At 40.1% G+C, this 288,358-nt stretch overlaps 14 protein-coding genes across 14 annotated transcripts; 4 read left to right on the top strand and 10 right to left on the bottom strand.

The window, feature by feature from the left end:
* Positions 1–7,788: 7,788 nt before the first annotated feature.
* On the bottom strand, positions 7,789–17,958 carry LOC149279371 (thromboxane A2 receptor-like). Its single transcript, XM_089501296.1, has 2 exons — positions 17,188–17,958; positions 7,789–8,058 (listed from the first exon to the last, which is right to left on the bottom strand). Exons 1-2 carry the CDS (start codon positions 17,929–17,931, stop codon positions 7,789–7,791), a joined length of 1,014 nt encoding a protein of 337 aa, XP_089357422.1. The 5' UTR covers positions 17,932–17,958.
* A 43,666-nt stretch (positions 17,959–61,624) lies between these two features.
* On the bottom strand, positions 61,625–68,971 carry LOC149279372 (splicing factor Cactin-like). The gene is made up of 10 exons (XM_089501271.1): positions 68,562–68,971; positions 65,584–66,040; positions 65,241–65,336; positions 64,785–64,930; positions 64,326–64,488; positions 64,106–64,220; positions 63,466–63,658; positions 63,193–63,315; positions 62,455–62,738; positions 61,625–62,115 (listed from the first exon to the last, which is right to left on the bottom strand). Exons 1-10 carry the CDS (start codon positions 68,969–68,971, stop codon positions 61,625–61,627), a joined length of 2,478 nt encoding a protein of 825 aa, XP_089357397.1.
* A 5,703-nt stretch (positions 68,972–74,674) lies between these two features.
* On the bottom strand, positions 74,675–95,340 carry PIP5K1C (phosphatidylinositol-4-phosphate 5-kinase type 1 gamma). The gene is made up of 17 exons (XM_089501273.1): positions 95,329–95,340; positions 93,219–93,305; positions 91,914–92,044; positions 91,567–91,684; positions 91,336–91,488; positions 90,894–91,193; positions 89,757–89,962; positions 88,330–88,413; positions 88,054–88,102; positions 86,415–86,499; positions 80,875–81,036; positions 80,267–80,405; positions 79,956–79,988; positions 79,734–79,838; positions 79,515–79,614; positions 76,054–76,131; positions 74,675–74,692 (listed from the first exon to the last, which is right to left on the bottom strand). The coding sequence occupies exons 1-17, from the start codon at positions 95,338–95,340 to the stop codon at positions 74,675–74,677; spliced, it is 1,860 nt and encodes a 619-aa protein (XP_089357399.1).
* A 6,874-nt stretch (positions 95,341–102,214) lies between these two features.
* LOC149279374 (tight junction protein ZO-3-like) lies at positions 102,215–126,470 on the top strand. Its single transcript, XM_089501274.1, has 19 exons — positions 102,215–102,232; positions 106,801–106,857; positions 110,106–110,230; positions 110,956–111,058; positions 111,629–112,232; positions 112,475–112,578; positions 116,883–117,051; positions 117,712–117,817; positions 117,909–117,967; positions 118,076–118,163; positions 118,426–118,582; positions 120,587–120,695; positions 124,504–124,723; positions 124,852–125,039; positions 125,148–125,243; positions 125,357–125,427; positions 125,564–125,774; positions 125,863–125,963; positions 126,087–126,470. The coding sequence occupies exons 1-19, from the start codon at positions 102,215–102,217 to the stop codon at positions 126,468–126,470; spliced, it is 2,970 nt and encodes a 989-aa protein (XP_089357400.1).
* Positions 126,471–128,454: 1,984 nt separating this feature from the next.
* On the bottom strand, positions 128,455–135,891 carry LOC149279375 (amyloid-beta A4 precursor protein-binding family A member 3-like). Its single transcript, XM_089501275.1, has 10 exons — positions 135,052–135,891; positions 134,524–134,563; positions 131,150–131,295; positions 130,950–131,036; positions 130,479–130,640; positions 129,711–129,875; positions 129,063–129,275; positions 128,834–128,953; positions 128,615–128,755; positions 128,455–128,526 (listed from the first exon to the last, which is right to left on the bottom strand). Exons 1-10 carry the CDS (start codon positions 135,889–135,891, stop codon positions 128,455–128,457), a joined length of 1,986 nt encoding a protein of 661 aa, XP_089357401.1.
* A 679-nt stretch (positions 135,892–136,570) lies between these two features.
* Positions 136,571–138,519, top strand: MRPL54 (mitochondrial ribosomal protein L54). The gene is made up of 3 exons (XM_089501277.1): positions 136,571–136,655; positions 137,929–138,085; positions 138,387–138,519. Exons 1-3 carry the CDS (start codon positions 136,571–136,573, stop codon positions 138,517–138,519), a joined length of 375 nt encoding a protein of 124 aa, XP_089357403.1.
* Positions 138,520–139,930: 1,411 nt separating this feature from the next.
* On the bottom strand, positions 139,931–141,706 carry LOC149279377 (retinal homeobox protein Rx1-like). Its single transcript, XM_089501292.1, has 2 exons — positions 141,464–141,706; positions 139,931–140,371 (listed from the first exon to the last, which is right to left on the bottom strand). The coding sequence occupies exons 1-2, from the start codon at positions 141,704–141,706 to the stop codon at positions 139,931–139,933; spliced, it is 684 nt and encodes a 227-aa protein (XP_089357418.1).
* Positions 141,707–153,597: 11,891 nt separating this feature from the next.
* On the bottom strand, positions 153,598–160,433 carry LOC149279378 (complexin-4-like). Its single transcript, XM_089501258.1, has 3 exons — positions 160,264–160,433; positions 159,847–159,934; positions 153,598–153,816 (listed from the first exon to the last, which is right to left on the bottom strand). Exons 1-3 carry the CDS (start codon positions 160,431–160,433, stop codon positions 153,598–153,600), a joined length of 477 nt encoding a protein of 158 aa, XP_089357384.1.
* A 1,972-nt stretch (positions 160,434–162,405) lies between these two features.
* Positions 162,406–192,930, bottom strand: MATK (megakaryocyte-associated tyrosine kinase). Its single transcript, XM_089501278.1, has 13 exons — positions 192,885–192,930; positions 190,431–190,501; positions 172,882–172,995; positions 172,359–172,474; positions 170,883–171,102; positions 170,058–170,151; positions 167,683–167,748; positions 167,267–167,366; positions 166,537–166,621; positions 166,389–166,459; positions 165,268–165,463; positions 164,937–165,023; positions 162,406–162,585 (listed from the first exon to the last, which is right to left on the bottom strand). Exons 1-13 carry the CDS (start codon positions 192,928–192,930, stop codon positions 162,406–162,408), a joined length of 1,446 nt encoding a protein of 481 aa, XP_089357404.1.
* Positions 192,931–198,486: 5,556 nt separating this feature from the next.
* On the top strand, positions 198,487–212,537 carry LOC149279380 (caytaxin-like). The gene is made up of 10 exons (XM_089501279.1): positions 198,487–198,569; positions 203,526–203,590; positions 203,668–203,889; positions 205,253–205,438; positions 206,337–206,439; positions 207,216–207,347; positions 208,562–208,648; positions 210,133–210,231; positions 210,640–210,675; positions 212,498–212,537. The coding sequence occupies exons 1-10, from the start codon at positions 198,487–198,489 to the stop codon at positions 212,535–212,537; spliced, it is 1,053 nt and encodes a 350-aa protein (XP_089357405.1).
* Positions 212,538–232,991: 20,454 nt separating this feature from the next.
* On the bottom strand, positions 232,992–236,381 carry LOC149279381 (nicotinamide riboside kinase 2-like). Its single transcript, XM_089501280.1, has 7 exons — positions 236,353–236,381; positions 235,178–235,268; positions 234,765–234,813; positions 234,470–234,635; positions 233,937–234,008; positions 233,752–233,858; positions 232,992–233,077 (listed from the first exon to the last, which is right to left on the bottom strand). The coding sequence occupies exons 1-7, from the start codon at positions 236,379–236,381 to the stop codon at positions 232,992–232,994; spliced, it is 600 nt and encodes a 199-aa protein (XP_089357406.1).
* Positions 236,382–257,769: 21,388 nt separating this feature from the next.
* Positions 257,770–261,652, bottom strand: LOC149279382 (death-associated protein kinase 3-like). The gene is made up of 8 exons (XM_089501252.1): positions 261,591–261,652; positions 260,419–260,779; positions 260,001–260,130; positions 259,871–259,919; positions 259,207–259,233; positions 258,858–259,010; positions 258,683–258,728; positions 257,770–258,309 (listed from the first exon to the last, which is right to left on the bottom strand). The coding sequence occupies exons 1-8, from the start codon at positions 261,650–261,652 to the stop codon at positions 257,770–257,772; spliced, it is 1,368 nt and encodes a 455-aa protein (XP_089357378.1).
* Positions 261,653–270,821: 9,169 nt separating this feature from the next.
* On the top strand, positions 270,822–271,382 carry LOC149279383 (tumor necrosis factor alpha-induced protein 8-like protein 1). Its single transcript, XM_089501294.1, has one exon. The coding sequence runs from the start codon at positions 270,822–270,824 to the stop codon at positions 271,380–271,382; it is 561 nt and encodes a 186-aa protein (XP_089357420.1).
* Positions 271,383–272,216: 834 nt separating this feature from the next.
* On the bottom strand, positions 272,217–276,482 carry LOC149279384 (myeloid-derived growth factor-like). Its single transcript, XM_089501281.1, has 6 exons — positions 276,354–276,482; positions 274,549–274,599; positions 274,079–274,140; positions 273,909–273,990; positions 273,556–273,628; positions 272,217–272,296 (listed from the first exon to the last, which is right to left on the bottom strand). Exons 1-6 carry the CDS (start codon positions 276,480–276,482, stop codon positions 272,217–272,219), a joined length of 477 nt encoding a protein of 158 aa, XP_089357407.1.
* Between the last annotated feature and the right edge of the window lie 11,876 nt (positions 276,483–288,358).

Here is a 288,358-nt window from a genome sequence, read left to right on the forward strand (position 1 = left end):
GTGAGGGTAGTGATACACATAAAAGGTATTGCTCTTGACTAAATAAAGTAAGGTTGATACTTTTGAAAGCTCATCCTTAAAATCGAATGTTAGTCCAATAAATGGTATTTTATATTGCAATACTCATTTAATCAGTATACGCTTTCTTTGGTTACTTAAGTTGGAAAATGGATCATGCAGAAAGCAAAAAATCCACATTTAAATCATTTGTTAGTATCTCTTAAAAAGAAGGAAAAGTACTCTTGACTCCAAAATAGCAATCTGATTTCTCACTGGATCAATATATAATTATAAATAATTATGTTTTTGTTTTTCATTGTATTTTTGATATATTTTTTGCTAAAAGGTGTCTAGTTTTAGCAATTCATACTTAAAACATCCATTTAAAACAACCTCTGTGAATTCCCAATTTTTAGTGTTTTTACTTTAAAGAATCCTTTTCACTGCTTTAGGCAAAAAATTATTTCTTCAAGTGCGAATTGATGATGTCTTTTTAGAGTCCCAAGACACATCTTTTCTAATGAAAACCAATGTAACTTTTCTAGCCTTTCTTTATAACTAAGGTATTCCATTTGCTTTTTAATTTTGTAGCTTCCCTCACCATTTTCAAGTTCTAAAATGTCTTTTTTAAGAAAACTGTCAATAATTCCATTGCATATTCAAGGTGGGGTGTTACTATTGACTTTATATTGATACTGAGGCAAGATTATATTTTTTTTCCATGAGTCAATATTCCTTTTTACACATGATGGTATCTTACTGGCTCTTGCAGCATCTGACTGAACACTGTTGCTAAGTTTACTGTCTGAAATTATTCCCAGGCCCTTCTTGTTTACTGATTTAACTAAAATACCCCCATTTATGGTATTATGCTCACACATAGTTTTCCCCAAAATGCTTAGCTTTGCATATGCCACTTGGCTGCGCGGTCCTTCAATTTCATCAAATTTCCTTGCATGGAAATAATATCACTTAATCCTGTATTGCCTTGCATAATTTTGTGTCACCTGAAGACCAAAAGATGTGGCTCTTGATGCCCCTGCAAGATCATTATAAACATATCAAATAGAAGTGGGCATAGGACAGAACCTGGAGGTACCTCATGTACTACTTTTGTCCAATATGAGAATGTTTCATTAACAACAATTCTCTAAACCCTTTTAGCCAGTATTAACCTCTTTATGACCAGAGATGTACCAGGTTTGTCATGCCAAAGTGTCCTCACAGGACTAGCGACATACCTGCTACGTCACAGTTAACAAATGGACAGTCCAGCAACTGCAAGACAGAGCCCCCAAGCCTTTGATCACCCCTACAGGAACAATTATACAGGCTGAACTCCTCAACTTACGTTTTTACCAGCAATTGTGTCCCAGCTGCCACAGACAGCTTCGGTCCCTACATGAGTGTGGGGACCAGTCCCGACACTACGCTGCTGCCCCTGCGATAGTTCAGTGTTAACCCCTTCAATGATCGCTGCATTTCAGGGGTTAATTGGTGTCTTTCTTGGGGATACTGCTGGTGCTATTTGTCCAGAGGTCCAGGCAGAAAAGCAACAGTCACACAGGCAACTTCAAGGACAGAGCTGGTGCAAGGATTTTTGCTACTTTAGGCAAATCCTAATTTTGTATCCCACCCCCTTTATTCCATCCACTTTTACCCCACTGACGGCTACCTTAGCACCATCTCTATCTAATTAACAGATGTTTGTTGTAGCAACAAATGTATATCACATAATAACGCAGAGTAATATCACATCATAATGTAGAGGAAAATCTGATTTTAAAGCAGAGATATCACGTTATAAAGCAGAGATATTACATTATAATGCAGAGAGATGTGTGATCATATTATGTGACACAGGAATATCACATTATAACAGAGAAACAACATGTTATAACTGAGAAATATCACATTATAATGCAGTGATAGCACATCATAACACAGGTACAACATCATAACGCAGAGGAATATAACATTATAATGCAGAGGAATAAGGCAGAGAAATATATCATAATGCAGAAAACTATATTCAGAAGATGCGTTCTCACAAGGATGTCACAATAATTTCAATTATTATTGGCAAAAGACAACTTTAGTGAGCAGAATTCTCAGTAGTATCTATTTTAAAAAATAAACCACACAGTGTGTATACCTCAATGTCTCTATACTTTAATGCAAACATAAATGAGAGTGTCTGAGTTCCCTGAGACAATAGGGCACACTAAGGGCTTTACGATTTGTCAGTGTAATTTTGTCTGAACTAAGAATCAACTTGATTACATATTGGGGGGAAAAAAAGTTAAAAAAAATTGATAAAATTTGGTGTGTAAGTGAATCAAAAGAAATACATGGTTGATAGCCATTGCTTTTAATATTTAATCAATACTTACCATTGTTGATTTTTAATTTGGACACATTACATGAATCAAGTCATCTAGTGTACTTATTTTGCTGCACAAAGGTCATTGCACAACTCAAATACAGCTGTGGCCATGCAAGCCACACTTCAGGCTCTGCTGCTAAAATCACAAGTGAGCCAAGCCGTACCTGCTTGCCTGATAGCAAAGATCCACACAACACAGCGGGGGGTTTACTCAGATCTCATTCCTCCCTCTTCATCAAGCCCATTACGATCAAATTACCAGCTTACCAAGCGTCATATTTTATTACTCTTTTATTCTGTAGAGTAGCTATATGTACATTTAACACATTATTGATCTAGTTAGCATTTTACACTTTCTGCAAAGTAATACATCTGCACAATGGCCCAGTTTCCATCTTTTAGATTAAGCCCTCACTCAATTTTTATCTGCAATGTCTTCTAACATGGTGCGCATACCCCCTACTAGATCTGAGCTCTAGAATGGCGCCTACCTTTTCTATAGGTAATGGTGCCCTGATCACTCCATGAGAGCATCATTAACCCCTTCAATTCAGCGTGCTTAACCCTGCATGATCTCTCCCATGGGCAGACCTCTGGTAATTCACCAGCATTAAAGGACTTAACAAATAAAATAACAGCACTGACATGGAAGTCAAATGTACTTCCAGGTTAAATGTACTTCCAGGTTAATTGCTGTCATTTAAGACTCTTCTGCAGTTTAAAAAAAAATCAAGAGTGGACTGATAATGATCAGATCGCTCCTGACCAATAGAAGGCCCCTCCCCTAGAGATGGAGAGGAGGGGACATCCATTGTAAAGAAAAAACACACACAAATTAATAATAAAAAAAAAAATGTTATTTTTTAATACATATTTTATTTATACTTGATCACCTATTAATGACACTTTATATCTCATTGATCAATGTCAGTGGCCTAAATTTGTCACTTACAAGTGATCTAAAAGCGATACTTTAAAAAAAAAATGTATGACAAATATTAAATTTTTTAATTTTTTACCCTGATAAAATGGTATGTGACCACTCATTGAGTCTCATCGATCAATAGCATCATAATCCTTATCCTAACACTATACGGTAACTGTACCTAACACTATCACTATCTACTAACAGGACCCCGGAACTACCCCTTACACTCTGTTAACTCCTACTAAACTGTAAGATTAGTTATTTGCATGCTAGTTGGTTTGGAGAGACACCAAAACCGACATTTAAAGAAATGCCCCCAAACCCAGGAAAGAATAGACACCAGAACCTCAGCAAAAATCATGCCATGTGTGCAACAGAAAGGAAATACTGATATCCATGGTAATACCTACAAGAAATTTGAAAAGGTAGAAGTAAAAACCTCAATCTCCAGTTATGAAAAGGGGTGCACTTTTAGGGAATATATAAAAAAAAACATGGACCCAATAAAGTAATCTGTCACAAATCCAAGTTTGAAAACTGAAATGCTCATTTGACCCCATAATGTGTGAGAAACATGGCTTACCCATTAATGTGAGGTATTGCTGTACTCAAGGGGTGAATACAAATCAATAACATTTTTTCTCTCACATCCATTTAGAAAAAAACATAATGTAATTCTTTCCCGCATATTTAGATTTTTTTCATGTTAAAAGAAATGGTTTATATATTTAATTATTATTTCAAAAGAAAGCCATAATTGTCCTAAGGAAAATATATATATACCGTAATTTGTTTTTCAACCCTGAACATTTTATTATTTTATTATACATTTTCGGCAACTGGAGACTGAGAGGCCATAGTGGTATCCTTATGTTAAGTGTGGGTTTCACTTTTCTAACCACTAGAATTCAGACAAGACATTAACACATTTCCTGAGTCATGTTTCTTATGATAAGCAAATATAGCTTTCTTTCTTTTAATTTGATCCAGACATTGTTTGGATCAAAACACAGTTCCTTTTCTTGTAATCACTATTATGATTATATTAAAAAAAACATCTTTAACCCATTAGTTTAACAGTGTTGGCCCTGAATGATCTTTGGTGTTTATTCACGAAAGCATGATAGTCTGTTCCTACATGTTCTGACCTGCCTCTGTCTAACATGTGCCTTTAACCAAGAAAGTTGACATACAAGAAATGTCACTGATTTGATTACATTGGATAGAGGCTCAGTTTTTCTTAAAACAGTAGCTCACTGTGGTTGGCACTTCATAATGCATAGTGAAGCTGCAAGTCCCTGCAAAAAATTTCCTGCCAAACACCTTGTAAGTAATTGAGTAAAAGTGCACCAAGAATTTCTTCCCATGACAACGATTTACACTTCTCTCCAAATGTTTTGTAGCATCTACTATGACTAGTTTATGAAGCAATGCATTGCACAGATTCTCTGTTATCATTTAAAGGAACTGCTTCTTCTGTTGTGGCGACAAACACATTTTATCCAAACTTAAATACAGAGCCAAAAATAGGACTCCATCAGAAACTAGATAGGGTACCAAATTGGACCTTTATCCTTAAAGCACAATGAAATAATACGAAATAGGGTTACAGCGATTATACTGGTACAACATAAACCCAGATTTGTGAAAATGTCAGCAACCATGTAAATAACGCCACAGAGCAAAATGAATACAATAATTAACATAAATGATAATTTGTTACACTGCAGAAAAAATATCAAGTATTAGTATCATACATTATAAATATATATTTTTTTAATTTCATGAACAACAGAAAATATAAACTGTGTGTGCTACAGGAATTATGCGAATATTAACTTCCTAAGCATGATGTAGTCTGTTTAGATTTTGTGTTCTGTTTGAGGCCTCACAGGAAGCGGTTCATCATTAATTTACAAAAACTTTTTATAACGTGTTTTCAGTCGTTAAAGTTGCTTTGTGATTTGATTTAATGTAAAGGACCACAACTTTTTTCCAGGCTGACAATCATTCAACAAAATATTAAACAAAAAATAAATAAAACAGGAGGTTAAAAAAATAAGTAAAACAGGAGGTTAAAATTACTGTTCCTATTTGCATGCACAAATAGTAGGTTCATAGATTAATGTCTTAATCTATAAGAACAATTAAATGCTTGTATTATAAATCTGTATAGTTTAGGAAAATTAGATCTAATCTAAAATGATGGTACTAGTTCTAGGGGAAGCAATGTTTTGAAATGACGTGAAATTTCATGGGAAATTTTAACCCTGTTTCTCCCCCTGTAATCTATAGAGGATAGAGGGGGAAGGGAACTAATGTGCCCTGGACCTCTCGCAGTGGGGGTCCCAACATTTTCTTAGCATCAGAAAAAACACTGTATTTACCCCTTTATAAAAAAATGCAAAGAAGAGAAACATGATTAGTAGACACATATTACATGTGTGTAGGTTTACGCTTATTAAATGCAAACAGTACCAAGTTTGTCCAGTTTCCTTCATTTATTAAATAATTTTTAACAAGGATAAATTCATACAATTCTACATAGCAAATTCTTGGACTTGCAATGTCTGCTTGTCTGTGGAACGAAAGAGAGATACAGGTTACTCCCTTTGTGTCATGCAAAAAAATGAATGCAGGCATTTTTCTAGCAGACTTTAAGTTGCAAGCACTTTTGGATGATGAAGAAACTTTTACTTCTCAGTCTTCTCATGATGACATTTTACAATTTTCAAAACCCCCTTTAGTGAGCACAGTGGTCAAAAGAGAAAATATGAACCCAAGAATGTCGAATCTCTGGACATTTGCTACATTTGCCCTATGACAAAAGGAGCTCTTACACCGTTATGTGATGACATGCGAGGAACGTACTGTTTTGAGACAAGATGTTCCATATGTTCAGTCCACTATTTATATATATCTTTTTTTTTCTCCTGAGAAAATGAAGAAAAATCTAATGACTAAAGTATTTTAAATCTGTCAAATAAAATATAAGATCATACCTCATTAAAATATTATGTTCATTATCCTACAGGCTCTGTCACCAATCTACAGAAAGCACAACAATAACCAAAGTCTGCTTCTTTATTAAATAGATCATTCAAACATTCACAATGCATTGTGGAAAAAGTATGTGAACCCCTAGGCTAATGACTTCTGCAAAAGCAAATTGGAGTCAGGAGCCAGCTAACATAGCGTAATCAAAACGATTTGAATTTGTTATTCACAGGTAGATTGCCTGATGTGAATCATGCCTCAAACAGAAGAGATCATCAAGAATAATGGACTCGCAGAAAGCTGAAAAGGGTTACAAAAGATGTCCATTAGCCCACAATAAGACAAATTGTCTATACATGGAGAAAGTGTTGTCCCTAGGAGTGTTCATGGGTGGAACCACTACTCTTCAGAAAAAAATATTGAAAAAACTGCACAACTGAAGGTCACAAAAAAGCATCTGGATATTTCTCAGTACTAGTGGCAGTTGTGAATTTACCTTGGGTGCTGCCCTAGGCCCAACCCAAGTTATCGCCCATCTCTTAACCATTCCATTCTGCAGTGGGGCACCGGGAGACTTGATTGTTCAATATTTTGTAGCAAGGGAGGTACTGTCTCCCCCTAAATCTGCTGCCCTAGGCCTATGGACTAGAAGGGTTGAACTTGATTGACTTAGGTCTGTCCGCCAGCTGAAGCTCAACAGAAGTTGGTTGATGCAACAAGACAACAACCCCAAGCAACAACATAAATCAACAACAGAATGGTTTTAACAAATGTGGTCCAGTCAGAGTCCTAACTTCATCCCAATTAAGATGCTGTGTCATGACCTCAAGAAAACGATTCACACCAGACATCCCAAGACTATTGTTAACATGCAACAGTTTTATAAAGAGGAATGATCAATTATTCCTCCTAACTGCAGGAAACATTTAGGTAAGGTTATTGCTGCCAAAGGAGGGTCGACCAGTTATTAAATCCAAGGGTCCACATACTTTTTCCACCCTGCAGTGTGAATGTTTATATGATGTGTTCAATAAAAAACATATATAAGTGTGTGTTATTAGTGGAGCCAGGCTATGTTTGCTTATTTTTGTAACTTAGAAGATTGGATCAAATTAAATGACTAATATATGTAGAAATGCATGTAATTTTAAAGGGTTCACATAATTGTTCCTCAAACTGTAAATACCTTCTTTATTTTACAGAATTCAGAGAGTGTTAATCACAGGATAACATGACCTATTTCATGTGACTCACATACAAGGCAGACAAGGTACTTTTTGCCTGAGCTACTATGTGGACATGCAGCAGGGCTCCTGCAAGAAGCTGCTGGGCATTTTGCGACAAACTGGAACTCCTTCATATAAGTAGCATATTACTTTATAAATATTTGCAAGAACCAAAACACATTGCACATGCATGTATGTAACTAATTTAGAGATTATTGTTTTTACCCCACAAAGAAGCCGCAGCAGTCTGTTTAATGAATCACAGATTCTTGAGTGTATTTGCGACGTAAGGAAGCGGTAAGAGTTGGATACAAGGACACAATTGATGGCCGAGATTTCAAGCTAGGATAAACTCTTTTTAATACTGCTCTTCTAAAGAGAATGTAGACCCAGGGATCCAGAATCTGATTCCAGGTAGCCACGCGGAGATAGATGAGAAGAAACTTCTCTGTTTCTCTAGGAATTTCTCCATTAGCCAGTCCCACGTTGGGCTGCTGCAGAACAGTCTGTGTTATGAAGATCTAAACAAACAAGAAAGGTGTAACAATTAGATCATCTTTATTACTATCAAAATAACACTACTGAGTCCCAAAACCACAAGGGAAGAACCAAACTTTTCCACAAAAAAAACTTAGACACAAGTACTTAAAATTGACTAAAATAAACTTCTACAGCCTCAAATGATACATACTAGTTTGTAATAACATTTCAAGCATAAACAGAGATCTAACTGTTATATTAACTATCATTTTTGTATATGTAATTAATTACTACCAAAGACAGGGGTTATACAGTGTTGGCAAGGAACTAAGTAAAATGCATTACACTGTATAACAAATTCTCTTGAAAGGCTTATGTGATTAGTTTATCCCCTTTAGCATTAGTGCTTGTTCTTCTAATATAATTATTATATTATTTCTTCAAATACATTTCTTTATGTACTATAATGTTGACTGATATTGAAAGAAAAAGAAAATTGAAGGTTATTTGGGGGTTAATTTACATACAATAATTTGTGCAAATGCAAATGTCAATCCTATAAAATCATGCACTTAAAAAAACAAGACCATTTAAAATGTAGCCACAAAAATATATTGTTTCACAAAAATATAAACGGCCGCATACAAGATAGCCCAGGGCAGGGCAGTGCACAAAGCGCCCTAACTTCCACACCCACCATCCTGTCTAGAGTGCTAGAATATGACACCTAGAAGGGAGCTGAAATACAGTCTTACTACAGTAATGATAGTTTTTAAACCAGGTGTCCTACAGGGGATATCTCTGTATATAAAAGCTGGGACAAATGGTTTTGAAACCAAGAAGCTGAGCAAGTTCCCTCTATCCTTTCCTTTTGCAGAATGTTTGGCCTAGTTGGCGATTTGTGTTTCTTTTCCGGTTTGTTATGGTTTGTTTGTGCAGTTTACCATCATAAAGTATGGTTGTTGGTGGTGCACAAACCTAAAGGGCTTACGGGCAAAGCACTCCCTGGGCATGTGCCTCGATGATCCCAGTCCCGATACATTGGGCATGGGGACACCAGCAGTTACAGTGTGGATGAACCCTTATACTGTGTCAGATAGTTTGCTACATAGTGAAACAGTGATGTTTGTTTGTAAAAGGTCATGTTATGATTGAATGTCAAACGATATTTACATTTTCTGCAAAGTTTATTAAAAATTCATATGAAGGTCGTGTCTCTTATAACAGAGGTGGGCTATGGTTATAAATATAATATAATCTGCATTCGGATTCATAGAAATTGTACAAATGTGACGAACTTTGGCAAATTCGGCAACTCGTACAAAGTCATGAAAACGCAGGCAGTACCTCATGAAGCAGATGAAGACAAAGTAAAAAGCTCTGACTTTTAGTCTGAAATTTTGCGGGCCCTTTTACTCACACTCTCCCATGCTGTCACGCCCCTTTAAATGTTTCACTACCTTCTCTGCTGACGACTTCTGCTTCCATTTCCACATCTTATTGTTTTTCATCTTCTCTCTTTTATCGTTTATCTTCCCTCTTCGCAGACATAACATGGAGCGAACTTACACCAAAATGGCAGCCCTTCCAGTGACGTGTTATTGTCCGATCCTCCTATCGTCAAGATGTCACAGAGAGCGCTGAGATTTTGTCGGAAGTTCACTTTAAGGCAAAACGGCAGCCCTTTTAGTGGCGCCCTCTCAACCAATTGGAGGAACAGACATAACCTGGCGCCACCTTCCATTTTGCCGGAAGTTCATGCCAGGTTATATCTGCAGAGATGCGGACAAAGAGAGAAGATTGAAGGTGAAGTAATTTAGAGAGTGTAAGAGACAGAGTGAACGAGAGTGTGAGTGAGAGTGAATGTGGGCACCAGACAACAAATTTGGTTCCCAGCATGCTCGTGCCATCAAATGCTACCTCATGCACTCAAATTAAATATTATATACATGCACTAAGCAATTTAACTTTGCAGGTGGCATTGATAACCCTTAAATGAACTGGAGATTTTTGTTTACTAGTATAACATAAGTATAATGTTGATACATGTAAAATAATGCACTTGGGACGTAAACATCCCAAGGTGGAATATATCTTTGTGGCATTGCCTTATCAGCAAAAAAACTGAAAAGAGGGACTTAGAAGTAATTATCTTTGAAGACTGAAAGAAAAACAGACAATGCAGGCTGGTATAGCTAGAGGCATTACTGAATATAAGATGAGGCCACAGACTGATTAAGGTCTTTACATCCGGTAAAAAGCCTTTTTTAGGAGGATCTGTCCTGCTTTTGCATCCATATATTTTGCCCTAGGCCAATTAGGCCTAGGGCTGCAGGTCCAGGAGGGTGGCAGTTCTAAAGTGTAGTGACATGTGATTGGCTCCTCCTTGAAGGAGCAACTCTGGAGCTGCAGCTTCTCTCCAAGGTTTTTTTACCATTTAAAATAATTCATAGTAAAGTACTCATAAAATATTTGAGCATGCAGTCTTCTTTGGGGAAGTTTTTTGAGAGATCTGTCCTAAATATAGATACGATGAATGTCTTGAAACCATTGACTTCATGGAGTTTGTCACAGACAGGCAGTCATGTACCCAGTTTAAAAAAAAATGTATAATGATTCATCCAATGATTAATTTGAAAAGCTTGGGGGGAAATTTGGAAATAGTTCAATAAAAGGGTTTGTCTATGATAAACAGAATAATATAAAGGGAAAATCTTGAAAATGTTCGACTTGAAGCATGTCTGTTTTTCTTCCAACTTCACCACTTTTGTAGCTATGTAGCATCTGACAAATTCCAGAACATGCACGGTAATAGTTTTCTTTCTCAGATGTGTTCATCAGCTTTAAGATGTCTCTCAATCACTTGTAATCCACTCTGCATTTCTTAAAGGGGAAATACCATCTTCACACCCCCCCCCCTAAATTAATTTATTAAAACAACCCATAACTTATTTGAGCTCTTGTTTATGTCAGTCAAATTGTTACGTAATACATTACCTACTATGTCCTGTTTACCCATTGTACAGCAGTGTGGAATATGATGGCACTATATAAAACAATAAAAAATTATAATATCTAGTGCTTTTTATTTTTCAAAAAGAGCGAGTTTGTAGTTTTGGGGTTAGGGACTGTTTTACCTCAAGAAAGCCACGATTTATGCTAAAAGGTGGCAAATCTAGCATTTAAAATACATTTTTTGCCCACCTCCTTATTCGTACCACACTCTTAGGCTTGGTTTCCACTTGGTTTTTTTTTGCTAAAAACGCCCATAAAAACGCCAATTCAGCCACACAGCGTTTTTTTTGTGAAAAAATGCTGCGGCCAGATGTTAGCTGTTCTTCAATAGGAAATCGCACAATGCCATAAACACTTGGCGTTTTTCTGTTTGGCGTTTTTTCAGTCCTCTTTGGCGTTTTTCTGCTTTTTTGGGCTCTGTGGCAGTTTTTCAAAATCGCAGCATGTTGACACTCTGGCGTTTTTTGCAAGGAAATCTTGGTGTTTTTCTCCAATAGAAGTCTATGGGAGAGAAAAAACGCCATGAAAAAGCCATGTGGGTTTTAGCCTTGGCGTTTTTTATGGCGTTTTTTTCCACAGTTACAATGCAGAGGATGGACCCAGTATCTGTGTGTCCTACGAGAAATAGGCTGGAAACAAACAGTTTCACACAAAACAAAGTTCATATTGAATTTTACACCATTTGGAACAAACATGCCATTACAAACAAACATACGCGACGCATCAACTGGATCCTGCGTGCCAAAAGCAACAGCAAACAATTTGCACCATCATTTGGGGCCAATCTTCCTAGAGGAGCAGACATTCGGAATAAAGCATGCCTTACAAACCACAGAAAAGAGACAAAAGGGTCCGCCGGGGCGTGTTTAAGTAGAACTCTACCAAGGAAATGACATCAGGAGGGGGCAGATACTTGTCGTTTATCCTAATCCCTTTTAGCTGGGTGAAAATTCCAACGTGTAAAGGCTGGAAAAACTGCCTAAGGTCGAAAAAGCAATTTCCACAGAAAGGCTAAAACGCCAGAAAAAACTCCCGCAAAAACGCCAAAACGCAGGAAAATGCAGCGGCAGTTTTCTTGGCGTTTTTCCTGGCGTTTTTCATCAAGAAAAAAACGCAGGACAAAAACCCAAGTGGAAACCTAGCCTTACAAAGGGTATCCAAAATCCTTTTAACAAGGAGCATATTAACACACAGAGCACTGATGCTTGGGGTCATCCCCCAAGATAGTATAGTATTCATGCATTTTAAATATACTGTATAGTCTGGAAGAAAGGCTTGACGGGGGATATGATCGAAACATTTAAATAGATAAAGGGAGTCAACATGATAAAAGCACGAGAGTTTATTTATAACTAGAAATACTACCACAATAAGAGTAACAGTTTAAAAGTAACATCAGGAATTGCTACTTTACTGAATGATGCCCGTGTAGTCAGAATGGAACGGAAGGGGCCTTGACAGGGATGCAGAGCAGGGCTAGGTCAGGGGGTCATAGAAAGTTCAGTGGGGAGGGGGAGGAAGTGAAGGGGGTATATAAGGATGGGGCATAAGGGGGTTCGGGGCTTTTTGTTGTGCCAGCATACCCGGTGTGTTTGTCCCACCCTCCCTCCCTTTTATTTTATGATGTGTCCTGTGGCTATGTGACCTTGTTACTAATTTTCTTTGTTTTGTTTCAGGTTTTTGTCACAGCCGGGGGGCGGTAGCTTGCCAGGTTGCCGGGGGGTGTTATGTGGTTATTGCCACTGGTGTTCAAGTGTCGGTGGGAGGTTCCTGGCTGGGCGGTTGCTGGAACCTCAGGTGGGGGAGGGGCATCATGGTATGCCCTCCCATAAGGTTATGCTTACGGTTCGGCCCCGGTTGGTCCTGGCAAGCTTATGGGTGTTTTATGGTATTTTGGGTCATTGCCGTGTTAATGCACCTTTTTATGTTTACAGGTTGCGTGGCAATGACGTTAATAAATTGGCTGTGGCCTTTATTCATCCCACATGTGGTGTCTGTGTTTTTATTGGGGGGTGGTTATCTGGGATGACCTAGCCCGAGAGTCGAGGCTACCCCTGTCAAGGGTAGTGGATGCATGGAATGGTCTTCCAGCAGACAAGGTAGATGTTAATACAGTGAAGGCGTTTAAGCAAGTATGGGACAGGCATAAGGCTAAGCTAGATGTAGGATAAGGCCAAAGACTAAGGAAAGTACTCAGAGGTTGGGCAGACTGGATGGGCCCAATGGTTCTTATCTGCCGTCACTTTCTGTGTTTCTATGTTTCTATATTGTGACCACAAGTATTTATATGAGGTATTTAGAAAAAGATTCATTGCATGCATTTTATTTACATAACTGAATTTGCACACCAATTGTCTACTGTCTCTTTAGACATTACTGTGACTTTAGGGCTGGCACACCCTAGAAAAGAAAGACATAAAAGGAGGAAAGGAGGACAGATATGTCTTGAAAATTTGGAAGTATTAAATGTCCCAGATTGCCATTTTTACCAACCTCTTTGGTCCTGAAAGTGTGAGCCTGTCAGGGTCCGCAGAACAGACCCCGCCGCAGTGACTCACCGGAGTACCCACTTCTCGCGGGTACCGCATCAGCATGGCGTCCAGTCCTCTCCTCTTCCGTGGCTGCAGCTAGAGGGCGCGCGCGCCTCTCACGCAACTTTATTGTTCCCGAACAGAACCGGCGGGAACGCGCTCCAGTGACGTCATGGGCGGCAAATTTAAAAACCCAGCACTGAGCTTTGCTCAGTGCTCAGTTATTGTGCTTCCTATGCGTTTGTGTATTACTTCCTTCTATTTGATTTCCGTGTACTAGACCTGGCTTATCCTGACTACCTCCTTCGTGTACCAGACCTCAGCTAGCTTTTGGATTCTGTCTCCCTCCCGTGTACCAGACCTGGCTTATCCTGACTACCTCCTCCGTGTACCAGACCTTGGCTTCCTGGATGACTCCGATATTTTGGGGCATTATTCACTAAACGCTGCGCTCCGGTTCCTGTTCCTGCATTTTGGGCTCTGCCATTACCCTATCCTCCTCAACATCCTGACAGAGCCTATACAGTTTTCTATGATGATGCAATAAGATACCGCCTTTGACTAAAGTCTCAATCTATGATGAACTAATTCAAAAAGAAATGGCTATTTTTGTTTCTAACAAAATTCAAAATTAAAAACTTAAATGTAAAGTACGTATGGGAAAAGGGGGATAGAAACATGTAAAAACATTAAATACACAAAAGGATTCAGTAAAGTTCAGGAATGATTAATGAAGCATACTTTAATTAAGAAAACATGGTGGTTATGATTTGAGCTTAGTGGACAATAAAAGACATAGGAGAAATCGAACATATGGAAATACTATTTTACAAAAAAGGCGCTAACATATGCGTTTGTATGCGTGTATCATATCACATATAACATTGTTCATGCTCAAAAATATTGAAATCCTATGAAAATAGTTAATCAAATAATTGTTTTATTTTTTAGCTTACCAGTAATTTATGGGTAATTAAAAATCATGATTCTTTTGTCTTTTTTCCTCTATGGATCAACAGTGAACCTAATTTACTCAAATTCTTCTGTTTTTAGCTATTACATATACCCAAAGTTCCAGACAGTAGAAAATCATGTTACTAATTATAAAGCTGAAAATGGATCATAAACTAGACCTTATAGATCATATTGTTAAAATAAAGTTAATGAACCATAATCAATGCTTCAGTTGAAATAACAAATCCCAACGTAATTTTATCAATGCTTCATGTTGTGTGTTTATTGCTTGCTTCATTTGGGATGAGTAAAACAAAATTTAATTATCCCTATCAATCAATTACATAGTAGTAGCATTCCATAAAACGTGCGCCTTGTATACTTAGCAATGGCATTCTCATAATAGTATATTGCCAGTTTAGTAAATTAGGAGGCTGCATATTAATATTGACACAGAAACATGGAAGATTAAAGTTCTTAAGTCTTGAAAGCAAACCTATGCAGAATTAGTGCTATAATCAGGGGCGGACTGGGCCGGGGGGCAATTGCCCCCCAGGCCGCCCTAAATCCGGGCCGGTGGGCCGGACGGACGAGCATTCAATGCGGCTGCGGCCGCAAAGTTAAAAACTAAGCGGCCGCGAGCAGGATTGAATGCGGCCGTCATGCGTACCTGGCGTGGGGGGGAGGGGGGCGGTCCGCCCCGGCTGCCGCTCATCTGAGGGGTGCCACCATGCCGGCACGCCTTCAGAAACGATGCGCGCGGCACAACATTGAAGCCACGCCCACCGTCTTCCGCGCTCAGTGCACCGGAAGGACAGGAAGAAGAAGAAGAGGAGGAGGAGGAAAAGTGAGAGTGAAAGAAGAAAATGTAGGAAAGAGTGGATTAGTAAGTGTGTGAGAGTGATGGGTGTTATGCTGAATGTAAGTGTGTGAGAGTGATGGGTGTTATGCTGAATGTAAGTGTGTGAGAGTGATGGGTGTTATGCTGAATGTAAGTGTGTGAGAGTGATGGGTGTTATGCTGAATGTTTGTGAATGAGGGTTTCAGATAGCATGGATGTGTAAGTGTTGGGGGATAGCTTGGCCAAGTGAATGCTGAATTTTTAGTTTCAGTCCAGAATTTTCATTTCGTTGCATCCCTACTATATACTATGCCAGTCACTAAAGTGGTAAGCCTACACCACATCAATGTTTGGCTTAGTATATAGTGATAGGGGTTGTCTGGCTCAATGTATAGGCACACATTGACGGTGGTACCGCATAATCCCTAAGCATATAATGATAACAAATATGCTGTACCCCTGTCAATGTTTGCCTAACCATAGAAACTATGCAGTTTTAAAGTGTGTGTGTGTGGGGGGGTGCCACATACAGGGTCTGCCACAGGTGCCAAATACTCTCGGTACCCCCCTGCATCATGCGGCTGTCAGACCCAATGGCCATGCCTCAGCTCCTCTTCCCACGTCTTAAAAGTGGTGGGATGAAGAGCTGAGGCATGCGGTGCGTGCACGCCGGCCACTTTAATTTCATTAGGCGCTGGTGGAGTGACTGCCGCACGACGGCCGCTTTCAATGTCGCTCGCAGCCGCTTTGATGGTGCAACGGGCCAGTTGACTAGACTTGCCCCCCAGGCCTTAGGCTGCCAGCCCTCCCCTGGCTATAATGCCAATTGCCTACAACAAAACATTTAAATAAAGAACATATGTCCATGACTGTTCTTTTAAACATGAAATTAATTGTGATTTTTTTTCTAAACCAGACGTTATAGCTGAAGGAACACTCAAATAGCAAAAATCCCCAAAATTTTGTTTTTAAACACGGCGGACTTCTTAAAATTTAATCAAAACTGAGATTATGGGATTAATCTCTTACTATTAGGCAGATATATCTAAAGAACATTCCTTTGACAGAATGCAAACACAGATTTATTTTCTGGCTAACGTTTAAAGAGAAACACATTTTGTTTTGCATAGTTTCCTGAAGATGGAATCTGGTTTTGTTACATGTTTCAATGAATATGAAAGTACTAAAGTGACGAGATATTCATGTGTGATGGGCAAGTAGAACAGTGATGCTAAGTGAACTAAGCCTGGGTCAATGTAAACCAGATGTTGGAAGCACTTTGACTTTCATCTATATATTGTGATATTTCCTAGTTAATAGTATTGATACAAAGCTTTTGCCACCTTGCTCTGTCACAGAATTCATTAAATGTGACTGAAATCTGACCATTGTTCTACCCGTTAAGCGTGGGGCATGCCTAGTGTAGCAGCCCCCCAAAAATCACTGTAAAGCTGCCGTGCTGCGAGTGTTGCAAATACAAAAAAGTTGTAAGTGGAGTCCTTCTAGGTTCTTTTCTGGTTCCATGTATTAACTTATTTATCAAAGTGTTGAACTGCAGGCCCTGAGGACCAGAACCAGGGCAGATTTTATGAATATCTCTGCCTAAGCACTGGCAGCTCAATCCAAATGGTTTGAACAGATTAAAACACTTGTACTCAAAGCAAAAATTTACCTAAATACTTGAGGCCTGGGATTCGACAGCCCAAGTCTAACATATGTGTTTGTATGCATGTATCATATCACATATAGCATTAGCATTGCTCATGCTCAAAAATATTGAAATCCTATGAAAATAATTAATCAAATATTTTTTTTATTTTTTAGCTTACCAGTAATGGAAGCCAACAGACACTGGCAATCACCATGATCCCGACTAGCTGGACCATCATTTCAACCTCACTGTCTCTCCGTCGCTGGACAGACTCACGGTCATGATAGACTTTGCAGAGGGTCACCACACTGATGGTGTTAAGAATAAAGGAGAGACAGACGGATAGTATGCCAGTCAGGGAAAAAATCAATCCAAATGCCTTGTTGTTTGAATCTTGTAATAATGTGAGGAAACACCAGGATCGTGGATACTGTAGGGTATAATTTCCAAAGCCCATTATGGGCAATAGTCCTAAGAAGAAAGCAAAGCACCATACCATGACCACAATTCCCCAGGCTCTCTTTTTGGACACATTAGCTGAACGAGAAAATGGTTTGTTTATGCCAAAGAAACGTTCAGCTGCCATGGCAGCACCAAGAAGAAGTGGGCACTGCCCATAAAAGACCATAGATAGTCCTAAAAAATTGCACAGATGGCAATTCTTGTCAAACACTTGCCAGTCAAATTGCGTTATATGATATGACACCACAATAATCCCAGTGACCAAAAGTCCCATGAAGTCGGTAACCACTAGACCACAAAGGAAAATAAGGAAAGAGGACCGTGAGCGGCTGCAAGTCTTCCTGGACGCACTGACCAATACACAGAAGGCAAATAGATTAGAAGCCAGGCCAATCAAGCTGAAAATAGTGGAAAACCATGAAGAAGTAATTGGCTTTTTCATATCCATGGCAGTGGTCATATTTATATATCTGAAGCAGGTTCCATCAGATGCATTAGTGTCAAGCGTTGGGCAAAAAACATCTATTCCATTTATACTGCACATGTTAGCAACCCTTAATGGGTCATTTGGTAGATCCATCAGTGCTTTGGGGATCCTGGGAGAATTCATAGACTTGAGTTGTACATCATCTCAATCTTTCATGGACTTCAATCATCCTACAAAACTGTGGGCAAAAACAAATACATGTAATAAGCATATTAATTGATATAATGTAAACATTTGAAAACATTCAAGACACTAGGGCATACGTGATGCTAAATCTCCAAATTATTTGATCCTACAGTGACACTTCACATGTAAAATCTGGCAAAAAAGTTTTCATATGTTTCAGATGTCACTTAGCTGGACATGCCCAAGGGCTAAATGTTGCCAGCTCTTTGCCATCCCTGCATCCCCACTTAAAATAAAATGCAGTCCTGATATGCAAATCTACAGACACATCATTATACTCGCTTACATATTGCACAGTACATTGCAGCATGTACAAAGATATCAAATTGAAATGCAAACATGAATTAGTCATAAAAGAGACATATACTAATTAACCATGTGTTTATAATATAATCACTCTATCCTTTTTTAAAGGGCCAAAACAAGATATTAATGAACATGCTGTAGAGATAAGTAAGCATGTTGCTGTTTAGGATTTTTTAAATGTATAAAAAACCTTCTTCGTCCTCTAAGACCATTAAATCCATTAAGTTAAAGACAGGCAATATATTCAACCCTTCAGGGTCTTCATCAAGGGTGCTCTTGCCCTACTTTGACACCATGAACAGACACACTAACACACATGCACATAAACACACACACTAACATGCCCACATACACACATGCACAGACACACACTAAAATACATGCCCCCATAAACACTAACATATATAAGCTCAAGCGGACACAGATGGACAGTCACACTAACATACACTCCTAGACGCTCACACTAATATGCACATAGACACTCAAACAAACAGGCTCATTCAGGGACCCACACTAACACACCCACTCAGACACACCAGCACAACCAGGCACTCAACACTAACACATACAGCCAGACACATGCAAACAAGAACACACACACAATCACACACACAAACATACCCAAATAAGAAGACACATACTAACATACTAAGAGACACAGACACTCTTGCTAACACATACCCACCTAGACACTGACAAGACATCCGGACACATAACCACACACTAACACAACTGGGCACAAAGGGTCAGATACTAACACACAGGCACCAACACTATCAAACTCATATACTAACATACCAAGTACACATTGAAAGAGACACCTACACTAATGTACCCCGGCACACCCTAGCATATTCAGATGGGGCAAATTGGCTTTACCTTCTTCCCCAGCAAGAAGATGCCAGCCCTCCTCTGTTCATATGCAATACTTTTATTTTTTATGACTAGATGTCAATATACTCTTTATAAACAAAATATAAATATATTATCTCTTACGTACTTCATAGCAACACATCACCTGTTCTGGTCAGTGGAAATTATGTGTGTGCCAGAAACAATGGCCACCAGTGTGCCCAAAAAATGAGTTGTGTGTTAGCAGATATTGTGTTTTACTAGGAATGAGAAATGTAATACCACTCTAGATTATACTTTCCCAAATAGTATATCCAGATATATCTTATCATATTTTATGCGCATACACAGTAAACTAACCTTTATTAAGTTTTTAGGTAAAAAATATATATGCAAAGACCTTAAGAACATTGCCATAATTATTGTTAATGAACATATAATTCAATAAATTCTAAAGGCAGTTGTAATTAGAAAGCTCTATTAAGATTTGCAGAAAGAGGAAATCAAGGATTACACCAGATCAAAACAGTAAAATCAGAAACCAGAATGATAATCAAATAATTCATCTTTTAAATGATCCTCTCACTGAGACACACATTAAACATGTTCAGATGTCCAGTTCTTTGGTACTGAACCCTAGCTTCAATAAACTCAAATGGATTAAACATCTAAACTGATTTGCACATAAGCTATTACTTCAAGCTAAACAAAGGAATAAAGGGAAGCAAACATGGTGGATTAAGAACTTTCAAATTTACTACAAACCTGAAACCTATCTCCAAGTGCCCATTTGTGGGATCATCGACTTATTTGTTTCTCTAGTCACAGACACCATCGGAAATCTAGACTCATCCACATTGATAGTGTATAAAAGGGCCTTAAAAGAGCTTCAAACCAATAAATCCATTGTAAGTAAACTGTCTGATTAAGGAGGTGGTATTGCTATAATTAATAATTAATATATCAATATGAATCAATATGTGTAAAAGATTTAACCCAGATTACATAGAGACCATACATCTCAATATCTATCAATTTATACTCCCTTTTAACGACACAATCACCACCTTTTACTGTGTCCCCAAAATCCCCTGTCAACTAATCTGGCTCGATGTTCCATTGGTCAGAATACCAACATATATCTAGATTAAAAAAAAAGCAGTACATTTAAACCTCGTCTAGTGACTAAAGAGGATAATAATTCAGTGTGCATTTGTGCAATCAATTCAGTAAAAGCGAACAATCACCCGTAGCTTCCATTCTGACCCCTGATGAAGCCAGTCGGGGCCTGGACAGGAAATTAAAAGCAGCCCTGTAGATAATTAAATACCAGCCCCATGATTCAGGGTGCCATTTTTGGACACACTGCACATGCTGGGTCCTGGCCTTAATATTTTTTTTAAAATAAGAGAGATGCCACTTGCCCCCTACCAACCTAAAAGGGTGGGGGGCACACTTACAAGTGGGAATTGAATCCCAAATAAATATTTAATAGGAAAAAAGGCTAAAGAAAGAAACTGCTAAAATTTAGTTTTATTAACTGCAAGTTAAAACAAAGAGAGGTGGCGAGTAAGTCTTATTTTCCCAGATTAGAGTAGTTTGTACAGATAATAGGGAAAAGCATATATTTTGCCCCCCCCAACACAAGGAGAGAAGATGGCAGCAGTATGTGTGTTAAATGACAAGCTTAAGGTCATGTCTACAAATGCTCGCAGTTTAGGGAATAAAATCCATGAACTTGTGACAGTAGTGGCAACTGAGAATGTATAATGAGAAAAATGGGACATAGCAATACCAGGGTACCCTTTATAGGCAGGGAGGGCAAGAAAGGGGGAGGGGTGACCCTATGTCAGGGGTGTCCAACATGCGGCCCGCATGAGATCAAGGTGCAGCTCGCGTGAGATCGGCAGCCAGGGATCACAAGAGCCCTGCTGCTTACCTGTGGGAGGGTCTTTTGTACTGCACAGAGGAAGCGAAACCCAGCAGAGTCACGTGACTGTACGTTCTCCAGTCCTGCTTCCTCTGTGCAGTACAAGTGAATGCAGAGGGAGGCCGCGCCCCTTGCTGAAGTCAGTGAGAAGCATCGAGAGAGCTGCAGTGCAGGTAAGGGGATGGAGGATAAATGGAGGATATAATGCCAAGTCATATTGTTGAATTTTTTTGTCCAATTGTGGTGTGTTACTTACTTTTATTAAAAGTTGGGGGGTGTTTTAATTATTTTTAAAGGTGGGGGGGTCATTTTCGGTTTCGGCTAAGTGAACCCTGAATTTTTGGTTTTGGTCCAAAATTTTCATTTTTGTCAGCCTGCTTTTCAAAAGACCCAATGCAAAACCTATGTTTTCCCTAGGTCAAAGAGGAAATTCCACAGACCAGTGAAATAGAGATGGAGGCAAAAAATCACAGTAGACAGAGAAACTTATATACCAAGTAAAGAGAGAATGAACAGAAAGAGTTATACAGTAAAATTATGACGCTTTCATAAATGTAGATTGATGAGACTTTAAGAGGGTACTTCAGCTGTCTAGCTGCCCCCGTGTGTATTGATCCTGCCAGTAGTATGGGGTCTGCACATCACTGACAGCCACCATGTACTGGCTGACTTGGCATGATAGGAGTGTGATTGCTAACAGCAATCACAGTCCCATGATGCCTAGGTTCCAGTATTTACTGGTTGCCTGGGTATGATAGCAGTGTGATTGCTGTTAGCAATCACACTCCTATAATGCCAAGTCATATTGTTGAATTTTTTTGCCCAAATGTGGTGTGTTACTTACTTTTATTAAAAGTGTGGGTTTTTTTAAATTATTTTTAAACGGGGGGGGGTCATTTTCGGTTTTCGTATAAGTGAACCCTGAATTTTCGGTTTTGGTCCAAAATTTTCATTTTGGTGCATCCCTAGAATAATTTCATAGAACTATTTCATTTTTAATTATCCAGAATCCTGAATTTGTAGTCACAAAACTTTCTAGGCCCAGAAATCAGTGAGAGGAAAAGTAAAGGTTTTGTGTCATTTACTTGTTACTTATTGTAATCTGCATATCTTATTAAATGCCATATTTTCTCACAGTGAAAAATGAGTGCGGCCCTCGCACGTATACAATTCTGATGAAGTGGCCCACTGCAGAAAAAACTTGGACATCCCTGCCCTATGTGAAAGATAACATAAAATCTAACCTAACATAAGTTGGTGAGAAGAACATCGAGTTCAATTAATAAAGGTTACATTTTAAAATTGTATACAGTACATCCAGTCATTAATATTTTCTATATGAAGTTCAAAATTATCCATTTGACTAGCTGCCTAAAAATTAGTAAATAACACACTCAATGTGCACTGCACAATCCTGTCTAAAGTACTTGTTTCAGTAACTGCTGGGTATATGTGGACCGTCAAGTAAAACAAAAAGAGCTTCCACAGTCCACTTAAACATCTTCTTGCATAAACTCCCCGAGACCCAACTAGAAACTACCAAATTTGATTTAAACACAGATCTTGTAAAAAAACTAAAACATTTTGTTCCTAATGCTGTAACGCAGCCAGTATTGAATGTGTTGTTTAAATGATACTTTTGAACAACAACATTGGGGGTTATTTAAAAGTAAATGGATAGAATATGAACAATAAAGTACAATAAGTAAGCAAAGTTCATTTAGTTGCAATGTTGATTAGCCCAATTAGAGCATTTTTTCCCCAGCCTTTACCCTTATAATTTGTTTTAAAACTTTCATCCATTAGAACAAGTACTGACTGACAGAAGTACAGAGAAGAATAAAAATGAGATCAGATTAAATTTAAAAGTAAGGAAGCTTTTTAACAGAAAACAAACATGATTAGGTCCTCATTAGAAGTCTGTCTGAAAGGGAACATTACCTTGGCTTCCTTAGTTAATCTTTTTGTGATTGTTATTGTTTAATTGTATGTAAATCATCTTTTTTTCAGACAGTACAGCTATGTATTTGACAACAATTAGATGCCCTAAAAGCTTATTAACGAAAGCATATCATCACGTTGTTGTATCCATTTCCTTTCTTCTTATTCAAATAAATGCTGATTTCCTTTAACGGTATCCGGTTTACAATCAGCTAAGTAAAATAGTTCCTTAAAGTTAGCAATAAGTATATCAACCCTTTAAATGCCAGAATTTGCTTTTTTTTCATTTTTGGTGTTTGATCAACATTATGCCTATTTTTTGTGTACCCACATGAAATCAGAGGGCACATAGAACTCCAGGTATGAACCCTCGGTTCACATGACTAACATAAAACTTAGGTAATTTGCACAAATAAGCAGTTGCCACTTGCATTCAACATCTATTTAAATTTGTTAATACAATGTCTGTCTGTGTATCTATCTATCTATCTATCTATCTATCTATCTATATATACAGGAGAGGGATGGCACCTTCTGGCACAGGGGAAAGTAAAGCCAAGTGGCCCCATTGGTCACAATTTACAGCCTGTTCCTGTATGTTTATATAATACCATTCAAAAGTTTGGGGTCACTTAGAAATGTCTTTGTTTTAGAAATTAACGTAAACTGTGTCCATTAAAATGACATCGAAGGGTTCAGAGATACAGTGTAAACATTGTTAATGTTGTAAATGACTATTGTGCATGGAAACGGCTGATTTTTTTAATGGAATATCTTCACAGGCACACAGAGGCCCTTTTTTCAGCAAGCATCACCCCTGTGTTCCAATGTCGTGTTGTGTTGGCTAATCCAAGTTTAAGTTTAACCCCTTAAGGACCGGGCTCATTTTTCGTTTTGTACCCTGTGGGACCGAGGCTGTTTTAATACTTTTGTGGTGCTTGTGTTCAGCTGTAATTTTCTCCTCACCCATTTAGTGTACCCACATAAGTTATATATTGTTTTTTTCAGGACAAGATGGGCTTTCTTCAGATACCATTATTTTGACCGTATCATCTTATTTACTATAAAAAAAATAAAAAAAACATGGTGCAAAATTGAAAAAAAACACATTTTATGACTTTTATTTGACAAATCTTTTACTCACCTAAAAAAGCAAGTAAAAAAACTAGCTAAATAGATTCTACTACTTGTCCTGAGTTTAGAAATACCCAATGTTTTTATGTTTTTTTGCTGTTTTTTGTAAGTTATAGGGCAATAAGTACAAGCAGCGTTTTATGATTTCCAAATCTTTTTTAACAAATCTGGTCAGTCTGCCTCCATCTCCTCTTTGGAACATCTTTGAAGCCGGTTAACTCAATTTAACCCATTCAAACCATATTTTTTTGAAAACTAGACACCCCAGGGTATTCCAAATGCTGTTATTTTAACCCTTTCCATGCACCAATTATACAACTACACTTTGTCAAACTTTGTAATAGTAATTTTTTTTATTTTTTTTTCACACAAATTATACTTTAGTTATAGATATACAGGTCCTGGTATATGTCACTGTCAAACAACACCCCAATGTGTGTTCAGGAACATCTCCTGAGTGCAGTGATACCCGATATGCATGGGTTTGTCGGGTTGTTTCAGATTTAAAATGCCACATTTGGGAAGTGCGCTTTTTTTCTCCATTTTGGTCAGTCTGTACCTATGCCCTATCTTTGAGCTAGGCCACTCCAATTTACCCCATCAGCCATTTTTTTTATATTAGACACCCCTTGGGTATTTGAAGTGCTTTTATTTTAACTCTTTGTTGAGATTTTTGAGAAATTTTAGCACTTGCTCAAAATAATAAACTTTATTTTTTAATTTTATTTTATTTTTTTAATACTTTTTTTATATTTTTTTTTACACATTTTGCTGGTACTGGATGGTTCATCTAGTGACATCACTGCATAATTATTTTTAAATGTTAGCACATTTTTTTTAAATTTTTTTTCCATTTTTTATTTATTTTATTTTTTTTGAATATTTTACTAATCACATAGTGATTAGAAAGCTGGGCTCCATTGACTTGCATGGTTGAATGCAGTACCTGTATTCAACCAGCAAGTGGAGCCAGTTCTCTAGAGGGTCTGGAGACCCTCTAGCGAACTTTTTCGTCTTTATTGTTTTATTTCCCAGGCCGCCGCCATCTTGCTTGATGGCGAAGATCACCGGCAGCGGCGGCTGTGACCGCTCTCCGGAGCGGTCACAGCCCACCCAGAGGTAAGTGTTTGGTGTCGCTGGATGCCTCCTGATCGAGGCATTCCAGCGACACCATTTTAAAACGGGCGTCCGCCGCCATACAATGTATGGCGGCTGTTGACGCCCCGGGGAGGGGCCAGACATGGCCCCCGATGCCGATCTCGGCCTTGCTGAAAGCCTCGACATCGAGGCATTGCAGCAAGGCCGTTTAAGCGAAGAAAGTGATCCTTGATCACTTTCTAAGCTTATTTAATTTTTGACGGTTCAGGACCGTCAAAGGTCATTTAGTGACCTTCTTGTTATGACGGTCCTGAACCGGCAAAGGTCGCGAAGGGGTTAAAAGGTCAATTGATCATTAGAAAAAGTGCAATTATGTTAACACAGCTAGAAATGTCCTTGTTTTCCAACTACAAACTACAACTGACTACAAACTTTTAAACAGTAGTATATGTGTATATATATATATATATATGTATTTCACACAAAATACATGTCACTTGTTTTTATCGCATCCAAAATGTTCAATTAGATAATAGAAAGATAACAATATTTGAAGTATTAATAGTAATACTGATCAAAGTTTCCTTAACAGACATTACTGCATAAATGTTGTCACATCTGTTTCAAACAATACTTTATTGAAATAAGTCTTGTTTAAAACCAGTACAGAGAATGCAATCTTTTGCAAACCAAACATTCCACCATTGTATGCCAAAAACCAACAGGAATTCAGTGATTTTGCAACTATCTGGTCATTTCAACTATTTGCTTTGAGCAAAATAGACATTCAACATCCATTTACTGAAAACAAATGTGAACAAACTCATGTTCAAAAATTTGGAAATATAGCAAAATCAGGTTAAAAAAAAATATCACTTAAGGATGGTATGTAGGACAAAACTATTCCTTGAATGCTATAAAGAATTCCCAAAATTCCACAACTTCCTAATTGAGGAAGTGCGCAACCGTCTGTTATTTTTTCCCCAAAATCTTTGTTGCATTGTTCATTTTAAATTATAACACAGAAAAATACATGATGTCATTTATATACATCATCACATATAGATATTAGTAATGCACAACATGGCAACTGTCAAACTAGAATGGTATTTTTCCCAGCAATGTGCTATTTCCATGTATTTTAAAGGAATTATTTATTTACTTCTATTACTAATGGGGGGGGGCTTGAATTCCTTGTTGGGAGAACTTTTATTCTATGTTTCTGTGAAAATGGTAGCTTAACAAGCAGGTAGGGACAAGTCTGTTGTAAGCATTTGTCTAAATAAATGACATAGTCTATTGTTCTGTTTGTTAAATAATAATCATACTTTAAAAAAAAAAAATATAATAAAATGTTAAGTATATTTAGAAATGGCAAAGCCCACTGGGAAAGCCAGCATCAGAGAAAGCTGTTTATACTGGCACAATTATGTAGAATAATTATGAAGGCCAGACATAACTTGTACACATAGCCTGAGAACCTTTCTGCTTTTCTCTGTCATTACATACTTACAATTCACTCCTTTGTCATAGAGCCTCTTTACCCTTTATTAATAATAGAGGACTAGAAAACTAGCATAAATGCCTCCAGCCCTATTTATGATCTGTAGGACTGAACAGGGCTGAATTAATAGCAGATGACACGCAGCAATTGCTCTAGGGCCCCATCATTCTGATCAGCACACAGGGTCTAATGCATGGTGGTGGAATACTACAGAATACCTTCATGGATTTCCAAGGGGGAAAAACAATTATGCATATACATTAACATGCGTATGATGGCCGGAGTTTCCCTTTAACAATGATTAACATATAAACTTGAGTTGGGAAAACTGTGAGCAGAGGTAGAATCAAGCCTGACCTTTAATGCATATGATAGCTGAGCGGTCCCTTTATATTTACTTGGTGCCCCCCTTTCAAATACATGGTGGATTCTGCAGATTTTAATGGTAGTTTTTTTCCTCTCACCGATTGGTTGATTCGCATCATTGAACATCAGGGGCATTCTCCGGTAGATGTGGAATTGCAGCTTCTACAAGTACATTACTGTCATTATTTTATTTTTTTTACTTTTTTTCAATAATGCATATTAAAGTACTCAGAAAGTACTTTAATATCCGCTATTCTTTGGAATACCTCCATGGGGGCATTAAACTATCCATTTAAAAGCAAATTGAGCAACGGTGTATTTAGTTATTTTTGATGACTTTTTTGGTTAATTGATGTTCTGAATCATGTCCAAGGACTTAAAAGAATCAGTGTGCCTGAGAAGTGATGAAATCATAGGATGTAGCAAATGCAATCCATTTGTCCTTACTTCACTAACTTTTCCACAAAGAATAAGCAGACATATTATATTTCCCAACATCATATAAGCAAACTTCTCCAAAATATTTCAGGAATCATAAATATCGAACAGGAAAAAACATGGAAAAAAGTATGGAAGGATACATCGCTTTATGTTCATATGTTCTAGATTTAAGTAATCCAATGCACATAGTGTAAGGTAAACAGTGGATTTATTATTAACTTTTTTAAAGCAGTGTTTATTTTTTCTGGCTTTCATTGCATCTTAATAGGAATGTGTCAGGATAAACAACAATATAGAAAACAAATCAGGATGAAATACCGAAATATAGCTGGAATCTTATTTTAGCACAAGCTGACAGACATATGTTTCTGTAATCAGGTCTGTTTGGAAGAAAAGTACAAAGAGCTAAAGGCAAACAATTTAAAAGCATATTCAATCTTTCCTATGGTGAAATAGTTCCTAAGTATGAATCTCAACATATTTAAACAATTTCATTCATTGAAAACAATTCATAAATTGAGCTTTTTTAATTTAGCATACTAAACTGCAACATGTGTTGTTTGGCCAGTATCAGATCTCCTTTTACATTGGTAATGGTATTAATATTAACAGCTGAAGAGATATTTATGATCAGTCCAGAGTTTGCCCTAAAAGGGTTTGACAATGCACTACCGTGTTTACCAGTAGGAGAGTGAGTTGCCATTGGGCCCATCTATGGTCCAGTGAAATGTTAAGAAATTCGCTGACTATGTCTTCTCCTAGATCTTGTAGGGTCTACCAATGCCAAAGCACTGGAAGCTATGGATGCAGACACCATAAGTCTGTTTTCCCTGACATTCACAGGGTTTCCTGGTCCCTGCTTAACCACCAAGGATTGTGGCCATAGGGGGTATAGGGCACTGGGCTTTTTTGAGACTTAGAACCAGCATTGTTATACCAGAGTAAGAACTAGGACAGGTCTAGCACAGGCCAGTCCAAAATTATTTTTGATTTGAGTTGGATGAACCCACTTGTGGAGGCAGCGACCCTGCACGTCATGTAAAGAGGCATTATGTGGTAATAGACAAATAGCCAAAGTATCTGGGCAATGTAGGACTGTGGAGGTGTGAATGAGCAAGGTGTGGTGGTGTGATAAAATGAAGATGTTTTAGTGTGTATGTTTACGTATGTGTCTGTTAGAGCGCACATGTGTAAGTGTGTTAGTCACGGGGGGCCGGGGCACTACGCGGCAGGGGGCCACTCTACTCTGCATGCTACAGGTAAACACCGAGCAATGTGTAAGCTTAAAATATAGTTGTATTATAGGTCCAATAAATATTTTTAAACATATATAACAGGGTGTATACAGTAATGTAGTTAAGAATTGAAGCCTGGTTTCATTCTACTTTTTTCCATCATTACAGGCCTGAATGACGCCATTGCAGGCAGTCCTTATGTTTGGGGTAACAATCCTTGTTCAAATATTACACTGAGATGAGTCCTTATGGGAAAGCTAATTAAGTCCATTCATTCATACACCTTCGTTAGTGGGAATGGTCAGCTTGGCAATTAACAATTGTCTGACTCATAAGGAGTCAGACAATTTGTCTAGTAGATTGTGCTAATCTAGCAGAGCTAGAATATATAAATGACTAATGTGTAGCTTTGTGAAAAATCATATTATGTAAAAAATACCGTATTTGCTCGATTATAAGACGAGGTTTTTTTCAGAGCAAATGCTCTGAAAAATACCCCTCGTCTTCTAATCGGGGTCGTCTTCTAATCAGACCTCAAATAGAGTCTGATTAGGAGACTAAGATCCGCTGCAGGGGACCTGGATCCTCCTGTCTCACCCCCCCCCCCATCATACACACACTTACCGGTGCTTCCTGCTGTATTGCCGGGGCAGCGGGTTGACGTCTACGCGATCCGCGTAGACAACGTCCGCTGCAGCCGGAAGGAGGTGTGGCTAGCAGCGGGGGTTGTCTGCGTCCGTCGCGCAAACCTTCCCCGACTGTCAGAGATCAGAGTTCCCCGCACCGGTGCGGGGAACTCTGATCTCTGACAGCCGGGGAAAGTATACGCGACGGACGCAGACAAACCCCCGCTGCCAACTCCACCTCCTTCCGGCTGCAGCAGAAGGCGACGTCAACCTGCTGCCCCGGCTGGAAGCACCGGGGAGAGAGGGCTGAGAGGGGAGGGGAGGGGAGAGTGTGTGTGTGTGTGTTAGTTAAATGGGGGTATAGGGTGTGTGTGTGTGTGTGTGTGTGTTAAATGGGGGCATAGGGCATTTCTGGAGTGGCGTTAAGGGGGCATTTAATAGAGCACTCTGCCTCCTGAAATGCCTTATACACCTATATGCCACTCTGCCCCATAATATGCATTTTAACCCCCTAAATGCCAGAGTGGCATATAGGGGTATAAGGCATTTCTGGAGGCAGAGTGCTCTATACAATGCCTTTTAACTCCCTTAATGCCACTCTGCCTCCTGAAATGCCTTATACCTCCCTATATGCCACTCTGCCCCATAATATGCATTTTAACCCCCTAAATGCCAGAATGGGATATAGGGGTATAAGGCATTTCTGGAGGCAGAGTGGCACATAGGGGGTCAAAAGGCATACCATGGGGCACAGTGGCATATAGAGGGTTAAAAGGCATATCATGGGCCACAGTGCCATATTGGAGTGGCAAGCCTGGGGGCAGATGTGCGTAACTGGGGGACAGGTTGGAAAATACAAGAAATAAAAACAAAAAAAATATTTTTCTCAATCATAGCTTTTATTAAAAAAAATAGTTTACATGAATTAACATTTACTGGTAAAACTTTTTTCCTTTAGGGTCGTCTTATATTCAGGCTTTTTCTTTTTTTCCTAAGTTAATATTCAGATTTTGGGGGGTCGTCTTATAATCAGGGTCGTCTTATAATCGAGCAAATACGGTATAACATTTAAACAAATGTAACAATGTTTTGTTTAAAAAAATTGAATGCAATGCTAGTAATAAAATACATTGGTGTGAATTCCCCTTTAAGTTATACCGATGGTATTTTATTCCTCACTAGTGAAATTTCATTTCAAATGCTATTATTATTTATTTATATAGCACCAACAAAGTTCAAAGCGCTCTTACAATGCATGCATTCAAAGGATATGACAAAACTGGAATTGTCAGACTGTTACATTAAGTAAAAAAAAAAAAAAGGCCCTGGTCGCAAGTTTACAATCTAGAGGGCTATATTAAGAAAAACATAGCTAATTTAAAGAGAAGTAAAAGTAAATGAAGATAAACCTTAATATGTACACACTTGGAGAGAGAAGAACATGGTAGAAACCTTCTAATATGTCAATAGATATTTAAAACAATATATCCAGTTGCAAAATAAACCATAATCAAAAAAGCTTTCACACAAACAGGAATTTTGATATATTCTGGGACACGGTCAATAGCACTTAAAAGATAACTGCACATAACTTCATGATATTCCGCACACTCTGAAATAAAATAATAAAACCCCTAAATAGCTCTTGACTTAAGGATTTACCCTAATAGAACTCCTACATATGTGTATAGTTATCATGTAATTCATTTTAAAAGAAGTTGCATTACAATAATATATTTAATTCAGAATCCTTGTTATTATTAATCATGATTATTTACTTTCCATTAAATATCAACAAATCTTGTTTTTGCTTAGACATAATAGTGAATTTGTAGCAATTTAGAACTAAACAAATCCATGGAGATTTTTCCCTGATCTATGCGCCTAAGCCATTCATTCCAATGAGCACTAAAGTAGTGCAATAACTCACAATAAGGCAGATGTCTCACATAATAGCGTCTGTGTTTATATATTTCCGACAAAAGGAGGTAGACTCTATTTTCATATGCATTAAGTATAAAAGAAATATCAGATGCCTTGCAGAAGGAAAAGCTGTTTTAACTCAACACAGATAACCCTTATTTATATTAGCATAAAATATGTGAAAGATTTCAAAATCAAAAAACAAATTGATTAACCAGAGCACTCATCACATGGACTTCCTAAATCAAAGCAGAAAATAATTGTGCCGACAATCTGTAAGGCTTACTAACTGATAATGAGACAGCTAAGTTGCCTAGTAATAACTGTTTCCAATATCCCCACAACCCCTACACTGCCATTCCCTAAAATACTATCACAACCACCCTGCAACAACTCTGCTAGCTCCTAGCTACCTAAAATGTCAATAGTACTTTGGTTTCAATTAGCACTTTGTGCGTTTTGTTGTGTGTATCAACAAGCCATCATCGTCTTTTTGTAAATGTATCAAATTCCTGGCTGTAAGCCCCTGTTCTTCTTTCTAGACACACTAACCAACAACCCTTACAGGGACACTACAACCATCATATGCACTATAATGCATGAGATAACTGAGAGATCCCATTCATTTTTTTGTGGGATCATAATTTCAAGGCTCGCCAGGATCATGTAATGCAAAGTTATGTGGCTCGTCATAAGAGCTGCTCTGAGGAAGGGCACTGTAGGTAGTTATGTGTACATGTATATATACATTATTGTTTAAAAGTTTGGGGCGACTTAGCTGTTTTCAAGGAACAACAAGGAAATACCTAGCTGTGCTCACGTAATTGCAAAAGAGTTTTCTAAAAAAGTATTTAGCCTTTAGCCTTGGATAAGCTAACACAATGTGCCATTGGAACGCAGGAGTTATGGTTGTTGATAAAGGGCCTCTGTACGTATATGAAGATAGTCCTTAAAAATCGGCCGGTTCCAGCTACAATAGTCATTTACAACATTAACAATAGGGGGTGCCAGTGTAGCGTGTGTATCAGTGTACAGTGGTAGACTGTGTGGGTCTCTGTGTACACTGTTCAATTTGTTAGCGTACAGTGTGTGGAGGTCTCAGTGTATAGTGTTAGACTGTGCTGGGTGTCAGTGTACGGTGTTTGATTGGGGGTGACAGTATATAGTATTGGACTGATTGGGGTGCGACTTGGTCTAGGAGCGGCCCTGGCACTTACCTGAGATAGAAGCTGCATCTCTGCAGCTGCATCTACCCTCCCCCTCTGTAACTGCTTCAAGCAGCCAATCGGTGGCAGGAAAGTACTTCCATTAAAATGAATTGGGCCACATTTCACACCTGTGCACAGTGGTCTGAACAGATAATATACAGACATTACCAAATGGCAAAGAGAGACCCCTTTTTAAGCAGCAATGCTGGGGGGTGCTATAGATTTTTTTTATTTTTTTTTTTACAAAACTGGCTTCTCAATGTCAGGTTACTACTTAGATGCTGTTTCATATTTAATGAAAACCAGATTTGTATTCAAATTGTCTAGGAAAAAAAAACTAACAAAGAAACATAAGAATAAAGCCATAAAAAAGTTTAGCAGAAAATCTTGCAAGAAATGTGCCAACAGATGGATTGTCTACAAAAAAACACAACAAAATATATGTTAAATGTCATCAGCTTTAGCAAGTAGACTTTTTCTGATGGAGTCATATCACTGAAACAGGATTTCCTATATCATAGTTAAGACTGATGTTGTGGCCTATTTAGAAGTTTGTTTTTGAGGGGGATGGTGGGTTATATTTTTCCTGTTGCTAGCTAAGATAATTTTTGTAGTTGCTGATGTTTGTGTCACGTTAATACTGATTTGCTAAGCCTTATAAACTACCTTTTCACCGAATACTCATTCATTTTAGGGACTGTTGCCCATTTTTGTGTTCAACTAGCATAAAAACATGACAGGCCTCCCAAAAAAAAAACTTGGTGATGCTTAACAGAAATTTCTGATGCTTGTCAGCTGACTCTTCTTTAACCTCCTAGAACAATTTTTTTTAACCTTTTTTGGAAATTTTGATACGTTCTTGCAATGTGCTGCCTTTTGATCTTCAAACAACTGTTTCCACTTGACGGTGCTTTCCCATCCCAAGTAATCATATAAAAGTACATTGAGCATCTGACTATTGCGGCAGGCTATTTATTTTAATTAAATAAACAAACAAAAAAAACTATAATAATGTAATGTTAAGGCCTGAGATACTAATTTACTACAATTTTGAATTGGATTTGCTTTATGGCATTTTGATATGTAATACATTTATATACATCATAAAATATGCATACTTTATAATGTTTAGCCATATCTGAGCACACTATGTATAAAAAATGCAGCAATTCTCCATCTCCACCGACAAAACAGATTTGGAATAAAAACAAAAACATTTTATTCCAAATGTCTCACTAGACACATAGTACAACATAGTGTAGGATGTGACATTATTATTTGCGTGGCAAATATCATTTTAATTATTTCTATTTATTTGCTTAGTGCTATTTTAGTAATATATTGTATGAAAAGGCAGCAGAAAATCAGCACTGTCATCATGTGTGGGGCAACAATGGGAGCTGAAAAGGTTAAATTGAGGTGTGGGGTTAGTCACAAGGCTAAAATTCTAATTTGAATTAGATAATGGGGTGTCCTTGAGGCAGCTATCTGCGGCAATATACCTTATATATTGCCAGGTCTTCCTGGTCAACTGGAAGCTGCATCCGTCTCTCCCACCCTATTTGTTAATATATGAGATATACATATATTTATATATATATATATATATGATATATATATATATATATATGATATATATATATATATATGATATATATATATATATATGTATATAGCGATATATATACCAAATAATAGATGTTATAAGTATCTTGTGATAATACCTTTTTTATTGGACTAACAGAATTTTGGAATGACAAAAATTCTGTTAGTCCAATAAAAAAGGTATTATCACAAGATACTTATTCCATCTGTTATTTGATATTGACACCACTGGACTAATATGGCTACAACCTCTAATATATACTATATTTATATTACTGTGGTCTTTTTTTAGAGGCAAATAGCCTAGATCACACTAGGTGGATAGAGTGATCGGGGGAATCCATGATGATAACAGTTCAAAAAATAGTACATAGAACATAATCCTTGTGGCATATTATGATTATGTTACAGGTGCTAAAAGGGTTAAGCGTAAAATAGCCATTTGTTTTGCTACACTTTATTATGGTAGACGACAGAAAAAAATAGATCTGAAGGACCACAAGATTTATTTTTCTATTTCTATTTCTAAGGGACTGAGAATGTAAAGAATGTAATGTTTAAAAAGCCTAGAACATGGACAGGCCTGGGAAAGCACAAAGTGACCTAGCATCCTCTAAGGCTGATATAAGAAAAAAAAACTATATATTAAATAATAATTAAAAAAAAGAATAAAAATAAAGTTCACAGCAACTTTGAATTTCAAGTAGACTTAGGTGACAGTATACTGTATATCTACTCAAGAGCATGATATGATAGTATGAGAAAAATAGTGTTCAATCACCGATTTGGCATGCAAGCACTTTCCCGGTAAATATAGTAACGTTCACTTAACTTATGAAAAGGGCTGCTAACCAATGGCAAATCAGAATGATTAAAGTCATCTTCTAAACAAGAAACTACAACAGATTGTCAGGCGGAAGACAAAGCTAGAATTTTCGTGTGGCTGTAAATGTGAAATGAATTGGGGGAAAAAAATCTAGCAGCCAAATTCATATCGAAACCACAATGAAGTAACTGTCGCTGACCTCTATCACAATCCATTAATAGACGAGGCATTGTCATTATATTGTAGTAAGATGTTGTATATTACATAAATGATGTTACAAACTTTCAGTCACCAGACACCACTGAGTCCTCATTTGTGACCCAAGGAATGGGCTATCAATCCAATCCAATGGGTGATAGAGCTACTAGCGTATGTAGGGGAATCTGTGGCATAGCTACGCTGCTGCTGCTGTTGGTGCTTACGCAAAGTGGAAGGAGCAACGCATCTAACAGAGAAATTATTACTGGAAGATGTGTCACTTGACCCCCTAAACGCCTGACTCATAATGTAAATTCAGCTCATTATCAACAACATGGTCATCTTCTTAGTTAACCCCCAAAAAATGACATCTGTTCAATCATATCCTATTTCACTGTCTTTACTGGGCTAAGAGTATTTCCTACCCCCTCCCAAATATATTGCTATCCTAAGTCAAATGTGGATAAACACTGGTTTTGAAGTTTTAATACAATAATTTATATTTTTATCCTCCTTCAACATTATAGGCAGAAGAATGGGCAGACTATGTGCGATTTTGGAGTTATTTTTTGTCAAACAGAAAGATATCCGTTTGGGAGTAAACCTGGGTGATCGGCGGTGGCAATGCATAAAACTGTAAAAAATAGATGAATCTTCCAAATTTTGTCCCCACACTCATTTTACATTGCGCTTATGGTTGCTTGAATATTCCTCAATTTGCTTGTTTTTGATTGAAAGTAATTGAAAACCTACATGGATATTACAAGAGCACAGAACATCGAAAAAAAACTAAAAGTTTGGTCCAACATCCTATAAGAAATTAGTATATATCGCCTCTAAAATAAATCCACAATTGTCTCTAGAGAGCTGCCAGATGTAGATGTGTTTTGGAAGGAGAAGATATACGGAAACCTGACTCTGGAACCACACAAGCAAGGCTTTCATAAAACTAAATATATATAAAAACCTTGTGTTGGCAACTTGAAACTATTCCAGCTAAAGTTACAAAATACATGTATATGGTAGGGTAACTACTGCCTACAGACTGCTAAACAGGCACAGAACATAATCTCTAGTCAGCAATTATATATATACTAGTATTTCTTAAGGCTACTAATTTTCCCTGTAAAAAGAACATGTTAGTAACTATTCCCTTAACTCTAATGTGAAGTGGTAGAGACAAAACCATAATTAAACGTGCAATTAAGAATGACCATTTGTCTTCTAGTAGCACAATTATCAAGAATATAATCCTGATGTCTTTATAGTTATGGTTAGTATAATGACCCCAGATCCCATAAAATATATAAACAAAAGCTATTATGCTTAATGTGAGGCTAACCTCATTATAAAGTAAGTGGGTACTGGAGACAAACCCATAATGAAAACTGCAATTAATAATTACTAATTGTATTTGCCTTCTAGTAGCAAGAATGAAAAAAAAAACAATGTCATCCTGATGCCTTGATTAGTATGATTGCCAAAAATCCCATAAAATAAAGAAACAGCTAACAATTGAATTAGAAAAGAAACTAGATGGATACATACTTGGGTGTGTAGTGGTCTTGTTGAGCAGGAAGAAGGCAGAGAGAAGAGAAGGCAGGGAGAGACTGTTCTCTTATGTGAAGCAGCTGGCTGACTTGGTAATGTGCTCACACAGTCAGGATGTGTGTGCAAGGGAAGGAGCAGCGAGATGTCGTCCCTTATTATTGCATAATAACAGCCAGATGAAACTTGCCAGTTACTCCTTTTGTGTTCCAATGGGCTGACTGCTGGGTAATGGCATGTAGCTTTCAGAAAACTATTATTCCTTTAGATACTGCATTCATTCATACCCAAATTTTGCAATTCTGTCCAGAATGCAAAACAGTTTATGTGCATGAATGTGAATTTATTATTATTTTATTTCTTTATGATTTATTGTATACCTTGTTTGTTTTTGGTCTGTAATATTTTTATTATCTGTTAATGATAATTACATAATAATTTGTAATTAATTTGTGGATAATTTGTCTAAATTATCCACCTATGTGAGAATTTGGTTTTACATTTCTGTAACAAGATGTAGTGCATTAAAGGGCTACTTTTAGCATAATTACATTAAAAGGGTAAAGGTGCATTTCTGTTTATTAAACAGTACAAGGAGGTATAAATAGAACCACTTCAATAACTGATGTTTCCTCAAAGGTCTTTTTTCCTAAAGGTGAAACACAGTCTGTTGGGTATTTCTAAGGGTTACATTGATGGCCTTTAAATAATGGAAGGAGACAGTTATGCTAGGAGCTATGCCCAAGATAAAGCTTGATAATAGTAATAATAATAATAATAATAATAAATTACAATGCAGAGAGTGAACAGGTAGACTTTTTGAACAGGCATTTCTTGCAGATCACACAGATGTTTGTGTATTACGTTACATATATGTATATAGCCTAGCAGATTCTGTAGCACTGCTACAATAGGGGACAGTGAAAATAATTAACAATTTACAAAGACTTCTTAACAGATGCTGAAACAGACTGGTACAGCTTACAAGCTCTTTAGCCATTTCTAAACCCAATGACAACCAAGGCTCATTTCAAATTTTGATCATCCATAATTGATCATATTATAATGTTTGTTCATTGCAGATGGATGGCTTAGTTAAGGGTCTTCTAAGATAATTCTATGACAAAACATTGATTAGGAAACATAAAACAGTTTAGTTTTTAATCTGTCATATCCTAAAACCCTGGATTTATTTTGCCCTTACTTGGCTTCAGTTGGACACACTCAATGAGTGGAGCACTGAAAACATTTAAATTATGCTGAATAGTTTCCCAGACAGCTAGAGAATTCCATGCTCTTGCTTAACTGACGATTCTATTGTAAATAATGGAGTGTCTTGGGTTTTCATATTTACCACTACTAAATTACATGGATTGGTGGCAGTTATGGACTATGTAATTTCATGAAACTGAATTTTAGCTATGGAGAATATTATCACAAAAACACAAATGTAAAACTCTTTCAATGTATTACAATTACAATTGCTTCACAATTCTACAGAATTGTAAGGGCTCAATGTTTGCATATTTTTACGTTTTATCTGTTGGGTCAAAACAAGAAAGATTACCAATACAAGATAGATATAAAGTGACAGTATGGTCTATTCACTAAAGGGAGAGTTGCCAGGAGAGTTTTGTTTTTGGCCCTTCACTTCACTATACACTATGAACTTGAAGTCAAATTCCAGTGAGATTTCTTCAAAGTCTCCTTAGTTACATGTATACATATATGTATACATTATGCAGGGTCATCTTAGCCATTTTATTGGGGAAAATTGACAATGGTGGGCCTACATAATGAATAGTGACATGGAGGACTTGAGTTCTCTTGTAAACTCTGTCAACTCTCCTTTAGTGAATAAATCCCAAAGACATGTTTTTTAAAATGCTGCCACCTGCTGACTAGGCTGCCTCTGCACATTTGGTAGTAAATACATAATCATGTATTGTGTTTGACACTCAATGGGTTATAGCAAGGCTGGACTGGGAATAAAAACAAGCCCAATAAATAGTTTTTTTACCTGTTTCAATTTGATCGTTGCCTATCGTCCTGGCAATGCGTTTGTTGATACACTCTCAAGATGGTATTTTCACTAAAGTTATCTATCCTATTTAGGACTTTTACAGTAAACAGAAATGTATAATTGTATTAATATGTAAATAACTATAATATCCTAAATACAATTAACATAGTTTTTTTACTGGAAAACAATATTTCAGATCTGTGGCTAGAAAATTATTTGAAAGCTTACATAATGCAAATGTCTACATTCAAGGCATCTGACATGTATACCAGAAATCTAACTCTTTCTCAGGGCAGATCTTCCTATAAATGTTATCTAAAAACCTGGCCAAAGCCCATCAAAGGTCAATGAAACATGAAGAGTGTCATGGAAGCCTCCGTGACTTGGGACATGGAGGGCGCCTGGAGGCTGTATTTCCCATTCTAGACGGTGGACCCCTGGATTGCATTACATACTTCCAGCATGCGACAGTGGACACTAATTGCAGTGCAATATCTGGTTTGGATTTATGTGTAATTCACCCTTTACTTGATTATGGTGGCAAGTGAGAGAGCTGGAGCTGTCTGACCAATATTATTGGTTCTGATGGCAGGACTGTATAAGTTGGTGTTGGTTGCATAATTTGCATATGCTCTGCATATTATATTTTGTATATGGTGTGATGCATGATGGTCGTAGCTCGCCCTCAGCCTATTGAAAGGCTCTTGGACGCTGGTGGTGATTGTTTCCTCAATAAAGTTAGTTCCTATTTTACCTCAATACGAATAGATTGTTGTTATTGGGGTAAGCCTCAGTGCAGCCCTTGTCAGGGTGGTAAAGCACTGTATTGCTATGCTTCTGTGCCGCTGAGGTTCCCGAAGAGCTATGATTCCTGCTGTCTCCGCTGCTAGTCCTGCCTGACGGATGAAGTGTTGTGTTCTAAGAGACCAAGTTGTAAGTATTCAACTTAGAATAATTCCTTATGTTTTGTTTCTTAAGTACGCCATTACTGTTTGCTTATTTTAAATCCATGCAAAAAGATGAAAATTTCCTGTGCCCAGGCTTATCATTGGGGCCCATAGCACAGATGTCTCCAAGAGTAGTCTTTGACTTCATACCCAATGTTGCAGAGCGCCATGATATAACACCATATCGCAGCAGCACGCACCACCAGTGGGGAAGGTCCATCAACAGTAGGTAAACTGCATAGACGCGGAAATGAAGCCCATGGGGGGCAGAATGGGCTATAATGGGCCTTGACTGTTGTGTAGAGGAGGGGTAGGCTTTTGGCAGAAATTTAGGGGTAGGAGTTGGGGGTAGGTTATTTAAGGTATTGTTTTCCTGGGCTTGGGAGCCAATTTTTGGATAGCATACCTGGTTGTGTGTCGGTGTGCTTCTGGGCTCCTCTTCTGTTCTGTCTCTGTTGTCTCTCTGCTTATCTTTTCTTCTAGCTCTGGTGTCTTTTCTCTTCCCTTTTTTGTCACCAAGTGGAACCTGATGTGGAACCTGCTGGTCGGTGTGAGGGAGGCAGCGTTGGAGCGGGGCCTCATGGGTGCGGGAGCAGCTGGGGCCCATGGTGGAGCCAGTTCGACGGCCTGGAAGGAGGATCCGTCCGCCGCAATGTTTTAGTCCTGGAGCTGACTTCGAGAGGTTTATTTAATTTCTGGAGTGGGTGGTGTGGGAAGAGGTGGGGTCCAGGGTTATGGATGAGTGTTTGCACCTGTTGCACACATTGCAGATGGTGGTGGCTTCTTTTGGTATTCTGTTTGCTCCAGATAAGACTGAAGGCCCTACTACCTGTTTGAGCTTCTTAGGGCTGGAGATTGATTCTGTCCTTGGGGTATGTCGTCTTCCTGCTGATAAGTTGACTAAGCTGAAGGCAGGTATAAGGGAGGGGCCGACACAAAGGTGTACTGTAGTCATTGCTGAGATGCCTAAATATCACGTGTAGGGTAATTCTTGTGTTCTCTCGCTCTCTGTCTAGGGCCACCTTGGAAGTTTTGGGGCGCTCATCATCGAATCAGGGTGTCAAAGTCCTTTGTGGCAGCCCTAACCTTGTGGGGCTGGCAGATGCCTAATCACAGACTGGTGTTTTTCTCTGATAATTTGTTCATTCGTTTAATGTGTTGTCTGCTTCGTTGGTTCCAGTGATTAATTTGTTCCGGTGGTTTGTTTTGATATGTATGCTTTCGGTGGGAGGCTCCGGGGTGGATGCAGTGGGCTTCCCTTGCCCGGAGGTGATGTGGCGGCTCGGGACCACTTGCTTGTGGGATGAGTGAAGCCACCTCTGGTGTGGGTGGCGTATGGCAAGGCTTGGCTGAAGTAGGACTGGTTGGTGAGTTGTGTGGAAATTGTGGTGTGTGCCTGGATGTTTTGCACTGGTATTTGATGGGTTTGGATTTAGCTGGGGCTTCCCCCTCTAAAGTGCATAGGAGTATGGCAGCTTTGGCTTTTCTTTACAGGGATAGACAGAGTTGACGAAACATTTTGTGGTTCGCCAAGCTTTGCGGGGGATTAAGAAGGAGTGTAGGGTTCCTGATGCTAGGCATCTGTTGTCGCTTGTGCTCCTTCGTAGGTTGTTTGGGGTATTGAGGGAAATTTGGTTTTGATCGTTTTGAAGTGTTTCAGGTGTTTTTTGTGTTGGCATTGGGGCGTTCTTTTTTTAATCAATAATGTGGCCACCTGCCTAATATTGTGTAGCTCCTCCTTTTCCTGCCAAAACAGGGCTGATCCGTCAAGGCATGGACTCCACTGGACCTCTGAAGGTGTGCTGGCAACAAGACGTTAGCAGCAGATCCTTTATGTCTTGTAAGTTGCAAGGTGGAGTCTCCAGGGCTCAGACTTGTTTGTCCAGCACATCCCACAGATTCTTGATTGGATTGAGATCTGGGGAATTTTGAGGCCAAGTCAACACCTTGAACTTGTTGTGTTCCTCAAACCATTACTGAACAATGTTTGCTTTGTGGCAGGGCATGTTATCCTGCTGAGAGAGGCCAATGCCATCAGGGAGCGCCCTGTCCATGAAGGGGTGCACATGGTCTGGAACAATGCTTAGGTAGGTAGTACGTGTCAAAGTAACATCTACATGAATGGCAGGACCCAATGTTTCCCAGCAGAACATTGCCTAAAGCATCATACTACCTCAACTGGCTCGCCTTCTTCCTATAGTGCATCCTGGTGCAATCTGTTCTCCAGATAAGTGACGCATACGCACCCGGTGTTCACTTGGTGTCTAATATACTAATAGGTGCCCTATGATGTGTCATTTACGTCATCTGTCAGTGGTCATAATTTATGGGGAATCTGTGTATATACAGTGTATATACACAGATTCCCCATAAATTATGGGGAATCTGTGTATATACAGTGTATGTATATATATATCTAAACAGGGAAAAGAAAAAATAGTCTCAGGCTCAAATAATAAAAATGTATAATATGAGGCCTACCAAACAGTGTGAGCATGCTGCAAATACAGTGTGTTGGCTGTTTGGTAGGCCTCATATTATACATTTCTATTATTTGAGCCTGAGACTAGCTTAGCGCACCAACATTTTTTCTTTTCCCTGTTTGCACATATTTGAGGTTGTTGGCTCCTCATCAGTCTGGTTGCAGCTTGCTGTCCAGGGGTTAAATGGGAGGAGGTTTAATTGCACCTCCCCCAATGCATTAATAAGGTTTTGGTAGCAGTATAAACTGCTTTGTGTGCCCACTATGTAGGAGGTGAGAGTAGGTTCTCACCCTATTGAGAGTGTGCCTTGACGTGGTGGGTGAGCTTAATTATGCTTTGGCCAATTCATATAACCAAAACCTCTCATTTATATTATGTTTATATATTTGTTGACAACTTTATTAGGGTGAGAAGCGCAGACAGTATTTTGTTTTTTTTTATATATATATATATATATATATATATATATATATATATCATACGGCCAATGAGTTTGTGGGGTGGGGTGATCGTAGTGGTTGTAGCCCTGAAGACAGGGTGTGTGCTCTATATGTTGTGTACTTTCACCTACATGTGCTTTGTCTGTGATTTACATGTATGTACCGCCAAAACTATATGACTATAGCAAAACTTTCAAAATTGTGCCACAGGCAAAATTTGCCTTTTTGGCATTCAATGGTCCAATTACAATAGCATTCACATGAGCTATGTTTTCCCAGTTTATAAAACAATGACTACCACAATTCAGTGGTGAAAGCACAGCTACATCTTGATATGCAGCTATCCAATGACCTTTTACATTTAATGCTTATGTTATAGGTTAGTTGTTGGAGTTTTGTTTTTTATGATCCCATGCTCTAATCATGACTTAAAAGGAAAGATTGCTATGTCTCAGCTGTACTGAATGAGTAGCCTGAGAACTTGGAGTGCCCATACATACTTCCTGATGTTTGTCATCACAAATTTTCAGTTATGCAGTTGGATGCTGGCCACAAATTTGGTGGGTGGAAAAATAAACAAAGAGGAGATTCATTAATCTAAAACGTGTTAGTCCAAAGGAAGATGAACTTTTATACTCAAGGATGTAGCTAATGTATTGAACCAAGTGTTTTATTTGGCAAGAATATGTATATCCTTTTCTTCACCCTTCAATGTTTTGAGTGCTGAGATTTGGTACACCAAAAAGCAACATGTTCCAAAATGCTGGCTTCCTACTGTGTGCTACTGGTCTGCTCTAGTGATACAAGACACACAATCAAGATTGAAACATGTCATAAACCATTGTCTGTAAAAGAGCTGCACAAGCAAGACCAGCAGCACTGTGTATAGAAATAATTTAGATTTGTTAGCATTTAGCAATGTTAGTAACCCATTTTCAAAATAATGTATTAAAACAACCAGTAGTTTTCCATTAATTGTTGTATTTATTAGGCCAAAGTAATATCGCTATTTCAGGATATACTTTGCTAATTCACTTTGTCTACAATGTTCAACAGCAATAGCATAGAGATGCGGTAAGTACTGTGTGTATGTATGTCAGTGTGTGTGTGATATATATATATATATATATATATATGTGTATATATATAGAAATTACAAATATGTATATACGTGTATACAAAGTATGTGTGTGCTTGTACGTGTATTTATGAATTTTTAATCCCCTTTTCCCCAGAGGATGAAGGTCCTTGATACTTTGTGAACACTGGAACTTGGAAACTAAAGTGCGGTAACGAGGAAGAATACAAAATTATAACCTAACCAAAAGGGTAAGGGCATTCATTGAACAATTGTATGTCAAAGCTAGCCTAGGACCTGATATACTGGGTAATCATATACCAGGGTACAGAAGTAGAAACATAGCATTTAACAACACATAAGAACAATTCCGCTAGTGTGCCTATTACTTCTGTTGTAAAATCTTAGACAGTCCTTCTCTCATGCATGTTTAATTACCTTCACTGTATTAGCCTCTATGACTTCTGCAGAGCGGTTGTTCCACTGATCCCACATTCTCACTAACAACTTCCTTACAATACAGCTAAACCTCTGACAATGTAATTTCCTAGTTCTTTCAGCAATCTAAGTAGGGAGGAGAATGTAAGTGCAAATGCAATTTCCTCTGAAATTCCTCCAGAATTTAGATTATAATGTGTAAATATTCCAGAGTGATTTCATTAAATTGGGTGAATGGTCAGGAAAGATCAGATGAAATTTTACAGTAGCCTCTAGGTAGGCTCAACCAAGAATTATCATTCCAAATGAGTTGCCATAAGCAAGGCGTTAGTTAGGCTGGATGATAATTTTCTCAGGAATCTGTGTAAGGCAATGGGACTCTTGAGTCTCAGACTGAAGGCAGGCTTCTGCTGCCTTATTCCTCCTCTTTGGCACCATCTGCAGGAAAGACTTGGAACAAGTTCCTACATAGAGGCAGGTGTCTATGAGACTGTAAACTAGAGTTTGTGGCAGATCTGCCCTCTGTGCTAGAGTCAGTGGTGAAGCAGGTCTCTGGACTGCAGACTGTGGCTAGGCTTGTGTACCATTGACATGTGAAGCATTGTCAACTGTTAGGGTAGAGGTTTGATGCTCTGAAGCTACAGTACTACAGTGTGTGGTACTGCAAGCTACAGTACTGGAGCCTGTGAACTAGGCCTGGTAAAAGGACTGTGGTACCAGGGTATCGGACAGAAGAGAAGTTGGAGTTTCAAAACTAGCCAAGTTCATACACGGAAATGGCAGCCATAGCACAGTACCAAATGGCAAGACAGGTATGAAAAACACATAACAGGCCTGGGTCTGAAATTAGGTAAAAATGTAATCAGGGTCCAAGACAAGGATGCTTGAAACCAAACTCCAAAGCCAGAGTCAAAATTAGAGGAAGAAAATTGGGCGCAACAAACTAACAACACACAAGGGACTAGGAATCAATACTCCAGTAATGGTGGCTACATGGGCAGATGCACAACCTCCGAACCCCAAGGCCCCAGGGACAGACTTAGTGAATCCTAACAGTTGTACGTATACAGTAACAAACTGTTTTTTCAGTGAAAGACGAATGTAATCCAACAGTTTCACTCTTTTCTATGTTCTCTTCAATGATTGGATTGAGATCTGGGGATTTTAGATCTATCTTTTCTTCTTCCTTTTTATCTTGTTTTTTCTTCTTCTCCCCTTTCTCTATTTCCTTTCTTTCACCTATTCCCCATTTCTCTCAACTGTCTCTAGGAGTGCAGAGAGATATAAGCCAGTTGCAGTGCATATATCTGCTTCATCAAACATATTACCAGTGCACACACACCTGTGTATTACGAAGCAGCTAAAAGCTAATCAGACCAACTTGAATGACAAATGCATTAAATCTAAAAAATCTGTTGCAAGATATTTAACATCCAAAATGAAGAAATCAAAAGGGAAAGAGAGGGAAGATATCAGCAATTTATCTTTACCATGTTTAGTAAAAAGGTTGCTGTTTGCATGCTCTATATTTGGATTTAGATATGCATGAGTGTGGCTTTACAACTGTGAACTATACAAACGACAGTTTATATACAAAATCAAAACAATATGTCCTGAAGATTTGGCAGCAATGCTTTAATATACTACACATGTTCTCTCTATGTATTCACCATTCCTTTGTGTGTTTTATTTTTCTAGTTGAAAACTGAAAAGTTAAAATACATTGCGCAGGTTGATTATCCGTTTCAGTCTGAAAAGGTCTCCACCAAAGGTCTCCACTGACTTTTGAACAGCACCCTAGCTACAAACAAATCATCTTCATCTAAGCAGTCCCTCGTCTGCTTAGAGCAGGGCCCACTTCTCCTTCAGTAGAAAGTATGCCTTAATGTTTTCTAATCTTATTTTCAAATTGAATATTGTCAGTCTTAATATGTAATCTCCCCTACTGTAAAATCACTAAGCAATCTGCTAGCTCATTGTAATGCAAGTGTAATGCATGGGCCAAAGTTCTCACCTTTGGCCCATGGAAAGAAGCAACTTCAAAACTAAAAAAAATAAAAAAACACAAAAAAATATTGTAAAAGTTTTGTTCAAAAAAATAATAGCGAGCACTATTGAAGGTAGAGGTCAAATAAAATATTACAAAAAAAATTGTATTTTTCCCATAACTGTCAAAATAAATGAAAATCTTAGGCATTTGAGGGGTATATGAATATATTTTGAGTTTTTAAATTTGCACTAGCTATGTACAATTTGTAACAGTTGAAACTAAAAAAACACATTTTTATATTCTTTTCACACTAAATGCCTTGTCCTTAAGGGGTTAAATATTTTACTGTTACCAAAGCAATTCAAGTATTTCATTGCATACCCATTCACATAAATGCTAGATTTATTAACTGTGTTTTAAAAAAAAAAACTTCACCTTTTTATATTTTTTTCACACTAAATGCCTTGTCCTTAAGGGGTTAAATATCATACTGTTACCAAAGCAATTCAAGTATTTCATTGCATACTCATTCACATAAAATGCTAGATTTATTAAATGTGGCAATAGCAGGGGCATACCTAGAGTATTTGGCACCCGGGGCGGATCCTGTATGTGGTACCCCCACACAAACAAAAAAATGATTGACAGAATATTTATTTCACAAAGTTTTATCTGTATGTCAACTGGAAAAAAAAAATAGAAATCTGGAAAAATAAATTAACTCATAATTAGATTAAGTTTAAATAAATTTACATTTACTGAACAGATATGGTACAGTGTAATTCCCACTACTATACACTGACCCAGACATTGATGGTAGTGCAGTATAACCCCTATTATTATACACTAAGCCAGAAATTGACAGAAATATAACCCCTATTATTATACACTAAGCCAGAAATTGACATGGTAGGACTCTGCCCCTAAAACAGCCTGCCTGTGCCACCACTGCCCATTTAGCAGCCTACCTGTGCCACGCTGCCTATTTAGCAGCCTACCTGTGCCACCACTGCCCCTAAAACAGTGTGCCTGTGCCACCTCTGCCCCTGAAGCAGCCTGCCTGTGCCTCCTCTGCCGCTGAAACAGTCTGCCTGTGCTACCTCTGCCCCCAAAACAGCCTGCTTGTGCCTTCTCTGCCCCTGAAACAGCCTTCCTGTGCCACCTCTACCCTTGTAGCAACCTGCCTGTGTCACCTCTGCCATTGAAGCAACCTGCCTGTGCCACGCCTGCCCTTGAAGCAGCCTGGCCCTGGAAAAAGCCTGTCTGTCCCAAGTCTGCCCCTGAAACATCTTGTCTGTGCCAAGTCTGCCCATGAAACAGCCTGTCTGTGCCAGCCATCCCCCCAATCAGCCTGCCTATGCCACCTCTGCCCCCCAAATCAGCCTACCTGTGCCACCTCTACCCCTGAAGCAGCCTGCCTGTGCCCCAAAACAGCCTTCCTGTGCCACCTCTGCCCTTGAAGCAACCTGCCTGTGCCACCTCTGCCCCTGAAGCAGCCTGTCTGTGCCAAGTCTGCACCTGAAACAGCCTGTCTGTGGCAACCCTGCCCCCCCAATCAGCCTGTCTGTGGCAACCCTGCCCCCTCAATCAGCCTGTCTGTGCCACTTCTGCCCCCCAAATCAGCCTGCCTGTGCCACCTCTGTCCCTCCCTAATCAGTCTGCCTGTGTCACCTCTGCCCCCCTAATCAGCCTGCCTGTAAACACTAACTTCATTCATTCACCCACTCATACATTCACTCTCCCGCACCCCCTTACCTCTCTTGCTGATTTCTCTGGTCCAGGGGCCGGCCGTGCAGATGTCCATGCGGCCCGACGGCCACCTAACGCGGGCCCGCAGCTTACTGCTGTGGAGCCCGCGGCTGTCTGGACACCCCCATAATGAGGGACAGCCGGGGTAGACCGCCCCCCTCGCCCCCCTTTAGGTATGCTACTGGGAAACAGGGAGATATATTCAGATAAATTATACATCTGGTTTCAGTGATTTCTACAGAAAGAAGGATAGATGAGTACCTGCCCTGTTCCTATACTTGTCTTGGCTGTAGTCACACCTCACTAGAATTAACTGCTCAACTTGACTTTTTTTTACTTACTACAACTAATCTACCTCTGCTTATTATATTGCACTATATATGATTCCCTTTTTTCCTTAATTATTGAATTGTAGACATTGACCACCAGCTATCTGACCTTCAATCCACCCTTTCTCAACTGGACTTGTTTGTATTTCTGACATAATCACACCCAGCAAGGTCATGCTGTTAAACCTCCTTGTGGTTTTGTCAATTCCCTCTGGTGAATTGTCCCTCTTCATCACATGAATTTAAGGTGTTACAGACAAAGCCTAAGAAAGCCAGTCTTAATACTTAAAACCAGTCCTTTAAGCAGCATCCCACTCATATTGTTGTCCCCAATGTGTAGCACCAGGGTGTGGAACCCACTATACAACTGGACAGCACTCTTTATTGTCCTGGAAATTCCGACCACCAAAATCTCCTGTAACTCCGCCAAGACATGACCAGGATATCTGAAGTATCGCTGGTAGGCAGTTTTTCATCAGTTACGCCTGCATCAGTATCCCAGGAGGGCCCAGTTCTGGTAAGTTAGGATGTTCAGGTTTTGGTTGGTTATGAACTGCTCATCAGCTGGGGAAGAACACAAGCGCATTATGAAGGGAGGGTGTACACAAAAGGCTACCTACTTTCCCCATCCATTCACAAGACTGTGTAGTTAAAACCTCCAGAGGTGGTTCTCAGAGCTTCTACACAAAAACTTTCAACAATCATTCCTGGCTTCAATGGATGTTTTTTAAGGGCAAAGGAATAAATGCAGGAAAATTGTAGATAAAACTATACACGGTAAGCAACACTACTTATTGCACATGAAGACATTTTGCACAATGCAATGCATTCAACTTTGTGGGAACAGTTTGGGGAAAGAGTTTTCTGTTCCAGCATGACTGTGCCCCAGTGCACAAAGCAAGTTCATCAGACACCTTTGGGATGAACTGCAATGGAGAGTGCGAGCAAGGCCTTCTTGTCCAACATCAGTGCCTGAAATGTTCTACTTAATGAATGGGCAAAATGCCCACAGAAATACTCCACTTGTGGAAAGCCTTCCCAGGAGAGTGGAAGCTGTTAAAGCTGCAAAGGGGGGAAAAACATCATATTAATGTCCAGGCCCGGACTGGCCATCGGGCACACCGGGCATTTGCCCGGTGGGCCGGGCCGCGGCAGGTCCGGGTTGACTTAGGGGCTGATGGAGCTGCAGCTCCAGGCCCCTACCTTAAAATAGGCCCAGTTAGGACCGGACTGACTGGGCCTATGCAGCCTCTACGGCCGCATTAACGCAGGGCCTAAGGGGCACCTGCCCGAAGACGAGCACGAAGACGAACACGAAGAGCCCCCTGGTGCCCGAGTCTAGTTATCACCTAAGTAAGTATAGGAAATAGATAGCCCCATTGAAATATTAAATGGTGATTTAAAGATTTTTACTAAAAGACTTGCCATGGAAATGCAGAAAATTCCCAAGATGGGTCAGAATTTGTAAGAGGTCGGGAAGTTAATGCTTGCTTGCTAATGGTTGAGTACCCAGGTCTTAAGGTCAGAGGGTTTTTCACACCTAGTAGAGGACACTCTTTCTCAGACTTCCTAGCTTGTCTCAGGCTTTTGTGCAGTCTTTCCTCCTAGAGGAAGAAAAATGCCCCCCATCATGGGGAAATAAGAAGACTTGCCGCTGTGGGACAGCAGTTGTTTACACTAACTCCTTATGCAGAGCCGGCCCGACAATGGAGCCGAGTGGGGCAACCGCTCCAGGCGGCACTTTTGAAGAGGGGGCACTTTGCCGCCCCAAGCCCTTTTTTTTTTAAAGCGAAAGAGAGAGAAAGGGGCGCCGAGTGGTTTTCGCTTACCAAGCTGTCAGTACCCGCTTGGCGCCCCTCTCTCTCTCCTCTGCGGCGAGTCTTCCTGTTCGGTCTCGGTGCCGGCTTGTAATGCTGAGCGCCGGAAGATTTCCGGCGCTCAGCATTACAAGCCGGCACCGAGACCGAACAGGGAGACTCACCGCAGGACTTCTGAAAGGTAAGTACAAGGGGGGGGCGGCAGGGACGGAGGGAGAGGAAGGGTAGATAATGGGGGAGGGAGGGGCGGCAGGGACAGAGGGAGAGGAAGGGTAGATAAGGGGGGGGGCAGCATTTTAAAATTCGCCCCAGGCGGCATTTTGCCTTGGGCCGGCCCTGTCCTTATGCCCTAAAACACATTTTTTGGCAAATGATAGGTAAACTGTCCAAAAGAGTAGATATTGGATCTACAAATCTGAGTTAGTGATGTTTCTTCATTGCCTTTTAAGTCCTAAAGTATAAATAATTCAAGCCTAAAAAAACAACTGAGCAAAAGAGGTTTAACAAAGGCCTACAGGCACAGTTAGGACATCATCTTGGAAGCTGCCCTCCCCTAGGCTTCTTCCTCCACAATGATCTGGCTATGTAGCAGGCAAAACTGAAGGCTGGTCACTATTTGCTTTACGGCAAGGAGTGACAGGTGGTCCAACACAAGAATAAGGATGTGATTTATTAACAAATTAAAGTGACAGCTTATTGTTCTAGTGTTTCAATATTTGGTAATATTTTATACGAGACTCACCTAATTAGTGATCCAATGACCCACCAATTGTTAGTATGACCCTAATAATAAGGTCAAGCATTAACTCAATTCTGGAGCATTGTATTGTTGTAATTATGCGAATCTGCACTTTACTGTAACAATGTATTTTGGCAGTCTAAACACAGTTCCTAAAGTGAAATGGTGTCTGGCTCATGGCTCACTGTTAAAACTCATCTTGCAAAAATGTGCTTGAGATTGGAAAATGGTTTCAGCTTTGGCTCATGCAGAGGAGACAATGTTTATTGAATAGTTTGGCTAACAAGCCCGAAGAAGGTACATGAAGTCTAGAAATAAAATATTTCTGGTAATGTTTGTTATCAATTGCTCTCTGTAAGAGAAGGCTTGTGGCGACAGCCTGTGCCCAGCCCTCTATCCATCAGAGCTTTTCAAAGCAAGCAAGTCATAACACAATTATATAGGCTTTATAGCACTTAGCTGAGAGCCGCTAGTTCTGTTCTTTTGTAAATAATTTTACTGCACATAGCAACAATATGTTATCCCTGGTATTAACCAACTACACAATCGAGAGATGTTCCATAGAAACAACAGAATGCAATCACTTTTTTATTAGAATAGTAATAAAAAGATGGCATTTTATGAGGTTACAGACCCAAAGCAGCTGACCACGTGCAGAAAATAGCACATAATTGAGACCTAGCAAAGTATAGAGACTAAACTACAACTTCATTCCAACCTCGCTACCAAGTTTGATGTCAAACAAATGTGTACAAGAACAGACTGAGTCTGAAAACTAAACAGAGAAGGACATGCCAAGTTGCAGAATGAATATATTAGACAAGTACACGTAGTTCTCAGGACAGACAAAGTTTAACCCCTTAACGACCAATCACGTCCCAGGCATGTCACGCAAAAACGGCCAGTTAATGACCAATGACGGTCATGGCATAAAACAAGCTTAGAAAGAGGTTGTCAGAAACCACTTTTTCGCTGCCTGAACCATGGCTTTTTCATACCTGTGGCATTTAAATCTGCTACCACTAGTGGCCACCCTCTGCCCTCTGGAGCACTCAGAACTCTATTACTAGGATCAGGTGTGCCTTGTTACCTGGGTTGAGCCCTAGTCCATACATCCAGCTGGGCCTTGTTACCTGGATTACCCTGCCTTTATGAACCTGCCCTTCCCTTCAGTCAGGGCCTTTGTATTGAAGTCTGTGGAACTTTCTGCACCTGCACCTGCACCTGCACCTGCACCTGCACCTGCACCTGCACCTGCACCTGCACCTGCACCTGCACCTGCACCTGCACCTGCACCTGCACCTGCACCGTTCCTGGTTCCCTGCTTTGTGTCCTTCCAAGTAGACTCCCTGCTTTGTGTCTTTCCAAGCGGGCTGTGTGCCTTTTGTGCTCTTCCAAGCGGGCTCCCTGCCAAAAGACTTATTACCGGTATTTTATTTTGCCATACGTCCGATTTCTTGCTTAGACTGTATTACTCTTATTTGCTGGTCCTGTTATATACATAAAATACACTGCATTACCTGGATTTCTGCTTGTGGTGTCTTTGTTTGCATAATCATGCACCGTGGGTTACAGACTGAACCCCAAGTATCCTCTGTGCATGGGCTCCTACCCGACCTGATCACCCGAGTCCTGACAGAGGTGTACAGTCGCTTTCTTTGCTTAAATGGTGTTGCTGTAATGCCTCGATGACAAGGCATTCAGCAACAACGAGACTGGCATCAGGGGCTATGTCTAGCCCCTCACCGGGGCGTCAACGGCCGCAATACACTGTATGGCATCGGACGCCTGATATCGATAGCGAGGCATTCAGCAACACTGAACGCCCCGGGGAGTGGTCACAACCGCCACGGCAAAGATTTTGCCACTTGAAACAAGTTTCCAAGAGGGTCTTCTCCAGAACCTCCTGAGAACTCTGGCTCCCCTTGCAGGTTGAATACAGGTATATCACAAAAATAATTTAAAAAAGAAAAAAATGTAAATGTTGGGGACCATCCAGTTTCAGCAAAATATAAAAAGAAGTCCAAAAATAAACAAAATATTTATAAGGTTTATTATTATTATGAGCAAGTGCTAAAATTAGAGCTGTATCTTCTAAAAAATCCTGACATGGAAACAGTTAAAATAATAGCATTTAAAAAAACCCAAGGGATATTGGTTTGATGGGGTGAATTGGAGTGACTGGGTTCAAAGACACAGACTGACCAAAATGGAAAAAAAAAGTGCACTTCCGAAATGTGGCCTTTTAGCCCCCAAACAACCACACATACCCATGCATCTCTGTATCTCAAGAGAGGTTGGGGTGTTTTTTGATATTTAATATATCTGAAGAAAGCCCTTCTCCTGTAAAAAAACAAACAGTGTATAACTTGTGTGGATACACTAAATGGAAGAGGAGAAAATGACAGGTAAACACGAGCACCGCAAAAGTGTTAAAACATCCTTGGTCACAAAGGGTACAAAAAATAAAAAAACAGCCTGGTCCTTAAGGTGTTAAAAAAAAAAAAATAAACCTGTGCTTTTGTACATTACAATTCAGTTTAACAACATATCACATATTTACTAGAGTAGATAGACACTAACCAAGTGCCACACATAAACTGTATTCTAGGTTTTGTTTTCTTCCAAATATATTTTTAATTGTTGTATTACAGCTTTAATCAGTTTCTTTCCTAGTTGTTCATTCATATAGGCAATCTATGTAGGTTATTTTGCTGCCAGTCAGAGATGTAACTAGAAACCACAGTGCCCTCACCAAGCAACATATTCCACAGTTCCATCTTTGCCCCCAAACAGCTTGCAAGTGCCACATTTGCCCCAAACAGATTATCAGTGCAATCCTAACCCCCAAGTACTCCCTGTGCTTTGTCACACATACGTAAACACACTTATACAAATTTATACAAATTTAAACACGTTAACACATATACACTTACTCATACTCACTAACACACATATACACACTCATTCTAACACTCCCTCTCAGACTACTTATATATACACATTCATGCTCATACGCAAACACAACACATCCATTTGCTATCACAAACACTTACACACTCATGTTAATACACACGCCATCTCACACCACTTACACATACATTCTCACACCCAACCAATTATACATTTATGTGTGTACATTCAAATGCTTTCACATACAGATTCATGTTAACATACACATTCATCCTTAAATACACTTATACGAAGATATTGATGATCACATAAACTTATACATGCACACATACAAACATACTTCCTCCCTCCCACACCCACTTACCTCTCACTTCTCCTGAAGCTTTCTGCCCTGCCGCTTGCACACGTAATGTGGCCCAATATGTTCCCCAATATAGTTTAGAAAGGGAGCTTCCGACCTGGACCGGACTGGAACAATTTTGAATCAGTATGAGGAGACAGGAACTAGTGGTTACAGGGGTTACCCTACTAACATAGGCATAATATTGCTCTTGTTTATGTAGTTTTTGATGTCATCACCATGTCATTGATGATGTTATTTGTGATACCATGTCTTATGCCCTGGGGCTAGTCTTGAGACCGGCCATCTAATTATGTATAAAATACAGATAAAAGTGAGCAGCTTCATGTGTGAACATGGATGTGTGTTTGGGGGGCAAAGATTGCACAGGTAGTCTGTTTAAAGGGACTGACAAACTGTTTAGCAAAGATGGCAATAATGGCACTGACAAGATGTTTGGGGACAAATATGGCACAGACAAACTTTTGGGGGGCACAGACAAGCTGATTGAGGGCAAAGATGGCACGGACAGGCTAATTAAGGGCAATGATAAGCTATTTGGGGCAAAAATGGCACAGACATGTTTTGTGGGTTACGATGGAATAGGCAGGCTGTTTAGTTGCAAAGATGGCACTAACAAGATGTTTGGGGCACAGACAATCTGTTTGGGTGCAAAGATGACACATCCAAGCTTTTTGGGACAAATATGGCACAAGCAAGTTCTTTGAGAACAAAGATGGAATAGGCAAACTGTTTGGGGTAAAGCTGGCATGGATAAGCTGTTTGGGGGTAAAGATGGTATAGACCACCTGCTTTGGGTGCAAAGATGGCAGAAACAAGCTGGCACTCACAACTGTTTGTGGACATGTTGCTTGTGAAGTTGTGGGGCAATTTTCAAAGTTTCACACCAGTGTCCTGATAAGCTGTTTTGGGCAAAGATGGCATGTTTAGGTGCTACGATGGCACAGGCAGGCTGTTTGGTTGAAAATATGGGACTAACTAGCTGTTTGGGGGCACAGGCAAGCTGTTTGGGGACAAATGTGGCACTTACAACTGTTTGAGGTGAAAGGTTGTGCTGTGTTGATTGTGAAGTTAGGGGGCAACTTTCATATTGGGGCCTTGTGGTTTCTAGTTACGCCCCTGTAGTAAATTGTATCCATTAATGAAAAGCTTTGTTGAATATTGTATGAATATTAGGGGGCATGCTAAGGGAAGGGTATTAAGATGATGGGGAAATAACGGATGGGTATAGAGATGATTAAAAGTTATGTTAGGGAACATGAAGATTGTGGTGCATTATGGGATGAGAATGGTAGGGAATGAATATGATGTTGGGAAGAAATATGATGTTTGGGTATCAGAATGAATTAGAATGTTGGGGGTATGAGGATGATGGTCTATGCTAACATATACTGTACATACATACATACATACATACATACATACATACATACATATACACATACCCACTAACAGTCACTCTTACACCATACACTTACATAAATATACACGTACACATGCATACATACACACACGTACGTACACACACATACATATACATACATACACACACAGCCCCTCCAACACCATGCACTTAAACAAATGAACATACATGCACACACATTCCCCTCCCTCAGCCTCCCTTTTACATTTTTAGCTCTAAATGTTTTTAGGAGAGCTACAAGTGTATTTGCACTGTTTGTTACCTACTGTTAAAGTAATTTCTCTGCTCTAAATATTTTTTAAAGCTGCTAGAGGCTTTCGCTTTCCCACTACAGCAGGGGCGTCCAACATGCGGCCCGCGGGCCAAATGCGGCCCGCGAGACCTCGAGGTGCGGCCCGCGTAAGATCGGCAGCCAGGGCAACCGATCTTACGCGAGCCGCACCCCAAGCCCTGCTACTTACTTGTGGGAGGGTCTTCTGGACTGCACAGAGGAAGCGGAGTTCACGTGACATCCTACTTCCTCTGTGCTTTAGCAGAGAAGGCAGAGGGAGGCCACGCCCCCTGCTGAAGTCTGTGAGCGGCATCGAAGAGCTGCAGTGCAGGTAAAGGGGTGGGGAGGGTGTTTGAATGAGTGTGTGTGATTGAGGGAATGAATCTGTGAATGAATGATTATATGAATAAATGAGTGTGTGTGTGTGTGATAGCATGGATGTGTAAGTGCTGGAACCTAGGCATGATGGGACTGTGATTGCTGTTAGCAATCACACTCCTATCATGCCAAGTCAGCCAGTACATGCTGAAACCTGGCCAGCTGCCCCCCTTGTGTAGTGATGCTGCCAGCAGTATGGGGTCTGCACTTACAGCCACCCTGTAACAGCATGTACTGGCTGACTTGGCATGATAGGAGTGTGATTGCTAACAGCAATCACAGTCCCATAATGCCTAGGTTCCAGCATTTACTGGATGGATGTGTAAGTGCTGGAACCTAGGCATGATGGGACTGTGATTGCTGTTAGAAATCACACTCCTATCATGCCAAGTCAGCCAGTACATGCTGAAACCTGGCTAGCTGCCCCCCTTGTGTATTGATGCTGCCAGCAGTATGGGGTCTGCACATCACTTACAGCCACCCTGTACCAGCATGTACTGGCTGACTTGGCATGATAGGAGTGTGATTGCTAACAGCTAACAGCAATCACAGCGAGCACAGTCCCATCATGCCTAGGTACCAGCATTTACCGGTTGCCTGGGTATGATAGGAGTGTGATTGCTGTTATCAATCACACTCCTATCATGCCAAGTCATATTGCTAATTTTGTCCAATTGTGTGTTACCTACTTTTATTAAACATGTGAGTTTTTATTATTATTTCTAAAGGTGGGGGTCATTTTCGGTTTTGGCTAAGTGAACCCTGAATGTTTTGGTCCAGAATTTTCATTTTAGTTCATCCCTAGAATAAATCTAGGGAATCCTGAATTTGTAGTCGCAAAACTTTCAAGGCCCAGAAATCAGTGAGAGGAAGAGTAAAGGTTTTGTGTCATTTTACTTTATTTTAATCTGCATATTTTATTAAAGGCCATATTTTTTGTCACAGTGAAAAATGAGTGTGGCCCGCGCACGTATACAATTCTGATGAAGTGGCCCACTGCAGAAAAAACTTGGACACCCCTGCACTACAGCCTCCCCTGTTGCACCACCTGGTCATCTTCCAGTACATGTCTGCCCAGGCCCAGTGCCCTACTACTATTGCTGCTGCTTCTTTGTGACTGTTCTTACTCTGGGGGAACCTTTTTTAAATTTCTATAATATTGCGGTGAAAATTTAGGAAAACTAGGCTGGGGGACACATTGCTTTATGAGAACTTCAGTTATGTCTGATGGTCTGTGGCAACATGGAGATATATATCCAATAAATGCAACCAGAAGACATCAGCAGGGATTGGAAATAAATCAAAAGAACCAAATGATTATTATAAATGAAACATTTCTTGTGATATGCTCCAGATGATGCCTAGATGTTGTCATCCTCCACCTTTTTTAAGCAGCTGCCGTGGACTTAAAGACCTTATTAACAGCCCAACCCCCCCCCCCCCACTGCTATGATCCAATAGAATCTGACAGAGAGAAAAATCCTACAAATAGTGCTATTGCTAGTGAGTTATACAACCTTGCAAACACTCCATAGCTCACTCAGCTCTAAAAATTGCATTACTTTATGTCACTAAAATAGAAGAAACAGAAATAAGAAGGTAATGTGAACAGGAAGGGTCATAGTTGTAGAAAGAGTGATTTGTCTCTATTTGGCTGTTCCAAGTCCAAAACAGGCATGATTACCGATGATCCCGATGCTTATCCCCTTCTTCGACAGAAAATAAAAATCAAGATTCCTCTATAATTTCACCCTCTGTGACAGACTTATGTAGCCTTTTTTGATGTGAATAAACAGATTGGTTTTCTCAGGAAACAGAGAAATCTCAAGAATTTTCTTGCTATTAAATAGGCAACTATTATTAATTGGACTTGGCTGCAGTTTTCCATGTTTCCTTTCTACAAAATTGGAACTCTAAAAAAAAATTGAACAAGCACCCTGTCTCCAGCACATCCTATTTTCAAAAGGAGCAAGCCGAGTTGACCAAGGTGGAAAAATGTCCTTATACAGCAGCCTCGGAAAAATAGAACCCAGTTTTCTGGCCATCTTCATACAGAGAGATTTACTCATCAAATTGATAGTTGTCAGGGCAGTTCAAAGCAGAGTTGTAGTCTGCTACAATGTAAGGTAGTGAGTATACAGCCTGTATAACAGTGTACATTTGCTGTCCCCTCAAAAAAACAACACACAGCCATTAATGTCTAAAACTTGGCCACAAAAGTGAGTCCGCCCCAAATGGAAATGTCCAAATTGGGCCCAATTAGCCATTTTCCCTCCCCGGTGTCATGTGACTCGTTAGTGTTACAAGGTCTCATGTGTGAATGGGGAGCCGGTATGTTAAATTTGGTGTTATCACTCTCACACTCTCTCATACTGGTCACTGGAAGCTGAACATGGCACCTCATGGCAAAGAACTCTCTGAGGACAATACAGTTGTTTCGCAAGACAAGTTCCACTCAGAACAGGCCTTGCCATGGTCGATCAAAGAAGTTGAGTGCACGTGCTCAGCATCATATCCAGATGTTGCCTTTGGGAAATAGATGTATGAGTGCTGCCAGCATTGTTGCAGGGGTTGAAGGGGTGGGGGGTCAGCCAGTTGGTGCTCAGACCATACACCTCACACTGCATCAAATTGGTCTGCATGGCTGTCGTCCCAAAAGGAAGCCTCTTCTAAAGATGATGCACAAGAAAGCCTGCAAACGGTTCGCTGAAGACAAGCAGACTAAGGACATGGATTACTGGAACCATGTCCTGTGGTCCAATGAGACCACATAAACATATTTGGTTCAGATGGTGTCAAGTGTGTGTGGAGGCAACCAGGTGAGGATTACAAAGACAAGTGTGTCTTGCCTACAATCAAGCATGGTGGTGGCAGTGTCATGGTCTGGGCCTGCATGAGTGCTGCCGGCACTGGGGAGCTACAGTTCATTGAGGGAACCATGAATGCCAACATGTACTGTGACATACTGAAGCAGAGAATGATCCCCTCCTTTCAGAGACTTTGCCGCAGGGCAGTATTCCAACATGAAAATCTCCCCAAGACGACTGCTGCCTTGCTAAAGAAGCTGAGGGTAAAGGTGATGGACTGGCCAAGCATGTCTCCAGACCTAAACCCTATTGAGCATCGGTGGGGCATTCTCAAACGGAAGGTGGGGGGAGCGCAAGGTCTCTAACATCCACCAGCTCTGTGATGTTGTCATAGAGGAGTGGAAGAGGACTCCATGCCAAAGTGCTGGAAAATAATGGTGGCCACACAAAATATTGACACTTTGGGCCCAATTTGGACATTTCCATTTAGGGGTGTCCTCACTTTTGTTGCCAAGGTTTAGACATTAATGGCTGTCTGCCCAGTTATTTTGAGGGGACAGCAAATTTACACTGTTATACAGGCTGTATACTACCTACTTTACATCGTAGCAGAGTGTCATATGAAAAGATATAATGAAATGGTGTACTCACTTTTGTGAAATACTGTGTGTGTATAGATATGTTTATATATATATATTATATAATCACTTTTACAGGTGAAACTGATTTGCATATACCTACCCAGAATCCATGCACTCAAGGATTTCTGCGGGAAAACAAACTCTTTAGGCTTGTCAATGCTTTAAGTGGAGGGGCTTTTCAAAACCCTTCTTTCCATTACCGTAAGATATTTTTACTGTGAGCTTTAACCCCTTTCTTTTTGTACCCTGTGGGACAGAGGCTGTTTTAATACTTTTGTGGTACTTGTGTTCAGCTGTAATTTTCTCCTCACCCATTTAGTGTACCCACATAAGTTATATATTGTTTTTTTCAGGACAAGATGGGCTCTTTAGATTGTATCATCTTATTTACTATTAAAAAAATGGTAAAAAATGTGAAAAAAAAAATTTTTTATGACTTATTTGAAAAATCTTTTACTCACCTAAAAAAGCAAGTAAAAAACTAGCTAAATAGATTCTACTAATTGTCCTGAGTTTAGAAATACCCAATGTTTTTATGTTTTTTTGCTATAAGTACAAGCAGCGTTTTATGATTTCCAAACCTTTTTTTAACAAATCTGGTCAGTCTGCCTCCATCTCCTCTTTGAAGCCGGTTAACTCAATTTAACCCCGTCAAACCATATATTTTTGAAAACTAGACACCCCAGGGTATTCCAAATGCTGTTATTTTAACCCTTTCTATGCACCATATATACAACCACACTTTGTCAAACTTTGTAATAGTAAATTTTATTTTTTTTTTCACACAAATTGTACTTTAGTTATAGATATACAGGTTCTGGTATATGTCACTGTCAATCAACACCCCAATGTGTGTTCAGGAACATCTCCTGAGTGCAGTGATACCCGACATGCATGGGTTTGACGTGTTGTTTGAGATTTAAAATGCCACATTTGGGAAGTGCGCTTTTTTCCTCCATTTTGGTCAGTCTGTACCTATGCCCTATCTTTGAGCTCGGCCACTCCAATTTACCCCATCAGCCATTTTTTTTTTATATTAGACACCCCTTGGGTATTTGAAGTGCTTTTATTTTAACTCTTTGTTGAGATTTTTGAGAAATTTTAGCACTTGCTCAAAATAATAAACTATTTTTTTAATACTTTTTTTTATATATTTTTTTTTTTTTTACACATTTTGCTGGTACTGGAACGGTTCATCTAGTGACATCACTGCATAATTATTTTTAAACGTTAGCACAATTTTTTCCATTTTTTTTTTTTTTTATTATTTTTTTAATATTTTACTAATCACATTGTGATTAGAAAGCTGGGCTCCATTGACTTGCATGGTTGAATGCAGTACCTGTATCTGGAGACCATCTAGCGAACTCTTTCATCTTTATTGTTTTTTTTCCCGGGCCACCGCCATCTTGCGGTCACAGCCCATCCAGAGATAAGTGTTTGGTGTCGCTGGATGCCTCCTGATCGAGGCATTCCAGCGACACCATTTACGTTTAGGAGGCGAGGGGACATGGCCCCCGATGCCGATCTCAGCCTTGCTGAATGTCGAGGCATTACAGTAACGCCGTTTAAGCGAAGAAAGTGATCGTTGATCACTTTCTAAGCTTATTTAATTTTTTGACGGTTCAGGACCGTCAAAGGTCATTAAGTGACCGTTTTTCCATGACGGTCCTGAACCGGCAAAGGTCATTAAGGGGTTAAGAGTGGGAAAGTAAGCATTTCTGATAACCCAGAAAATATTTCAAATCTTTATTTGTACAAAAGATACTTGCAGAGCATATCTTTGGAAACCTCACCTAGAATTAAACAATACAGTTTTGAAGACAAAACGATCTTCCTCGAATCTGCACTTTCCTGTTAGTATTAAAAAATATATTAAATAAAAAAAAGTCTGATCTCCCTTCAAGGTGGTTCATCTTCTGTAGCGATATCGTTTGAAGTGGAACCACAGTTGGAATATACCATTGGAGAACTGGCAGCGGAAGCCATGTCTGTGAGAATACTCCCACTCACGATTGACAATCTTGAAAGCAATATCTTCATACGGAGGCCCCGCATGGAAGCGCAGAATGGCAAAGTCCCTGTTATCATGACAGGCCTCCAAGAAATACTCTGGAGTTGATCGTTTGTCAATTAAATCTGGATAGAAAATGTTGAATTTATAACCCTGCACAATCTTTGGTGGAGGGTTGTCAAAGTCATAGTGGGTTTGGTTGTATTTGTTCCACTCAAAACCTGTGTGAACTCGGTTAAAGAAGCGAGGTTTCCGAGGCCTGTATTTGTCTGCCCACAGATATGCTTTGCTAGTAACAGGGATCTCCACGCTAAACTGCGCTTCATCCCCCTCCATGCCTTCCTTTGCTTTTCTGATAAAGATGTCTTCCGGGCTCTCACTGGCATCACCTGGAGATGAAATGCAAAAATATGTTAATATTGTGTGAGAATTACATGTTGCATACTCTGTGTGATGTGTCATAACAAATTAGTGTGTGTATAGAAAGTCTTAGTCCAGCAGCTTAAGCGTGTGTGTGTGCACACATACATACATATTATATACACACACACACACACACACAGTTAGTTTGCATGTGTCTTAATGCAAAAAGGTGGCATATAAGTGGGACTATGATATCTGCTATCTTTATTCAATAAAAGTGTGTAGATTTTGGTACTATTAGTACATACCCTAACTCTATTCGTTTGTGTATACAATTCCCACGGAAGTGTGTATTCTTTCCGTACCTGTGACCTGTAACTGCTGCCTGCATAACACAAGCCTCTGTTGGTCTTCTTCAAAATCCACTACATGAGCATCAAAGGGCAACTCCTGGTTGGTAAACAGCTTAGGACTGTATTTGCCTGCATCATAATCATTGAGGCTTTGTTGGATGAGATCTTCTTCCATTAGCACAGACTCCCCACCTTCACCTTTGGCTTCTTCTGGTGGCGCGTCACCAGATTCCTCTGGTGGTGTGGTGACAGAGGATGGGCCAGGCTGATCTGTCGTAGACTCCTCCTGGGATCGTCTTGGATAACAACATGAGAGATTTTTAACAAAAAAGACCGCCAGCAGCAGCTTAATAGCAAAAAGGTGCAAAACCTCCTGAACATAAGCCAGAGGCGTAACACCAAATGTTTAGATCCAATCTACACTGAGAAACAAATCACAACAACCGGGTAAGATGCATAAAATGTGTGTACAAGAACACTATTAGCCTCATGAGTGCTGAGGCAGAATATACAGAAACACATTATATAAATATAATTTAAGACAAGTTAAGCTACATAAATGCCTAGGCTAAGGTCAATCTTGGTAAAACGATGTCATAACCTGAACATTGCATCAACCCTGTGATAAGCTGCGCACTGTGACCCACATGGGCTAAGAGTGTCATATTAAATATTCTGTTCAGTAATATTGGATTCCTAACTGATGATACAATGTTAGCCATGCTTATTAGGGAATATACAAGTCATTACCTGTTACTGGGGGACTCTGGTTCCTGCTTTACAATGGGGAAGAGAGGCTCACTTTCCACACCTTGCTCCTGCTTCAGTTTGAACAGTTTTTGCCGCAGGACATCCTGATGCCGCTCTCTAAGTCTAAAATACAAAAAAACAATGAACTCCTTAACTGAATCACTGCCCTACTTTAAAATGACATACATAATCATTTAATAAGCAGATAACACATGCGTGAGTTTCATACATAAAGAAGTAGACCACGTTCTTAAAATTCATTTTTGCTTGTACCTGGCTCTGGCCATGTATGCTCGAAGCTGCTGCAAGAGACTCTCCCAATAGCCAATATCCAAGTTTGGTCCTCCTGCTCTAATCTTACTCTCAATTCCGTGAGAAATGATTTGCAGTTGATTGTAGGTCTTCCCTTTGAACACTGACTGCACATCAGCCGTTACTGATGCATTAACCCCTTCTCGCCTTTCACCTGTGAGGGTAAATGTTACAAGCAAAGTGTAATTTATTAGGTAATTGTACTTTTTGTATTAAAACCAGTATGAAACAAACATATAGAAACTAAACGGACTTAAAATGCTAATCAATTCCATTTACTGATATAAGGGCTTATTACAAACAATAAGAAATTGGTATTTTATTTGACAGACGTTACCCACACTCTCCTCCTATAAAAAGTCCAACAAAAAACACCAGTGTGCACGGACAGGGCACTACCACCAGCCCATTTCGGTTTCAACGGACCGCAGTGTCCAGTTGAAAAGCACAAAACTCCTGTTCTGGGTGGGACTAATCGGTGTCAATGACAACTCTAATATCATACCCCAGCAAATCAAACGCATAAGATACTTACATATAAGAATATTTTACAACTTCATAACACAGAAAAACACCCCAACACAACAATAGTATATCTAACCTGGCCCCTTGCCAGAAGTTTCCAGCTTGCGCAATTTGGAGATTTCATCTTCAGTTATGATTGTCATATCTCTCCAAAAATCCACATTCTTCCCTTGCTCCAATTCCATGTAGATCTGAAAACAAATAAATAAAATCTAAAGAATTACTGAAGCAACATTATTTTCCTTGGAATTATAGCCACGTGGTACAGTGCTCTGCAGTGCTACAGTATGACGTACCTGAATATCTTCCAGCAAGTCTTCTAAGTCAGACAATGTGAGCCCAGTCAGAAATGTATAAGGCTCGTGCATTTCTACAGCTAGATCATCATCCTCTGCACTGATATATTTTCCCAAAAGATCAATGGGTTTTGCACGAGCATCCCGGATACGGATTGTGGACCTTTAAATAAATAAATAAATAAGATAAGTTTTCACCACCTATTACTGAGATTGTTTTTTTTATTTCACCTTCTCTGAAAAAAAGAAAAATGTACTTTTAGAAAATAAGGTCAGCAAGGTCTGCAACAGTTGGAAGAGTTTGTTGAAAACTACAAAAAAATATATTAAAACAGTGGTTGCAGGCCAGATATAAACATTATAAATTATACTATGGCTGTAAATATAGAATTTATTTTAAATGTCACAGATGAGCAACTCAAAGACTTCATACAGATACACAACATCCCATGCACACACCGAAGCTTGGCTTGTTGTAGATGGAAATTGTCTTCCTGTTCTTCCCATGTCTTAAAGTGTTCTGCCTCCTTTTCACGCTGCAACATCTCCAGTTCCTGCTCTCTCATTGCCTTCTCTCGCTCGCGCTCCAGACGAAGTTGTTTGACCTAGAGATGAGAACAAAATTTGAATTTAATAAAAATATTAGAGAAGTACTTTAGCAAAAGTATTTGTCACTTAATTAGCGCCGTCATAGAAGGCCCAGCAGAAGTGCCACAGGTGGCAGAGGAGGTTGTCTGCACGCATTTCGCAGGCAGAGGAGGATCCAGGTCCCCTGCAGCGCTGCAGGAGATCTAGATCTTGGTCTTATAGTCAGACCTCTATTTCAGGTCGAGCAAACCAATTCAACTAAATGATAATGAAAAAAAAGCTGATTTTATCGATTAGTTGTTGCAGCCCTACAATATATCCTCTTACCTTCTGCAGTTCCAAGCGATTGTCTTCTTGAATTGACTTGTTCCGCTCTTTCAAATCTTTTTCTGCAAGGTGGCCAATTCCTTTCTTCTCCAGTGCCTACAAAATAAAGTTTGAAAAAGTTACATTTTATGAGTGCATCACAGAACAGTGAAGAAAAGGACTTACCAACATTTTCACTGATAAATAATTGCCAAACCCTTAAAAAAAATATCTGGTCTTTTCAAAATAAAAATAGCGGTTTTAAGGTTTACTGGTAGTTTAAGTCACAAGTGCCTTTTAGTGCAGTCAATAACTAAAGATAAATTTAAACAGTTTTTTTTCTGTGAAACATTTAACATCTAACCTTGTTCCAGATAAAGGTGCCCAGAAGGTTATTATCACCAAATGGGTTGTCTGTATTCGTGTATCCCATATACTCTTCACCCCACCCCATCTTCTCTCTTTTCTTCCTCTCTTTTGCCTCCTTTTTTGCCAAACGTCTGGCCCGTTTTTCCTCTGGTGTCTCCATGGCCTTCATCATTTCCTCTTTCTTCTTCTTCTCCTCCTTTAGCTGCAAACATTCCTGGAGGGTCAGTCCCCGTTCATTCTGCCCAACTGGGCTCTGAGACCTTGCTGGTGATAGAGATGAGACAGAAGACACAGAACACCTCGTCCTGGATCGACTCTTCCGTGATTTTTTGTGTCTCTTTTTACTGCCTTCATTATCTGACTCTGATGAAGAGCGATTCTTGTGCCTTTTTGGTTCTTTGTCTGTGCTCCTGGCCCTATGCTTCCTATGCTTTCTTTTAGCAGAATCAGACCTAAAACAAAAAAGTTGAAAGTAAGTAAATTGAATGAAGCGAGAAGTTACACCAACCAAATTACTATAGTGGACATCTTCTGTATAAAACTTATAGGACATTTGCATGGGGCATCTGAAATCTGTTATTCATATATTAAGAAAATAAAGTAGGAAAAGCAATACGAAAGATGTCAAGCTAGAGCTTTAATCCCATAAGGTTAAGGCATTTTTGTCTGTATGATTAAAAAAATTCTCAAGATACTAGCATAGGCCATGCAAACCTTAACCTTCCCAACACACCAAGGCCAATAAAAACAAAATATGAAGCAGCCTGGATTGTGGCCTAAGCCAGGCCGAACACTGGTTGGCCACACCAAGTCATGCACAAGCTATGCTGGCCTAACTTCCAGACATGTAGAAGGACCTAATAACAGAAGAGGTAAAGGTACTTGAGATACCTCTTCCATGCACTGATGCTTCAGGCCTTGTCGTGGTAACATTAGCACCTGAGCCATTTTACAGACACTATTTCCCCAAGACAAACATTCATGTAAAAGTTGTTTTATTTAACAAGTTACATGGAAACATTTAAGAACCTCATTCATTAGGACAACAACCAATTCTATAGGTTTTGAGGTACACCAGAATAAAAAAAAAAGAAAAAAAAGTGATGCAAACTTTTGCACGATTCAATTATTTTGGGAAGGATCTGAGAATTCAGATATAAATAATTATATTTCTAGATTTAGTTACATATGTGTCAACTTTATCAGACAGATGAAGAAGAACTTAAAAGGGCTGACCAAGCAGGGAAATATATCACACAAATATCTACAATGGCAGCCTCCAGGTCTGCGGATAAAGGATGTTTGCTGGAATAAAATAAACCCAAATTTTTGTTAACGCTAAACTATATTACTAAACACCACACTCTCATTTTTAAAGAGAAATACTTGTAATGATACCAGTAATGAAAAAAATGTAAGTCATGTGATCCTTATAGTAAGCTCCAGCTCAGAGGTACATTGCTCCCTATGTGGTCTGCTGTTTGCTTTAGTATTGGCTGCTTAAAGCATCCAATCACTGGCAAGAAAATGCTACTCCTGGAATCAACAGGAGCGCGTTCTGCACATGTGCACAGAGGTCTCATTAGATCCCCTAGATCTCTTAGGCAGCAAGTAAAGCATGTGTGCCCACTGGTAACGCAGTGTGGAGTTCATCTCAGGCCCTGACTGGGATAATGAGTCTTCTGCATTGTAAGTATCTGAGAAACCCATCTCAGTTTGTAGACAGCCATGGAAGTTCAATGTTCCCAGAACGAGAAGTGAAACACGACTGCCAGGATTTTAAATGGTTTGCTTTATACTCGACGGTGGACGTTAAAGAAGCCCATGTAATAACAAATATTTTGTCTGTGTTATTGCATAACTCAAGGCATGAACACAATGAAGTTTACTACGTTCCAGAGATACTAAACTACAGAATTACAATAGAACATAAAAGGATTCCTATAACAAACCCACGTACATTCTAGCTGGGATTATAAAACATTGCTGTTATTTCAAGGGACAAAAAGTGAATATTAACCCCCTTAAGGACAATGGGCGGTCCGTAAACCCTTTAGAAACAATGCATTTTGAGCCCGTACATGTTCAGGCTTTGTCATTAAGGGGTTAATTAGCAAGAACACATTCTGTAAACCTACAAAATAAAGGACTACCTTCGGGAGAAGCTGCAGTAACACAACCTGCATGGTGTGCAGTTTTATGCCACCGATTAAAATGAATGAGATGGAGCAGTTTCTCCGCACAGGGGGTGTCACTAGACCCCCGAAACGCCCATCAAGCCAGCAATGGCGCTGACTGCTGCTAAGTATTTAACTAGTAAATACAATAATCTTGACAACATCTCCTACTGACAGCAACATATGATTACTGAAGTAAGCTTCTTATTAATAGTCTTAATTGCAAATTGGCACCGAATACCGAGAAATCCTTAGCATGAAATTATTTCAAGAAAAACAAAGTAAATTGGCACAAAAAGTGGTGAAAAGTCACCAAGGTTCTCCTGTATGAAGAATCACCATAGCTCAGTAATATTGAGACTGTTTCACCAATTTACAGAAAAATTACTGAACACGAATATTTAAAAATATAAATACGGAAGTGGCGGAATAAAAAAAAAAAAAACCTTTAACAACCAAAGCAAAAGTCTTAGTTTCCCGAAGCTGCTTTCACCATATAAGAAGAGTTTAGTGTTAAAGTAATTTTTATTCGGCCCAATATAAAAAAAAATGGACTTCTGAAGTGCCCAAAACATATCTTTCAATATATAAGCCTAATAACAAGGTATTATCTTCGACTTAGATCCATAAGACTGTATATGTATTTCTCTATTAAAACAATATTTATTGTCCACATTATACCATACAATAAGGCTAACTGTGATTGACTCATTTTAAACCTAGATTCGGGATCCATAGCGATGCACCAGCCTCGGAAGACTAAGCCCTTAGAAACACACTCCAAATGCCTGGTTACCTAGATCTCCCGCGGCTTCCTCTTCTTCGCCCGTGTACCGAACTATCCTGACTGCTAGACCGTGCCCGGGACTTCCTCCTCTCTGAACTACGGTCACTGAGGGTCCTGGACTGGGATCGGGGTCGGTGCTCCCTTTTCTTCCGACTCGCGTCGCTCCTGGACCCGGACCGGTGTCTCCTCTTTGCGCGTCCTTCATCGCTCGAGCCCCTCCGGTGCCTGGTGCGTTCCGGGCTCTCCGAGGTGGACCTGCTCCTGGACCGGTGGTCCCTTTTCGTGCGACTCGCGTCGCTCCTGGACCCGGACCTGTGTCTCCTCTTTGCGCGTCCTTCATCGCTCGAGCCCCTCCGGTGGCTGGTGCGTTCCGGACTCTCTGAGGTGGACCTGCTCCTGGGTCGGTGCTCCCTTTTCATGCGACTCGCGTCGCTCCTGAACCCGGACCGCTGTCTCGTCTTTGCGCGCCCTTCATCGCTCGAGCCCCTCCGGTGGCTGGTGCGTTCCGGACTCTCTGAGGTGGACCTGCTCCTGTGGCGCTGCCTCCACCTTCCATCTCGCGACTTCCTGCGCTCACTGTCCGAGTTGCTGGATAGCTCGGGGCTCCGGCTTTTTCCATTATTTTCTTTCTCCCTTTTCTTCTTCTTACTTCTCTTTTCCTTTCTCGGCGGAGACCTGGAGCCCGGCGACATGGCTTGGGCCTAAACTGGGTCTTGATTGAAAAGCTGCTTACAACATGCCGGGCGAGATCTCGAAGAGCTGCTAAAATACAATAATAATAAAAAAAAAAGATTCAAATAGAAAAAAAATTATTCAGTTCTGTTTTATGTGTTCTTGTAGGTATATGTATCGTCATAAGAGATATTTTTAATTACAACAAAACAAACAGGCATCGATAAGGTCAACTAAATTACTTTCCGTCGGCGTTCAGCAGCCATATTGCTTGTGGCAAAATAGGCGTTATTCACTCTAGGCTTACGCAAGTCCAGTTGAGAGATTCTGCATATTTAACCCCCTCACAACCAAGACTACAGCATTTTCTACACTTTCTGCCATGTCCTTGTTCAACCATAATTGCCCTCCTTTTCATTTAGGGTACCAACGCAAATGTGGTTTTCTTGTTAACCCTTTGAATGCCAGACGCCAGTGAAAGTTTTCAGTTTGTCCACAGAACACGATTTAGTTTTTTTTACATCAGAAGTTCAATTTTTCATTGGTAGTTGACTTGAGACAAATTTTGTATTATGGGACAAAATATGAAGCCTTACGCCCATATTCTCGTACTATTTTATCTCCTAAAACTACCAAGATGCATAGGGTTGCTCAGATATAAATTCTTTTGAATATACGTAGCTTTAAGTATATTTCAGTAAACAAAAAACCGTCATTTATGGGGGTTTTTTTTATTATAAAAAGGTACAAGTAATAAATCCAATGGTAAAATGTCAGAATAAACTTTGAAATATATATCTTTTAGCGTTGTTTTTCTTTTTTTCTTACAACATTGGGATATATGATCTACATTTCTCAACCGGTAGCCTGAACAACAAAATAACACGTGTTACGTTACATAAACACATGGGCACAACATGTCCCCCAATTTATGGGCGCACAAAGGGGTTTCAAGCCAAGAAACTTTCCCCGGTTAAACAAAAAACATGGACCTCGTGATTTAGAGAGCACCACAATAGCTCCCACAAACTATGTCGTTTTTCCCACGTTCGTTTTTGGGCTACAATTTTTTTCCCTGGCCCTGAAATATATTATAATACCTGGTCACCAGTATTCATTTATCAATGAAAAACAATAGATATGCTAGAAAAATAATTAAAAATTAACTTGTCCACAAATTACAGGTTTGGCTAGGAGCATTAATGGCCAAGACGGCTTGTAATTGTTACACGCGGCAACAAATTTGCCAGTAATTACGAATCTTCGGGACATTTGCAGTTCGTTTTCAGCAGTTTCCTCGGAGATCGCCCTCGTTACGGTTGATTCGTACGAATGCTCGAAACAGGCAAGTTTTGTTAAATTTGTTTGAAAAAGGAATGTACAAGTCTAGTGCTTGAAAGTAGAGCACTTGAAGATTTCAAAGAAACCTTTCTAGGTCACCAGGTCATCCACAAATCATCCACAGAACAGAAATTTGGGGGGGGGGGTTCCATCTTTTTCATGTCCCAGGCATATGGCACAGATGAATCCTGTACTACCTCTGCCTTTGTTGCGTGAACAGGCCTCCCAGAGTTTCAAGGTTTCAAGTAATTTTAAAAGAAGCAATTAACATACAACATTCCTGAATACTATTGTTGCATTTAATGCAGAAGGCCTGTTTTGTGGGTGTTGATGCCAAGGTTGGATACCCATGTGTTTCTGGTAGAAGTGGCACAGGCAGGCTGTTTAGGGGGCAGACGTGGCACAGGCAGGCTGTTTAGGGGGCAGACGTGGCACAGGCAGGCTGTTTAGGGGCAGACGTGGCACAGGCAGGCTGTTTAGGGGGCAGACGTGGCACAGGCAGGCTGTTTAGGGGGCAGACGTGGCACAGGCAGGCTGTTTAGGGGGCAGACGTGGCACAGGCAGGCTGTTTAGGGGGCAGACGTGGCACATGTTGCTGTGGTTTCTAGTTCTACCCCTGATGTTGCGTGTGGGCACATGCACTGGACCACACAAAATATACGGGCCCCTGGTTTCTGGGAGCAGCGTATGCAGTTCTTGTACATTGTAGTCATAACAAGGCTATTTCTGTGACAGAACAGGGAGGTATGAGATGAAAAGTTGGAAGTTTTAGCCCTACTAAAAAAAAGAATGCATGTAAACCAATTTAGTACCCTAAAATTCCCTCCCTTCTGTGTTTTCAGGACACAAGGGGGTTTCTTTTGACAATTATAGAAATAAACAAAAAAAATAAATTCTAATTTTGCTTAGGATTTCTTTTTTTTTTTTATTATGTAGGGCTAGGGCAATAAGATGTCAGGGCATATATACACACACATATACATATATATTATATATATATATATATATACACACACACATACACATAAACATTTTTGTACTGTTCACTGTTGAATTTGGATAGAGAAACCTTCCCATTGTAGCAATACGATATGATTGAAAGCCAAGTAGAATCTAGACAAAGCTATAAAGAAGTGATTCCTACAAGAGTTATTAAAGTTATAAAAAAGTTAGCCTTGTTGCTGCAGTTATGATACGCACAGCACATAGGCATCTTGACATGCTCTGAAGTGTCACAATATATGACTTCTATCTATTATTCTTTAGCTGTGTGTTATGTAGTTAATTTATCCAATGTATGCCACCAAATGCAGATCCACTGGACTTATACAAACCAAAAGGGAACAGTGAACTTTAATATACTCTTTAATACAGTACATTTCTGATAAATTCACTATATAATAGCAGCAATCAGAAAAAAGGACACAGTCACAATGAAAACGGGAAATAAACCATATATTATTTACATGAATATACAACTAAAAGATTTAGGAGCTATACTGGCAAAGCCAGTTACTCCCAAGCACATTATGTCCTGCCTTATTAACTTTGGAACTACATCTACATATCTAAAAAGGATGTTTCATGTTCACCACACAAACTAAAAACACAAGAGCACATTGCGCAAGTTCCAAAATATTTATATTTCAAAAAGTCTTTAAAAATGTATGACTGCCTTTGAAATATTTCATAGCATTTGATATAGTTCACACAGATCAAAACTATTTAAATATATAACCTTTTGAGCATCAGTTAAACAAGCACACATACAAAAAAACAAAAAAAAAAAACACAATGTGCAACACAACACAGGAATAAGCATGACAAATATGCGACTGTATAAAACTTTAATGCATCAGAACCAAAAACCTGCTTAACCCTTTCTTACAAAAATAACCATTGTTTACTTCAGCAAGATTCAGCGCTGCTACTTTAACGATACATATGGGAATGACACGGTTACAGAATTTAAAAAAATAATATCTAAAAAGAAACAAAAACACAAAGTCACTGTCACTATCAGAATTTGTTAACCGACACAAAATCATTATATGGGATATAATAAGGATGTTCTGAGGTCAACCATATATATAGTGCCTTTATTGCCTTGCAAGTGTAAATACAGTGTTTGTAATTATGTATTAGCACACCCCTTTACCAGTGCTAAAACATACGTGCCTTATTCTTAAAAAGGCATGAAAAGAAAAGAATGGGTGTGTATTCAGAAAATTAAATAAGAAAACTAAATATTTTGAGCGGTGTAGTTTGGAAAATGCCCGCAATCAGAAAGTGAAAATACTGTTAACTATTCATTTTCTTTAAATGTATGCTACTTTATGCTGCGGAGTCAGTATTTGGACTTGAATAGAATACATCACTTGCATTTAGCAGCAAGGCATCACAAAATAATATAACTATATACATAAAAACAGATGATAGGCCATGACAATGTCCCCACTCCTAAAATGTAAACAGTCATTTGTAATAAGATAAGTTATATAGGGAAATAAGCATCTAAAAAATACTGAAGCTCCAAAACACAAATGTATAATTAAAAGACATGCATTAGAAATGGGCAGCTGGAATTGTAAGGAACTGTAAAGTGAAATGAGCCAAAATTAGACATCCAGCTAGCGGGCTACTATAGTGACGGGGGCAGTACACTAGCCCATATCATGAAACTATTCTGATGTATGTAATCTGCTGTATATTGCTCAACCTCCTCATATAATTTATATATATATATCTATATCTATTATTCAAATAAATAAAAAAATTAAAAAAAAACACCCACGAACATAAAGCCACTGGACCACTACTAAAAAGAGAAATTGTGCAGAGGTTCACGTGCGCGATTTAACTTCCAGAGAACCCTTCAAATAATTTAGACACAGTACAAATCCCTCTGGTAGTCGAGATTGAATCCTTTTCCTAAGCTGGTAGCACACACACACAGCCCCCCCAGTGATGAGTGTACGTTAAAGTACAAGAAGTTAATTATAGGATTACATATATCATACAGCAGAGGATACAGAATCGGTATGCTGCAAATTCTGCCTGTTGAATACATCTTTCAAAGCCACAGGTAATTCCCACGTTTCTCGAGACTAGCCGTTTAGGAGCTGTAGGCAGTGAGGCGAGGACACATCCTTGGTTCTTTTGCACAGCAATTACTGAAAGACAAAGATACACGTCGGTTAGAAAGTACACGTGGACATTAACGGACACTTATGTACAACTGAGGAGCTTGCCTGTATCTGTCTCCATGCAAAACAAGGAATATGTCCATAGGGAACAATACGATAGCGCAAAAGCGCCGCTTGGGGTCAACGCCACCAGAGATAAACGAGGCTTGCCTGCGACCGAACAAAAGCAAAGGTCCACACAGACCATAATCCGCACTGGTGGAGTTTGCACTGGGACGGCCCGAACGCACATTGTTATCTTCACAACCTGGGCTGTGAATTTGTCATGCTGTCTTGCTATATAAGCAACACACTGAATGCCATCTATCTGTAAGATTTAGATTTTCAATCCTGCCTGTCCTCTGCCGATTACCGAATCGCCATACGAGATTGACTGCTTCATACAATTAAACTTTAATTGTTTTTTTTCTACAATTAGAGCAAAGCTGCAACTAGATCACTTGCCTGGAGAAAGAGGAAAGCGAGAGAGACCCACAAAAGCACTGCTTCTCCCAATTTGTTCTTGGCCTTCCTCTTTACTGGCCTTACTGGCTAATTCCAAATGACTTCTGATGGGTGAGTCAATCAGCAGCCACACCACACAACAGAAATCAAATTTCTTAATGCTAAATAGATTGGATGCATGAAAAGTGGCAGAATGGCCCTAGTAAATAAGCAGGGCTTGTCTGCTTTTCATAAGCACACCTTTTGTGGGGAAGTATTGGAACCTGCAAGCACTACTAAGTCCCAGTATACCGAGAAATTACAGCTTGCAAAAAGGGATACAAATCTTGTAATTGTCCATTACATTTTAAAAATAAATGAAAGTCCTAAGGATGGGTGGGTAAGTACATTTTGATTTGTTTTTCCAGTTGCACTGTGTACAATTTATAACATGTCTAACTCTTAAAATCTAATATGATGTCAAACAATCTCTATGTCCTGAAAACATAACAAGGGACGAGGAATTAAAGAGCTTGGTGTCTACAGAAACTCAAAATACGGGTATATGGTAGAGACATAGAGGCAATGCAAGGAGGGAAAGGGCAAGTACATGGAGCGGAGAGAGGCTCAAAATGGGGCAAAAGCCCCATAGAAGGTAAATGTTAATGCAAAGCGAGGGTAAAAGGTTTAAAGCCAGAGGAAGAAAAAAAGGTCTGAGATGATAATACTTTCCTACAGGAGGATGGGTTTTTAATATTTATTTATTTTAGGTGCCTTGAGGTCCTGACCCTTCCTGATAAAGGAGATCCAAGCTATTATTAAAGAAAACAAACCAAAGAAAAACACCCGGACCCACTGGATTACCCGGTCTCTGCTATAAGACTTCTCTCCCCCTTGCTTCTTAAACGGATTACATCTGTGATGAAGCGTGGCAACCTGCCCGATGACATGCTAAGGACTAATACTACTCTTCTCTTCGAGGAGGATAGATCTCACCTGGAGGCCAGGAGTTACAGAACAACTACTAAAGTTTGATCTAATTGTTTTCTCAAAGCGGCTACCTTACGAATGTAATCCAACCTTAACAGCTCTCATCCACCCAGGCGCTGTATAGATTTGATGACCCATTGTACAGTCCAGCGGAATATGACTGCATTTTATAAATCAATAACTAGTAAAAACCACCACAAGTAGCCCCCACTAGCCCCACCCTTCTATTGTTTTCTCTGTAGATGCTGAAAAGGTTAGTTGCAAATACTTTGTTCAGATCTTTGAACATCTACAGTAGTCTCCACATCCCATTATATATGTTCAAATATATTGGCTTCCGGGGCAGTGATGTCCACAGAAGGAAGGTGGCTTACGTTTACCAAACTTCTTGCATTATTATCATCATCATCATCATGCTCCCCAGCTGGCTGACATTCAAAAGTGGCACATCCTTCTAGTCCCCCGTGGTAGCGGGACCTTGAGCATGGCATAACATGTAAAGATCCCCAAGCCTTTTGTAGTCAGGTTTCACATAAATAACAGGCCTCTACTCTTTATTTTAAGGTTTTGTAAATATTTAGAAATGTATAAACTTTTGTAGTGAATATATATATATAATTGTTTGCTTGATACATTAGATCAAGCACATCCTCCATCACAAAGATGTTTTTCCCAAAAGTTGGTCCGACTCAAGTTTAAAAGATAATTGTATTTGATCTCTTTTCCATATATATATATATATATATATATATATATATATATATATATATATCTATATCTATATCAAAAGAACTTGTACCCTAATAGAACACCTTTTTTTAGGTATAGATGTGCAAGATCACACGTTTTAAATTCCTTTTGGAACTTACTGTGTCATTTTCCTCATCCGAGTGCATCTGGGCGTTATAGTGGAGTGGGGAGTAAACCCAGCTCCGGTCATCAGGTGGCTGAACCAAAGACGGGGAGAAGAAAGCAGGCAGGAGCAGAAGAAGCACAGTGAGCAGGAAAGATGCAAGAGAAAGTGAAAAACAGAAGGAGAATATAACAACTTAGTGGCCTTACATCCATCTGCCAATTTCACAAATAACTACCGGGGGTTACTTAAAACTAAACAAGTCATCGGTTTCATCATTAGTTTCATCTCTATTTGTATCATTCTAACACTGTTTAATAATGCGTTGAAGGTGCCTTTGAAGCAGGCAGCGTTAACGCACTTAGAGGTACTCACTCACAGAGTCAGCTGATGAGGAGTTTGAGTGCATCCGGTGGAGTCGTGGGGAGTACACCCAGTATCTCCCATCCGTGAACTGTCCCCACGATGAGATGAAGATGCACAATAAAGAGAGGACAAAGGGAGGTAGAGAAATATGAAGGATGAGAGATGCGAGAGAATGAAATGAGATGGTCACAAGCAGAGAGAAAGTAGTAAACCAGTAAAGATTTGCTAGATAGCTGGGGGAGAGAAGGAGCAGGATATTACCTTCCAGAAGGAATAGGGTCTGTATATAAAATGCAACATAGGGAAGAGGCCTACCCATGCAGAGAAGGGTGTGTGGCTGACTTGGATAAATCTATAACCTCCTGTGCCAAGTAGGTTACAAAGACATTAACTCAGAGTACCAATTATTATTCCCAGGAGGTGCAAGATCATGATATTTAGATAGAAGCGGCCAGTGAAATTGTTAAAGCATTAAAGAGTTAGGAGTCCAATAAAAATCAAATCAAAGTGAAAAGGACATTAAAAGATAACGTATACATTGTTGCATGTATTAGTCTTACGACAAAAAAATAAATAAAAATGCTTTTACTTTCAACCCAAATGAGTTAAAATACAAAAGTATGATACTTTATATCGTTTAATGCCCCTGTAATCACCAAAGCATTAATTTTGGTAAGTATTATACTTTTAGAACTGCAGGTCACATTGTAGTAAGAAAGACAAAAACACATCCAAAATCTAAAACTATTAATAAAAAGGTGCTAATGGCATCCTGCACATCCACGGCATGCTTGTACCTTCAGTCTTTGCACTTAAAGTTTAGTTCTTCAAGTAGTCATAGGCATCTAGATAAGCAACATGTGCTTATGAGGCATAGCAGATACTGTTTTTGTAAGGTTTAATTAAACAAACAATAAGCCCTCTTTATGTGATATTTAAAATAAAAGAACAACCAACAAGCCAGTTGCTACCTACTGCAAAGTTAGCATATATATATGAAACCACTGTAGCATTCCTCTATTAACCAAACTTTGTCTTTAATTCTGAGCTCAAATAGTACTGATCGTGTATTAATTAGCTAACGCAGAGAACAGGGCATATTATATTACCCATCTAGTTTCTATACTATTGCAGGAAAACAAACATTATAACAAAGTAGTGAGCAATTCAGCTCCCAGGGCATGCTATGCATAGGCAAGTCTTATTTGTTAAAGTAGAGTGTTTTGTGAGATGCTAAAATGTGTATGCTTGATTAAACAATCAAATCAGTCCATATAACCTTTTTATCACCTCACAACACACATTGACTACTGCAACACTCTTCCGGTTGGCATTCCACTGTCTCAACTCTCTTCTCTGCAGTCTGTCCTAAATGCTAGGCTTATTTTCCTTGCACTCCACCGGCTCCCTATTACCTTAAAAATTAAATATAAGGCCATCCATACATTTCTGCATATTATATATATATATATATATATATATATATATATATTACTCCCCTACTCGACAATTAAATTCTTCCCATGGGCTAAGGCTTCTTTCCTCACCCTCTTCTCGTCTATAAGACTTCACTCGTGCTGCCCCATACCTCCTCTGGGACCTACTTCCACCGAACCTTCAGCTTTCAGCCTCCTTCCCAACACTCAAGACGCATACCATCTTAGTTGCTAGAACTTCCCTTCCACGGTTACAACCCCCGTACTACCTCTCACCCTTTCTCTGTGCCTTATGTTTGTCACCCCATTCCCTAAGGATTGTAAGCTTGCGAGCAGAGCTCTCGCCACTTAATGTATTGGTTTGTCTTAATCTGTCAACTCTAGGCTTGTCATACCCCTTGAATATATGTATTGTATTAAGCGCTGCGTGAATTGTTGGTGCTATGGAAATAAAAGACAATTATTTTCAACTTAGTCACTAAATCCAAATCAGAGCAAAGCAAACCTCAGGGCAGAAATCAAAGTAATAATAAGGTTCAGTTATGCTAAACTAACGTCAATGATGTGTCCAGATCCTCTTGATACAAGCTGAATCTCAAGCAAGACAGACAACCAATATATATACTTAACTACTACAACCGATTACATATGTGGGTACTGATATTTATATATTATAAAAAGTTATATAAAAAAAATAATCCCACTGCACAATTTTAAAAAGTGCAAAGCTCTGTTTTACGTATTATATTTATAGTTTATATACAATAACAAAATTCCATCAATCTTTATCAGCAAAACTATCTTGTCCTTAACATGGATACATTGAAGCAAGCTGTGCAACTTAAAAAGCAATGCTGATTAGGAAATGTATTTAATGTTTTGCTATGATTCTCTCCTTTTTTGTCAGTTATTCAGAGGTCCGTGCTTGCAATCGTTGATATACTGTACCACTACACTATTCTGTATTGCCGAAACTCAACTTCATCTGGATGAATTAAACCGTTTTAAAGTGTATTTCGACTCCCCTGAGCATGTGGCGAGTATACGTTTTACCTTTTAACACTGCATTGAGTTTAGACCCATCTACAAATTTCTAGATGCGGTCATTATCTACAAAAACCTGACTAAAAACGTACCTATTTAATGTGTTCCTTTTTCTACTGACCTCAGTAAGTTCCAGAAGCACAGAGGTTTTAGTTTAAATGTTGCATTCAGTCAATGCCTAGACAATTATGAGAATTTTTCCAGCCGGAATTAGCTTAGACAGATCACTAAATCCACATCAGGGTAAATGGGGGGGGGGGGGGAAATATATTGGGTTAAGCGCTATAACAGTGTATCTCACCCTGTGCCTCATAGAGGTTTGCAAATATAAAACAAATATTGATTTATATCTTCAATGAAATGACATTTGGAGGTTTGTATTTAATCTCACTTTATATACAAAAGTTGTGATGCAGTACAATGCAGTAAATAAGTGGATACAAGCAAAACATCAATACAAAGTCTTGATTATAATATATATATATATATATATATATATATATATATATATATATATATATATATATATATTTCACTGCCTACAGGATAACAGATTATCCACTGAAAATACCTTTTAAAGGTCCCAGAACTAGCAGCTCCTATAGAAAACCAAGTGGTATGAATGACTTACAAAATAAATATCGGTCACTGGCACCTCCTCTTCTTCCTCTGACCTCTGGCTTGCAGTCTCTTCCCCAGGACCGGTTTCGCCAGTGAAGCCAGATGCCTCACTGCAAGGGGGGAAAAAAAGTCAAATTGTTACATAAATAATAATAATAAAAAAAACTCCCCAAAGTTTCTAGGTACGCAAATAAAGTAATAATCATGGTTGACAATGAACTTTACTCACCCCTGGCCCTCAGTTTCCTTCACTATAGCCACACTCTCCACTCTAGTTTCCACCTCAACCGTGATTTGCTGAGGCTCATCTTCTACTCTGGGATCTTCATGAGATCTAAGTATGAACAACAGAACTGCAGATGAAGATTATTTGCATAAAAATAAATTCCCAAACAAAACAGTACACTTTAATTTGATTACACTATAATTAATCGAGGCGACAACCACCTACCGAACATCAAAGCCAGATGACTGAGTACGTCGCCTGTGGCAAAGGAAAAGAATCCCGGTCACGTACCGTTCACCAAATCACAATACTTATTTACACACACCGTTTTTCTCCCAAATCTGTACCTTTTTATTTATTTATTTTTATTTGAATTTGCTTCTCCTCTAATGTAACAAATAAAATACATTTTATGTCATGGTAAAAAGGCTTCTAGAACCCAATGATTTTCCTGCACACTTAGAAAAGGCATAACCGCATGTCCCAATTATTAGCGTAGCATTTGTCCATCCCATGATGTGCTAAAATGTACTCACCGGTACCGTGGTTGCTCTGAGGTCTCAGAGGGAGATCGCTCTGGAATAGACAGGGAAGTGGAGGAAAGGGTGGAAGCAATGGAGGCTGTTGTGGCCTCTTCAAATGAAGGAGGTGTACAGGGGAGAAGATCAGGTCTGTCTATGTATGAAAAGAAACGGATGCATTATCTCTTTATCTTCCATACCTTTATTATTCCACGGCAAATGTTTATAACCATAATTCCATAGGGTGTGCCAGAAGAGTTTATGTGATCAATTCTTAAACGTGTAAAACTTTTATTTTAAAAAGTAAGGACCTCATAACTGCAGGCGCTGCCCTATATTGTCACTGGGTTACATAGGCAACAAAAACAAAAGCTCAGCATAACGTAACCACTCACTATGACCGGCCAATTTATTAATCCATGCAGGAGGAAATCATCCTTATAGTTCCCCCCAACGTTTCTTTATAATCTGAAAGTCTTTGTAATGCCACTGAAACCACTAGGCAGAACACATTCTGCTGTAGGAAATGTATTGCATCTGAAGGGCAGGGTGGTGGAGTTAAGGGGATGAACAAACCTAATTCCTTTGAGTGTTTGCATGTTTCCTCCTAGTCTAAAACTTACTGTCATCCTCCAGAGTTGGATAGCTACGGGCTCCCCGCAAGTCATATTTCACGTCCTCCTGTTCCATAGGTAACTGTCCAGCTGAGAAGGCAGCTGAAGGTCCAGTAGGGCGAGGGGCCAGAAGGGTACTCCTACCCTTTTTAGAAGGAGAAGACTTCAGAGCTGAGGGATAAGACGAGAGATTTGTTTAAAAAAGAAAAAATATACATATTCTACATAGCCTTTAACCACCACCTAAACCGTCACATAATATAAATTCTTGGACCAAGCATAGCCAACAGGTGGCTTTTACAAACGAGTCACTGTTTCCTCCAAACAGGGCTGTACATTAGTCATAAATGAGGTCACACACACAACTTGATGCATCAAAATAACAAAGAAGAGAGGGACAGCATCGGACAACACTGACAAACCACTTAAGCCTGCAGGAAGCGGAATGCAGTGTGTGATCAGAAGGAGCGGCAAAAGTAACTTGGGGTCTGTGATATTAAATGTAGAACAGCTTTTTTATCTGTTTATTTTATTGAAACACATTACAGTGAAGAATGGCTACATCAAAAGCAAAATCTGAGAATATCTTTAGGACCGAGAATGAGTTCTTCCTCGTGGAAAAGGTTACAATCATGGGTTTCAATATTATCCTTTAACATAAATGTTAATCCCTAATAGGTTTGAGCTTTCATCCACAATGTAAAAAAACAAAAAGGTTACCTTCAAGTTGTCACAATTGGACTTACAATGTATACTGATGACTGCCCAGAGTAGGCTAGGCTTTAATATACTGAGGTCCAGAAGATACAGGAAAAATACAAAAAGGGACCTTAGCAGATATGCTCTAACACATAGTCCAACCACTTCATGACAGAGGACAATCTGCACTTGAGAATCCTACACATAACCCACACAAACTACTGGTATTTATCTTTTTTTTTTTTTTTACCATGACGAGCATTTTCTTTGAAGGCTATATATATATATATATATATATATATATATATATATATATATATATATATATATATATATATTTACTCACAGAGTCCATTGCACACCATTCCAAATATTCCAAGCCCGGTGCTAGTAACCAGCAGTTTCCATATAAAACACTTTCAAAAAGATGGTCAGCACTCTAGGTCTTTAAATTGACAATTTCATTTTATTCAAAGTCAAGTTGACGTTTCAGTCATTACTGACTTTCATCAGGACATATATTTGAACTAAAACAAACACATATTTATAAAAAAATAGCTTGAGAACTCACCAATCTGAAGTGAGTGGGTGTGTGCTGAAATCGGCGTGTCAATGCCATTAGTGAACATGTGTGTAATAACACTGCTCATACCCGGAAGTGCAGTGTAACATTATTGTGTTCCTGTTACTATAGTAACACAGTTTATTCAGTTTGTGCACAATCAGAAATGTTTTAAAATGATGTGAAATATGTTCTGAGGCCCCTAAGAGCTCATTATGTTAAATTTAAAGTGCTTATAATGTGCAAACATGATTGGGGATTAACTATAAATGTTAAATATATCTACAATATGTCATATAGTGAATATAGGTATTTACTAGACATACTGACAAAGAGTACCAATAATGTGCAATGAATTGTGCAAACTGCAAATAGTACAAAAAGTACAAATAACAAATGTGCAAAATTTAAACTAGTCCAAAATTTAAAGTGACAGTGCAAATATGTTCCTAAATGTTAACCACTAACATAAACATTATATACTTTTATTATTAAAATACAAAGATACATCACATTAAAAACCAAGCATGTCGATAGATGCAGCACTAAAAAAAGTGCCTGCAAATGCAACATGCAATACCAACTCACTTTAAATCACCATTATTATTAAATGGACAAATCAGTGGAATTTGAATCTACCAAAATCCCTAATTCAAATATGTATAGATATAGGGCATATTTAATAATTTGGTGTGTCCATTATTATTGAACACAGTTCCTTATTCATGTATACATCTAAATTCAACATAAAGACACTATAATACACAATTTAACTCATGGGTATCTATTGTCTAATGTAGTACCTGATACCACAATTAAATCAAGAAGATCTCTACTGGTATAACTCCATCCATATACCACAAAACATTACACTATATGATTTTCCACAGTATCCACAAATACGTTCTAAGCTTAATAAAAGGGTTACATATCAGTCACATACAGTGTTCTACTCCCCCAGTACCTACTCCAAAATGCCGCATACAGGCATTGGACACTAACTATATACAGTTTGCGAGATAACTCATAAAAACGATGTATATGTGAGCTTTCCATTCAATCCAAAGGGGGACATTGTCTTCAGATGAAAGATCCAGTATGTTTCTCTCTGTAATAGGTGCCTTCCACGGTCGCCCCCTCTCAATGACTCCGGGACGTGGTCAATTGCTATAAACCTGAGGGATGTCAGAGGATGTTTAAGATCCAAAAAATGTTTTGCCACAGGCTTATCAGACTCCCCATCCCTGTAGGCTACCCGAATACTGGATCTATGACCCCTAATACGCTCACCTAGAGTAGTTTCTGTTTTGCCTATATATACACAAGGCCACAGGGACACTGTATCTTGTAGATCACATACTCTGTCTTGCATGTGATCCGATGTCTGATGTTGTAGACTCTGCCCGTATGTGGGTGTGCAAATGTTTTACCTGGAGTCATATGTCCACATGTGACGCATCCCAAACATCTGACACTCCCATAATTCTTAAATTTACTTCGACCCTCTGAGTAGCTCTCTACCTGGTCAGTCCGTACCAGGAGGTCCCTTAGATTCTTTTGTCTCTTGTAACTCATTAGCGGGGCCTGATGGAATGCCTGAGGCAAGGAAGCGTCGCAGGTGAGCATATTCCAATTCTTCCTAATGCTTCTAGTTAAATGTTGAGATCCAGCATTGTATGTGGTTGTACATACCATTTGTGTATTCAAAGATTTACCAACTTTCGTATGCGACTGTGTAGCTTTTTCCATAGCTGCTGTCAAGATCTTGGTAGTATAACCTCTTGCCATAAACTTATTGTACATCAACTGCAACTGTTCCTGTTTCTTATCTTCATCCGTATTGTTCCTGATCACTCTAATAAATTGTGAATACGGTAAGGATCTTTTCAAATGATTAGGGTGTGCACTTTCGGCATGTAGTAGAGTATTTCTATCCGTTGGCTTACTATACATGGAATACTTTAGTTTATTATTTTCGATGTAAATAGACAAATCAAGATAATTGATAGTTGATGAACTTATTTGAGCAATAACTTTAATAGGGGTTGGTAGAGAATTTATCTCCACAACAAACATCTCCGCTTCCTCAACGGTACCCCTCCATAGTACCAACACATCATCGATATATCGAAAATACCTCAAGATTTTATTTGCATGTGTTTTTAACCATGTACGTCTTTCTACTTCATACATGTATGCATTAGCATACATGGGCGCCATGGCTGCTCCCATCGATGTTCCCGACCTTTGTATATACCACTTATTCTCGAAGCGGAAATAATTGTATTGTAATGTGATCATTAGTAACTCCAAAGTAAATTCCAGGGGGGGACCATGATATAAAGATGAATCTAAGAGTAGCCTTCTCATTGCTTCCACACCCTCCTCATGAGGGATGACCGTATATAAACTACTAACGTCCATGGATATTAAAATGACGTTATGCAGATCCTCATTTATAGAGTCCAGTTGATGTATCAAAGAACCTGTGTCTTTTATGATTGTGGGGATAGCCTCAACAGAATCCTTAAATTGTGCATCAAGCCATTTCGCTATTGGTTCAAGGACACCACCTATCGCCGAAACGATAGGGCGTCCAGGTGGTCTTTGAGCATGCTTGTGTATCTTTGGCAAGCTATAAATAATTGGGGTACGTGGATTTTTCTTAATCAGGTAATCGTACAATTTCATATCAATGATTCCCATGCGCAGTCCTGTACTTAGGGTCTCCTCCACCTGGTTAACATTTAGGAACATATTTGCACTGTCACTTTAAATTTTGGACTAGTTTAAATTTTGCACATTTGTTATTTGTACTTTTTGTACTATTTGCAGTTTGCACAATTCATTGCACATTATTGGTACTCTGTGTCAGTATGTCTAGTAAATACCTATATTCACTATATGACATATTGTAGATATATTTAACATTTATAGTTAATCCCCAATCATGTTTGCACATTATAAGCACTTTAAATTTAACATAATGAGCTCTTAGGGGCCTCAGAACATATTTCACATCATTTTAAAACATTTCTGATTGTGCACAAACTGAATAAACTGTGTTACTATAGTAACAGGAACACAATAATGTTACACTGCACTTCCGGGTATGAGCAGTGTTATTACACACATGTTCACTAATGGCATTGACACGCCGATTTCAGCACACACCCACTCACTTCAGATTGGTGAGTTCTCAAGCTATTTTTTTATAAATATGTGTTTGTTTTAGTTCAAATATATGTCCTGATGAAAGTCAGTAATGACTGAAACGTCAACTTGACTTTGAATAAAATGAAATTGTCAATTTAAAGACCTAGAGTGCTGACCATCTTTTTGAAAGTGTTTTTTATATATATATATATATATATATATATATATATATATATATATATATATATATAATATATAATTTAGTTTTACTATAAATACAAGGGCAGAATATTTTAAAACAAGCAGTTTCTCCAGCAAAATTTTATATAAAAATATATAGTTTAAATAGAAATGTAATCTCTTTTGCAATCACATTTTTTCTCTTGTTAATACTAAACCTGCAAATTTCCCACACTAAACTAACAGTGAGATGGGACCGAAAAATCCCAATGATCACATGACCGGGGTTCATGCATCTGGCCCCCTGAAGTGCCCTGTATTCTACTCTTCTGTATCGTGATCTGTTGGAGATCACAGTTTAAAGAAGCACAGAGGTATTTTGTATGTAAGCAATATTCTATGACACCGCAATGGCCTTTATTTGGCAGATGGAAAATAATGTTTTTCTGTGAACGGATTAATGCTTCCTAAACTACAGTAACAAAGTGTGAAGGATCATTCATAAACTGGCATGCGTTCAACACTGACCTGGATATACAACAGACCAGTTTTTCATCTTATCCTACTGGAAAGATAGTTCAAGCTAATCTTGCCATCACCGATATTGGAATGAGATGCAGCACTTGTTTGCCCTGTTCTACAGCCATCTACAGCAACTAACCTGCTTGTTTTCAGGGCAACCTTGAAGTTGCATAATATCATATTTGCTAGCAAATGCATTACATGAAAAAAAAAAAAAGCTTGATATATTCATGTAAATACTAAAAAAACATGTTTCCCCATAGTATTTTGGAAGGTTGTGGTCATAAGTCTTCCCCTCTACTAAACTCAAAGTTATGAAAGTCATAGTAGATGTAATTTTTTGAGCCTATAAAAACAACTTTAGCTAAAGTCAATTATGATTGACTAATACAGCTATATTTTAATTTTATAGGCAAACATATATACTCACAGGTTGTCTTGCGAAACACTGTGTTAGTCATAAATTTGAAGAATCGTTCTGCATAAAAACTCGGTCTATGCACAGACACAGTGTCCTGAAACAAAATAGGCAGTGTCAATATACAATGTTTTTTCAATGAAAGAATAATCAACCATAGATACTATATGGTAGCCTTGGTAGTGCCATGTTAAAAGCCACCAAGCTCTTCACCATTCTACTGCACATGCTTGGAGGCAACATGCCTGTGTGCTTGATTTAATACATATGCTAGCAATCGGTGTGGTTACAACACCTAAACACAAATAATTAAGAGTGTCCACATACATCTGGTCATATAGTGTATAAGCGATCAATTTCTTATAGCCCTACATACTGTCACAGAGATCCCAACTGATCCTAAACACCTACCCCAGTATCATTAGCCTCTGCAAGGCAGCTTGCACATGCATAGAAAATCTTATAGAACTACCGCTGGGAACTAAATAAAGCAACACTTATGTTTGAAAACAAATGAAGAATACACAGTTGCTTTCAAAACAGGAAAAGAAAGCATTGCTAAACCCTATGATTTCTAGACTGAATTAAATTTACAGGATAAGTACCGTATTTGCTCGATTATAAGACAAGGTTTTTTCCAGAGCAAATGCTCTGAAAAATACCCCTCGTCTTATATTCGGGGTCGTCTTATAATCAGACTTCAACTAGGTCTGACTATGAGACTAAGATCCAGATCCCCCGCAGCGATGCAGGAGGGGACCTGGATCCTCCTGGGCCCCCCCCCACTTACCAGTACTTCTGAGTCCCGGTGCTTAGTCCGGGCAGCGTGTAGAGCTCTACGCGATTCGCGTACACAACTTCCGCCGCAGATGGGAGGAGGTGCGGTTAGTAGCGGGGGTTGTCTGCGTCCATCGCGCAGACCTTCCCCGGCTGTCAGAGATCAGAGTTCCACCGGGGACTCAGAAGCTCCGGTAAGTTTGGAGGAGGGAGGGAGTGTTAAATGGGGGGCATAAGGCATTTCTGGAGGCAGAGTGCTCTGTGAAATGTCTTATACCTCCCCCTATGTGCCACTCTCCCCCATAATATGCCTTTTAACACCCTAAATGCCATACTGGCATATAGGGGTATAAGGCAATTCTGGAGGCAGAGTGGCATATCATATCATGGGTCACAGTGACATTTAGAGGGTTAAAAGGCATATCATGGGGCACAGTGGCATATAGGGGGTATAAGGCATTTCTGGGGCAGAGTGGCAAGGCAGGGGGCAGATGTGCATAACTGGGGGGGCAGGTTGAAAAGAAAAAGGAAATAAAAACAAAATATTTTTCTCAATCATAGCTTTTATTTAAAAAATTGTTCACATAGTTTACATGAATTAACATTTACTGGTAAAACTTTTTTCCTGTAGGGTTGTCTTGTATTCAGGCTCTCTTTTTCATAAATTAATAGTCAGATTTTGGGGGGTTGTTTTATAATCAGGGTCGTCTTATGATCGAGCAAATACGGTATGTTTTATATGAATGTCTGACAGAGATGTGTTAAACATGGCAGTAAATAGTTATGCACTGAATACATGGGTGATGCACTTAGGAATACAATTACAAACATATACAATGTAACCAAGTGTGACATAACATTGCATGGGACTTACCCCATCGTGTACCAAAGCCTTCCATGTGTGTTCCAGCTTCTTAATAAGCCTTAAATACAAACACATAAAAAAGTAATTGATAGTATTGGAATGTAAATTAAGATATATAGTGGTGTTGTATTTGCCTATATATATATATATATATATATATATATATATATATATATATATATATATATATATACACATATACACATATACACACACACATATATATATATATACAAACACACGTAATTAGCATAACTATGCAGATTTAAACAAAAAATGTATCACCTGTATGATTGCAAGATGTCAATAATTCCAATGTACAACAGCAGACGCTCCCCTCTCCCATTCACAGCTGGAATGCCTCCCATTCTGAAAAACAAAGAGACATATACATTTGCATACACTAGCTTTGTGTGTATTTCTCTCTCTATGGCACAGTCTAAGTTTAGGGGGAGAATTTGGGCTAATCCCATAAAGTAGATGGTAGTAGAACATGGCGAGCAAGTGCTCCATCCCACTCTAACACAAGGGACCTCTCCCTCTGTCAGGCGCTATATAAACCGATAAATAATAAACAGGTATATAAATGTTCTACTAAAAAAATGAACATGCACTAGAATTTGTAAATATATTCCTCCAAAAATGGCAGAAATTCTGCAATCTCTCTATGGTACACCTAAAAAGGGGCTAAGAAAAGCAGATGATATGGGAGACAAATTTCACCAATCATGAGATTACCACCTCTTGCCACAAAACACATGTTGTATAAGAAATATGCTAGCATGGATGAAGAAAATATCACTAATCAAAACTATACTGTTATCACAGTGTCCTGAGAATATTTAATATGCTTTTTACACACCATAAATAAATTGCATGTAGCATCAAGTTTGAATTTAGTATGTTATATTTAAATAAAAACAAGCATAGACACATACAACTAACCATTGCAACCTAAGAGATGATGATCAAGAATACATAACTGCTACTTCTCGTCAGATGGATGTTGTAGCTCAATTCCCCCAATGGGATCAACTCACGGCATCCCAACTAACTAGGGATGCAACTAACGATTATTTTCATAATCGATTAGTTGGCCGATTATTTTTTTGATTAATCGGATAAAAAAAAATATGCAAATTTTTCGTTTATTTAAAATAAAAACTTATAATTTACATTAAGATGTGTCATTAACACTTTTATCTCTTTATCACAATGGCATTTCTCTATTTGCCTTCTTATTTTACGGACATAATTAAAGCTATATTTTAAAAAGGTACCCAAAGAACCCAAAACACATTATTTCTCAAACTAAGTTTTACCAAAATACCCCAAAAAAAGTTTTACTAGTAAATAAAATAATAAAAATGCCTCTTGTTTATATTTTCTTTTATTTGCCAAGCTGCCCCAGTTATGCACATCTCACCCCCAGCTTGTGACTCTGCCCTCAGAAACGCCTTATACCTCCTATATGCCAGAGATGCCACTGTGCCCCCTGATATCCCTTATACCCCCTATATGCTACTCTGTCCCCTGATATGCCTTATACTCCCTATATGCCACTGTGCCCCCCCCGATATTCCTTATACCCCCCCTATATAAAAATCGATTATCGATTTTGTCGATTCGTTGTTGCAGCCCTACAACTAACCACAGTTTACAGACACACTTTCAGGTTTAAATACGGAGTAAGCCTAGTGACAACTACTCACGTGTCATCTGTATCTATTGACTCCCCTCGAGCTGCTCCTCCTTGGATGGACTCCATCGCAGTGGAATACAGTGCCTTTTGTGCCACGGGACGTTTCTCGTCAGCTTGGCTCTGGGCTCCCTCAGTCTGCCGCTCACGTTCCTGCTGCTCCATGTTGTGCACCCCCAATAGGAGGCTATAATCCATAATCTTGAAACTTTCGAGGACCTGTGCACGCAACGAACAGTCAGACCCACACTTCCTACAAAACCTTATCCAACCCTGTAAACACTGTCTACGACACATACAATCCACGTACGTGCAATCCGCGTACACGCATGCAACAAAAACTACAAAACAAGGTTCTGTTATAAGCAAACTTAAATAGCCAACTGAAAATAGCTGAATTCTGGTCATTTCGCTCACGTACTTCAAGGGCTTCATACATAATGAATAAGGGAGTTGTGACTAGAAAGGTTTTTTTGTACATGCAGAGTTGTGTACTAGAGGGACGTTGGTTAAATGGCACACTGCTTTGAGCAGCCTATACGTTTCAAACTACGGAGCAGCAATTTTCTGTTGGCAACTGTCTAATTACTTCCCATTGACTTTAGTGGGGGCCCAACTTGAAGGTGTATCTGAAATATGCTACATTTTAAATAAGTACATTAAAATACACTTCAAGTTGGATTAGGTACAGGATGGGGAGAACTTAAATTTTTTTTTTTTTTTAAAACAAATGTATACATGATTTGGGTGCTCTTTAGTGTGACAGAAGATGTGTATAATTAAGCATATAGATGTTCTAATAAATGAAGAAAGAAAAGCTTTCCCCCATTTAAGAGTTTATAGGACTGGAACATTTTGGGACTGTGACAAATATGAAAAGAACCATCCCATTTGTTGTGAAAGACCTCAGTGTCGGCATTGTTGGGAAGTGAGCGGGTTTGCTAAAGGTTAGAATGACCTAAATAATGCAATCATTTTGTGGGTAAACACAGCTTGACTAGGGAGAATTTCAAAAGAATTTCATAATTTAGGGAAACAAATGATGCACCCAGAATTGGTTGTTTTGCTTCAAGTTTGCTTGGATGGAGATGTGGGGAGAGGGAGAAGGGAAAGAAGACCCACCACAAGTATTTTTTGGAAGGCCTCTCACCAAACAGTCCCTCTGTAGGGTTTTGACCAGCGCACTGAAGGTATCGGTATCCAAGAGCAGGCCCTCAGGAGCATCCTGCATGAAGTCCAGGTCTTTGTAGGTGGGGCTGCGTTTCTCCCGCTCTTTTTTCGATGCGCGTCGCTTGTGGGTGGAGCCCTTCAGGTCGTACTTGAAATGCATGCGTACCACACGTGGCAAGATGTTGTTCATGACAACAACCCGGATGTTCTTCCCGCCAGATTGTACACAGTACAAGCCGTAAAACTTAGGCAGCAAAGTCCGTGGGTTCTGGTTCAGGTTCTGCCAGTTTAGGAAAACATATAATTATATTCACATATTGGGGGTAAAAAAAAAAAATTGTGCTGCATCTGAAGCTGAAATTAAATACAAAGCCTAGCTCCAGAAACGATGTTTCGGGAAAAGGACAACAACCAAGACATACCATGTAATAGCCTGGGAGTAATTTCTGCAAAAATTCAGCTTCCTTGTGCATCACGGTTTTAATAATAAATTCATCATCACTGGTGACATAAAACAGAGATCCGCTGGCGCCAGGATTAGAGAGCTCGATTAAAGGTTCACTGCAGAGGGAATACTGTTACAAAAAAAAAAAAAAAAGTTAAAAGACTGAAAGATAGATAAGTTTAGAAAAACCATCCAAGAAAGTACTCACCAAATAATCATCTGGACGGATTCCAAAAAGTTCTCTGAAATAGCGGAACGCTACAGGGGCATAGGTCTTAAAACGGAAGTCTGGGTAGTGATGAGCTGGGGTCAGATTACTGCCTTCACTATGCAAGAAGAAAGAAGCCATGAAACAGTATAACAGGTATTGAGTTGTATCGTGTTAGGCGAAGAAAGAAAGGGAGCCTTTAGTAAAGTGGATACCTTTATTGGTGAACTGAAGTATAATGGATTGCCAATAAAGATACCATCTTTACCAAAATATTAGACAGACAACATTAATGACAAAAGCATTGAATAATAGTAATAATAATAATAATAATATCAGCCTCTCACCTGGGGAAAAATATGCTCTCCACTACATAGAAATCCTGCATCAGCACATCCCTCTCAGGTTTAGAACTAAGGTTACCAACGGTGTACCCTATGCCCAGCTGGATGGCACCTTTTAATGTGGATGATGTGGTCTGGGGATATGAAAGCAGACAAGCTGAAAGGGTGGCTATCCGCACAATTATTTGTAATCATTTAACCCCCTAACATTGGTAGACTAATACACACACACACACATATACATATATATTGTCATTCCAAAATTCTGTTAGTCCAATAAAAAAAGGTATTACCACAAGATACTTATTCCATCTGTTATTTGAGATTGACACCACTGGACTAATACGGCTACAATCTCTACTAATATATATATATATATATATATATATATATATATATATATATATATATATATATATATATATATATTAGTAGAGGTTGTAGCCGTATTAGTCCAGTTGCAATATATATTGCAAGTAGACCTATACGCTCAAACTTCCCTACAGTGACTGAACCCTTACTGTGACAAAAACACAGTAGAGCAGGTCTCCCTGCAATGTCATCCTGTGGAAGAGCTCTATGGAAGACGGGACATCCTAGCAAGCCATAAAGAATCAGCTCAGTGTCGTGTTTGGGCAAGGGAAAACCACCTAAAATATCATAAGACCGACCAAACGGCAGCCTCCAGGTCTATAGATAAAGCAAGCTTATTGGAACAAAGCGAGGGGGGGGGGGTTATTACATTACTGTTTTTAATGATCCAGGACCAAAAATATTTTTCAAATGGGACTTCCCCTTTAGCATGCTAAACATTATAATATGATGCATCTCTACAGAATAAGCAATCTATAAGCAGGTGTGGGTCCTGACTCCTGCACCATGTCGGCATTTCTACTGCTAATTTCAAACGCCATTTACTTACGTCATATATTTACACGAAAAATACCTACATTGTCTGCAAATGAATGTACAGCATCTAACCACATAACGATTACACAGTATACACTTCCGTACTGATTATATGTTTGCCTGCATACAGGTTGTGTGTAAAGTACAGTATCGGTGCAAAGGGGACAAACGTGGAATAATCTGCAGGCTGTTATGGTGACTATTTCTTTCAATTGAACCTCCGAGGTGTCAGTTAACATTATATTACGACATGTAATGTTCATTATATGTGATTTGCAGTATGATTGTACTAGAAAGCACCAACATATTCTGCAAACAAACATCAGCATATCCATGGAAGAGTTGCTTGTGGGATGTGCCTGTAGTAGAAATGCTGAGCTGTATAAATGAACGTCTAACCTTCTTATAAGTGGTCTCTCCTGAAGCATCAACGCCACGGTGCCCAATTTTCTTACCAGTTCCCGTCTGCCCAGATAACGACGCGACCTGAGGGAAGAAAATGATCAAGAGATCAACAATGCAAACACACACATAGAGAACGCTAGCAATATGAAGACGGGGCATGGCGCGCTTGGACAACAAACCCCTTCAACTGTCCCATAAATAGGGCTGATAGAAGTACAGCGGAGGCTCACCTCGGATTTCTTTGCAATCGAATCTGCGGAGAGAAAAGCGCGAGCGATAAGCAAAGCATACACAGGATTAGGCAGAGAAGAAGCCGCTCTAAGTCACGCTGAGTGAAAAGCAGGTCGATATTTGTGCTTTATAACCAATATGCCAATCGTTATGGCACTGGGGAAATATTATGATACTTTTCAAAGTGATAACTATGTTTATTTTCAAACATGTGAAAATACAATGCATATATGTGGTATTATCTATGCCCAGCCCCATATACATACACACTAATATATATATACTGTGCATTTATACAAAAATATTACAAACACTAAGGTGACATTAGTTTCATTGGTGGATACCTTTGTCCATATGATCACCCCTTTATCTAGGTCAACATGTTCTGTTTAGGCAGATACTGCTCTTCTTAGTTTAACCTATTCACTGCTACTATGTGTCCTCAGTGATACAAACAAGCAGCAGGAAGCAGATGAAGAGCGAGGATTACAAGGAAAGGGTGAGATTGTGGCAGTGGCTGGATTTAGTCTCAGAGAGGAGGCTGGACAAAAGATTATCCTTCCATTGACATCATCGCTAGATAGTCTCACTAAGCCATCCCAGCAGACTGTAAGCTCTTTGGGCAGCAGCGGGATGGGGGTGTCATACGGCATCACACAATACCACTTCCCTCATCCTAATAATAGCGCTGTGAAACAAAGCTAAAAAAAAAACATGATTCTCAACGGTGTCATTACATTTAGTGTATGCACAAAATATGGAAACAAAATGCCACTTAGTGCTGGGAAGAAACAGTATTAAGAAGCAAATAACCGCGGCACAGTTTGTCAAAGGAAGGCATGTTCAACTAACGGTCCTCTTATGTACAGCTCATAACTTTATGTTATTACATGGATTGACCCAGCAATGTTAGTCCTAGAAGCTAACACTTCTCACTCTTCTGTACACACGTACCCTAATATTACACGGACACATCGTATTCCTGCAGGTACCACAAATTACTATATCCGGCAACTCTATAATATCCTAGAAGCCCGGCGGGCATCTAACATCTATTAAGATCTTCTGCAGTTCCTCGGTATTATTCAGAATGCAAACGCTCAAAGCTCATTTAACACACACCATTTCTCAGTCTCAGATTGCTATATAGGTGACAATGCCTCAAACCTATTCCTCCCTCGGTGACCTCCTTACTCCATAAAATCAGTATGTCTGCCTGGATCCAGTTACAATTAAGTCACAGCTTTAAATCAGTAGGTGTAAAAAACAGGACAGATGACAAGGAAAGGCATTTGAGAGATCCTGTGGCTGAACATCATCACCTTTGTCTATAATTTCCTCCTGGGTCTTTGTTTTTGAACGGCCATATGTGCCACTCTATTGAAATTAGTTGGGCCCTGCTCCACTTCCCATTCATTCTCTAGCCAAGGTACTGTTCCTGATCCCTGGGTTTAGTGTCCTTGCATTTATGACATCTTATCGTACATGCCAGATTTTCTGCACACATTTCATCGCATATTCAATCATCCTCTTACCAAAGAACATCCATTTCTACCTTGGTATGACCTCATATTTTATGTGACGTGCTCCGTGGCCCCTTAGAATATCAATTTCTGTGCTTATCTCACCCACCAAGGCCTCTCTGACTTATCAGAAGTCCATTTCCATTCTCTAGCCTTTCGCCCACGTGTGTCTTTTATACACCACTCTCCCACCTCATCACCTCAGTCAACTCGTTATCCTTCCAACGGTACCGACACTCTACCCTAGAGCGGTCCCTTTATATCGATATAAAACCTTATCCCCTTCTGGTCAGTTCCTACACCTCCCCAGCGCCCACCGCCATTTGTAACCCAGAAAAGGCGTCCCGTACCTTCCCCGACATCATCGCCGGCTTCCCCTGTTCCCCTTTCTTGTGTCCCCCCAAAACCCTCTTCCTCCTCAGGATCCTCCATCCCTTTTCTTTCCTCTATGTTCTCCGACAGCTGCGCCGTACAAACCGTCTACAACGTCATCACGCACTGCGGAAAATTCTCGCCATTGAACAATATCCCTACGTGAGCGGGGATACGAGCTCTCGGCGGCCATGTTTGTTGTGGGCAATTTAAAGATTATGGTAACACTTATATACAAACACAATATAACGGCACTGAAGATAATATATGAACAATACTTGTATATGCGATCAATATAAGGATCAGGGCATTTTATTTATAGTACAATTTACATAAAGCTCATCATCATTATACACTTACTTATAGTACTACTGAAATGTTATCCATTCATAATGAGTTACGCATGCGAAGACACGAGGAAAAGTGATTAGATTGTCGGTTGTGATCGGAACGCTTCATCTGAACTGTAGCCGTATAGTTTAACCCTTACAATGTTGCAATTGTTTGATACTAAATGTAATAATCTTATAGATGGGAATGCTGTGAGATCATTTCTGTCCAGCTCTCGCTGTCGGTTCTGATCATAATAAATCGGTTCCACAATTAGGCTGTATTCGGCTTCGATGCGGTCACATAGATGTCGGTCCCAGAAGTTTGTGGCATTGTTATGAGATGGCTTGACTGCCTCTGCCCCAAATAACTCGCTGTGCCCGCGGACGCGGAGTGCCGGGACTTGCTTTGCACGGGATAGGCTATGCGGGCGGGCTGTGGACCGGTCCGGCAGCAATAGAGTTAAGCATTGTCTTCCCTCCTCTTTGGCATAGACATAGTTAAGCAAGTTGTGAAGCAGAGAATGCGGTAGAAGGAAATCCAGGCTTCCTGGTAACACCTGCTGAAGGTGCACCGGACGGAGCGGGGAGCCCGCCAGCAGGTACAGAACCCCCAATGATGCGCGTATTCTCCTCAGACAGCGCGGTAACAACAGGTGTCGTTCTCTTTCCTCTTACTTTCACCCACCATTAACATTCTTATTTTCACTTTTTAAACTCAGTCCCTATACCTTGCGATGGTTCTGCTACAAAAGCGCTTTCCTGGTCCCGTATAATGTATAGCTAAATCGGTGAGATTTCCTCAGTCTCCTCACCCATTGAATTATGCATTATACAGGGCCAGCTCAGCCCTTTACACTGGAGAAACTGTAAGTATTAGCCCTTCATAATGAATAGTGAAGCCACAGCTTTCCCTTTGGTGAATAGACCACTTTGTTGGCTGTGTATTTTTGCACACAGTCGGTCATTATGCTCTGTTCAATGCTTGTCCCGGTCCCCCTACTATGATGAGGGTTTTCTGTATTAATGTGAATTTTGTGCATTTACAAACTTATTTTTTTTTGGGGGGGGGGGGGTGACACGGCTGGATTGCTGATCACAGAGCTTGTTAAACTGGGAACGACTATAAATGTATCGTAAAATCCACCATTAATTTGAAATGCGTCCCTTTTTCCCCATTTTCCAAGCATCTCAGTTAAACGATGCTTGTGATCAGCAATTTTCCCCCATATTTACAAATGACTGACCTGGGGCGGCCCCTAACTCAGCAATTTACATGCCGGTCGTAACATTGTACCCATCGAAGCCCAACAGCAATAAAATGGGCAGCATTAACAGCCTGACTTGATCCTTTCCATGCTCCACCTGTGGGGATCCCAGTAATCACACTTTTCTCCTTTTAATACACAGTTTTGCTACATATACATGCATTCAGAGTGGGCGGCCATATCAGCCTCTATTATTTGCCCCACACCCTGCTTATACAAACACTACAGCCAGGCAAACACATTCACATAAACAGCAGTGCCAAATCCTATGCCAACACAAGATGCTATTGTGGCCTTTCTGGAAACTTTACCTGCAATGTTATTGCTTGCATACTGTTATTATTGACTGTCCTTTTCGGTTTTGAACAGCTTCCAGTAAATAACAGCCTAGGCGGCAACCCTAGAGCAAGCATTGCTTATACCATAGGATGCTCCCGTAAACATTACGGTGCCTGAGCGTTACGCGCGACGCAGCGCCGGTGCCATAGTATGCCACGTTGGTGTCGGTAGCGACCGTGTTATGATTTTTGCTCCCCTTCCCATCACTACTGGCGGCAGATCAGATTGGGAGCAATGTGCCCCCTCTTTGCCTGCAGGCTGAGTTTCGGTGTAATGTTTAACAGGTCGACTCGTAACTTGTCAAACCAGCTCGGAAAGGGAGGGTGAATTCCAGTAGTTTATCTGCACTTTTGGTTACACGTGTTTGAATGATTTGTCACGTGACTTTTGAATTTGTGGCTTTTTTTCCCAAGTTCACTTTGATTTTATTAGTAACTAGAGACATATACGGTACAACGATACTTGCTCCGTGATGCATCCTTGTAACACGTGGGGTATATTTATTTCAACAAGTGGGGGGAGGGGCAGAGCTTTTATTCTTATTATTTTTTTTATACGTATTTATACACAATGTTTAGTGTTGTCCTCAGTTTGTCGAAAGATGTCAACACATACACCTTATAGGCAATTTGACCAGGGAACCAAACTTTGCTGTTGAGTATGAGGGGCTCACTTGTTCTTTCCCCACACATGCCGATGCAAATGATGTCATACCCTGGGACTCTGTGTCTGTGCAGAGGCATGGGTTGGTTCTGGAAATTGAGAACCTGCCGCCTAAGCCAAGATCCCTCACTGGTTCTAGCGTTCTTTTAACTCCCGCTTTATGCATACATCTTTATCAAGTATGCCTATATGATTTATGATATTGAGTCGGCCCTGGATGATTCACTTAAGTCTGCGTTCTCAAAAAGTTATTGAGAGAAACAAGTAGGTATTTCGATTTGGATGAAATCAGTTGCGACACCATGTGGGCATCATGTCGGCTATTTGCAAACTCGGAATGGAGTCCAGGTGAAAATCTGCAGGTTGCATCACAGTTAAACTTGTTCTGCAAGTCACATATTTGTAACTCAGGCTTGGAGTTTGCCAAGGATTAATACAATAATCCCACTCTGTTTCCAGCAGATTTATAATATTGCTTTTATTTGAATGTTTTTCCAAGGACAAAGGTCATAACTGGTGCCTAAGGAACATGCCCAGGTATAGGGTAGCGCTGCAGTACAGATGAGCCTCAAGATATAAACTGTTCAACTAGCAAGTCACCTCCCCTTAAGACCAATATAAAACCTATCTGTTGTGACATTAACTTGGCTTCTCACAGAATATATGGAATATATATAAGTAGACAAAGCTCGCTTATCATAACATAGTCACTCAGGAGACTAAGCATCCCAGATTTTCACGAAGGCGGGTAGGGTATCTTGTATGGAGTATATCATATGTTTTATACAGTCAGGGATGTGATCTCAAATGTCCTGGACATCTCTAAAGTCTCACAATAGTGATCTTGGGTTCTATTCACCAAAAGGAGAGCTGACAGGAGTGTTGTGGTTTCAACTGTGTCTCTTCTCTGCACATTATGAGGGTTCAACCTGAGAAAGCTTCAGCTGCAGAAAAAGCTTGGCTGCCTCTATCAAAAAGATTTCTTCGTCACTCGTTGAGCAAACCATTAGGCAGGGCCCGCTGAGCCCTTCAGAAAACGCACCAGTTACTCGTGAAAAGCTTATTCTCTCAACCAAGCAACTAGAGTAGGAACTGTGACCTTTTTGTCATGCAAAGGGATTATTAAGGGATTTCTTGGAAAACTGAAGCTGTACGCAAACAATAATGGACGTCGGAAATTTGCCCCGGTTTCCTCTATAAGTCTTGAATTGAAAGATGACATAATCGTGTATGTGGATCATTTGAAGCAGCTGCGTAATGATATGAAAGTCTGTTTGCATGACCTGCTGGATATGGATATTCCGACTTGGGTAGTGGATCCATTCGCAAGAACCTCTCGACGAACTACAGATCAATGTGGAAGACCAAGCAATCTTCATACGAGACAAACATCATTTTGGGGGAAAAGTGTCCTTTCCAAAAAAAAAAAAAAAAAGTTTCCACAGCTGCAGGGAGAAGGGAAAACTTTTTTTTATGACATTCCCCATGTGATACTCTGTAGATTCAGCTTTCAGTCCGGTGGGTTATCTGTTAACAAACGCGCAGTCTCCTGGACACAGATATGATCTTCGCTGGTCACTTTCTGCAATGGACCTTGACGTGAAAAACTTGCATTCACTCAACCAAGCCCAAGGTTCACATTAAGTAACTATTAAATTATGGTAACTGTAATTTTGTATTGTAAACTGAATTACTAAGATTATTATAAATCTTTTTTTTCACTGTAATGGGACCTGGACAGGGGTCATAGGAGAAAACCATGGTCTGAAATGAGTCACTAGTGGGGGGGAAGCACTAGATATATTTTAGTACAGTTTTTTTTTTTAATATCTGTACATGAGGTAAACTGTATGAAGACACTTTTGGCGGGCTTCGTCAAGCCTCCCTACCATTCCTGGGAACTCTCCGGGTTTCACCCAGAGACTCGAGGTAAAGCTCTGCTTCTCCATGTCTCCGAGTCACAAAGGGGAAACTCGGGCTCGTGACATAGATTGAAGCTTTTAAAGGGCTCCCATGTAGAGCTATGAGATCAGAACGGGACGTCTCCTTAAATCCCTAAGGTCATAGTTGGAATGGAATCAATGTCTTCTTGTAAAAACAAAAATCTCATCTAGTCACATTCCATTTTATTTTTTGTTACTAACTCTTAAAAAGACAATAAATTACACTCATCTGTAATAAAATGCTTAATCTTCAATCAGATGTTCCATGGGCCTATCTCATTCAAGTATGTATTTTGAGAGGGCAATCGTACCCAGCCTACCTTTCCCAGAAGGGCATTAAAGACACTACTCATGTAAGCGAATCTGCTTGTTAGTACCTAATTCCATCAGTAATTGGCAGACCCCCTTCCACCCCAGGAGAGACTCTTGCCCCATCCTTTACATTAATAATCAATGACTGGATAGCTTTCTGAAAATGAAGCAACTTTTCAAAATACTAATGGGATGGTCATTAGGAGGTATAACAGCCTGGACAGGCCTGTGTTTTCAATTCTACCTCACAAAGACAACTTAAATCTGTTATCCTAAAAATCTTAATGCCTCATATGGTCCTTTGATGAGTTGCTTTGTTGGAGTAACTAAACAAGTGATCTAGAAGTAGTGTATTCGTTACTTGACCGATAAAATGGATTTATAAATGCGTTACAATGAAAATCAGGAAACCCTTTGAACGAAAAGGCATCAGGGATGTTTCCTTCTTATGCCTCTCCTTGGTAATGAGGGCAGAACTTGGTTGACTCTCGCTTGTCATTGTAGAGTCCGAAGAAACTCAGGTTTGTGAATGCCTGGGTTTTTACAGCTCAAGGTCTTGTGTTTTATTTTAGATCTAATATCTCCAGGGACTACTTGACACATTTATTACATTGAAACATATCTCACTACAATGTCCACAAGGCTTCCTACCAGCTCTGTGCAAACAATAATTAACTCCTTCAATCTACTATGACATTTTATGCCATCATGGCTTTCAGGTTAGGTTAACTCTGACATGGCAGCTAGAAAAAAAAAAACAACAAAACATGCTTTTAACTGAGAGGCAAATCCAACAGTGTTGCAAAGATATCTTGTGGCGTTTTGTTTGTTTGTTAGGCAAAGGAATCGTTTGTGTGAGTTTCAGGGTGAAAATAAAGAAAGTACTGACAAAATACCCCACCCCATACATTAAATGTTTTCCCTTTGGTCTGCACTGAATTTTTTGGGGGCTTTTTTCTAACTATTTTAATTTTTGGGGAGTTAGCCCCCACATTAGTATGGGAAATGTGTTTTAGGGTATTTTTTCCCATCTACATTAGTTGCATGCAAACTATTGGAGGGGGCGTGAGGGGTTCTCTCCCATTTTCTTTTATACTTAATGATGGGGCAAATACATTAGCATAGTATTTGAAGGGGGGGGGGGGGTAATTCTATCATGAAAAGGGGTGGATTAGGTAAAAATTCATGTTTTGGATGGAATGTGTCCAAACTTCTTGGATAGTAAACACACGAATAAATGGTTAAAAACAAGCAGCCAGATTCAGATTGCCATTAAAGGTCATACTTTTTGGGTTTAGTTTTATGCTTCAGATTGCTTTTGTGTGTGATTATATATATATATATATATATATATATATATATATATATATATATAAATCTCTCACACACACACATATGCTTCATAAATAGCTGTTCTGGAGCACGTATTATGAGCAATTGGCATGTAAGATAGTCATTGGAATATTATTAACCGTTTAGCAGCGTGCTCAGTTATGTTGAAGTGGTTCTGTAGTCACAATGATTAAATATAATTATCCTTGAGACATTTTTACATATTTTCTTTCAGGGGAAACTTGATTCGAGGTAGCCCTATCACTTGTGCTGCGGTATAGGACGGTGATATATGAACGAATAATAATAATAATCACTATTTTGTAAAACGTTTAAAAAAAAATATACAGCTGTCTGACAAAATGTGACCTCTTGTTTAACTCTTTGTGATCCTTGGAAGGCTGACTCCTTGAACGCTCCCTTGGTGTTCCTTTGATCCCCAGAGGGTATATTTACACTCCCTAGTTTCATAGCCAAGATCCCCCCTCCTCCTCCTCTATACGCCTTCCTGTTTCGCTATAGGCGGAGCCGGGGCAGGAAGGTACAGGTGCACACAGGTGAACTGAAATTTAGCCAACCGAATTGACGCTAACCCCAGCATTTTATGCTCCAATCCCCCCCCCCCCCCAGCGGTCAATTTAACCCTGTCTCTGCTGTAACAGCGTCCTGATATCGGGCATGGCCGTGCGGTTTCAGGTGAGTTGGGTGTGTGTATGTATGTGAGACCGTAAGCAAGTTGTATATAGGAAGTGAATGGTCCCTTGGCGTAAATCCTCGTTAGTATCGTAAACAGCAAGGATCGCTAGAAAAAAAGCGCAGATCTATCGTATTCCTGTTTTGAAAATCGAATTAGAGCTAGGATTTGCCTTGTTATCAAAATGCACTATATGTCTCAAGGCTGCTGTTCTTCTTATCGGCGCCATTTGGTTATCAGAGATTTATTAATGTTAATACAACAAGAGATGCACTTCTAGACAACATACCTGCTGATCTTGGGCTGCTCTATTCACGTGTTTTCTTATAAAGCACTTTTGGAGTTATATGTTCCAAGTGACTTGATGTTTCCAGTAATGGAGAGAATGTTTGAAATTAATATATTTGTTTTTCAAGCTCCTGCTATAGTCATCATCGCACACACCCGATACCATGTATTTGGCAATGCTTTTCTGGCAGCCTTACCCTAATTGTATCAATGACAAGCATCTCAAAGCATTCGTCAGAAGTTAGTGGCCAAAAGGCAGATCTCCAGCCCAAAAGTGGCTGAGGATCATAAGATGTGCTGATCAGCAGCAGCTGGAGTTTCTAGATCATTCTGACAATACACATAGGTTAGTGATGTCTGCTGGTTAACAAAAGTATAATTTATATTCCCTGTTTTGAGGAATAGTTTTAATGACTGTGAAACATGTGTTAACTTTTTTTCATGTTGTTGTAGTATGAAATAACACAGAAACTCCCAGTTTCAGAGGGCTGACCAATTCTTTGAACAAAATATGTCATTAGCATACCTGGGAACTATCCGAGCCTAACCCTAACTATCAGTGTTTTACTCACAGCCTTTTCAGGAGGTAAAGGGGGCTTTCTTTTTAATTTAAACCGTCTTGCATTTAGGAGATCTCATCTCATTACTTAGAAACCAGCAACTATCACTAACAGTGATCGATCAGTCTTTTGCCCTCTTAACAACATTACAGATTTACTTGATATAAGTGACTTAATTCAGAATACTTTTACTTGCTGGCGTGTAATACAAGAGCATATTGAGGACCATTTGATTTCCACCATTAGGGAGTCCATGCAGTATGAAATGAAGGGTTAATATCTTATACGTCGCTGGGTTAGGACATTTATAAAGATCTCGAGGTATGGCCACGCTGTTACTCCTATAGGATTATTGAATACACAGAGCGTATTGTTGCCTGAAAAATACCAGCTAGATAGCAACCATATCCATATTGTATGACTGAAGGATTGGCAACACTTCGCTAACACTGTTCCTAAAACAGCAATAACTGTGAAGACCTTTATTAAGTCGTTGACGTATACATTAGCACAAAAAGCCGTGTGTTTATTTTTTTGCATTTTACACGTTATGTTACAGCTTTACTTTGTAATTTATGTTTCTATAGGTCATACTCTCTGCTTCTATTCCCTCCACCAATATTGGCACCCTTGGTAAATATGAGCAAAAAAGGCTGTGAAAAACTGTCTATTGTTTAACCCTTTGATGTTTTCTTTAAAAAAGTACACAAAATAATTTGCTCTCATGGATATAAAACAGTTGCACAAACAGCACAGGTTAATCCTTTTTTCAAAAATGTTTAATATATGTGAGGCACAATTTTTGGCATCCTTTTAGTCCGTATTTTGTGCTGCCTCCTTTTTCCAAGATAACATCTGAGTTTTGTCCTATGATTCATGAAGAGGTTGGTGAATACATGGCAAGGGATCTAAGACCATTCCTCCATACAGAATCTCTCCAGATCCCTCAAATTTTGAGGTTGGTGAACTTCAGTTGACCCCACAGGTTTTTCATGGGGTTCAAGTCAGGGGACTGGGATGGCCATGGTAGGACATTGAATTTGTGGTCGCTAAGCCCTTTTTAATGTATGTTTTGGATCATTGTCCTGCTGGAAGATTCAACCACGGTCCATTTTAAGCTTTCTGGCAGAGAGGTGTTTGTTTAATATCTGTTGATATGATACACGGCATCATGGACTAAAACAAAATGCACAGGTCCTCTGGCAGAAAACAGCCCCAGAAAATTAAAGAGCCACCATCATATTTAACCGTGGGCATGAGGTACTTTTCCAAATGGCTACCCACCTCTGGTGTTTACTGGTTTCATCTGACCATAGAACCAGATCCCATTTGAAGTTCCAATAGTGTCTGGCAACTCGGAGATGGTTGACTTTGCCTTTGGATGGGAGTAGAGACTTTTTTTCTTGAAACCCTCCCAAACAACTTGCGGTGATGTAGGTGACATCGGATTGTAGTTTTGAACACTGTGTGATCCTTGGATGCAACCAACTTCTGCATTCTCCACCTGTGGAGGTTTTTTTTGGCCACTCGAACCATCCTCTTTACTGTTTGTTGAGACAACATAGACATCCTCTTCCAGGTTGATTCATAACTTTTCCAGTTGACTGAAACTTCTTAATTATTGCCCTAATGGTAGAAATGGGCATTTTCAAAGCTCCCTGTTTGTGAATCTCAACAACCTTTTGTCGCACATCACAGCTATATCGCTTGGTCTTACCCATTGTGATGGATGAGTAAAATATGTGTTACCTAATATTTATACCTCTGTGAAACAGGAAGTCCGGGTTGAACAATTTCCTGTTCTCAATCACCCAGGCGTACTAAAAATGTAAAACATAACTGGGAATATACGTATTTATTATAGATTTTTTTGCATATAAATTCATAGCGGTGCCAATAATTGTGCCACACATATTAATTTTTTTTTTATTTTTTTTTTTATAAACCTGTTATGTTTGCAATTGTTTGATATCCATGAGAGCACAGCTTTTTTTTTTTAAGAAAGTATCAACGGTTAAACAAGAGACTTTTTCACAACCTTCTTTGGACATATTTACCAAGGGTGCCCATATTAGTAGAGGGCACTGTATATGCCCCTCATTAAAAATGCTGTGCTTAAAATATTTCTATTTCTCTCTCTGTCATACCCACCGCTTCCCAGGTGTCACAATGTCCAACGCTATGCAGGAAGAAGTGACGCCAGGGCAGCTCTGCACATTGTCACACGACATCACTAAGAACAAAGCCAATAGTAGCGACATTACCTGACCATTGCCCTGGCCGTTTGTGCTGCAAAGTTTTCAGCCAAAGCCAACTTCAACATTCATCGTATAGATGCCATACAATCCCCTAGCATTTTTTTTGTCGTGCCCAGCTGCTATTCTTTATCTAAAAAGGGCTAAGGAATTAGTAAGTAGACTTGGGGCCGGCCAACTCTTCTTGTTCGTCTTCATGGGGGGAAAAAAATCTTCGTATTCCACGAATATTCGCACGTTCCTGTGTTCGGGCGTGCATTCTTTGTGTTCATTTTTGGCCATTTTTTTGTAGAAGGGGTTACTACAGGGTTAACGCACTGTGCAGCAGCTTTGGCGCCAGTATTTTAAATGTCCGTACGAGGAACTCTATTGGTCACCGGCAGGGGCCTCCTCTGCCATCAACCATTGAAGTGTTGTTTGTCTTCGCCTTCGTGTACGTTTTGCCGCCGCCATGTTTGTATGTTAGGTATTCCGGCTGAGCAACGAAGACGCGCCCTTTGTGCACGTTTTCATGTTCGCCCGAATACGAATGCACAAGTCTATTAGTAAGTATGTTTGGCTACTGAGAACCAAGATTAAAATGATGTTGTAGCGGATTAAAAGCAGTTCAGAGGCAGAAGTGGTTTTCCACCAAGAAGAAACTACCACAACCTTTTTGCATTTTGCCAAACTGCCTTTTTCATGATAAAAGATTTGGACCTGGTCGCGCTCGGTATTCCAGTTCCCATTATATGAGAGCAATGTAAAGGTGCATGGGCAGATACGATTATTTAATCGTGATTTAAAGTATGTGTTGGGCTTCACTACGTTTATTTTGCCGGCCAGCTAATATTGTTTGGTTTCTGCAATAAACAAGTTGTAGCAGACAGAGTGGCTTAGATGCGGTTAATGACAAGTGGATCAATTTCTAGAGGCATTCTCCTGATACTATACTTTTGCATTCATCCTTTGTTTGTTTGTTTTTTTTAAATTGCTGACGTGATGATTCAGTTTCTTGTAGGAAGAATTGAATAATGTTAGGGGCTGATCTTCTAAACCCCATAGAATCACATATGTTTCTTCTTACATGATGATCAGAATATGGCAAAAGGATGCATCAGCACATACCATGTAAAGGCTGTAGGGCCCCAAGATGTACGCATTAGTAACTATTATTTTTAGTTAAATAGCGCCAACAATTTACACAGCGCTTCTTACAACACATATATTCAAGGGGTATGACGAGAATAGAATTGACGGACAAACAAACCGATATATACTAGATGGAGATAGTCCTGCTGACAAACACATTGGTAATGTGAAGAGTGGAATGGGAATGGTGGTCTTATGTCCTTCAGCACACATCCCTGGTGGTAGAAAATGCCCTAGATGCTTACAGTATGTTACATCAATATCTCTACATTCCCGTTATCCTTATATTGTTGTCTCTACAATTTTTTGTTGCATGACATTTTTCACTTGTTGCAGGTTTCAGACATGGAAGAAATGACAATATGGGAACAGCACACTGTCACACTATCCCGGGTAAGTGACATCCCGGTACAGGAAGACTGGAGATCATGTCATTGTTTTCATATTCTGTGTACTGGGGTTTGTTTTTTCCCAGGCAGGCTGGAAACATTTACCCAAGTTAAAATGTTCATACATGCCTAGATTAAAGCAAACCATGCATCAAGTGGTATAATGGTAAAAATTCAGAAATAATCCTAATACCAAAGCACATAATTAAAGTAACAAAACCCACATATATTTTTTTTACATTATAAAAAGTCCCGATCCTCTCTTAGAGAATGTATTAAATATATGTGGTTGTACATTACATATTGATCACCAGCATAAAAGAGGCACCTACTTTGCAGGAGGCCCCTTGCCCATGGGGGTCCTCAATGCCAACACAGTCCCACAAAACTTCTCCCCAGCCCATGCATACCCAATGCATACCACGCTGAGTCTGAGTACAGGGATATGATGTAATTTTCCGACGTTCAGACGTAACCAGCATATAAGGACTGTGAGGGAGCAGGAGAGCTCTCGCTGGCCTGTGGACAACACAGGTGGGAGGTTGGGTTTGTGTTTAAGTGTTAGTGTGTATAAGTACGGTATCTGTTATTGTATCTGTTGTGTGTGCTAGTATGGTAGTGTGTGTTTCAGTAAATGTGTTAGTGTGTGTTCATGTTACTGGGGGTCTGTGTGAGTATATAACTGTGTGTGCGGAATGCTAGTATATGTAAATATGGTTAGATAATAGAGAGAAGCAACTGGATAGTGGAAACCCAGAAATCACACTCATTCCAGGCAGGAGGTGGGAGTATCGCATTATGTTGTCACTATCCTCTAGTGAACATGAGACCTACTGCTGGTGAAAATATACCATCACGGCAAATAACCCATATGGGCACAGGGAATAAAAAAAAAAAAAAAATTTCTTCGAAATTTGCGTGATCTGTGGTTTATAACGTGTTTAATTCAAATGATGGCCCCGACGTGTAGTTTCCAGAAGGAACTCTTTTGTTCAAATAAAAATGGTTCGATTTTCTTTTTACTGCTGCCAACTGCAATAATCAAGGGGGGGGGGCTTGATGTCTAGCTCGCTTCAAAAGTAGTCACTGAACTTAAAACATTGGAGGAACTTTAAAACCGCAAAAAGGAAGTATCTGGGATCAATGTTCCCTCTAATGTTTCTTAGGTGGTGTGCGCAGAAAATTTCTCTTGTGCAAAAATTTTCCCAGAGCCAAAATTTTGTGCGCACAATATGCTTCTGCAAATGTTACATTTATTCTATATTTTTGGTACAGCTCGCTCATGGTTAATAACACTACATTATAGTGTGATAATGTAGTATTAGTTACACAACAGTATTACTTACTGTAATGTTTTTTTAAAGGTGAAATTCTCACTGCATAAGTAAATTATGAGCGGATCACAAGCGGAGGCTCCAGGCCGCATAAAGAATAAAAAAAAAAAATTGGGAAAAACTGTTGTGCGCAGGGGCGTACCTAGAGTATTTGGCACCTGGGGCGGATCCTGGGACACCCACACACACACTCTTTAAAACTGCATAGCTTCTATCGTTAGGCAAACATTGACCGTGTTACAGCGTAACTGCTATCATTATATACTAAGGCAAACATTGACGGTGGTACAGCATAACTGCTATCATTATATACTGAGGCAAACATTGACGGTGGTACAGCATAACTGCTAACATTATATAGTGAGGCAAACATTGACAGTGGTACTGCATAACTGCAATCCCTATATACTGAGGCAAACATTGAGGGTGGTACAGCATAACTGCTATCATTGAGGCAAACACTGACAGTGGTACAGCAGAACATCTATCGCTATATACTGACGCACGCACTGACCATGGTACAACACAACACCTATCACTATACATCGAGCCAGACATTGACAATAATGCAGCATAACCCCAATCACTATATATTAAGCCAAACATTGATGTGGTGTAGGCCTACCACTTTAGTGTCTGGCCTAGTATTTATATATATATATATATATATATATATATATATATATATATGCACCGAAATGAAAATTCTGGACCTGAAAATTTTACATTCACTTGACTGAAACCGAAAATTACCCCCCCACACACACCTTTAAAAACAAACACTTTTATTAAAAGTAACACACCAAAATTAGACAAAAAAATCAATTATATATATATATATATATATATAACAGCAATCACACTCCTATCATGTCCAGGTTCTAGCATGTATTGGTTGCTTGGGCATGATAGGAGTGGGATTGCTGTTAGCAATTATATATATATATATATATATTAATATTATCGAATTTTTCTGTCCAATTTTGGTGTGTTACTTACTTTTAATAAAGATGTGGTTAACACACCAAAATTGAACAAAAAAATAGAATTGCTAACAGCAATCTCACTCCTATCATGCTCAGGCAGCCAGTACATGCTGGAACGTGAGCATGATAGGAATATGATTACAGCCTCCCTGTGCCATGCTATTCCCCCCCCCACACACACACACTTACACATCCATGCTATCACACACACACACACTCACACACACACTCATTCACAAACATTCAGTTTAAACTACACCCATCACTCTCACACACTTACTAATTCACTCTCACAGAACGTTTTCCTACCTTTTCTCTGTCACTGTCACTTTTCCTCTTCTTCGTTATTCCTCTTCTTCCAGTGCAGTGGAGGCGGTGGGCGTGGCTTCAGTGCTGTGCGCCGGGATATGACATCAAATCCCGACGCACAACATCAGTTGCCGCGCGCGTCGCAAGGGAGCAGGATCGGAGGTCTGCATTAACAGACCTCCCGCTCCCTTGATTTTTTTTTAAGACGGTTAGAGGGAGATCCCTCTAACCGAGCCTGCACCTCTAGCGGCGGACATTACTGTCCGTCTCTGGAGGGGTGCCGTGCACACGTTCGGTACGCTACTGGTTGTGCGCACAATTTTTGTTCGTGTGCGCTCCTTCTTAAAGCTATGTGCGCGCGCACAAGCGCACAGCTTAGAGGGAACACTGTCTGGGATATTTAACTCGTCTGTGCAAAGATTGACATGCCTTTTATTTTTTAGGAAGCAGTTATGCAAACATAACATAATCTGGGTTTATTAAAGTTTGAGTGTATCCTCATCTTTATACATTATGTTAAATGTTTTCCCCCAAAACTTAATGCATGTGTAGATGTGAACTCTTTGTTCTTGTAGCTCCACACAATTGCATTATTGTGTCCTGCAACACCATTTTTGTTGCAGGACCCTCGCAGAGGATTTGGAATAGCGATTTCTGGAGGAAGGGACCGCCCATCAGGACTAGATGGTGACAATTCTGTCATTGTGTCAGATGTTGTCCGTGGTGGCCCTGCTGACGGTAGACTGCAGTAAGTAACACCTACTACAGTTTTAGTTCTGTCTGTGTATTAGGTATATGTGCTTCAATAGTACGTAACAGTATACCTAAGATGGCTAGTATAATGTCCCATCATTGACAAATGCATATCAAAGTACTCTTAATATACAGGGTTTTGTTTTTTTTAATCTGTAAAAACCTCGCCTTGTTAAAACACTGCGGCAGACTGCCCCTTCTTTTACTGCCTACATTTGGTGGCGGTTTTGGCTACTTCAAGCAGCCAGTCTCTGGCAGGAAAGCATTCTCATTGAAATGAATGAGCATGCTTTCAGTGCATGCACATAGGTGTTCTCGTTGGGCCCCTGTAAATGTCACGGGATCCAGTGCATGCACACTGGTAAGTAGGCGATGCTCTGGCCGTATGCACCTCCTGCAAGCCAAAGAGGGGCAAGAAAAAAAACCAGCAAAATCATAGAGGGATTCAGATTAATCCATCCATTAATTTGCGCCGGAAGGAAATTTTAATTTGAACGTGACACTCAGCTGATGGGTGGAGCAGGGTTGGATTAACAATTGCATACCTGGGACTGTTCTGGCTCCGTTCCGGGATGTAAGGTAGGAGGTCCCGCTGATGTCAGTGATGTCGTTTGAGTGTACTCCTTTTTTTTTTTTTTTTTTTTTTTAAGAAAATGATGATCACATTATTATCTAATAATGTATATTGCTTTATAAACATGGTGACTGTGTTTTCTTTAGGACACGTGATCGCATTGCCATGGTGAATGGTGTCTCCATGGAGAATGTCACATCCTCATTTGCTATTCACACATTGAAATCCTGCAGCAAGACTGCCAATTTGGTGAGCTTTTATCTAACAACATTAATGTCCGGCTTCCAGATAAACACACTGCTGCACACATGAGCAATGTTAAAAACATGACTGGGTTGTTAACATAGTTGTCTGTCCATGTGTCTGGATATGCTGATACGACTGCAAACACGAGGATGATGAAGACGTAAAAGTTGTATCTAAAGTCAGAGGTCTGACAGTGTTGATAGTGACACGGTGGGATCTCTGTAGAAGTGTATGTATGTTTCTGATTGGCATTGTTGAAAATGGATGCAAGTGTGCTAGAGATGATATGGTAGTTCTGTTACAAATTGGCTTTGAAAGACTCCACTAAGCGTGTGTATAACACATCCCTGTAAACAGATGACCTCTGTAAGGAATGACTGACAAGTCTGTGTAAGTCTGCTTCAGAACAAATGAACTGAATTGAGTGAGACTGGATTATGGTTCTGCGAGTAAAGCAATGGAAGCAAATCTTCCATTATCTTGTTTTCTGACGTTCTTTATTCTGCGTTGTACGATATATCTAACTATATCCCTGGTTTCTACATTCAAATATTAACTCTTGCCCTCCAACAGACAGTGAAACGACCCCGAAAAATTCAGATCCCTGTGAGTAGCTCCGTGCCCTCAACAACAGCAGATCGTTATTACCCGTCTCAGACTCCACGGTCTTCTGAGCGTTCGTTTGTGGATGTTTCCCGACGGCGAGAATCGGAGGAACCAGACTCTCCACCGCCGTGGAGAGGAAGACGTGAAAGCTCAACTCGAGAAGCCCCTGAGGATACTGCAAGGGGTTATGAAGGAGATTCCTCCAGTGGCCGAAGCTCTGGAGGGTCCTATACAACCTCTTCCCACCATACAAGGCACCGCAAGGCAAGAGGTGCAAGTAGCGAAACTGGAGGTTACCCAAAAAGAGGTGGTGGTAGAGATTCCAGTGTCTCTGGTAGCGAAGCTGCAGCTTCTCACAGGAGGAGAGACATGGGAAGTGGGATACGAGGATCTGGTAGTGAGGCAGGGAGTCATTCCATCAGGAGAGAGACTGGCAGTGAGGTAGGAAGTGAGATGGGGTCAATGAACCACAATGGACTACAACTTGTATCAGGGTTCAAGAGACTGCCTGCCCAGGATGTTCCAGCCAAACCTGTGAAGACCATATTGACCAAACATTCAGAAAATCAAGGTACAGTTCATGATTCGGTCATGCAAGTCTCTAAATTTCTGTCTTTCAGATCCTTTTTCTGTCTGGAACTCACTTGTTATTTGTATCACCTCTGCTATGCCTGCTCACGTTTCTCACAAATATTTTCTTGACATTGTTTGCTGTTGCGTCACAGACATCTCCACGTGTGTGTAATTAACTTTTTATTTTGTGTTCCTTCATTGCAAGATCTTTACTCTTGTTAATCATTGTAACCCTCACAGAGTATGGTCTGAAGTTGGGTAGTCAGATCTTCATTAAACACATCACTGAAAGTGGTCTAGCAGCGCAGGAAAAATCTCTACAGGAAGGTGACCTCATCCTCAAGGTAAAACACAACCTGAGACTTGTTTGGTTTGCTACTCTCACTTTATGCTGTATATTTAACTCATTCATTACAGCACCTGGCAAAAAAAGGTTAGAAAGCAGGATTCTTTCTCTCTGAGCTTTACTGTCTGCTTAGTTTATGTGGCTAGTGGTATGTCAGTGAGCCTCACAATTACTAAGCCATCTGTTTGTGTTCATTTCCATTTGGGAAAACAGATTGAGGAACGGGTGACAGATATACGGTATTTGACAGTTTAAAATTTAGAAATTTCATTTATTGATTCAGGGGTATCTCAAAAGCAAGAGATAAGGCAAGAGCGCCTTAATTCGGAGAAATTCAGGACTGATGAGCGAGTTTATAGCACTGCAAGGAAAGTTACAATGTACAATTTAATTCTATCTAGCTATAAATACAGATATATTTAAACACATACACAATATGGACAAAAGTATTGGGACACCAGGCCATTACACCAACAGGGACTTTTATGACATTGCATTCTAAATACATAGAAATTATGTCATTATTATGACAGCTTCCACTCTTCTGGGAAGGTTTTTCGCAAGATTTTGGAGTGATCTGTGGGGATGTTTGCCCCTTTTATCCAGTAGAACATTTGTGAGGTCAGGCACTGATGTTGGACAAGAAGGCCTGGCTTGCAATCTCCATTCCAGTCCATCCCAAAGGTGTCTGATGGGGTTGAGGTTTGGGTTCTGAGCAGGCCAGTCAAGTTCTTCCACACCAAACTCATCTAACCATGTTTTCACGGACCTTGCTTTTTTTGCACTGGGGCATGATCACGCTGGAATAGAAACTGTTCCCACGAAGTCGGAAGCATAGAATTGTCCAAAATGCCTTGATATGTTCCCTTCCGCATACTACAGAACACATTTCCACTGCTCCAGAGTCCCGTGCTTTAAACCACTCAATCCGACGCTTTGCATTGCACTTGGTGATTTGAAGCTTGCATGCAGCTGCTCCGCCATGAAAACCCTTTCCATGAAGCTCCCGCTGCACAGTTTTTGGGCTGATTTTAATGCCAGTACTCTTCAGCTATGGAATTAGCTGAGCATTGGCGACCTTTTTCTTAACACTCGCCTAAGCACTGTGACTTTATGTTGTCTTCTGCTTCGTGGCTGAGTTTCTGCTGTTCCTAAACAATTCCACTTTCCAATAATACCACTTACAGTTGACTGTGGAATATTTAGCAATAATTCAGTTTGTGAAATTTCATCCCAGCTAAAGTGGTATCCTATCACAGGACCATGCTTTAATTCACTCAACTCTTCAGAAAGACCCATTTTTTCACAAATGTTTGTAAATGCAGACTGGATGGCTAGGGACTTGATTTTATACACCTGTGGCAATGGATCTGAGACACCTGAATTCAATAAGGTGTGTCCCAATAATTTTGTCCACTTATCGTCTACAGCAATAATAAAGTTCCAACATCCAAACATTGACCCTGCTGTTTAACCCCTTGATGACAATTGCCGGTCCGGGCACGTCACCGAAAATCGTGACGATTATGACAATTGACGTGCCAGGACCGGCACGTCTTTAAACGGGTGAAAAAATCGATCCGTGATCGATTTTTTTCACTCAAACGGTGTTGCTCTAATGCCTCGACATCGAGGCATTGAGCAACACCAAAAAAAACATTCCCGGCCCCCCCCGATCGCTCCTAGGAGCAAATAAAAAAACATGTTTGAAAGACTGCACGTCTTTCAAACATGGCGGCGCCCGCCGCCGAAAAACGGGTTTAGGAAGCGATCGCGAGTCGCTTCCTTTGCTTAGCTGGTGTTGCTAAGATGCCTCAGTATCGAGGCATCTTTGCAACACCTGTTTAGCAAAGGAAGCGACTCGCGATCGCTTCCTAAATGCTCAACTTACCTTCCCGGTGCCGGCGTCTTCGAAACACATGCGGTGTTTCAAGATGGCGGCGCCCATCAAGCCGGGGGCGGAGCCTGCTGTCATCATCGGGGGGGGGGTGTTGCTGGATGTCATGGACATCCAGTGAATAACACCCCTAGTGGTCAGATCACTCATAAGAGTGATCATGATCTGATAAATCAAAGGCAATGTTTTCTAAACATTGCCTTTGATTAGTATTGGATCTGCCTCCCTCCTTCACTTGCTTCTAGTGAGGGAGAGAGACAGATCAGTGTGTTTTTAGGTATTCTCAATAATATATATTATTATTGATCCAAAGGCTCTTATAAGAGCCACCCATTTAATATTAACCCCTTCATTGCCATTGATCACTGCATAAACAGTGATCTTGCATAGTGGCAATTGTTTTTGGGGTTCTTTTTTTTTACATTTTTTTTTACTTTTTATTTTTTTTTGTACTTTTTTTTAGGGTTTTTTTAATTTTTTTTATTAGAGCCATTAACCCTTTCCTTCCCTACTATTTTTGCTGCAATTGTTGCCATGCAGCGGTATACGGCTGAGGAGGCATGTTCCAAATTTGGCCCTTTTGCCCCCAAACAATCTGACAAACCCATGCATGTGGGGTATCAATGTACTCAGGAGATGTTGCTGAACACATATCGTGTTGTGGGACAGTGACATATACCAGGAGCTGTAATTTTACACCTGAAGTACAAAGTATGTTTAAAAAACAGCAAAAACAATTACTATCACAAACTTTGACAAGGGTTGGTGGTAGGATTAGTGCATGGAAAGGGTTAAACTATCAGCATCTAAAATACCCTGGGGTGTCTAGTTTTCAAAAATATATGGTTTGGTGGGGTAAATTTAATTTGCTGGCTTCAAAGATGCCCCAAATACCACATAGAGACAGAATTACCAGATTCAGAGAAAAATGGTTTTGAAATAGCAAAACGCTACTTGTACTTATTGCCCCATAACGTGTAGAAGAAAGCAAAAAAACATAAAACATTGGGTATTTCTAAACTCGGGACAAATAGTAGAATCTATTTAGCAGGTTTTTTCAGTAGTTTTTTATGATGAATAAAAGATTTTTCAAATAAAAGTGAGAAATTTTTTTTTTTTTTCAATTTTTCGTCATATTTTATTATTTTTATTATAGAAAATTACATCATATATAAAAAATTATGGTGTCTGAAGAAAGCCCTTCTTGTCCTGAAAAAAACTATATATAACTTGTGTGGGTTTAGTAAATGGGTTAAGAGAAAATTACAGCTAAACACAAACACCGCAGAAACGATAAAACAGCCATTGTCACGAAGGGTACAAAAAATAGAATCAGCCTTTGTCACGAAGGGGTTAAATACAACTGGACAGTCAAAAACTGCTGCATGTATTAAAAATCAAGTGGCTATGAAAAAGTTTCTACCTACTTACCATGCCAACAAAAATCTTTTCATAGATAGAAAGGAATCCCAGGCAAATTTCAGCATTCCGCACGTAAATGGACTAGTCCACAGTAAATAGATCTTATAACAACAAGGGGATGTGCACAAAAATGTTCTCTGAAGATACATAACCATGGATACTAAGCCTGTAACCTTTTAATTTTTCTCCGAATAGCTACAATTTCCACAATTCTGCGCAAGATCAGACAGGGTCAGAAATGAGCCATACCAAATATCACACTTTGGCCCCAAAAAGGGTCTTGTTTCACAGATCTTTTAGTAATGCTAAAAGGGACTTCAGCAGAGAAGGGAAGCTTAGGGAAGAGATGAGTTTTGCATAGAGAGAAGATGGGCCTGTGGAAGCGGGATTGGAATTGCTTGGGGGACGGTGACAAGGAGAGGGTGGTGGTGTAGAGAAAAGAGGTGGGATGCTGGGCGGCGTAGGCACTGTCCTCCCAGGCCCACTCTTGGATGTTGGATGTGACATGACATAACCCAGCAGTAAAAATACACCGTGTGACAAGCTGTAAGAAAAGGATGCAGGCAAGATAAGGGTGTGAGGGATAGAGTGGGGTGTGATTTAGTGTAGGTTACATTCATCCTCTATGAGCAAGAAGGTGCCAGCACTCCCCTGGGCATAGTATATAAAGATTTAGGTGGGCTAGACCAAACTAAGAGGTAAATAAGCAGTGGGTGGCGCACTGTACACAGGTGCATAAGACAATGGGACCATCCCTGTGTCATTTTGACAAAATGGAGTGTATATACTAAATGGAGTTTGCCAAATTAAAGATTTTTAACTTAGATAATATGCAGTAAATTGAAATGCTCATTGTGCAAACTCACAGGTTGGTGAATGCACTCCAGTGAGGTTTTTTTTAGTTGTTGTGTGGGTGATTGATTGTTTTAACAACTACATTTTAATATATGTTACAATCTATGATGACTTTTGTTTCCTTTCAGATCAATGGCGTGGCAAGCGAGAACATGTCCTTAGCTGACACCCGACGGCTTATTGAGCAATCTAGAGGAAAGCTGACGCTCACTGTTTTGAGGGATAATCGACAGTTCTTGGTAAACATTCCAGAAGTGAGGGACAGTGACAGTGATGGCAGAAGTTCCCCACGAGATGGTGAGAAATGAACAGTGGGAGACCTTCCTTTTGTTTTGTTTTGTTTTTTCTTTTTACAAGAACCCAGCAGAATTTGTTTATTAAAAAAGATGACCATACCCATGGCCAGTCATGGGGGAAAAAACAGATGCCTCAAGTGTGTGCACCCCATCTTTAAAGTCTTTATTCATTAAGGGAAGACGCTCTTCTCAAAACTGCTGGACCAGTTAAATATTTTTATGGGTAATGGTCATGATGTCCATACTGAGGAATAGAATATTACTGAAGACCCCGCTCTAATGCTTTGGGGATATGTCTATAAATAAGTTGTGTGCCTTATATTGATTATTATTATTACTGTATATAGCATCCTCTTATTCTCAAGAGCTGTACAGGACATAACAAGTAGTACACATAACATTTCAGAATTACGTAAACAATAAATATTTATACAGTCATAGTCAAGTTTAAAATCTGGGAAACAAGCAAACATTTCTTGTTAAGTTAATGGTTCTGATGTGTCTTAATATTGTTGAACACTCATAGAAAATCAAATCACTTGGCGTCTACTTTATTATAAACTTTGGCAGCTATGAAAGAAACAGGAAAACGAGTGTGTGTATTTTTGGAATAGCAATGGTAGTGTGACTGCTGTAATTAAAGTGGCTTTCTCTTCTAAAGATATCTCTGATTTGAGTTCTGATCATACACCACCTCCACCTCAGCCTCCTCCTCCCCCACCCGTCCACCACGAAAAGAGCTCACCTGAGAGTCCAGAATCACCTCTGTAAGTCATTCCGCTGTCCTATTTTCCAGCATTTAATTTATTTTTCAGATATTCCGCTTATTTACTCTGCTTTTATATTCTCGATTTGCAGGCGAAATCAGATTAATGGCCAAGAGTTCTTGATAAGGGACAGTCCTGAGCCTGAAAATGGTAAGAAACACCTAACTTTTTGCTGCACTATATCATAAAAGGATGGACGTAACTGAAGGGGGTGAAAAAAGAACAGGGCCGTTCTCACATCAAATCCTTCTTCTCCAGGGTATGCTGAGTCTCCACACCTGGCTACAGAATATAGGAATGAATCTGAAGGACCCAGTGAAAGAGGCATAGATGATTTGCGACAAGGGTAATGCAACCTATCATGAACAACTTCTTCTTTTGCCAACACTACTTTCCATTTGCCAACAACCCAATTCCAGCTTGTATCAGTTATCTGCATGTTATTCATTCTCTACTAATGTTTTTCTCTATATTTCTTTTCTCCTCTATCTCCTGTAGCTTTTCCCCAGCCCCATTTTTATAATTTATTTTGTCCTTTTTAGCTTTGTTTCAGTTTTTCTAATCCTTGGCCTTGATCTTACATTTCTCTTGTATTCCACCACACACAGGTATAGCCCAGATGCTCGTCTAGTTCAGTTCAGGAAAGAGAGGAATATAGGCCTGCGTCTTGCAGGAGGCAATGATGTGGGAATATTTGTAGCGGCCGTACAAGCAGGGAGTCCTGCTGAGAAAGAGGGGATGAAGGAAGGAGACCAGATCCTTCAGGTATCCTATTCGTTATCCTTTATATAGATGTATAGATTTATCTTGTCTACCTGTCTCTCCTTGCACCGTTCTCAACAGGGGAGGGCTGGAAGCCTAAGGCCTGGGGGGCAAGTCTAGTCAAGTGGCCCGTTGCGCCACCGAATCAGCCCACTATACATGCCCATCTTTTCCTGATTTTCTAACGCATATTGATGTGATGGGACTGGGAGTAAAAAAAAATATGTTTAATACATAAAAAAATAGCTAATCTTTGTAACAAAATAAAATTTAAATATGGAAAAATTGGACCCTAGGCATTTCCTTGGTCCCCTGCCTGTAATTATCCCCAGAGTCCCTTTGTCCCTCATTCACTAAGCCACACCTCTGTTTTACTTACTCCCGGTAGTTCAGGTATAGATCAAATAAACAGCACATGTAAACAGCACGTGCATGTATAGATCAACTGAATAAGAAATACAAACCCTGTATTTGCAGGTGTACATAAATAATGTATGGAAACATAGCATAGCAGAATAACACACAAACCCAGTTTTGCAGGTACAGATCAACTGGAAATCACATAACAACTAAGCATTAAAGGTATAGATAAAACCCCCTAAATTACAGGCATAGATCACAGGATGCACACCCCCAAAGTCAGCCCTGGTGTCCACACTGCCCACATAGAAGCCGACCAGCACCAAGATAACATTAACAAATTACAGTCCAGAGTGAGCCAACTTTGTCCCCAAACAGCCTGCCCTGACACCAGTACATGCTCTGCAACACCGACACCCAAACACACACACCAGGACAGGCTCTTCAACACCGACACCCAAACACACACACACCAGGACAGGCTCTGCCACACTGACACCCAAACACACACACACACACACACACACACACACACTATGACAGGCCCTGCCACATCAACATCCAAACACACACCAGGACAGGCTCTGCCACACCGACACACACACACACACCAGGACAGGCTCTGCCACACAGACAGCCAAACACACACACACACCAGGACAGGCTCTGCGACACTGACACCCACATCCAAAATGCTTTCCACACTGGTTTGTTTTTGTTTTTCCCCCTTGTATTGATGCCCCAGCCAGCCCCCCCCTTTGGTTTTAATGTATTTCCCCCCACACCCTTGTGGATTTGTGCCCCCAGCCAGACCCCTTTGTACATTATGCCCCTTGTGTATTGCCCCATGTGGATTTGTGCCCCCAGCCAGACCCCTTTGTACATTATGCCCCAACACCCTTGTGTATTGATTTATGTGATGTCCCCAGCCAGCCCCCTCCCTTGTGTATTGATGCCCCCCTTTGCATTGTTAATGACGGACCCATGTATATTGAACCCAGGCCCCCACCTTTGTGTATTGATTTATGTGGTGCCCCAACCACCCTGTTGTGTACTTATACCCCCTAGCCACCCCCATTTTGCATTTATTTGTTGTCCCAATGCAGCCCCCCCCTTTGAATATGGCTCCCCTTCCGCCTATTACCCCAACTATTTTAATTTTTTTAATACTTACGTTTTTGCTGCCATCCTTCACTGCTGCTGTCCTCCAACGTGCTCTTCTAGCTGTCACGAGGAGCTGTTCCGTGTGACTCCGCCCCCTTGAGCGGCCCATCACATTAACAATGTGACGTGCCGCTCAAGGGGGCGGAGTCGCACAGGACACTGGGCGGCACTGTGCAGGCACGCTGGCCGCTTAATGATTTTAAACCGGCCAGCTTGTCTTACGGCCGCTTTAAGAGTCACAGCCACATCGGCTGCAATGGCATCTCGGTTTGCCGGCCACTTCGGCCGGCCTACCGCGGATGCTGCGGGCTTTAAAGACGGCCCTGGCGTGGCCGAATCGGCCACTTAAATGGGCTGCTGCGCGGCCGTTTAATGTAGATTCAGGGCGGCCTGGGGGGGCAATTGCCCCCCAGGCCCAGCCCGCCCCTGGTTCTCAACACCCACATCCTTTCAATTAAATATATTCTTTTTGCTTTTCTGCAGGTTAATGACACCAGTTTCCATAACATGACACGCGAGGATGCAGTGCAGTATCTCATGAGCCTGCCGCAGGATGAAAATGTCATTTTTCTTAGCCAACACAAAGAGGATAGTAAGTTAAATGGTTTCAATAAATGTATTTTTAACTCCATTCTGTGCACAAGAATTTTGTGTTCTCTAGCAGGCAACACGTTTTTAGCAGACTCCGCAACTATTTGTGTCATGCAAGATTCAGGATCCATAACCATCACAAGGTTGATTGTGTTAAAGGCTCTTGCCATACACAAAACACACAAATACTATATGTACATACACTCAATATACACACCAAATACAAATGTTCAGCATGCTTTTATTTTAGGGCTGCAACTAACGATTATTTTCATAATCGATTAGTTGGCCGATTATTTATTCGATTAATCAATTAATCGGATAAAAAAAATGAATGTAAATTTTTCATTTATTTAAAATAATGTAATAAACAAATTATATTAAATACAAACAGCATAATAAAAAAACTTTGATAAAATGCATTTCTTGCCTTTATTTCGCAACCAGCCCCCCCCAATTTATGCACGTTTGAGCCCAGACATGCCACGCTGCCTCCCAGACATGCCACGCTGCCTCCCAGACATGCCACGCTGCCTCCCAGACATGCCACGCTGCCTCCCAGACATGCCACGCTGCCTCCCAGACATGCCACGCTGCCTCCCAGACATGCCACGCTGCCTCCCAGACATGCCACGCTGCCTCCCAGACATGCCACGCTGCCTCCCAGACATGCCACGCTGCCTCCCAGACATGCCACGCTGCCTCCCACATATGCCACGCTGCCTCCCACATATGCCACGCTGCCTCCCACATATGCCACGCTGCCTCCCACATATGCCACGCTGCCTCCCACATATGCCATGCTGCCTCCCACATATGCCACGCTGCCTCCCACATATGCCACGCTGCCTCCCACATATGCCACGCTGCCTCCCACATATGCCACGCTGCCTCCCACATATGCCACGCTGCCTCCCACATATGCCACGCTGCCTCCCACATATGCCACGCTGCCTCCCACATATGCCACGCTGCCTCCCACATATGCCACTCCACGCTGCCTCCCACATATGCCACTCCACGCTGCCTCCCACATATGCCACTCCACGCTGCCTCCCACATATGCCACTCCACGCTGCCTCCCACATATGCCACTCCACGCTGCCTCCCACATATGCCACGCTGCCTCCCACATATGCCACGCTGCCTCCCAGACATGCCACGCTGCCTCCCAGACATGCCACGCTGCCTCCCAGACATGCCACGCTGCCTCCCAGACATGCCACGCTGCCCCCCACATATGCCACGCTGCCCCCCACATATGCCACGCTGCCCCCCACATATGCCACGCTGCCCCCCACATATGCCACGCTGCCCCCCACATATGCCACGCTGCCCCCCACATATGCCACTCCACGCTGCCCCCCACATATGCCACTCCACGCTGCCTCCCACATATGTCACTCCACTCTGCCTCCCACATATGTCACTCCACTCTGCCTCCCACATATGTCACTCCACGCTGCCTCCCACATATGTCACTCCACTCTACCCCCACACATGCCACTGTGCCTGATACACCTTATACCCCGATACACCACTCCATCCTCCCCAGACATGCCACGCTGCCTCCCAGACATGCCACGCTGCCTCCCAGACATGCCACGCTGCCTCCCAGACATGCCACGCTGCCTCCCAGACATGCCACTCCACGCTGCCTCCCACATATGCCACTCCACGCTGCCTCCCACATATGCCACTCCACGCTGCCTCCCACATATGCCACTCCACGCTGCCTCCCACATATGCCACTCCACGCTGCCTCCCACATATGCCACTCCACGCTGCCTCCCACATATGCCACTCCACGCTGCCTACCACATATGCCACTCCACGCTGCCTCCCACATATGCCACTCCACCCTGCCTCCCACATATTCCACTCCACGCTGCCTCCCACATATGCCACGCTGCCTCCCATATGCCACGCTGCCTCCCACATATGCCACTCCACGCTGCCTCCCAGACATGCCACGCTGCCTCCCAGACATGCCACGCTGCCTCCCAGACATGCCACGCTGCCTCCCAGACATGCCACGCTGCCCCCCACATATGCCACGCTGCCCCCCACATATGCCACGCTGCCCCCCACATATGCCACGCTGCCCCCCACATATGCCACGCTGCCCCCCACATATGCCACGCTGCCCCCCACATATGCCACTCCACGCTGCCTCCCACATATGCCACTCCACGCTGCCTCCCACATATGTCACTCCACTCTGCCTCCCACATATGTCACTCCACTCTGCCTCCCACATATGTCACTCCACGCTGCCTCCCACATATGTCACTCCACTCTACCCCCACATATGCCACTGTGCCTGATACACCTTATACCCCGATACACCACTCCATCCTCCCCAGACATACCACTCCATCCTCCCCAGACATGCCACACTGCCTCCCAGACATGCCACACTGCCCTCCCCACATATGCCACTCCACTCTACCCCCAGATAAGCCACTCCACTCTACCCCCAGATAAGCCACTGTGGCCCCAGATCTGCCTTATACACCCTGATACACCACTCTGTCCTCCCCAGACATGCCACACTGCCCTCCCCACATATGCCTTATATACCCTATATGCCTTATACCCCCAGATACGTCACTCCGTCCTCCCCAGATATGCCTTATACCCCCCCGATATCTTATAGTCCCCTCAGAGTCACAGACCATACTTTTATAAATAAGTACTGGGTTAATCTTCACTGCCCCCAGGATTTAGATTCCCCTTAGTTTGCCCCCCTTTATCTCTAACTGCACCTTAAGTTAACTTTAATAAATTAATAAAATTAACCCTCAGTCCTCATCGTTAAATTAACCCTAAACACCCCATTAACCATAACTGCCCCTAAATTAACCCTAAAGACCCCATCAATCACAGCATCCCCTAAATTAACCCTAAAGACCCCATGAACCACAACAGCCCCTAAATTAACCCTAAACATACCATTAACCAAAACTGCCTCAAATTAACCCCAAACACACCATTAACCATAGCTGCCCCTAAATTAACCCTAAACACCCTATTAACCATAACTGTCCCTAAATTAACCCTAAACACCCCATTAACCATAACTGCCCCTAAATTAACCCTAAACACTCCATTAACCATAACTGCCCCTAAATTAACTCCCACCTCCCCTAACTTTCAGTATTAATATTAATTTTATACTTACAGTTAGATGAGTGTCACAGCCATGTGGTTCTGGCCTTCTGGGAGAAGGAAGGGGGCGGGGCCAGTTGTCACAGTGATTACAGGGAGGGGCTGGTAAGTAGGAGCTGCTGCTGTGAGTCAAACTAAACGGATTATATAATGAGGGGTATTTTTCAGAGCATTTGCTCTGAAAAAACCCTCATTTAATAATCGATAAAAATCGATTCAACTAATCGATAATGAAATTCGTTGGCAACGATTTTCATTATCGATTATTGATTTTATCGATTAGTTGTTGCAGCCCTATTTTATTTATTTTTTTAGTCAAAATGAATATAAAAACAAAGCAATATTTGGTTGATCCAATGGGAAACCTGATTGGTATTTTGGGCCCAAGAAGAAAAAAAAATATTGCTTTCATTTGTGTCATTTCCTTCCTATGGATCCAAGAACGTAACAGCGGTGTGACAGGTTAAGAAGGATGGACTTTCATTAACCGTAAAACCTATGGAACTAAAAAACACACATGTACACACATTGCCTATTTCTTTTCACCTTGATGTAGTTTTTTGCCAAATAGACTGGAATTAGACTGCCACCACCTAACCTATATCTCGATCCAAAATCGTAACTAGTTGCTTGTATAGTTTACAGGAAAATGATAAAATCCAACGTTGGGGACTCTTTCTATATACGCACACACTTTGATTATCAAGCGGACACTCCGTCTGGCCTAAGCTTCACCAGGGGAGAGATTTTCCATGTCCTGGACACGCTGTACCATGGGAAGCTGGGCAGCTGGTTGGCTGTTCGAGTTGCTCGGGATTTACGAGAGATGAAGAAAGGCATAATACCCAACCGCAATAGGTGACAGACCGTAATTAAACGATGAACAGGCTTCTTTCCTGATCTATTTTGTTTGTGTTTCTTATTTGTATGACTCCCATTACTTCAACCGCAGCTCATCTTCTCTGTCTCATCGCTAATTTTTACAGGGCAGAGCAATATGCGAGCTTGGAGAATGTTTTGAAGCCACAGTCCACATCTGGCCCACGAACTGAATTTTGGAAGCTGAGAGGATTACGGGGGGCTAAAAAGTTACTAATGAAAAGCCGAGAAGATTTGGCTGCTATAACAACCAAAGCTAAATACCCCCCATATGAAAAAGTGGTCCTTAAAGAAGGTAATATCTTCTTTCTTTCACTTAGCAATGTTCTTTTTGTCATTGCCCTTTTCTTTGAAGTACTATATGCTATATCTCATCCTGTCTTTCTTCATTCTTTTTTTCTAGCAAGTTTTAAACGTCCTGTGGTCATTTTGGGTCCAATCACAGACATTGCACACCAGAAGCTATGTACTGAGTTGCCCCAGGAATTTGAGGCTGCAGGTTGGTAGTGTCTTACATACAATATGGTAAAAAGTGGTTAATACATCTGCATGTTTTGTTATGGGAGAAAGTAAGATTTTTTGCAGTTTCACCTAAAGTGTATTACTTTGTAGATACTGTTCCTCGTGAAGATGGGAGATCCAAGGTTATCAAACTGCAGCTTGTGAGGGGGATTGCAGAGAAGGTGAGGCGATGCTGTGTAGCTTTCTGTTGATTGTGATAATTCTGTAACTTGGAGAGAGAGCTCGGTTTTCCAGTGCCAGTGATTAGTAGGCAGTGTCTGTATCAAGATATTGATTTCTTCTGTAACTTCGTTTTAGAATAAGCATGCACTCCTGGACATCACACCGACGGCTGTTGAACATCTGAATTATGTGCAGTTCTACCCTATTGTTGTGTTCTGTAACCCAGAGAACAGGCAGGGGATAAAGGCTATGAGGAAATGGTTGTTTCCTGAATCAAAGAAGAGCTCCAGGCGCTTGTATGCACAAGCAGTTAAACTGAGAAAGAACAGCTCTCACCTCTTCACTGGTAATGAAATATCTATTACAAAATCCTAACTCCTCTTCTGTTTCTATCTTCACTTTTGTAATTGTTACATTGTGGCTTCTGTCTGCAGCCTCAATCAACTTGAGTGGAGCTAGTGACTCATGGCTTCCCAAGCTGAAGGAAATTATTCAAACAGAACAAACAAGACCAATTTGGACTACAGAAGATAAGGTGAATGTAGTTTGGGCATCATGATAATAGATGGACATGCAGGAAATAGAGATAATGTTGTGCAAAAAAAAAGCATACTGTCACAACTCTAATAGTCATAATTATGCCAAATTCCCTCTCCAGACAGAAAATCCAGTTGCAGAGCCCCTGGATGTTCAGAGTGATACTCTGTATGGGTCTACAGACTATCTGAGCTGCGACAGTCGTGCCAACAGTGACTATGAGGAGACGGACGCTGAGGGTGGCGCCTACACCGATCAAGAGTTTGAAGAGGAATTGCAGGAGCCTGCCCTGGCTAGGTCCTCTGAGCCAGTACTCGAGCATCAACCAAACTACTATGGCACCAGTTCTTACAATGAATACTCTTCTGACTACGTTCACCAACCTCCTTCTGACACTGCCTCTTACCATGAAGACAATTCTATCACGGAACACACGAACCAGTACCGAAGTCTCTTGACAACTAGGAATGCAGATAGTTCCCACCAGGTGCTAACTATTGTATAGTATACATGTTATGTATGCTTATGGGTAGCAGCTTATTTTAAGGACAAATAAGGAATAATGACCTTTATTAATTAAAACCCTTTCTATTCTCACGTGTGTTTTTGTAGGAAGAAAATGCACAGCACCATGACCAGTGGATATATGGGACCACCAAGAGGTAGTGTAGGGTTTATAGTAGACACCTTCTGTTGGAGGGGGTATGTAGCTGGGCAGGCAAATATTGGCTTTAGGATGGGCTCCTACCCAATGAACTGTTCAGCAAAAGGGAAAAGGAATGCTCCAGAGCCTGCTGAGTTTTGGGTAGTTTGTATCTTGCACATGTCCATATGGATGCAGTGGGTGAGCCAGGCTCGGGTTGCTTGTGGTTGGATGAGCTAAACCCAGGGTCTGACTTTGCCAGCCTTTGATCTCTGGGACCACTTAAAAAAAAAAAAAAAATGCATGATCCATTAATAAATTTAATACACTTCTAAGAAAACTATTCCTTCATGTACAACATTTCTACTTTATGCATGCATACATAATGCCACCATAGAGTGTCATGTGGATCACTGATTATGCATCTGTTCGGTATGTCATCATCTTACAAACTGCTTGAGCGGACCGCAGTGACAATTGCTCCAATACAAACATTACTAGTTTCCTCATTTAGTTTCGAGAGACTAGTCGGTTTAATCATGTAATGCAGATGGTTGGAACAACCAGAAAGAAAAATAAAATGAAAATATGTATAGATTGAGGAATTTGTGGCATGCCTTAGGTTTCCCAGTGAAGCCTCTGTAATTTAAGGGATGTGCTATTTTTCATCATATGGTCACGGTCTATTTTCTTTGTCAATGAAGAAGAAAAAAAAAATAGATGAACTTTATAGATATCACACACAATACAAAAAGTGTAGGGGAATTATGGGGGGGGGGTTAAAATTGCAATTTTTAGGGAAAATAAAAACTGGCACACCTTCATCTCCTCTATCTCCATTTCAGCCGCAAATATGAACATGATGCTCTACGCAGAAAGTTTAATCATGCAAGGAGCTCCAGCTCAGAGGAAGAGGACTATGACTGGGGAGGGCCAGCTACCGACCTGTAATCTGCTGCACAAGTAACAACATTGTAAAACTGACAGCATATCGAGATAATGCCATTGAGAACAAAAATGGGTTTTCATGCATAAAGCTGTGGGATATATATATATTATTTTGTTACTGTTATTAACTAATAAATAAAACATCTCCATTTTTTTTTAATTTAGTTTATTGAAAATCTTATTGTTTTTTTTTGGCCAAAATATGGTTTTAGGTTAAACGGGTAGAAAATAGAAACATGCACGATGAGAGCTTATGGCATGTGCGTGCACAAGTCTTCAACAATGGCAACTAGGCACTTTCCTGATTGTGATATTGGAAGAACATAAGAAGCTGATACGTTTATCAGTTGAACTGTGACCCTAAGACATCTCACTGTAAACCACTTCCAGCTCAAGCACCATTTTGTCAATGACTGCAGGACTAATGTCTGCCCTATAACAATTCCAGCAAGCCGAATAATCTTATTTTCAATGACATTGATATATATACATACAAAAAATACAAATATAAAGTGTCACTATTTTTTACAATGCAGTAGTGCAAATAGATATTTCAGTACAGCGGGACCCGTTCTTTGCCTCGAAGGGAATCTGTTTCCTTATTGCACTTTTCCTGGCATGCCATTACCCAACAACACGATATATTCCCTGGTGGAGCCATTGAGGCTCCATATAATACAGTTCTACATCCTAACAAAAATGAGCAGAGCAAGACATACATAAATGAAGTGGTTGGAAGCATATGTAAAGCACCATTTAAGCTGTCAAACATCCAAGCCCATTGTGTTATCAACATACACGCATCTTCCAGGATATCATTGTTGGAATCCATTGATTATGGAGCAAGGCATCCACTCTTCTGTTGAAAGTCCATAAGAAGTCTTTTTATTTAATGTTTTTACAGGTAAACTGGGGTTTCCTGTCCAGTTAGCAGTCTGTAGGTAGAGGCTGGCATGGTTTTTATATGGACCTGGGGATGGAGGGACATTTAGTATTTGATAGCAAGAGACACTTAAGCCACGCTGCTTAATTTGACATTTTATCAAACCACTCATTACCTCCCCTGTGGCTTCCAGCAGAGTCTGAATAATTTTTTCATGGGCTGTTGCCACAACACTCTGCCCATTTATCTCAATAATCCGGTGTCCTACTCTGATCCCTCCTCTCTCAGCGATTCCCCCACGCACCAGACTGCAGATCTGTTTTGAGTGCAAAAAAATTATTTTTTTAGACATAAACATAGACCTGCCTTATTAACAGAATGTGTGCAGACTTACCACTCCATCCTCGACACAGAATCCTAGTTGGTGGCTGGCATCAGGTCTCTGAATTATGGCTGTAATAACAGGGGGGCAGCGGACTATGTTCAGAATCACCTCAGGCTGTCCTTTCAGTTCCTAAGGTAGTGAATCAACACGCCAGTCACAAACATTCTTTTATCACCCAATAACCTGCTCTAGTTTTTTTTTTTTGTTTTTTTTTCTTTTGCCAATTTTTTTTTTTTACCCGGATCAGTGCCTGGGATGCAGAGAGGGGCAATCCCACGAGGCTGGTTCTATTAATACTGGTCACGTGATCCCCGATGCTTAGCTCGCCACTGCGCTCCGCTGGACCTCCATGCATCAAATTTGCAATGACCACCGTAGGAAGCAAAGAACCCCAACCAGACTCCACTACAGCCACACCAAGCATCTCTCCTCGTTGCTTCTGGATATAAACCTAAACAAAAAGGAAATTGCCTGTTTTGTATATGGTTACTCCACACAGTTGCGAGTGAAGTACATAAGTGACTGGGTGTGAATGTTATAATTGAAAGGTATGTATGGTAGCTTTGTGGTGCTTATATAAAAATTTGCCAGCAAGTTTACAGATCATATTTGTGATCGTAAAATATCTCTATGGCCAACAGATTAAAAAATTCCCACAATGCCTTACTTATTGCCTCAAAGTTTTCTGTAAATCTGTGAGGCCCTCAACCATTCAAGGGCTCAAGCACCATGACTACTAGGAATCGCTTTCCGACACACAGGTTTCGCCTGCTAAACACACAAGTTGGCACTATATGACTATGTTAAAAAATTATTATAATAAAACATGTGAGTGAGGAATTGGAAGTTGGGCACCCAATATTAAACTTCAGCAGTCCTTCCATACCTCCCTGCAGTTATCGCTCTTGCTGAAGTAGGCCAGATCGGCATTGTACAGTTGTTCAAACGCTTGAGAGGATCCTGGTTCAACATGCCCCCCACCCTCTGAAAGCAGGAAGTTCTGGTAGGCTAATCCAAAAGCTTGGCCGATGGCCTGGGCAATGAGCTGAGCCTGATGAAGGAAATGAAAATGGCAGATGGCAGAGATAAATAGGACAATGATAAGCGCGCAGGACGCTTGGACATGTAATAAATAAGGTGTCTCATCTCTTGCATACATGTATGTATATATATGTATGTATATATATATATATATATATATATAGGATTCACGAAGAAGAAAAAAAGGTTTCTGATTTTCACTCAGTTTTGACTACAATTATTATATATATATAATAGTTGTTTAAATGGAAACTGTTGCAGCTTTTAACACACTATAGACTATAGGTTTCTATTTCTTGTTTCATAGGCATTGCATAATTGCCATTTGGGTTGCTGAGACTCCTGCAGCGTCATCGCTCAACCTTCCCAATCTGCCCATTAACAGTAATTAATTAATTCCCATGGAGGAACGTACACACACACATACACACTATATAGTACTCCTATACTTCTGATTAAGAAGGTTTTATTTAATTTCATTAACAGCTATTTAAAACAAAATTATTTTAGGGAGAAGGGAGAAATATTATAAACATAAAATAATGCACAGAAGAAATAAATCCCACATACATTGGCTCTCTCTGTCACTATTTATACCACAGAGATTACCTACATCATTTGACTGGAAAACATGGCACAGCATCTTATGTGGCTTCCTCTGGCCAGGGGATTGATCCTGGCCACGTGGTGATTTCCTACGTGCCATCAAAACCAAAATACTGCCGATATCAGCGGTGTAAGAGATGGTCTGCAGGGGGTGTTCCATCAAGGTCTCCTGTAAAATGCGCCAAGGACAAAACATTAATTGCACAATAATATGGTGATGTCAATGACCTAGCAGTCCTGCTTTTGAGTCACATGACAAGTTTTTCCAGAAAAATATGATTTCATTAAAGATCTATACATGGGATAGGTACTATGAACGCGCCTGGGGCTGAATTTGGCTACAAAAGTGTCAAGTTCAGCAGGGTAGGCGAAACAGTACCTTTCATATATAGTGTATAAAATACATTAATGTTTAAATAATGCACAATACAAACGGAATGTGGCTTTTGAAAGTTGCGTAACAAATATAGAGTCTTACCTGCGTATCTGCAGTCAGTACTTTAACCCTTTTAGTGGACACCATAATATCAACCTCTGTCATTGGCTGAGACTCACCATCTGGTGCCTGAACAGTTCAAAGAAAATTCTTATGAATGGCTGAAAATCGACTCTGTTTCCCAACCAAAGTCATCCTACAGACCATCTCAGGCATCCTCATTAATGCCCCCCCCCACTAACCTTAACTCTATCCACCGCCTCCTGGGCCTGCCTCATCCGTGTGTTTGTGGCTGGATGTTTCTCACAGTTCAGCTGGGTAGATCCCAGGTATTTTGCCCCAAAAATCACACCATCCAGCAAGTCCTCTGGGTCACATGGACCAGGCACTAAAGGGGTGAGACAGATTTCACATTAACCTTCAGATATGCTCCAACCTAAAACACAATCTAAAAAATTCTTTAAAAAAAAAAAAAAAAAGAACATTACATACATATTGTTTTACAGTAATTGTGGAATCCAAAAGTGGCACTACCATATAAATAAATTACGCAACTGGTCTAAAATATCCCTTGGAGTATGAAGTCAAGAGACCTATACTGTCAACACATTCCTCATGAAGTTATATCCCTTCAATGTATTTTTATCGCAAACACAAATACTATTTGCATTAGTTTAAGCAAAAGGACAGTGCAAAGGGTTAAAAAAATTACGGTAAAACTCCAAAAGGGTATTAAATGGCATGGAGGGTAGGTAGGTACCAGTGGACAAAACATTTGAGAATCGCTAGTCTAAACATACAAACAAAAATATTCCAGTCATTAAACATAAAAAAGTAAAATGCCACATAGCATTGATGTCGCTTCCAGCATTGATTATCTCCCATAATGCTCTTTCAGCTAAGGGGCTGGTTGAGTAGTATGGGAGATGTAGTCCTGCAGCACCTGGAGGGCCGCAGGTTGGACACCCCTGGTCTATAGCTTCATTGCCGAGCTGCTGTTACTCCTGGATGCTTCCACTCGACAACAACAGCACTTGTGACAAAGGTGCCATCGTATGACAGCACTACATTTAAAGTGACTCAGCTCTTCAGTACCACCCATTCTACTGCCGATGTAACAGCGCGGGGTTAATTCACATTGAGGGACTTGGAACATGAACACTTGACACATTAAGCACTCTCCCATGACTAGAGTAACAGGTAGTATGTTTAAATATGTGACTATTGCGTAAACATTATTCTAACTACTTTTCTGTATGTATTCACATCATGCAAAATGTATAAACATGCAAAAGTGGGGTTTATTCACTAAAGGAAAAGTTGGCAGGAGAGTTTACAGGAAGTTGTGTTTTAGCCACTTGACCTAAGTTGCTATACATTTTGAAGAGCCAACCACAGTGAGGTTTCTTCAGTCCCGTTACATATTGAAAAATTCATGATGCAGGGCCAGTGCAGCCCTACTGGCTAGGAAAAACTCCCGAGGTTAACACTTCATAAAGAATAGTGAATTGAGGTACTCTACTTTTAGTGAATAAACAGCACACAGGGGCGGGCTGGGCCGGGGGCAATTGCCCCCCAGGCCGCCCTGATTCTACATTAGACGGCCGCGCGGCCACCCATTTAAGTGGCCGATTCGGCCACGCCAGGGCCGTCTTTAATGCCCGCAGCATCCGCGGTGGGCCGGCCGAAGTGGCTGGCACACCGAGATGCCATTGCAGCCAATGTGGCTGTGAGTCCTAAAGCGGCGGTAAGACACGCTGGCCGCTTTAAAATCATTAAGTGGCCAGCGTGCCTCCACAGTATCGCCCAGTGTCCTGTTCCGTGTGACTCCGCCCCCTTGAGCGGCACGTTGTGAATGTGATGGGCCGCTAAAGGGGGCGGAGTCACACGGAACAGCTCCTCGAAACAGGTAGAAGAGCAAGTTGGAGGACAGTAGCAGTGAAGGATGGCAGCAAAAATATAAGTGTTAAAAAAATAGTTGGGGTAATAGACGGAAGGGGAGCCATATTCAAAGGGGGGGTGCATTGGGACAACAATTAAATGCAAAATGGGGGTGGCTAGGGGGTATAAGTACACAACAGGGTGGTTGGGGCACCACATAAATCAATACACAAAGGTGGGGGCCTGGGTTCAATATACATGGGTCAGTCATTAACAATGCAAAGGGTGTTGGGGCATAATGTACAAAGGGGGCTGGCTGGGGGCACAAATCCACATGGGGCAATACACAAAGGGCATAATGTACAAAGGGGGCTGGCTGGGGGCACAAATCCACATGGGGCAATACACAAGGGTGTGGGGGGAAATACTTTAAAACAAAAGGGAGGCTGGCTGGGGCATCAATACACAAAGGGGGAAGAACAAAAACAGCAAACCAGTGTGGAAAGCATTTTAGATGTGGGTGTCAGTGTGGCAGAGCCTGTCCTGGTGTGTGTGGGTTTGGGTGTAGGTGTGGCAGAGCCTGTCCTGGTGTGTGTGTTTGGATATCGGTGTGGCAGAGCCTGTCCTGGTGTCTGTGTGTTTGGCTGTCTGTGTGGCAGAGCCTGTCCTGGTGTGTGTGTGTGTGTGTGTGTGTGTGTGTGTGTGTTTGGGTGTCGGTGTGGCAGAGCCTGTCCTGGTGTGTGTTTGGCTGTCGGTGTGGCAGAGCCTGTCCTGGTGTGTGTGTGTGTCTGGTTGTCAGTGTGGCAGAGCCTGTCCTGATATCTGTGTGGCAGAGCCTGTCCTGGTGTGTGTCTTTGGGTGTCGGTGTTGCCTGTACTGGTGTCAGGGCGGGCTGTTTGGGGACAAAGTTGGCTCACGCTGGACTGTAATTGGTTAATGTTATCTTGGTGCTGGTCGGGTTCTATGTGGGAAGTGTGGACACCAGGGCTGGCTTTGGGGGTGTGCATCCTGTGATCTATGCCTGTAATTTAGGGGGTTTTATCTATACCTTTAATGCTTAGTTGTTATGTGATTTCCAGTTGATCTGTACCTGCAAAGCTGGGTTTGTGTGTTATTCTGTTGATCTGTATCTGCTATGCTATGCTGACATACATTATTTATGTATACCTGCAAATACAGGGTTTGTATTTCTTATTCAGTTGATCTATACATGCACGTGTTGTTTACATGTGTTGTTTATTTGATCTATACCTGAACTACAGGGAGTAAGTAAAAGAGAGGTGTGGCTCAGTGAATGAGGGACAAAGGGACTCTGGGGATGATTACAGGGGAGAGGACCTCTCAATGTCACAGTGGGGTCAGGAGGAGGGAAGACTGTACTGACTCTCACAGTCTTCCCCTAATCAATGGTCAGTGTGGCAGGGGCCCAAGGAAATGCCTAGGGTCCAGTTTTTCCATATTTTCAATTTTTTTTTGTTACAAAGATTAGCTGTTTTTGAATGTATTAAACATAAATTATTTTACTCCCAGTCCCATCACATGACATCAATATCATCGGTGTGCTGATTCGGTGGCGCAACGGGCCACTTGACTAGACTTGCCCCCCAGGGCCTTAGGATGCCAGCCCTCCCCTGACAGCACACAATAAGTTTTTGTTTCGTTCGTTTTCTTCCGGGGCAACAGTAGTAGTGGAATAGTCTTTTAATGTCATATTGTGAATCTTCTTCTGCCTTACCTTTTGCCAGAGTAGAGTATTGCGAGGACAGCTCTGGGTTCTGCAGAAAAAAGATTTTACAGTTATAAAATGCAGAATGGAAAACAAATCAAGCCTCACAAAGGGGAACCCGGTGCTGCAGTGCTTTTATTCATGACAAAAGCTGATAAATCCAACAGAAGAGAACTTACAACCAGAGGTATTGTTACATTATACATCATCTAAAAACATTGAATTGACTATTACTGCAATCAAGATTCTTCAGAAAAGATGAGTCCCCATTATTCTTAACAATAACTCAATCCCTTAATACACAGGGAACTCGGTCTATAATATGGGCTGATTTGGGCCATTTGTTTTCTTTTTAAAGGGACCATTCCAGGACAATTCATCTGTTATGTGATTCAATCATATGAGGGCGAGAGTTCTGCCCTGACTATGAAATGTGTCGTTTACATTTGAAATAAGGATAGATAGTCGATTGGTTACAAACATCAGTTACTGTTATGATTACATTGCACAAATGTATAGCATAACCCTATCTCTCACCATATCGGTTCTTGCAAGAGGCTTGGGCTGATCAGGTTCTTCCCATGCCGACTCAGTCACTTCTGCCAAGCTACCGGATGAATCCTCTCTACTTATCTCAGACAAAATGGAAGATGTATCCCTTGTATTCCAATTGAGGTCCCCCTGTCCTTCATTCTGAGTTGGGGGAGCATCACTCTTTGGCATGGCCTCCAGCCTAGCAAGCGGTATACCAATTTCCCCTTGTGCCAGTGTACCGTCTTCATACTGAAAGAGGCTCAACAGCTCATCTGTGCTAGTATCTGACATAAAAAGACCTCGGCTACTACAGAGTGGGGTACTAGACTCAGATAATTTAGGGGGCGCTTGGGATAGGCCTTTTCCAGTGACGATGTGCAGAGGACAGGGTGAGCAATCGTTCTGGCTCTCTTGCGACTCTGTTTCCTTGTGGTCTGATTCACCACAATGGGTGGAACTGGAAGGATACGACTGCCCCGTTTCATAATCTAAACTCGGTAGCTGATTTACCAGTTCCTGCATGTGGAAACTACACAGTGGCAATGCCTCCTCCTGCTGGGCATCCAGTTCCATCCCTATGAGTTCTGGGGTGAGTGGAGGTCTTGTGTCCATATCTGGGCAACTGTCCACACGCGGCGGCGCTCTAGACAAGGATTCATCGCAGGTGGACTCCAATTGGCACTGGCTTGGCGGATTCTGGCAGGCAGCCTCGCAGGCTTGGGCCGGTTGGGATAACATGTTGTCTGCATTCATATTGTCTGTATGCGAGTGTTCAGGATATGTCCTTGGGAGAGAGGAGAGGGGGTTGGGTACTTGCATTTGGACATCCATTCCATTCTCCATGGTGGTAGCACTTCAGATATCCAATGCAATGTGAAAAAGGGAGACAAGAAAGTCTAATATAGCTCAAAATGTATGTAAGCTTCCCTGCTAATGTCAAAACTCAGTGTAACATTTAATAATTCTATTACCCAACCTTTATACAGCTAGTTCCCTTATCTACCCCCTTTAAATGGCTCCTCAGTGCACACTTCGACTCCTACATGCTGATAAAGTCCCCCCTCTTATTTCTGTAAACATTCTAATCTAATTCCGTCTTCACCATGACCCCACATAAGGTACCCCGGGCTCTACTAAACTGGGGCCGCGCAAAGGATTATGGGACTTGTAGTGCACACGACAAGATCGCGACGTAAATTCGGTTTAAAGTGTAGAGAACTAAACTCCAAACGGGAAACACAGCTGTACACGTTGGAAGCGCTGGAGGTTTGTAACACTAGTGAGGACTTACCACAGGAAAAGTTTAGATATCCGGAAGAAACGATTAAAACCTGTTCGTTTTGGAGGTGCTTCTCGTCTATAACTTCAAGTACTCTTCAGGACATCCCCGCTGCCAAGTTGTCAAATTGTGACAGGGTTAATGGGCGGTGCCGAGGAGGGGGATAGTGAACTACATTTCCCGGCATGCCTCGACTCGTGCCCTGTGTGCGTGCCCCGGAAGTGTCTGCACATGTGCGGTGTTATGGCAGGGAGAGCGGTGCTGAGTGCTGCGGGGGTCTTTGGTCGCCTTGGTTGGGCACCGGTGAGGGGCTACGCCAAGAAAGCGGGTGAGAGGGGAATATGTCTACCCGCCGCAGCTCGATTAAATAAATAGATCAGTGGTGTTCATCGAAACGCCTTTATATCATTTATCATTCCATTATGCAAGAGAAGGTCTTGCACCGGTTTCCCAGTCCTAGTGACACAATCACCTTCAATGTCTCCTCTAGTGCCTTGTTGGTGTAGTTTGTGTTAAGACCTGTGAGGTTGAGCAGATTAGTGCAGCATTAATGCCATCTTCCAATACCTGCTCTTAATTACATCGATCTTTATTATACTTGTATGTTTTATTGTACAATTGCTTTATATTTTATGAAGAGCACAATACCTGTTATAAAGGTTCACATGTTCTCAAATGGTTCTTCTCGCACCATCTATAGATATAAATGTCACCAGATCGGTCATTTTATTATTTCCTGAAGGTTTCATCACATGAACCTTTTAAGGAGTGTTTCCAGTTTTCTATGGCAACAACCTATCCATGCCTGCTTTTGTGTCACATGATAATGTTCCCGGCATTTGGTGGAGTGGTGGTGTTGCATTTAGTTATATGTATATATTTAAGCTTTTCTGGAACATTGTAAATTTTCATTTAACCCAGAGTACAATATGATACGCAGGTGATGGCAATATTTTCAGTAATCAAGTTTTTCTTGGGTTTGCAGACTAGCTACTTACAATACATATATATATTTATATATATATATATATATATATATATATATAATGAGAATTCTTGCTTGGTCTATTTAAATGGTGTTTTATGCTAATTTGGAAGAGTGTCATAGTTTGGAGAAGTAATCATATCAGGTTTATTTTTCTCATTTTAAGAGGCACTCTGCTCATCATGTGCACTTTAATGCATATGAGATTTCCCCTAAATGTATATTCCCCATTTGCCCCTTTCCTCACCCCCAGCTGTGTTCCGTGCATGGCACATCTCCTTGCACATGATATACTTACCGCCAGTCAGCTACCAGTGCTGGTTTGGCGGATGCTCCAGGCGGGGGTCTAATGAGAGTCCTGTGGGAAAAGCACTTCCATTGATTTCAGTAGGAGCTATTTCCTGCCTCTGGTTGGACGGGGCACGGATGAGGCTGGGAGCTCTGCAGCTTCTCCCTGGGGTAGGTGTTTTTTTTTTAAATTTAATTTCTTTTAGTACTTTCACATGGCCTCATTGTTCACCTAATTTGTCCCTTTAACTGAGCAGGAGACGTGTATCCCTTGTTGTCTTCTAGTTTTAAGTTGATGTGGGTTAAAACTCTTCTCTTTAATCCACAGTTGTGAAGGGGAAAGGCAAAGGAGCAGTCAAAGAGGTGCTAAAGGGACCCGAAGTATGCAGAGACCCAGCAATCTTAACCACACACGCAATGGGGGTCAATATATACAAAACTGGACCAGATGTGAAGTTAAAAGAAGATTCAGAATACCCTGAGTGGTGAGTGAACTTTTATACCATTAGGATTCATAACCTGCCGGTACCTCCTTTCATCAGAAGTGGTAGAGACTAACACTGTGACAATCAAGGGTAGGAAACAAGCAATGTCTGTCATACTGCTTGCCTGAGTTTGTTAATTTGATTAAAAAGAAATTGGTGCTGTAGGTGGTCTACTCAACATTTGTTGTGCTATAAAGATCAGTGTTTCTAGCTTGTGTTTGATGTTCCCTCGTGAATTGTATATAGATAAAATCATTTTAATTATTACCCTTAATTTCTCATTTCTTCTCTGGGGACATAGGTTGTTCCAGATAGATTTGGGTCCTCCTAAAACCTTGGATGAGCTAAGTCCAGACACCCCTCAGTACTGGAGGCTGCTTCGAAAGATGCACATGTGGAGGAATAACCGCCTTGCCAAGAACAAGAAGCCGTGAACTGGGGACTTGAGATTTAAATCAGACTCTTTTCTGTCATCACACTTTAAAAAGCTACTACACACTGATTTTTTTTTTCTGCTCCAGATAAAGCAGGAATACTTGCAAATAAATGATGTCGATTTATAGACTGGAAACCCTGTGCCTTGATATAATAAGGATGTTTCTGTTTTAGGTTCATGCAATTTGATTGAGCAAAGTATGGCTATCCTTCATTGACGTTTTTGTGTTTTCTGGGCTATTGTACTTAAGATCTGGAATGTCCCACTACTCTTCATGCTGTGGGACAGACGTGGTACCCATACCCCATGCTGTCATACTGTTCAAGCTTAATTAATTCCACTATGTTAACCCTCAATGGGATAGGGTCACTAATCTCCCCCTGGTTTACAGTCTGTTTACCATTGCACTGCTGGCATACCCAATCTATGAGCAGCCCTAGTTTTAGCACAACTTTGTGTTATATATATATGTATGTCTACGGGAATTAGATCATTATGCTTAGCCAAGGAGAACTTGGAACTGGAAATTATTTCATACATTTTCACGCACATATAGAGTGTTTGGATGTACTTGCTGTGGGGTGACAATGAAGTAGTAATTTAAAGAGGGAATTAAAGCCATAAAAGTGAAGAGGCAGAGTCTTTTTTAAATCTTATTTAAAAAACAGGTTTCAAGTTAAATATTGCATAATATTTAAACGAAGGGGTTTCTTTCCCTATATATAGTGCACTGGTATCTGCGTGAAGGTAATGACAAATTATATCAAAAACAAAGTGAGACTTATTGTCATTTTGTAAAAGATGTAATATTCAGGCTACTGAGACCAGAGGTAGCAGCTTTCATTCATTCATTATTAAGAGCAACTGGAATAGATAGTAAAAGTAATTTGTTAAAAGTAAAAAAACAATTGCAGTGAGAATCACGGTTAGTGTTACGTCAAATAATACCTGGTTTATTTCTGATTTGCATTAATTACACTAAAGCATCCCCAACATGATTTCTACTGTCCCACACTGAAGCCTTTCTCCTAAAACACGGATTTGAAAAGAGTGGGGCAGGCAAGGAGGTTCCGTAACATATCATTTTAATGTGTAGCTGATTAGCCAAATAATTGGGCATCACCTATGACAGCTACAATTAAGTTCAGTTATTTGGTGCTAGTACTGCTGATTTTTGCTAACATCTCTTTTTAAGTACAATGATCATCCCTATACACCGAGGCAACATTCTCATTGGTCTCCCCTGTCAATGTAGCCATGCAAGCAGGTGTCACATCAGTCTTCATATCAAAAGAATGCATGCTTATTCAACTGTAAACTGTGACAAAATCATTCGTAATGTATCTGTATCCCTACATCTTTGTGGTCAGATAGTTTTGCGATCTGGTTTAAAAAATGGTTACTGTACATCACATAGGTTGCCATGTCTTATCTATGGTCTGAATGTGCTCTTTGGCCTTCATGCGGAGTGCTGCAATGCTGGAGCTTCTCTGGTCCAACTCCTCCAAGGGAAACTTGTCCATGAAGCCTCCCATGCATTGGTAAGCACCACTGCTGAGAGGCTGGATAGAAGACATTGGAGGTCCACTGTTCAGGAAAGTGTGACTCGGGTAGGGGGGCTGAAGAGCCTGAGATGGAGCCATAAATCCAGTCATGCTGTGGACAGTGGTGGCACCAGAAATGGGTGAAGTTAGCCAGGGATCCAGAGGCAAAGATGAAGTAAGGGACCCCATATTTGTAGCTATCGGAGTCCTTGAGAAGGATAAGATTGGTGAATCATGGAGCTTAGTAGTCGAGGACTCCAACTTTTCCTGGCGCCTCCATTTTGCACGTCTGTTTTGGAACCAAACCTGGATTAAGCAAGTATTGCAGGTATTAGAAAATAAGTGGGCATTTGAGCAAGAGCAGGTAATCAGGTGTTATTGAGGGAGAGAAATCTGTAGCATTTAGGATAAGTGCAATTGGCTTTCCTGAGGCCAGATCCCAGCTAACGATTATTCCATTAGCGACTCGAAATGCTTACTAATTGGATAGTTCAAGTTAAGGATTAGCAGGGAGAGGGTGCTAAGCAGGTGCCGTCCAGAGACATAGAAGAACATAGAGGAATATAACAAAACGTGTCGTGGCAGAACTAAAAGATGATGGTGTGTGTACAGAGGTGTTTTATAACTAGGGGAGAGTAGTAACAGAAAGAAGGGAACTTAAGATGAGTTAATAATTCTATTAGACGGCTGAGGAAACATGACTATTAAGCACACAATCAGAGTATTTTAGGATTGTTACTAAGTACAAGTTGTTCTTTTAATACAACTTTACTTGGGTGATTGATCCTTTCCTATGGTTTTAAATTATGTATTTAATTTGTCTTTTTGTGATATATGAGTGACTTTCTTTAACTTTATCTGCACATCCTGAGTCTACCAATATAGGTAATTGTATTTTATTTGGGTTACATTTCAACCTTAAAAACGACACTTACCTGATTCTTTATGGTAATCTAATGAAGTTCCTTAACCCATAGACCTTAATTCCTCTGCGCGATTAAGACTGATACATTCTATTGTTTAATACATGCCTGCATGACAATGTGTTTTTGTCTAGCAGGTTGGGCCAAGATCCCTGTTACGAATGTAGTATTTTGTAAAAACTTTTTTAACCACGTTAAAAAAATGGTGAAATTAAAATAAAAAAGGAAACCTATGATGAGAATTCCCTTTGAAGCCAAGCAAGCTCAAGAACATATTCCTTTCTCTTTTTAATCCATTTAGGAGAAGTTTAGTTCTCCATTAGGAGAATTTTAGATGTTTGACAAATTGCATATATATATATACACACACACACACAATAATGTTTGTGTTTTAAGAATATTGGCCAACTAGTTCATTTCAGACATCGCTATCTATGTGAGCATGGAAATTTTTCTCCTAGAAATCTGGCCTCACCTGGACCCGAACTTCTGGCAGGCTGACCTTCATTGCAAGCTCCTCTCGACTGTATACGTCAGGATAGTGAGACCGCTCAAAGGCACGTTCTAGTTCATGTAACTGGTAGGTGGTGAAGGTTGTACGATTCCTGCGGTGCTTCTTTTTGGGAAGATCATCTTCTTCCCCCTCTGGAGGACCAGGAGTTGGTGTGCTACCTCCCCTGAGGTCACCCAAGTCACCATCACACTTGTCTAGGAACATCCCAAAGCCTGATAAGACAGGAACAGGGGCCCATATTTGTTGTATTCTTTTTTGCATTTCTTCTAAACAAAATGTATTTTTTTTTAGAAACAAACGAAACCAATTTTTAATGTCATGGAGAAACACATTTTAAAAAAAAATAAAATTGTAATTTGTTTATAAGTAAATATTAAGACTGCTATGATCATAGATTGAATTGGCCAACATGAAGTAAAAATTGACCTCGTATCAAGAAATCAGCAAATTTATATCCACTGGCACAAAGAATAACCATAAGAAAACCCTTTTTGTATAGCTTTGTATACACAAACAAACTTCTCCTGTTCTTTTACAGAGTAATGGGTGCTACCATATGATACCTTGTATCGGTAGTTTGAGGTAGGGTACTGGTGAAATAATTGCTTCTGCTGCAGTTAGATTGTAGGATCCTCGATAAGCTCCTTATTCCAAGATCTGCTGTAGTTGGGGGATTACGAGTTTCTGTCTTGTCTCAATTCAGCAAACAGCTACACAGTTGCTTTCCAGAACAAGACACCTCTAGAGATCAGAGGAATTACATAGCGATGGATTTCAGATATATGCCAAACTATAATGGTGACACTGCTTGCCGAGTCTTGCTGAGACCTTACATCAGTTTCCGTTGCTATAATCTAAGATCTTTATGTTGTTGAAGTAACACATTTATTCAAACAAGTATTATTGATATACAGTACTTCAGAGCCTTCGAGGCTTTAGGACTTTCTACCATGGTCTTTTTTTATTCTACATACATGCATGTATCATATGCATGATCATAAATGAATACCACAGGTTTCAGTAGTATGATGTCTGAAATATACCAATATATCTGTAATTGACCATTCAGAGCAGGTATAGCTAATTTTATCTATCTATCTATCTCACTTTCAGAATAGTGTGGCCTTCTCATGTGGATGCTGAAACCCTACCAGATACTTTTTGTCATGAAATATATTTTAAATCCATCCTAACATCCAAATGTTAAAAGAACACTTTTCTATAACATCTGTAAATAAAGTCCTGCTGTAGGAATCCACCTTCAGACTTTCTTTTATAAGAAAACCTGTCCTATGTAAGTTATTTGGCATAAAGATGACATTGACATCATCATATTCCTACAGTATTCAAAAATATAGCATTACTGTAGCCTACGACTCAATAGAATAAACGACTCATATTCCCAAAAGGAACTTCTCATATGAGTCATATTTAATGTTTACGACTAAAGACATATATACAACTATATACCTTAAATACAGATTCCACTCAAGTAGATATACAACTATTGTCCAGATATAAAGTGTCAGCAATACGTTCAGACTTGATGATAGTTAAATATAGGTCCATTTATACTGGACATCGGTGGGATCTTGTACTGAGGTCCCCTATCCTGCTCTTAAGATGTCTAATTAATTTATTGTACAGTCGTTACAGGACTTAATTTCTAATTTTGTTTTAATCATGAGTACAGTAAAGCTACACAAATACAATGATAACCTACGCGTTCTAACCTACCCAAAAACCACATAATTTTCTACATATTAAATTCAATATCTCTTGCTGTATATTTCATTACTTAGGCCTACTTCGCACTTGTTCCCAATGGTTTATAGCAGTCATTATTATTTCCTCACCCTGCAATCTCACTATTACCCCAAAAGTTCAAAGAGGTCACCGACAATGGATTACGTAGACCCTCTATTGATCTCTTGCCTTAATGTCTAATATTTACAAAAACAATTTATATGCACGCCAAATAACAACGTCAAATAATAAATTAATAATAAAGGGCAAACAATGGCAGCACAAGCCATATAATATATACAACTTGATGTTCCTGATCATCTTATAATAGTGAATATTCGGTTACCTGGCAGCTTCCTCCACCACTACACTTAATCGGAAGCAAACAAACGGATCAGCTTCAATGTAAAGTCCTCCCGGCTTTGCGGATTTTAGAAGTAGTTGTGGTCGAGGGGGTTGGAGACGGTTTCAGCAAGGATGAAATCTTGATGAAATCTTCACAGATGTCCGCAGGCACTGAAGGGAGAATCAGCAGCCGCGGGGGGATTACAGGAGTTTATTAAAGGGTCACCTCCCCCTCTTAACGATGATTGGCACTGCTCTGGGGATAGAGTGAGCCTTGGCATTTATGTTGTGTGACATTTGATGTTTAGTTTACCTGTAAGTCAAATTTTAGTCTTCAGTAGGAAAGTTTTGCGCACAATTGCTCTTAAAAATCTTTAATGCCAAAAGCTGTCATTACCCATTGGGTATTGATCAAACTTTGAAATTGCTATTATTTCCTTTATTATACTTTTATTTTTTTGGTAATTAATTTTTGTTCAGCATGAGGTCCACCAAGAGAAACAACTAAATTCTTACATTTTAAGAAATGCTCAATGAAACGTTGGGGGTTCTCCTTGCCCAAATGATAGTCTCTTTGACATCATACTGAGATAGTTATAGTAACGCATACCTCATGGACCAGTTCTTTTCCTCTGTAACATGTATTAGAAAGTATGGACTCCATATGCCTAGGGTCTCCACAGATTATCCTAGTGAGGACCGTGCAGACACCAGGCAGAAAGGAAGCAAAAAAGATCTCCCATCAATATCTTCAGAGACTTCAAATGCCATAATTTAAGGATAAAAAATACATCAAATGTTCAGCTTTTTTCTGTAAACCGAAGAACCCCACTTGTGATGAATTCCACAATGTGACCCCGTTTATCTTATGAATAGCAGTGTCTTTTTATTATCCAAATGCATTATGTAACATATATAAATCCTGGATCTCATTAGCAGTTTTTTTACCTTTCTTCCAATATAATTAGATCATTCTACATACATACGTCATAGGCTGAATTTATAACACTACAACATTTGGTATCGTAGAAAGTTTTGCTATGATAACCCACTTCTAGTATTTTTATTTATTAATGCAACTTAAAAAGCAAAAGTCCTAGAAGAGAATCCATGGTTCCCTCCATTTAACTGGCACAGAATCATTCTATATTTTAACAAGTTTTCAATCCACGGGCAAATATTTGTTAGGCCTAAACCCGATTTCAAGTCTGTGTAAAATGCGTATTGGAGTCCATTACGGTAATGTATTTTATTACAAGCAAGACACTGCATGCATTCTCTACTGAAAGCAAGAAACACATGCGCCTTAGCACTCCCATGGAAACCAGTTGAATATAAACTTGCATTTTTCAAGCTAATGAATGCAGTAATTTTAATGCAAAAAAATGCATTTTAGTGCATGCAGAGTTGTGGGGTTTTGAGAATTAAGAATGATTTCACACTATACCAGAGATGTTTCTCTTCTCTTGTATAGTTTTATTGTACAGAAAACAATGGAGAAGAGGGAGGGCTTGGGTTCAATACAGTATGGTGTATGCTGTAATTGGTTTGAAAATATTGTATAACTTTAATAAAAAGTGTTAAAAAAAAAGAATAGAGGCTCTGCAATGGCCTCATTCAGCTCTCAAAGAACCCTCAGGTGAACGCTGTTATTAATCTTAACTTTTACTATTTTATTTCCTCTTGAGTGGATCCCCCTATTGGGTGACCAGGTTCCCCAGTGTGTTGCCGCTCCATGGGCCAGTGGTTCGATGATCAATGATGATTATATAACAGCTATAACTGGCCAGTTTGCACAACAGAGGTCTGTTCCTAGCAGATACAACTTCAGTAGTGATCTTCTCACATGCCAAGCATCCTTCAGAAACTAGGTGCTGGAACATGACATATTGACATCAGGTCCCTCCGCTTAGAAGAGGACACACAACTTAAGGTAGGACGTGGGGGTTGTTGGGGGAATTGGCTTGGGCTAGGACAGCAACCACTTTAAAAACACCACTGCTTTTCACACACCAGGGCTAGACTGGGGATGGAAAGCTAGCAGCATCTTAGTAACATACCCCCATCTGCAGCTACACCCTTACAGTGTGCCACTTACTGAGGGACCAGATCTACTTGAGGGGTAAGTGTAAGTGTGCCACCCGCATCCAGATCCCCAAACATTTACCTGGTTTGCCAGATGGCCAATCTAGGCCTGCAACACACCTTCAAGTAAAAATTGAAGAGAGACCATGTGGTTACCTTAATTCAAATGATATGATGAAATCATATGTTATAATTGCAGATGAAGAATGAAGTGAACCGGAAAAGAAAAGAGTAATTCATTCAACATTGATTTAATCTTAGAAAAACAGCACAACATTCTTATGGATGTATTAACACATTGCGGTACATTTCTATATTGAGATTTTTGTACCAGGTTAGTTTAGCCCTTCAAGTATCCCCTTCAATCTAAAAGTAGCCAATTTTGTTATAAAATCCTCACCACATATTTTTTAAATATATTAGTTATTTATTAAAATGTATTAGTGACACAGAATTTCAGAAAATATATATTTAAGGACTATTGCCAAGTGTTCCTATTAGGTTGAAAAATGTGGCAAGAGCATGACATGAAATTAGTTTGCATCCATATGTTCACAATGTGCCCTTGCAGAATGCTGGCAGCTGTTTAAAGGAAAATTCCAGACATTAATTAAAGTAAAATGAACATTTGGGTCAAAATCCTATTTAGTTTTTTTAATTTTTAGAAAATCTTTTTATTTTTTAGTGCTTTGTGAAGAGGGAGAAACTTTGTGCCACAAAGTAGTCCGCAAGCAGGGCTCAATAGCCATGCATTGATCATGATCGGCTTGCCTAAACGCAAACGTCATCCCAGTGGTAAAGACAGAGCACCATGATTTAGGGCTGCTTTGCTACCTCAGGGCCTAGACAGCTTGCTATCATCAAGGGGACAATGAATTCCCAAGTTTATCCAGGAATCATTCTGGATAATGTTATCGTGTCTATCTCTTAGCTGAAGCTCAGTAGAAGTTGTCAAATGCAGCAGGACAATGGCCATAAACCTCAATTAAAATCTACTACGGAATGGTTCCAAAAATAAAAGTCTACTTTTTGAAGGGGCCCAGTCAGAGCCCAGACCTTGACCCACTAGAGATGCTGTAGAATGACCTCAAGAGAATTGTTCACACCATGGGCGTAGGAACCGGGGGGACGGGGGGGACAGATCCCCCCCCCCAGTAACCCCTGCTACTTACCTGTGGGAGGGTCTTCTGTACTGCACAGAGGAAGCGGAACCCAGCAGAGTTCACGTGACATCACATCACATCCTGCTTCCTCTGTGCAGTACCAGAGAACGCAGAGGGAGGCCGCGCCTTCTGAAGTCTGTGAGCGGCATCGAGGAGCTGCAGTGCAGGTAGGGGGGTGGGGAGGGTGTTTGAATCAGTATGCGTGATTGAGGGAATGAATCTGTGAATGAATTAATCACACTCCTGTCATGCCAAGTCATATTGCTAATTTTTTTTGTCCAATTGTGGTTTGTTACATACTTTTATTAAAAATGTGAGGTTTTATTATTATTTTTAAAGGTGGGGTTTTGGCTAAGTGAACCGTGAATGTTTTGGTCCAGAATTTTCATTTTGGTGCAGAATTTTCATTTTGGCGCATCCCTAGAATAAATAGAACTATTTCATTTTTAATTATCCTGAGTCCTGAATTTGTAGTCACAAAACTTTCTAGGCCCAGAAATCAGTGAGAGGAAAAGTAAAGGTTTTGTGTCATTTACTTTATTTTAATCTGCATATTTTATTAAGGGCCATATTTTCTCACAGTGAAAAATGAGTGCGATAGGGAGAGGGTAGCTAGTGAGAAGGGAGGGTAGGGAGAGGGTAACTAGTGAGAAGGGGGTAGGGAGAGGGTAGATAGTGTGAGAAGGGAAGGTAGGGAGGGGGTAGATAGTGTGAGAGATGTGGAGAAAGTGGGGATCTGATGGGGGAAAATGCTGTCCCCCCCAGATTTTTAGGGGTTCCTACGCCCATGGTTCACACTAGACATCCTAAGAACATGGACATGCAGACAGCCTAAGAAAGAAGGGTCCAAAATTCCTCCTGATCATTGTGCAGGAAGTGCTTGTTTGAGTTATTGCTACCAAAGGAGGTTCGACCAGTTATTAAATCCAAGGGTTCACTTACTTTTTTTGCCAGCATTGTAATGTTTAATAGGTGTGTTCAATAAAGACATGAAAGTTTATCGATTTTATTAGCTTAAGCACATTATGTTTGTCTATACTTATGACTTAGATGTAGATCAGATTTTATGAACAATTAATGCAGAAAACCAGGTAATTCCAATGGGTTCATTTACTTTTGCTGGCCACTATATGTATATATATAACGTCACAAAATAAAAACTCTTGCTTCAGCCCTGTCCGTTAACCGCACCTCTAAGTATACCCATAAAAATAAAATTGCCACTATCTGAAATATGGGAAGGTATTCCTATTTCAATTACATTTGTTTTCACCCTCAGTCCCTCATTTACCTCCATTATGCTATCCTAACCTTTTATTTACCATAGTGCCGTAACATAATGTACTTCTGTAGATATATTGCTCATTAAAATAGGTTTGCTACCAAATACCTATCCCCTAATAGATTTTGTATTTCTAATGAACCAGTGCCAACTTGTTATTAGTAATGTTAGAGCAACAGAAATTGTGAATTGTTATTATTGTTGCATATACAAAACAAAATATATTTTACAAATATATTTAATAGGAACACTTTGTATATTTCAATGGATTAATCAAGTAATACCGTAAATGTATGGAATCAGAAAAAAGATAAACAGAAAGTGGATGTTCAGGATTCTGGATACTTTGTTCATTCCTTAAAGGGACATTAACCCACGCACAACAGCACCGGTTCAAAGTGCCATGCTGTTCTAACACCTGTAGCCGGGAGGAGTTTGCATGGCTCTGGGGGGGTCCGTAAAGCTTTGATCGGATTCATCACATTAAAATATTAATGCAGAATGTCTCCATTCCGCTAATTGGTGGTTAATTGGTTAAGAGGCAGCTCTGCGACTGGTGGCAGTTTAATGACAGATTTAACCCCCAATCCTATTAGAAACAAAGCAGCTCAGATGCTGCAAGATGCTGTGTCAGCTACTCCATGGGTTGTGATGAAGGGGTTCATGTACATTGCCGGGGGGGCACAAATAGAATCACATAAACAGAAGGTTATATATATTTGTCCATGAGGACCAGATTTACCCTTTAAGCAGGCATTCTTCTTATTAATCTTATTAAGAAACAAACATCACGCACGCCCTTAAAATTCAATGTTACACAGATTATGGTACTATACACTACTGACACTTAGGGGCCACTGTTTCTGTTTACAGTACTTTTGACACTACTGAATGCATGGAAGGTCTGGCACCTTTTGGCATGGGGGAGGACCCTCTTCACTGTTACCAACACACAAAACACTAACACGCTTACTCGCACACTAACACAACCCCCACTGAGCTCCATCTCCACCAACCTGCCTATGAGTGAATGTGTGAACCTTGGAACTTTCTAAATAAGCTGACCCTGATACTGTTTTAATATTAACCCTATAATGGTCCATTATGAAGACTACATATAGCCACTTGTCAAACGTGTTAACCAAATCACTCTAATACTCTGATTTCCAATACTTGGAAACTCTCTGTTTTTTGCCCCAATCTCAGGGTCACAGTTGTGATGATATATAAGACTCCTAATTGGTGCTTTTGGTGTTATGGTTGATATCCCTGATTGTATGCGGGTGGTTCAATTAAGTGTATCTGTAAATAGTGACAAGTCAAGGTTCCCATGAGGACCAGGATTAGAGCCATTTCGGTTAGAGCCCTGCGCGGGACTGCTTTTTTAATCCCGCTCCCGCTGTTTTTAATTCCACTCCCGCTATGTGGGTGTTCCGCTCCCGCCACATTTGTGGCCAATCCCGCCCGCTCCCGCCACATTTGTGGCCAATCACGCCCGTCTCCTTACCTGATTTCCCGCGCAGTCCCACAAGGCTGCCCTCGAGTTGTTCCCTCACAGCCTCTCTTCTCTTGCTCCGCCCAGGAACAAGGCCGAGTCACAGGAAGTTACGTCACATCGCGTGACTCCGCCTTGTTCCTGGGAGGAGCAAATTAGGAAACACTGTAATGGAGCAGCGAGAAGGCAGCCTTGCGGGACTGCGCGGGATTACCGGGACCCGCAGGTACAGTGCCTGACCGCCCGCTCCCGCCCGCCCCCGCAAGTTTTTTGGCGGGTCCCGCGGGATACGCGGGACCTGCCTCCCAATGCAGTCCTTTAATTTGGGTAACACATTTGGCCAGTGACTACATAGAATCTTCACAATGGGCTATTAAAGAATTAAGAGTCCCTGGGTCAGCTCATTTAGAAAGTTCCCAAATAAGGATATCAACCATAACATACTAGTAGCAAACCACCAAATGGGAGTTTTGGATGTGATGCCAGCAGTGTAGAATAGGAAGTAGTCAGTTCCAGACTGTGTGCCCTAAGAATCTATCCCTTCACCCTGGAACCCTAAGATTGGGGCAAAACACTGAGACTCAGGGTCAAACCTTGAGAGCTCCAAGATATGGAATATGACATCCCATTATTTTAACCATAAATTAAAACTAAAGAATTTACAGTTGAGTTATATGCAATGACTTGAGGTGAGAAAAATATATAACAGAGTTAAAGTGGTCAGATCAAATTGAAGATGTACCTATACATACAAGGACATTTTGGTTTATTACAAACTTAAAAGTGAACTCCTAAGATGTTTTTAAATTTTAGTAATTAAATAATATATACTTAATCCTTTATCTAAAACCCCTATAAACATTTAATATTGTTTACCAAATGTGTTCACACATGTACTGTTCTAATATGGGGTATACCAGATATAATATGCACCAGTGTGATATGTTTAGGCCACTAACATTGATGTGTGAATCTGATAACCAGTGACCTGAAATGCCATTAAACTGAGAGTAACTGACCTGGAAGCACCTTTAATTTCCAGGTCAGTTCTGTTGGAGATTTGTTTACATTATTTGTTTGAATACTTTCAATGCTTCTGTTCATAGGAGCATATCATGGATTGTGACTTGGCCCCACAAACATGTGGGAACTGAACACACACATGGAGCAACCATGCAGCATAAACAAATTTGTACCAGGGTCTAATATGCACATCGAAAAGGGGTGAAATTGTGCATATTATACCTGAGATTTTATGTTACTTGTGGGAAGCTGCACTGATGATGGGAGATGCAGTGTGTGTGTAAGAGTATGGTGTTAAAGTGATGTTAGTGTATGTGTATTTGTGTGCATGTGTAACTGAATGGTAGAGTGAGTGCCTATATTGTATGTACTGTATAGTGTTAACACGTGTGTGAGCATATTGTCTTAGCATGTGTGTGTGTTACTGTATGGCAATGGAGTGTGCGTGTGTTAGTATATGTGTTAGCATGTGTGTGTATGTTATTAGGTATTAGTATCCATGTCTAAGTGTATGGTGTTAAAGTGAATGAGTGTGCGAGTATATGGTGTTGGAGAGTGTATGGTGGTACAGTGAGTATTTGTTAATATATGGTGTTAGCATGCATGTGTGTGTATATGGTGTTAGCATGTGTGAGTGCTGTTAGCTTGTGTGTGCATGTTACTGTATGGTATACTAGAGTGTCAGTAACTACATTTATATGTGATTTTCTATGTATCCCATGATCCAATGGCACTCCCTTAGTTTGCCATTGCAAATGGGGTGCTTCTGGGAGATTGGAACACTGCAGTGATTACATCACACGCAACCTTGAGTACAACTTAAATGTGTATATGCAGATGCAACAAATGGCATCTGACATCTCATATGGAAGCTGTATATTGCCAAAAAGACCAGAATGTGCGGCAATATATGGTTTTATATTAGACATGGCTTCCAATTTCAACACAGCATAGTAGACTTGTACAAATGGATGAAAAACGATCAACGATCATCAGACTAATGTTTTGCTTTGTTTTTGGTCTATTTGTTTTCAAATTTTGTTTTGTTTGGTTTATTTTTTAACAAATTGTTTCCTGCCCTTTTGTCCATTTGGAAACCAAAGAAGCAGACAAAGAAAGAAGACACGTGGTTAAGCTTACAAAGAAAGAAGACAGAAGTAAGAGGTAAGTAGAACAAGAAGTGACAAGAGAAAAAGCGGAGCTGCGGGACAGGAGACAGGGACAGCGGAGGGTCGGCGGAGGAGGTAGAGAGACATAATGAGAGAGCATAAGAGAGGTTGAGAGAGAGTGTGTGTGAATGAGAATGTGAGAATAAAAATTCAGAGCTCTCTGCTTCATTTTCGTTTCTTTTGTTCCCTCCTCGTTTTCGGTCATGCGTATGAAACGATGGCAATTTAAAAAAAAATTCATAGGAATCCAAATGCATATGTCTGCAGGATAGTAGTGCCCTATTTAGTTCAAAGTCCAACTGGGAGAGGCGACACTGAAGAACTATGTAGAAAAATGTTACTGCAGGCTTTGAACGCATAGGAACTAAGGACACCTATGAAAAACTTTAGGCAAGCTTTTTAGAACACTGCATGGGCATACGATTATCCTGAATCTAAGGTGAGACCAAGGACTGATTACAATTTGAGAGTTTAAAGCAGGAAAAATGACTATGATTCTTATCTCCCATCAAATTCTGTTTATGCATTTATGTTGGTGAGATGAATGGTTCATGGTTTAAGTGTCACAGTGCCCTTGAAGCTCTCCCGAGTTCATCCGAGGTCAGCTGGGAGGTGAGGTCGCATAACAGGCTTCAACTGCGTTATTTGAAATCCTGCAACCACGTGGCTCTGCTTGCATTGGATGCGGCGGTTACCGTGTTAAGTCCTGACACAAAGTCCTTCCTATGGTGGGTCCAGCTTTGTGCAAAAGAATCTCTAGCTTTTCAAGTGACATAAGGATATCTACAAAAAATCCTCTGTTAGGATTGTAGTTGAATGGCATTGTCTTAATTTGTTTAACTTTATTTTGGGGTGGTAAAACTGATTCTATAGCAGTATCATAAGAGAGATTTAATAACGCTCAAGTATCATAAGTATTGGATGTTGTACTTTTGATGATTCTTAGATGAATTGTACTGAATTTATACTATGTCCCAAATAATTTTGTTTTTTATTTTAAAATTAAATAAAGTTATGCTTGCCAATACAATAATAAAAAAACTTCAATTCAATAGTTGTTCAGTACAGTGTTTTAGGAAATGTGAATGTTTAACTGTGGGTAAAAAGGATCTTCTTATACTTAGAAAAATCCGACGGTGTCCGCTACATGATTCTATGAAAGAATGTTTATAGGGTTTTTTAAACCTGTGTATTGCATTCTAGTGACGAGGGCTTCAATTGAGCCCTCATGTGGCCTTCACATGGTACAGCTCCTGGTATTGAAGTTGCAGTAAATCCCTATTACTGAGTGTTTTCCCCTCTTTTTTATAACAAGGGCTGGTACCAAAACACATCATAAATCCTGGGATCATTAAACGTACCCAGAAATGCTCAGATTAGCCTTCTATGGTCCACAGACTTTATTATTATTATTATTAGCTTTTATTTAGATAGTGTCAGCAATCTACATAGTGCTTCTTACAATGCATACATTCAAAGAGTATAACAAAACTAAAATTGACAGACCATGACAGACCCGGTACATTAGGTACAGAGGACCCTTTGTTGTTTATAATGTGCCTGCTAGCTTAGGGATAAATTAGGGATAGTTATCCCCCAACAACACAAAGAATCTTTTAAAATCATTTAAATGATTTGCGTTAAGTTACTAGAGTCAGTAACATATCCCTCTCCTTGTTCGCGGAGATATCTCATGCAAAAAGTTTGTAGATTATTCTACAGAGCAATGCCAATCGTGTGTGGAGGCTGTATTTGGTAAGAGTAGTCCATAGTGAATTATGTGGGTGTCACATGAGATTACACTTTTCCTCTGCCATTCTTTTGACCTCTGTGATTGTCCCTTGAGCACGTGTTTTCATGGCATCAATGTCAAGCTCTGGAATCATAGACATAAAGGAGCCTTGTTCTTCCTCTTCCTCCTCATCTTCTTGTACCATTTTAGCCAGGTCTTCAGGGAGTTCCACTTCTCCACCCACCATCTGCAGCTGGGCATCATCCTTCTCACTCTGTAAAAAATGTTATATTTAAAGTAAATAGAAATGTTCATTATATTCATGCTGGCAATTCCTTTCATAAACAAGTCTGTTACCTGTACTTCTTGAGCACCCAGAGGAGCCAAAGTGATTTTTAAAAAACTTAAATACCCAATAATCACAAAATAATATACACAAGCTATGAAGTTGGAACACAAAAGGTGCCAAAAAAATGCATAATAGTGAAAGAAGCAAGATATATGATTACTGCAAAATGTATCTTTAGAGTTATAAAACTTCATAATTTAGTTAAAAGTAATCAGTAAACTCTACAGCTAACTCCTGTTTTAGTGAATGAGCCACAATTGTACTTGGACAATCTTAACAGATATATAAATTCAAGCACATAGGCATTAGGCAGCCATATCCATAGACAAACATTGGCAGTAGAATAGATCATACAGAAGAGCTCAGTGACTATGTGCACGGTCATAGGATGCCATCTTTGCCACATGTCAGTTCAGGAACTTTTTGCCTACTCAAAGTGCTATTATTGTGAAGTAGAAGAATCTTCAACATCAAGTTCATAGTTCATAGTGGTAGACCATGCACACTCACAGTGCGGGGCTACTGAGTGCCGAAGCATGTAGATCCTAAAATCGCCTGTCCTCACTACGGGGTCTGGTAGTCTGATGGACAAATTTAGGTTTGGCATAAGCCAAGAGCAAGCTACCTACCGAAATGCATAGTGTCTACTGAAAAGTTTGGTGGAGAAGGGATAATGGTCCTGGGCTGTTTTTTAGGGTTTGGGCTAGGCCTCTTAGTTCCAGTGAAGAGTGATATTAGTGCTACAGCATACAAATACATTTAAAACAATTGCTTGCTTCCAAGTTTCTTGCACCACTTTGGGGGAAGGCCCTTTCCAAGTTCCATGAAGACATGGTTTGATGAGTTTGCTGTGGAGGAACTTGTGCAGTGTTGTGAAAAAGATGATGTGAGTAAACACAAAATGCAGCTTTTAACCCCTTCGTGACAAAGGCTGATTTAACTTTTTGTACCCTTCGTGACAATGGCCGTTTTAACATTTCTGCGCTGCTCGTGTTTAGCTGTAATTTTCTTCTTTCCCATTTACTGAACCCACACACATTAGATATTGTTTTTTTCAGGACAAGAAGGGCTTTCTTTAGATGACATTGTTTTGATTGTATCATATTATTTACTATTAAAAAATGTATAAAATATGGTGAAGAATTTAGAAAAAAAATGACTGTTTTTTTAGTTGAACTTTTAGTTGAAAAATCTTTTACTCATCTATAAAATGAAAAAACCTGCTAAATAGATTCTACTATTTGTCCTGAGTTTAGAAATACCCAATGTTTATATGTTTTTTTGCTTTTTTCTACACATTATGGGGCAATAAGTACAGGTAGCGTTTTGCTATTTCAAAGCCATTTTTTCCAAATCTGGTAATTCTTCCCCCCACGTGCCATTTTGGGTATCTTTGAAGCCGGCCAATGCGATTTACCCCATCAAGTCATATATTTTTGAAAACTAGACAGCCCAGGGTATTCCAAATGCTAGTATTGTAACCCTTTCAAAGCACTAATTCTACCATCAGCCTTTGTCAAACTTTATGGTAGTAATTTTTTTTGCATTTGTTTTTTCACACACATTTTACTTTGGGTATGAATAAACAGGTTCTGGTATATGTCGCTATCATAAAACACACATGTATGTGTTTAGCAACATCTCCTGAGTACAGCGATACCTCACATGAATGATTTTGCCTGGTTGTTTGGGGGCAAAAGGGCCACATTTGGGGCATGCGCATTTTCAATGTTGAACTTTGGCATTTGGGGATCCACTGCCCATGCCCTATTTGGTACATCTTTGAGCCGGGCCATTTCAGTATGCCCAATAAAGCCATATATTTTTGAAAACTAGACACCCCAGGATATTTCAAATGCTAGTATTTTAACTCTTTCTATGCACCATATCTACCACCAGTCTTTGTCAAACTTTGTGGTAGTCATTTTTTTGCATTTGTTTCTTCACACACATTTTACTTCAGGTATGAATTAAAAGGTTCTCGTATATGTCACTATCACAAAACACCCCAATATGTGTTCAGCAATATCTCCTGAGTACAGCGATACCTCACATGAATGATTTTGCCTGGCTGTTTGGGGGCAAAAGGACCACATTTGGGGCATGCGCATTTTTCAACGTTGAACTTTGGCATTTGGGGATCCACTGCCCATGCCCTATTTGGTACATCTTTGAGCCGGGCCATTTCAGTGTGCCCAATAAAGCCATATATTTTTGAAAACTAGACACCCCAGGGTATTTTAAATGCTGGTATTTTAACTCTTTGCATGCACACATTTTACCACTGGAATTTTTTCAAAGTTTGCAGTAGTATTCTTTTGTGTGTATTTTTCCCCCACACACCTATGTTATGTATGAATTTACAGCTCCTGGTATATGCCGCTGTCACACGACACCCCAATATGTGTTCAGCAACATACCCCACATGCATGGGTTTGTCATTTTTTGGGGGAACTAAAAGGCCACATTTGGTACGTGTGCATTTTTCTAATTGGAAATTAGATGTGTGGCCATCCTTCCCCCCCGTGTAAATTGGGACATTGTTGAACCCGGCCGATTTAATTTACCACATCAAATCATAAATTTTTTTAAAAGTAGACACCCCATGGGCATTTAATATGCCAGTATTTTAACTCTTTCCATGCGAGAATTGTTTTAAGCTAATGTGCTAATTTTAGGACTTGCTCACAAAAATATATTTTTAATATATATATTTTATTTTTTTTTGCCTTTTTTAAAACATTTTTAAAAAAAATTTTCAACTTGAAGGTTCCCCTGATAGTGACATCAGAGGGAAATTATTTTTAAATGTTACTGGTTTTTTTCCTATTTTTTTCTAATTATTATTAATTTTATTTTATTTTTTTATTTATTTTTACTAATCACACTATGATTAGAAAGCTGGGCTCCATTGACTTGCATGGTTGAATGCAGTACCTGTATTCAACCTGCAAGTGGAGCCAGAGTTCTCTAGAGGGTCTGGAGACCTTCTAGCGAACTTTTGCATCTTTTTTGGTTTTTTCCCGGGCCGCCGCCATCTTGCGGATGGTGAAGACTGCGTGCAGCTGCGGCTGTGACCGCTCTCCGGAGCGCTCACAGTCCATCCTAGGGTAAGTGTTTGGTGTCGCTGGATGCCTCCTGATCGAGGCATTCCGGCGACACCATTTAAGTTTAGGAGGTGATCATTGATCGCCTCCTAAACGTATGGCGGATGTTGACGCCCCGGGGAGGCAATTGTCATCAAGGGGTTAAATGATCAGTTCATTTATTGAAGGTAAAGCGCTAATCAAAACCTATATCACCCATCTGAAAAAGAAATTGCCCCTAAACCTAATAACTGCTTGTGCTACCCTTGGCGGCAACAACTGCAATCAAACACTTGCGATTACTGGCAATGAGTTTTTTACATTTCTGTAGAGGAACTCGGGCCACTGTTCTTGGCAGAATTGTTTTAATTCAGCAACATTGGAGGGTTTTCAAGCATTAACTGCCTTTTTAAGGTCATGCTACAGCATCTCAATTGGAATCAAGTAAGGTTGACTAGGCCACTGCAAAACCTTAATTTTGTTTTCTTTTGAGCTATTCAAAAGAGGAATTGCTTGTGTGGTTCGTATAATTGTCCTCCTACATAGCCAAACTCTGCTTGAGATTTAGGTCTGTTAGGATAAGGATTGAGGAGTTCGGTATGCAGGATAATGGTTATCAGCTGAGAAGGGCAATGAGAGGACACCTCCAAAGGACCAGTGTAGCAGAGGGGTATTCATCTGAATGACCACACAATCTGAGGTTGAGCTTAGACAGAAGTGTCACCCAGGATTTAGCAGAGAGAGGTAAATGGTCTCTAGGGATGCCAAAGTCAGGCTACTGGTCGGCCAGGTCGTGAAGCGGTAAAGTAGCCCCAGACCCTCACCCTACCACCACTGTGTTTGACTATTGGTATGCAATGCTGTGTTTGCTTTACACCAGATATAAAGGGATGCATGTGTTCTGAATAGTTCCACTTTTTACTTGTCTGGCCACAGAATATTAGCCCAAAAATGTTGGGGGTCATCAAGATGATCTTTTGCCAAATGTGAGATGAGCTTTTGTGTTCTTTTTTGATCCGCAGTGGTTTTTGCCTTGTAACTCTCCCATGGATGCTCTTTCTTATTTTGGTATCATGAACACTGACTTTAACACTGAGGCAAATGAGGCCTGTTGTTTTTATTAGAGGAGAGAGTCAAGCAGTATACCATTACAAAGAAAAGGGGGGGGAAAGTGTCACAGTCAGTGGAGATGCAACTCCTAATAGACATTGGAGCACATTGTAAACCATCATATGATTGTTAGTAAGACATCAAAGGTACATCTCCCCCTTAAGGACAATGGGTGGTCCCCAAACAATGCACTTTGAGCCCGTACATGTACAGGCTTTGTCATTAAGGGGTTAAACAATAGGTAAAAACAAAACCTATTTTGACTCTACACCCTGACACAATACAGTTCTCCATAAGTTTAATGAAGATGACCTTGCGCATCCAAGGCCTGCGGTTCTTTACATGTTAGTCTGGCTGCTTTTGTGACCTCTTGGATGAGTCCTTGATGTGCTCTTGGATGAATGTTGGTAGGGAAGGTTTATCAGTGTTCCAAGCTTTTATCCATTTGGAGATAATGGCTCTCACATTGGTTCACTGGAGTCCCAGAGCCTTAGAATGAATCGAAAATTCCCTCCAGTGTGTAAAGCCTTACACGACTTGGGGATAAGATCAACTCTACTATATCCATCCAATTTGAGGATCCATTTTGAGGACATCACCTACATGTTTGACACCTCTGAATCAGCTATAGATAAACTTGAAGAAATCAAGGCCATGAGGGATACCGATCACTGATTTTTCACATACACGCCGGAGATTGTTGTCCCTGTATATAATATATAGTATATATATATATATATATATACATACTACCGTTCAAACGTTTGGGTTCACTTAGCTGTTTAGCTGTTTTCATGGAAAACAAGGAAATTTTTATCTATGCCAACATAAGGGATTTTTAATGATGATTAGCCTTTAACACTTAAACTTAAACTGGGATAAGCTTACACAATCTGCCATTGGAACACAAGAGTGATGGTTGTTGTTAAAGGGCCTCTGTACGTATATGAAGATATTCCATTAAATATTCTGTAATTTGGAACATGATCATCGTCTACACTGTATTTCTGATCTATTTCATGTTTTGATGGACATAGACATTTCTAAACCTCCCAAACTATTGAACGGTAGAATAGATACACACACATACACTATTTTGGCCAAATTAGTCTCGAAGCTAACATCCTTATACCTTTTTGATAAGGATGCTATTTAAGGGAACTATTTTAATTATTTTATTTTTATTGTTCCACAACATAACTTTCATTTCTGACTGAGTTTCATGTTTTGACTGAGTGGGGTGTGTAAATTCTTGCAAATTCCATATTCAGCTACATAAAAACCTATCAATAGAAGATAATATTCATAACCTTCCCGTGCTTCTGGTTGCCAGTGCTATATTAGTTAACTTATCTGTCTTCATTTAACTTTTTTTTCAGAACTATGTGTCAAGGGAAAAAAATAATAATTTTATGGTAGTTAAGAACTCGCACCTTAATCAGCCATTGGTCTTGTCTTCTATTTAGGATAGCTTTATCCCTATCGCATGCATGTTTAAACTTCCTCACTGTATTAGTCTGTACCACTTCTGCGGGGAGGCTGTTCCACTTATCTAGCACGCAATGTGAGCTTGATGCAGACTCATCTGCAGCATGTGGAAAGAGAGCCCGTTTGGCTTACAATACCCTCTTGCCATCATATATCTTGGCAAGATAGGGCAATCCAAGTATTATGTTTTGGCCCAGTAGTAACGCTTAATAAGCCACAATTCTCGGCTTCTACAATTCATATAGTATAGTCAGATCATGTTACACCTTACCTGTTGTAGTCTGTATTTGTCTCTTATGTGCATTCGAACTGTTGCCCGCTCTGCTTTCTTTTGGGCAAAGACATGATCCCGCTCTATCCTGTATATACAAAGTTAAATAAATCAGGGTTTTTTTGAAACTATAATGGAAATATACATTATTGTCAGGGTACTTGGAAAGAATATCTTTAAATAAGCTTACATAAGTTAGCCCTACCTTAGCATCTACTATTTTATTAGTAAATGTTTTTTACATTTAGATTTTTTAGTATTTATTATTTATTATTTATATCATTTCTGTTAATCATCTTTTAAACAAATGATTATTTGTCCATCAAAAGTAACCATTATCTACCATTTGCACATACTGTAAAGGAGTCACGAAAATATGTACGTATACAAACTTTGCATGCAGTAAATAGCACTCACTTTTCTTCCACCAGCTGTCTCTGATACTCTTCGAACTCTTCTCTGGTCATGCCCTTGGACTGTGCTGTCTCTTTCCCATCTGAGTCTTCTTTAGCTTCTGTTTCTCCACCAAGGTTGTTCCCCAAATTCTTCATAGAGGATCCCATCATGGTTTTCAACATGAAAGCCATGTCTATGTATGTCAACGTCTCTCCTTCTGCACTATATAGACTTCCTGCTAAATTACACACTACCTATCGGAATAATTGTAATTGCAATTAGGAATTGCGGTCTCTCTTTTTCAGACGCCCTTTCTGATGTTCTTTCTCACTCGCTCTGCAGCGTGTATACCCCTGGCTCTATTTCATTATACAAGGTGAACGTGTCCTGCAGACAGCCTTAACCAGCTTAAAGCATTAAGTATTAGAGAGGTGGAAATACCTGTACCTTCTTTCACAAAGACCAGGGAATATCTGACCCCTGCTAACATAACATACTAACATACAGTATTTTTGTATTGGTATCATTAATAAATATACAATATACATCATTCCTTTCCTTATTACCCGTTGACTGTAAGTTAAACAACACCATAGAAAATTATTGCATCATTCGTTGTGTATGCAGTGGTGGTACTGCTGGTATATGCTAAACGGAGTGGTGGTAAGTAGCACAGACAATGAGGATTGAGCCCCATGAAGATACTTCATTCTCATCTAAATTATGTGGTGGTTGGCAGAAAAAGTCACAATCCAGAGACACTTACCTGCTGTACACACCATCGTAACTAAGACAAAGAGCATTCCTATGCACGATGTCCAAGTATGTTTATAATATGTTTATAATAGGCTTGGATTGGTACGACTGTGTTTGATGCAGGTGCTGGATGTCACAATCTCCAGATGGATGCTTCAAACATGATGTCCAATAAGTTTGGCGCTACAGTTTCCCAACAAAAAGCCTCGAAGGAAGTTAAATGGCTCTCAGTCTTTCTGGTACCGTCCAGTGCAATTTGGCACTCTCTACTACTTCGTCTTCATTTTTTACTCTTTTTTGGACTCTGATGAGTTTGGGATTTTTTTCTTTGAATATAACATTTCTTCATTTGGTTTTTGGCTATCTTGGACTATACGTATATGTATATATTGTTGCTTCCTTCCCGAGACTTTGACAGTAAGTGATTATAGCAGCCCACCCCAATCATGAGACAGAATCAGTGTTGAGCTTAAAACAATGAACACTTTATTGTGAAAAGATGCAGCCTTATATACAAAACTCTATCAGAAAAGCAGATAATCCCATCACCACAAATAAAACCCTACCCAGACAGCCCGGCGCCACAATCAGGCCACCAAACACAGCAATGCCCGTATAACCCTAAATCTTTGGTTTCGGGGTGATCCCAAGGGAGCGGTGGCAATCTCCAGGTATCGATGGATAGCCCGGGGTTCCTAGATTATTAGGTCCATAAAGTGATTTAAGTGGACTGGACCCCGAGCAGTAGCAGTTCGAAGGTTTCCTGGGACACTCCACAAAGTAGAGTGCATTGCTGCTTATTCGCCTAGGGGTAAATGCTAGTGAAATACCCCCCCTCTTAAATAGTGTGAAAAGTATTTGTGTAGCTGTATTGTGTGATAATTTGGCCTATAACATCTTTACTGATTCCCAATGTAGTCTGACTGTTTTAGCCTTGCATAGTCTGCCTGCATGCTCTTTATTTGTGCTACCTGGGCATAAAGTATTAACCCCTAGACGAAGGAAGTGATGCCACCCGAGAACTCTTAATGATTTTATCTGCATTTACTATATTTTAAGTATTAAATAATCTTTATATATATATATATATTGTGTGTGTAAAAGCCAAAAGTACAACCGGTGCAGTGGTGGGACCTCCATTTTTTTTTCTAACAATTTGAGTAGGTCAAGGGGCCAAATAAAAAACAATGATTGAATATCGTGTGATATTGTGGTCTGGTTCAAAACAGACAGATGAAAGTGGAACACAAATACTGCTTGCTGATTTCCACTCATGTCCTAATATATTACAAATTTTACAAATGCCTATGTCATCAAAACACCAGTTGACAAATGTCACTAGCATATCATCCGGTAATCTGATGTCTTCAGGTTGGTGGCAGATAAGTAGTTGGAATGTTTCTTATCTCAGAACTCACTCTCCCTTAGCATTTTCTCTAATTTTTCTTTTATTTTCTTGAAAGTGGGCCGTTTCTCTGGCTCCTCCATCCAACAGTCTCTCATGAGGCTGTACATGACTGGTGGACAATTCTCAGGGGACTCCATACGGTAACCTTGCTTCAATGCTTCAACTGCTTTCTTTATTGACTGCAACAGATTGTGAGAGATGGCATAATGAGCTGGAATTACCCTTGCTGATAAGGGGATACTTACCAATAGCATGATACAAATGGGAGGGCGGAGGGCTTCAAAGAGCAATACTTGTGGAAAACTCACCGCAGCATCGCAAACATACCTGAGAACTTAATGAGCCAACCCTGAGAGGCTTGAAATATTAATCATTTGTGAATAGTCTCCAAAACTGCAATCTGATGTCACCTACATGACCACACTTTGTTTGGAATGCAAAGTAATGCACCTGGGGCATAAAAACCCAAGGGCAGAGTATAGAACATTTGGTACTGTCCTAACCTCAACGTGTGAGGAAAGGGATTTAGGGGTAATTGTTTCTGAGGATTTAAAGGTAGGCAGAGAATGCAGTAGAGCAGCAGGACATGCTAGCAGAATGCTTGGTTGTATAGCGAGAGGTATAAAGAGGGAAGTGCTCATGCCGTTGCACAGATCACTGGTGAGACCTCACTTGGAGTATTGTGTACAGTACTGGAGACCGTATCTCCAGAAGGATATAGATATGTTGGAGAAAGTGCAGAGAAGGGCTGCTGATAAGGTTTATTACAAGATAAACCTTATCAGGACAGGTTAAAGGATCTTAATATATATATATAGCCTGGAAGAAAGACGTGACAGGGGGGATATGATAGAAACATTTAAATACTTAAAGCGAATCAACAAGATAAAGCAAGAGAGTTTATTTAAAAGGAGAAATACAACCACAACGAGAGGACATATTACGTTACGGGAAGGGTAGTGGACGCATGGAATAGCCTTCCAGCAGAAGTGGTCGATGTTAATACAGTAAGCAGGCATGGGATAGGCATAAGGCTAAGCTAGATATAGGATAAGGCCAGGTACTAAGGAAAGTACTCAGAGGTTGAGTAGACTGGATGGGCCTAATGGTTCTTATCTGCCGTCACTTTCTATGTTTCTAGAAAAAGCCCTCTACTCTCATCCAAAAAAAAAAAAACTTGACCACCTTAAGTTAAACAGACACTACTGGAACCTCAAATGGGATTGGGTTTTATGGTCAGATTAAACCAAAATAGAGTTTTTTGGCAATAAGTAGACAGCCATATGCAAAAGTACCTCATGCCCACACTTAAATATGAACACCTCACTGCACCAAAAGGTGAAAATGGGCCAGCAGGAAAATGATCTAAAAGATACCGTATTGATCCGATTATAGGCCACACTTTTTCCCCCCACTTTAAGTCTTTAAAGTGGGGGTGCTGCCTATAATTGGGGTTGAGAGCATGGATGCACAATTCATATCGCCAGATGCCCGGGACATGCTGTTCTGGGCGCCAGGCAGGTTTTTTTCCTTTTTCATTTAACCCTGCTTCCAGATCCCCCGCAGCACTGCAGGGGACCTGGATCTTCCTCTCCAGCAGCCAGTGAACGTCTGCGTGGTGCACGCAGACAACCTCCACTACTGCCGGCACTTGTGGCAGGCAGCAGCATAGGTTGTCTACGTGCATCGTGCAGACGTCCACCGGTTGCTCCCACTAAACACCATGGAGTCCGGGGGCAAGTCAGGGGATGCATTTGTAAATCGGGGGGGGGGGGGGGGTCAGAGTGGCATATCTTGGATTATAAGGCATATCTAGGGGTAAAAGGTATATAAGGGGGGCATAAAGCATATTTGGGAGCAGAGTAGCATATCTGGGGAGCAGAGTGGCATATCTGGGGAGCAGAGTGGCATATAAATAAGTTAGGTGCATAATGAATTAAGGGGGGACCTTAAAACGGCTATTGGTTTTCCAAATTTCTGTTTGTATATCACATATCCTGTCAAAAGCAGGACTGCATAATAGATACCAAAAATGTTAATACATGTATTCCTGTTCATTAGATAAAATACTGTTTTACCATTGCACTAATGTTTATGTTTTCTTTAAAAATAGCACCAAACTATGGGTTACTGACCACAAAATCAAGGTCCTACCACGGCAATCCCAGTCCCCTGACTTGAACGCCTTAGGAAACCTGTGGGGTGAACTAAAAAAGTGAGTCCACCAGCATCGACCTCTCAAGAGATTCTGTATGGAGGAATGGTCTCAAATCTCTTGCCATTTATTCTCCAACCTCATCAGGCATTATAGGAAAAGACTCAGTAATTGTGTCATAGAAATATTTCACAATTTTTTAATAAACATGACAGCAGAATATATTGTGTATTTTTTTAAGAAAAGATCAAAAGGTTAAACATTAAAGAAATTTTTCACAGCCTTCTTTGCTCATATATATATATAATATAGATATATGTATATAAATTTGTAATTAACATTTTAGCAGCCACATTAAGCACAATTACCACTTACCATTTTCGGGTATGGTGACCGTCCATAGGAATATACTTCCCATAGCAGTACCCCAAAACTCCACACATCTGAGAGGGATGAAAATTTCTGGGCCAACATGATAAAAAGTATGGTTAGAAACGCAATAAGTGCTTCATAAAGTCGCTAAACTATTTTACACCAGTGTCTATTTACAAATTTGTTTGTTATTTTGCTTGTTTGTAACTATTTTGAATTACAATCCTGCTTTCATCCAATCTGATTTGAGATTTTTGTTAACGACAGTGTACACAAATGACATTTAGATGGATGGAATAAATTACAAAACTAGTAAATTAAAGATGCTTCTCACTTTGTCGTGTAGGGCCTCTGGTGCAGTCCACTTAATTGGAAGCCTACCCAGGTCTTCTAGCTGAAGCTGTGACTCGGACAGACCAAAGTCACTGATTTTTGCATCCTCATTCTCAGACAACAGAATATTCCGTGCAGCCAAATCCCGGTGTACAAGCCGCTTCTCCTCAAGGTATGCCATGCCCTCAGCCACGTCCCTTGGATCAAAGAAATAAGAAATGTAAATGAGCAAATGCATGATACCTCATCAAAGTGGCATGCAACACTGTTGATTGATGTATTTTTTCTATTGGCCATCAACACTACCCACCATGTTCTGCCTCCTTTCAGCCTATTTCCCTCCCATTAAATACTGTTTGGGTCTAGACCTTGGGATGACTATGTGTCTATCATGGAAGGATGTCACTTCCTTGTTATTCTTATGAGTGGAGGTCTGCCATCATAGACATCCAAATTAGCACTCCCTCTATCCTCACACTCATCACCTGTGAGACGGAGTGCTGCCTGAGGCATCAATGTTTTTTAGCTCATCTTTTAGTATGGGCACAAAACAAAGATCTTTATTTTTATTACAGTGCAGCAGGGAGATCTACATTTAACTCAGCTGGCCACGTTTCATGCACATGTAACAACTGTGGCATCCCCTGCCACTTCACCCCACATGTGGTGGAAGCAAAAAAGTGTAGGACTCAGATAAGCCAGGGTCAAGGCACCTACCCCTTTTGCCCTACATAAAACTTACGCCTACACAGCATTTTGGCATGGGACATAAGAGTTTCTTGTAGAATGTGAATTCTACCCTACATAGCACGTCTGCGGGTGCGTTCTAATGTTTTCTTCAATGTGTTATATGACCAAATGCAATGACATAATTTTGAACTTTTCTGATAGCAGGGCTAGAAGGTGCCACCTATGCAAGCAGATGAGAAAGGCATTCAACATGTGGGCAACATAAACTTTCAGAACACTAAAAAAACCTCCATATTGCCTTAAATCACGTAAATGTAAGATCAGCTGATCACTATTCCTTTCAGAATAGTTTACTACTAAATCATGCATCCAGAAGTGGTATGTATTTTCAGATAGAAAAAGAAAGTTATCAACACTATGGATATTGCTCACAGTGAAAAACGAAGTTGCTGGGGGGGGACAATACTCCGTCCTCTAGATCGCAGATAGTTCACCAAATTTCCCTACAGCAGGAAATAAAGAATTAAAATGGCATTCCCATCTATTCATTTTTAGCCCTACTATCCTATGTATGACTTACCTTAGCCAATAGCTCCATGACCAAATATAGCCCATTGTGCAGTACAACTCCTTTTAGGGTAACCAAATTTTTGTGCTGTAATTTACTGCGGAGACAGCATAAATGCAACTTAAATTTTATACATTTTAAAGGGTAAATAAAGGGTGCAGAAAACTAGCCATTTATGTTAACAAAAGTTAGAACACTATATGCTTCTATATATATATATATATATATATATATATATATATATATATATATATATTATGCTTTCGACATATCCGGTGCCAGATTTTCCATATTCACACACCAGGATGTAGGCTTTTTTTACCACTAAAAATAGTAATAACATTCATACTATCTTGGTTTCAACTGTCTTATGGACTACCGCATATTAACTATGATCTGTGAATGTCTGTTACGCTCCTATCCACGTGGATTATGTTTAAGTATTTTTGTATCATTTTATCTTAGAACACCATTACTTCTGAAAAGTTCCAAGGCCCATTCAAATTCCCAATCTGACCCTGGGTTTATTCACTAAAAGGCGAGCGGCAGAATAGTTGCATCTTGCTAACGTCTCTTTATGTTATGAAGAGCCAACCCTAGTGAGCTTCTTCTCCAAAACTTGCTTGGATGGCCAAATATGCTTTCTTCTATATTAGGGGTGTCAGGGACCATTAGACCATCTCTTTAAAGGTTTAAAGGGCAGTTTAAGAACTAAATCTGGTTTGGCTATGTTTCTACTTACGTCATTGTGGCTGTTTCTGCCAAGAAATTCTGAGCAGTGGCATCACACTTAATATTCTTTATTGCCACAGGACAACCCAAGTACTCTCCTTGCATGACATCTGAAATCAGAGGGGGAAAAAAAACACTTAGGACTTGTGTCATGCTGTTTCAATTCATAATATAATATACACTAGACCATAAAATACAAGGTAAATGACAAAGTTTAACATGAATTAATGTATTAAATGATACAAATTTCCCTTTAAAGGACTTTTGTAGGTGTTCTAGCATAACTTTTAACAACGCCACCGCAATATAATTATTTTGTTACTCTCTTAGTCTGATTTGTTTCACGTAAAATGTTTTTGAATCAAGATTTTCTGCAAAAATGCTTGCCTACAAGGGTTAAAAGCAATGGTTGCAAGAAAGTCTTACCTCCAAATTCTCCCTCTCCAATCTTCTTTCCCAGAGTCAGATGCTGAAAACTTAGTAACCAACCGGCTAGGACAGAGAAATATTTTAGTGGGGACACATAAAAAGTATACGGATGGGCATGCAAATACAGAGATGGAATAGAGGTGAAAATGGGGGAAAAGGGTAATTATTAGACAATATAGACTAGATTCCATAGAGTTCAATCTATATCATTAAATGCTAGGTTACTGAATTGTATTAAGTAAAAAGGGCTATGAATTTTAACTCAATCCATGTACAAAATGTGTGTCTAGTAACAGGTTGGCAAGTAGACACCCGAAGCTGCAATAAGCACTATTGAGTGTTTGCATCAAATGCTGATAATGTATTATAATGAAGAAAAGTCAGCTATAAAGTTGCTGTGGGGCAGCTCATTAATTTCTAGTGGGGAATCAGTGGGTTAATAAAGTACACATATACACTACGATCCGTAGCGGTGCTGAATCTCCACTGGCACAGCCCTTTAAATCGTTAGAAATATTTAAGTGCAGTAAGACGTAGACATCATAGGCTAGTAAATAACTCCCAAGCAAGGTTTTTGACTGCTACCAATACAAGCATATAGTTTAGGAAATGCATATTGTGTGTATGTACCGTAAAAGCTCAGGTATAATATAATCTACCCCTTTTTCAAGAGTCCTAAAAAAAGGAGGTGCATATAATACTCAAATACAACTTTGTGTTGCATGATCGCTCCTTGACACCCATTGTGCTGCATTAACCCCGTCAATGCCAGAATCGTAGGGGCTAGAGCTTGCGTTTTCGGTCCCTACAGACTTGTTTATATTTTATTATTTTAACTTTTTTTTATTACCACTAAGATCAGATCACTGCTAGGGGACATTTTAGGTCACTGGTTATTGATTATTGCCACTCACAACTGATCTGATCTGAGTGGTAACATTTTTTTAAAATTTTACATTATTTATTTTTAACAGCTTTTAACCCCAGAAGGCAAGATGGATTCATTGTATCAGGAAATCATAGAAGAAAACGTCATGCCGTCTGTGAGAAACCTGAAGCTTGGGCGTCATTGGCTCTGTCAACAGGACAATGATCCCAAGAATACCTCAAATTCCACCATAGCTTGGTTGCAGAAGAAGTCCTGGAAGATTCTACAGTGGCCATCACAGTCACTTGACTTGAACCCCATACAAAATCTCCGGTGGGGTTTGATGAAGGCTGTTGCAGCATGCAAACCCAAGAATATTACTGAACTGGAGGCCACGGCACATGAGGAATGAACTAAGATTCCTCAGGAACGCTGCCAGAAGCTGGTGTCTGGCTATGAATCTTATTTGCAGCAGGTCATAAAAGCAAAAGGATGCACTACTAAGCACTAAAGATGCTTGCCATGAAGAGGTTGAATAAGTTTGAGACTGGAGAAGTCATCTTAAGTTGCATTTTTTGTTGATTATGGGGAAACCACTTGAAGCATTCGTTGTGTGGAGCTATTTCAAAATTGCTTTTTGTTTGATTTGTTCTTTGCAAACAACTGAAAATCTGTACATTTTGATAATAAACCCCGATTTGCAATGGGGGTTGAATAATTTTGATTGGAACTGTATATTTAGCAAAAGAAGGTGTTGTGTAATTATTGATGGAAGGTATATTAAGCCTGGTTTGGTAAATAGTAGTCTCCTTTTTGCCAGTTAAAAGAATGTCCCAGGGAAAGTTGGGTTTGCAAACACAATACATTTTTAGTAATTTGCAAACCATGGTAGGGGTCCCTGGGGCACAGCATCTGGAGAGCAGAGGGGAACCACGGCTCCTACAATGCTAATGCTAGAGCCCATATCCTAGACAGGAGCTCCAGGAGTGTGGACTAATGTTGCTGATCAATAAGCAGGCAGTGTAAAAAGGGGATCAGCTTTATCTCTATCTATGAAAGCTGATAGAGGAGTGTTTTTCGCTAAAGAGTCCAATTATTGGCAAGTGGTGAAAACCACTCACTTGGAGATAGCTTTTGCTGTGTCTAGCATGTGCTCAGGCAAGAGCAAGGACATATATAGCCTTAGGGGTGTGTGACCTGTGCGGCCGCACAGGGCGCCATGGCAACAGGGGCGCCTGCCCGGGACTTAAATTAAAACATCATTTTTTTGTTTTGTTTTGTTTTGTTTTTTTACATGGAGATAGTGAGAAAGGGGAGTTTTGTGACAAGATTTTTTTTCCTTTCTTTTATTGGGATGGGGGGACGCCAGAGGAGTAGTCCGCACAGGGCGCCAGAACACCTAAGGTTGGCTCTGCATATATATATATATATATTTGCCAGTACTGTAACCACTGCCTTGTATACCGTATGTTGAAGTCAAGCCATGTCCTACGAAATGACTCACCCTTTGAAAGCACTTCCTCTGCTGATTTTATTCCTTGTTTGTGCTTTGGGTTCAGTAGCTTACTGCATAGCACTCCTTGACAAGTGGAGTAATACTGAAAAGCAAAACACAGAAAGAGTGAGCGACACCTTAAAACTAAAGAGTTCTTTTAAATATGAGCACAAAGCACAGGTAATCATTCAGAGAAAATGTTGGACAAACTAAGCTAGACCCAAACTTATCTTACTCAACACTGCTAGACTTGTCTAGAGGGGTTGTGCGGTCCTGCTTACCTCTTGTCCTAGCTTGAGTCCTTCCAAATTGCAAATCTTTCAAAATACCCAATTCCAATATGTTGTATACCAATTGCAGAGACATTTTACAGATCTCAGCTGCCTAATACATACTCCTTAGATAATATTTTCATCACATGATCTGGTTTGAATGCTCCATCGTCGCAAATGCTTAGGTGTATTTGGGGCGAATTAATGGTCCGTGTTTCTCCCCAAAAAACCATTGGTGAAAGCTGCCCACTGTGGCATACTGGCTGATGTATAGTTTATAAAAAAAAAATCTAATTGTGATATATATACAACCGTGTTAGCTTAGTGTTAGGAAATTTACACCAAGATGAATTCAGGTGGCATTCTATGTGCATTTCTTTATTATTACATTCCGTAAATAAATAACATGTAAAAAAAAACGTGATTGAACATTAATTATCGTTGTCTAGGGCAAAAAATGATTGTTCAGGACATACAAAAATGTACAGTTTAAATTTGCATTTCGTTATTTTCGTATGATTCCCAAAATACTCTATCATCCATAAAATGTCACACACATCACCTCAATCATGTCAATGAGGTTGCTGAATTTCTTGCTGCAATCAACACTCAGTGTCCCATCCTGGTACTCTATCCGATAATGAATAACCTCGCCACCGTAGCACACACATAGGACATAGTCCCCAGGATACCGGATGGACTCGCGCACCAGGAATAGTCCATCCTTTGGGGGCTGTAGCTCCTGAACAGCTTGAGGTCCAGTAATAGCCCCATGAAACCAGCTGAGGTAGAAGGGGAAAAGGGTAGTGTGAGATATATAAAAAACACTACAGACAGGCTATGTTTGTATGGAAATAGGTAAAGCAGGCCAATGTAATGTTAGCATAATATGAGAATGGGCAGGGTCATGGTTTGTTATCTGTTTAGCTACATCACTATTATAAAGTTGGGAGCTCATTGCACATGGCATCGCTTAGTAAATTAGTATTAAAGGGGAACTGTGACACTTGAGAATAATAATAATAATAAAGTAGCACTAAAAACAATCTTGTAATCTTGAACTGTAACATCAAGGAAAGGCATATGTAGGGCATATTGTGAGGTTTTTTCTTCATTTCCCATGATCAGTATACAGGGCCAGATTAAGGTGCTTGGGGTTGTGGAACACTTACATTAAAGGAGGCTTCTTGTGCCCAGCTATTGTCATTGTCACCATAAAATATACTTAATGTAATATAATACGAAGACAGGTTACTGCAGATTCCTCTACATTCCTTGATGATATGACACCCTGTTCGCATTAATATTCTCTATGCTGTCACAGGGCAAGAAATAAGACCTGGTCATGAAGGGGTTAATATCAATGTGTTTTACCTTCCCGCATGGGCTTTGTTTTCACACATGAGACTTCAGCGCCTGACATTTTTTATGACTGTGTAGTTTATCTGTGAAGCGTGTATCATAAGATAATTTGACCACTTAAACAAAATATGTCTACATCTTTCCTAAGAACACAAGTATAGGGAAGGACTGGTTTACATTATTGAATGTGTGTTGGCAGTAATGAAGAGTGCCTGGATCCAATTGATGAAGCTAATCTATCACACCTAATTGAATAGCTATCCTACTATGGACTGCAATTAGAAATTGGTCAAAAATAGCAATATATTAGGGCAGAGTCATTAACTGACATAAAACGTATCACAATTTTTGCCTAATTTGTTTAATTGAAGCACATGGAATGATATCGAGTCAACTGATTATGAGTCAAGTATTCAATTCGGGTTTTACTCCAGTCTAGCCCAATTCAAGTCTGCCAAATATTTTTTTGGCATCCATAATAAATGACCATCATACTGCTAGGCTTGCCCATGGGCTAAAAGTTCCTTTGGTTGAACTTCATAAATATGTGTCTATTGGCCGATCCCGTTATCAATTCGAAAGGGATAGAGGGAAGATGAGGTGCAAAGCTATTGTGCTTTAATGTAGTGCTACTTCAAGAAGGGACATCTGTCAAGGTTTTAGGTAAAAGACTTACGGCATTAAGCTGAGTTGGGGTTTCGCCTTAATCGGGGGCCGCTCACGCAGTGCACTACCAGAAATTATACCCACATCGCCACTGGCATGGTGATGGGCCTGGTACCAGCCTTTATTCTTAGATAGAAGAAGGTAAAAATATATAAAATTTATACATAAGAAAAACATTGTTTTTGTAAACCACACCAAACCCAGATCACATAAAAGGAAAAATACAGAAAAGAAGGACTGCACACAATATTTTATGCTGGGACAAAATATTCCTTTTATTTATATTAATTAGTAATAAAGTAATTTGATTTGAAACAGAACAACCACAGTATCTCTTGATTTCTCTTTATCATTTGTAAGTATTCTAAAACGATTTCTTGAAACAGGATCCCAATTAAAGTTTATCTGTGTGTGTAATTTCTTTCTTAGCATCTAGTATAAATAATTTCCATCTAATTCATCAATTGATATATTTAGTCTCGTCTATACAACAATATATTAGCATTTTAAATACTTTGTAATCTTTAGCTCACCTCACAGGCACTAACAATTGTGATCAAGTCTCCTTTACGAAATGTCAGCTCCTGTGGCTTAGGTTTGGTATGGTCAAACCTTGCTATACATTGCATCCCAGGCAGCAGGTTTTTCTGTCAAAAAGACATTTGCCTTCTTAGAGTACAATCCTTTACACTGATCAATATTATCTGTTATGTGGGATGCCATGTTTGCACCTTTTGAAAGTTTATTTTTATATCCACATAAACAAAAAAAGCCGCTGACCCCCTATCTGAAATAGTGGGGCTATAATCAGTGGGAATTATATCCCAAATAGTATTTTATTTTTTTTTAAATCACCGCTAAAATCTCAGTTTATTAGCAATAAAGAAGTAAATACCGGTAAAAGCAAAAAAAAGAACCTGACACTTTTTCGCTGAGACGTGGCTCAGCTTCGTCGGGGTATACCTCACTCCCATACTACTGCTCTAAACTGATTTTACTTAATTGATAAAAAAAATGAGATTTTAGCAGTTTTTCTCTTGTACATCCACATAAACATTCATAATTAGATAAGGAAAATACTGTTAAAAAAAAATTAAAGATTAATAAGGTCAATATGTCTAAAGTGCATGCATACATCCTTGTAGTTAAGAAATTAATTAAAAGTAAAGGGTTAAATTTAACCCTATATCTGCTACAACACTTTAAATACTCTGTAATCTTTAGCTCATCTCACAGGCACTAACAATTATAATCTCCTTAACGAAATGTCAGCTCCTGTGGCTTAGGGTTCGTATGGTGAACCCTTGCTATACATTGCATCAATATTATCTGTCTATACATGCACATAAACAAATAAAATAAGGCCACTGGCCCCCTATTTGAAATAGTGGGGGTACAATCAGTGGGAATTAAATCCCAACTAGCATAAAAAAACAAACAAATAGGCTGACAGCATTATAGCCAGGCTGACACTGAGTCTCAGTCTAACACTGTATTCAGGCCCGGACTGGGACAAAAAATAGGCCCGGGCATTTAGGCCTGAGCAGCCCATTTTTAATTATTTATTTATTTTTTGTTAAAGCCCACCCTTCATGTACCATCTTTGTATTTACTCATTCACACAAATCATTAACACATATTCATTAATGCAGTCTCACAAATCATTCAAGCAATTCATCCACACATGAATTCATTAATTGTCATACACATTCACACAATTCATCCACACATTTATTCATTCATTCTCATACGCATTCACACTACCCCCTCTCCTCATCTTATCTGCCCCTTCTCACTATGTTCCCCCTTTTCAATATGTACCCCCTCTCACTATCTATCCCCTCTCCCCATTTCTCACTATCTAACCCCCCTCTGCCCCTTCTCACTGCACCCCCTCCCTCACCCTACTTACCTTGTTGCCGGAGCAAGCAGCAACTGCAACCGGACCCGCGGCAGGGCTGGATTGACTTAGGGGCTGATGGAGCTGCAGCTCCAGGCCCCTACCTTAAAATAGGCCCAGTCAGGACCGGATTGACTGGGCCTATGCGGCCTCTACGGCCGCATTAACGCAGGGCCCTTTAAGCCCGCCGCAACTGCGACCAGGTCCGCCACTCTAAGGGGCCGGGAAGCCCCCACCAGGGCCGGCCTTAGGGGTCTGCGGCCGCACAGGGCTTAAATTAAAACATCGGGGTTTTTTTTTAACTTTCTCCATGTTAAATAAAGCCTAAACACCCACTAACTCAACCTCCCAGCCAGACCCAGCTACGCCAGGCTCTGGAAAACCTCCCCCAGACAACACACAACAAAGGGTCCAGGCAGGTATTGCCTCACTTGGCTCAGGGGTGGTCTTCTTGTTCAGGGCCTCTCCTTGCCCTGGGAGCACAGGGAAACTCCCTCTTCCCCCAACAGTCTCTCTGAGTATCAGACTCCAGGGGTTTTTAATGCCCAGCACCTGTACCGGAGGCCAGCCCAATAGGAATCCCGGACCGGATCCTGCAGACTTCTAGCCTCCTGGAAAAGCCGGCAAGGAATTTCCACAGAATGGGGGAACGGAGCATTGGCCCACCTTGCTCTCCAATTGCTCCACCCCAGGGACCCATATGTATGATCTGCATAGCAGCTGTACCCAGATGCCATGCTAATCAACTCCCTGGGGTTCACAGTCTCACAATATATATGTATATTAACATTGTTATACATTTTTTTGTACTTTTATTAAAAGTGTGGGATTTTTTATTATTTTTAAAGGTGGGGGGTCATTTTCCGTTTCGGCTAAGTGAACCCTGAGTTTTCGGTTTTGGTCCAGAATCCCTAGAATAAATAGAACTATTTCATTTTTACTTATTCACAAATCTGAATTTGTAGTCACAAAACTTTCTAGGCCCAGAAATCAGTGAGAGGAAAAGTAAAGGTTTTGTGTCATTTACTTGTTACTTATTGTAATCTGCATATCTTATTAAAGGCCATATTTTCTCACAGTGAAAAATGAGTGCGGCCCTCGCACGTATACAATTCTGATGAAGTGGCCCACTGCAGAAAAAACTTGGGACACCCCTGCATTATAACATTGGGTATTTCTAAACTCAGGACAAATAGTAGAATCTATTTAGTGTTTCTTTTCATTAGCTTTTATAGATGAGTAAAAGACATTTCAAGAGTAATAAGGGGAATGGGAGGACTACAGTACCCAGAAAGATTATCAGAATTAGGGTTATTTAGTTTGGAAAAAAGACGGCTTAGGGGGGACTTAATAACTATGTATAAATATATAAGGGGGCAGTACAGAGATCACTCCCAGGACCTATTTATACCCAGGACTGTATCTATAACAAGGGGACATCCTCTACGGCTGGAGGAAAGAAGGTTTCTACACCAGCACAGACGGGGGTTCTTTACAGTAAGAGCGGTGAGATTATGGAACTCTCTGCCAGAGGAAGTGGTAATGGTAAACTCAATAAAAGAGTTCAAAAGGAGCCTGGACGTGTTTCTTGAAAGCAATAATATTACAAGTTATGGATATTAGATTAATAGGGACAGAACGTTGATCCAGGGATTTATTCTGATTGCCATATTTGGAGTCGGGAAGGAATTTTCCCCCTGTTATGGGGCAATTGGCATCTGCTTCATAAGGGTTTTTTGCCTTCCTCTGGATCAACACAGTAGGGACACAATATGTATATAGGTTGAACTTGATGGACTTTGGTCTTTTTTCAACCTTATGAACTATGTTATTACTATGTTATAACTATGTTATAAGACGTTTCCTCAATTTGTCACCATATTTTATACTTTTTGTTATAGTAAATTATATGATACAATCACAACAATAACATCTAAAGAAAGCCCTTATTGTCCTAAGAAATATAAAATTTGTGTGGGTACATAAATGAGAAACAAGAAAATTATAGCTAAACACGAGCACAGCAGAAATGTTAAACTGCCATTGCTACGAAGGGTGCAAAAAACTCCAGGCCTTGTGGGGCACAAATAGCCTGAAAGCAAATTTGGTATATTTTTAATGAGGTATCTATGCTTAACTTAGGATATCCCACAATTATGGCTGGCTTACAGTCCTTGTGCTCCCCTGGTGTATTGTTTTTATGTTAAACAAATGGCTGAACACACCCACTATTGCATAGAAAATGTCCTTCACATGTTACAAAAAAATTGATGTGGTGGCATGGATACATTTCCCACTAGGCAGACCTAGCACATATTTAGGGATGCTGCAGAAAGCAAATGTGGAGGGGCTTAATGGAATCAGCATCCACACGTTTGACTTGGGATGTCTACTTTCTAAACCGGCCCTACCATAAGACCTTGAAATGTGATCATGTATCTGGTGTAATGCTGTGGACTTACAGACATGGTGAAACTGCAGATCTTCTCTCTTCATTGGCAATTCTTCACAACAGAGTGTAACCAAAATCTAACATCAAAAAGAAGATACTTATTCCTGTATATAGACAAGGTTAAAATAAGGCATACAAATATAACACCTTTGAAAATGCTTTGTACACTTGTGTTCTTTCATTTATTTAGTATTTTTATGTACAAAGTTCTTCTTGCGTTTTGTTCTACTTACTCACTCCTGTAACTTATGGCTGTAAGCAGTGGCGTCGCTACAGGGGGGCAATTGCCCCCCCTAGGTTAATCCTTGCCCCCCCTGTTGCCCCCCTGCCGAATTTGGAAAAAAGTCGCAATGCGACTTTAAATCCCATTTTTTTTTTGTTTTTTTTAATGTGGAGGAGAGAGGGGGGCGCCTAGCAACCGCTCGGCGCCCCCCATTCTCCTCCACGAGGCCTCTACCTCCGTCGCGGTGCCGGCATTTCATCCTGAGCGCCGAAATATGACGTCATATTTCGGCGCTCAGCAGTGAAGCAGCGGCCACCGCAGCAGAGAACGAAGACAGAAGCCTCGTGCTCCCGCCGCTGGACCTAAAGGTGAGAGAACTACAAAGGAGGAGGGTAGATAGTGAGTAGGGAGAGGGGTTAGAAAGTGATAAGGGAGGGAGAGGGGGTTAGAAAGTGATAAGGGAGGGAGAGGGGGTTAGAAAGTAATAAGGCAGGGGCGTCCAACATGCGGGCCGCACCTCGAGCATGTACTGGCTGACTTGGCATGATAGGAGTGTGATTGCTAACAGCAATCAAAGTCCCATCATGCCTAGGTTCCAGCACTTACACATCCGACCAGTAAATGCTGGAACCTAGGCATGATGGGACTGTGATTGCTGTTAGCAATCACACTCCTATCATGCCAAGTCAGCCAGTACATGCTGAAACCTAGCTAGCTGCCCCCCTTGTGTATTGATGCTGCCAGCAGTATGGGGTCTACACATCACTTACAGCCACCCTGTACCAGCATGTACTGGCTGACTTGGCATGATAGGAGTGTGATTGCTAACAGAAACCACAGCAAGCACAGTCCCATCATGCCTAGGTACCAGCATTTACTGGTTGCCTGGGTATGATAGGAGTGTGATTGCAGTGTGGACGCCAGGGCTGGCTTTGGGGTATGCAACCTCTGATCTATGCGTGTAATTTAGGGGGTTTTAATTACGTGTTTTTTTGTGAATTCCAATTGATCTATAGCTGCAAAGCTGGGGTTGTGTGTTATTCTGTAGATCCATATCTGCTATGCTATGTTTCCATACATTATTTATGTATACCTGCAAATACAGGGTTAATATGTCTTATTCAGTTGATTAATACCTGCAATGCTGTTTCCATGTATTTATTTGATCTGTACCTGCAATGCTACGTTTCATATATTATTATTGTATACCTGCAAATACAGGATTTGTATGTCTGATTCTGTTTATTTGAGATCACAAGTGAATTTCAGTTGATCTATACATGCAAAGCTTGGTTTGTGTGTTAATGTGTTGATCTATACCTGCTATCGGCAACTGGGGCTAATGTTAATATATATGGGCAGCAGGGGCATCAATACACAAGGGGCAAAAACACTAAGGGGGGTATAAACGACAATGCAGTGTGAAAAATCCATCCTGATGTAGACGTCTGTGACGTAGATTGTGTCTTGCTGTTTGTGTGTTTTTGGTTATCAGTGTAGTAGAGCCTGTCCTCGGTGTGTGTGTATAGGTGTTGGTGTGGCAGAGCCTGTCCTGGTGTGTGTTTGGGTGTTGGTGTGGCAGAGCCTGTCCTGGTGTGTGTTTTCGGTTGTCAGTGTGTCAGAGCCTGTCCTGGTGTGTGTGTGTGTTTGGATGTGGGTGTGGCAGAGCCTGACCTGATGTGTGTGGGTGTCTGTGTGGCAGAGCCTGTCCTGGTGTGTGTGTGTGTGTTTAATTGTTGTTGGTGTGGCAGAGCCTGTCCTGATGTGTCTGGGTGTCGGTGTGACAGAGCCTGTCCTGGTGTGTGTGTCTGGGTGTCGGTGTGACAGAGCCTGTCCTGGTGTGTGTCTGTGTCACAGAGCCTGTCCTGGTGTGTGTGTTCAGTTGTCAGTGTGGCAGAGCCTGTCCTGGTGTGTGTGTCTGGGTATCGGTGTGACAGAGCCTGTCCTGTTGTGTGTGTGTCTGTGTGGCAGAGCCTGTCCTGGTGTGTGTGTGTGTGTGTTTGGTTGTCGGTGTGGCAGAGCCTGTCCTGGTGTGTGTGTCTGTCACAGAGCCTGTCCTGGTGTGTGTGTCTGGGTGTCGGTGTGACAGAGCCTGTCCTGGTGTGTGTGTCTGTGTCACAGAGCCTGTCCTGGTGTGTGTGTTCAGTTGTCAGTGTGGCAGAGCCTGTCCTGGTGTGTGTGTCTGGGTGTCGGTGTGACAGAGCCTGTCCTGTTGTGTGTGTGTCTGTGTGGCAGAGCCTGTCCTGGTGTGTGTGTGTGTGTTTGGTTGTCGGTGTGGCAGAGCCTGTCCTGGTGTGTGTGTCTGTCACAGAGCCTGTCCTGGTGTGTGTGTCTGGGTGTCGGTGTGACAGAGCCTGTCCTGGTGTGTGTGTTCAGTTGTCAGTGTGGCAGAGCCTGTCCTGGTGTGTGTGTCTGGGTGTCGGTGTGACAGAGCCTGTCCTGGTGTGTGTGTCTGTGTGGCAGAGCCTGTCCTGGTGTGTGTGTTTAGTTGTCAGTGTGGCAGAGCCTGTCCTGGTGTGTGTGTTTGGTTGTCGGTGTGGCAGAGCCTGTCCTGGTGTGTGTGTCTGGGTGTCGGTGTGACAGAGCCTGTGTTGGTGTGTGTTTGGTCATCTGTTTCCTGGCACTTAACTTACAGTAGGAATTATTTAATTTATATTTATCCAGAGATAAAATGCCCTCCTGAAGTTGTAGTGACTTCAGGGGACAAAACTAAAATCATTTAGTGGAAAAGTTATTTATTGTGTTATAATATTTATTTCAAGGATTAGTCGCACTCAATTGTGGCTTCAGGCTTCCCATGTTGAATGATCAAGTATTATTTTAGCCCAATAACAAAAGTATAATTCCATAGCACATTACTTTTGGAAATTATTAATGCCCCCCCAGTTTGACTGTGGTATCTTGTGTGCCCCCCCTATATATTGTTTCTAGAGTCGCCACTGGCTGTAAGAGGCCAGAGGTGGAGAGGATCAGGAGGGAAGGAATGTGCCTTTGGAAAGGTAAATAACATTTGACCAAAAAAAGAAACAGTGTCTCCAAAACACATATATGGTATGTATACAGAAAACACAAAATATGAATGAATAAACTTGCATATCTGCCAAAATAGTCCAAATGAGTATGAATCTTGCAAGGAGCCTGGCTTCAGATGGTTGGTAGCAGAAGGTTTGTAGTGGTTCACGAAAGATACTAGAGTTGCAAACTTGTTTGTTTGGAGACTCAAAGAAAAAAGAGTTTACATAGATATGTTTTCCTTCAACTATCCAGGCTTCAATTCTTAACAAAGCTAATTACAGGATGAGCACTCAGTAACCAGTACCCTTCACAAACCTACTTAAACCTCTACTGCTTCCACGTTAGTCATGGCATTTCAGAGGCCTACCACTACACACCACAAATTCATGCTCTTTTCTATACTAATGTTTTCCACCTTATGTTGATCTCTTCCCTTTTTCACATCACTAAACATGCAATCTGGGTGCTGGGGCAAGCCCCATGGATGCAATCTTAGTGCTGGGCAAGTCCTGTGGATGCAATCTGGATGCTGTGGCAAGTCCCATGTGTGCATTCTGAATCTGACTTTAGTACGGGCCTGGTGCTTACTTCTGCATTGCGAGTCATCTTTCTTGTAACACTCAAGAGAAGCAGAGATGCAGCAGGATCATGTTACATTACATCACATGATGTGACCCTGCTGCGTTCCTGCTTCCCCTGAGCAGTAAAGGGGAAGTTGCTAGCACATTGGAGAGGTAAGCAGAGGACCCCTGCAAAAGTGTGTGAGCACCACAGAGAAATCTGTATGTGTGAATGAATATGTGTGAATGAATTAGTATTAGTGAATTAATAAGTATTTGTGAATGATTATCTGTAAATGATTGAATGAATGAGTATGTGTGCGATAGCATGGATGTGGCACAAGGAGGCTGTTTAGGGCAAAGATGATACAGGGAGGCTGTTTGGGGAAAATATGGCATAGGCAGGCTGATTGGGACAATGATGCTGTTTGGAGGCAAAGATGACACAGACATTTTATTTGGGAGAAAAGATGGCAAGTCTTATGCATCCAATCTGGGTTCTGGGCAGATCCTGTGGATGCAATTCTGTGCTGGGACAAGTCCTATGTACGTAATCTGGGTGCCAGGGCTAGCCTTTGGGGTGAGCAACATGTTATGTATGCCAGCTATTTAGGATTTTCAATCTATTATTATTTGATTTATTATTATTATTATTATTATTATTATTATCATTATTTATTTGATCTATACCTTCAATACTCAGTTTGCTTGTGATTTTTCAGTTAATCTATACCCGCACGCCTGGTCTGTGTGTTTTTTAGTTGCTTTGTACCTGGAATGCTATGTTTCATGTCAATTTATTAATACCTGCAAATACAGGGTTTGTATGTCTTGTTCAGTTGATCTACATGAACGAGGAAAATAGAGGTATGGTACAGTGAAGGAGGGGACAAAGTGTCTCTGGGGGTGATGATGGGGAAGAGGCACTACGGGAGTGCTTGCCCAGGGTCCAATTGATAGGAAAACTTATCTGGTCCTGTAGTGTAAAAAAGGCTTTGGTCCTTAAGGGGTTAATCTAGTTTTGTCATGTTTACGTCTTTCTCCTTTCACTAAAAAGGGTTTAATCATCCTTGTTGGGGGTCTCTGCTATTGATAACACATTTTTCTTGTTTACTGACAGCCACTCTCCTCAAAACCTGCTACCCCTATATATATGCCACTGGCTGGAGGGGAGCTGTATTCCTTTATTATGGGACCCTAGGTCCCAAGTTGATATAAGCAGCACAGCCTCCATAGCAGGTTATGTATGTCCTTCTGAGGTGTCATATCCCAGTGGGCAGTAAATAGGACTGTGGCCGTGGAGACGAAATCATACAAAGGGCACCATAAATACATCACTGTTCATCACACATAGGCCCAGACTGGCCATCTATACTAGACATTCGCCTGGTGGACAATAACACCAAATACTTAGATACTGCGGCTTTGTGCGGCCACCAGCTTGATATGTATGGTCACACACTGCGAGAGCATAGATATGTAGCATGCAGCTGTGGATATCCAGCAGGCATCCACACACTGCAGGACCTAATTTTGCAGCCAGGGCTGTTTATGCACACCTAGTCCTGCCCGGGTCCCACCATACGAATGATGAACTCCCTAAAAGTCTTTGCATGTCCTAAGTATTTTTTTGCTCTATATTAATAATATCTATCAAATTAAACGAATCCACACACATCGAGTTCAACATTAAAGAAAAAAAATACAACACTGTTACCAAACTAAATGCAGCTTTTCATTCCTTACTTGTTTCATAGCATATGATGAACTTACCAGTTGATGTTATTGAGTCGATGTCCGGAGATCAACAGCTTTGTCAAATGGTATGATTTTGTGGCAGTTTAGCTTAGGCAGATTGAAAGCCTGTGAAATTTATAAGAAACATTTCCTCTTAACAGTAGAAAAAAAAACCTCATACAAGTGCACTATGAACAAGGAAGGGCACTAAAAATACTTATCAGGCTGTGATAAGTACTGTGCAATTGAGAGCAAGCATAGGGAGATTTATGAGGCACACACAGAAAGAAAAAAAAGAAAAAACTAGGACATAGAAAAGGGAACCGATTACAGTACACAAGAAAATATAGGAACTATGTGTATATATAAAAATGTAATACAGTATATGCAATATACCTGTATGCAAAGTATATACAGAGTCACATACCTTTTATGTTGTCTGATTACTTAAAATGTTTCAAAACAGCGGCAGGTCACATTTAGCAATGTAGTAGTATAGATAACAATCGTATTTACCATCCAACCATTAAAAGCAAGTTGGGTTCATTTCATGTTACCAAGGGTTATTTCCTTTAATTACTGTGCGTGACACAATATTATATACCGTAATATATATAGTCATACTTTACATCCCTACAGATATCTTTTGTTTGGATTTTGTGTAGAGGTGCTGCACAAATCATGTCTATGGATCCCAATGGTGGAGTGATTGGAGAGCAGGATGGGTCAATGCTCCATGCCCCTTAGTTTTTAACTGACTGCATGTCCATGCTAGGTTTTGAGGGCCCAGTCCACAAGTCCGACGTAGCCTGCAACAGGCCCCTGTGTTCCCTGTGCAAAAAAGGATCTCTGAACTAAGTGAGGCATTAGCCCCCCCCCCCCCGGACCTGCTGCCTAGGAGGACATTTTCCACACTTAGTTGGGTCTGGCAGGGAGGATCATGTTAGAGGACAGTTAGTAAGTGAACATGTGTGCCTAAATTAACTCAGATTGGATGGTGAGGGCCATTTGGTTGTACTTGATCCCGGTACAAAATATACCAGCTCTCTCCTGCTGTCTACGTTCATTCCTTTTAAAGTGGTTTATCTCCTTAAGTATACTTGTAATGCAGATCCAGCCCTGTCTCCAAGACAGCGGGCCCCCTGTTTGACTAATGGCCCATGCAAGAGGCAGCAATAAGGACTCTCACCACTGGTAAGTGGCTGCAACACTGTTGCATCCAGAAGGGTTAAATTAAGGGGAGAAGTGGGATGTGTCTGTTTTTGTTTTGTCATAGCTGTGGTGTGGGTCCCCTGGCCAGCACCTAATACAATATCAATATAACATTTTGCCAACAATGGGCTTGGAGAGTCAAATTGGGAAATTCTGCTGGGTGACGCTATGTTAATCTGTCAATAAAAGCAGCAGCAAAAGCTCTACCCCACGATTAGTGTCTAGTGTCGTTATTGGGTACTGTTGGGTGGGATTAGGATATGGGTTTAATGTTATAGGTCTAAGCAGACAAGATCTCTGTCTTATGGCAACATGCACTGCCACACAGTCACAACAGATACAATGGCCTTTTTAGCATTATGCAACTCTTAGAATTATCATAGAAGCTTTACAGAATAATATAGTGTAAGCTAGCAAGAGCAGGATCCTCTCCTCCTATGCCAATGTCTTAATGTATATTGCCAACTTGTATATTGTCAGTTTTATTGTTATTGTTGATGATCACTGTCCACCTAGCACACTACATATAAATGTGTTTTCTTTGAGGCTCCAGTTATCATGTAATAATAGTGCAGTATACTAGATGACATCCAAAGGTTAACAGTATTTACAGCCTAACGAAGATGTCACAAAATACACTTTCCCATTAACATTTTTAGAGAAGCAACAAGCAGTCTGCCAGATAAATATTGTCTCTATAATAAATATATTAAAATTGCACTTTATATGTACTCACCGAAAATTCTTGCAGATTTGATTCTGGGTAAATATGATTGCTGCTGGTTTCTAGAAGGTCTTTGTTTACCACTGGGTAGATCAAAAGCCAAGCATTGTTTCAAAAGGATTCAGAGCTGATGTCTTTTTAACAACTGTTGTTATAGTAAAAGTGTTGTGAAGTTAGAACCATAGGATGAACGAGATATTACAGGAAGCCACAAGAAAGCATTTTTTCCCTTTTTTGAAACAGATGACTAATGATAAATTAGACATAGCAGGATGTACATGCTACATAGCGGTAAGATAGCCATATAAAGTTTCTTACGATTATGTTACTAGGTTTGGGTATTAATAAAGACTATTCATTATAAATCATAAAATGAGGGTATGGCAAGTGCTTCTCCTGACCCACATTGTATGCAACCAAGTCAAAAGGCAGTAGACAGAACCCACAGCCCCTTACCTACCCACTCACGCAACTGCAACATTTTATTGGCTAAAACTTACCTTATACTAAATTAATTATAGAGGAGACTGAAGATAAATAAATATAGGTTCCAATGCTGAGTAAGTTGGTGTAGGGAACATTTTATTCTTGGTTTGCCCTGCTAAGGGAATGTCATGGGTGCGCATGTATTTTTAGAATACTATTAGCAATCCCTAGTCGGTTTTACACCCCCATTGGGGACAACATCATGTAACTGCCATGAGATGAAAACACTGGACACACAAGAGTTCCATGTTTTCGCCCTATGATTACTCAACAACAAGGAGTATTACTAGGAGGGCCGAACTGGGAATAAAAAGCAGCCCTTGAAATATTCAGACTTCAGCCCCATATATTTTTTTGTGTGGTCGAGCTCATGTGCCCCCCAACATCACAAGCAGCATGTCCCACGGTGCCACATTTGCTACCAAACAGCTTCTCTGTGCCATCTTTGCACCTAGCTTGTCTGTGCCATATCTGTCCCCTGAAACACCCTGCCTGTGCCATATCTGCCCTTAAGCAGCCAGAAAAAAGCCATTGCGTAAAGAAAAAATAAGCAAACACATTTGCGAAAAGGGTTGTGGGAGACTCCCCAAACATATGGAAGTGGGCACTCTGATCAGATGAGATTAAAATTGAGCTTTTTTGACCATCATGGAAAACGCTATGTCTGGCGCCAACCCAAAACCTCTCATCACCCCGAGAACACTTTCCCTGCTAGTGTATACCCAGTACCCCACTACTACTACTGCTGCTGCCATATCACATTCCTTAATCATTGAGAGATCAATGAATCAACATTTTTTAAAATTTTGATGAAATTCAGGCCCATAGCATGCTGATAGCTATATGTACCCATTGGTCCAGTGCTTCTGGTGGTGGTGGCCCTGCAGTGATGAACCTTGAGTGCTGTTGTAGGTGAAAGGTCCAGAAGGTATCAGGGAGCTCCCCCTTTGGGAACGCCCCCCAATAGTCATTCCAAATAATAAAAAAGGCCCCGAATTTTGTCTGAACTAAAAGGTCGGAAAATTAACGCGACAAAAAACTTTTCCGAATCGTTTTTTATTTGAAACAATGCTCTAAGGTAAGAATACTTTTAAAAATAGAATCTAAACCGCTGTTGGGTAACCACAAGATCACTTTATTCTAGGTATTACTAGGGGTAGTCAAACCGTTGACACTGGATATAAACTAAACAAAACAAAAGGAAATCAGTAATAAGATTTAGCTTTTAATGCATATCTTACTAAAAAAGCTATATTCATGGAAAAAATATAATATTAGATAATCATCTCTATGACAAGACTAAACTGCAGTCCTAAAATTATATAAAATTGTAGTACACCCAGGGGACTCCTAATAAGGGGAAGGTAGACACCAATAAAGAAACTCTGCCTAATTATAAGTTTGAGGCAGTTGTGACATACTGCTGTAAAGTAATACTTTTAACAATAGACATGTTAATAGTTCATTTTTAGCATTAAACAAATGCCACGTGAGTGAACAGAAGAAAAATCTATTTGGTGTGATTACCCTTTGCCTTTAAAATAGCATCAATTCTTCTATACTTGCACAAAGTCAGGGAATTTGTAGGCATATAGTTTGGTGTATAATAAGCCAAACAGGTGCTAATGGTCATCAATGTAATATGTAAGTTGAAAGAGAATCATTAACTAAAACAGAAACAGCTGTGCAGGAGGAACAAAGCTGGGTGAGGAGCAGCCAATATCACGGACAAGTTAAGGTTGCTTAAGACATTTTAATGTCAAAAGTCATACGCCATGGGGAGACTGAGCACAGCAACAAGACAAGGTAGTTATACTGCATCATCACGATCTCTCGCATGCAGAAATTTCAAAGCAGATATCTACTAGATCTGCAGCAGATGGTAGACACATCATGCTTACTTCCCTTCACACTTGGAAGATGTCCAGCCGTACCTGGAGAAGTTTGGTCACAAGTGTTCTTCATGGAAGCCATACCTCCAATGTGGAAACAAGGCCAAATGACTCAACTATTCAGGAAAACAGGGGTGCAAAAAAGGCAGCAGGCATTCAAGACCGATGAGTCAAAATCTGAAATATTTCACTGTAACAGAAAGCAGTTATTTTGCCAAAAAGCTGGAGGGCTGTAAAGTGATGAGTAATTGCAGGAAACAGTGAAAGATGGTGGAGATTCCTTGCAAGTTTGGGGTTGCATCTCTGCAAATTGAGGTGGGGATTCAGTCAGAATAAATGGTCTCAATGTTGTGAAGTACAGGCAGCTGTTGCATCGCTAGGGTGGGCTACTGTGGCTGAAGCCTAGAATCTCTACTTAGATTAGCCTCGAATGGAGACTCTAAAAGGATACTTTAGCATCAGAGACTCCACTTAGCATTGTAGATTTCCCTCTAGTCGACCTCAAGCATAGGGAGTGTGGGTTGGTTTATTGGCTATTAACATAAAGCAACCTTGGGAGACTTCTGGGTCTTGAGTTCCACTCACTCGGGCCAGTCCAAAATTGTTTACAACAGATGCCAATTATAATAATGAATAAGATGAAGTATATGCAGAAAGGAGAGAGATGATGAGGTGGAGGAGAGGTAGGACAAAGGGAGAGATAAAGAGAATAAAGAGAGATTGAAATTAAGAGGCAGAGAGAGAGATAATGAGGAGAAAGGAGAGAGATGAGCAGAGAGAGGGATAATGAGAAAGAGGAGAGATAATGAGAAGGGGAGACATAACAAGTGGGTGATATAGGGAGAAAGAGGAGAGATAAAGTAAAATAGGAAGAAAGATGAGAAGGGACAGGTCAAAAGAATAGGGGGATAGATAAAAAAAAGTAGGGGAAAAAAGGGAAAAGAGATAAGGAAAAAGGTGGGAAGATAGAGAGAACAAAGAAAGATTAAAAAAGAGGAAGAGATAAACAGAAAGGGGAGAGACAGAAAGAAGAGATGAAAGAGAAAGAGGATGAGAGATAATGAGAAGGGAAATTAACAAGAGGGGGAGAGATAAAAGAGAAAGAAGAGAGAGAGAGAGAGAAAGAAATAGGGGAGAGACAAAAAGAAAATGGAAAGACAACAAGGAGGAGAGATTAAGAGCAGACTGAGCTGAGAAAAAGAGAAATGAAAGAGATAATAAGAAAAGGGAGGATCAAAGATAAAGGGAGAGATAAATAGAAAGGGGGGTAGATAAAGGGGTAACGAGAGGTGGCATCTGGTTGGCCCTAAAAATTATTCTGCAGCATGACATTCTACAGTCATTAGGAATTATCTTCAGTGTAAAGAAGAACAATGAGAAGTGATAATATGATCCCCACAAAGCGCTGCTCTCAACATCTTTGAGTATTCTGGGATTACAAGGAGAAAGCGAAGCAACCGAGGCTGCCTAAATCCATAGCAGAACTGTGTTCGTTTTCCAAATGCTTGGAGCAACCTACCTGCCAAGTTCCTGTGTGCAAGTGTACCTAGAAGAATGCAAAGGGTGGTCACACCAAATATTGATTTGTATTAGATTTTTCTTATGTTCACTCACTTTGCATTTTGTGAAATGATAAAAATAAACTATTTTAAACATATCTATTTTTTAATGCACTCCTGCCTAAAAATTTTGCACAGTACTGTGCATTATCTTTTCAAATTTTAATTAAATGTATTCACTCTTTTAGTTTACATATAAGAAATTGTCCTTAGAAACAAATATTTTATTTGGATGTGTCAACTAAATGAGAAAGGGAAGCTGTAGAACAATGAAAGTGCTGAAAATGCTGCTGCCTTCAAGTGTAAAAAATTCTGTATACACCTTCTAAGTATAGAATATGTGTGAACTGAACTAAGCTGAGATGTGCAAAGAGGAAAAGCTGGTAAGAAAGATTTTTTATGTTCTATGCTTAATAACGGAAGAAAAAATAAATGTTTTCTATATATTAGGTATATGTACTTAAGGGTTAAGTACCGTGGAAAATAAATATTTTCTTGATCATTTACCTTAATGCCTTTGTTATCAACAAAGAGTGAATATTATATGACTACAGCTATTGTTACTACTTAATTATCAGTTTCTTAAAAGAACAACAATGATTTAAAATAGGTTGGTGGCTGCTATGTGGTTTACAAAGCTGAAGTGGTATTGCTTTGCAATTTTTTCTTTAAAAAAAAGGTTATGTTCAAAACCTTATAAGGTAATTTTCAGTCCGCAGAGCTTTTTTGACTAAAAATGCTATTTGGTAAAAAAATACATCACATATTTGGAATTCGCTAGTCTGAGAATCTGTGCTCTAAAAAACAAAATACTAATATTTGATATCTATTTTTAGGACAACAATCAGTAATCTGTGATGAAAAACCACAGAGGCTGAATTCAGACACTTCTAAATATCGGAATGCCTATTCCCCACCCTAGCAAACCTCCCCCAGAAAATACAATAACATACTATAGCACATACTAAAGATACTTAAGACACAAGTATTAAATAATCCCATATTCGCATCTGTTCTGTATGTCAGAAGAAGAAAAAAGTTGTCAGATAAGAGAAGAATTAAGTAAGAGCCATGCATGAAGTTACTACTTTACTCAAAGTGCATGTCCATTCTACAAGGTGGTAACAATGGTGGACATGTTGCTTTTCTCTAAAGAGAGAACAAATCACATTTAGAGCTACTGACTAGCCTACACTGTCCTAGACAGAGGCTTTTACTAAAATAAATGCATACATAAGTAATATGAATAAAAACAATATATCTAAAAAAAATAATTATATTTTATATATATATTTTAAATTTATATCTAAAATAAAATATTTATGAGAACAGAAATAATACTACAAAAAAGGCCAAAATCATTTAGCATTAGGGTTTGTGATTTGTTTTTGAAACAAAAAACTGGCAAAGGGCTCCACTCAGGTTCCAGCATCTGGAAATGGCAAGCCTGGGTGGTGACTTCTTAGCTGTTCCTGGAATACCTAACATACCCTGTGACTGAGGCTTTGTGTCCATTGGGACTCTTTTGACCACCCCCCTTCTTCTTAATTGACAAAATCAAAACAGCAGAAAATATTTCAACATGTGCAGGTGGAAAAAAAATTGCATAAAGATGGTTTCATATATCAGTCCAATACGTTTCCAATATATAACTCAGTATAACCAACAAATGTATTGCTTTTTTTATAAAGAAGTCTGAGTTTTGACACTATATTCAAATATAATATGGTGCCTGGCACCCTGGTGTCAACCTTCTGGTTAAATGTGGAAATAAAAGTCCAGATTGTCTTTCAGGTGCGGAACAGATGCTATGACACAGACCTACAGAATAGTTCTTGAGTGAAAAAATGTTTGGTACAATGTGGGCCACAGACACTAATGATTAATCTCTGTGTCATGAAATGTCTCTTTTCAAACAGACTATAACATAATAAAAATAATACAGAACTATAGGTATCAACATTCATTTTATGCAAAAACAAAAAGGGAGTATGCAAACCCCAAAAAGCACAGTGGTAACCATACCTGGGAACTTCTGAGCTCTGGCTGCCGAGAGCCTTCCCTTGCAGGACGCGGCCAGGACTGCACACCGGTGGCCGGTCCTGCTAACGTCAGGGGCGTTCCCACTGGAGTTGGCGCTGACGGCAGCGTGAAACACCCCCATTTAAAGGAAAAATGGATGGGGAGCGGGGCGTGTCAAGACCCCGCTCCCGCGACCAGGAGGATTCGGGTCTTGACCCGGAGAACCGAAAAAGCAGTGCTCACCCGGCAATATCAGGGTCAAACCCGGAGAGTTCCCAGGTATGGTGGTAAGCTACAGACCCGCATTAGGTTGTCATCAGCCCGCATACACATCAGGAAATCTCCCGATTTCCCTGTAGGCCAGTCCAGGCCTGTTGGTGAAAAAAAGCACAGAAAATTATCTTTAACTGCTGGGAAAGTATAAGGTATCTTTTGGAAGTCCCAGTACCTCCAGTGTTTTTTTGCAAGGACATCTCCCTGCTGCTGCAGAGGAGATCAGACTGACTCTTCCCTGTCAGCAGAATGTAAAACCCTGTTTTAAAGGGTAATTGTAGTAATTTAGCAGAATGGAACAAAAAAAAAATTTTTCCTGGAGAAATTCTAGTAAAACAAAGAACATTTCTTCTCCATATATTTTCTCCAAATGTGTATTTAAAATACATTTATTTCAGCAAATAATTTTATGACATCCGGTTCATATGATGTACTTTACGGACAGTAACCGAGTTACAAATTGTTTTGTAGTTAGTGGACAGATTGGGGGGGGGCTTTTTTAAAATCTGTTTTAAAAAGAAATTAAAACCTAGAGTGGTGGTCCCAGGTCGCAGTTGTGGCAACTGCGTTTGCCAGGGGCTCAAGGGGCAGCTCCATCAGCCCCTACATTAATCCAGCCCAGGTGACAGACTCCTCTCCTGCTTCTACCTGGCATTCTGCTACTTCCGCAGCCCCGCAAGCAGCCCTGCCAGACAAAATGGGCACAGATGCGCGTCTAAAACGAAGTGACATCACTCCATTCAAATTTTTACTTTGGTGCATTTTCTCCTATATAAACCCCAGAGACCCATAAAACATTGCCCTCTGATGGTCGTACCTATCCTTGTTGTACTGTATCCTCTCCTAGCATGTAATTTACTTCTAATCCTGTGTTTACCCGGCTCGACCTTGACTATTCAGTTTCTGACTCCTTGACCTCAGCTCTGATATGGACTACCCTGAACGTGTTCTGACTATCCTGCGTGTGCACCCTTAGAGTTTGTCCCTGATTTTGGAAAATTATCAGAAAGTCCAACAGCCACGGAAGCCAAATAGGCTCAGCCTGAGGGGGAACAGGTTGCAGGACAAAGAACTCTTCCGAGACTGACGGACTTTCTATTAAAAGTCTCTGTGCAAAATACTTGAGTTCCTCTACACTAAACTCGTTAAACCATGTATTTATGGACCTTGCATAAGTCATACCCCAACAGGTGCCACAAAATTGCAAGCATGCAATTGTCTAAAATGTCTTTGTACGCTGTAGCAGTAACATTGCCCTTCACTGGAACTAAGGGGCCTAGCCCAAACTCTTTACACCACTCCTGTCAAAGCTTTTCATTGCACATTGTAATATGCTTAAACTTCACAATAATAGCACTCAAAGTGGACATATCTAGAAGGACTTGTGACAAAGGTGGCGTCCAATGACAGTACCACATATAAACTCACAGAGCTCTTCACTATGACCCATTCTACTACCAAAGTTTGAGATGGCATCTCTATGTGTTTAATTTTATATATTTTTTGCGGGAACGGTTTGGGGAAGGGCCTTTTCTGTTCCAGCATAACTATGCCCCTGTGTTCAAAGCAAGGTCCATAAAGACATCATGGGATGAGTTGGTTGTGGAAGAACTTGACTGACCTGCACAGAGCACTGAACTTAACCCCATTGGACACCTTTGGGATGAACTGGAACAGAGATTGCGAGCCAGGCCTTCTCATCCAACATCAGTGCCTGACCACAAATGCTCGATGAATGGACAAAACTTCTCACAGAAATACTTCAATATCTTGTGGAAAGCCTTTACAGAAGAGTGGAAGCTGTTATAGATGCAAAGAGGGACCAACTTGATATTAATGTCTATGTATTTAGAATGTGATGTCATCAAAGTCCCTGTTGGTGTGACGGTCAGGTGTCCCAATACGTTTGTCCATATAGTGTGTGTGTGTGTATGTATATATGTATATATGTACATAAATATTAAACAGGTTGCCAAGATGGCAAATGTTGCTTTCCTGTTTTCTTGCACTACAAGGCAGTGTCTGTCAGCTAGTGCAAATACCTCCCCCAGCCAGCTTTAATTTTCAGTCTGCTCAGCTTGGTATAGGCAGATAATGTGATAGCTAGTAGCATGCAGCCACCTACTGGTGAAGCCGCATGGTACACTTCTAAATCAGTCATTCCTGAGTGGGGAAGAAACAATGTACTTAAATCTCTTTGGAGGGAGACTCTCACATCTCAATTGAAAGGGCGCATAGATTGGGACCATAATCTGGAGATGGAGCCTGACCAAGGCCAGTTATTCTAAAGCATCTTAACTTTTAGGATAAAAGAGATTTTTGCAAGTTATCGAAAAATACAGAATCTGCTATACAAGGGTTTTTATGGGTGTAGCAATATTGATAACCCCTCCCCTTAACAAACATAACTCCTCTAACTACATCCATTTTCTACTCCACCTCTTTGGCCCCCCCGACTTCACCATGTAGCATGTCACTTACTTCCGACAGTGCCAGCTTTGCCCACATACACTTTGTCCGCTGGCATAACTACTACAGAAAGAAAGCTGCAGGAGCGGTGAGGGCGGGCAGGATGTATATATGTGTAAATGTGTTTGTATATATGTATGTACAGTATCTCACAAAAGTGAGTACACCCCTCACATTTTTGTAAATATTTTATTATATATTTTCATTTGACAACGTAAAAGAAATGTAAAGTAGTGAGTGTACAGCCTGTAGAACTGTGTAAATTTGCTGTCCCCTCAAATTTAACACACCATTAATGTCTAACACCTTGGCAACAAAAGTGAGTACACCCCTAAATGGAAATGTCCAAATTTGGCCCAATTAGCCATTTTCCCTCCCAGTGGTGATGTGACTCGTTAGCGTAACAATGTCTCAGGTGTGAATAGGGAGCAGGTGTGTTAAATTTGGTGTTATTGCTCTCATATTGGTCACTGGAAGTTCAACATGGCACCTCATGGCAAAGAACTCTCTGAGGATCTGAAAAAAAGAACTGTTGCGCTACATAAAGATGGCCTAGGCTATAAGAAGATTGCCAAGACCCGGAAACTGAGCTGCATCACGATGGGCAAGACTATACAGCAGTTTCATGGGACAGGTTCCACTCAGAACTCATTGAGTGCACGTGCTCAGCATCATATCCAGAGGTTGTCTTTGGGAAATAGACGTATGAGTGCTGCCAGCATTGCTGCAGAGGTTGAAGGGGTGGGGGGTCAGCCTGTCAGTGCTCAGACCATTCGCTGCACACTGCATCAAATTGTTCTACAGGAAGCCTCTTCTAAAGATGATGCACAAGAAAACCCGCAGTTTGCTGAAGACAAGCATACTAAGGACATGGATTACTGGAACCATGTCCTGTGGTCTGATGAGACCAAGATAAACTTATTTGGTTCAAGCGTGTGTGTCGGCAACCAGGTGAGGATTACAAAGACAAGTGTGTCTTGCCTACAGTCAAGCATGGTGGTGGGAGTCTCATGGTCTGGGCCTGCATGAGTGCTGGCACTGGGGAGCTACCGTTCATTGAGGGAACCATAAATGCCAAGATGATCTGTGACATACTGAAGCAGAGCATGATCTCCTCCCTTTCGGAGACTGGGCCGTAGGGCAGTATTCCAACATAATAACGACCCCAAACACACCTCCAAGACAACCACTGCCTTGCTAAAGAAGCTGAGGGTAAAGGTGATGGACTAGCCAAGCATGTCTCCAGACTTAAACCCTATTGAGCATCTGTGGGGCATCCTCAAACCGAAGGTGGGGGAGCGCACGGTCTCTAACATCCATCAGCTCTGTGATGTCGTCATGGAGGAGTGGAAGAGGACTCCAGTGGCAACCTGTGAAGCTTTGGTGAACTCCATGCCAAAGAAGGTTAAGGCAGTGCTGGAAAATAATGGTGGCCGCACAAAATATTGACACTTTGGGCCCAATTTGGACATTTCCACTTAGGGGTGTACTCACTTTTGTTGCCAAAGTTTAGACATTAATGGATGTGTGTTGAGTTATTTTTAAGGGAACAGCCAATTTACATGGTTATACAGGCTGTACACTCACTACTTTGCATTGTAGCAGAGTGTCATTTCTTCAGTGTTGTCACATGAAAAGATATAATAAAATATTTACAAAAATGTGAGGGGTGTACTCACTTTTGTGAGATACTGTATGTATATATATATATATGTGAGCATACATATGTATATATATATATATATATATATATATTGTAGGGGACAGCTCACGCATGGGGCGGCAATGACAGTATTCACACAGGTTTCAAAAGTCAAGCATGTTTATTTAGATGCTGTAGGCACAGAGCACCTTGAAAATAAAACTAACTAAACATCCGGATACCTCTCTACAAGCCTAAGGTCTGGCACAAAGCAAAGTAACAGGTTTTGCATGGGTAAAGCTTCATACCTGGTGGGCTGCAGCGCTGGCTGTAGCTGCTCCCTGCCTCAGTCCCTCCTCCACCCTGCAAACCCAACAGCCCTCTCTTTTAAGGCTTCCTCCCGAGTAATGAGCTTAGGAAGCCTCACCTGAGGGCTCCTGGGTTTGCTACCGTGCCTGGCTGAGGAAACCAGGTGAGATATATATCCCATCCACCTCTTTCCCATACACTTTACCACAATATATATATATATATATATATGTATGTGAGCATGAATGTGTAATTGGGTGTGTGTCAGCATGGATGTGTTATTGTGTGTGTGAGTGAGAATGGATGTGTAGGTGTGTGTGCGCGCATGGATGTGTAGGTGTGTGTGAGTATGGATGTGTTGGTGTGTGAGCATGTAAGAGGGTGAAATGGAGTGTGTGTCAGAATCTGAACCTGGACCAGAAGGGCCCTTTCTTAACAATTTTTTAACCGGTACGGGGAGAGAGAAATGTATCTAAATCGTGTTATGTCACGCGACCCTGCGGTGAAACCGAGACTGCTCGCACAGTGTGACGGATCTGTACTACCCTAGCACCTCAGTATTCCAGTTGGGGTACCCCGCCTTTTTTTTCGCTACTGTCAGAATAATTAAATATTTACAGGATGGTGTTACAAGAAGTGGGGAAAGAGGCATCTGGTGGAGGGCAAGAGGGGACACTTGCCCCACATGGAAATTCGAAGAGGCCCACTGAAGCGGCAAAGTGGGGCACGAGGCTGTTTAGAGTAGGGTAACTAGATATACACGCAGAAAAAACTCATGTAGTCGGCAAAAAAAAAAAGCTTTTATGTAATTCCGTAAACCCCTTTGCTGAAAGAGTGGTTTGGTCTGCACTCCCTCCTTCTCTCCTGCTAGCTGGTCTCCACCCCTTCCCCTTGGTAGCTGCTTCTTCATAGACACAGAGTCTTGCCTGGGGAGAGAAACTACAGATTGGACTTTAAGAGGGCTACAATAATAATAAAACACTAACTTTTGTTGGCTGCAGCTACAATAATATCCAGCAGTCATATTGCTGGCTGAGCTTCATGGGAATTGTAGTCATAGACTGGAGTAGCGGTGGCCTGCACTACACACTAACTGCAGCTCCTGTAATATACAGTCACAGTGAGCCATTACTGGCTGAACACCATTAGATTTATTTATATAGCGCCAGCAGACTCCATAGCGCTGTTACAACAGTAAAATAATTTCTTTTATACCAGTTTGTTATTGTGTGTGATTTTAAATGATTCCACTGATTGTAACAGCTCTAGAGAATCTACTGGTGCTATATAAATAAATGTAATGTACTATGATCATATCATTTTTCCTATTAATGGGCAACTAACTTTTGCCTCCCACCAGGAAACCCCTAAACTGAGCCAACAAAGGTAGGCAATGGGCAAGAAGGTATTGGGGTGGGAGACGGGAAAGGTGGGTCAGACATTTTGGCCTCCTGGAAACAATCCTGTGGACACCCATGCACAGTTTTCATGTGTATTTTTCCATTTTATATCACTTCGTAAAATCAATAAATACCATATTCCAAAAATTAAGAGAAATAGCATTGTGCCACTACAGAGCACAAGACAGATACTTCTGCACAATGGTGGCTGCTCAATAAGTGTATATTATTTCAAATATCAGTTTTATTTATTAATTAGAAATAGAATGCTCCTTTCATCTCTACACTCTTTACGATAAGCACAGATTTACTAGCGTATTTTATGGTTTTGCAGCAATGTAATGTTTAAAGGCCTATTTCCCTGCTCCTTCTTGAAAGGAGACATCCTTTTCTCAGGGATGCTGTTAGCTCTCAACCAATCCGCACGGAAAAGGGAGGGATGGGAGCTGGTGAAGAAATCCCCCTCCCCACCATCCATTCGTCTTCCCCTCTCCTTCCCGTCTCATCCATTGCACATACACAATAGATGCTTCATCAGCTGATAACCCTTTGATGCCCTCAACCCTGATGGTACACGGTATTGAGCATCAATGCAAGGAGCAAGGAGGAAAGAACAGTGTGATCTCATGCAACACATTCCAAGGATGAGGCTGTTATCCATCCTTTGTGGCTTACTGGTGTTTAGAAGCGGCCAGGAATTCTGCAGGGTTTAAAGTATGAAAACAATGCTCACCTGTGAGAAAGAGAACATAGGAAACATTCCTGTGTAATCACATCCATGAAGACCGACATTTCAGACTGTTAAGGCATTTAATCTGTAAGTAGCTGCATTGTCGATATTAACAATGTCTGTTATACGTGATCAAAAAACAAATACATAATTTCAGATATATTTTATTATATGCTTTTTAGCCACCTGTTTGGAAACGTTATTTCTGGCACATAAACGGGTTGCATTTTAGAAAATCTGTTTAGATATGTATTTACACAAAAAAAGTGTGTTTAACCCATCTTATTAACGCGACTTTGCGGGAAATCTGCAGTATCAATTGTCGTTTTGAATTTAACTTTTTTGTTTCATCGAAAGTATTTTTATACTGCTCAAATTTTAATGCATGATTTTACTGGAAAGCATATGTGATAAGAATACAAAAAAATAGAATAATAAATATCTATCATTTTAAATACACTATAATATGGAGATTGTCACAAACACAAGTATTGTTTTGCAAGAAAGAAATCGATTGCGCAACTATTTTGTTGCAGCAGTAAATAATAAATGTGCAATCTGCCCTGTTATCTAAGATTCAGATTTACGGAACAAATAAATCAGGATGGTTAATCTCTATTTAAGATGGAGAATTTCTTTTCCCCACCTCCCGTCTTCATAAATGTGGCTTTTTTTTTGTCCAAAATTAGAAACATCTAGGATATAGTCCTAGATGCAAAGCAAGACAGATGGATGTCCAAGAGTATATATATTTCCTGTATTTAGGTTAATCTCCTCTGCAATTAATTTGAACACCAGTCGGGAAATACAATAGTGTTTACTTATGTGCATGAAGAGACATCTTTCATGGTTGAGCTTTACCATCAGCAAACCTGTCTTGTGAGAATACGATTTTCTGAGCATTGCTCTGAAGTAATGTATGTAAGTCGGATCTTAGATCCATGTTTATACAATATTTCACTAACCAAATAGCAACCTTGATTTCAATGTCATATCAAACAATAGCCTACAAACAAATACACACAACAAAAAGGATGGAAAGCCTAGATGCAACAGATGGCAGTAAGTTATTTCAAAGCATATTGTCACTCTGATGCTCAGTTGGTGTAGTGTGGGAAATTTGGCATACAGGCGAAATGCTTAAGGCTGTCCCTGGCTAAAAGAGGTCATATGGGAGAAAAAAAACATAACTGACTAACGCTCTATCATGTTCGTTATTATTTTTAAGGGTTTAAATTCTCATTATAGTTTCCGGTTCAGGTATTTTTGTATAAGCAGGGGATTACATGTAAAGTTCCCTTAATTTCTCAAAACCTCTTTGTCAAGAATGAAGGCAGTTGTAATGAACCTGGTTGGTATGCAATTCTCATTTAAAGTTATTATCACAGAGGGTGATCAATTACATTTAAAATATGGGGAAGCTCCCATATGCAACACAACAGGATAACCATGCTAAGAACTCTACATTTTATGTGTTATTTTGTAGGACGTTTTTGTATTACTCTTGAGTCCTGCTTTTTACCATATTGGACAATGGGGACCACAGAAGCCACCCTACGCATGGAAAATGCAGATGTGGAGGTTAAAGAGGAATGGCAGGATGAGGACTTCCCCAGGTACACTGTCTTTCACTCAAATATGTTGAATGTTCGGTCTATAACAACAAATGTCACATGCATGTTGGTAAACATTGGTAGAATCTTTGCCTCTTACGTTATGACTTTTATAGGTCATGATGGTTTTCCACGGAAGGTTAGATGACACTTGCTTATTTTCTAACTGTCTTCTCACACATCAACTAACATGGCTTTTACTTAATTGTGGGGTACTCAGGCATCAAGGTCTATCAGCCTTCTGACTCCCTAATACCAGTCCCAGGGTCTGATGCTTATTTCAAATATGTAAAAACTACCTTTTGCTTCCATAATAGGGGTTTATGTTTTATGAAGTTGTCAACTTCTTTTATGTAGTTTATGATCGCCATATAATTTCACATACTACTAATCATTTTTTTTAATGATCTCTTTGTTAAAGGCGTGTATGAGATATGATTATTGGGGAGAACTGTCAAAAATGGTTAAAGCATGGTTTGCAACCACATGGATTTGATCCCATACCTTCAACTAAGTAGACATTGCTCTGTTAGACTTCTCCAAATACCCTGATATATAATAGTCTTTGCCAACCGATACTAAGGTCTCAGAAGACTGCAATTGCACCTCTCTGAGCTGATCTAAACAAAAAGAGACTAAAATCCTAAACCAATAAACTCTATAGATCATATACAGCATATGGCGTGCTAGAGATCATATCTATGCTTTACAGTTATAGTTCACAATACATACTGTTCAGTAGCATCTATCCCACCAACCCCTTTCCATGCCCTGAAAAATTTGATATATTTTGCATTTGTTAATTATTGCCAACCAGGACAATACACTTCATATATCACTGCCCACAAGGACAGTACACTTCATATTGCCAACAATGACAGTACACTTCATGTATCATATAGCCCTCTTAAAGCAGTTACCTGGGCTCACATTGTGCTACTTACAATTTTTGAAGAATACAAATTCAAATATTCATTTGAAAAGAAAATTCTAATATTTCTCAACCATTACTTTTCATTTCATGTTTTAGATACAATGAAAAATATATACATGAATCAGACACAGCTGCGATAAAATGCCTATTTGTTCTCTGTCTGAGGTTGAATAACCCTGTGTCTAGTTGTAGGAGAGAGGCTATGAAAGTCATTCATAAGCTAAATGTATTAATGAGCAGCTGTGAGCTTCAGCTGCATGGGAGAATTACAAGGCTGTGAATACATCTCATGTCCGTGACCTAAAGAGGGAATCTCAAGCATCTCATGTAACGCTATTATAGTCCAATACATAAAATCGTGGGATTAATTCAATGCCACCAGAACGAAAAACAAATGGGCTATTTAGCAGTGTTGGTAAAATGCATAGAAAAAAACCCACCAGACATCCATAAAAAAGCTTTTATAGAAGTCAATTGACAATTAAGTGGTCAATGAAATATAAATTTAATGACACTCATCACACCACCTGGGCATCCGGGACGGACAGTGAAAATGTATATATGTGTATATAGATTATATGACCAAAAGTATGTGGACACCAGACCATCACACTTCTATGAGCTTGGTGGACATCCCAGTCCAAAACCATAGACATTAAATGGAGTGGGGCCCTCATTTGGAGCTATAACAACTTCTGCTCTGCTGGGAAAGCTTTCCACAAGATTTTGGAGTGTGTCTGTAGAAATGTATGCCCATTCAGCCAAAAGAGCATTTGTGTGGTCAGGCATTGATATTGGATAAGAAGGCTTGGCTCGCAATTGGCATTCCAATTCATCCCAAAGGTGTTCAGTGGGGTTAAGGGTAGGTTTCTGTCTGTGCAGGCCACTGGCATTCCTCCACACCAAACTCGCCAACCATATTGTCATGGACCTTGGTTTGTGCACAGGGGCACAGTGTTGCTGTAACAGGAAAGGGCTTCCTCAAACTGGTGCACAATTGGAACCATACTATTATAAAAAAAATTGTCCTTTAAGGGAACTAAGGAGCCTAGCTCAGCCCCAGACTATTATCCCTCTACCATACTTTACAGTAGAACTATGCATTCTGGTAGTTCTCCTGGGATCCACCAAACCCATATTCGTGCATCAGACTTCCGAAAGCGTGCTTCATCACAACAGAGACGTTTCCATTGCTTCAGCCTCCAGTGGAAGTGTGGTCTACACTAGAGCCCTGCGCGGGACTGCTTTTTTAATCCCGCTCCCGCTGTTTTTAATCCCGCTCCCGCCCACTCCCGCAATGTGGGTGTTCCGCTCCCGCCACATTTGTGGCCAATCCCACCCGCTCCCGCCACATTTGTGGCATATTGTCGCTCTGATGCTCAGTTGGTGTAGTGTGGGAAATTTGGCATACAGGCGAAATGCTTAAGGCTGTCCCTACCTAAAAGAGGTCATATCGGAGAAAAAAATACATAACTGACTCTAACGATCTATCACGTTTGTTATTTTTTTAAGGGTTTAAATTCTCATTGGTTAGATATATATTTTCCAGTTCAGGTATTTTTGTATAAGCAGGGGATTACATGTAAAGCTGTAAATGGGCACAAAATGGAACATGCATGTTCCCTTTTCCAAACTTGAAATTTTTAATTTTTATTTTGTGATGCCTATGCCTCATTTGAGACTGTTTAGCACCCTACCTGGTCAAAATGCCCCCACAAAAGTATATATTTTTGGAAAGAAGACAACCCAGGGTATTTCACTAGGAGCATTTGGACACTTATCATGCAACCAATTGGTCACCAATCCCTGGCAAAGGGAACCATAATGTTGTTTGTACAGATTACATGTAACTGCAGAGAAACCCACCAAACTATATTCAGCTGCATCTCCAAATTACAGAAATACCCCACATGCATAGATCACAAAATGATTTGCCTCTAATTGGCTTTTGAAAATCACATGGGGTCTGAACAGCACTGGGGATAAGTGTATTAAATGCATTTTTCGGGGGGATGGGGAAAGTGGAGAGCACACACAGTTAAAGTGAGCAAGCAGCTAATATATGCATTACAGCGCATATGATGGCTGGAGTGTGCCTTTACGACTTTTTATAGGTGTATATAACCTATTGTTTATATATATATATATATATATAATGTATCCTATTTAGCAATTTTTTATTTGTAAATGTATTCTCTGCTGTTTGTACACACATTATTTTGACTTTAGCAGTTACTTACCATACAATCTGAACTCCTAGGAAAAATGGGACAGATGTATTTTGGTGCCAAGCAGAGGGCAGAGATGGGGGGCAGCCTCTATTTAACACTGAAAGACGGTCCCTTTAACCCCTTAATGACAAAGCCCGTACATGTACGGGCTCAAAATGCATTGTTTTCAATGGGTTTAGGAACCGCCCATTGTCCTTAAGGGGTTAATACCTTCACCTAACTGGTCATTTCTATGTCCACATTAAAGATCTGTGTTTCGGATTAAGTAGAAACATAGCAGCTTGCTGTTCCTAACCTGGGGTTATGCTGTTACTGAAGGAGGAGCTACTGAATCTCCAGTATGAGGCTAGCATCTGTCGTCAGCTCTGGTACGATGCTTTGATCCAGGATGCGTTCGCAGTGGCATTAGCGTCCTATTGTGCAGAGGATCTGTACGAGCAATGAGCAAGTGCCTTATGGGCAAATCGACATGACAGAGCAACGCTAGTAGGCTTGGGTCCATTTTTGTTGAATTAAATGTTGAACGATTTGCATTCTTGAGAGGACAAGAGAGGAATTCAAAACAGCAGTTGCTTTCAAATAGAAAAAAAAAAAAAAGGTATGCTTCGAAACCCAGTGAATAATGAATCAGAGCATCATGAATGTTTTTTAGGCCCTGGTACAAAGGTTATCTTGTTACCTAAATGATATCAAATGCATGTTTCTTTACATTTCCTAAAAACAAGCTACAAGGCCTCCACAAGCTTTTACCACCTCTTAGCGCTATAACAGGAAGCTGTAGATAAATAATTGTGCTCATTGTAAATATATGACAAATATCAAATGTTGTTATTTCTGTTTGGTTTGGTAGGATATCCTTTGTTGTTGTTAACAGGAAACGATTGTGTAGACGTACAATTTATAATGCTACCATAAAGGAAACCGACTATTTTTGCACCCATTTCCACAAATGTTTCCCCACTGGTATGTGCCAACAAATTCGCTAGCATGGCATCAAAGTATGTACAATATTGTTTTCATATGATCCTGCAGTTGAAAGTACAAGAGTGTAGATGACCTGGTAGTTATGCGTAATTGCCTTGCAAGCAGGTAAAATGAATTTACAGGTACTTACATTACTGAGCAGATTTTTCTTATTCTATATAAAGTTTTGCCTGGATGTCCCTAGTTCCCTTTTCCCATGTGATTTACAGTGCAGTACTTTTCCTAGCCAAACTTTGGTCACTAAGAGGATATTACCGTATGTGAAACTGAGTATTGTCGCAAAAAAAAAATATATATTTTGATACTTTTGTGACAATATGTGGCTCCTGTGAGTCATAGAAATAACAAGAGGACATAAAAGTATGGTGGGAGTAGAAACAAAATAGAAATGACGGTACACATAATGGACAAAACTTACCTACAAAAGTTATCTACAAACAGTTCAGACCTTATTCTATTAGGAACAATAATATATTGGGAAATAGTCAAGTCTTATTTTGGTTGCATATTACCAGGGTTTAATTAAGGATGTTAAATCAACAATCACAACCTAGGAGGCTGGATAGAATGTCAAGTTGCAGAGGGAAGTTTTGGGCAAAATCCCACTTTACCTAGGACTACAAGAGAACTGATGCAGACTGTATATTGTGCATATTTTATCATAACACTTGTTTGTTTCTCTTTTTTGTATATATATCTAAATATAAATAATATTTGCTAAATAAAAGTACAGTAAGAGGACATACTATAAAGTATTAAATAACTTTACCCCATGTTTCTCTCCTGGTCTCTGCGGCTGCTGCTAACCAGACCCCTTCCTGAAGATACAGGGATGGACACTCTTTGTAGCCCAACAGAAGATGACATTACATCTTGTAAGTACCAGCAAGTATATACCTTGTTCACGACTGGGTCCAAAGACGCCACATTAACTTATGCATGTTTCACACAGCTCCGCCAAGCACACTAAATGTCAACGGATCACATCGAAAACGAAAGACTCTTGTGGCTCCAGAGATTAACATTTCCCTTGACCGAAGTGAGGGATCTGTGCTGTCTGATGACTTGCTGGATACCCCAGACGATCTGGACATTAATGTAGATGACATTGAGACCCCAGATGAAACTGATTCTTTAGAGTATCTGGGCAATGGAAATGAGCTGGAATGGGAAGGTAAGGAGTGTTTTTTGCAGTCACTTGCAAGGTGTGTGGGTTTCAGTGTTATCAGTAATAGCAATAATACCTAGATGGCACTGTTTCCTTAGTTTTTCAGACTCACAAACACATCTAAGCTTTATGAGACGAGCACTTATACACCACCAACAAACCCCAAAGAATACAATGTGAATATTATTAAATTGTTACATTTATCTTGAAAATCCTACAACCTAGAACGTATGCTATACAAGACAGAGAGCATGGAAACATTGTCTGAGCAAAGACAAATGGGAGATTTAGGTTTGGGGAGTGTACATGACCTGGAGGGTTAATGGGCTCAGAAAGCTCTTTTGAGTGGTGCTTACCAGAATTAGATGAGTGAACAGCCGAATGAGTTCTTGCCCAAAATGGCACATATTTGCTCCATCTACTTTACACAATAATATAAAAAGTCCAATTGTGTATGTAGTGTGTGACACTGTGTGCAAATGTAAAAAATAATATGTGTGACTGTCACTATGTATATATGAGTATGAATGTCTATGTATGTCTGTGATGGTTAACATATGATAGAGAGTCCTTGTGTGAATATATTTATGTGATTATTTAAATATGTCTATGCATATGGGGGCATCCAGTTGAGCCCTTGGAAGCTGGCAGAAGTCTTTAATAACTTACGTTAATATTTTTAACCAGACATGGTTAGTTGTTCCTATCGTACAACAAGATTGTTTTGAGCAAAACTTGTACCTTGCCTTTACTTGTTTATTGATACAAGTGTACGAATTTCACACATTTAGAACCTAAAGAGGGATTGGGTCTCCTCAACACAGCTTGTAGGTTTCTCAATCTATGGTGTGTGTGCACCTGTTAGATACCTTACATGTTCTCCCTTACCTACACACGACCCATAATTCAACCCATCAAACTGGAGTTGGATTTAACCACTGTTTTTAAAAAAAAAATTGAACAATTGTTAATTCAGCAGATAAAATAAGAACTTTTAGCCCCAGTTTTTAGTATAAATAATTTATTAAAAGTACCTGTTGTTTAGATGTGTATAGAGTTAACAATGTCTTTTTACACCTTACTATGTAATGCATCAGGTTTGTGGGGGCTTCCAAAAAGTAGATGTGAACCTAATAAGAATTTTTGCCTAGTAGCTTATCAAAAAAAACCCTATCCTTAGCAATTTTGAAGGAACATTATAGTGTGCATGAAAATGATTTCACAAGTTACCTTTTCTATTCAAAAATGCTTTTGTGGAATATATAATGTGGATTTATTGTTATTTTTCTTAATACAAACAAAAGTTTAGAGAAAAGTTTTAGGAAACATTTCTAATTCATTTAGCAAAATTGTCATTGCTTCTTCCTAGATGACACACCTGTGGCAAATGCCAAGAATATGCCAGGGGACAGTGCAGATCTGTTTGGAGATGGAGGCGCTGAAGAAGGTGGAGCCACCAATGGACGGATGTGGAGGACTGTCATAATCGGAGAGCAGGAACATCGAATAGATCTACAAATGATTAAACCTTACATGAAGGTGGTGACACATGGAGGTAATTAGCCTACCTAAAAATTATTAAATTATACATAACCAGATGTGAAATGTGTTCCATTTTTAGTTATTATTCCTTGCTGATAATTTAGCCCAAACCATCAATGGAAAAATCCCTACTCCTTGAGGCCAGAGCTATCTTTTTAATAAGAAATCGCATCTGTCTACAAAAATCATTGTTGGACCTCTTGACAGTCGTAAGAGCTCCACAAATCATCCAGTTTTTTGCAAAAAATGCGTTATGATAATGCACATGTTTGATACTGATCAAGTGGGACATAGAAAAGAGTAGGCTTGACTATAACACAGATTGGGCATCCAATATCTTCTGCTGGTTCCTTTTGTACAGTGAACTTAAACAATAAACTTTTTTTTCAGGCAGAATTCGATTGTCTGAGATATAGAGTAGATACGATTCATGATCTTGTCATATATATGACATGATCTTGTCATATACTTGTCATAGTGGATCATACTGAATGTTTTCCCCAGTTTGTAGGTAGGCTGCTACTACCGCATTGTCTGATTGAATTGTTATAGGCCGCCCGTGTACTCGAGGAACATATATCTCCAGGCATTCTTTGCTGCCTGGCACTTGATCAAAGACTATTTTCAGGATCCTTGCAAGTGATTTTGAACATAGCTCTGATACTGAGAGGCTTCAATATCGCTTTGATTTAGAATAGAGCTTAAAAGGTTCATTAATAATTAAGGTTAAAGAAAAATAAAATGAATTAAAAAAAAATCAGTGACCTGGTGGGAATGTACTGTATATTACACATTGGTCAAAAGATTTACTATGTTACCCATGCTGTAAGCCTTGGCCACAAGTAATATACATTTCTCTAACTTTTATATACATTTCTCTATCTCTTTTTCTTACTGTTTGTTTTGTGTAGGATACTACGGAGAAGGTCTGAATGCCATAATTGTATTTGCAGCCTGTTGTCTCCCAGATAGCAACTGTCCAGATTACAGTTACATCATGGAAAATCTATTTCTGTAAGTGCAAATGGAATTTAATGCATGTATGAGTTGTTATACCTCAATCAAAAGCATTGCAGGTGTGACAGTATAACGATCTTTGGTGCTTTACTATGTAGAAAAGGTGTAATGTGAGATTATAAAGCCACAACTGTCCCTCTTTTTCCCATCTGTCAAATGCAATTAGGTAGATGTATACATAGCATGCAGATGTTGAGACAAGATGAGAGTAAGGGGTCTTAGAAACAGTACTGGGTTTTTTTCTACATCTCCATTTTCTAAGCTTCCAAAAGCCAGATATAGATAACATACTATACAGCACTTAACTAACCAGCAGAAAAGCTTATTGGACAGGACAAAAAAAATTGTGCACCCAATGTTATGGAGAGTGAATATACATGTCCTCTGGCTGTTTGCTGCCATGGTGCCATAGGCCTGACTAGGCATAGGATGGCAGGTCTAGGGATTGTGGATTGTCCTATTGGGGGACACAGTCTTCATAGTATACTGTACCTGGTGCCGCATGTCCTTCTGGGATGTCATGTCCCTCCATTCAGCACAGAAGACCAAAGAGATGACTGTCAGAGAGCGCCTGGGGAGTGGCAAACCCAGGGCAATAGTCAATCTTAATACAAAACGGGCTGCACACACATGCAGGTATGTGTAAAGACAGGAAAGACAGGAAAAGTGTTATTCCCTGTCTTTACTTTTTTAATGTCCACATGCTGTTCAGTCAGTCTGCCGGTGGACAGCAGTGTTCTACAAATATCTTGGATTTTATTTTGTTTTGTTAGTTATGTTATTAGCAGTCTGGAGCTGCTGGTGGCAGAAGATTACATGATTGTATACCTGAATGGCGCCACACCACGAAGAAGAATGCCTGGGTTAGGTTGGCTGAAAAGGTGTTATCAAATGATTGACAGGAGGTAAGTGTGAGAGTTCACGTCAAAACTAAAGCATTATTTAAGAACGATAACTGAGCTGAGCCAGATCCATGATAAAGGATCCATAAAAAATTGGGTATTACAATGACAAATCATATGTCAGTTATGTTTTCAAAAAATGTCACTTCTGAGAAACATGCATTCACATTTCGGAGATGATACTATCATTGGATAGTTTCAAAGAAGCTCATGGCTACTAAGTGGACTTGCCAATGTTGTTGCCACCTGTGTTAATATACCAATCAAGTAGTTTTACACAGCAAGCCAATGAGTTACTCTCGTGTAATCAATCTACCAGCAAACAAAACACCATTCTACTGCACTATGCTGATACCTGGAAGTTTAGACCCTACTAATTAAGGACCAGTGTATGGGTAGAGGCTAAAAGGATTCTGGCTCCTAATTACCTTCCTGCCATACATTTAAACTTGTATTACCGTATTCATTTTATTCTGAGGTTGTGTTTATTAAACATATAGGGGTCAGTGTTTTCAATCTGCAGAAGCATTCAGTATCCATTTATAACAAACCTAATAATACACCGGGTACGACATTATCTTTAAGTGAGAAACCTGTATTGCCACACTATTGATGTAATTCTCAATTTTAAGAAAATGTTTAACAAAATCACACAAATTACGATTTTGAAAAACCACAAAGGAAACGTGCCTGAAAAAGGTGACATTTTTATCTAGAAATTAACTAAAGCATGATAATTTAAAAAAAACACTCAAGGTGTAGGATGTAAAATTGTTCATAATTTTAACTCTTTCTGGGAGAGAGCAAATTCTGTCAATTTAAGTAACATCAAATGGATCAGAAATATAGTGCAGACGTTGCTAATGTTGTAAATGTTGTGTTCGTTAATCCAAGTTTAAGTCTAAAAGGCTAATAATTGATCATTAGAAAACCCTTTTGCCATTTAGTTTGTACAGCTAGAAATGTCCTTGTTTTCCATAAAACCAGCTAAGTACGTAAGATCTGACAGGTTGCTGACCAGCATCTACAGTATATAGTGCTATCCTGCAATATGTGGAATGTATAACTGAGTAATTGATTCCCTTCTGTAAGTGTCATACATACCACATATGGCAACCTTCTAGACTATTTACAGAAAAAAAGAAACCACACACAGAAAATATTAAATTATATTAAGAAATAATCTGTTTTGTTATTTTTTACTTTATTTCTTACAGATTAAGGAAAAACCTGAAATCTTTGATCATCGTCCATCCATCCTGGTTTATTCGCACAGTACTTGCGATTTCTAGGCCGTTTATAAGGTTAACGTTGGTTTAAATATATGATAAAGTTCTTCAAAATTAAGTTTGCACCCCATGTGCATTTGCTGGTGACATCACAAATGAGAACATTAATGGCTTCATCAGTTACCTTACCAATGGCATCACTGGTGACAGCACTAATAACACAATCAGTTACATCACAGATCATCTTATCTGTGGCATTACTGATCCAGCTCCAAACGTTTCACTTATTTAAAGCTCTAGTAGCACTTCGGTTCAATCCAGGACACTAACTAAATGCACCAACCGATGCACTCCTTATCTTTTGTCAATGCAATTCATCATCCAGTGTTAACCCTAATTTTTAAAGATTAATATGTCATTTTCTACTTCACAAGCAGGACTGGCAGCATAACAATCTACATAGATATCCTCCTGGTAGTAACAATACACCAATAACCAATTTATTGGTAAAAAATAAAATATAAAAAATTGTACTGCAATTGTAATTTTATGCTATGTAAACTAACATCTAAACAGTGCCTTGATAGCCCTTTTGGAAGCCTAGTTTTTGTCCGTTTAAGTGAGAAATTAAGTTTGGCATCGACAAAAGCTTTTTTTCCCCCCATTGAATTTTCTTGTTTTTACAAAAAAAATATAAATAGACACAACTGATAAATATTAAGGCATGGCACATGCCAATCTTAATTGTAAGTTATTGTATAGTGACGTCAAGTGGCCATTGTTAAAGTAACCGGCTTTCTCGCAGAGGCTGTCAGAAAGATAGCAGTTCTGACAGCCTGTGTGGGAAATCTGGCAGTAGGAGAAGCCAGCTGTGGGTGCAAGGTTCCCTCTTTCCTTCTCTTCTTCCTTACTTTCCACCTTCCCTCCTTCCTTCCTTCCTTCCTTCCTTCACACTTTCCCTCCTTTCTTCCCACTGGGGGTCACTCCTTGTGCACAAAGAGTGAGGTGAAGAAGAGGGGGGAAAAGGCATCCTCGTTTCTGAGATTTTAAGGGCTGCTTGGGTACCCTATTTTTTTAATGTATTACCCCCAAGCACATGGAATTGGGGAGAGGAGAGGCAAAGGGCATGCCCCAGGTGTATTTTTTTATCTATTTTTATATAACTATTTAGCACTAGGTCAGGTTAAAAACTAACCTCTCCAGATTGTAGCTCTGCTGAGGTTACCTGTAATGAATTGAACCTTCACAGCCTAACACGGGAGTGGTTATTAGGCCTGAGCAAATACTAGTAGACAGATGCAGCCAACATGTAAAGACTCTTCACTAGCTTCAAACAAAAAGTGATTAGAGATCAACCTAGTCCTTCTTTGTGGTGGTTTTGGTGGCTCATAGCGCCATATGGAAAACATTTTAAATTGACTTTGTCTGAAGTTATTGCCAAAGCAAAATTTAAGAAATCAATAGAACATATGTGCTTTCAATAATTCAGATATAATCTTATAATTAGATTGTTCTGCTTGCTTTTTAATCAAAATCAAATTGTCTATTTTCTTTGACAGTGTGAAATTTATCAACAAAATCCAATATGTGCACAGCCTGGAGGAACTAGAGCAAATAATTCCTATGGAGAACGTACATATTCCTGAAAGTGTTTTCCAGTAAGTTGGTGTTCTTTAGATCGATCCCAGCCCTCAAAGAGTAGCTATAGAACATAATTAAAGAACATTCCTAATTAAGTGTGTGTGTCAAGCAATTATTATTAATTGTTATTGTCCACTTGTGCATACACATAGACCTCCTTCGATTGTGGCTTTTTATAATGCACAATTAAAGCAGATCTGAAACTTCTTCCCAAATCCCACATTTAACATTTCTATACAATTAAATCAGGAAAACAATGCTTGATGATCACTGTGTGATCCACACAGCGATATCAGAGTAAGTAGAGGGGAAACAAACTAAATTATACGTTTTTTAAATAGCAAAAAATAAAAAAATGATTAATAAATAATTAATGGGATTCAACTCATAAAAAAACATGCACTCATATGTTTGCTTTTCTGCAGGTATGATGAAGAGAGAATGAATGCCAAGAGATTACGGTAAATTCCCCGGATCCTCGTTGTACACTTTTGTACGCCAGAGAGAGAAGGCATTTTAAATGGAATAATTTATGTGATTGTTCTTTCTCAATATTTTGTGCCACCACATTTGTTTAACCTGATTAGATCTTGAATACAGTCGTCTATTTTTCTTGGGTGCTGCCCCTTTCTTCACTCAAGTCAGTCCCCCCACCCTCTCTGAAACTAACACTGATGCAGTGCCTCTTAATATACCAAGTACAGTATTCTTTGTAGGCTGTGACATAGTGTAAATGGGCCAGTTGAGGAGATCAGATACATCCTTTGTAACAAGCACACCAGGAAGCCTGAACGCCCAATTTTCTCAAGGACGTAGAATATTTAGTTTCATCAATTCTCAAAACATTTTCCCAGTAACATTGTGGAGTGTCAAGGTGCTCTTTGGCAAACTTCAAACGAACACCAATGTTAAATTGGAGAGCAGCTGCTTCCTCTGTGGTGTCTTGCCATGGACTCCATGCCTGTTCAATGTTTTGCATACAGTAGACTCATGAACAGAGATGTTAACCAGTCCCCAAACCAAAATACCACAAAATATATTAAGTGTCCTGAATTTGAAAAACCCAACATGCATAGGTGTTTTTATGTTTTTTTGGAAGTTACAGGGCACAAAATAGAACATGTCTGTTTCCTTTTCCTAACTTTCCAACATTTTATTTTGTGATGTCTGTGTTTCATTTTGGGACTGCTGTGAAGGCCACCAGCACAAATACAAAAGAATATATTTTTGTAGAGAAGACAGCCCAGGCTATTTCTCTAGGAGAAGTTGGACACTTATCATGCAACCAGTTGGTCATTAATGCCTGGCAAATGAGCCATAACATTAATCGCTTGTTTTTTGTATGGTTTTTGGGATTGTTTGCGCATATTACATGCAACCGCAGGGAAATCCACCAAAATGCACTCAACTGTATCTCTTAGATTACAGAAATGCCCCACATGCAAGTTTTTGTATAATTTTTTTAATCTTCACGGCACACTACATGACACGCTCATTTCACTCCACAACAGCACACAGAATAGTGCAAGGTAGTAAAACAATACACGATTTAGATAAAAAGGATACATTTTCAGAGACAGCTTGGCTGATGGAAGTGTAATCCAGATTTATAAAAAAAAAATATGAGTGTAGTGTACTTTCCTTATTTCTATTCACCCTTGGGAGGGTGAATGCCAGTTCACCTGTTGTAGGAACCAGTGGGCAGAGGTGTGCATGGGCACACACACCGCAACTTTCTTCATGATATTGTGAAGGTTTTAGGTAGTTAATTCCAGTCCTGTGTTTTTTTAAGGATCATGTGTTGAGGGGAGTGGGGGTTTATATGGTGGATTCTAGCTAACTATCATCTGTTCAGTAGATGGGTGCTTATGGCAGAAATCTAGGCTTCATTCACATACTACAAGTTGAAATATAAATTTATCTAATCTGATAATGTTTTCCTTTAGCATTCTTCTTCAAACATCTTTTAATTGGGCCTTCACAATTTTTTACTTCCCAAGCTATGGTCTCCCTTACAGGTGCCCTAAACCAGCTGCTGTGATACCAGTCAGGCCCACACACCAACTGAGCACACTCAGACATCCCCACCAACACATGCTTACGAGACAAGATCCATGATGCATTTCTCTCTCTTTATGGTGCCTCACAACCATGCTCTTTGCACCATCTTCTCTGTGAGCTTTCTTTGGCTAAACAAGAAACTTGACGTCCAGACGCTTTAAGTGTTTGCATGTTCCCTTCTGTATGGTTAGTTTTGCTAACTTAACTGTATTCTTAACACAGATCAGAAGAGAAGCAAGAATGCTCCGAACGAGGAAGGTAACAAAATATGTATTTATCCGTTGTGTTATTGTATGAAATCTGATGGGCTTAGTATTATATAAACAGCAGATAACTAAATGACCCTCTTCCACTACTAGTTAAATACATCTAATTCTGCAAATGAAACAGACATTTCTACCAAATTCAAATTTGTGGTTATATTCACTCTGAAAACCGGAGAGAAGTAAAAATGTGGTTTAGATGCATTTAACATGTCAAATTAGGGTAACATATTTAGTAATTACTGTATTGGCTCGGATATAGGCCGCCCCGTATATAGGCCGCACCCTAAAAGTTTGGTGCTTTTTTAAAGAAATTTTTTTTTTAATAGACATGCTGCCACTCTGTCCCCCCCCCGAGACATGCTGACATTCCCCCCCCCGAGATATGCTGCCACTCTGTCCCCCCCCAAGATATGCTGCCACTCTGCCCCCCCCCCGACTCAGCGGATGTGCCGGCACCGGAAGTTGTATACGCGTATTGTGTAGATGTCCCCCGCCGGCCCCGCAAGACACCCGGGAGTCTGCTCTGGTAAGTCTTGGGGGCAGAGGTAAAACGCATCGTGTGGACGTTCACCTGCCGCGGCGATGCGTGTAAATAACCTCTGCTGCCGGCACGTCTGCACGATGTGCTTTAACAATCTCCCTTGCCGGGACTCCCCCCGTGGGAATTCCCGGCAAGGGAGATTGTTAAAGCACATCGTGCAGACGTGCCGGCAGCGGAGGCTGTTTACGCGCATCGCTGCTGCCGGTGAACGTCTGACCCGATGCGCTTAGACAACCTCCCGTGCCGGCACTCCCCCCGTGGGAAGTGCTGGCAGGGGAGGCTGTCAGAGCGTATCGGAGAGTAGGATACGGGTCCCCTGCACCGCTGCGGGGGATCTGTATCCTAACCCTGCTGCCTGCCCGGCGCCCGGAACTGCATGTCCCTGGCGTCGGGCGCTAGACCCCGAATATAGGCCGCACCCCCACTTTAAAGACTTAAAGTGGGGGGGGGGAAGTGCAGCCTATATTCGGGCCAATACGGCATGTCTTAAACATACTCAGAATATTTGAATATAGCCAGATTTTGTAATTATTTGGGATCACTTAATATAGAAATACTCATGATCATGATGAATTGAGCCTACTTTCAGATTTAATATTCATAGTAAAGTATGGCGAAAGCTTCCCTTCAATTAACAAATTCAACTTTTGTTACACTATAAAAGTAAATATTATAGCTCATCAAAAAGGGGTGACATTAGGCCCCTGAAGTGCACAAGATTTGTATTTTGTAAAAAAGCCCATGTATGAGCAAAACTTTAAATATACATTGTACAATTGACTGACGCATGTTCTGCAAGAAAACTATTTACATCCTTATTTAGGAATAAATGAAGAAAAATGTTTACAGGCTTGTAATTGCCTAATTACTAATGTTGATTTATTTCACACTCATTTGTACATACTGTAAAAAAGAAACCAATATTTAATAGTATCTTGTATCATTCATTTTTCCAGCTTTCATGATTGCTCATTCTCTTGAAGTAGCCCACATAACTGTACAGATCTGAGTTTGCATTAACTATTGTGAAACCATTTATTTTAGCCTACCACAAACTGAACATGTATCAGGCAAGTGATTCCATGAACATAGAAGAATTCACCAAGGTAAAACCTTTGAAACCAACCTTTGTTGGATGAAGAATTTACTTGGACCTCCATTAGTCGAATTCATGGACTTTATCAAAACAAAATTTTAAGATCTGGACAATATATGTATTACAAAATACACTTCCATCTAACTACTGGCGGAAATGCTTGGTTTTTACCAAATCTGATCAATACATTTGTGAACATCGATATGCTAGTCGATTGTCCATAATGTTTTATTACATTCCATAACTCCCCTATATGACAAGTCACCAACAAGGAGAAAGAGCTGTTGTCTATGCCAGAAGGACATCTGTCATGGCACCAAGTCTTTTGTGACTTACGTGTTTTGTTACAGTGTTTATCCCACTGCCAGATACATTTCTTTCTCTCCACAATATCTTGGAATACCTTGAAATAAGGTATGAGTAAGTATAACAAATTTCAAGTAGCACTTAATATTTGTTATTGAACGAAGGCACTAAGGACTTTGGGGTATATGCACTAAAGGTTGGCCACGTGTGATGCATAGTAAAATCTGAGATTTTGCCAACCCGTTGAGTTATGCATTATGCAAAGCCAACTCAGCACTTTATTGCTAGAGAAAATTAGCAGTGTTGGCCATTTATAATAGTGGATCGAAGAAGTAGAAACCACAACTCTTCTGCCATATCTCTCTCTTTAGTGAATAAACCCAAGTTGCAAGTTATGCTTGCAAATTTTATGGCTGTGGGTTAAGAAGACACTGCAACTCAACAGTATAATGTAAGGCAGAATTGTAGCAAAGGACTTAAAAAAAAAAAGTATAGGCATAGTAGCATACTGAGATTTTATTCCCTATGGAATTTGGTTATCAGTTGAAATAGCTTGGTCCTCTGTCTTGCACAAGTGGTTGTTCCACCCTTGCCCATACCTGCATAGTACATTTAGATGCTACCTCTAAAATGTAGGCATTGGGATGTTAAGCTTTAGAGCTTTCCTTTGACGAGTCACCTTCTTTCTATTTGCTGCCTTTTAAAATATATGATTTTTTCTCACAGAAGAGGACACTTTACAGTTTTTGTAACTGGAAGCATATGTGTATCCCGGACCAAGAATGAGAGTTTGGGGCAGTCTGTAAAATTAAAGAATATATGGCGCTCAAAATGTATTTTGTGTTAAATAAGCATTACAGAGAGTGTTGTTATCAGAAGAAGACTAAATACATGTTCAACACATGTTAAAGCCCAACAGTTTCATAAGGTGTTTAGAAGACAGAAATTTGACTTTATGTATTAATCCGTTAAGACTGTTTATTACACTAATGGTACATATAGCTAGTATTATAACAGAAAATTAAGCAGATGTTTCAGTTTCACAAGTTTTATGTTATTAAAGTTCATTGTACCTAATAACCATATGTCATGACGTTTTCAGATAATAATAATAATAAACTATACACATTATGTGTATGCCGGTGGGAACAGTGGGATCATTTCCTGATCTCATGATTTGGATGATTATTTGTCCCCATTAGGATGCTCCTCCACATTGTTGGCAGTTTATTGGTTCCACCAGTTCTAATAAGGATGAATGAAAATACAGAAGGAAGAACCTACAAGCATCTGATAACAGATATGCCTTAAGATGCCAGCACTGGATAAAGACACTGGGTTAAATTTCCCAAGAGACACTAACCTTGAGCATCACTTTTTTGGGCGACAAGGAGTGAAATGATAGCTGCACCCAGTTTCATATTCTGCTGCCTCTCCTTTTTTCTTCCTCAATATATGTTATGCTTCCTTCTGTTATTGGTACTGTGTATCCTACTAAACACTAAATCGAATTTTAGGAACTTGATCATTGCCTTACTTACAGCCTAGGCACCTCCAGCAATGGTCAACGTTAGTTCCATGGTCTGGATTAATTTAAAGATATTGGGACAACTAAAGCCACAAAGGTATCTAGAGTAACAAGAACTTAAAGCAGCATTTGTGTGGTTTTCTGCTCCTTTTATGGTATTCTGGAAGGCCTTTTCATTAAATGTCTGTAAGAGGAAGGGGTAATGCACATTATCTGCCAAATGCTTTTTGAGGTGCTTTATTACTGAGCCATTTGGCTGGATTTGTCCTCCCTAGGTTTTATATTGCCAACTCTCCTCTTTGTGAACACAATGTACGAAAATACAAACCAGTAAATTTCACATCAAGCATAGTGAGATGGTTTAATTTGGGATGCAATACTAGACTAAATTATATAAAAAAAGAAAAACACCTATGTATCTATAAGAATTTAGATCTTGGTGGGAATACTTTGGTAATGGATTTCATGCATTGCCCCATCCGAGGCTGGCCTTTACATTAATTAGACTAGGCCCAGAAGAGAATTATTATCAGTAGTTCATTTCCCAGGTGGATACTTTGTGGCACAACAAGAGACTTCTCCTTAGACCTAAGGTAAGGTTGGACCTAGTCAATAAAAAGGCTACTGTGTCCTTAAGGTTGTTAGTTGTAACAAAGAGCACTCAGACCAGGCCCGGACTGGGACAAAAAATAGGCCCGGGCATTTAAGCCTGAGCAGCCCATATTTATTTATTTATTTATTGTTAAAGCCCACCCTTCATGTACCATCTTTGCATTTAATCATTCACACAAATCATTAACACATTCATTAATGCAGTCTCACAAATCATTCAAGCAATTCATCCACACATGAATTCATTAATTGTCATACGCATTCACACAATTCATCCACACATTTATTCATTCATTCTCATACGCATTCACACTACCCCCTCTCATCATCTTATCTGCCCCTTCTCACTATGTTCCCCCTTTTCACTATGTAACCCCCTTCCCCACTTCTCAATATGTACCGCCTCTATCTATCCCCTCTCCCCCTTTCTCACTACCTAACCCCCCTCTGCCCCTTCTCACTGCAGCCCCTTCCCTCACCCTATTTACCTTGTTGCCAGAGCAAGCAGCAACTGCGACTGCGCCTGTGGCAGGGCAGGATTGACTTAGGGGCTGATGGAGCTGCAGCTCCAGGCTCCTACCTTAAAATAGGCCCAGTCAGGACCGGATTAAGGCAAAGCCCCTTAAGCCCGCCGCAACTGCAACCGGGTCCGCCACTCTAAGGCAGAGCCGGCCTTAGGTGTTCTGGCGCCCTGTGCGGACTACTCCTCTGGTGCCCCCCCATCCCAAAAAAAGAAAGGAATAAAAACTTGTAACAAAACTCCCCTTTCTCACTATCTATCCCCCTGTATCACTATCTACCACCTCTGCCTCTTCTCACTGTTATCATTATATACTGAGGCAGACATTGACGGTGGTACAGCATAATACTTATCACTATATACTGAGGCAGAAATTGACGGTGGTACAGCATAACACCTACCACTATATACTGAGGCAGACAATGACGGTGGTACAGCATAACACCTATCACTATATACTGAGGCACACATTGACAGTGGTACAGCGTAATCCCTATCACTATACATTGAGCCAGACATTGACAATAGTGCAGCATAACCCCAATCACTATATACTACGCCAAACATTGTTGTGGTGTAGGCCTACCACTTCATTGTCTGGCTTAGTAGTAGGGATGCACCGAAACGAATTCTGGACTGAAACCGAAAATGCAGCATTTACCTGTCCGAAACCGAATATGACCTCCCCACACCATAAAAAAAAAACCTTTTATTTAAAGTAAGTAACACACCAAAATAGGACAAAACAATTAAAAAACAATATTATATGTATATATATATGATTGTTAACAGCAATCACATTCCTATCATGCCCAGGCATACCCAGTTTCCAGGATGTACTCACAGACTTGGCATGATAGGAGTATGATTGCCCTATCTACCCCTTCTCACTCCCTTCTGCCCCATCTACCCCTTCTCACTCCCTTCTCCCCTATCTACCCCCTTTCCCCCTATCTACCCCCTTTCCCCCGTCTCACGCCCTTCTCCCTATCTACCCCCTCCTAACTATCTACCCTCTCCCTCTTTGAAGTTCACTTACCTTTCAGGAGTCCTGCGGTGAGGGTGCAAGGCCTCTGCCTCCCAGCTCTGCCACTGTATGGAACAGTATAGAGTGATGGGAGTTATGATGTACTTTTAGAGCATAATTAGATCATGAAAAAGACATTGGAAATGGTACAGCATAACACCCATCACTCTCACACACTTACCAATCCACACATATATACCAATCCACACATATATACCAATCCACACCTATACCAATCCACACCTATATACCAATCCACACGTATATACCAATCCACACGTATATACCAATCCACACGTATATACCAATGCACACGTATATACCAATCCACACGTATATACCAATCCACACGTATATACCAATCCACACGTATATACCAATCCACACGTATATACCAATCCACACATATATACCAATCCACACATATATACCAATCCACACATATATATACACCAATCCACACATATATACCAATCCACACATATATACCAATCCACACATATATACTAATCCACTCTCACTGAATATTTTCCTACCTTTCCTCTTTTCTCCTTACAGCTCCTTTTCCTCCTCTTCTTCAGTTCTTCTGTCTTCTCTGTCTTCTTCCGGTTCAGAGGGCACGGACAGCGGTGGGCGCGGCTTCAGTGTTGTGCGCCGGGATCTAACAACAAACCCCGGCGCACAGCAGCTGTTGCCGCGCGGATCACAAGGGAGCGGTATCGGAGGTCTTTAGCAGACCTCCGGCTCCCTTGAGTGATTTTAAGCCGGGTTGAACCCGGCTTAAAATCACTCAAGGGAACCGGAGGTCTGTTAAAGACCTCCGATACCGCTCCCTTGCGAGCCTGCTCCTCCAGCGGTGGACATTACTGTCCGTCTCTGGAGGGGTGCCGGGTGCCGCAAGTTGGCACCCCCTGATGAGCGGCACCCGGTGCGGACCGCCCCCTAGAGTGTGACGCCCTGTGCGGTCGCACACCCCAAAGGCCGGTCCTGCTCTAAGGGGCCGGGAAGCCCCCACCAGGGCCGGCCTTAGGGGTTTGCAGCCGCACAGGGTTTAAATTAAAACATCGGGGGTTTTTTTCAACTTTATTTAACATCCTCCATGTTAAATAAAGTTAAAAAAAACTTTATTTAACATGGAGGATGTTAAATAAAGTTAAAAAAACCCCGATGTTTTAATTTAAACCCTGTGCGGCCGCAGACCCGTAAGGCCGGCCTTGGTGGGGACTTCCCGGCCCCTTAGAGTGGCGGACCCGGTCGCAGTTGCGGCGGGCTTAAGGGGCAGGTGCCCCTTATGCCCTGCGTTAATGCGGCCGTAGGTAGGGTAGGGGCCTGGAGCTGCAGCTCCATCAGCCCCTAAGTCAATGCGGCCCTGCCGTGGCCCGGCCCACCGGGCAAACGCCCGGTGTGCCCGATGGCCAGTCCGGGCCTGACTCAGACCTAATAATGCAACATAACTATTTTTTGTCTTAATAAGTAGGTTGGACAAAAAATAACTGGGTAAAGGAAGCATTAGGTAGGGAAAAGTGTATCAAGTATATGGACCATGTACCTTAGGTCCATTTCGTCTGAATTCTGTAGTCTTGAGTAACGATGTGAAGACTGCTCCTGGTAGCCACGTTCAGGAAACACCAATGCACTTTAAGTACAAACTACAGAGGTGGAATGCTTCAGGAATGCTGGAAAGTCTTGTCCGTCTACTACATAAAGTTAGCGGATTGCAAGGATAATCCGATATGCGATAGACATTTTAATAAAAATGAAAAGAAATTCTACCATTATCATGTCCTATCCAAGCAGGTCAAATTGCTGCTCTTTGCATGTCGGGAAAGCTTATTGAACCTTTGGAGTAAATTCTCTTGATTAAAGATTATTTTGTCACATCTTGGAAAGATGTTAATTGAGTGTTCTTGCAATTCATCAGCCTTTCCAGAAGAGGTCATAGCAATAAGGAGGGTTATCTTCTTCACAAAAGAGCCTCTTGCAGGAATTGGTACATTGATCAGAGTAAATGTGGGGACAGATCAAAATATTAATTCGTTTTTGGCTAGTCAGGATAGATGGGAATAATCAAGGCATTTTATCTTTTGAATTACTCTTGCCAAAAAGAGGAAAATGTGGGAAAAAGTCCACTTCTGAGCGAAGCCTTCCACTGCCAAGGGCTGAGTTCAGGAAAAATAGAACCTAGCACTGGAGGTAGGGTATTCATGTACAACAACCCCTATTTCCCCTTAAGGTGAAGCCTAAGGGTACACAGGGGCTGCCACTACTTTGCTGTCTACCAAAGTGCTGGTTTTCAGAGAAGAGAAACAGCAGAAACAAATAGATAATAGCCATAAACAAGCCAGCGGTCAATACACAAGAAAAGCAAATAAAAAATGATCAGGGTCAATCCAAAGTTCGGTTCACAGAATAAATTAAATATAAAGTACCCAGAGTAGCAGCCACTAAACTCTTTGAACGAGTAAAATAAACTGAGATAAGGAAGTTTATAAACTACTTCCTTGTCACACCGACAAGGAAAAGGACTTATGCGCCTCGTTAGAAAAGCAAGTTCAGCAAGAGCAGAGATGGTTGGTTGAGAGGCTGCAGCGTAGGTCATAATTGACGGAGGCTGCAGCTGAGCTGTTTAAAGCAACGCTCTGCAAAATACTTGCATTGCTAGAAAGCCTATGAATCACTGACTCACTCTGTGCCGAGTTAGTGTCAGCAACCTGTAAACCTGGTGGCCATTAGCAGCCCTATCAAGGAGATCACCTTCCTAAAAGAAGTTTTGATCTTACAACTTGTAACAAAAGTATATTCACAAGTCAGTGTCTGCAGGAGAGTTATGGTTTCAACTTATTAAATGAATTAAGCATGATGAAGGGCCATCACTCGCTCGTTTCTTTTGCAACAAAGACATAGCTGGCCATGTGTGACGTATAGATCTAGCTTGTGGTGACTTTTAAAAGGTTTCACTGATGTAATAATACACTAAGCAGAGATTACCAATTTCTTCTAGCAGCAGAATGTTACTAGGTTTGACTTCATAATGTATAGCGATGTCGGTGAATTATAACCACAACTCTCCTATAAACTATACTGATGACTGTTGCTTTAGTGAATACACCCTGTTGCTATTTTTTGTTCACTCCAGTTGACAATCCATCAAAGTCTCTGTAGGAGTTGTAGCATTAACCACATTTGTTTGCAAGCTGGTTCTTCTAATGTGCGTTTAGTAAGCAAGTGTCATGGTATAAATCAGGGCTCGACAAATCCCAGGAGCCAGGTCGCCATGGCGACTGAGAATTTTGTCCTGGCGCCTAGGTGTTTGTCAGCCTGCTACATCCCAAAAAAATGCCCCCACGTCGCCACAACCATAGTGATCGCGGGGGCGCTGCTGCTGCTGTCTACCCAGGTGTCTGGGCAGACCAGCACAGCCACTCCGAGCCCGCCCCCGAGCCTGAGATCACTCCCACGGAGTGATTCTGTAGGCTGAAAACTCGATTGCCGGCAAACCAGCAATTGCGTTTTCAGCTGCCACAGGCAGCTTCAGGAAAGGGGGTTGGCGGGGGGTCCCCACACAAGTGGCTCATAATCCTCTGGCTCATAATCCTCTTCCTCTGGCTCATAATCTAAATCCACCTTTGGCACAAGGCCAAGTAAGACCCACTTCGATTGCAAGGGTTGACCTTCCCTCTTCCTCCTATTCCTTGTGGCCCAAACATAGACCTGCTGTTATCATTTGCAGTGCATGTCCATCTTTGCTCTGGGGAGTAAACATTCCAGTGCTGGCAGTGCATTTTGGTAGACGGAGTGGAGAATATTTTATCATTACTACAGCCAGGATGTTTGCTAGTACTGCTGCTGCTGCATCCGGCTGGTTGTAATAACAGATGTAGCTTCGACTCACGGGCCAGGCTTAGCTCAGTTGCTCAATTAAATAAAACACCAACACACAAGATGGGTTTGAAAAGGCCACAGCCGTTTTACTTAACAGTCATTGTCCTGTAAAACCTGAAATAATAAACATAGATGCGTTAACAGAGACAATGACATAACCAAAACCAACCTAGCTTGCCAAGTTATTCAGGTACCATACCACACACCAATTTTGGGAGGGGACATACCAGGATGCCCCAACCCGGAGCTGAGGTTCCGAGCACCACTCCTTGCAAGGAACCTCCCACCGGTTATGACCACCAATGATCATACCACCACATTAACCCCTTGGATACCTGGCAAGCTACCGCCCACGACTGTGACTAATGCAGCAACACCACTCCAGAAACTCAACCACATAAGGGAAGGGACGGTGGGACAAACAACACCAGGTAAGGTTAAACAAAATGGATCCTTACCACTGTGATCACCAAACTTAAATATCCTCCTACCAAAACTCCTCCCCTAAAATCCACAATTCCTGCCTTAGCCTAGCCCTGCTCAGCACTCTGTCAGGGCCCACTCTAGTCCATTCTGGCCCCTGTGGGCTTCATTCTGACTCCAAGCAAGAAGGCTTAGCCTACTTGGAACTGGTATACCAGGGGCCATCTGACAACTTTTTAATACACCTGCCACTGCCTTTGCACAACCCATTAAAACTGGAATCACTCTTTCTTACAGACATTTCCAAATCAATTGTAGTTGCAGGTAAAAATGTAAACAAAAAAAAAGTAACCATACAAAACTAGCTACTTTGGCAGACACAGACAAGATTACTGCTGAAGGATCAGTTGGATAGACAGCATGTGTGTTTTGGCCTGACTGACTAAATTATTAATAGTTACATGGCACAAAAGTCTTTTGTGTTGTTCGAAATTAAGAGGATTTGCTGGTAGCGTAAGCATACAACTAACAGGAACAGTATGCCAATGACTGACACACTGTGCAAGTGCGCATGTATGGTCACCTGCTTTGCCTAATTTGTCACTAATATTTTATTATTTGCATAGTTCAAAATTAAGAGGTTTCCTTGGTAGTGTAAATGGGCAACCTAATTCAAGAACAGTATTTCAGGGGGAAAAACAGACTGCGTGCATGCACAGTCCAATGCTTAATTTTGCCGCAAATATTAACTGATTTATTATTTTGTGTTGTCCAAAAATAAAAGGTTTTGCTGGTAGTGTATTACTAAAGCAGAACCTAATTTTAAATGGGAGCAATATTTAAAGAATTGGTTCCTAAATGAAAACAGCCCTAAAAATTGATTATTGCATTACATTATATTTATTTATATAGTGCCAGCAGACTCGATATTGCTGTTGCAACTCAGTGTAACAATAATTTAAAATCACACACAATACCAAACCAGTACAAAAGGAGAAGAGGGCCCTGTTCTTGCAAGCCTACAAGGACAGGGAAAAAAAACTTATGCTGCAGTCCCAGTAAATCAATAAAATGAACAACTTGACACTTGCAATATGGCAGATAGATGAACCTCAATCTCAGCTGACACTCAGCTCACGCTCCGAACTGCCATCAGTCTGCAGCTGCTAATGACAAGTTAACATGGCATCAGCACACAAAGTAGGACAAATTAAAGAATCAATCCTGACAAAATATCACAGGCAGACTGGTTTTGCAACTCCTTCTCGTTTGTTTCATTATCGGATATTTCTACGAACTCGCAAGATTGGCAAATTCCATCTGCTATATAGGATTCTACTGGCATCCTTCAGAGGTAGTCTTGGGGGGAAAAACAAAGCATTGCCCTCTGTATATCAGAATTTTCTAGTTTTCAAGAGCCCAATACCTGCTTCTTCCAGCTTGGATTTCCACAAAAGGACTGTCTTGTTTTTAGGATCATAGTCTGTCATGTCAGCCATGCTCTTATTAAAGGTTTCCATCCGAAAAGAGTAGGACATGTATGGTGTGGCTTTTAGCCAAATGACTCCTCTGGCTGTATTAGCCAACTGTTCATGAAACATGTTAGTAGAGGTCTCACACATTCTGCTGCCATCCTCGCTGCTGCAATAATGTCCACAATCTTGTACCTACAGGGTTTTGCCACCAGATTCTCCTCTGAGTCAATCATTGAGACTACTAAGCCTAAACTCTTAAAGAGTGTTCCATCGCCGCTTCAGCATCAATACCCACTAACTCTTCAAAATAAAACCCATCTTCAAGACCTTAATTGCTATTTTTGGTCATTTTGCATCTACAGCATCCACTTTTGCAGTATCTCATATCTTAAGCCTTAAGCACCAAGCGCATGAGGTATGTGTCCAAAGCTAGCATCCAGTCCTCTACAGCTCAGTAGAGAAATTAATCCAAATCTGTTGACTATTGTAACAGAAAAAGTAAGAATCAGTATTAAAGTCAATGACTGACATCACTGACACGTATGCAACTTGTCAGTCTGTTAAAGAAAAAGGGGCAAATGTAAATGAGAGAGTCTGCTGGGTTCTCCCATACATTTACAAAGTGGACACCACGTAAATTTAAAATTACCTGTCAGGAATCATATTCATTAAAGTGCATGTGATGGCTGCAGTTTAATACCTATAGATTACAGATTGATATGTTACATTGCACTGTATTATATGTCCTCTTATTACAGCTTTAGACGTATCCCACAAGAGGAGGGGTTTTCTATATGTATTATATTGTCGTCCAGAAGAATGGGTGAATGAATGAGTGAGTGAGTGAGTGAGTGAGTGAATGAATGTTCATGTTTAGTGGCAAACATTTGACAGACAGCCTATTAAGGGGCAGGGGTGGCACAGGCACGCTGTTTAAGGGCAGAAGTGGCACATGCAGGCTGTTTAGGGGCAATAGTGGCACAGATAGGCTGTTTAAGGGGAACAACGTGGTAAAGGCAGGCTGTTTCAGGGCCAGAGGGGTGCTGTTCCTGGAGAAAAGGCGGCACAGGCAGGTTGTTAAAGGGGCAAAGATGGCACCAGCAAGCTGTTTAGTGGACAGATTTGGTAAAGTCAGTATGTTTAGGGGCAGAGATGACACAGGCAGGCTTTTTAGGGGGCAGCTTTGGTACTGGCAAGCTATTTAGGGGGCAGAGGTGGCACAGACAGAATGTTTATGGGGCAGAGATGGCACATGAAGGGGGAAGATGTAGTACCAGCAGGCTGTTTAGGGGACAAAAATGAAAGCATGTCATTGTCCAAAATGTCTTGGTATGCTGAAGGGGACATACCAAGGCATTTTAGTAAATGCTATACTTCCAATTTTGTATGATTAGTTTGCAGAAGGCCCTTTTCTATTTCAGCATGACTGTGCCCCAGTGCACAAAGCAAGGTCCATGAAGACATGGTTGGATGAGTTTGGTGTAGAAGAACTTGACTAGCCCGTACAGAGCCTTGTGACCTTATAACAGCCTGTTTTTCCTCAGACTGAGCTCCTGGGTACTCTGCGGCTTTTGGGATTTTAAATCTAAAGAGGGGTGTCAAAGGAGTAGACAAAGTCATATCTTGAAACTAGTCAGAAGGGTGAGGGCAGGCGCAATGGTATCGAAAAACAACATGAAGCCAAAATCTAGTAAACGGACATCTGTAGACAAGGAATGCATCTAGTGTATAGCAAGGTAGCTCATTGAACTGCAGATGAGATCCTGGTTAGAGCTAAAATACCCCAAAGTCATGTCCTTAGTGGCGCAAAGTGTATATTGCATGATACTGGCGACCAATATAAATGCTATTTACATACAGCATCATAAGCGAGACATAAAAGAGGCAATTTGCATACTAAATCGCACTTACTTTGTCTGGAGCATAACTACATGTACACTGTGTAATGGAATCCTATGATAACTAAGTATTGTGGAACAATGTCCTTTTTATTGTGCATTGATAAACAGTGCAAACTATCGATGTATATATATTATTAATTTATAATGCCAAACTGTGTCATAGTTATGTATTACATAGTTACATAGTTAGACCAGCCTTGCGTCCATCAAGTTCAGCCTTTCCCATATCTGTTTATTTCTTGCTGTTGATCCAAAAGAAACAGTTGTGACTCTTTCCAATTTTGCACAAACTAGGGGAAAAAATCCTTCTTGACCCCAGAAGGGCAGTCAGATCTCTCCTTGGATCAAGAAGCCGTTTCCCCATAATTTAAAAATTATATCCCTGAATTATATCCCTGCACTACATCCAAGTGCTTTTAAATGTCTGTACAGACTCTGATAAAACTACCTCTGCAGGAATTCCACATCCTTATTGTCCTAACTGTAAAAAAACCCTTTCCTTTGCCTTAGACTAAATCTCTTTTCTTCCAGTCTAAATGTGTGACCATGTGTCCTATGTATTAAGTTTTTTTCAGCTATATTCCATTTGATGTTCAGCTGATCATGACACAAGACACAATGTACCACTGTACCTAGAAGGTATGATAGTACTACCATATTTGAGTAGGGCAATCTTCTCTGATTCCTTACGCATGTGATGCATGACTAGCCACTACTTTTCAGTCATGCGCAGCCTGTGTCACCCTCCCTTTGCTTAAGCGTTAGTAATGGTGTCATGTTCTGGATTTGCCAGGTCAAGCATGCAATGTGAGTAAATATAGTCTGACCATTTCACTGTACTTGTTCATTCCAGCTCAGCCCAGCTTTTTGGAAACAGATGATACAGTAACTGACATCACAAACCATGCCTAGCTTTTAACTTGCATCAGAAAAGTGCACGACGGAAAATTTTAAATCAAACATGGAAAATGCTAAATTAAAAGTTAAGAGAAGCATATCCTATAAATGTGGGGAATGGTGAGAGCAAGTAATTGTCCTGAGAAAGCCAGTGGGGAAGGAGTGTTGTTAATTTCCAAGTTGTAGAATTGAGGTGATCCAGTATTAACCCCTTAAGGACAATGGGCAGCCCCTAAACCCATTGAAAACAATGCATTTTGAGCCTGTACATGTACGGGCTTTGCATCTTTTAAAACTCCTCGAAGGTGGAATAAGGAATCTACACAATTAAATCAAGTCCATCAATACCAGTTTATTGAAGATATATCTAACTGGTTTAACCTAGATTAAGGTTAAAAAAAATACAATTAAAGCACAATCCAAGTTTGCACTGAAATGGAGAAAAAAATCATGGTCTTCAAGGGCAATCACAATATTCCATGAATCAACTACTTGATGATGTTTACCCCTGAATATTCTTAAATTCATAGGTAGTACATTTTACATTTTTTATGGACCATTCTGTGAAGCATCTGTTTAAGATGTAACTAAGGCTCCTTTAATTGTAATAAGTGGCCTCTTGTTATCTGCTCTGTTGGTGGGGTGAAGGTTTGCACACTTTTCATTCAGCTAGTATTACATCTGTCAAATTTAATTGTAGCATTCATTTACTGTGCTTTTTCACAAGCAGTACCGCATTGATTACAATTAATTGCGCAGGTTATACGCCACATCAAAACAAACTTCAATTGCCTTGGAATTCATGAGGGTGAAACTTATAACGAAACAAATAAAATATTTTAAGAGCCTATCCAGCATTTACACAGAAAGCACCCTATCCTCAATGTCTGTATTAGTGCTCACAATTTTTTTTAAAAAACTTACACTGTCATGTAGGAGATACATGTTCATGAGTGTCTGTGAGTCTTTTAAAAGCAAGCAACTTACAATTATTACCCCTCAACTCCAGAGAAATGCAAGATAGCTTGCATATTTTTCTGAAAGAAAGAAGTTTAGAACACAGCATTAAGCAGCCTGACACCTACAAGTCGAATGTTTTCATTATGACTATAGCTCCTCCTTTGTCAGCTCATTTTATTATGTCTTTGTTCGCTCAGTGATTTCATGGCACTTTATTCCTCTGTAGTTATGTTAGCCTTTTTTAGTTTTCATTTAATATTGCTGATATCCTTCCAGAGTAAAGTTGTGTCCTGGATGTGGGGGTCCAGGTGTTGTGTGGCTGCATACGGTCATTGTAAAATTACTCTGAGCCTTGTATTCTGTCACTGCAGAGCTCTATCATCTCAGTGTTTGGGGGGGGGGGGGTAGTGGGGGGTCTAGAATGACAGTCCCTTTGACTGGACATATAGCTCTTCTCTGGTTGGTTTGTTTCACTTCAGTTGATAATTTAGTTTCATGTCATGGTTTTATGCTTGTTTGCAGACATTGCACCTTGTGTTATATACTCCAACTCCTTCTAGCCCAATTTCATTAACCCCTTAATGGTCCAGCTGTTTTTTTTTTGTAAAATGAAAAGAGCTTTTTAACATTTCTATGGTGCTTGTGGTTAGCTGTAATTTTCTTCCCTTTTATTTGCAGTAATCATGTATGTTATATATTAGGGGGGGTCAGGTCAAGAAGGGCTTTCTTTAGATACAATTATTTTTATTGTACAGCTCCTGGTAGATGGCACTGTCAAACACCCCAATATGTGTTCAGCATGGGCTGGTCAGGTTATATGGAGGCTATTTACACTGATCAAACCGTATATGTTGGTAAACTAGACACCCCGAGGTATTCTATATTCTGGTTTTTTTTAACTTCCTCCTCACACCAATTCTGCCACAAGCCTTAGTCATTTGTTTTATTAAACACATTGTACTTCAGGTATGAGTTTAAAGCTCTTGGTATATGTCACTGTCAAATAACCCAATATGTGTTCACCAAAATTCCCTGAGTACAGTGATAAAACCCATGCATGGGTTTGTCAAGTTGGGGGGCTAAAAGGCCACATTTGGGAGGAGCACATGTTTGAATTTAGATTTTTATACTCTGGTCATCCTGTCTTCCTGCTGTCCTACGTAGGACATCTTTGGAGCGGGCCAATTCAATTTACCCCCATGAAGCCTTTTTTCCAGAACTACACACTTTTTCCATGCACTAATTCTATCACCAGCCTTTGTCGTAGTTTGTGGTAGTCATCTTGTGTCTCCACCCCCACACTGTACTTTAGGCATGAATTTACCACTATTGTATTATGTGTCACTAACACCCCAATGTTTTCAGCAACATCTCCCAATTACAGGGGTACCACCCATGCATAGGTTTGCTGGGTTGTTTGTGGGCTAAGACAATTCTATTTATCCCATCAAACCATGCATTTTTTTTAATCTAGACAAAAAAGGATATGCTTTTATTTAATCTCTTCCCATGCCAGGATTGTTGGCGAGATACAGCACTAATATTGGCACTCTCATAAAAATGAAAGTTTTGAGGATTTTTGTGTTGTTGGAATTGAATTGTTCCCCTGCTGGTGACATCGCTGCATTTTTTTAAAATCACATTATGATTAGAAAGCTGGGCTCTATTGACTATTGTTTGAATGCAGTACCTGTATTCAACCTGCAAGGGGAGCCCAGAGATGTCAGGATGGCCTTGAGAGACCCACTTGGAACTTTATTTTTGTTATTTTTAAAAGGGAGCTGCCATCCAGCATTAGGCACGGTTTTCAGTATTGCTACTAAGGCATTTCAGTGACACCACTCAAGCTTATAAGGCTTTCTTAATGGCATCAAGAGCCAGGCACATCATTGGCCGATAAGGGGCTAAGCAGAGTATGTGACATATATTAGTTTTGTATATTCTGTCATAGCTGCATCAGCAGATTAATCTCCAGGTCAAGGGCATCCAACAAGCCAAATTTGGCCAGCCGGACTTTGAGGTCAATGGGAAACCGGGAGATTTCTCTGTGGGCCGGCACACAGAGATGCCATTGAGGCAGTTGTATGGTCACCTGCACTGACCGCTTAAGGATTTTGAAGTGGCCGGCGTGCAGGCACCATGCCCCACAGTGCCTGAGTGAGGCTCTTCGTCCCACCCCTTTGAGGTTGCAATGTGATGCTCAAGGGGGGAGGCTAACACAGAAGAGTTCCTCGTGGCTGGGAGAAGAGCAGTCTGTAAGGGAAAGAAGCCAATAAAAAGTCTTTTTTTTTTAAAATTACTTGGATGAAAGGAGACCCATATTCAAAGGGGGGTGCTGCCTTGGGGTATCACATAAATCAGTACAAAAGGTGGGGTGGCTGTTTACAATACAAATGGGTATGGGTGGCATTACACAAACCAGTACAAAAGGGTGTGGGGGCATCAATACACAAGGGAGGGAGGCTGGGGGCATTACAAAAGAATCAACACACAAGGGTGTGGGGGCATAAATGCACAGAGCTGGTTGAGAGCACAAATACACAAGGGGGGGATTAATTCTAAAGGGGGGCCTAGCTGGGGCATCAATACACAGGGGGACAAAAAGCAGTGTTGTGGAAAACATTTTTAATGCTTTGTGTAGCTTAAGCCATGCTGATGCAGGTGACACCGTGGCAGAGCCTGTCCTGGTGTGTGTTGGGGTGTCAGCATGGCAGAGCCTGTCCTGGTGTGTGTTTGTTGGGGTGTCAGTGTGGCAGAGCCTGTCCTGTGCATGTTTGGTGATCTGCTTCCTGGTACTGAACTTAATGTAGGCATGTTAGTGTTATTTACTCTATTTCAATTTGCATGTTTTATCAAAAAGGATCAGTGGCACTAAATTGTGGCTTCATGCGTCCCATGTATGACTTTTTTTAGCGTACCGATTACTCCCAATCCCCACACAAGATTCTATCCCATATTATCTGCCGCGCACTGATGTCATCTTTATCTAACACACCAGTGTGAGTTAGCTCAAACCCAGCTTGTACCCACAGTGTGCTCCAGCCTTTGTGCAGTTTTATTTGGTCCAGATGGCATTCACCCCCGCGTTCTAAGGGAGTTAAGTAATGTAATAGACAGACCCCTATTTCTAATATTCAAGGACTCTATAGTGACAGGGTCTGTTCCCCAGGACTGGCGCATAGCAAATGTTGTGCCAATATTCAAAAAGGGGACAAAAAGTGACCCGGGGAATTATAGGCCTGTTAGTTTAACTTCTGTTGTGTGTAAACTGTTTGAGGGTTTCCTAAGAGATGCTATTTTGGAGTATCTCAATGAAAATAAGTGTATGACTCCATATCAGCATGGGTTTACAAGGGATCGGTCCTGTCAAACTAACCTGATCAGCTTTTATGAGGAGGTGAGCTCAAGACTGGATCGGGGTGAATCGCTGGATGTCGTATATCTTGATTTTTCCAAAGCATTTGATACGGTGCCACATAAAAGGCTCGTACATAAAATGAGAATGCTTGGGCTGGGGGAGAATGTGTGTATGTGGGTAAGTAACTGGCTCAGTGATAGGAAACAGAGGGTGGTTATTAATGGTACATACTCTGAGTGGGTGACTGTTGCTAGTGGGGTACCACAGGGGTCAGTTTTAGGTCCTATTCTTTTTAATATATTTATTAATGACCTTGTAGAGGGATTGCATAGTAAAGTATCAATCTTTGCAGACGATACTAAGCTCTGTAACGTGGTTAACACAATAGAGGACAGCGCACGATTACAAATGGATCTGCATAGGTTGGAGGCTTGGGCTGGGATGTGGCAGATGAGGTTCAACACAGATAAATGTAAGGTTATGCACATGGGGAAGAAAAATCCAGGCTGGGAATATGTATTAAATGGGAAAACACTGGGGACGACTGACATGGAAAAGGACTTAGGAGTTTTAGTTAACAGTAAATTTACCTGTAGCGACCAGTGTCAGGCAGCTGCTGCTAAGGCAAATAAAATCATGGGGTGCATCAAAAGGGGCATAGATGCCCACGACAAGGAAATAATTCTACCCCTGTACAAGTCACTAGTCAGACCACACATGGAATACTGTGTACAGTACTGGGCACCAGTGTACAAGAAAGATATAGTGGAGCTGGAGAGGGTTCAAAGACGGGCAACCAGAGTAATAAGGGGAATGGGAGGACTACAGTACCCAGAAAGATTATCAGAATTGGGGTTATTTAGTTTGGAAAAAAGACGGCTTAGGGGGGACTTAATAACTATGTATAAATATATAAGGGGACAGTACAGAGATCACTCCCAGGACCTATTTATACCCAGGACTGTATCTATAACAAGGGGACATCCTCTACGGCTGGAGGAAAGAAGGTTTCTACACCAGCACAGACGGGGGTTCTTTACAGTAAGAGCGGTGAGATTATGGAACTCTCTGCCAGAGGAAGTGGTGATGGTAAACTCAATAAAAGAGTTCAAAAGGAGCCTGGACGTGTTTCTTGAAAGCAATAATATTACAAGTTATGGATATTAGATTAATAGGGACAGAACGTTGATCCAGGGATTTATTCTGATTGCCATATTTGGAGTCGGGAAGGAATTTTCCCCCTGGTATGGGGCAATTGGCATCTGCTTCATAAGGGTTTTTTGCCTTCCTCTGGATCAACACAGTAGGGACACAATATGTATATAGGTTGAACTTGATGGACTTTGGTCTTTTTTCAACCTTATGAACTATGTTACTATGTAAACCTGTTTTAAATGGTTTGTGGAGTGGCTTTGTTTTACTGTTCAAGTAATTTAGGATTGATAGAATTACATATAAAAGTTGATCAAAAAACTGTTTGTCCCATTATCTCTAAACTAACCCTGTATTAATACGCATTATAGAGCTAAAAGGCCATATTTTCTCGGTGAAAAAAGAATGCGGCTCATACATACATACATTTCTGATGACGTGGCCCTCTGCAGAAACAGCTTGGACATCCCCTGCTCTAGGTCAAACATTTTTACCCCTCCTGCCAAAATATTTAGAGAGCCCTCTATATGCCGTGCAGGGACAATGAGTTTTATATGAACGGTAATGGAGAACAGAAGCTAATTTAATTTCAGAAACCATACAAAAAGTTACAAGTTCTGTTACAAATTAAAAACATAAAAAAATAACTCATGGTAGCACAGTAATAAATAACTCATTATATACAAATTGCTTCTTCATGTGCGTGCTGCTGTTCCGGTATTATGGAGAAATACATTTTAGCATCATGTATTAATAAAAAACAAACAATATTTTATGTAAGGTTTAAAATCTTGCTCTGTATATCAGTGTAAACTTGATTGAAGACTTCATCTTTTGGAAGAAGGCCATCTATAGAGACTGCAGAGAATAAACACATTTAGGGAAGTTATTTAGCTTATCTAACTGAGCCTTAATTGCAAGAACGGTTAAGTCTGCTTAAGACTTATTACGGACTTCTGGTTAAAGCATCCCACTCTCCAATACCCTTTTTAGCAGGCACCTGATGTCAGACGGATCACTGCTGGCATGTGACCATGTGAAGTTAGATTAGCATTTTTTTTTTTTTTGTTTTGTTTTTTTCTTATTGGTATGCAAAAAAAGAAAAAAAAAAAAAACAAAAACAGAATGTTGCAGAATCTTGTAATATTTTTATTGGACTAACAGTATTTAAAATACTAGACAAGCTTTTGGGAGTCCTCCCTTTATCAAGTCAAAAGCATTATTGGTGAAATAGTTTATATGGGGGGTTGCAATGAAATACACACAAAAAAGAAACCAAAGTAATTTTTCTGACAGAAGATGTGGCCAGAATAAGCCCCCCCCCTTCCCAAAAAAATAAATAAAAAAAATACATAAACAAAACTACATTTCAGTCAAAATGCATACAGGATTAGAGTATTTCCTCACTAAGTATGTAAGTGATTTATTGATGCTACTTTAGAAAGGTAGAACTTCATAAGACATGGCTAGCAGAAGTACATTCTGCTCAAATACTAAAAGCCACATGTCATTGAGAGTGACCATTTACTTACCTACATTCACACCAGTTTCTTCCATTTGACTCCTATGTTTAAGATACATTGGCCAAACATGACCATCAAACAGGCCTGGAGGGTCTGGCACAGTATAGTTCCGGCCACTGCATAATAGAATATTTAGATGAGGGAAATATCACAATAATCTAACAGCAATAGCTTGACAGACAATTTATACTTGCCCACGCCTCCGCTTGCACTCTTCATAAGGAATGGTTAAGTAGTATCTCTTGGTGCACATGTCTGCTAGTAACCTATAAGAGCATAAAAGGCAAACTTTATCATAAGGGTAACTATACATATCAAAAACTAAGGTCAAACTAACCAGTATTGCTTACCAGTCAGCAATAGTCTTCCAGTAACATACAAGTCAGACCGACATGCTATGCTGGCCTAAGTGCAACTAGTATTTGGGTTTCATAAATGGATGACAGTCTAAACTATAACATATATGAATAAATTGAGTTTCTGAATAAGTACATTTTTTATCTTAGAAATTAGCATAAATACTTTAGATAACATTTTCTTATTTTGACAATGTAATGGAAAACCTAGTATCTGTCTTGACAGGTCCAATGCAATTACTTTTCAACATGGCACCTAGGTTTTATTGCACTTGATTCCAGGATGTGCGTACTGCTGGATATTTGGCTCTAATGAGGAATGCAAGTGCAATTTTATTCATTATGGGATGAAAATAGTAAAATTGAATTACGTGTGATTAAAGAGCAAGAATCCCTCTAAAATCAATGTATGAATCATATCTTCTCCTTGCTGATCATTGGAAACTTTGACTCCGTGGGATCGCGCAAACTTTACAGGGTTTTCTGCCCATGCCTTAACTGTATTCACCATGGCTTCCATGTCTAGCGACGTAATCACTGGAAAGTAAAGCAAAATGGTGAGGTGCAAGCCTGGATGACAGCAAATGTATTGCTGTATTTTGATAGGTAATAGGGATCAGAAAAGTTATTTATACATTACTTTTTCCTACAGCAAACACGGCTTACCATCCCATTGTTTAAAGCCATCTTCACCAACTTCTATTTGATCTGGTGGCTGAAACATAGTGAGCAATAAAACAATGCTGCAATTGGCAAGTGCAGCGTGGGCACACAGACATTGGATGTGAGCAAGCAACACAGGTCAGGTGTTTTACAAACTGTTCTTAACAGTTGTACAGTTTGGGCTTAACACATCACACAGAGCGAGTTTTGAAAATCAAAGCTGCTCAAGGTTTTGGTTACATAATGAAACCAAGAACTACAACTGGTATTTATAAATCTCAAAAAGTGAAACAAAAAAAAAAACAAAACCCCAAGACATAAAACCAAAAATAAAAACTCACATTAGCATACCTAACAAGTGCCTTGAGTGGTTCACATTCAAGTTAAACATTAATCCTACATATGTATAAGCATACCTTGAAAAAGTCATCTTGGTGGACGACACAGCAATTGGGGAGAGTGTTAATTAACCTTTTTGTCAGTGTAGTCTTCCCACCATTTGTAACCCTGAAGTAAAAACAAAAATATATTTAAACAGCATTTGAGGAGAACTTGGGCCTATTTGCCTATTCTTCTGGATAAAAAGACTTAGCTCCTAGATGCAGTGTGGTTCATCAATAAAAATAATGATAATTAAAAAAAAAATACATTCTGACTTAAGAGTACATGAACAGAACCATAGCCAGTTTTTGTTTCGGAAAATATATTCTTGAAGCTGCAGTAAAGTGTTGTACAGGATGATAGGCGCATCGAGTTACATTGTTAATTAGGTACAACCATTATTGGGAAGTACTAACTGGCACATTTAATCATCTCATATCCAGTAAAAAGCATATAGAAGAGTTTAGCAACCCCAGCGTGTATTTTCTTATCCACTACCATTCATTGAGAATAAGAAATCAAATTATGATTTCTAAACAGTTAATCGATAAGTAGCACGTTGCCAGAGCATAGGATACTGGATTCTAAATAGCTCGCTAGGTAAAAAAAATGTCAAGCATGGCTACATTCCGAATTATTAAGAAAAAATCCTTTACATAAATACGATCAAGAAAGTTTATCGCTCGTGAGAAAAAAAAAACCCGCGCTTTTTGGTTTCCGCGCCCTAACCTGGGATTGGTTTACAAGCTCCCGCCTTTTTTCCACTCGGCAGACCCCATCCTATGACAGCATTAGGCAAGTAAATTACCTCTAGTTACAGATTATAGATGTATCCACATGCAACATATAGAGATATCTGTACGACAGGAGTGATTCTTAGGATATATAACCCCGTTAGCAATGTATTACTGTAAAGGTAACGTGTCAATATAAATATATTTTAGTTTTACGCTAGTATCTTAACGCTATACACGATTAAAGGTTATCGTCGAATTGTATTCCATTGCAAGTAAAAAAGGGGACAGTTTCTTCAACATACAAACAAGACTTTAGATTGCGCTTGCCACAACTACAATATTTTAGCTGCAAAATTATAAACCTTATGATTATTTTATTTAACCGGAATCGATAGACTTTAACTAGAACGAACTGTAGTCAGTTTCAAAGCACGCGAAAAAAAAAGTTCAGTAAATGCCATAATTATACCCACCCGCCAATTCCAATGATTATTCGCCGCATGGTTACCACCGACCTTTGTTCCCGATATCCTACTATTTCATTGACAAAATTAATAGGTAAGGGCTTTCATTTATACCTTAAGTAATATACGTCATCGGGGGAAAAAAGGAGGCAGCCAATCGGAAGCATTCACTGAACGCGCAAGCGCAGCTCCTGGACACCTGTCTATTCTTATCAAAGTCATGTGCGATGTATTAATAGCTCTAGGCTAAAAAAAAACTTGCCTAAATTAGTAAACGATAAAAGACGTCCAATGTCACCAGCTATCCTCGGGTAACATATTTCATATTTCGTTTTGTACTATATAGTTTTATATATATATATATATATATAGATAGATAGATAGATAGATAGATAGATAGATATATGTATATAGTACCACATATGCAATAACCTCCACAACTCTGGGGCTCTCCCACCTTCTTGAATCTCTGGGTTCTGTAGAAAATTAAGTCTTTTCACTACTCCTCACTACTATTTTTATAATAGGATACATTATAATGACTTATTTAATTTAATTGCCAAGCATGTCCATGTCTTAGAATGTACCTTTATGGTTTACCGCACATTTTGGAGGCTAATCTTACTATCTAATTTGCCAACTTTTTATTCTTTAAAAACAAAATTTTGTATTATTACCTCTATTTGTAAAGGACTTGCTTGGACTTTAGTTTTTTTTAGACAATATAAAAAGGATATGATTTCCATTGTTACTTTTCTTTTTTCTCTCCTATTGTTTTACTTCCTCCTCAATCACCGGCTAGTTTGTAAGCTCACAAGAGCAGGGTCCTCTTCTCCTTTTGTAACAGTTTGTTATTGTTTGTGATTTTACTTCATTTTATGGACTCTGTGGTAACAGCGCTATGGAATCTGCTGGTGCTATATAAATAAGTGTAATGTAATGCTGTCAGTTAATTCATTGGTGAATAGATGGACCATGTGTTTCCAACCATTTACCAGCAGGGGGCAGAGTTTACACTTACCCAAAATTACTGTGTTAACTACAGTTATTATTATTTATTGTTATATATAGCACCATCATATTCTGTAGTTCTGCACAATTGGTGCATGTCTTTCATTGTTGCCTAAAGTTATATAGTTTCTTAATATTGAGTGCTTTATTCTTCCTGTTGTAAATAACCGTGCAAGTTATATATTTTTTAATTAAACCAGTTCAATATACTCAACAACAGTCTTTCAACAGTCCTCTGGGTCTGCATCTAAAGCAAGCTTATTGAAAAAAAAATAGATAAAATCAGCCGTTTTTCAGTGCTGACTATAACAAGAGTCAGTCAGGTGAACGCAAAGTTCCTGTTGATATATAAATGTTATCACTGTTATATTATTGTAGCCTGTGGCCAGTTATGTCCCACACCTCAGTAACCATCCCCGACTCCTGTGAGTCTCTCCAGTGCCTATGTGACCACATACACATTTTTCCAGTGAAATAGTGGACACTATTCTCGTTGTCCTGTAGAAGCACATTTACTCTGCGAACTGGAGCGGCTACCCACCTCTATCTAGCTCATACTACAAATAAGTTGGCAGTGACAGCCAGGGACCTCCCAGTACACTCCTGGTTCCAGTTACATCTGGTGGCAGATGTGAAATGTGTGTCCACCATCTGGGACAGTAACAGAAAGCAGGATGAAGTGAGAATGTGGTTAAGGGCTTGCCAATCCTTTTTTTGGTTCAAAACATGCTCTGGAAGATGTGAATGATGTTGTTGCTTTTCCCCTGAAAGAAATGTTTTTGGGGGTGTACCAAAACCATGAGGTTGCTTATGTCCCCAAGTCATAAAGCTTATCCACAGAGTAGTGCTGTTGTTGCTCAGAGAGTCTGTTTCAGAGTTTTGGAAATAGATTTGCATCAACAAATACAATAGATTCAAAAAGATCTGAATGTACAGGCCACATGATATACTTATGTTGTTAAGGAACATTTCTACCCTCTGCTTCATAGGTCATAGTCACAGCATAATGCTGCATTCAGTATCCAAGACATTCACACTCCCTGTTTATTTCTTGAGGTTCCACTCACCCAACCTTCTGAACCTATGCTTTTTTCTCTAACCATACTTCAGATGTTAACATACCAATGTCTGGATATAAGAGGTTATCAAACTGATGCTACATTATATTATGCAGCCCAAACTTTGAAAATAGGCCCAGTCAGGACCATCTTTAACGCGAGTGCAACACAGAAGGAAGCAGTAGGTCCCTGCGGAAGTCTGCAAGCAGCACAGAGACATCTGCAGTTCGGGTAAGGGGGTGGGGAAGCTGTATGAATGAGTATGTGAGACTGAGTGAATTAATGAGTATCTGAATGACGGAATGAATTAGTATCTGCGAAGGAGTGAATTAATATTTGTGAATGACTACAGGTAAATGAGTATCTGAATGAAGGAATTAATTAGCATCTGTGAAAGAGTGAATGAATATCTGAATAAGTGAATTAATATCTGAATGATTATCTGAATAGTTATATGAATGAGTGAATTAATATTTGTGAATGAGTGAATTAATATGTGTGTGATAGCATGGATGTGTAAGTGGGGACATGGCTGTTTGGGTGTAGAGATGCCAAAGGCAGGCTGTTTTGGGGGTAAAGATGCCATAGGGAGGCTGTTTCGGGGCAAAGATGGCAAGTCCAATACCTCCAATCTGGGTGCTAGGTAGGTCCTGTGGATGCAATCTGAGTGCCAGGGCTCAAGAGGGGGGGCTGGCTGGAGGTGATACACAAGGGGCAAAAGACATAAAGCAGTGTGGAAAAAATATATATATATTGTTAGCTTAGCAGTCCGGATGCGTGTGTCAGAGCCTGTCCTGGTGTGTGTGTTTGGATGTCGGTGTGGCAGAGCCTGTCCAGGTGTGTGTGTCTGGGTGTCGGTGTGGCAACGCCTGTCCTGGAGTGTGTGTTTGGTCATCTGTTTCCTGGCACTTTACTTTCTGTAGGAATAAATTGAACTATTTAATTTTTACTTATCCAGAAACAAAACACGCTCTTGAATTTGTAGTCACTTCAGAGGGCAAAACTTTCTAGGCCCAGAAATCAGTGAGAGGAAAATTAAAGGTTTTGTGTTATTTTATCTTATTTCAAGCTGCATATTTTAATTAAAAATTGTGGCTTCAGGCGTCCCATGTATGATGATCACATTGTGGAGCTAGCATGCAGACTTTTCCGACACCCATCACATAAGATTCTATCCTATATTATCTGCCTAGCACTGATGTCATCTTTATCCAGTACACATGGATGCCGATGAGGTAAGATTCTGTCCACTTTACTTATTTCCATAAAAACGCCACCAAAATCCTCAGCACCAGACCCATGCTCTTAATCCAGCCCTATTATAGTGCCAACAATTTATGCATCTCTTCTTACAATACATACCGTATATTCAAGGAAATGAACGCTCTGCGCACAATGTAGAGGAAATGGGGTGAGGAGAAACTTAGTACGGAGAAAGCTGAGAGGTATTTTGTTATATTGTGAACCCAGTCAAATTTCTCCTCCATATGATGGGAGTTTATAGTAACTGAGAACTGCTTCACTGCCTGGATTACTGCCAATCTATTCACAGTGCATTGATCTATGTAATTGAGTAGTTCTCAATGTCTAAACCCACATCGCTGTCAAGCACCTGTTAGTCTTGTGAATATACTACGACACGCAAAGCAAGGGTTTGGCCAGCTGTATGTCTGATATACAGCCATCATCATAGCAACTCAGAAGGAGGCGTTCAGAAGAAGAGCTGGTCACCATGAGTGGTATGCCACATAGTGTCAATTTCACTGCACTGCATCAGGTGAAAAACTAGTATTGTAATAATTTATATAATTTATATATCACTTCGTTTTTCACGAGTGCCAATTAATTTCCCCTTTATTTGATTTCACGGTTTTTTTAATTCATGGCGAGGCCCTCATCACGATTTGGCACACGATTTGGTCACCTTTGTTTTTGGACACTGTTTTCTTTTTAGAGGCAGTGAAGCCTGGACTTTGCTGGAGGAGGATTGGGAGCCTTCTGGCCCCTTCCTCTCTTCAAAAAAGGACAGCAAAGGAGTCTCACCCTTCGGGGTGAGACTCGAGATCCGACCCTCCCACGGGGGGGGGGATTTGTCTGGGTTCCCCGTGAGGGAACTCAGTATCGTATTCTGGCTTCTGCTGCCCATGACACAGTTGCAGCACCCAGGAGCACGCACCTCGGGCTCCAAAAAAAACCCCAAAAACTAGTATTGTAATAATTTTTCTTACTGTTTTCACAGATACAAGTGTTTTAATATAATTAATGCTGGTTAGTTTTTGGTAGTTTTACAGTTGTCCTCTAGTATTGTTTACAAATTCCCTAACCAGTTCCAAAAATGAAATGTTTGTAAAATAAAAAAAGACAGAATTTTTGCAATGGGAATATTCTCAGGTACATTAATACTCTACATACATTGCCTTTTATGTTTTCTTGGAGAGATTAAAGAACCTAAACACTTCCTTATGGTCTACAATGCAACAAAAAATATTTATGAGTAGATAACACGTGAGTTTTCACTTTTGTTGTTTTTTTAACCTGGGTTAGCCACAAATAAAAAGAAATACTTAGTTTGATTAATTTATAAATAACCGAAGTACCCCTTTATACAAAGCTGTAAAAGCTGTTTTCGGTGTTTGAGCGTGCATCTAGGCGAAACAACGTTAGAGAGTAAGAGATTTGTTTTTCGGGTTTGTTTTCATGTTCTCCCGAATGCACAAGTCTACTAATTATTATTATGATTGTCTGTTGACATCAGCTTTCCAGTTTGACCTTGTTTAATCTCCACCTCCCTGACCATTTGGCCCGTTATTTGACCTTGAGTTAGGTTTTCTTAAGTATTACTTTGTTGCGCAGGTTGTTGATGCTAAGTCCAGGTAGTCATGGTACCTGGAGGCTCAATAGAAGTTACATACATGTTATAGGCAAAAAAACTGAACTTTCAAGGGTTACCCACAGTTGTTTCAGACCAAGGGGTTTACATTGAATGAGGGTAATTTATCTACAGATGTGTATCATGGATCCTGACGAGGCAGCTAACCTTATAAAACTGAATAAAAACAAATATACCTCTAAAGCAAATTATATATAAGTTTAGTATGGTATACATGATAACATACAAAATCCATGGAGCATTTCTACATCATAAAAAGTTTAAAATAAATAAACATTCATTATGATGTTCCAAGTCAAGTGTGGTATGTACGTTACAGCAATTTTCTCTTCGTGGCCACATAGTACTGTGAAAAAGGCATCACAAAAATAAGCTTAATATCTGTGTAGTACACAGTATAAACCTCCTGATAGCACAAACCACGCCGTACCACCAAGAGAGAATAGAAACGAGGAGAACATTTCTGTAGCCTACGTAACTGGTACAGAAAACATCAGTTTCAACTGTGTTTATCCATCTATTCCACCTCTGAGGATGCGGCCTAGTCAGCGAAACACGTCAGGCTATAAGACGCCTAAAAGGGTGTTAAAAAATGCCTCGGATGTCAAATGCGCTAGGTCCAACGCTGGTTTAAATTACCTAGTCAGTTGGGGGGTCTTGTTAGCTGGTGAGTTTAGGGTGAAGGCAGAGTGGCCAAACACATCTCCTGGATCTCCTGCACATTAGGTGACCCGCTGTGTTCCTGCCTCCTCGGACCGGTTCACAAAAGGCTGGTCCCTGGATCCGGCCAGTTACTTTGTGAAGATGTTTTGACCAACCCTGGGGACAATTGTCCCCTGGGCCAGCATGCCCTGGTGTTAAGGAAAGAGGTCAATACACAGGGGGATTCTGCTGAATGCCTTCACAAGCTTTCTAGAGGAAGAAAATGTAACTAATTAAAGTGCATATTATGGCTGGATTGTCCCAATGAGTCTTAACGAGTAGTCGAGTGTGAAACGCCCCTGTTTCTACATAATAGACTCAACTAGATAATTAATCCAGATTCATCATTACATCTCCCTATATCTCCACATCAAAACTGATTCCTAATTTTGCCTCGCGGTGAATATCCCGTTTTCTTTAAATTATACTGCATTATAACAAGTCCTGAGATTTCTTGAAGCAGGAAGAAAGTAAAAACTCTTAACTGACTGGAACATAGGTTTCAAGGATCATGCAATGTAGAGAGAGACACACTACATACTGTAGATCCAGTTTTAGTGATCTACTAAGGAAACCATGGGAACAATGAATATGAAGCAAACAAGTGGAGTAGTCAACTCAAACTGCTATTCCACAGCTCAGATGACATGAAGATCAATGAGCTGGATGTAGGGTCTTTTTTAGCCCTGTTAAGCTCTGGCTTGGTTTGTGGCCGCTGCATTTCTAACTGCAAGCACATATGTCTCTGCATTTTAGTAACAAATCTCTATGCACAAGGGTTGCGTTTTCATGGGCAGACAGTATAACTCAGTATAAGTGTAAAAGCAGATCATTAACTAATAATATTAATTAAAAAAGTGATAAGTGATAAAATAATTGATACATTGTTCTAGATTGTGTTATGGTTTTATTTTTATCTCAGATGAGAAAGTTACCCTTTGAATCCCAGGAGCATTCATTTTGGGAACCCCAACAAATTTTCATGTTTTACTCCAATAATTAAATAAATTATTTGAGTGTATCTGTAACATATGCACATTACGCTGCTGGCTTTGTATTCGTATAAACATGCCTTGTTGTGAGTTGGACCACCTTTTCTCTATTTACTGACTGTACCACTGTGTGCTCACATATACCTTCTATACACCCGCCAACACACAGGGGGAATGTACCCTCCTCCTCCATGAACTCTGTCACCACCTTGCGAACTTTCTCATTCTTCCTTTTCTACAGTTAAAATATGACATGAGCAGAATACCCCACCTCCAACTTTACAATATGCAGTGTGCAACAGAAAAAAAAAATTATATATATATATATATATATTATAATATTCGGGGTCTACATACAGATGCATTAATGAACAAATAAGTCAATTATTTTTCTATAATGGAAGACTAGATGGTCCATTTGTTGGTTTTATGTAATCACAAACTATGTTACCATATGACAAACCAAAGTAACTTGGAAGATTCATAAAATCCTTGCAGCTCAATATAGTACCATCATACCATGTGTTCTATTGCTATTGAAAGTGGTTTCTCCATCCATTCCTCTGATAACTTAACAGATCAGCAGCACTTGGGGTTTGCATACTTCATGCATTTACACTGATGTGTACACAGCTGAGTGTGTTGTAGCATCTGTAAAACAGTAGTTGGCATTTTCAGCTGTGTATGTGTTGGTAGAAACACATAAAAAAACAAAGGTTATTCTCATCATGTGGCCTGGTTTGTGATACAAAAAAATGCAAAAAGGATACAATGATCATATCATACCTTAAAAGATACAGGTTAGAAGAAATCAAACCAGTTTACACTGTGATTGTACAGAGTACAGATTAACATGATGCATTAACATGACACATAAGCAATACCTCTTTATTATATTCATATTAAAAAATATATATTATATTAAAAGTACATTTTTTATGTGTTGTTTGTGCATTTTGTTAGGAATTTGATCAAGCAAATGAGCTACCAAGAAATTGGTAATATAAAAATGATACTGTGGGGTGTATGTATAATGGCTTTAATTGAGTATTTATTAACAAACAACTAACACACACACTATTTTTGGAATAATTAGCTTTGATGACATATAATGTATCAAATGTTCCTTGCCATATTAAGGCATTAATAGTAGTTGCACAGATATCCCATAAAATAACACAAAGCATTTGCCCTGTATGGTGGATGAGTAAGACAAGAAGAAGATATGTTGAATTTATAGATAATAATTTAGAGTATGTATATATATATATATATATATGTATATATATATATATATATATATATATATATATATATATATATATATATGCTCTAAAGAAAACCTCAATAAGGGTTTGAAGATTTTAGTGGGAGGGTTGATATTAGCAGCAGAGGTGGATGTTAGTAGGAGGGGAGTTGTATCTAGAATTGACTGCCCTTACATGACTAATTTGCAAGCAGTCACTTCAGAGAGCCCAGGAGGAGAATTTATTTGGAAGGGAACAGAAATGGTACAGTACTAGTAACCATCAGAGATCTGCACAGCCGTGAAGACACCAAGGTCCAGAGGGACAGATGCCGGTGAAGAACTGTTTCCACTTCACAAATCATTCTCAGCGGACAAAGAATCGGTTGTGTCTTGAAGCAAGTCAGACAAGGGATCAAGAGACTTGTGAAAATAGTCACGTAAGTGATTAATGGACCGATCGAAAGAAGAACTGTAAAAGGATCAGGAACAGGAGCAACGACTAAGTCTGAACCTCTAGTTGCAAGAAGCTGACCTCATGTACCCACTTAACATTATTCCCCTTATCCTCCTCCTCTTCTCCCGAGGAGCTCACCAAGATACCTCTCGGGGTTCTTGGCGCCGCAGGTTCCGCTGGGAGAGTAATGGAAGAGTTTATAGCATTCAGAGCACAGGCTCTGACCACAGACCTGGGACCTTCTACATCTCTGAGATGAACAACCGTGGAGCACCTGCAAGGTATAGTGACATTAGATTAGAGGGTGTTCGCGGCGATACCAGGAGTGGATATAACGACCGGCAGCGGGCAGTTACGCCAACTTCCATAAGAATTCCTATGACTACGAGTGACAGGGCACCCAAGCAGACCAGAGAAGTCACAGTAAACAGCCATTGGGGTCGCAGTACACAGGGTCATCTGCTAAGGACTGGGGTCACTCATGTAAACCCATCATCAGTAACGGATATCACCCCAAGAACATTTTTGCCAAGTGAAATCCCACAGAAAATTAACACGCACAGTAGTGATGGCACCCATAGCAGTGATGTCACTCAAAGAATCCCGATACAAAGTAATGTAACCCTGGGCAATAATGTAGCACAGGGAAGCAGTAGCTCACCGAGAAGCCCGACACAGAGGAATGATGTCAACCAGAGAATCGCGACACAGAGGACTGATAACACTCGTGGAATTGTTAAAGAGAAGAATGACGAAAGAAGCGTAGTAACTCAGACAATGGTTACGGGTGATTCCCGAAGAAGCGGTGCAACGGAGAGAAAGCCTACTCGGGGAAACGAGGTTTCCCAAACGGTATCTCTCCGGCAGAATGATGCCGTGCACACAGGTGCTAATGAGATCGTTTTGGACATCCCGCCACAGGCTCGTCCCGTGGGGACCCCACTTCCCACGCAGATGATGGCTGCGGATGATCCTAGAAACCGCTACAGAAACGGAAACTTCCTGATGCCTAATGTGGCAAACCGGAGAACCGGGACCAACTATTTTCAGTACGGTAAGACAAGGCAGCCTGATCATTAGCAAATTTCACAAGGATGCCATTCTTGAATCTATATTTAGACATTTGTATGAATTATGTATACTTCAGGCCTCAGTTTTTGGAAAGCAACAAAAATCAAATCTATATTTAATTCATTTGTACCTTACAGAAATAAGCATTTTTCTTTTCTCTAATTCAATTTTTGTTATGATGCTTTGCTATGCCTCTAAAGAGTGTATGCAAAGTGGATGATCTTAATGTTTCTAGAGCTAACCCCTTGATACATTACATTTGCAGCGTCAAAAAGTTTGAATAATTTAATAACAAAGTGATTCCATTGACTGATAAATCCTTATTTCTTTAATTCTGGTGCAGTAAATATTTTATTCAGCCTACTTTTGCTTCTGGTGTAAATATCTGTTGTTTGTCCACTGTTGATTTTTAGGCCTCCCTGACCTGGTTCCTGATGCCCTCTTTATCCAAACGTCCACCTACATTCAGAGGGCCCCTTTGTATAATCTCTGGTGTGCAGCAGAGGAGAATTGTCTGGCCAGGTGAGAAATAGAAACTGGAGGGCACCACTGTGCTTCCATCTGCTATATTAGTATACACGTATTGATGCTCATTTATATTGTAAACATAGGCAGGATTCCACAATAGCAGCAACGTTAAAATGTAAAGAATTGAAAACAAAATGACATACAATGTAAAATGTATAAGAAGTGATAGAGCATTCAGTAGATGGGGAGTATTCATTAACCAGGAAGATTACAGAAGAGTTTAACGATTCACATCCCCAATATCATCATGATGTATGACGTCAAATATAGTGATTTCAATTAAAAGGAGGGCTGAGTTGTCAATAGGCAATGCACAATTAATTGTATCTTAAAATGTGTCTCATGGATTTAAGCATGCTTTGGGTATGGCCAATTTAGGCTTTCTTGTAAGGAAAACTCACTTGGGCTGGACTTTTATAAGCACAACTAGTGAATATGCCTGTCTGTGAAATGATATAGCAATAGTGAAAGTCAATTAACACCAAAAAGTGATCTATACAAATGAAACACTTAAGCTATAAACCTTAAGTTGGCAAACAAGAATAGGACACGAAAATAATAAAAAAGAAAGAAAGAAAAAAACAACAACATAGAAAGATAATTTAAAGGGTTGTATAATAACACTTAATGGAATAAATAATTTAAAATATCATACCTATTGTACAGTGCTGCATAATATGATGGTGCTGTAAAAAAAAACAAATGATAATAGTAATAATAATAAAACACACTAAGTTGCCTACGTTGCCTTAATTTACATTGCTTTCCATTGGGTCCCAACACAGAGGACTGCTGTACACAAGGGGTTGCTTTAGTATTAGGTAGGGAGAAAAAATCAATAATAAAAAATTATTTAACTGGGCATGTGCTGCTGTTACCTTCAACATATATCTTCCTTTTTTGAGACCAGCCTCTATGGTCTGGAGGTGAAACTATGTACCGCTGCCAACCCAGACCCTTGCAATAACTCTTCCTCTCTTCCAGCCTGTGTGCCGCCTGCTGGTGTAGAGAGCTGGGGTATGATTTAATATACTGGTGCCCATCAGCTGGCGGCACACACATATGATTGGGCTAGGGTGTGTGACCCATTGATGGAAGCTTGGCTTGGATTTCATCATATGTAAAGATAGGCCCAATATATCTATTAACTCAATAAGATACATGTGCTTCCCATACGCATTATATGTCATTTCCGGCTAGGCAAGAAACTATTTCCATATTGTTTTTAAATTGTATTAATTGCAATTGTGACGGGAGGTCCTGTACCCCGACTGGTTACACACGCCAAACGTTGCTTCCTTCCCGAGATTTCGGAGATTAACCCTCTCGGTGCTAGACAGAACTAGCGATAGAGAGATGAAGTAGCACCTGTCGGAATGGAGCCGTGCTGGCGCTGTAGCTGACCGAAATCTAGCTGATGTAGCGCATGTACTGTCCTGACAAAGACAGTAAGTGATTATAGCAGTCCACCCCAAGCATCAAACAGAACTCATGTTGAGGTGAAAAACAAAGAACGCTTTATTGTGAAAACACACAGCCTTATATCCAAACTCTATCAGATTAGGAGATAATCCCATCACCATAAACAATACACTGCCCAGGCAGCCCAGTACAACAATCAGGCCACTAAGCACAGCAATGTCCATATAACCCTAAATTGTTGTTTTCGGGGTGATTCCAACTCCAACCTCTCCACTGTTGACTGGTTCAGGCAATCTTTGTGAGGGTGAAGTGAGTAGAAGGGCAACTCTGTTGTTCAACCGTTCCTCCTTCCTACAAAACTATTTTGAAAGCACTGAATATTAATTGTATAGATATTGGGCCCACCTCACCTGCTCTTTCTGTATGTCATCATGTTATGTTAAATATTAGTTATGTCCTGTCTATCCATTGTACAGTGCTGCGCTGTATAAAATATTAAAAAATAATAATAGTAGGACATATATCACTATTTGACATCTGTATTTACTGAGCAGAATCCATCTCTCTGATATTATTTTGGAAGTCTTGTCATGTTTAGCATTCTTGATTGTCTAGTACGCATGTTCCCTTATTGTACTTTTCTATACTCATTGACATTTGCTTTTACATCTACTCTTTCTCCTACACTCTCCTTCCATGTTCTCACCACCATACTCCTTACAGTACATTTCCAAGAATTCTCACTGCTTTGCTTTTTTTGCCACAGATCTGCTTATTCCTCAACCGTATCTGGGTTAAGCTCTAGGGTATTGCTACGTTTCCCTCAGAGGGTGAAAAACCGTGGGACAGCAGACTTTCTACCAGTGAAACCAAGCCATGCCTGGGAATGGCATAGCTGTCACCAGTGAGTATATTTTACCTGATGGATAGATTCCTTGTGCATGGTGTTAGCTGCTCTGGATTCCTCTCTTAATTTTGTCCCATCCAGGCATTACCACAGCATGGACTCCTTCAGTCACTATGATCTTTTGGATGCCGTAACTTTCCGTAAAGTGGCTGAAGGTCATAAAGCCAGCTTCTGTCTGGAAGACACAACCTGTGACCCAGGAGTGAGACGGAGATATGCATGCACTACACATACACAGGTGATCCTTTTCACATGCAACGTATAAAGAGACAAAAAGTGGTTTCTAACCCCCAGAAATGTAATATATAATAGAACACGTGCTTAGCCAGCACATTTTAAAAAGTTTGGAGACACAAACCTCTGATCCCGTGTACCAGAATATTTTTTATAAGACTCACTTGTACACCATTTTGAATCAAGGTTATTAACTTAGAATGGCAAGATTTCAAGACACTTGAAGAAAATATATACGTTACTACTTAGCTCATAAAGCTATCCTCTTAACACTACTTGTTTCGTGAAAATGGATGTTTTATCAATAAATACCTGGTATACTTCAAAGCCAGCAAGCCTAATATTTTTAGCATGTTAAATTTTTTAGCATATAAAATTCTATTGACGTTTTCTGACAGAATGCTTGATTGTAACCTATAGCCACATTCAACTCAGGATGCACATCTTTGTTTTCAAAGAAAGGCTTCTTAAAAGCTATTGCATTGTTTTATCTGAACAAACGTGTTAAAGCATTGATAGCATCCTCTAATATAAAACTGCATCCTGGTTTTGTTGAAACCTGCAATCTTAAGTACAACTATAGTATTGAAACATTGAATCTGACCTGGATCTGTTGCGTGTATCTGTTATGTACTCCTGTCCCTCTTCATACCCAGGGCCGCCTAAAATATTGATTGGACCCTGGGCAAGCACATAAATGCTTTTGAATCACTATGTTTTCAGGACCATAGATCCGTCATGCTCAACAGTGCTGTACCTGGGCAAATGAATATAACATTTAAATATATAACATTTAAAATTATATATATATATATATATATATATATATATATATATATTACTATGTGATACAGTGACACACATTTGTATCTAATAATTTATATATTTTTTCCTTATATGATATTGTTCATGCCAGGGTCTGAGCCCAGGATGTTATGACACATATCATGCCAATATTGATTGTCAATGGATAGATATCACTGATGTCCTCCCAGGAAGGTATATCCTTAAGGTATGTATTCCCACCCAATAGATATTTTGTATGTACAGCTGTATACATTGTATTTTGTAAAATGTTCCTTTTGTGTAGCTGACATGCCACATGAACAGTATGTGTTTGTGTAATTAGTGTATGGACAGATCCACTTGAGCTAGTTTTGTATACTAGATATGCATTGGAAGGTTTATATTTGTAGCATTGTATACATGTGACATGTTTGCATTGCAGGTATCCGTGAACCCAAACTTCCAGGTCCAGGAGTCTGATTTCACCAATAATGCAGTGCGGTGTGATCTGACCTACACTGGGAACCACGTGGTTACACGTAATTGCCGCATTTCCAGGTATTGATTATTTTTAGATATGTCCTTTTGATTTTCCCTTATATGTGTTTCTCAATTCCTTTAAACATTTTTTAATTAGCTTGCCTTCTGTATAGTCTAAAAGCAGACGTTGTGATGGTATCTGTGCCTTTGTAGAGCCATAGAGGAACACTAAGTCCCCAGGCTTCTTCTGGGTTCACTCCCTGAAGGTATATGTAGCCCTTTCCTCCCCGGTAAAACCTGAAGATGGGGCCCCACTGGATTCCTCAAGGAGATGTGGGACCCAAAAGGTCAACTGGTATTCTTTACCAAAAAGCAGAATCTTCAGGGACTTGGATCCACTGTGGCATTTTTAGTGCTTGCAAGTAATGCAAATAGATTCAATAAAGGTATCACACGTTCTCAAAAAAACAAAAAGTACTGTGTGTTAACCCCTTAAGGACAATGGGCGGTCCCTAAACCCATTGAAAACAATGCATTTTGAGCCCGTACATTTACGGGCTGTCATTAAGGGGTTAAAAGGGGAAAAACCAGGGGGAAAGCAGTGCCAGGTCCAAGCTCATGGCTGGTACTAAAAAACCAACAGCACCCATAGACCATTCGAGTATGGAAGAACAAAAAAGTGCAGAGGAAGGGTCCATGTATATATAAGGAGCTCTTACCACCTCACTTAAAACACCTCTTGCTTCCCTGCATCCACAGCCTTAAGGTCAGAGGATCAGGACTGTCCTCTCTACCAGGTACTCACTTCATCTTAGCCAAAAGGCAATGCTAAAAGGGACAGTTTAATGTCACTGACTCCCTTACTATGCAAGAATGCATATTAAATTACTCTGTGAATACCTTAAACCCTTTGCGCCCCTGAGGACGTACAGATATGTCCTGACTTTGTTGCAGTGGCAGGGGCATCTCATTTTTTCATAAAAAAATTTAAAGAAAAAAAGTAAAATAATTAAGGGGAAAATGAAATATAAATTAATGTATACGGAAATAAATTCTAATAAATATATGTATTGGGAGCCCAGTGATGTCACCATGACACAACTGACTTCATAAATGTATGAGAGGTCCCCAAAGGGGCCTTTAGCCGTGCAAAACCAAGAAAAAAAAGAAAAGTTATAAAATATAAGTTCCCTTAGCCCCTACCAAGTAACAATCATAAAAAAACCACTAGCCTCAAACCCATTAAGCCAATATGTAAAAAATATGTAATATAGGGTAATATGTAAAAGGATGGATATGACCATCAGGAGATGTTGCTGAACATAAATTGTGTCATTGTTGAGCTGTGGCACCTACAGTATAGAATACATTTTAGGGAAAATTGCTAATTTTACCAATGGTCATGTTTTATGCATTTCTATCATTTTAAATGAAGGCCATACTTCTCCTTAATAAAACAACGCATAGTGTGTGCAGGTTCATCAAATATGGAAAAGAGGAATCATTGTTTAATAAAAATATAGTAAAAATGTAAAACCTCTGGTCCTTAGGTCCTCTGTTTTTGCTTTTGTTGACAGTCTCACTCTCTCGCTAACACTCTCTCATTCACTCACTTTCTATGTCAATGTCTCTACCTTTTCCGTTGACCGCTTCCATGTCTCCTTCTCCGCAGCTCCACTTCTTCTGCTGGCTTTTCTTGTTCTTCTGTCCTCTTTCTCCTTGGTGTCCAGGCATTTCCGCAAAAGGGCAGAACCCCCTGTGCACACTCACTCTGTGTCGTTTAAAGGAACGGGGGGAGGCTGACCCTGTGCACACCGTGGTTCCACCCTTTTGCGGAAGTGCTTTAAGGAGCCAGAATATTGCAGATAAATTTGCAGAGAAAGAGTAGCGTTTCTACACCTCTCCTTCTCCATGAAACAAGACAGAGACACGATAGCAATCGGCAGAAAAGCTAGGGAGACATTGACAGGGAGTGTGAGAGACAGTAACTGAGAACATGAGAGTGAATGAGAGCATAAGAGTGTGAGCAAGCATGAGAGAGGGAGAGTGTGTGAGTGTGGGTGAATGACAAGCCTTCTAGGCTTAGTTGGCTGTGCTTGTTGAAGTTAACATTTTTTAAACTTCAGCCCAGTATAGTAAGTACCCTTCCAAGATATGATTCTTCAATTATGTAAAATGTTGCCTCCTCCATAATCTTTCCAGGAACACTTAATCATGTGACAAAAAAGCAGGCGCCGAAAGGTTGCTGCCATGAAACAAACAAAAAAACCATCTATGTTGTCTTTATGTGTCAAAACTTTTAGAGGAAACATAAAAGGGCAGGTCTGGTTACACGTCATCACACTAGAGCAGGGGTCCTCAAACTACGGCCCGCGGGCCACATGTGTTTTTGCCTCAGGACATCCATGTGTTCCGAAAGATGCTTTCGGAACGCAAGGATGCCTCTGTGAAGTCCCTGCGGCACGTGTTTACTTTAAAAACGCGGGGACCGCCGGGAGCAGGCGCACGCAGCGACGTCACTGACGGCCCATGCGTGCACCCATGGCAACCGAGCGCCGCAATATGCCGGCATATTGCGGCGCTCAGCAGTGAAACAGCTGGCACCAGCAAGCGGCTTTTAAACACTGATGCGGAGGAGAGAGAGGGGCGCCTAGCAACCGCTCGGCGCCCCTCATTCTCCCCCGCATCAAAAAAAAGAAGACAGCCTTTAAAAGCCGCTCGCTGGTGCCCGCTGCTTCACTGCTGGGCGCCGAAATATGACGTCATATTACGGCGCTCAGCAGTGAAGCAGCGGGCACCAGCGAGCGGTGCAGGAAGAAAGAAGCATCGTGCTCCCGTCGCTGGACTTCAAGGTGAGGGGGGGGGGGATATATAATGGGTAAGGGGGGAGAGGATATATAGTGGGTAAGGGGGGAGAGTATATATAGTGGGTAAGGTGGGAGAGTATATATAGTGGGTAAGGGGGAGAGTATATATAGTGGGTAAGGGGGGAGAGGACATATAGTGGGTAAGGGGGGAGAGGACATATAGTGGGTAGGGGGGAGAGGATATATAGTGGGTAGGGGGGAGAGGATATATAGTGGCTAGGGGGGGGAGGGTATATTTGTTGATTTAACTTTACTTGTTCTTCATTTTAAATATTGTATTTATTCCCGTTTTGTTTCTTCACTTCAAAATAAGATATATGCAGTGTGCATAGGTATTTGTTCATAGTTTTTTTTAACTATAGTCCGGCCCGCCAACGGTCTGAGGGACCGTGAACTGGCCCCGTTTAAAAAGTTTGAGGACCCCTGTACTAGAGAGAAGAATTAATGTTTTGTCTAAATAAAACAGCACATTGAATCTATTGGTTAGGTTACTTTGTATTGTGTGAGTGAATTTAAATAGCTCAAATTGTAATCTCTTTCCCCAGCATCTGATGCCTGCAACAGTCTGTACAGTTATGAGCCCGCGACACTCTCTCTGAGAAGTTTAAGAGAAGCTTAAAGTGATTTTGATGTCATCCATCTGAAGGATAAAACTCAAAAAGACATTTATTTTTTGATCCAGGGTATGTTCATTGGCCGTTCAGGTGACCTTTAAAATGTGTATCCCACAGGTATTTTCATTTACATTAACCATGTAATTTAAATGTCCCCCCCCCCCCCGAATCAGACGTTTAAGAAAAAATATTCTCATCTTGTAGGCTGTACATCTGTATTTGTTTCAAACTTCTAATACATTTTCTGTTTGTGATACGAAGTTATATGCAATTTTTAGACTGAAATAAAGGAAACTGTTTTGTTCATTTGCTATATCTGATCTGTATTTTATTTGTTGAACGTCTACTAGTCTTCATAAATCACTTACTGAGCCATCAATAATGATTTTATGTTGGGTTCAGCTAGTGCCGAAAAACAGAACTGTCTTTCACTAAAACGAATGTACAGTCTTTACACAATTTTTTTTAGTCGGCATGCAAATGGAGATTGTGATATATACTTGTGATTTTTATTACAAGCTTGAGGCAAGGTCCATTGTGACATTAGCCTTTGTTGCACAAATACATTATTTTTGTGACATTAAGGAGTTAAATGTATATATTGAGTATGTTATGTGTAAATTCTACTTGAGGATGCTTTATATAATATTCAATTTAAAAATAAAAAAAAAAATTGCATAGAGCACATGAAGGCTTCTCCAATGTGAGGGAGCTGAAGAAAGAATAAAAATAATGTATGAATCTTCTGTCATCCTCTACTCTTAGAATTCCAGCATTAAGACTCTCTCAGCCACACTCTGAAGCACATTTGACAGTTTTTATGTTTCATTGTATTAAAGCTACCCATTGACTGTCAAGATTGTTTGTTGTGTACTAGTAAAGATGCAGAACTTGGGCGGCACAAGAGACACTGTTCAAGTGAACATCAGGACAGAATTATGGGATACATAGCTTTATGTTACAAAAAATCTCATTACATGAGAGCTTGTGTACAGGGGCAAGCTGACAGGGGGCACAGCCACACCGACCCACCTCAAAGTCATTACAGCCACACAAAGCCACTTCAAATTAATTATGCAGGCCCACTAGGTTACTTAATAGCCTCCCGGGGTGTCTCCCTCCTGTTGGAGAGACTGTGGGAGCAGAGGATCCATGTCCCATAGTTGGTGGCCTTGCCCCAAAATTACATGGGAGAAATCTGGACAACTGCTAACCTCCACTTTTCAAACGAAGATTATATTCACCATAGAAATAGCACCATTTAGTTATTTAACCGACTGGGTAGCCTCTATCCTTCAGCGTCTAAGATTATTACTAGGTTTTGACCTAGTCAATAGACTAACACTATTTGAAATGTTCAATGTACGATGCCAAAATGTGCAGCCATTGTGTCAATCAAATATCAATACAATAATAATGTGAGGCTGTTGAACACATTTCAGTTCAAATTTCGCTTTATGCTTTGGAGATACATCGATGCATTGCTAGCCAGCAGATATGGTAAATACACAAATGTGTATTGAGAACCACATCTTTTAATTTGGTGCGGGGCGGGCGAAAGTAACAAAGCATTTCTTTTTCTAGCTTGATCACTTTGTATTTTTAAACAGTGCATGGGGATCTTTTGCCAGTCAACTTTTTTCCTTCTGGAACATATCCCAAAACGGGAAGGGGGAAAAAAAAACCAATAGTTTACATTTTTAAAAGAAAGCCTATCTTGTTCTGTAAAAAAAAAAATTAGCTTGGGAAAACCAAAAAAAGAAAGATGAAAATTATAGTTGAACAAAGACATAACAAAAAGTGCTTAAAGCGTTTTTATCCTTAAGGGGTTACGTTACTTCCCGTCTCCTCACCACTCCCTAGCAAAGGCTGACCCAACGAATCAACTATCTTTAACTTAACCAAAGTGAAGACAGACAGCCGTGGGCATGAATAACAGTCCACAGCATTAGACCAGGATGTAAATACGGCATAAGTTTAGTTTACAGAACTGAAATTCTAATTTAGGAAAAAAGTGACAGATCCATTAAAAAAACAAACAAAAAAAAAACGTTTGGCAACATTACACCATTGCTACTGGGAAACAGCAATGTCTTAGCGTATTTGTGTTATATATTTTTATTGTGTACCTGATAATTCACTATGTCCTTGTGCCAGATGTAAAGTAGGACAAAACAATTACCGTATTTTTCGCTCCATAAGACGCAGTTTTTTTCCTCCCAAAGTAGGATGAAAAATCAGCCGCGTCTTATGGAGCGAAGATGCAGGCAGGGAGGGGGGGGGGGGCAACGATATACCGTATTTATCGGCGTATAACACGCACTTTTTTAACTAAAATCCGGAGCTTAAACCCTACCTGCGTGTTATACGCCGATAAATCCGGGGTCGCAACTGAGGCAGGCGGCGGCGGCCACCAGCAGAGGAGTCCTGGATTTCTGCCAGTCAGGGGGGCCCAAGGGGTGCCGAGCGGTTGCTGAAGACAACCGCTCGGCAACTCTCGGGCCCCCCTGCCTGACAGATATACAGGAATCCTTTGCTGGCGGCGGCCGCCGCCACTGCCGCCTGCCTCAGCGCTTCAACTCCTGTGTTGGAAGCGTTTGTCTCGGGTGCCGGCGCTTTACGCTGGGCGCCGGCATATGACGTCAGACGCCGGCGCTCAGCAGTGAAGCGCCGGCACCCGAGACAAACGCCTCACGCTTCCAACACAGGAGTTTAAGGTAAGTGACCGGGGCGGGGGGGGGGGAGATCCTGAGAAGGGGGGGTTAGGGAGTTAGAGGGGAGATCCTGAGAAGGGGGGGTTAGGGAGTTAGAGGGGAGATACTGAGAAGGGGGGTTAGGGAGGGAGGTCTTACTGTGTGTGTCTTACTGTGTTTGTGTGTGTGTCTTACTGTGTGTGTGTGTGTGTGTGTCTCACTGTGTCTGTGTGTCTTACTGTGTCTGTGTGTGTCTTACTGTGTCTGTGTGTGTCTTACTGTGTGTGTCTTACTGTGTTCATAGCTTATTCAGTTATTGTAATAAATATTTTAGCCCATTTTTTAGCTCAAAATATTTTTTCCTTTTTTTTCTCCTCTAAAATCTAGGTGCGTCTTATCAGCAGGTGCGTCTTATAGAGCGAAAAATACGGTAAGTATTTTACACATTCCCCAATTAATATACCAGTAAAAAATACATTTATTTTTTTTTAAATGAATAAACCCGGGGTATGGTGGTACGCTACTGACTTTTGTGCCACTGAGTATTAGTGGAACAGACATGCAAGTTTTGACATCCACACGCGAGGCAGATACAAACTTTCCATCATGGTGTGAAATTTGAGTTGCACGGTTGTGCAAACTCCTTTTAGATGTCCTGTCTGGTCTATAAATACCAGGAAATACAGGAGGTATTGTATGGTATAACACTTCTTCACAGATTGTCTACTAATACTGGGAAACATCTGGTCACATTGCACATGAAGCAATGCTCTCTTGTAGCGGCATTAGCAAAATCGTCCAGGTGATGAAAACATTGAAAGACAGTTTTAATAAAAGCCAGAATACCACAATAAATACAAAGCTTTTTTTTTTTTCTTTTCAAATAAAATTACATTTAAAGGTTATATTTTACAGATTTTGTGACAGCCATACATATCCACCATTGCCCCACAACATCTGTCATAGGTTTAGGTGGCTTCCATTAAATTGAGAAGCATGACTATACCCAACACTCAGGGCACTGAACAATTTGCCGTGTGCTTAAACATAATGCCATAGAGCTGGAAAAGTGGTGTGAGAGGTAACAGGAATGAATAATATGCAAGATAACACCCCCCCCCCCATTCTTAACCATTGCTATACATCAACTTTTCTCAAAAACACAATTGTCCTCTTTAAGAAGTTACTTATTTTCATCTTATTTCCCCTTGTCTCACCATATTGTGTGTAACTAGGACCGAGGTTTCATCTCAGCAAGGTTATTGGCATCTCCTAAAGTTTAACTATACAAACCCAATCTCTTGGTTATTAACATGCATATCACCCTCTGCATCTCAACATACCCCACTATTTTTTCCTAAAGCAATCATGCACCCATTTGTACATTACATAAACAAACCCCCTTTTTACTTTCTTGTATAATTTGGTCTCCATATGTTGCAATCATCTATAAGCCCCTTATTCTCCATCAGCATACTCCCTTCGTATCTACTTCTCCCAGTCGCTCCTTTTCCACAGTTTTCAGCAACTCTTCAACAAAGCTCATCTCCGCGCTAAACTGGGATGCAAGTGCCTCATATTTATTTTCCAAAGTGCCAAACCGCTTCTTTAAGCTATTAGCACTAAGAAGGGTACTATGCAGCTCCTCTTGAACCTGCCGACGTTGACCCTGCCCACGTCGCAGCTCCTGCCGCAGACCCAATAGCTCGCGGCCCACCCCTTCTTGTTCCTCTCGATACCAGCTTTCTTTCTCCTCGTAAATGGAACGAAGAGCACAGAGGTCTTCGCTGGAAGTGGCCTGAGTTCTCTGCAGATCCTTAAGTGCATCTTCTGCTGCACTCAATTCCTCCAGCACGTGACTGAACCTTTCAAAGTTCACGTAGGTATTATTAGGAGGCATACTGGAATGTGACTTGATAGTGTATTCCTTTAGACGGGTTGTCTTCAGCCGCCTGCGCTCTGGGCGCTTGCCACTCTCCTCATGACGTACGTTCCTTCGTTTGATAGCCTGAGGAGGAACGTTTATACATCATAACTCAAACTAACAGTATGAGGAACTATCCCATACATCAACAACATTTTCTGCCATGCATTAGCCTTTACTACTTTGAACACTGAATGAATATTGCTTTATTGATCCAAGAGATTATAGTTCAAAAAAGCTTTAGGACTTTTAGTGGACTATTATTCATAAGGGAGCACGTGGCATTACTAGGCTTTCAAGACATCCCAAGGAGAAAATCCGTTCACTAAATGGTTTCCCACTGACTAGCTCCATCTCCCACAGCACTAAATGAATCATGTTACCCAAGCAAACCTTTAAGTGTTTTCTATAGAAATTGTGCAAAGCTGAGACAAAGAGTGCTGGCCTTTTTTCTCACCTTTATCCATGAATGTTCAAGACTCTGATCAATCGACATTCGTTTTCTGAGCAGAGAAAAGAAAAAACTGTCAACTCACAGAGAAACGCTAGAAGTAAATGAGCAACAGTCCCTGACCTCCCATAGGACCAAGGGAATGGGAATACAAATAAATATTAAGAATAAGAGCGCTCACTTTGGGTCCTTAACCAACAGCCGTCTGATGAAGTCCTTGGCCAGTTCACTTGTGTTGCTAAAATATTCCTCGTCAAAATCATAATTAACACCAGAAATGTTTGTAAGAGTTTCCTGTTTTGTCTCTCCGAGGAAAGGCGATGCCCCGCTGAGGCTGAGTAAGGAGGTTACAAGAGAAAGAGTTAAGAAAAGTTAGAATATGAACCACAAAGCATATCTGCATTGATATTGTATTCTGTATGAAGACATGAACATATTTATATATACATTCAGCCCTACACATCAAATATTTCAAACATCCCCACATATTTCACTCCTGAATCTAAGCAACACATTTTACAAATACTTACAGAATGTAGGTGATCACGCCAATGCTCCTAAAGAAAGATAGAAATTGTATTAGATACATCAGCAAACCCATAACACAAAACAACAAAGAAGTAAACAAAATAACCACCCCATACAGTCAAAATCAAAATAGGGTATATCTGTTGATGACAGCACTTGGTTGCAACAGGACTTAAAAGCCAGTTATCCCCCCCCCCCAAAAAAAACGTAAAGACTGGAAGTCAAGAGTAAAAAAGAACAAATACTTGGTATTTAATTAGATTTTTTTTAAAACTGTTACTAGGGTAATCATAATTATATGCTTGTTTATTGATGTGTTTGCAAGCTTTGTTACATTTTACAGATTATGCTTTGAAGCCCGACAGTATAAAATAAATAAATGTCTGCAGCTTCAACCCCAGAAAATACAAAACACTGGTTATGGAACTGCATAACAATACTACATAGGAATCGTACAATAAAAAGCTACGTTTCACCAAGTTAGTAAATGCACAACAGAAGCATTAAGCACATTCTTTGAAAGGAATTTATGATTTCTTTTAATATGGCTTCTGGTTTTTTGTGTGCAATGTTTGGACCATATGGAAATACACACAATGGTTTGCCAGTCTACTTATAGATATCGTCCCACTTCCCCTTACTACCGTTACACACACGGCTTCTTACCACATATCAGCTTCCAAACCTAGAGGTTCATAGTTGACAATTTCAGGAGCTGGAAGAGAAAAGTGAAAAGTGACACACTGTCTAACGCATGAGCAAAGTGACGCTTAATTACAGATCCCCGGCTTCTCACCAACAAATTCTGGCGTCCCAAAGATATTTTTAAACTCGTTCCCGGCTTGTATCTTGTGCGCAATCCCAAAATCTATGAGTTTGATCCTAGGATTAGGGGAGGTCTGGTCCAGCAGCATGATGTTCTCTGGCTAATGAAAAGACAGATATGTAAATTCTCCATCATCATAGAACAGTAGCAAATGTAAACATTTTATTTGTTACACTAAGGGACTACAAATCACCGGTGCCGCAGGTGTCCTTTTTTTGGAGGGTTATGATAAATGAATGACAAGACTGACGCAGCACTACAAGTGCTAACCCCTATGATTATTACACAACAGCTAACAATATCAACAGATAACCTCTAATAGCAGAATGGTACAAATTTTCTAGAATAAGTACCTCTAATATTATTTTAATGCCAACAATATCCATACCTTTAGGTCAAAGTGCGCAATGCTTTTGTGATGCAGGTAGTGGACACCATCAAGAATCTGTTTGAGGAACATGGTTGCTTCTTCTTCAGTTAAACTCTCCTTCTGCGCCAAGAAGTCGAACAGCTCCCCTCCTGATACCAGTTCGAGTATCAGCACCACATCAGTGCGATTCTCAAACACATCATGGAGGGTGATGATGTTTGGGTGCTGGATCTCTCTTAAAATATCTACCTCCCTCTCGATTTCTTCACGACTTACTCCTCGCCGGCTCGACGACAGCCGCCGCTTCTTGATAAATTTGGCTGCGTACTCCACACCTGTCCGACGATCACGGCATTTTCGCACAATAGCAAATTGCCCACTAATGACATTTGAAGAAAAAAATCATTAATTACAAATACAAACAAACAAAAAAAAAGTCTTAAAACTTCAAAAATTATTCTACTAAGTATCAGTTTTAACACACATGGCTGTGTGTTATACCACACACAAAATTACTGTACTGGGCTCAAAGTAAGACCCCCCCCCCCCCAAAGGTATCAATCATAAAAAAAAAAATAAAAAAAAAAGAGGTCAGCCTATAAACTTTACCAAATACACCGATTTTTACTTTTAATACATCCAAACAGAAACCTGCACGCAATTAGCTGTGGTGAAGGGAACTTGGGCAAACACAGTAACACCTCAAATTAAAGTGCATTTGAATACAGCTTTTATATAATAGGGATATTTGATGTTGGGAGATGGGACATTGTGTGTGTGTGTGTGTGTGTGTGTGTGTGTGTGTGATATATATATATATATATATATATTATACACACTCATACATAACACATCTATTTCAAGTAAGCCTGGACAGTGAAATCGGATAGAAGTCAAACACAAGACAATAAGCCTGAAGAGAGATGCCAAAGGAATGAGTCACACAACTAAACGCTTTAAATGGAATTTTATAGAACCATTCACTCCCTTTTACTTTATGTGTGTACGCGCGCGAGATATATATATATATATATATATGGGTAAAACGAAGACCTGATTAATCTACAACACTATACAGATAATGCTCTATTGAGCTATGAGGGCAAAGTAATAATGTACTGCTCAGGCAAAATAGCCGCATTTAAATAACCGACTTGAGGAATAAAATGCAACGTTCGTGTACCCATCACCTTCCCAGCTCCTCTCCCATCTCAAAGAAATCTTCCACATTCTCTTGGCGGAATCCGCTCATCTTGGCCAGATAGCTATACTTTCTCACCGGGTCCTCTCTCTCCCAAACAGTAATTACCTCAAAGTATCCACCCTCTATCTACCCTATTTCCGGGATCGCAATGCTCCGAATACCAGAGGAGTTACGTCACCACGCCCAGTCTCGCTGCAGATTGGTCAACTATGGTAGTGGAAGAAGACCTAAAGTATTCGTCGGGGGGAGGGGTGGTGAATGCTATTTGTCTCTAGTGCTTAACACGGAAGGGCTTCCCTTGTATACGTTACTATAGGAACAGCCCAACGGACAGGCTGTATTCGCGCTGGTAAAATCATACAGCGCGTCTTCGCAACAAATGGCGGCGCGTGGCGCAATAGATTACATTATTGGTGTCTGTTCATTGCTGGAGATGTTCATAGCAGATTAATGTATACAGTGCAGAGCTGTGTGCTCCTTTACTTAGAACTCTGAGCAATGTACAGATATGTTGCATGTACTTGATTACCTCTTTTATATAAATGGAAAATGTATAATTTTTTTGTGGTCATAGTGGCTTGCTTCTGACATCATTTCATTTCGGCTTTTACGGTTTGATTCAGCAGTGGAACCAGTAGCGCCATTCTTACTTGATCCGCTTGGTAAGGCAGGCGATTTCATGATGCAACCATTAAAGCATTTTTGCTATATCTCATAACAAACGTAATTTCCCATGCTCATAGTGCACCCACGCATTGTATAATATGTTGAACATATATATATATATATATATATATATATATATATATATATATATATGCGTTTTAAGCAGGAAAAATGTAAGGATCTCTGATTTTGACAAGGGCCAAATTGTGATGGCTAGATGATTGGGTCAGAGCACCTCCAAAACCGCAGCTCTTGTGGGGTGTTCCCGGTCTGCAGTGGTCAGTACCTATTAAAAGTGGCCCAAGGAAGGAAAAGCGGTGAACCGGCGACAGGATCATGGTCCACCAAGGCTCATTGATCACAGGATCTGCTGCAGATACCACAGCACACCTTCAGAGTCCATGGCTCGACAGGTCAGGGGTGTTTTAGCGGCAAAATATTAGGCAGGTGGTCACAATTAGCATACCTGGGAACTCTCCAGGTTCGACCCGGAGATTGCCGGGTGAAGCACCGCTTCTCCTGGTCAAGACCCGAATCCCTGACGCGCCCGCTGCCCACCCATTGGTCGACGTCAGTGGGCAGTCCCGCAAGGGAATGCTCTGGATAGCCGGAGCCCAGAAGTTCCCAGGTATGATGCACTGAATTGAAAATTCAAGATTCATTTGGCTGAAACGGAAAATAACTACACTTTTATTAAAAGTACCGGTAAGTAACACAACAACAAAATCAATTACAATATTTAATATACGGTATACACCGCATTTGCTCAATTATAAGACAACCCCTCAAAATTTGAATATAAATGTAGGAAAAAAAGAAAAATCCTGAATATAAGACGACCCTATAGGAAAAATGTTTTACCAGTAAATACTAATTCACATGTAAACAATTTTTTCATATTTAATAAAAAATATGATTGAGAAAATTGTGAGAGATGTTTTTGTTTTTATTTCCTTATATTTGCCCCAGTTATGCACATCTGCCCCCCAGATATGCCTTATACCCTCCTAAATGCCACTCTGCCCCCCAGGTATGCCTTATACCCCCTATATGCCACTTTGCCCCTCAGATATTCCTTTTAACGCCCTATATGCCACTCTGCCTCCCTGACATGCCTTTTAACTCCCTATTTGCCACTCTGCCCCCAGATATGCCTTTTAACCCCCTATATAACACTCTGCCTCCCTGACATGCCTTTTAACCCGCTATTTGCCACTCTGCCTCCCCGATATGCCTTTTAACCCCCTATATGCCACTGTGCCTCCAGAAAGCCATTATACCCCCCTACCCCGACTTACCAGTGCATCCCCTAGATTTGTCCCCCCTGTGCTTCAGACTCCCTGGTGTCCAGTGGGGCAACTGGTGGCTTCTATGACTGAGCACCGGAAGGTCATGTCACAGAAGCCCCGGCGGAAGTGCCGGCAGCAGCAGAGGCTGCCATACAGGAGGATCCAGGTCCAGGAGATCTGGATCTTAGTCTTGTAGTCAGACCTCTATTTGATTGCTGTTAACTTTTCATATACCGTATTTGCCCGAATATAGGTCTCACCCCCCCCCACTTTGAGTCTTTAAAGTGGGGGTGCGGCCTATAATCGGGGGTTTAGCGCAGGGATGCGCAATTCGTATATCATGACACTTGGGATATGCAGTTCCAGGGCCCGGGTGGTTTTTTTTTTTTCTGTTTCATTTAGCCCTGCTGCAAGAAAAGCAGCAGCAGGGTTAGGATCCAGATCCCTTGCAGTGCTGCAGGGGACCTGGATCCTACTCTCTGGCAGCCGGTGGACTTCTGTGCAATGTGCGTAGACAACCTCCGCTGCCGCCACTTCCGCTTAGAAGCCCCGGCGGAAGTGCCGCCAGCAGAGGTTGTCTGCGCACGTTGCGCAGACGTCCACTGTGCGGCCCCGCTACACACCAGGGAGTCTGGGGGTGCATTGGTAAGTCAGGAGGAGGGTGAGTGACATATCTAGGGAGCAGAGTGGCATATCTAGGGTGCAGATTGGCATCTCTAGGGGGCAGATTTGAATATCTATAAGTAAGGTGCATTATGAATTAAGGAGTCTGAGTGAAGGAGGCCTCAGCCAATCGGGAGAGACTTCTCAACTCTCCTGATTGCCTGAGAGTTCAGAAGCCTCTCCTGATAGGCTGAGTCCCTCCTTCATACCAACTCAGAGTAAGCTTCAGCCAGCGCCAGGTATGTGTGTTTGATTCTGTGTAATTCTCTGAATCTACAAATGCCTGGTATTAGAGGGGTTAACATTCTGTAATATACCCATGTCTGTAATGAGTGTATGTATATTATTAAATAAAAAAAAGGACTGTTTAGGGATAATATTCAAGAATTCCTTGGGAAGAACAGTATTATTAGCAAAAATCAGCATGGTTTTATGAAACATGGGTCCTGTCAAACTCATTTAATTGCATTCTATGAAGAAGTAAGTAGAAGTGTCGATCAGGGGGTTGCAGTGGATGTAATCTACTTGGATTTTGCCAAGGCGTTTGACACGGTTCCACACAAAAGGTTAGAATTCAAACTGAAGGAAATTGGTCTGGATGCAAATTCTTGTTCTTGGGTAGAACATTGGCTTAGAGATAGAGCACATAGAGTTGTTATAAATGGTAAATTTTCAAGCTGGTCAAAAGTGGTAAGTGGTGTCCCTCAGGGTTCTGTTCTGGGGCCAATTTTATTCAACATATTTATAAATGTCCTGGCAGTAGGCGTTGAAAGTCATGTTTCTGTGTTTGCAGATGACACTAAACTAGGTAAAGTAATACAGGGCGAGCGCGATATTACAGTGCTGCAGAGGGATCTAGATAGACTGGGGGACTGGGCACACAAATGGCAGATGAAATTCAACATAGATAAATGCAAAGTTATGCACTTCGGGGTAGGGAATGCAACCTACACCCTAAACGGTAGTGAATTAGGGGTCACGACAAATGAGAAGTATTTGGGAATTGTTATAGACAACAAACTAGGCAACAATGTGCAATGTCAGTCAGCAGTTGCTAAGGCCAGTAAGGTATTGTCGTGTATAAAAAGGGGCATCAATTCGCAGGATAAAAATATAATTTTGGCTCTTTATAACTCAATGGTAAGGCCGCACCTTGAATATGCTGTGCCATTTTTTACAGTAAGGACAATAAGGATGTGGAATTCTCTGCCTGCAGAGGTAGTTTTATCGGAGTCTGTACAGACATTTGAACAGCAATTGGATGGATACTTGGAAAAACATAATATTCGGGGATATAATCTTTAATTATGGGGAAAGAGCTTATTGATCCAAGGAGAAATCTGACTGCCATTTTGGGGTCAAGAAGGAATTTTTTCCCTGGTTAGTACAAAATTGGAAAGCGCGAAACTGGGGGGTTTTGCCTTCTTTTGGATCAACAGCAACAAATTAACCGATATAGGAAAGGCTGAACTTGATGGACGCATGTCTTTTTTCAGCCTATATAACTATGTAATATATATATATATATATATACATGTGTGCGTAATCTCATCCGCTTCATAGTGTGTCCCTGAATGGCAGAAAAAAAATGTGGTCGCCCTACCTGGGATCTTTCTGGTTTCGGCTAACCAGAGCCCCCTCTGCCGCGGCCATGCCAATCATGTGGGCAGGCTCGATTATGTTGCAGGACACAGGAAAGTGGGAGTGAAGTGTGCGGCATGAGCCTGGAGTCTCAAGGCAAACCCGGAAAGGTCCCAGGTATGTGGATATGAGAGGTCTCGCACACTGTTTTTACACGTAGCTCAGCAGCGGCCCACCATTTGCCCTGTGTGCCAGATGTCTAATCCAGGCCTGATTACAGGGTAAATATATGAGAGGCCTCGCACACTGTTTTTACACGTAGCTCAGCAGCGGCCCACCATTTGCCCTGTGTGCCAGATGTCTAATCCAGGCCTGATTACAGGGTAAATATGAAAAGATGTTCATCACATTTATCAAGCTAGGTTTTTAAATTTAGTTAATACATCATGATTAAAATATACTATCATGCATACAAGGGTGCAATACTTTCAATTAAAATTTTGCAACTTTGTTAAATAACCTGACCCGTTTTGCCTCAGCGTGCCTCTTCAGAGGTAAGTGGTAAAAACTATACAATGTTCTACGTTCCCATATTTACAGTAGTAGTACCTGAGCAGTGGTATGATCGTGATGCCACTCTCCAAACAGCGGAAGTGGGTGCCTATGTAATAGTTGAAATGCCGAGCCTGAACTGCATCCCATACGTGAAGTTGGAGACAAGAGAGCAGGATTGCTTTAGCATATTTATTTTAATCATTGATTGATATACAGAGTGGCATCACTATAAGTGTTTTATTCCTAGTCACTAGTATGTATTTTTTTTTTTGCAAAATTGAGAAATGTATTTCATCATCAGTATATTGGCACTTTATGCACCAATGTTATTGCCAATTGCTGACAGTGTGGCGATATACATATTTTCAAGTACATTGTCGTATCACTGGGAGTTTCTTCCCCAGGATACGAGAAAGTAGAGAGAAAAAAAATCAATTTGCTTTTCAGCAACATCCCGCGCATTTTGGGACAGAGGTAAAGTTCGATGGGACAGCAGGATTGAAGACCGCAGTCCAGATAGCATTCTCCGGTGTCTGAGATCCTACATGATCGTGCACATGTGCAGTAAGCCCCCGGCGTGAGAATGGGGATGTTGGGGGGCAGAGGCTTGCCAAGGGAAAGCTTGGCTTGCAATAGAGTTCCTGCACACCAAACTCGTCAGTCAAACCATGTCTTTATAAACCTTGCTTTGTGCACCGGGGCACAGTTATGCTGGAAAAAAGGACCTTCCCCAAACTCGTCACAAAGATGGAAGCATATAATTGTCTGAAATGTATTTGTATGCTATAGTGTTAACATTACCTTTATAGAAACCCATTTCATGAAGTTCCTGACACAGTGCTTGTGCTAATGTTGCTTCCAGAGGAAGTTTGGAAGGCTGTAGCGAGTGATGCTACAAAAGAACATGTGGATTTCATGAGCTAGGAGCTACATCACACATACCTTTGGTCATATAATGTAGCACTGGTATGAAACTTCCTAGCTACTAGATGCGGAGCACCAGGAAAATCATGGGAAATCCCAGTGATATCATTAAGCTGTGCCCCAGTGTATCTTACAAACCGACAGGAGAACACAATTGCAAGTATGCACCTTCTCAAAATCCACCCTAAACAGGTAAACATATATACTTCCCTAGCGCCAAATAAATGCAAACACAAGATAGCAAACTAAAAATATAGAGACAGGAGAGGCTGGTGAGAACAAGACATTACCCCCCCCCCCCCCACACTAAAAAAAAAATGTGTTTCATATCCAGAAAAATCCAACAGCAGGAACACTATTTCTAGAATATACTCCAGCTGCAGCCAATTTCAGTTTAGCTCTAACAGCTGTAACTCACATACACATTAACAAGCATTACTTGGAATCACAGTATAGTAGCTGTATATGTACACCGGGGCGTGACCTCAGATGTATAGTGCTGGGTACAGCGTACTATGGAGGCTATGCTGAAAAGGTACAATCTATGAAGGAGTGCAAATGAGGCTTGACACAATGTTCTTGAGCCTAAACTTGGCTTTTCTCTTCCAGACATGCAAAGTCACATTACATTATGCGCCCCGTGGTAAGAGATAGATCTCGATGGAGGAGGCTTTAAGACTTGCCCTGGGCTGGCAACCTACCAATTTGCTATTCATTACTGGGTGCAGACACAGACAGGTTCCTCTAGCTTTTAGGGCTGAGCTGGATCGAGTAACGCATAGTTTAATGGGTGAGGAGACTTTGGAGAAATTTGATTAATTTAAACATGGCGTGTACACGATCACCCAAGCTCATCCTGCAGCAGAAGCTTATTGTGAATGGGCCTTTATACAGTATAGTAAAGTGGATGAGCTGAAACCACAAATCTACCGCAAGATCTCCTGTCAACTGCACCCCTAGTGAATAAATCTACTGTTGCTGACAATAACAAAAAAAATATCTTCTGTAGGGATGCAATATACTCTGTGTCTGAACAGTGGTGCTTTCCTAGATCCTCTCTACACAGAGGAAGAATGGATGGAGGAGGATAGAGAGAGGGTGGGTGTCTGTCCCCCGATCTGCTCCCCCTGCCAGACATCACAATAGCAGGAAATGTTAGAGTTTGTTTCTGCTGCTTGTTCCTCCCTTCCTGTATGCTTTTTGCTAATTAACAGGAAATCTTTAGAAGTGGAGAGGTATCTTGGAGATATTAAAACCACAAGTCTTACACGAGCTCTTGAGCGTCACATCTGTAAGGTACAACTGTGGGATCAACAGGTCAGCATTCTACCTTTTCAGCACGGCAGGTGAGATGATACCTTAGATAAAAAATGGTTTAGGTTATCGTGGCATGCATTTAAATGTTTTAAATATTTAACTGTGCTCTGTTTTTTGGTTAGTTACAGGTCTGGCCTGGGGAGGGACCTTAACATAAAAAACTACCATCATATTTATATATGCATTTTATATATTAAATTATTATATATTACTCAGTCTTAAGTAACCATACTTCATACTCATTGGTGATTGGTACCCTGGTCAAGTCCAACCTTTATTGCACATAAGCCTCAAAGTAAAAGTGTGCATACAGTTTGAGCACTATGAACGCATGTCCCCACCCTTAATATTAAACATTTGCTTAAAAATCTCAACACCTGATAAAGCGCGGGGATATTTACGACACCAAGCGTCAGAATCCCAGATAGACAGTGTTTATAATTTATAAAAGGTGCTGTTCCACTTACTCCATGAATTTAAAGTGGACCTGTAATCCAAAAGTGTGTGACGCTTTGAATTTATTATATATTTATTTTCTTTGAAATATATAGTGCTTGCAAAATCAGTTGATGTGTGCGCTCACCCCAACAGTCTTTTCTTTGATTCCAGAACGTATGGTTGCATGCGGACTTCTGAGGGGACTGTAGCTGGGCACAGTAAGCAGCCATAGTTGTAGATTTATTTATATGTAATTTTAGATATTTTTTTTGGGGGGGGGGATCTAAGGTTTGAAATATTTTTTATCCCATACAGAATATATAGGTAAATTTGCAGTTCTATTTGTCTTAGTGTGACTTGCTGCAACATGCTGATAGGAGAGGATGGGAAAAAGTCATGCTACAGAGTTTTAGATAGTTTCAAAGAGTTATGTTAAGAAGTAATTTTTGCTACTAGATAAAGGATGAGCATAGAAGACTGGTCATAGTGTTACATATTATTTTAGAATTATACATTGCCATCGTATATTTGCAGTGCAGTACAATGTATAAACAGCACTTCTCTTACCCCGTCCGCAGCACTTTCTTTCAACACCGTACAGACTTGCGTTTTAAGTCAAAGCTTTGCATTTTTCAGCAAATGCAGAGGACGTGCGGTTGAAGGGTAAAAGCTGATGATCAGGTCAGCGACCAATCAACAGCCTCTTCCAATACCTGCTTGTTGGCAGGATAGTTCTATGGCACCATCAGTTTATTGTAGCTGCCAGTTGCCATGGTAATAATTGAACAAATTGTACAAAATAACAGTATAGGTGTTAAATATATATTTAATTAAAAAAAAGGTATCAGCAAGTACAAGAGGTCGAAGGATGGATTATATTTGTGAAAATATGTACTTTATGCCTAGGTTGTAATATAACAGCCTTTTCTACACTGTCACACGTTCTGTATCGTCAGCTGCATGAGCTTCATCGTTTATATGCAAGCAGAAATACTTTTAAGCTGTTGGTAAGGTTGCCATATATGGTAATTAGCAAAAGAAGAGAACTGACCCCGCCCCCAGGATTCCAAATGAAAACTACCCCAGCAAGAATCTTTATAAGTGCATTCAGCTTGCTTTAACCCTTTGAGTTGTTTTTTTTTATATATAAAATGATTTATATTATACAGTATATTCTTTTCAGGTTAAGATATGCCAACCTTTTTGCTCTTTAGTCATTCTAAATAAGCTTAAAAGCCTATTTTATTAAAAAAACAAAAACAGATCATCGTGCCAGCTGTAACATTGACTTTTTTCTGATTGTGTTTCCATGATAAGAAGCAGAAATAATAGGTTGCTTGCCTCATGAGCAAATATCATACATGGTATGTGGCTGGCATTATGTAGTTGACACTTTTTTGCTGGTTCATTACGACATATGTAGATAACACTGAAACGGATAAAGGCTAACGGACACCTAATAAAAGCAGTTAAATAAACCTATATTATTTGGGTGAAGAGTAAGAACACTTGCAAAATGCAATTTTTCTGTGTGTGTTACTGACATTGCGCACTTAAACAGTAAAAGGAATTATAATCACACAAGGAAGTGCATAAGAGTTGGCCTTCTGCACAAAGTTTATGGTAACTCAGTAGGAGGCAGTTTTTAATCTGAAGAAAGCATCACCCTATAAGTGTGCTTTAAGGATAGGAAAGAAGAAGAAGAAGAAAAAAAAAAAGCATATGGTATATGATAGTAATATTGGTCAAACATTTTTCAGATTTCTTATCCTTTCCCGTGCAGGATGGACTCATTCAACACAAAGACACTAGTCGTTCAGGCTCAGAAGAAGCTTCTCAGCAGGGTGGCAACCAAGTCTGTAATAAGTGCATTCATGGATGATGTTGGGAGCGCTATGCTGGATCATTTGTACAGGGCACTGCGAGAATACAGTAACAGCCGCAAGGAGGCACAGAAAGTGATTAAGAATCTCATAAAAATTATGGTTAAAGTCAGTGTCCTGCACCGCAATGCTCAGTTCACTGCTGATGAGGTTGCGGTGCTACAAAATTTACGGAAAAAAATACACACAGTTGCTATGACCGCTGTCAGCTTCCAGCAGATTGAGTTCACTTTTGATCGTCGAGTCCTTTCTGTCCTGCTTACCGACTGTCGGGACCTCTTGCACCATGCAGTTCGGCCTCATCTGACACCAAAGAGCCAAGCACGTATTAATCATGTCTTTGGTCAGTTAGCTGACCACAATTTTTTGAGTGCACTATATGGATCGAGTGAGCCTTTCCGCTCTCACCTGCAAGGGATCTGTACTGGCATCAATCAAATGCTGGAAGAAGGGACCATATGAAGAAATCAATGCCTAAATGTGGTTTATCCCCAAGCAGTACTATTTTCTTCAAGCCTCTAAAGAACATTTGTTACAGAGCCATTCATTTACATAGCCCCCGACATACTGCGCACTTGAACAATGAAGTTTGCAAACATATGACTTATCTAGCGAGGAAGGGTCGCCACAGAAACACTCTTAATGCAATCCTAAAGGATGTAAAATGTCTCTGCAGCATATTTTAACAAAAGCAAAACCAAAAAGAGCTACAAAACACAGCAAAAGCAATATGAGAGAACAACTTCCAATGATAAACATAAAAGGGGCCAACATGAGCCAGCCATCCACAAAGGAGGGGAGATGTTTTTATGTAACCAACCTAAAAATATTCTCGTGCATGCTTCAGACTGGTTGTTACTCTGCTTTATGAAAATGTTCATCAATAGCTACTATAGAACCAATGTAGCTTTAAAAATGTTGGATATAATAAACAAAATTATAGCTTCCCCCTTAACCCTTCCTGATCTATAAGTTTAGTTTTGACCTGGCATTATTTGCTGTAATTTGTAATTATCATTGTAACATTTATAGTTAAACGTTATTCCATTGTATCATTTAACAGTCAGTGAGCAAAATGACAATACAATGACTACTGATCTACAATATTTATAAAAGTTTTATTTAAAACTACAAGGTATTTTGGATCCAAAATATCATTATCCACTGTATCCTTCATTGCTTTAGAGGCGATACTGCAACTGTTTCCTGGAGTTCAACACACAGTTCTCAGTTAAACCCATGCACAGGGTAATAAAGCATGTAGATAGTACGTGAAACCTTTATATCATCCTTTATTCACAACTCATCATGTGCAGATCGGGCCACAATCACCAGCTTGGAAAGAGAAGATGAGAAGGAACCAGGTCTGTGAAAAACTGGAGAAAAAAAAAAAAGCAAGAAGGTAGTCTTGGTTAGGTATAAAAATACAAACAGAACGGCAGTTGCAATTCATATTGAATAGATTTATGTACCATATTTCCTCGATACCGCTTGTCTTATATTCAAGGCCTTCTTATAATCAGACCTCAAATAGAGGTCTGACTATAAGACTAAGATCCAGATTCCCCACAGCTGGATCCCCCTGTCTGGCAGCCTCTGCTGCTGCCGGCACTTCCTCTGGGGGCTTCTATGACTTAGCACCGGAAGGTCATAGGAGCCCCAGAAGAACTAACGGGCAACAGAGGTTGTCTAGGCGCATTGCGCAGATGTCTAGTGGAGGCAGCCAGCGGGCAACCAGGGAATCTGAAGTATGAGGAACGAGTCTGGGGAACCATTGGTAAGCCCGGGGGGGCAGTGGCATATGGGGGGATATAAGGCATTCCTTTAGGCAGAGTGGCATTTAGCATATAGGGGGTTAAAAGGCATATAATGGAGGCAGAGTGGCATATAGGCAGGTATAAGGCATATCTGGGGGCAGGTTGGCAAATAAAAACAAATATTTTTTCTCAATCATAATTTTTATTAAATATGAAAAATAGTTTACATGTGAATGTTTACTAGTAAGACTCTTCTTATAGGGTAGTCTTATATTCAGGCTATTTTTTCCCTAAATTAATATTCAAATTTTGGGGGGTCATCTTACAATTAAGCAAATACTGTATTTAATCTTTAAGTACAAGCTAGAGAGGAAGAAATGCAGAGCTTGTGCCATTTTGAAAGAGAAAAAAAAGTGGGGGAAAAAAACCCTAAATATAGATTATATTGCCCTCTGTACATATTTCAAATATAACCAACAATTTCCACATGAGAGCAGACTAGTCAAACTTCCAGCTACAAATTATGAATTATTAACATTTGCATACAAAAGAAGGACTTGCTAAGCAAACGAAATCCTCTCACCTGGCACCTTTTCCCCACACCCTTGGCTCTTTCGGCAGAACACAATGGCTGCCTATCGTTGTGAATGCACGTCACACTCCCCAACCCTGCATCTAACAGCCAAAACTGCTGCACAACTCAGATTGCAAAGATGGTGGTACACTGCAAATCTGGAGCTGCAGTGTTTGTTTTGAGCTTCCAGGCAAATAATGCACATTCAAGTGCAAGGTACAACACATTATTGATTGGTGGGACTTTATGGGATGCTGGGTGATTCCTGTGTATGCCCTGGTAGTACCATTATTTTTTCACTCACCTGCAGTATCAGTAACATCATACTCTGATTTCTTTAATGGGACATCACTACGGCCATCAGCTGATGCCTGAGACTAAGAGAAATCCAAAGTTAGCAACTTTCAAAACATCACAAAATGACGTTAATGTAGTAAAATTAAAAAAGTGATATGCGAACTGTAGAATTTCTCACGACACAAAACAGCGCAACATATTTATGTGTATAGTACAGGTAGATTCATAAAATGAATGCTTAATTAATAAACACGCTGCCCACTCAGAAGACTGCACTTTGAATAAGACCGGTGTAATCAGTGGGTAAACGTAGCAAAGTATTCCTATGAAAGGGGAGAAGCACTGCTGCCCGTTACTTACGTATGCTTCACTGAATTCAATTTTCCCTCCTGTTACTGCAGCTCTGAATTGCATGAAGAACAGATAGGATTTCCCCTGTGGCCTGAGACAGAGATTTTAAAAAGTCAGTTACAATAATGCCTGGTTTTCAATGCAGTATCCAGTATGCATGGCTGTCTTGGATATCTCACCTCCAAACCGAGCAGGAAAAAAGTTTGTCGTCTTCACTTACGCCCACGCTCATCTGCCATTTCTGCGGGATATGGATGAACCAAACCTCAAACAAGTTATCACTTTTTATTTATTAAATACCCACAAATTAGGCAGATCTGTATGATTTAATTGTGGCAGTTAAAACACATAAATACACAGACAGATCAGGACATGAGAACTCTGCCCATTAGTTTGCCAGCTAGCCTAATGGTAATTTTATACAAAGTTCCTGGCAGGAATTGTGGGCTTATGAGGGGCCCGCTTACAGCCCAAGTTGCATAAGGTCCTACAATCAAGATATCTGAAATGGATCTTAAAGTCATGTAAAAGGCAAATAACTTTCAAAGCGGCCAAGCTGAATTTCTAAACGGAACATATCCTCATGTGGCTCATACCTACAATATACAAACACGCCATTGTCCAAGTGGTGTTCAAAATAACAACTCACCTCATTAGTGCCACCTTGAGCCACGTATGTGAAGGTACAGGTGTACTCACCCTAGGGGATAAACAGACACACTCAGCACAAAAGATTAATAACACAAAAACATGACATGGTTTTAAATAGTAATAAATCAAGAGGACGAAACACTGAATTTGATCTATTCAATAAGAAACAAACACATTTGCCCATTTTTATTCCTGCTGTAAAAACAAAGCTTAGTAGGTCATTGGCCTTGGGTCCTGTTCCGTGTAGCCTTATGCCTACCGCATGCACTCTTACACTTAACTTACAGGCTACCAATTCTAAAATGAAGCATTCCACTTGCATGCTACTTTCTCAGTGAAACTTAAGTACATAGTTAATACAAGTCTCCTATGGACTTCTGTGTAATACATGAAAAAAGAAACAAAGCTGTGCTTTTACAACAAAAGGCAGGGAAGAAATAACGTGGAGTTTATTATACCATGAATATCTGACACACTAATCAAACCTACTGATATATCCCGGAACATGCATCGAGTTATAAAACATATATGGGCAGCTGATTTGGGAGAAGACGACATATATATGCTGGCAAATATCTCAATAGGAAAGGCAATGCGAAACGTAAGTGCAAACATGTTAGTGCAGATACCCAATGAGCTATTAATGCTCAGTGTGGCAGAATTAATTGATGTCTCTGTTTGACATGAACAGCGTTCACAGATGGTCTAAATGCTCTCATCCCTTTGTAATCATTAAACACTATTACATTAGAACTTCTCAAGCTGGCTCATAGTAGTGTCTCTATGAATTATGAAGGGTAAACACTTGTCGGCTTATTGTGAAAAGGGGCCTTGTTGACCTTCATGACCGATACTGACATTGGAGGATTTGAACATCCAGGTCACAGACTGGTAGAGAAATCTCGGGGAGGTGGGCAGTTCAAGCCGAATACAATTAAGCTCACTGATCCGCTCATTCAGGAATAAATACATCACTTCTCAGATTCTCAAAACACAAAGAACAAACAGTGCAAAGACACAATCGGTAAAACGTGATAGTGGATATTAACAGATTACACACAATAGCGGAAAATGGATTACATGATCAGACTCACAACGGTCACACACTAGATAGGTGGCTGTGCATTTATAAAAGATGAGGTATGGCATAAACATTCAGAGTTTTTCTGGATCTGACCATTAAGCCATAAAAGACATCTATGCGTGATGTACGATCACACCATAAAAAGCTGAGAATCCCATCCATAAATATATGCTGGAATATTGTGCCAAAAATGACAATATGCAAAGTGAAGTGGAGTAATTCTCTCTTATACATATTATTATGGGTTTTCAACATACATCTCTGTATTTTCATTCATTAAGGTAGAAAATCCCTTCATGCTAAAACACTAAAGCTAAATGAATGAATCAGCTGCTGCACACCACACAATCAATTAAAATGCACAAACCACTATCAACTGCAGGTAAGGGAAGCATTTTATTTGAAAGTTGCTGGGGATTACAAGCAAAAGCAGTATATCAGCAGCCGAGGACAAACCGGTCTATGTATTTGTTGCAGGGATGCTCAACATATAACATTTCACCTGGATCTTTTGGGCATATATTTCAAGTCCTACAGCGAGCAGTTTGGACACTGACAGCAGGTTCCTCCATACAAAACACTGGGGTACTGAAAACAAGGAAGGCATATCAGGCTACTTGGTCGGGCGCTATATTTTAAATCCCGCTCGCGGTAACTTTGTACATATTCTTTCACTTCAACAAGGGGCTACTATGTGCCCTATAACGATTATAACTCACCAGACTTCGACTATAGCTGTGCTCCAAGCCGCCGGGCCTCACGTCAAACTCTTCTGTGCTCGAGTTTTCCTCTGCCCGGATTCCAACAAGAAAAAGAAACGCAACAGCAAACACACCGGCCGCAGACATCTTCACTGCTACCAGTCACTGGGCAACGTCAGCAAAGCGGCATGGAAACTTCCGGATCATAGAGAAAAACAGAGCGCCGCTCCAGATCATAGAGATGCGTACCAGACTGACCCCTAATCACATAAAATGGGCGCGAAATGCATTGCTGGGAACCTTAGTGTTGACGAAGTGACTTATTGTGAGGGTGGACCTGTATGTTTAACCCCTTAAGGACCGGGCTCATTTTTCGTATTGTACCCTGTGGGACCGAGGCTGTTTTGACACTTTTGTGGTGCTTGTGTTCAGCTGTAATTTTCTCCTCACCCATTTAGTGTACCCACATAAGTTATATATTGTTTTTTTCAGGACAAGATGGGCTTTCTTCAGATACCATTATTTTGATCATATCATCTTATTTACTATGACTTTTATTTGAAAAATCTTTTACTCACCTAAAAAAGCAAGTAAAAAAACTAGCTAAATAGATTCTACTACTTGTCCTGAGTTTAGAAATACCCAATGTTTTTATGTTTTTTTGCTGTTTTTTGTAAGTTATAGGGCAATAAGTACAAGCAGCGTTTTATGATTTCCAAATCTTTTTTAACAAATCTGGTCAGTCTGCCTCCATCTCCTCTTTGGAATTATAGAACTACACTTTGTCAAACTTTGTAATAGTAATTTTTTTTATTTTTTTTTTCACACAAATTGTACTTTAGTTATAGATATACAGGTCCTGGTATATGTCACTGTCAAACAACACCCCAATGTGTGTTCAGGAACATCTCCTGAGTGCAGTGATATTTAAAATGCCACATTTGGGAAGTGCGCTTTTTTTTCTCCATTTTGGTCAGTCTGTACCTATGCCCTATCTTTGAGCTCTGCCACTCCAATTTACCCCATCAGCCATTTTTTTTATATATTAGACACCCCTTGGGTATTTGAAGTGCTTTTATTTTAACTCTTTGTTGAGATTTTTGAGAAATTTTAGCACTTGCTCAAAATAATAAACTTTATTTTTTTATTTTATTTTTTTAATACTTTTTTTATATTTTTTTATACATTTTGCTGGTACTGGATGGTTCATCAAGTGACATCACTGCATAATTATTTTTAAATGTTAGCACTTTTTTTTTTTCCATTTTTTTAATGAATATTTTACTAATCACATAGTGATTAGAAAGCTGGGTTCCATTGACTTGCTTGGTTGAATGCAGTACCTGTATTCAACCTGCAAGTGGAGCCAGAGTTCTCTAGAGGGTCTGGAGACCGTCTAGCGAACTCTTTCTTCTTTATTGTTTTTTTTCCCGGGCCACCGCCATGTTGCTGATGGCGAAGATCTCCGGAGAGCGGTCACAGCCCATCCAAAGGTAAGTGTTTGGTGTCGCTGGATGCCTCCTGATCGAGGCATTCCAGCGACACCATTTAAGTTTAGGAGGCGATCGTTGATCGCCTCCTAAACGCTTTTAAAACGAATGTATGGCGGCTGTTGATGCCCCGGGGAGGGGCCAGACATGGCCCCCGATGCCGATCTCGGCGTTACTGAATGCCTTGACATCGAGGCATTACAGTAACGCCGTTTATGCGAAGAAAGTGATCGTTGATCACTTTCTAAGCTTATTTCATTTTTTGACGGTTCAGGACCGTCAAAGGTCATTTAGTGACCTTCTTGTCATGACGGTCCTGAACCGGCAAAGGTCGCGAAGGGGTTAACAAAGGCTGATTTTACCTTTTCTACCCTTCGTGACAATGGCCGTTTTAACATTTCTGCGCTGCTCGTGTTTAGCTGTAATTTTCTTCTTTCCCGTTTACTGAACCCACACACATTAGATATTGTTTTTTTCAGGACAAGAAGGGCTTTCTTTAGATGACATTGTTTTGATTGTATCATATTATTTACTATTAAAAAAAAGTATAAAATATGGTGAAAAATTTAGAAAAAAATTACTGTTTCTAAATTTTAGTTGAAAAATCTTTTACTCATCTATAAAAGGTAATGAAATAACCTGCTAAATTGATTCTACTATTTGTCCTGAGTTTAGAAATACCCAATGTTTTTATGTTTTTTTGCTTTTTTCTACACATTGTGGGGCAACAAGTACAGGTAGCGTTTTGCTATTTCAAAGCCATTTTTTCCAAATCTGGTAATTCTTCCCCCCATGTGCCATATCGGGTATCTTTATGGTAGTAATTTTTTTTGCATTTGTTTTTTCACACACATTTTACTTCAGGTATGAATAAACAGGTTCTGGTATATATCACTATCACAAAACACCCCAATATGTGTTCATCAACATCTCCTGAGTACAGCGATACCTCACATGAATGATTTTGCCTGGCTGTTTGGGGGCAAAAGGGCTACATTTGGGACATGCGCATTTTTCAATGTTGAACTTTGGCACACCCCAATATGTGTTCAGTAACATCTCCTGAGTACAGTGATACCCCACATGCATGGGTTTGTCATTTTTTGGGGGGAACTAAAAGGCCACATTTGGTACGTGTGCATTTTTCTAATTGGAAATTAGATGTGTGGCCCCCGTGTTAATTGGGACATTGTTGAACCCGGCCAATTCAATTTACCCCTATTTAATCATAAAATTTTTAAAAGTAGACACCCCCATGGGCATTTAATATGCCAGTATTTTAACTCTTTCCATGCGAGAATTGTTTTAAGCTAATGTGCTAATTTTACTACTTGCTCACAAAAATATATTTTTTATATATATTTTATTTTTTTTGCCTTTTTTAAATATATTTTTTAAAAAAAATTTCAACTTGAAGGTTCCCCTGATAGTGACATCAGTGGGAAATTATTTTTAAATTTTACTGTTTTTTTTACTATTTTTTTCTAATTATTATTAATTTTGTTTAATTTTTTAATTTATTTTTACTAATCACACTGATTAGAAAGCTGGGCTCCATTGACTTGCATGGTTGAATGCAGTACCTGTATTCAACCTGCAAGTGGAGCCAGAGTTCTCTAGAGGGTCTGGAGACCGTCTAGCGAACTTCTTCATCTTTATTATTTTTTTTCCCGGGCCGCCGCCATCTTGGTCTCCGGAGCAGTCACATTCCATCCAGAGGTAAGTGTTTGGTGTCGCTGGATGCCTCCTGATCGAGGCATTCCAGTGACACCATTTAAGTTTAGGAGGTGATCGTTGGCGGATGTTGACGCCCCGGGGAGAGGCCAGACATGGCCCCTGGTGCTGATCGTGGCGTTGCTGAATGCCTCGAGGTCGAGGCATTACAGCAACGCCGTTTGGGTGAAGAAAAAAAAAAAAAAAAAGATCACGGATCGATTTTTTTTCACCCGTTTTAACAAATGACTGTCCTGGCACGTCATTTGTCGTAAACAACTTGTTTTTCCATGACATGCCCGGACCGGCAATTGTCATCAAGGGGTTAAGCACAATATTAATATTAGCATTAAAGATGCTCAAGAGGCATTTGTTCTGTTGAGGGCCAGATACCAGCATGCATCCTTGCCCCTATAGTGTGGTGATTCTAGCGATACCCAATCCACCGATTTCTTGTTAACTAGAAGACTGGTACTTACTTTATACTCACCCCTTCGTGATAATGGCTGTTTTAACATTTGTGCGGTGCTCGTGGTTAGCTGAAATTTTCTTCTCTCTCATTTATTGTACACCACGCAAGTTATTTCTTGTTTTCAGGACAAGAAGGGCTTTCTTTCAGTGGTGTAACCAGAGTTGCGGTTGCCCTAGGGCAGAAAAAAAAGTGCGCTCCCTGCCGTGATAAATATCCAGTGTTTAAATTTTACTAAGATGCACCTAGGACTACAACTAACGATTATTTTCATAATCGTTTAGTTGTCCGATTAATCGGATAAAAAAAATATGCAAATCTTTCGTTTTTAAAAATAGTTAAATGAACAAACTGGGTGTTAAAAACAAACATCCTGTTACAGGCCTCAGTAGAAGTTAAGGTTAATGACTGTTACAGGTCTCAGTAGAAGTTAAGGTTAAGGATTTAACTACGCAGTACTAGTAGTTTCTGCTACATAAGATTTTTTTAATGTTTTAAGAATAGAATGTTTTGGCTATTCTATAAAAATTATCAACAGCTTGGCCTTGGTGATTTTCCTCTCCTGATTTTCTCCTGAGTTTTTTATGACCGTTAGTACTCTTTTTGAGGTAGCGATACGCAGGTCTAGTTATAAAATTTTATATATATGTAGACCTTTGTTTATACTCTGGGGGCAGACCGAGAGACTGAAGCTAGACTTCATATCGAGACTGACTGGTATGTTTATTTTTATTTTTTATGCATATAAGCTTTAACAGGCATTCTATGTTATACTCTGTTTTAATTTTGGATTTCTGTAATTTTTATTATTATTAAATAAATAATTACTATTTTGAATTCTCAGTCCTTTCTTATAATTGTGCTCACGATTTCATCTATTGAATGTGAGACCTATCCACATGTATAACATTGAAATTTGGTAACTTATCACTTAGGGTGGAGAATAACCTCTTTTTAAGACATTACATGGGAGGAAAGGTGTGAACCTATCACAATTGGCGCCCAACGTGGGGCTCGAGAATTCTAATTTTTTTATATTACCCAGATATATTTTATACCGCGGTCCTCTTATACGTAAGGGAAGGTACTTTCAATATCATGGCGAATAATTTTGCTGATATACAGCGATTAAATTCATTGTGCAGATTGCAACAAGGCAGAGATGTGCAAAATGATGAAGTTTTAGCACTTGAAATACAGTATGGTCCCTGGGGATCAGGAGCTAGATACTGTTTAATCCGTGTATTGTTGTTAGGACCAAATGGAGTTGTTTTGCAAACACCTATGTTTGAGTTTGAGGATATTGATTTTAATTCTGCCAGGCATACCATTGTTAATCTGATCTATGATGAAAGTCAGATCATTTTAGGGAGAGCCCCCATAATCCCAAATAGTCTTCGCAGACATGGACCATACGTCCAGAGTGAGAGGTGGGGTACACCTCGTTCTAAATTATATTCACCAGTGAAGAGGGAGGAATTACCTCCACTGGCGGCTAATCCTCAGCTAGAGAGAGAACAGTTATTAAGAGAACTGAATCTAGTCACTGCCACTTTAGAGCAGATATTAATTAGAGGAGCTTCGAATGTTTCTCAGTTTTCATTACAGACTACAGGAGGAATTCCTATGTCTAATATTAAAGCAACTGTGGGTCAGGTTCCCTCAAATACTAAGGAGATTCCCCTGTGGCTTAATGACAGAATACATGCATTAGATGGGGTATTTCCTACACCTACACCTGCACAGAAAGAAGCCTTAATTAATGCTTTGTTACCTCCTGGTTTGTCTGTTACACTCCAGGAAGCTAAAGATTGGAATTCTATAGTGAGTACTTTGTATGAAAAGACTCATGGAAAGGTTACCTTGGCTTCTTTAGCTGACACATTAACACAAGTTCACAGGTCCAGTGGCATTGTTGCAGCATATTCTTTGGGATTGAGATTCACTCAAAATAATCATGAGATAGTTTGGGGTTGTTTAAAGTCCCTTATAAGGGGACAAGGACTTATATTAGATTTAGAAAGACAAGTTGAAAGACTTCCTAAAGAGGAACGTTGTGAAAAAGTCCCAGAAATTTTAAAAAATACTTATATTCTTTTAGGTAAGGATTTAACTGGTGAAGGGACAGCCGGTAATAAACAGAAGACAGACGAAAAAAGAAAAAGTGTTCAGTTTCGCGCTAGACAGTCTGACTCACGCAGGAATGCAAGGTCACAGCTGACCAGCTGACCAGTGACTGAGGAAATAAAGAGGCAGGAACCCCAAAATCGATATGGCTTGCGCCCTTTCATTCGTACCCCTGATAGATACGGGCAGCCTCGCCAAGATGCGCGACCAAGAGAGAGATCCCAAATTGCTTCGTCTAACAGAGTAGACAGGGAGGGCAGAGTAGAAGAAAGGGTTACAGCATCTGCAGCTGTACCCGCGGCCACTAAAAAGGTAAATAAGATAAAGAGAACCTCAGATTCTCCTGCACCAGAGTCTGAAGAAAAGACTAATGAGCAGTAAAATGGAGAGTTTAAAATTACATATACTGTACAAAGATAATTCTTATACTGGACTTCTTGATACACAGGCAGACATTTCATTAGTACAACCAAATATTTTACAGGAAGAAATGTTATATTATGTTTCTGTACAAACTTTAGAAGGAGAAGGGTCATACCCATCTTTTTATACAAATTTAAAGATAAATGGAAAATGTGTTTCTTTGGAATTGGTTGAACATCCTAATTTAGATACACAGTTTCTTATTGCTTTTAAAGATGTAGCTCATTTTATTCAGATAACTCAGAGTACAGAAACACAAATACCTGATTTAACAATTAAAGTAGATGTTGGATTTCTTATAGAACAACAAATAGCTCAATCTATTGTAGAGAATAAAGATAAATTGGTTTTGTTTTTGTGATCATTTTCAGGTATTCCAGCAATGGGAAAATCAAGCAGGATATAGGAGAGAGATTCTCCATCATATTGCTACGGGAACTGTTAATCCAAAACGTCAGTCCCAGTATAAGATAAATCATGCCGCAATACCTAGTATTCAAATAGTGATAGATGATCTTGTTAAACAAGGGATCATTAAAGAACAGTATAGTCAAATAAATACTGCTGTTTATCCTGTACCCAAACCGAATGGTAGTTGGAGATTGGTGTTAGATTACAGGGAAGTAAATAAAGTAACCCCCGTAGTTTCTGCTCAAAACACACATTCTGTTTCAATTTTACAAGGCTTGGTCCGGAAAAGGTTTAAAACAACATTGGATCTTGCTAATGGTTTTTGGAGTCACCCCATTGATACAGATAGTTATTGGATTACAGCTTTTACTTGGCAAGGGAAGCAATATGTGTGGACTCGGCTCCCACAAGGGTTTGTTAACTCCCCAGCTTTGTTTACAGCCGATGTGGTATCATTATTATCTGCATTTTCTAATATTGAGGTGTACGTTGATGATATTTACTTATCGCACGATAGTGAAGAGGAACATATTGCAGTTCTTACACAAGTCCTAGATACCTTGTATAAAGCAGGATATATAGTGTCCCTAAAGAAATCACAGATTGCACGTAACAAGGTTACTTTTCTGGGGTTTGACATTACACATAATGGCAGAGGATTGTCTGATAATTACAAAGAAAAAATTGCTGCAATTAAAAGACCATGTACTTTAAAACAATTACGCAGCATTATCGGACTTTTTAATTACGCAATGTTGTTTATTCCAAATTTTAATATTCTAATAGCACCATTACATGCTGCTGTTTCACGAGAAATAAGATCACAACAAACTAAAACTCCCTTCCAGTGGAATATGAAGGAGGAAAAAGCTTTACAAGATTTGTTGACAGCTGTAAATAATGCCGATTATTTAACACAAAGAGAGCCTACACAACCGCTATCTGTTTATGTTAGTATTTCTTCTGAGGCAGCATATATACGTATTTACAATTCTACTGAAATTGTTCCGATTTTACTTTTATCATATGTATTTACAATTACAGAAAGAAAATACTTGCCGTTAGAGAAGTTACTTACTGCGGTCACCGTAGCTGTGTTGAAGTCTAGAGACTTAGCTCAAGGTCAGAATATTTATATTTACACTTCCGTTGCTTCACTCGCAACTTTAAAAAAAGAAACAATCCCTGAAAAAAGGGCTTTTAAATGTCGATGGTTAAAATGGTTAACTTTATTCGAAGACCCCCAGCTTCATTTTGTGTATGATGCTACGCTACCCATGTTGGATGATCTTCCAACATTGTATAATAATGTTCAGTGGGAAGCACAAAAGCATCCAACTGATTTCTATACTTATCTATATTATACAGATGGTTCAGCGGTTAACTCCAACAAGGAAGGGGTTAATAGATCTGCGGGGGTAGGCATTGCTAAATACTCCTCGGATATGAGTTTGTTAAAAACTTGGCAGCTCCCGATAGGAGATCATTCGTCACAATATGCTGAGATATATGCATTGGTTTTTGCATTAAAAGAAGCTTTAAGTGATAAGGGTCCTGTTCTTGTTGTTACTGATTCTGCTTATTTAGCACGATCTGCTAATGAAGATCTTCCTATATGGAGATCAAATGGTTTTCTCACGGCTAAAAAGAAGCCGTTAATGCATATTGCGAAATGGAAAGCAATTTCTGCTTATCTCAATCATAAGCCTGATATTGAAATTGTACATGAACCGGCTCACAGGAAGCTAGGTTCGTCTGCTCACACACTGGGTAATCAGCTTGTTGATTCTCTCGCACAAGCTGTTAGTCAAAAATATGCTGTGAACCAAGTTAAAACCAGGTCACAAGCAAAACCAGCCAGTCTCGATGCAGAGTTAAATGCCTGTTTGGATGATTCCAGACCTAATCCACCTGGATATCCAAAAATATATGCATATAAAGTGCAAGATGAACACTGTATTGTCACTATTAAAGAAATTGATTATATCCTTCCACCTAAAGAAGAAAGGGTTCGAATTGCCAATAAAGCACATGCAAGTATTGGTCATCCACATTTGGGACGTGACAATGTTCTTCAAGCACTTAAGAAAAAATATTGGTGGCCTAATATGAGAAAAACGGTGTCATATGTGGTAGGTAATTGTAAACCATGTTTGTTAGTTAACAATCCTAACCATCAAAATCCTCCACATATTGTTAAAGAAATTCCTAACAAACCTTTTGATCTAATTTATCTTGATCATATTGGTCCACTGCCACCTTCTCATGGTTATCTATATGTGTTAGTATGTGTTGATGCCTGTACTAGGTTTACTTGGTTGTACCCCGTACGTGCTACGAATTCTAACACCACGCTTAGTTGTCTCAATTTTTTGGTAGGTGCTGGAAAACCAAAGATCTTACACTCGGACGGCGGTCCGGCTTTTACAGCTGTGAAAACCCAAGAGTGGGCTCATGCCCTAGGTATTAAATGGGAATTCAGCTCCCCTTACCATCCTCAAAGTAGTGGGGTTGTGGAAAGGAAAAATGCCGAAATAAAACGACTCCTAACCAAGTTGTTGTATTCTCGTCCCACACAGTGGTACCCATTGTTACCTCAGGTACAACTAGGTATTAACAATATTCCTGCTTCAAATTCAGGTAAAACGCCTTTTGAATTGATGTATGGTGTTTCAATGAATACTGACTTTGTTAACTCTTCTATTTCTGCACCAGGGAGACTAGAACAATTATCTTTTCTACAGGAGTTGCGAGACGCTTTGTCTCACCCTGCGTACGCACCAGATACCACACATGCATGGACTCCACAGGTTGGCCACTTTGTCCAGGAGAGGGTATCTATTATAAAGCCCTTACGACCACGTTGGAAGCCTCCAGCAGAGATTAAAACTGTTATTAATGAACGGACTTTTATTATAGTTGATAAACAAGGCCATCAAAGAACTGTGAGTATTGACAATTTAAAACCTGTTCCTTTATCCTGTGATATTCAGCATGGAGGAGAAACCACCTCTAACTTACTCTCAATGGCTGACCATGGCAAATGTGCAGACACAGGAAAACCAGCAGGACACCTTGTTTGAATATCAATCATGTGCCACAGAAGATGTGCAGACATCAGGTGAGAAAGAGACTTTCATTGATATACCTGATTGCACTAAAATGCCTTCTTTGAAGCAAAAACATGTCTGTGGATTTTACAATAAGACCCCAGTAAGTCTGAGAAAACTGGGTTACTTTTTTCTTGCATTTTTCATCCTGTTGTTATTGATAACTACAATCTGTGTTGCAATTCTTCGCATTCAGTGGTATTTTATCACACAACGCCCTGGAACCACCCTGACATGGAATCAGACCCAAATTTATCCATGTATTGGGAATGCTAAATATGTACATAAAAGAGCTTTGATGTCTAATAATGTTCCTGTGAATGTACAGGTTACAGGACTCGAACAAGGTCTGTACTGGAAACCATATCCAACGCCTATTGTGGAAAAGAAGAAAGTCCTGGGTATATCCCAAGTGGTACTTATAGACTCTAATATTCTTGCAAAAACGGCTGGAATTGTTTCTGATGAAGGACGTGCTCTGGTAAAGTTATACCTAGATGACCAGATGAAAAAGGTACAAGCTGTTACCCTGCCATATAAGTTGCCTTTACAGGACCACCGGAAACAACAAACATATAGAGAAAAGATGTGTTATGTTTCTCTTGGACATTGTTATTTTGTTGATTTTCAAGGTGTACGAATCTGGCCAACACCGGAAATAAAAGCTGATCAGTGTCCCCGTCCAGGTACTACACAGGACAAGGTAACATATAAAGGTTATCCTATTTTTTATTTGAATACAGGACAAACTACTCAAAAAGGATTTGTCCCCTTCAGAAGGAATGACACACGTATTGATTTTTGGGAAGATGCAGAAGAGGAGGAATATCGTTTTCCTGGAGGTGTAAGACCTTATAAAGGTGCTGTTTTTTGTTCTAATTTGCTTTACTCAGAATGGTGGAAACCAGAACTTTATGATGATGATGGCTATGATGCCTTGATGAAGAAATTATATGTTGAGGTACAAAATCCGGAAACAGGTGAATTAAAGAGACAGGCGTTACCCCCTGAGTGGCAGCCAAAAGGATGGAAAAAGTTATTTCGCAGTCTGACGGAATGGGATATTTGTATAATGCCAAGATTTCCCTCATTTTTGAATACCTCATATTTTAGTCACTCTTGCAAAGCAAAAGGTAATCCGTGCGGTATTACTTACGAAAGTTTGATAGAACAAGGAATATGTGATCCAAACATTCCTTCACAGGTTTATAGATGCACTTCTTGTTCATTTTTTTACAATTTGACTGATAATATTTTCAAGTGGCAGCCTAAACAAATCGACCAAGGATTTTTACATTACAGCGGACTTCCTGGTTTTTGGTGCGTTCAGAAATCTAAATTTGTTAAAACAAATTATACGGTTTACTCCCTGTTTCAGAAATGTTTGACAGACAGCACCATATATGATGTGGAATCTGTGATAAAAAGTATACAGGATAAAATGAACGTATATATTGGTACTGACGACAAACCATGTGAGTATATACAGTGTAAAACAAAAAATATCGCTGATATGCCATATGCTGAAGCAGTGTGGGGAACAAATAACACATTTGCAAATATACATTATCAAAACAACATTACACAAGAAAGTGATGAATGTGAAAATGTTTTGTTAACGAGACGACGGTTGTTAAATAATGCAGAAGTTTCAATAACAACTGGTCATTTGCTAAGTGATGCTGTTTCTATTATTAGCTACGTCTCCGATGCTAATGATGAAGAGTTAAAGAAGAAAGTTTTGTTGTTAAAAGATCATTTAATAATTTTTATATCTGCTGCAATGTCAGATTTTACTGTTTTAGCAGAGGAATTAAGAGCTTTAATGGTACTTAATAAGTTAAAACAATTAGGCTTGAGTGAAAGACAAACTGAAGTTTTAACTCATGTATCGAAACTTAGGGTTTATGATATTAACGAACTTAAGCATAGACAAATGAGAAATTCTGATGATAGTCAGTGGGAATTGTTTTTGTACTATGAATTGATTATCCCTGGTGATGTTTATACTACTAACTGGGAACTTGATAATTTTGGACATTTGATTGAAACTGCTGATGATTTAGCTTTAATGCAAATTAAACAGCCATATGATTACATTTCCTATAAATGTGGAGAACATTTTTATCTTAAGGTTGAGAAATGTACAGAGATAGGATATCTTGTATGTGGTGAAATATATAGTGTTTTACCTTGTAGAGCTGAAGGTACGGGATCTGATTGTGAAATTACTGTGCATCCGGTAATTGCTCCCTATACTCGAATTGAGTCATTATCTAA

The sequence above is a fragment of the Sceloporus occidentalis genome, unplaced genomic scaffold (genome assembly GCF_023333645.1).
Source record: "Sceloporus occidentalis isolate IW3139 unplaced genomic scaffold, rSceOcc1.0.p SCAF_169, whole genome shotgun sequence".
NCBI lineage: Eukaryota > Metazoa > Chordata > Lepidosauria > Squamata > Phrynosomatidae > Sceloporus > Sceloporus occidentalis.

Excerpts from the sequence above, each read along its gene's own strand:
- LOC149279371 (XM_089501296.1), bottom strand. The coding sequence starts at position 17,931 with ATGACCACTGCCATGGATATGAAAAAGCCAATTACTTCTTCATGGTTT. Across the intron at positions 8,059-17,187 it reads TCTGTTGGCTTCCATTACTG|ATCTTCATAACACAGACTGT; the intron begins GTAAGCTAAAAA and ends TTGTTTGTTTAG.
- LOC149279372 (XM_089501271.1), bottom strand. The coding sequence starts at position 68,971 with ATGAAAAGGGAGCACCGACCCAGGAGCAGGTCCACCTCAGAGAGTCCG. Across the intron at positions 64,931-65,240 it reads ATCGCTTGGAACTGCAGAAG|GTCAAACAACTTCGTCTGGA; the intron begins GTAAGAGGATAT and ends TCTCATCTCTAG. Across the intron at positions 64,221-64,325 it reads ACTTGCTGGAAGATATTCAG|ATCTACATGGAATTGGAGCA; the intron begins GTACGTCATACT and ends ATTTGTTTTCAG.
- PIP5K1C (XM_089501273.1), bottom strand. Across the intron at positions 88,414-89,756 it reads TCAATAGATACAGATGACAC|AATGGGAGGCATTCCAGCTG; the intron begins GTGAGTAGTTGT and ends TTTGTTTTTCAG. Across the intron at positions 88,103-88,329 it reads GACATCTTGCAATCATACAG|GCTTATTAAGAAGCTGGAAC; the intron begins GTGATACATTTT and ends TTTGTATTTAAG.
- LOC149279374 (XM_089501274.1), top strand. Across the intron at positions 124,724-124,851 it reads ATAATACCCAACCGCAATAG|GGCAGAGCAATATGCGAGCT; the intron begins GTGACAGACCGT and ends TAATTTTTACAG. Across the intron at positions 125,244-125,356 it reads CCAGGAATTTGAGGCTGCAG|ATACTGTTCCTCGTGAAGAT; the intron begins GTTGGTAGTGTC and ends ATTACTTTGTAG.
- LOC149279375 (XM_089501275.1), bottom strand. The coding sequence starts at position 135,891 with ATGGAGAATGGAATGGATGTCCAAATGCAAGTACCCAACCCCCTCTCC. Across the intron at positions 134,564-135,051 it reads CTCTTGCAAGAACCGATATG|AACCCAGAGCTGTCCTCGCA; the intron begins GTGAGAGATAGG and ends TTTTTTCTGCAG. Across the intron at positions 129,876-130,478 it reads ATGTTTTCCAGTCAAATGAT|GCTCAGCTCATTGCCCAGGC; the intron begins GTAGGTAATCTC and ends TTCCTTCATCAG.
- MRPL54 (XM_089501277.1), top strand. The coding sequence starts at position 136,571 with ATGGCAGGGAGAGCGGTGCTGAGTGCTGCGGGGGTCTTTGGTCGCCTT. Across the intron at positions 136,656-137,928 it reads GGGCTACGCCAAGAAAGCGG|TTGTGAAGGGGAAAGGCAAA; the intron begins GTGAGAGGGGAA and ends TTTAATCCACAG. Across the intron at positions 138,086-138,386 it reads GATTCAGAATACCCTGAGTG|GTTGTTCCAGATAGATTTGG; the intron begins GTGAGTGAACTT and ends CTGGGGACATAG.
- LOC149279377 (XM_089501292.1), bottom strand. The coding sequence starts at position 141,706 with ATGTTCCTAGACAAGTGTGATGGTGACTTGGGTGACCTCAGGGGAGGT. Across the intron at positions 140,372-141,463 it reads TGCCAGAAGTTCGGGTCCAG|GTTTGGTTCCAAAACAGACG; the intron begins GTGAGGCCAGAT and ends TGCTTAATCCAG.
- LOC149279378 (XM_089501258.1), bottom strand. The coding sequence starts at position 160,433 with ATGGCTTTCATGTTGAAAACCATGATGGGATCCTCTATGAAGAATTTG. Across the intron at positions 159,935-160,263 it reads AGACAGCTGGTGGAAGAAAA|GATAGAGCGGGATCATGTCT; the intron begins GTGAGTGCTATT and ends TTGTATATACAG. Across the intron at positions 153,817-159,846 it reads ACAAATACAGACTACAACAG|AGTGAGAAGGATGATGCCCA; the intron begins GTAAGGTGTAAC and ends CATTTTTTACAG.
- MATK (XM_089501278.1), bottom strand. The coding sequence starts at position 192,930 with ATGCCAGCGGACAAAGTGTATGTGGGCAAAGCTGGCACTGTCGGAA. Across the intron at positions 170,152-170,882 it reads ACCTCATTGACATGATTGAG|TATTACTCCACTTGTCAAGG; the intron begins GTGATGTGTGTG and ends TTTGCTTTTCAG. Across the intron at positions 162,586-164,936 it reads GGTCACCATACCCGAAAATG|TCAATAAAGAAAGCAGTTGA; the intron begins GTAAGTGGTAAT and ends AATCTGTTGCAG.
- LOC149279380 (XM_089501279.1), top strand. The coding sequence starts at position 198,487 with ATGGGGACCACAGAAGCCACCCTACGCATGGAAAATGCAGATGTGGAG. Across the intron at positions 203,591-203,667 it reads AGAAGATGACATTACATCTT|CTCCGCCAAGCACACTAAAT; the intron begins GTAAGTACCAGC and ends TGTTTCACACAG. Across the intron at positions 205,439-206,336 it reads GAAGGTGGTGACACATGGAG|GATACTACGGAGAAGGTCTG; the intron begins GTAATTAGCCTA and ends TGTTTTGTGTAG.
- LOC149279381 (XM_089501280.1), bottom strand. The coding sequence starts at position 236,381 with ATGCGGCGAATAATCATTGGAATTGGCGG. Across the intron at positions 235,269-236,352 it reads ATAATCATTGGAATTGGCGG|GGTTACAAATGGTGGGAAGA; the intron begins GTGGGTATAATT and ends TTTTTACTTCAG. Across the intron at positions 234,814-235,177 it reads ACCAAGATGACTTTTTCAAG|CCACCAGATCAAATAGAAGT; the intron begins GTATGCTTATAC and ends ACTATGTTTCAG.
- LOC149279382 (XM_089501252.1), bottom strand. The coding sequence starts at position 261,652 with ATGAGCGGATTCCGCCAAGAGAATGTGGAAGATTTCTTTGAGATGGGA. Across the intron at positions 260,780-261,590 it reads ATGGGAGAGGAGCTGGGAAG|TGGGCAATTTGCTATTGTGC; the intron begins GTGATGGGTACA and ends AAATGTCATTAG. Across the intron at positions 259,234-259,870 it reads GGTTTGGAAGCTGATATGTG|GAGCATTGGCGTGATCACCT; the intron begins GTAAGAAGCCGT and ends ATCTTTCTTTAG.
- LOC149279383 (XM_089501294.1), top strand. The coding sequence starts at position 270,822 with ATGGACTCATTCAACACAAAGACACTAGTCGTTCAGGCTCAGAAGAAG.
- LOC149279384 (XM_089501281.1), bottom strand. The coding sequence starts at position 276,482 with ATGTCTGCGGCCGGTGTGTTTGCTGTTGCGTTTCTTTTTCTTGTTGGA. Across the intron at positions 274,141-274,548 it reads CTCAAGGTGGCACTAATGAG|AAATGGCAGATGAGCGTGGG; the intron begins GTGAGTTGTTAT and ends CATATCCCGCAG. Across the intron at positions 272,297-273,555 it reads TGATGTTACTGATACTGCAG|TTTTTCACAGACCTGGTTCC; the intron begins GTGAGTGAAAAA and ends TTTTTTCTCCAG.